The sequence below is a fragment of the Schistocerca americana genome, chromosome 9 (genome assembly GCF_021461395.2).
Source record: "Schistocerca americana isolate TAMUIC-IGC-003095 chromosome 9, iqSchAmer2.1, whole genome shotgun sequence".
NCBI lineage: Eukaryota > Metazoa > Arthropoda > Insecta > Orthoptera > Acrididae > Schistocerca > Schistocerca americana.
In genome coordinates, this window is record NC_060127.1 from 169,266,174 (window position 1) to 169,554,531 (window position 288,358).

The 288,358-nt window shown below is 43.1% G+C and overlaps 2 protein-coding genes across 2 annotated transcripts; one reads left to right on the top strand and one right to left on the bottom strand.

Annotated features, from left to right (window-relative positions):
* Window positions 1-50,134: 50,134 nt before the first annotated feature.
* Window positions 50,135-142,782, bottom strand: LOC124550781 (potassium voltage-gated channel protein eag-like). The gene is made up of 5 exons (XM_047125505.1): window positions 142,710-142,782; window positions 105,315-105,446; window positions 98,342-98,463; window positions 68,450-68,845; window positions 50,135-50,170 (listed from the first exon to the last, which is right to left on the bottom strand). Exons 1-5 carry the CDS (start codon window positions 142,780-142,782, stop codon window positions 50,135-50,137), a joined length of 759 nt encoding a protein of 252 aa, XP_046981461.1.
* A 691-nt stretch (window positions 142,783-143,473) lies between these two features.
* LOC124550782 lies at window positions 143,474-186,680 on the top strand. The gene is made up of 2 exons (XM_047125506.1): window positions 143,474-143,805; window positions 186,257-186,680. Exons 1-2 carry the CDS (start codon window positions 143,474-143,476, stop codon window positions 186,678-186,680), a joined length of 756 nt encoding a protein of 251 aa, XP_046981462.1.
* The last annotated feature ends 101,678 nt before the right edge of the window (window positions 186,681-288,358 follow it).

A 288,358-nucleotide genomic window follows, 5' to 3' on the forward strand; every position in this document is an offset into this window, starting at 1 on the left:
GTGTAGGATTCGTTATGAATAGGAAGGTAGGGCAGAGGGTGTGTTACTGTGAACAGTTCAGTGACCGGGTTGTTCTAATCAGAATCAACAGCAGACCAACACCGACAACGATAGTTCAGGTATACATGCCGACATCGCAAGCTGAAGATGAATAGATAGAGAAAGTGTATGAGGATATTGAAAGGGTAATGCAGTATGTAAAGGGGGACGAAAATCTAATAGTCATGGGCGACTGGAATGCAGTTGTAGGGGAAGGAGTAGAAGACAAGGTTACAGGAGAATATGGGCTTGGGACGAGGAATGAAAGAGGAGAAAGACTAATTGAGTTCTGTAACAAGTTTCAGCTAGTAATAGCGAATACCCTGTTCAAGAATCACAAGAGGAGGAGGTATACTTGGAAAAGGCCGGGAGATACGGGAAGATTTCAATTAGATTACATCATGGTCAGACAGAGATTCCGAAATCAGATACTGGATTGTAAGGCGTACCCAGGAGCAGATATAGACTCAGATCACAATATAGTAGTGATGAAGAGTAGGCTGGAGTTCAAGACATTAGTCAGGAAGAATCAATACGCAAAGAAGTGGGATACGGAAGTACTAAGGAATGACGAGATACGTTTGAAGTTCTCTAACGCTATAGATACAGCAATAAGGAAAAGCGCAGTAGGCAGTACAGTTGAAGAGGAATGGACATCTCTAAAAAGGGCCATCACAGAAGTTGGGAAGGAAAACATAGGTACAAAGAAGGTAGCACAAAGAAACCATGGGTAACAGAAGAAATACTTCAGTTGATTGATGAAAGGAGGAGGTACAAACACGTTCCGGGAAAATCAGGAATACAGAAATACAAATCGCTGAGGAATGAAATAAATAGTAAGTGCAGGGAAGCTAAGATGAAATGGCTGCAGGAAAAATGTGAAAACATCGAAAAAGATATGATTGTTGGAAGGACAGACTCAGCATACAGGAAAGTCAAAACAACCTTTGGTGACATTAAAAGCAACAGTGGTAACATTAAGAGTGCAATGGGAATTCCACTGTTAAATGCAGAGGAGAGAGCAGATAGGTGGAAAGAATTCATTGAAAGCCTCTATGAGGGTGAAGATTTGTCTGATGTGATAGAAGAAGAAACAGGAGTCGATTTAGAAGAGAGAGGGGGATCCAGTATTAGAATCGTAATTTAAAAGAGGTTTGGAGGACTTATGGTCAAATAAGGCAGAAGGAATGGATAACATTTCATCATAATTTCTAAAATCATTGGGGGAAGTGGCAACAAAACGACTATTCACGATATACCATCTGACTTTCGGAAAAGCATCATCCACACAATTCCGAAGACGGCAAGAGCTGACAAGTGCGAGAATTATCGCACAATCAGCTTAACAGCTCATGCATCGAAGCTGCTTACAAGAATAATATACAGAAGAATGGAAAAGAAAATTGAGAATGTGCTAGGTGATGATCAGTTTGGCTTTAGGAAAAGTAAAGGGACGAGAGAGGCAATTCTGACGTTACGGCTAATAATGGAAGCAAGGCTAAAGAAAAATCAAGACACTTTCATAGGATTTGTCGACCTGGAAAAAGCGTTCGACAATATAAAATGGAGCCAGCTGTTCGAGATTCTGAAAAAAGTAGGGGTAAGCTATAGGGAGAGATGGGTCATATACAATATGTACAACAACCAAGAGGGAATAATAAGAGTGGACGATCAAGAACGAAGTGCTCGTATTAAGAAGGGTGTAAGACAAGGCTGTAGCCTTTCGCCCCTACTCTTCAATCTGTACATCGAGGAAGCAATGATGGAAATCAAAGAAAGGTACAGGAGTGGAATTAAAATACAAGGTGAATGGATATCAATGATATGATTCGCTGATGACATTGCTATCCTGAGTGAAAGTGAAGAAGAATTAAATGATCTGCTGAAGAGTCTAATGAGTACACAGTATGGTTTGAGAGTAAATTGGAGAAAGACGAAGGTAATGAGAAGTAGTAGAAATGAGAAGAGCGACAAACTTAACATCAGGATTGATGGTCACGAAGTCAATGAAGTTAAGGAATTCTGCTACCTAGGCAGTAAAATAACCAATGACGGGCAGAGCAAGGAGGACATCAAAAGCAGACTCGCTACGGCAAAAAAGGCATTTCTGGCCAAGAGAAGTCTACTAATATCAAATACCGGCCTTAATTTGAGGAAGAAATTTCTGAGGATGTACGTCTGGAGTACAGCATTGTATGGTAGTGAAACATGGACTGTGGGAAAACCGGAACAGAAGAGAATCGAAGCATTTGAGATGTGGTGCTATAGACGAATGTTGAAAATTAGGTGGACTGATAAGGTAAGGAATGAGGAGGTTCTATGCAGAATCGGAGAGGAAAGGAATATGTGGAAAACACTGACAAGGAGAAGGGACAGGATGATAGGACATCTGCTAAGACATGAGGGAATGACTTCCATAGTACTAGAGGGCAAAAACTGTAGAGGAAGACAGAGATTGGAATACGTCAAGCAAATAATTGAGGACGTAGGTTGCAAGTGCTACTCTGAGATGAAGAGGTTAGCACAGGAAGGGAATTCGTGGCGGGCTGCATCAAACCAGTCAGTAGACTGATTGGGAAAAAATAATAATAATAATAATAATAATAATAATAATAATAATAATATCCCTAGGTCCACTGTTCCTGATATGATAGTGAAGTGGAAACATGAAGGGATGTGTACAGCACAAAATCATGAAGGCCACCTCGTCTGTTGACTGACTGAGGCCACTGACAGCTGAAGAGGGTCGTAATGTGTAATAGGCAGACATCTATCCAGACCATCACACAGGAATCCAAACTGCATCAGGATCCACTGAAAGCACTGTGAGAGTTAGGCAGGAGGTGAGAAAACTCGGATTTTATGCTCAAGCGGCTTCTCATAAGCCACACATCATTCCGGTAAATTGCCAAACGACGCCTCGCTTGGTTACGTTCACAGGTTTGAACTCTGCCTCGGGCATGTATGTGTGTGCTGTCCTTAGGTTAGTTAGGTTTAAGTAGTTCTAAGTCTAGGGGACTGATGACCTCAGATGTTAAATACCATAGTGCTCAGAGCCATTTTGAGCCTCGCTTGGTGTAAGGAGCATAAACATCGGACAATTGAACAGTGGAAAAACACTGATTTGAGTGACGAATCACATTACACAGTGAGGTGGTCTGATGGTAGGGTGTGAGTATGGCAAATGCCCAGTGAATGTCATCTGCCAGCATGTGAATGCCGACTTTGCGCCAGGCCTCACCGACCGACATCGACACCTCTCCTCAGTGCAGCACTCTGTGAAGAATGGGCTGCCATTCCCCAAAAAACCTTTCAGCACCTGATTGAACATATGCCTGTGAGACTGGAAGATGTCATCAATGTGTGTGGGCCAACACCGTATTGAATTCCAGTATTACCAATGGAGGGTGCCACGAACTTTTAACTCATATACAACCAGGTGTCTGGATACTTTTGATCACACAGTGTATGAACAGTTATGGCAATAACTTATTCTTACTTTTTCCATCTGCCTCGTTTTCATTTGACAGTTGGTTGCAGAAAAAATGGGTTGGAGCAGCCACACAAATAATGTGGGCAGGAGTTCAGATGCAACACAAAATGCCAACAGTTCTCTTGCTACTGATTTGTCATCACCTAAAACTGAGTGTAAGTGCCTCAGTAGTCCCAAGCCTTTCCCTACCAGCATACAGAACACACAACATTAAGACATAATGTTCCACAAATACTGCATTCTGGTGGATCCTCATGCCACAATAGATAACCATGTGTTATTACGCAGTGCCCATTAGGATGCCAGAAAGTGTCCCATAGTCGAATAGTTGGTTTGAACAATGGCAGCTTGTTGTTGGCCACTTCCATCCAAAATCTTTCCCATTCAGCCCTAACACTCTTCTCTGTTACGCATGACATGACACGACACTGTGGAGTGGCATTATGATGAACTGCTGGCTGGCTGTTTGCATTGTTATGTCAGCTTTCTCATTCCCATCAGTTCCAATGTGTTCAGCTACCTAGCAGAATTCCACCTCGTTTTTCTGCCTTTTGTAGTGTTCTGGAAAATTGGAACTACTCCATATGCAAGTAGCTACAATTTCTGATCTTGTTGAACTTCGTCAATAAAATTTTTCTGGGTTTGAGACTGCATTGTCAACTATAAAATTCCAACGTTTCGGTGACTGTTGCAAGGTGCCTTCCTCAGGGTGTATTGCTAACTGCAATACATGTTTAACAACTTGTATGTCTGGTACACCAAGCTGCTTTGCTCAGACAGAAAGGCTTTTTTATATGGATATCAATATCAGGATGTTCAAAGATGGATCTCATTTTTGTCACACCAGCACCAGTTCTCGCCAGATGGAATGAGGTGGCTCACCACCCTCTGCACAGAGGCTAGGAATGGTACTGGTTTTGTAAAGGCTTGTGAACAGTCTAATGCCTTAAACAGAAAGAACTAGCTCATCTGTACACGGTGCTGCAATAGTCACGTCACTTGTGGACAAAGGTTCTGTAGCATGTGAGCTCCACGATCTTACCACTAAGGCATTTTAAGATGGTCGGTGACTTCAGACGTCCACACTTAATATCAAGGAGTGTGTCAGTCATGTCCATCTCTGATAAAAGATGAGGCCCAAGAGCTGCACTGAGAACTTAAAATCCAAGATGGTGCATCTCATTCTGGTGTGGTAAAAGATTAACTGAACAATTAAAATAAATACACAGCTGTTTTTGGTAACCGGTCATATGATCCCAAGCCTCCAGTTACCTAAGAGTCTACTGTAGTTGATATGTAGTATTCATGAGACTTGAGGAAGAACAGAATACCACAAAATTGTCTATAAATAAGGAATATCTGACTGGGCTCCTTAAAGCTGAAAAGATACTATTGATTACTATAATAATCTATACAAGGTGATGCTCAGAACGCTAATCTGAAAAACATCATTCTGTTGAGGGAATTGGTTGGAGCATGTAACACCACGCCGATACTGGAAGTATCATTCAGTGGGAAAGGACTACAGCAATATGGGGAGATACCCATGAAATCCCTATTCATGTAGCTGATAGAAGCCAGTGTCTAAGGAATTAATACTGATTGTTGTAATATATACTGGTCTTACAAAATAATGTTACCTTACATACACTAATGTTTGTCTGGGAAGCAAAGTAAGTATTCCAAGTGAATCTTTCACTCTGTTGTGGAGTGTGCTGTGTCATGAAACTTCCTGTCAGATGGAAACTGTGTGCCAGGTTGGGACTTGAGTTTGGAGCCATTATTTATTACTTCTACTAAACCTAACCATTATTACATATGGTACAGAATATTTTGGTAGAAAGTAAGTTGTTGTTGTTGTTGTTGTGGTCTTCAGTCCTGAGATTGGTTTGAGGCAGCTCTCCATGCTACTCTATCCTGTGCAAGCTTCTTCATCTCCCAGTACCTACTGGAGCCTACATCCTTCTGAATCTGCTTAGTGTACTCATCTCTTGGTCTCCCTCTACGATTTTTATCCTCCACGCTACCCTCCAGTACTAAATTGGTGATCCCTTGATACCTCAGAACATGACCTACCAACTGATTCCTTCTTCTAGTCAAGTTGTGACACAAACTCCTTTTCTCCCCAATTCTATTCAATACCTCCTCATTAGTTATGTGAACTACCCATCTAATCTTCAGCATTCTTCTGTAGTACCACATTTCGAAAGCTTCTATTCTCTTCTTGCCTTAACTATTTATCATCCACGTTTCACTTCTATACATGGCTACACTCCATACAAATACTTTCGGAAATGACTTCCTGACACTTAAATCTATACTTGATGTTAACAAATTCCTCTTCTTCAGAAACGCTTTCCTTGCCATTGCCAATCTACATTTTATATCCTTTCTACTTCAACCATCATCAGTTATTTTGCTCCCCAAATAGCAAAACTCCTTTACTACTTTGAGTGTCCCATTTCCTAATCTAATTCTCTCAGCATCACCCGACTTAATTCGACTACATTCCATTATCCTCGTGTTGCTTTTGTTGATATTCATCTTATACCCTCCTTTTAAGACACTGTCCATTCCCTTCAACTGCTCTTCCAAGTCCTTTGCTGTTTCTGACAGAATTACAATGTCATTGGTGAACCTCAAAGTTTTTATTTCTTCTCCATGGATTTTAATACCTACTCCGAACTTTTCTTTTGTTTCCTTTACTGCTCGATCAATATACAGATTGAATAGCATTGGGGAGAGGCTACAACCCTGTCTCACTCCCTTCCCAACCACTGCTTCCCTTTCATGTCCCTCAACTCTTATAACTGCCATCTGGTTTCTGTACAAATTGTAAATAGCCTTTCACTCCCTGTATTTTACCCTTGCCACTTTCAGAATTTGAAAGAGAGTATTGCAGTCAACATTGTCAAAAGCTTTCTCGAAGACTACAAATGCTAGAAACGTAGGTTTGCCTTTTCTTAATCTTTTGTTCTAAGATAAGTCATAGGGTCAGTATTGCCTCACGTGTTCCAACATTTCTATGGAATCCAAACTGATCTTCCCCAAGGTTGGCTTCTACCAGTTTTTCCATTTGTCTGTACAGAATTCATGTTAGTATTTTGCAGCTGTGACTTATTACAGTGGTAGTTCGGTAATTTTCACATCTGTCAACACCTGCTTTCTTTGGGATTGGAATTATTATTTTCTTCTTGAAGTCTGAGGGAATTTTGCCCGTCTCATACATCTTTCTCACCACATGGTAGAGTTTTGTCACGACTGGCTCTCCCAAGGCTGTCAGTAGTTCTAATGGAATGTTGTCTACTCCCGGGGCCTTGTTTCAACTTAGGTCTTTCAGTGCTCGGTGAAACTCTTCACGCAGTATCATATCTCCCATTTCATCTTCATCTACATACTCTTCCATTTCCATGATATTGTCCTCAAGAACATCGCCCCTGTATAGACCCTCTATATACTCCTTCCACCTTTCTGCTTTCCCTTCTTTGCTTAGAACTGGGTTTCCATCTGAGCTCTTGGTATTCATGCAAGTGGTTCTCTTTTCTCCAAAGGTGTCTTTAATTTTCCTGTAGGCAGTATCTACCTTACCCCTCATGAGATAAGCCTCTACATTCTTACATTTGTCCTCTAGCCATCCCTGCTTAGCCATTTTGCACTTCCTGTTGATCTCATTTTTGAGACTTTTGTATTCCTTTTTCCCTGCTTCACTTACTGCATTTTTGTATTTTCTCCTTAGAAAGTAAGTAGTTTAAGAATAAAGATAACAACTCACCAAACTGAGGCATTAAGTTGTCAACAGAACACAAACAACAAAGAAAACATCACTAGCTTCACATACCCACACAGCCAGGCACTGGGCCAAACACTCCAATCCTACCAGTGCAGCTCTCACAGGACAAGCCCAGCAGTTTCTAAGGGAGCAGGCCACAGAACTGTTGTCCCAAATGCAGCTAGAAGTAGCACGTCAGCACAACAAATGGACTGCAAGCTTCTTTAAATAGCCGTCAATTTTAACAGGGGCATCAGCAATCTGGCCACACCTACCACAATGAGAGGGCTGTGCCAGATACCAGATGCAATCTACATCTACATCTACATTGATATTCCGCAAGCCACCCAACGGTATGTGGCGGAGGGCACTTTACGTGCCACTGTCATTACCTCCCTTTCCTGTTCCAGTCGGGTATGGTTCGCAGGAAGAACGACTGTCTGAATGCCTCCGTGCGCGCTCTAATCTCTCTAATTTTACATTCGTGATCTCCTTGGGAGGTACAAGTAGGGGGAAGCAATATATTCGATACCTCATCCAGAAACGCACCCTCTCGAAACATGGACAGCAAGCTACACCGCGATGCAGAGCGCCTCTCTTGCAGAGTCTGCCACTTGAGTTTATTAAACATCTCCGTAACGCTATCACAGTTACCAAATAACCCTGTGACGAAACGCGCCGCTCTTCTTTGGATCTTCTCTATCTCCTCCGTCAGACCGATCTGGTACGGATCCCACACTGATGAGCAATACTCAAGTATAGGTCGAACGAGTGTTTTGTAAGCCACCTCCTTTGTTGATGGACTACATTTTCTAAGCACTCTCCCAATCAATCTCAACCTGGTACCCGCCTTACCAACAATTAATTTTATATGATCATTCCACTTCAAATCGTTCTGCAGGCATACTCCCAGATATTTTACAGAAGTAACTGCTACCAGTATTTGTTCCGCTATCATACAATCATACAATAAAGGATCCTTCTTTCTATGTATTCGCAATAAATTACATTTGTCTATGTTAAGGGTCAGTTGCCACTCCCTGCACCAAGTGCCTATCCGCTGCAGATCTTCCTGCATTTCGCTACAATTTTCTAATGCTGCAACTTCTCTGTATACTACAGCATCATCCGCGAAAAGCCACATGGAACTTCCGACACTATCTACTAAGTCATTTATATATATTGTGAAAAGCAATGGTCCCATAACACTCCCCTGTGGCACGCCAGAGGTTACTTTAACGTCTGTAGACGTCTCTCCATTGATAACAACATGCTGTGTTCTGTTTGCTAAAAACTCTTCAATCCAGCCACACAGCTGGTTTGATATTCCGTAGGCTCTTACTTTGTTTATCAGGCGACAGTGCGGAACTGTATCGAACGCCTTCCGGAAGTCAAGAAAAATAGCATCTACCTGGGAGCCTGTATCTAATATGTTCTGGGTCTCATGAACAAATAAGGCGAGTTGGGTCTCACACGATCGCTGTTTCCGGAATCCATGTTGATTCCTACATAGTAGATTCTGGGTTTCCAGAAATGACATGATACGCGAGCAAAAAACATGTTCTAAAATTCTACAAGAGATCGACGTAAGAGATATAGGTCTATAGTTTTGCGCATCTGCTCGACGACCCTTCTTGAAGACTGGGACTACCTGTGCTCTTTTCCAATCATTTGGAACCCTCCGTTCCTCTAGAGACTTGCGGTACACGGCTGTTAGAAGGGGGGCAACTTCTTTCGCGTATGGGATAGCAAGCAACTGCCACGATTCTGAGCTTCCATTGCCATACCTTCTATTAGTGCCAAGTCTCCCTTCTTACGCATGGTGCCTCTTCACTGGCGGACCACCCACAGACTCACTCCAGCAGCAGTTAGAGTCCTGGCGTGGAGAGCAGACCAAGACCAGAATGGTATGTCCACTCACCCTTCTATGCATGCACAGACATCTAGATGCCAAGCACTGTTGCTCACAGTGTCTAGATATGACCCTGCAGGTTGGCACCACTTGCATGTACTCTTCTTCTTCTGCACCTCTGGTACTGGCTGCAAGTAGCCATGCCATACCTAACTGGGATGTATGGCTGAGGGATCTTCTGGTGTCAGTATTCTGCATGCAAACAGCCTTCTGGCCATCAGCTAGCTGTCAACATGCACAACACATCTTCCTCACCACACGCTGAGATGGCACACTAGAAGTGTAGTCACTCAAGTCCTAATGAAATATTTAACTTTTGATGTAGTTTCTCTGAGCTTCCCTCACCACAACCCCTTGTCACACCACAGCCCTGCACAAAAGTGGCCTCTCACAGGAGATTTATAGTGATGAGACTTCCACTGCCCAGTATGCTAAAAGTTTCACTAATGCCTTCACAGACAGGCACTATCTCCCAAACCTAGAGTGGAAATAGAATTTCCACACCACATCCTCACACACCAACTAAATTTTGAAGAAATTATAAGTAGTTTCATTACTACAAAGTGTAAGTGTAAATCAGTTACTCAATAAAATTACCAAAAACTTTCATTTTAAAGTAGATTGTCTAGGAAGTACTGTAGTAAATTAAATAGAGCTGAATTTTATTTGGCTACAACATTCCTTTTGCTGTCTTGCATTTGACTAACAAATGTGTCATCTATGAGACGCCGACGCAAGCCTCTCAGCGACCGCCGACGTGCGGCCACGGGCGCAGGCCCCGGAGAGAACGCCTCGAGGGGGAAGGGATTTAGGTTGGCTGCCTGCCCTCAGGAGCTCAGTTCGTCAGTGCACCTGATGATGGCGACATGTCTGATCACCAAAATATTGTGCCCGTTGGATACTATGTACCGGCAGTACACCTGTGGACTGTTCGAGTGTTTTCTATATCTATAACATGTTGTTAAAACTGAAATACTGGTCTTAACTTGGTCATGAATTTCAACATATTTTAAAATATAGTTGTTCATCATAACATTAATAAATTGTATTGAATGTCTTAATGATTTTAATTTTTTAAACTTCATCAATTCTTTAAATCATAAATTCTATAGTAAATTTTTGTGCAATTAAATAATAATGCTACATTACAGGCTTTTAATTCAAAATTGCTCTGAAATGCTAAATTTTGGTTTTTTGTAAAGTTTCCCCTGGTAGGCAACACACCAAACATTCAGCCTCTGGATCTACAGATTATAAATATGGTTGTGGCATGTTCATCAATTGGTGAACCATAACTTCCAGTCTTCACAGGTAATCACAGCTAAGCAACGATGAAAGAAAACACTGAGGAAAAAATTTTAAATTCACAAAAATGAGATCTGTGTCTCGTAAGGTATAACTATGGTGGGATCATAATTACAAACTGCACTGAAGTGTTTATGATTCCAAACATATTTCAAGAATACAGGAATGTTTTGCTATTGAGAAAAGGTGCATACATTTCCAATAGTGGAATAGCTATGCTCTTATGCCATCAGGTCAGCAAACCTGTCACAAGTGAATAAGGAATATATTTCTTTGTAATTTGTACTAATATCTTGCATCTGCATAAATAGCAACAGTTTCCTTAAAAATGTATAATTTAATACATGAATGGAGGCTTATACATTCTTGAATGTGTAATGAAGGGACTGCATTTTTACCCCATATCCACAGCTTGTATGAGGATTATCTTCCATGGTAGCACTTTGTGTGTCTACAGCTCTTCAGCCAGAAAAGGGCTGGTGTTACCTTCAGCATAATCTTTTCTTGGCATGCACTTACTTTTGATTCCCCAGCTGCTTTATTAACAAACACTACTGATTTCTACCTAATTCTTTGTGACACAGAGTGCACTGCCATCTGTATGCAGATATTCTTTATTCAGTCAAATCGGAGTCATATTTTATAGACCATTTCTGAACTATGGTCCAGTGAGTTAATACCTGGTCTGTCTTCATGCTGTATTCAGATATATATTAATCTGACATGATTTTTTTAAGGCCATGATTTGTTATAACAATCAAGATTCGCTATCCTCAGAGTAAATTCATATTTTCAGCATTCTTACAATATCTGCAATAACATAATTTTCTTTTAATCTAAAACAGTGTGACTATCCTGTAACACTTACGCTGCTTACAGAAAGGCAGCACATAATCCATCAAAAGCAGCAGGATAAGATTTTAATTCCCAAAATGATTTGTATGTATATATGCCAATGGACGAAAGTAAAATAATAAGGTGGATGGATCATTTCTCACGACACAGGTTATGTGACACATTTTTAGTACTTTAATCTCAATGTGACTACTTCATAATTCAGAATTTCTCACAGTACAGTACAGTATGTCAATATAAACCTCGTGTACCTCTAATAAAGATCAACTTTATACGAACACTTTCAATGGGGAAACATGTCACTGAACGTTCGTAAGACTGAAACTGTGTGACAACCAGACCTTGCCTTCAATGGATTATGCCCTTAGCCTATGACCTACTCAACACAAGTTGTTGCACCTATACTATTTTATGCACATCACAGATACCCCCATGCTTGCCTTTCTGGCAAAGTAGCCATGAATAAAATGATGTAGATGATACACTAGCCACAGCTTGTGGGGTGTTACAAGGAATAATTTTTCATTCTGCAGTGCAGTGTCCACTATAATGAATCTATCTGATAGCTTACTCCTCAAATATGGAGTGAAATATTCTACATGAAGATTTCTGTGGTTGAGGCTCAACCTTTCTTTGGTATATCATTTCTCTCAGGAGCTGTAGTCCCACAAACTACGTAGTCCTTCCAATGAGTTTGGAATGCAGAGGAGGGATACTGACAGCTTGAAGCCCTAAGTTGTGACTAGATAGCTTAGTCAGAAAATGAACTTCCCCTGACAGTCAAGTTCCTGGGCTTGACTAATAACACATCAAAAAATTTCAATCCACTACAGTATGAAATATTAATTATTTCCTTGTGATTTATTTACAATATTTACAGCCCTCAAAAGATGTTAATCCTGCTGTGCAACCAGGGTTATCAGATTATGCAAAACCTTTGTTCTTTCTTTCCTTCATTTATTTGATAAGCTGTTGTTGTTGTGGTCTTCAGTCCAAATATGATTTGATGCAGTTCTCTGTGATGATCCACCCTGTGCAAGTTTCCTCATTTCTACCACATCCTACAGATATTTAAACTTGATTACAGTATTCATCTCTTGGTCTTCCTCTACAATATCTATCCCCACATTTCCTTCCATTACTGAATTGACAATTTCTCAAGGCCTTAGGATGTATCCTAACAACAAAGACCCTCTTTTAGTCAAGTTGTGTCAAAAATTTCTTTTTTCCCCAGTCCAATTCAGTATGTCCTCGTTTGTTTTCAGTCACGCCATCTATTTTTTAGCATTCTTCTACAGTATGAATGCATGGTGTCTGTTCATGGAATCTCCATCTGTGATTTGTATTATGTAAACTGAAGGTGGATGGGGAAGAACAGAAAGGAAAGAGAAGTAACTGATTAGATCAGCTGCATTGAGACTTTATGCAGTATCAGTGATAATGAGGTAAAAATGTATGCTGGGTTTGGACTCAAATGCTGTTTCTCCTGCTTACTAACTGTTGCATCACATGAACACAGTGTTAATCATAAATGGATGGACTATCTTAGTATACCGCTTGGCCAACTCAAATTCCCATCTAGCATGATTCTCGATGGAGGTAAATCATAAATGTGCATCTGCACCAATAGTTGACGACATGTTGTTGGATCTCTTTACTTCCTCTCATTTTGCCATCTGCCTCCTTAAATTCATTTTTTTTTTTTTCATTTTTGACTAATTACCATTAAGATACATTAGTATAATTTGCAATAAAAGAGAAAGGTTGGCCCTCAGATTTATGAAATATAGTACGAGATCTAATTTATTTTGACCATTCCTTGTTAATATCTTTTGTTATAGAGTGAAATCAGTAATTGTTTCATGACTTGAATTCTACTGTTGACTTAGAAACAAATATAAATTGTGAACTAATTATAAACATTTGGAAGAATATCTACTAGTATTCTTAAAATACTTATTTCGCTCTATTCGAAAACATGTTTGCGAAGACAGCCCTTAATTAATTTCAAAACAGTTACCAGGTTTGTCAAAAGTATTGTTTGTGTAACCATATCTGTTAATTTCATTATTTAAACCAATAATTCGACCTGACCTTTGTGGTAGAAGGAACTGTTCAAAAGCAGGATTTTTTGATAGATTCAGTTAATTCAATGAGGTATGTTTTAATTGTAATTTCTGTACCTTAAACATCAAACAATGTATAGTTTCACTGCTTATTATTGCGAGAATCTATAAAGACCCGATTTTTGGTCCCAAGATAGTCAGCCCATAGCCGAGAAACCTGTATTTGTTACATCGACAACAATGCGTCAACTTAACTGTGAATAAGTGTAACACAAATAGGCCATCCCCCCCCCCCCCCCTCCATGAGAACAATGGACCTTGCCGTTCGTGGGGAGGCTTGCGTGCCTCAGCGATACAGATGGGCCGTACCGTAGGTGCAACCACAACGGAGGCATATCTGTTGAGAGCCCAAACAAATATGTGGTTCCTGAAGAGGGGCAGCAGCCTTTTCAATAGTTGCAGGGTCAACAGCCTGGATGATTGACTGATCTTGTCTAGTAACACTAACCAAAACAGCCTTGCTGTGCTGGTACTGCGAACGGCTGAAAGCAATGGGAAACTACAGCCGTAATTTTTCCCGAGGGCATGCAGCTTTACTGTATGGTAAAATGATGATGGCGTCCTCTTGGGGTAAAATATTCTGGAGGTAAAATAGTCCCCCCATTCGGATCTCCGGGCGGGGACTACACAGGAGGACGTCGTTATCAGGAGAAAGAAAACTGGTGTTCTACGGATTGGAGCGTGGAATGTCAGATCCCTTAATCGAGCAGATAGGTTAGAAAATTTAAAAAGGGAAATGGATAGGTTAAAGTTAGATATAGTGGGAATTAGTGAAGTTCAGTGGCGGGAGGAACAAGACTTTTGGTCAGGCGAATACAGGGTTATAAATACAAAATCAAATAGGGGTAATGCAGGAGTAGGTTTAATAATGAATAAAAAAATAGGAGTGGGGTAAGCTACTGCAAACAGCATAGTGAATGCATTACTGTGGCCAAGATAGACACGAATCCCACACCTACTACAGTGGCACAAGTTTATATGCCAACTAGCTCTGCAGATGACGAAGAAATTGAAGAAATGTATGATGAAACAAAAGAAATTATTCAGATAGTGAAGGGAGATGAAAATTCAATAGTCATGGGTGACTGGAATTCGGTAGTAGGAAAAGGAAGAGAAGGAAACATTGTAGGTGAACATGGATTGGGGCTAAGAAATGAAAGAGGAAGCCGCCTGGTAGATTTTGCGTAGAGCATAACTTAATCAAAGCTAACACTTGGTTTAAGAATCATGAAAGAAGGTTGTATGCATGGAAGAACCCTGGAGATACTAAAAGGTATCAGATAGATTATATAATGGTAAGACAGAGATTTAGGAACCAGGTTTTAAATTGTAAGACATTTCCAGGGGCAGATGTGGACTCTGACCACAATCTATTGGTTACGTAGATTAAAATTGAAGAAACTGCAAAAAGGTGGGAATTTAAGGAGATGGGACCTGGATAAACTGACTAAACCAGAGGTTGTACAGAGTTTCAGGGAGAGCATAAGGGAACGATTGACAGGAATGGGGGAAAGAAATACAGTAGCAGAAGAATGGGTAGCTTTGAGAGATGAAGTAGTGAAGGCAGCAGAGGATCAAGTAGGTAAAAAGAGGAGGACTAGTAGAAATCCATGGGTAACAGAAGAAATATTGAATTTAATTGATGAAAGGAGAAAATATAAAAATGCAGTAAATGAAGCAGGCAAAAAGGAATACAAACGTCTCAAAAATGAGATTGATAGGAAGTGCAAAATGGCTAAGCAGGGATGGCTAGAGGACAAATGTAAGGATGTAGAGGCTTATGTCACTAGGGGTAAGATAGATACTGCCTACAGGAAAATTACAGAGACCTTTGGAGAAAAGAGAACCATTTATATGAATATCAAGAGCTCAGATGGAAACCCAGTTCTAAGCAAAGAAGGGAAAGCAGGAAGGTGGAAGGAGTATATAGAGGGTGATGTACTTGAGGACAATATTATGGGAATGGAAGAAGATGTAGATGAAGATGAAATGGGATACGATACTGCATGAAGAGTTTGATAGAGCACTGAAAGACCTGAGTCGAAACAAGGTCCTGGGAGTCGACAACATTCCATCAGAACTACTGACGGCCTTGGGAGAGCCAGTCCTGACAAAACTCTACCATCTGGTGAGCAAGATGTATGAGACAGGCGAAATACCCTCAGACTTCAAGAAGAATATAATAATGACAATCCGAAAGAAAGCAGGTGCTGACAGATGTGAAAATTACCAAACTATCAGTTTAATAAGTCACAGATGCAAAATACTAACGTGAATTCTTTACAGACGAATGGAAAAACTGGTAGAAGCTGACCTCAAGGAAGATCAGTTTGGATTTTGTAGAAATATTGGAACACGTGAGGCAATACTGACCCTAAAACTTATCTTAGAAGCTAGATTAAGGAGAGCAAACCTACGTTTATAGCATTTGTAGACTTAGAGAAAGCTTTTGACAATGTTGACTGGAATACTCTCTTTCAAATTCTGAAGGTGGCAGGGGTAAAATACAGGGAGTGAAAGGCTATTTACAATTTGTACAGAAACCAGATGGCAGTTATAAGAGTCGAGGGACATGAAAGGGAAGCAGTGGTTGGGAAGGGAGTGAGACAGGGTTGTAGCCTCTTCCCAGTATTCAATCTGTATATTGAGCAAGCAGTGAGGCAACATAAAAAAAATTCGGAGGTATTAAAATTCGTACGTATTAAAATCCATGAAGAAGAAATAAAAACTTTGCGGTTCGCCGATGACATTGTAATTCTGTCAGAAACAGCAAAGGACTTGGAAGAGCAGTTGAACGGAATGGACAGTGTCTTGAAAGGAGGATATAAGATGAACATCAACAAAAGCAAAACAAGGATAATGGAATGTGGTCAAATTAAGTCAAGTGATGCTGAGAGAATTAGATTAGGAAATGAGACACTTACAGTAGAAAAGGAGTTTTGCTATTTGGGGAGCAAAATAACTGATGATGGTTGAAGTAGAGAGGATATAAAATGTAGATTGGCAATGGCAAGGAAAGTGTTTCTGAAGAAGAGAAATATGTTAACATCAAGTATAGTTTTAAGTGTCAGGAAGTCATTTCTGAAAGTATTTGTATGGAGTGTAGCCATGTATGGAAGTGAAACATGGACGATAAATAGTTTGGACAAGAAGAGAATAGATGCTTTCGAAATGTGGTACTACAGAAGAATGCTGAAGATTAGATGGTTAGATCACATAACGAATGAGGAGGTATTGAACAGGATTGGGGAGAGGAGAAGTATGTGGCACAACTTGACTAGAAGAAGGGATCGGTTGGTAGGACATGTTCTGAGGCATCAAGGTATCACCAATTTGGTATTGGAGGGCAGCGTGGAGGGTAAAAATCGTAGAGGGAGACCAAGAGATGAATACACTAAGCAGATTCAGAAGGATGTAGGTTGCAGCAGGTACTGGGAGATGAAGAAGCTTGCACAGGATAGAGTAGCATGGAGAGCTGCATCAAACCAGTCTCAGGACTGAAGACCACAACAACAACAACAGCAAATAGGCCATGTGTTGAAACAATGACAGTGTCTGTTCAATAGTGTCACACGTACCATACTATTCTGAAAGAACTGCTTGGTTAGGTTTTTACAGCTTGTAGATGTTAAACGGTTATCTATTGTAGCAGTATGCTGACGTTTGCCTGCAAATTACTAATGACGTTTATCAAAAGTTAAACTGTACTGAACTGGCCATATTAACTGTGTAACAGTGAGGGAGTGTGAGCAGTGAAAGTAAAGAACTGTGAAATGTAACTGTGCAACTGTCAGCTACATCATTTACGGTATTCAGTGTTGAACTACCACCGCCCATTTTACAGCTAGTATTATAACGCAGCATGTCGACACCAAGAACTATCAACAAAGAAATAAAGTAATCGAATGTCACAATGTCTGAAAAAACAGGCACCAGGGGTTAATATAACTGATACACCTTAGTGGGTTATGAGTCCACAACTACCACTGCAGATGTACATTTATGTTCAACCTCCAGTGGGAATCTAAATTTAAGAAAGCACGGAGGACATACATGGGGACAGGGTGTAGGTGATGGTGCTAGGTGAGAATGGGAGTTGGGTGAGCAGCATGCCCAGATAGTCCACCCATCTGCAATTAGCAATGAGTCTGGGTGGTTTAAATGGTTCTAAGTACTATGAGACTTAACATCTGAGGTCATCAGTCCCCTGGACTTATAACTACTTAAATCTAACTAATTTAAGGACATCACATACATCCATGCCTGAGGCAAGATTCAAACCTGCGACCGTAGCAGCAGTGCGGTTCTGGACTGGAGCGCCTAGAAAGTTTGGCCACCGTGGCCAGCCTGGATGGCGCTAAGCAGGAGATCCTGAGTTCAAGTGCCAGTCTGGTACACAGTTTCACTCATCACTGCTGATTCTGCATAATCTCTTGATGCAGCTGATATCATCAGTTCTTTCCCTTTCATTTCATTTCTCTCCCTCCACCTCAATTTACACAATTCTTCTACAGCACCACATTTCAAAAGCTTTTATTCTCTACTTGTCTGAACGGCTTATCATCCATATTTCGCTTCTGTACAAGGTTACACACCAGAAAAATACCTTCAGTAAAGACTTCCTAACACTTAAATTTATGTTACATATTAACAATTCTTTTTTTTTTTTTTTTTTCCAGAAATGCTTTCATGGCTACGGCCAGTCTGTCTCTCTACTTCAGCCACTATCAATTATTTTACTGTCCAAATAGCAAAACCCATCTCCTATTTTTAGTTTCTCATATGCTAATCTCATTCCCCCATCATCGTCTGACTTCTTTTGATTGCAGGGCATTATCCTTGTTTTACTTTTGCTGATGTTCATCTTACAATTGGTTTTCCATTCAGATCAACTATTATTCAAAATCTTTTGCCATCTCTGACAGGATTACAATGCCATCAACGTACCTTAAAGTTTTTATTTCTTCTCCATAAACATTAATTACCTCTCCAAATTTTTCTTTGGTTTGTTTTACTGCTTGTTCAATGTACAGACTGAATAATATGAGGGATAAGCTACAACCGTGCCTCATTTCCTTCTCAACTATGACTTCCCTTTCATGTCCTTTGACTCCTATAATTTCAGTCTGTACTTTATCCCTGCTAATATCAGAATTTCAAAGAGTGTATTCCAGCCAACATTGTCAAAAGTATTCTCTAAGTCTATAAATGCTACAAATGTAGATTTGGCCTTCCTTCAACTTATCTTCTCAGATGTGTCATAGGATCAGTGTTGCCTCGTGTGTTCCTGTGTTTCTCCTGACTCCTAACTGATGTTCCCTGAGGTCAGCTTCTGTAAATAATGTGTGTCAATATTTTGCCACCATGACTTATTAAACAAATTATTTGGTAGCTCTGAAACCATCACACCCGCTTTCTTTGGAACTGGAATTGTTACAGTCTTCATGGTATGCTACATTTCACAACAATGCGTAACCTTTCATTTACTATAGCCTCTATAAACAAACACATAACCAGCAAGAGGCTAGGGTGGGCAGGTGGCTCCAGCCAGAATAAAAAATGCTTTGCAAACAGAACTCATCCTGCCCCTCCAAACTGATAAATGAATGTAATCAGTATGAGTCTGAAGAAACGCAGAACTTGTAATCGATACGATAGTGACTAGCAGCACATGTACCCAGAGCCCTTTGTCATGAAATCTCAAAAAAACACTGCTGAAAGGGATTAGGGGTGGTTGACTTTAGGAATCTGCCATATTCTACCTGCCTTTATCTTCCACAAATTAAGTACAGAAGAAAACAACATTACATCCTCATTCATTTGCATAATAAGAGCTGAAATGTCCAAAAGATGTTGAAACAAAGTGAAAACAATCATTCATATCATCCTCCTGTATGTTTTTCATTGGCCTTTGAGAGTTTCAATAATCTGTATGCCCTTGGTGAGCATTTATCAGTGCCTGACACCTACATGGCAAGCTCCTATAAATCTACAGGTGTCACACAGTGATATCCATTCCCATTCTTCAATGAGAACCCTTGAGAGTTCTTGAAGAGACTGTGGTGGAATAGGATGAGCGTGGACTTTTCTGTCAAGCATAATCCACACCTGCTTAATGGTGTTCAGGTTGGGAATCACTGCAGCACATTCCATTACTTGAGTGTCCGAATATTGCAAGAAATTCTTGGTGATGCCCCATCACATAGGCCCTGGCATTAGAAGGAATTCAGAGCCACCACCATATGCAGCAGCCACCTCATGGTGCCACAGGATCTGTTTGATGTAGTGTCTAGTGGTAAGGCAATCACTGACAATGATAGTTCATACACATGTCAACACTGATGACTCCTCACACTGTCACAGTATGTTGACTGAATCTGTCAGTTTTCTGGACAATATTTGGCAGATACTGTTCTCCATTGCATCTCCAAACATGCAAATGGTCATCACCTTGCATCAGATGAAATCTAGACTCATCTGTGAATGACATATTTTGCCAGTGATGAAGTTGCCAGTTGACATAGGAACAGCAGAACTTATGGCAAACAGGGAGACATAATCATGTCAAACAGGGTACTCAGACAGGATGTCTAGGTCATGTGATTCTTTCACATAACTAGTTCCTTACAATCTGATCAGATACAGTGGCCCAAGTAGCACTCTAAGATCATTTTGTAGTGCTCTGGTGGTAACCGCAGGACACCACTATGCCAATATGGCCAGATATCGGTCTCTACATCGCGTTTTAATGCATTGGTGACCTTGTCCAGCTTGCCTTGTGTATTGATCTGTCTACCCATGGTGTAACACAACCTATGGTTGATGGATGAAGAGACCGTGGAATCTGCAGCAACATGACAAAAAGTCCATCTCCCTAGGATCAAACAGACTGCACTTGCAACTTGCACTGCATTAAGATGTTGCATTGCACGTGCACGGCTGAATACGACATCGACAGATGACAACTGCTGTCTTTATACCTGACTAGAGAACACTGGGACACTGGTTCTCACTCCCTTCTGAGGGTTCACCTAATACTGTAATGTATAATACAGCTGACAGATGGCAAATGACTGCAGTTGTCAAAATCTCAGGCTATGCAATCAGACCACAAGCACTGCCTATATCAAAATAGATTTAATGTGAGGGGTGTTGATAAGCATGCTACCATAATTCTTTTGAGCAGCTTATTTTGCCACTTAAATGCAACATAAAACTGAGTCCCCCCCACTACTGCCCACCATACTATTGTCTGTCCAATATTTTGTTTTAACATGTTTATACATATCATTGGCTTCTTCAGTTATTTTTATTTTATGATGATTAATTCTACCTCACAAGCACAAACCAATAAGCTTTAATGTAAAATACCATATTTTTACTGAAAAAGATACTATTGTGGATCCTTGATCCAATCCCAAGTTTTGCATATCAGTTTACATTAACATTTTTTGACTAAACTGTAGTGCTGTGTGCCTGTAATACCGGGTGATCAAAAAGTCAGTATAAATTTGAAAACTGAATAAACCACGGAATAATGTAGATAGAGAGGTGCAATTTGACACACATGCTTGGAATGACATGGGGTTTTATTAGAACCAAAAAAATACAAAAGTTCAAAAAATGTCTGACAGATGGCACTTCATCTGATCAGAATTGCAATAATTAGCATAACAAAGTAAGACAAAGCACAGATGATGTTCTTTACAGGAAATGCTCCACCATCATTCCTCAACAATAGCTGTAGTCGAGGAATAATTTTGTGAACACCACTGTAAATTAGCATAACAAAGTAAGACAAAGCACAGATGATGTTCTTTACAGGAAATGCTCCACCATCATTCCTCAACAATAGCTGTAGTCGAGGAATAATTTTGTGAACACCACTGTAAAGCATGTCCGGAGTTATGGTGAGACATTGGCATCGGATGTTGTCTTTCAGCATCCCTAGAAATGTCAGTCAATCACAATACACTTGCGACTTCAGGTAACGCCAAAGCCAATAATCACATGGACTGAGGTCTGGGGACCTGTTAGGCCAAGCATGACGAAAGTGAAGGTTGAGCACATGATCATCACCAAACGACGCGCACAAGAGATCTTTCACACGTCTAGCAATATGAGGTGGAGTGCCATCCTGCATAAACATCGTAGGTTCTAGCAGATGTTTATCAGCCAGGCTGGGGATGATGCGATTCTGTAACATATCAGCATACCTCTCACCCGTCACGGTAGCAGTTTTGCTGTCCAGTGCCATCTGTTGGACATTTTTGTGAACTTTTTTTTTTTTTTTTTTTTTTGTTGTTCTAATAAAACCCCATGTCATTCCAAGCACCAAGCATGTGTGTCACTTTTTACCTCTTCTACATTATTCCGTGGTTTATTAAGTTTTCAAATTTATACTGACTTTTTGATCACCCGATATGTTGATCACCTCCTAATTTAAGATTAATGAGGAAGATTTTAAAATCAAGTTGCAGTTGTGTCAAACAGGAAATACTTCATTCTTAGATTCTTAGATCTGTGGATTAAAGATCCTTTCAGAGGAGTTCAAAACAAAGTAGTAGTGAGGTAGGATCGGAGGGGGGAGGACGAGGAGGAGGAGGAGGAGGAGGAGGAGGAGGTTAGAGAGGTATGAGTTACGATGAGATGTAACAGACACATGTAGTGCAGACAAAGTATGATGAAAATAAGCCAGTACATTTCCTCAAGGACATACACCAGATTCATAGAAAGCAGCTGATGATATCCCAAATCTTCCTCAGCAAAGACGACAAAAATTTATAAGTTGTTTCATTGAACCTCCTTAAGTTTCTGAATGATTTGGGTCAAACGCAAATGAGGAAAACTAAAATTAAAGTAAATAGTAAGGTTGCCCAGACCCATTTCCCCTTACAACACCTACAGTTGGGTTGCAACATACTTCAAGAAAGACATCTCCTAGCAAAAATGGTGACTTAATAACATTTAAGACAGCTGTGCTCCAAGCTGTGGTGTGTGCTTGGTTGGGGGGAGGGGGGGGGGGATATGCTGAGATCAGAGAGCTGAGTTTTCCCACACATACATGCAACTTCTGTATGTAATACCAACAACATGAAAAAGGTAGAGCACTTATTCGCCATATAGTGAAGATGTTGAGTCACAGACAAGCACAATGAAAAATACTGCTAAACATTTCAGATTTTGGACAAAAACATCCTTCTTCTGACACAGAAAACACACACACACACACACACACACACACACACACATTCACACAAGTCCAAAAGCTTAAATGTTTAGTAGTCATTTTAATTGTGGCTGTCTACAACTCAATGTTTGCTCTCTGTGGTGAATAGCAATCTGTCCTTTCATATTATTGTCATTCTATCCTGGACTTTCCATTGTTTGAAATGTAAAATCAAAATATAAGGGAAATTGGTCTCTACCAACAAATCAGAACGAGACAGTAATTGTGCATTGATATAAGGAGCATGCGATCTTGCATCTCTCATTCTTAATGCAATGAAACTTATGTACAGAGCTTTATAATCTCCAATGGACAATTAGAAAGCATTATAATGCATTACTTCTTGTGCAGGCCAGGCACCTTAAACGGTGACACGTGTGTGGTGGAACTCTTTATTGTAGTCCTCTGTCTTGGGTGCCATAAATAATATCACAACCAGTTTTGACTTCTCAGTAAGCCATCATCAGATAATCTGTTTAAAATGAAAGAGGCGTGTTGTTTTAAAATACTTGTAAACTAAATTATAAATGAAACTGATTTCTATACACTACTAAATGCACTTCAATCTGTTACATAGTAATTCATCATCTCAAGAATCCAATCTCACAAAGTAAATGTTAATCTGTTCGGTGGATGAGTTACTACGTAATGGATTCCAGTGCTTATAGTTGTGTACGCATGTTAGTTTGTTAAGACATTTAGCTTCCTACTATTTCACTATCTCCCTTTGTCTTTATTTTTAAACAAAGTATTTGATGATGACTTGCTAAGTTCCTGAAAACCGCTTCGAGTGAACTGCAAGATGTAGTATTGCAAACTTTCGCCAGACTGTGCAGTCTAGAGCATAAAATGTTTTGTACAGTTTGTAGATTTATTTCAGTTGTGAAGGGTAGGAAAACAAAATTATATATGATAAAAGTAATCAATAATGACTAGCCCACTTACTCAGATTACGTCTTCCTTTGGTAACTGCTTGAAAGATACCTGTTGTTTTCTTCCTCATGCTTGTCTATCTGTGCTTTCTACTGAGTCTCTAATAATCTCTGTTTTAATTGGACATTAAAATCTAGTTTACCACCCTCCCTACATTGGGTAATTCAAAGCATTAATAACAATCATGTTGAAAACTGCTAAAGGAAACTTCAGAATTTGTGACTGTCCATTATTAGCTATTGCATAGCTTTTTAATATAATTTTGAACACATACACAGAAGTTATCTAGTAATATCATAAGAAACCCCATTCACAGACTAAATGATAAACCTTGCTTTAGCATGTTACTCTTAAATTACTTGTCCATAAAGTACCAATGACCATAGCTTCCACATATCAAAATACTCCACAACCATCCCTCAACAATAACTTCAATTTTTTGAAAGCAGATTTGGTATAGATCCTGAACATACCACTGCTTAATTTGAAAATTTCTCTCTGATCTAAAAGCCTAAGAAATGTCAAAAAGGCTGTACTTGGCAGAATTCATGAGAATGTGGTCATGCTAATAGACACAGAAAATTATTAGAAATCGCCAACTTTGTTTTGGAAAAATAGGAATGCAAAGAAGAAGATGGATGATGGATGAAGGACTAAGCAAGTACTTTTTCACTGAGGTGAATACAAAAAAGATGAGAAACCACAGATTATCATAAATGCCTTATATTCCCCAGAGGCCACATTGCATTTCATCATGTTTAGGAAACACAGCTGCATTTTTTTTTTTTTTTTTTTTTTTTTGTGACTCATTGTACAGCCAGTTGAGAACAAGAGGATACAATAATAATACAACACATGTAGCAAAAAAGATTGGTAACTCCCTGACTTTTTCGATCTTGTGTACATAAAGTAAATAGAAGTTACTGTTACCTGAAATTTGATTTTCACCCTCAACACACCTTTTGCTGTATATTTACTGCCATGAGGTGAATGGTGAAATAATGTTCAGCAGACCACATTGATGAAAAGCAGTTGATGATGTGTGAGTTTGTTTGTTTGTTTGTTTGTTACTTGCAAGTAAAAATATTTACATTTCATGACTTTCAGTTTGCCCCAAAGCAGGATTAACATTTCATACAGTGTAAAGGAGAGTGGCTCTTGACTGCTTGTGCATCCATTTATAAGAAATAACTCCAATTAACATTATAAATCATTATTTTCCTTATGAGCCAGAGCTATAAAAACAATGGAATGTTATAATCATAATCACCTTTACAACACTAAACACATTTCCACCAGAACTGTAGCAAATAAATTGTGAGGCCTCAGAGATATAAAAGGAATCAAAAATCTAGACAGGACACAGTAATCAGTAATTGATAGCTACTGTGCTGAATCTTTCGGCATGCCAAGTGACTAGGAACAGAAAGGGGACTGTGAACATGTTGAGCATCCTAAACAAACAAGCAGAAACAAGTAAATAGGATAATACCAGATTTGGTATTGACTATTTATGTGACAGGCAGTTGCACAGTCAGCTGTGCACACAATTTCTAAAAGTTTTATTTTGGTGAGCTTTTGTTGTGATACAATTCTAACGGATTCTCTTACCTTACTTGATTCCAAACACTTGACTACATATAATCATTTGTTTCTGATAGACGATTCTTTGTTCATTTTAATCTAAATTTCATGTAGTAAAAGTTAGTTCTGATGTAAGATAACACACGCTTTCATCTACAACGTAAAACTGCTTGAACTTATACATGTTTTTTCTTATCAGCCTTTCTACCTATATATATTTATCAATAGTTCCAATTTTTGCAAATGATTTTCCTATTTAGAAACTATTCCCAGCATTACAAACATGAGTTGGAAATCAAAATCAAGTAATAGATTTTGTTGTTTGCATTTAGTTACAAAGTAATCAACAAAACCCTATATGAAACCACTTATTTTTAACAATTTTTTAAAAAAGAGCATTCTGAAGCAATTGGAGCTCAAAATACCTTCACATGGGCAATTTGTCTTAACTAGAAGGCTATGTTTTAATTTATTCAAACATCAATACAAATGCATCTATATCTTAGGAAATAACTTGCCTTGACAAAATATGGATTCAGGTTTGTAATCCATTAATCAGGTGCTTATCAACGGCATTCTGCTTTTTGATTATGATACTTTTGTAGTAATTTTTGTTTTATTATGTTTCAAACCTTTAGCCTCATGTCAAACTGATTCAATCAATGTGCTGCAAACAAGATTTGCATGAAAACAAAAACACTATCTGTGGGGGTCTCAAAATTCTGTCCTAATCAACAAAATCATACTGGAAATTGGTCTTCAGTGTCATTCAAAATTGAACATGCAATAATTGGATTCATAAGATACTTTATGACGCAGATGGAGAGATTAGCTGACATTGTTACAATGACATCACAGGCCATTATAACAAAAAAACACACACCAGGTGAAAATGGGCAGTTCTGATACAGTTTTATAATGTGTTCTGGAAGCTGGGAGCAACTGGTTTAGGTGTCACTGTGCATTTTTGAGGCAGTGCAGCAGTGACACTGTTGACGACCATGCTGCAGTACAGTAATATGTTTTATTTTATGCTCAATGGTAATAACATAGATCACACAAAATTTTGGTTTGTGTTTTAAGCCTCAACATTATCCCAAATGTCTTATGAATGCCTAGACCTGCAAACCTGGACAAAACAAAATACGATCAGTGTAAATGTATCCGTGAAAGTTGTGGGCTTGAGAATCTACAGATGGAGGCCTTTTATGACTAATTATCAGATTTCAGTGTGATACATGGAGCACTCCATTTTTGAGGCTATGGAAGCACTGTGCATTTTTCATATACTACCATGTCAACATTGTACTGTGAGTCTATAACTCAATAAATAGTTCTATCACTAGAGTTCAGCTTTCAGAGGAAGCACTGTGCAAGTGCCAGAGCTTAGAGCTTACTATCATGAAACTTAACAGCATGTAGCTGGGTCAGGGCAGGGTGTTTCAATACTGTTCCATGGGGCATGGGTGCCTGCAACTACCTGTCTGTTCACCCAGGGGCCGGCACAGGTGGAATAAGGTACTCATCATGCAGCTCAATTGCATGTATTCTGCATGTGCATCAGGCACTCAGCCACATCTACAAGTGGATACTCAGTCAAGGCGATACAATTCCATAGGTTCTGACATAGCTGCCCAGTGACTACACATCAGCTGTTTGTTCACCTCTGTATACCACTGCCCACAGGTGGGTTCTCGAGCTGGAACAGTGTTGGCCAGAGTGGAGCAAATCAATGGACAGTCCAGTGGTGGATAATAACAACAGGCCTCAGCTTACTGGAAACCACAAGGAGGAAAGACTACTAAGGATTCAGTGAGACGACCACTGGCTGCCCAGAGCATAAGTGGAATGACGGGAGACAATGTACATTGTCAAACACTGGGTACAAGTATCTCAGAAACCAGAAGAGGTAGTGCATCAAGCTTCCCCAGCTTTGCACTATGGCTTCCTCAACATTTATTGAAATGTGTGGGCCTTGGGCTCAAGTCTGACTTTCTTGTTTGTGTTATAGGTGGGGCAGGTGGTCATGTATCAAAACATGGGTTCTCATCAACTTCAGCACCTTATGGAATCCACACCATGAAGAGTCATTGCTGTCATCTTGGAATAAGGACTACACTCACTACAAGGTAATACAAAGGGTATTCAATAAGTAAAATAACACTTTTTTCTGAATACAGGTTACTTTTATTCAGGATTCCAACACACCATATTATTTCCCACTTTTTTGTCTACAAAAACCCTAATTTTCAACGTAATCACCATTGAATGCAATGGCCTCATATCAAGTTACTGGGAGGACCTGTATGCCTGCGTGGTATTACTCTTCTGGTCAATGTCAGAGTTGCAATGGTCAATGTTTTGCTGCATCAATAACCTTCCCATCATCCATGCACTGCTTCCCATGGAGTGCATCCCATACTGAGCCACACAGAGGAAGTTGGAAAGTAAGGATCCAGGCTATTGGTCGGATGAGGAAAAAATGTCCAATGTGCATCGGGTTGTTTCATTGTGACCCACTGACACCTCAAATGAGGGTATCCACATGTTTCAACATTGCAGGAGTCGTAGCTGTGTGCAGCTGGCCAGGGCATTAGAGAGGTCAGAATGAACTTGTTACACTGATGACAGATGCCTCGCCTGGTGACTCACTGCACTTTTGTTAATTGCCAGTTCTCTGTAGACATTCTGCAAGCACCTATGAATACCTGCGATGATTTGCTTTTCCACCAGAAGGAACTCAATGACAGCTCTCTGCCCGGAACACACCTCTGTTACAAGGGACATTTTGACAGCTACAAATAGCACTGCCACCAATCAGAACTTCATGAAACTACAGAGACTGACGTGAGAATATTCCACGATGTCCACATATTTTCAACCAAAACTGGCCGAGAAAAAAAAAGTGTTGCATTACTTATTGAACACCCCCTGTGCGGTCACACAACAAGATGTACACTGCCATGGAGGTAAAGGGACACAGTAAGAGGAAAATGCCCAGTGTCTATGTTTAACATGAGTTGCATGACTATTAGTTGCTGCATCATTGTTAGTGTGATACATGTCCGCCTCTGTAGCGCAGCGGTAGTGTTACTGCCTACCATGTAAGGGGGCCCGGGTTCGAATTCTGGCAGTGGGACTGGGTGCTGTGTGTCCTTCACCATCATTTTCATCATCATTGACACACAAGTCACCGAAGTGGTAACGCAAATGCCGTGTGACTAGGGCCTCCCATTGGGTAGACCATTCGCCTGCTGCAAGTCTTTCGAGTTGGCGCCACTTCAGCTACTTGCATGTTGATGGGGATGAAATGATGATGATAAGGACAATACAACACCCAGTCCCTGAGCGGAGAAAATCTCCGACCCAGCTGGGAATCGAACTCGGGTTGTTAGGTATGACATTCTGTCGCACTGACCATCCAGCTACCAGGGGTGGACGTCAAAGGGGTGTCAAGAAAAAGACTTGCAATACGGTGGTCAAACCCTGAAGGAGATATCACGGCCAGTAAATGCAACATGATCATTTCATTTCATTTTTTGTGGTAAATGAGCTATCTTAACAGTTCTAGCTTGCTGATATGGCTAAGAGCTATTCTGAATTCTTCTGATGTGTGGACAGTGTCTCTAATTCAATTGATTGTGAATATATGGAATTGTGAGAAGCATGGAAGTTACATATGTAGGTATTCAAAGAATTAGTGTCTCTCCATTTTAGAGCTTCCATACCTAACACTTACCACCCACTTCCAAATCCTTTTTTTTTTTTTTTCATATATTGATTTATGAGAGTCAAATGATTGAGATTCTGTATTATTCTTGGTATCACTGTACTCAAGATGCCAATGCTTTTGCTGTTAGTACAACATTTCTGTACGTCTTTTCTGGTTTCAAATACTGTTCCACATTTCTTTAATTTCTGACACTCAGTAAAATGATACATACAGGGTGACTCAGGAGAAATGTCACATAATTTGTGAAGTGATTCTACATGTGAAAATCAGCTGAAGAAGTCCTATGAACATGTGTCCAATTTTATGTCATCGCAGAACTGGAGCAGGTTGAAGACTACATACTTCGATGAATAAATATGGAGGAGGATGTGAATATTACTTGTGTAGGCACTGTGGACAGAACAATGATGAGATAGATGACTGATCCATCCTACAAGAGGTGTGGGGGTTCTCCAACAGATGGCAGCATTGTGACATCGCACCAAGGTAACAGTCACTGGTGTACCCAGTGTGCAATTGTGGGTTGGATCAGTGAGCATTTATGAGGCCATGTATGTGTCATGTGTGAGTGTTGTTTACTTGAACAAGTCCACTGTATCCATGGAGACCAACATGCTGTATATGTTCATGTATATGCAAACATGTTATTGTGTACATGCACTGTAATGGCAGCTCCTTCGAGCCTGTGACAGATTGCCAGAGACATTTCCCTGATCAACGAACTTCCTGTGCCTGGGTATTACCTAGGGTTTTTCAAGCATCATGGGAATCTGGAACACTATCTAGTGTACATATAACATCAGAACGTGAGGCCATCATGTCAGTTGAAGAAAGGGAAGACATTGTTACAGTGGTACAATGGAGACTTACCACCATCCCATGGAGTATTAACCATCAGCTCAATATTCCATAAACATTAGTGTGGAATACATCACATAGTGTGGCATACACTACATTCTGAGGGTTTACACCCATTTCATGTCCAACCCTTGCAACATCTGCACCCAGGTGACTCAGTAAGCAGACAGCAATTTTGTGAATGGTTGGCTGTACACAGGGACATCATGCAATACACCTGCTGTTTTTATACATGGGCAATAGAGAACCCACATGTTACTAGTGAAACAAGACTCCAAATTAGGTTCTCAGTGAAAACCTGGTGTGGCATGACTGATGACCTGGTGATAGGACCTGTGTTTCCACCATATAGCATGACAGCCACAGCATACGCACATTTTCTGATAGGAGATCTATGTGCTCTTTTGTAAGACATTACATTTGAGTAACAATAGCAAATGAATGTGCAACATCACGGATCACTGATTCACTGTGCCAGACACATACCCCAGTATCTCAATAACACATTCCATCAACAATGGATTAGCCTTTTCGGACCCATTAACTGGCCTGCCAGATCACCCAACCCAACGCCATTAGATTTCTGCTTATGGGACTGGTTAAAGAAAAGAGGGGGGATGCTACAAAGTTGGATATACATGAAGAACTTTTCCCTTGCATCACCGATGCTACTGCCTGCATTAAAGCCAGCTGAGATCATATTCAATGTGTGACTCATCACATCCATCAATGTCTTGACAATTGCATTGAGATGTCTTTGAACACCACAATTCACACTTCTCTTCACTTTCACGGATGTGTGTAGTCTTCAACCTGTTCCAGTTTCATAATTATCAACAAAAATGTACATGTGCTCATAGGACTTCTTTTGTTTATTTGCACATGTAGAATCACCTCAAAAATTATCTGTTATTCTTCCTAAATCATCCTTCCAAGGTCCATGATGTTAACATCTCTGCAAGACTATAAAGCAGTATGTTGGGTGAACTTGATGCAAACATTTTCGCTATGGGCATTAATTCTGACAGGATACTTTGTAGGGTTAATGTTGCATGTTGTATTATGTGATAGCCATTTCCACTGTTTCCAATAACTCATGATAATCTGTGAGTTATATAGGTCCTGAAGTAGTTTGACAGCTCTGTTAAAAAAGTATTAGATGGGAGGGGATACAGAGTTCCATTGATTTAGGTTTATGCTTCCTTGAAGTAATACATGATACCAGATAAATTTCTTTAACTGAGGATAAATTTTTTCTCCCTCCTTAGCAATAAAATGACGTTTACAGTATGTGATCAAAAGTATCTGGACACTCCTGTATAATGTGGAATTGATCACTTGATGTTACAAGAGCAGTGCCCACCAGTATAAGAGGAGATGGGCAGTACTGTGTTCTCAGCAGAGAGGCAGTAACTGCAGGAGTGCTCAGTGACTTTGAACGTAAACTACTAGTTGGATGAAATACCTTGAAGAAAACAATTTATTGACACATAGTCAGCACAGATTCAGAAAATATCATTCTTGTGAAACATAACTAGCTCATTATACTCATGAAGTAATGAGTGCTATCAACAGGGAATGTGAAATTGATTCTATATTTTTAGATTTCCAGAATGCTTCTTCTAACCAAACCGTGTGCCTATGGAATATCACCTCAGTTGTGTGATTGGATTCATGATTTCCTATCAGAAAAGTCACAGTTTGTAGTAATAGATTGGAAAGTCCTCGAGTAAAACAGAATTAATATCTGGTGTTCCCCAAGGGAGTGTTATAGGCCCCCTGTTGTTCCCGATCTATATTAACGACATAGGAGACAATCTCAGTAGCTGTCTCAGATTGCTTGCTGATGCTGATGTCGTTTACCATCTTGTAAAGTCATCAGATGGCCGAAACAAATTGCAAAATGATTTAAATGATTTAGGTAAGATATCCACATGGTGCGAAAAGTGGCAATTGACCCTGAATAAAGAAAAGTGTGAAGTTATTCACATGAGTACTAAAAGCAATCTGCAAAATTTTTGGTTATCCGATAACACAACTCTGAAGGCTGTAAATTCAACTAAATACTTAGGGATTACAATTACAAATACCCTAAACTGGAATGATCACATAGATAATATTGTGGGTAGAGCCGACCAAAGACTGTGATTCATTGGCAGAACACTTAGAAGGTGCAAAGGTCTACTAAAGAGACTGCTTAACCATGCTTGTCTGCCCTATTCTGGAGTATTGCTGTGTGGTGTAGGATCCGCATCAGATGGGACTGACGGATGACATCAAAAAAGTACAAATAAGGGCAGCTCGTTATGTATTATCGTGAAGTAGAGGAGATGTGCCACAGACATGATACGTGAATTGGCAATTATTAATACAAAGGCATTTTTCACTGTGACGGGATCTTCTCATGAAATTTCAATCACCAGTTTTCCGCTCCAATTGCAAAAACATTCTGTTGACACCTGCCTAAATAGGGAGAAATGATCATAATGATAAAATAAGAGAAATCAGGACTCGCACAGAAGAATTTAGGTGCTCCTTTTTCCCGTGCACCGTTTGAGAGTGGAACGGTAGAGAGACAGCTTGAATGTGGTTCACTGAACTCTCTGCCAGGCACTTTATGGTGAATAGCAGAGTAATCATGTAGATGTAGATGTAGATGTTACCTGGAACCCATCAGGGACTTTTAAACCCTTCTAAAGTTGTCCATGTCAAGATTGCGGATGTGATTATGAAATGGAAATGCAAAGAAACAGCCACAGCTAAACCAACATAAGCAGGCCCCATATACTGATGGACAGTGACTGCTGAGCATTGTGGAGGGTGGCTGTATAAAACTGTACGAAACCATTGTGTAAATTACAAAGTGCTGCCAGTAGTCAAACTAGCACAATGATTGTGTGTAGTGAAATGAAAATAATGGGATAGGAGGACTGAGGAGCTCCACATTAGCCACACATTTGAATAGTCAATGTTAAGCAATGCTTGAGGTGATATATAGAGCAACATAGTGGATGACTGGAAACATGTGATTTTATAAGCTCTGAGGCTATCTAAGGGAAGGGTTTGGGACTGACAAATGCATGAAGAATGTTGCCTGCTATCATGTCGAATTCCAATGATGAATTAGAAAGGGGGATGGTGTTACAGCATGGGCATTTTTTTGTGGTTAGCCATTATTGCTCTTAAGGAAGTGCTAAGTGCAGAAGGATACTAACACATTTTACGGCTTTGTGTACACTAAAAGAACAGTTCAGAGATGATAATTGTTTGTATGAGCATGACAATGCTCCCTGTCATTAGGGAGCATCTGTGAGGCAATAGTTTGTGTACAATAAAATTCCCAAAATATACTGCCCTGCTCACTGCCTGAGCCTAAATTCAATGGATCACCTTTGGGGTGATATAGAATGTCGACTTCACTCCATACCAAAGAGTCCAATGCCTCTACCTTTTCTGGTTTCAGCTCTTGGGGAAGAATGGGCTGCCATTGTTCCACAGACATTCAGACATTGCACTGAAAACGTCCCCAGCCGAGTTCAAGCTGACATAAATGTGAATGGTGGATACGTCCCACAATAGTGTCCACTAATAGGTGTCTGGATACTTTTGACAAGATAGTGTATTTGTTGAAGCTGTAGAGTAAGTGAACCATCCTCTTGATATTTTGGATTAACAAGAATATTGTATTCCAGTTCATGTACTGAAGAGTTGTTTATGAAAATGTTACATTTCAATGAACACATTTTACATTACCTCCTATGAGTGGTGTATTCTCATTGTAGTGTGTGTTTATATGTAAACATCTATGAAAATGACAATTCCTCAAATAAATATTTGTTTTGGTAAGCATAAAAATGCTAGTTACTGAATGAAAAGATTCATAATCTCTTAAACAAGTCACTGCCGAATGTTCTGTTGCTAAATCTACAAAGCTTTCAAACATTTGCATTTATACATTGAGAACACTATCAATATCAGCAGTAGCCTCTCACAGTATTATTTCCCACATAAATAATTGAACATCAATATTTAGTCCACAAAGAATGCTTTCACAAGTAGCAATAATAGAAAAGAATGATAAATTCATGGCATGAAGTTAGGATGATTTCTTCTACCATTTTATAAGAGGTATCCTCCCTATCTTTATCAACATCTACTACACTGTTTTTAAATACATCTCTGTTGGCAAAATGATTAAAGTTTTGTTATAAATAAGGCACTAAGATCAGTCTCTTAAGAAGAAGCAAACTGTGATCATAATTCTCACATCACATTGCACTGTCAACTGTGTTGGTAGTCTTATTGACACCAATTATAGCAAAACAGTGGAAACAACACTGGAAGAACTTGTAAACTGAGAAAGGGTAAGAACAACAGAATGAAGAAATAGACAATTCAGAATAATATGTTAGAATATGAAATAATTGCTCACGAATCTCAAGACACACATCTGGTTTCATGGCTGGTAAGAAAAGGAAGAAATTGAAGAAATATTCCTTTTTTCATAGTGGCTTGAGTACAATAAATTTCTATGTAATTAATATTTTCTGAACAATGTGGAACCCTCTAAAAGTGACATTATTAATTCTACTACAGAACTAGTGTTCTACTGTAGCAATGCTGCAATTAAATAACTATAAATGATAATTTTCAATCACTCATCCAAGATTTTAGAAGCATTTAATTGAAATAGCTTTTAATTCTCTACCTGACGTATTTGTGTGATGGGCATATCTTTACCATCAACACTGCTGTGACTGTGGGATACAGATCTCATGTATATAATACACAATAACTGTAACTAACTCTCAGATCTTCATTTGCCATCTAGAATGCATTAAAATTCACCACATTTATCGATAAATGAAGTGGTATTTATTTGTTTAGTCATTACATCATCTCAGTTCACTTATAATACACTGTAAATGGATGCACAAGTTTACAGTCAAGAACCTCACACCTTAACACTTCAACAACATGCCGCATGCTTTCGTACGGTGCTGGCCTTGTTGATATTTTGTACTCACTGATACACAGGGAGCAAAAGTTTTTGTATTTTCTGTAAATAAAGCATACAATTATCTGTCATTACCCTACACAAAAAAGAAAGAAAAAATGAAAATAAGGTGGAAGAAAATGTATATACAAAAATTGTTAAAGTAAAAATAGTAATATAATATAAAATATGATAACACATTTAAATAAACTTTATTAATAGACTAAAAAGATAAAAAAATAACTGAGGAATTTGAAGTGACAAAAAAACTTTAAAATAATTTTAACACACACAAGAAAGTTCCTTGATGTTGTCATCTTCCACTGTATCAGTTTAAAACTTCTGGTCAACAGGTCAACAAGAAAGAAAAGAAGAAACATGTTCTGATTCAGAATGTTAATTAAACTACATATTTTTGTTTTCTCTGTACTGGAAACATTTATTAACAGAACTGTAAATTATCACTATGAAAACATGTTGAAAGAAACTAAAAATAGTGAAAATTCAGTTGCAACAAGTGACAAATACATAACTTGTGCTTTCAGTATAGACTGGAAATGAGAAACTCCCATATAAAGCTGCACTGTGTATTTCATTACTTATACCGTGAATCTAAAATCTGAAAGTCTTTATCAAGTGTATAGTAAAAGTATTTGAAGATTAAAAAATTACATTCCAGTAATATGAAACAATGATTCTACTTCATGTTTTGGAGTCCCATGATCAGGCAACTGTCTGTCTGAATAATATGTTTTTTTTTTTCCTTTAAATTGACTTAAAAGTGTTTCCTTTAAATTCATTATTGTCAATGGTATTTTAGTATAATAGAAAATTGGACACTTGAGTGAAAGAGTAGTGGTAAGAAAGTTATAGTATTTACCACAAAATAAATTCTAGCACACTACAATTAGCCATGTTCATGAAAATTAGCAATGAAGAAAGTAAAGAGGGAAAAAATACTCAACAAAAATCTCTTTGTCAGTTTAAATTTTTCATAGTGTAATATGTTGCCAATAGAAAAGGCTGAATTCACTACTAAGCATAAAATTTTAAAATATGCAACGAAGCTGGTGAACCTATTGCAACAGTCTATGTAACATCAGGCAGCTAATTCACCAAAAGACAGTGAGTTGAAGAAATCATGTAAGTGTATCTACTACTGCAAAAACAGAATAAGTGCTAGGAGCAACTTGGAGCACAGCTGAGAGAATTTCACTACTAGAAATATGAAGTAACATGTAACCAGCTGCAACAACCCTGCTTAAGTAAAATAATATTACTGTGACTAAAGATAAAAAAAAATATTCATATTGTTCACAGTTCATAATACCAACAAGAGTGACAAAGCGACAAAGGTTAAATGTTGAAAAGTCTGAACTCTAAGGCAAAACATTTCCTTTGAGGATTAAAGAGGAAAGGCTTTCTGCACTAGCTAAATTAATCTGAGCACTAAGGGAGCCATTAAGATAGGAGAAGGACACAAATTTAGCCAAAGGGTCAGTTTTGATGCTATGGAAGTTAGAAACAAGTAAAAGGTGAGTATAACTCAAAAATAAAAAGAAATACCTTACGATAAGTCAATCACGGCCTCTGCAAATGGGATGCTGTTTATTATTATTATTATTATTATTATTATTATCAAAATAGGTGAGTGGTTTGTTTCATGACTGTAGAGCTATTGTCATGGGGAAAGGCTGATGTGGAATGCTGCTCATTAGGTCACAGGGTGTGAAAAATCTGAATGTGCAACTGATATTACAGTAGAAACACAAACATTATTATGAATCCCTGTGTCAGTGACAATGTGCACTGACAATACATTATTTGTAACTTTCTCTTGACTGGAAATCTGAACTCTATAAACTCCTGACTAAGAGCATGGCCTGGATTCAGGTTATGAGTTGGTGTGGAGGAGTAGCAACTCATATTAATTTAATGGTTAATGGTGAAATAGTTTGAAGGTTTCATGACAAATGGTTGCAGGTACATTTGTTACTAGCCAGCCAACCATTATATGTTCTGCCTTTCTTTAAAATGATATAGAACTGATACTTCTGTCTGTACAATAGGTCAAGATTCTAGCTCAGTTTGTGGTGGTCTTTTTTTATGTTTGGGGAACAGTTTCTCCTCTGCTGATTACACTCATACTCCAGCTGCTAGTGTTTTGCACTTGCCCACTGTCAATTTGAGCAGTCAAACAATGATGCATGTGAAAACCTTGTCTGCTGGATTCTCTGCAGCTTATAAGCATTCAAAGACCGTTTACTATACATCATAAGCTGCATTTGCAAAAAATTTAATTGTGCAGTGTATTCAGGCATACAACCCATCACCATCAGTCATACATATTGCGTACATATATATCAAACAACAAGTGTTTCAAGAAGTAAATCTTTATGATGCTGAAATTTTTAGGATCTCTGTAGCACAGCTGTAGTCGTATGTACAATGATAGATGGCCACACTTCTTGATTGTACTGGCCGTATAGTATTTGACAGATGTAACATGTACACACGCCAAGCTGTGTATCACAGATATTGACATCAGTTTTAACATCATACAGATTTCATACTTCACACACACATTGTTTGATATAAACATATACAGTAAATGTCATTGATGATGGGCTATAAGTCTGAATACCAGTTTGGCAAATAAATTTTTTTGAAATGCATTTTATGGTGTACTGTGAGATGTCTTTTAACAAATGTTGAACATCTTGTTGCTTCCATAGTATTGAAAGAGATAGAGACATCACCTGTTAAAATTTTCACAGAAAAACAGATACTGTTTATCCAATTTTTCATTCTTTTTTATGCATTTATTGGTTACCCCTAATTGCAAGCAATTTTCAAGCCGCAAGGTGGCACACTCAGGAAAATAACTGGGAATTTGATGAATTACATGTCTGCAATGCTATTATGTGACCATTAGGCAGTATCTATCCACCTTGAAGACAGCTGCCAATAATCATACAGAAGCCTCCTACAATGTTTCACAAACCAGTATTAGACAAAGAATCTTGAGATTTTTTGAGCCCCTGTGTATCACTCCTGTATGGATCACAAAGAGACGATTTGGTTAATCACAGCTCACATAGAGGCATTTAAGGAGTTATTCTTCCTGCACTCCATGTGGAGCTGGTATGGGAAGAAACCTTGACACGTGGTACAGTGCTAAGTACCATCTATCATGTACTTCACAATGGTTTGCAGAGTATGTATGTAGATGTGATTTGATTTATTTGTAGGGTGGATGTGGCTATTACACACATTGATGCGCAGTAGGTGCTTCAAATAGTTTATACATTTAATGGCTAATTTCTTTATCAATTTACCAAATAAACAGAATTTGCAACTCAGTTTAGTGATCCTGTGTACCATTCTATGACTGCATTAGTATCACTGATCACAGAATATACTCAAAGACACAAATTCATCAACAACATAGATGTTTTTTATTGAAGCACTATAGAGTTTTTTAAATCCTGTTACAGGTAGTATTGTTTAGGAATGTGCACTGGAAAGATCAGTTTTAGCCACAATTTCCAAAACTGTAATATTTTCCCAGTTGTTGGACGGTTACAGCCTCCTCCATTACTATAAATGTTGAGCAGCATAAATATTGGTACCATAAAATTTTATAAATGATTAACCACAACCGAAGTGAGTCACATCTTACAAACACCTGCAAGGAATAACATGTATGGACCTAAAGTGGTACAGTTATGAAAAGTTTGTTGTACATACAGCAAGTGACGGGCATGGATGATTGGAAGCAAACAGAAACTGCTGTTCTATGAAATAGTTTTCATCCAAAAACAAGTCATTCTCCCTGTGACATAACATCACTCAAAGGTATGGTCCTACATATGGTACATTGACTTTTGGAAATATTGAACACAATAAATGTTGCATCAAAAGAAAAAATTCTCTTGAAAAAAAATTACTTTAAAATTCTGAGACAGACTTGGTGACCTGAATAGTGTATGTACTTTTATATGATTATGGTGGCAGTACTGATATTTCTGCTGAAGGTAAGAACTGTCCAGAAACTCTGTCCCATAATTTTAGGACATAAATTTTGGAAAATCTGAATATATGTAGACATGGAAAAAGGAAACATCTGAAATTACTCATTGATACTCTTTCACTAAGATCTGAGTTGACAAACTGTGCCAAGGCAAATGCTGATAAGGAAAGTTAAGTGAGGAGTAATAAAAGACAATACATAAATACAAAAATGTGGTGTTTAACTTGTTGGAGAGTGTACCCTTCCCTCCTTCCTTCCATCCATCCTTCCATCTCTCTCTCTCTCTCTCTCTCTCTCTCTCTCTCTCTCTCTCTCTCTTTCTCTCACTCACACTCACACTCACACACACACACACACACACACACACACACACACACACACACACACAGTCTTGATTTGTGTGTGCAAACATATGCAATGATGGTACTTTAGCATACACCACATGTTTAGCACTAGTTAGCATCAAATGCAATGGGCTGTGGCAGTTATGCTGACAATCACAAAAGTGTCTTTAAGTTTTCTGTTTGCAGCCAAAATGCATGTATGCAGAAAAGTTTGTAACTCAGACATAGTCTAATAATATTTGTAAAAGTTACAATTCACAGATCTAATCTACAGCAGCTTAAGTCCTTCATACTTACAGTATATAATACTGCTCTGATTACCTATATTCTGGCTTGCTCAAATACTAATTCATAATACCAATATTTTATGAAACATACCTAAAATAATATTATTACCTCTGCTGAGAATTTATAGGTTGATGTATACTAGCAGTTACTCAATTCAAGTTCCGCATTAGCTTTAACAGAAACAACTGAAGAAGTGCTGTCGTGTCACTTGAACTGTGTTGTAAGTGTGAACAGGGGGAAGGGGTACTCTAAAACTATGATTTGTATTAGAAAACATTTGAAATTCACCACAATGGAAATACAAGTATCATGAAAATACAAAAGAATAACTGAATGAATTGTCAAATGCTACCATTATTTTCCATACATTCTATGAATTTCTTGTTACATGAATCAGTCTGAAATACATTTACTCATGCTTATACAGTGTGTTTCAGAGTCCTTGTATCAAACATCTAGTGTTGATGGATCACATCATGGGAAACAACTTTTGTTTGGAAGAAAACATTTGCTGACAATTCCTAGCAACATGAGGTGTCCTTTTGTATTGGTTACATCCCTGAGAGGTGGTAGGACATAGGCACAGTGGGGTATGTGTTTGCCTTGTATACTGCCTACTGCTGAGTCATCTACTCCTTGTGAAAGGGGGTCGCCCCAGAAAAATTAAAGTTCCTGATACAATTCTAAAATGTCTTTCTCCACTTAAAGACACTAATTCTTAAGGTTTTCATGTTGAAAGTCACTTATTCAATTTACTGGAGTAGGTAGTATGCAGGACAGCTGGTTAACAGATTCTGCTAGTTCAACAAAACCTTATTGTCCCAACTGAATGAAGTTGCACTGTCATTAGCACACTGGACTTGAATTTTGGAGGACAATGGTTCAAATCTGCATCTGACCATTCTGATTTAGGTTTCCCATGATTTCCCTAAATCACTCTAGGCAAATTCAGGAAGGTTCCTTTGGTAGGGCACAGCCAATTTTCTTCCCCATCCTTTAATCATTCTAAGCTTGTACTCTGTCTCTAATGACCTCAATGTCGATAGGACATTAAATTCTAGCTTCCTTCCTTTGCCATTCCATGACTGGTGAATATTATAGGATAACTAGTGTTACCAAAGTGTCAGTGACTAGTGTCAGGAAACATTTTGCAATAGACGTTGTTCCCCATGATGTGATCCATCATCCCTAGACATTTGATGCAAAAACTGTGGAACATCTTATATATATGTATCTGGTAAGTCTGTGAAAATCCACATATTTTAAATTTGCTGTTTTTAAATGTCAAATATTGCACCCAATTAAAGAAAAAAAATCCTATGACACTCTTTGTAAACAGTTGTATCATAATAAAATCAAAAATTATCTTAACTATTTAAGCTGAGCTATGTTGCTGCATGCTAGAGCATTCTGCAAAATTTTGAAGTGGAGGAAATTTTCAGTAACCAATCTTGTTGTGTAACAGTCACTATATAGCTAATAAAATACCGCTTTCAGAGAATTGGCATTGATACTAAAATCAATTATGGCTGAAAATAGACTAAAAGAAGTCCTTATTTCAAAACTTGCAGAATCCTCATTTTGTTCTCAAAAAATGTACCTTTAATTTATACCTTAGCCTATGCAGCTAAGAGAAGCACCTGTAGCTAAGCAACTTCATTCCAAGTTGATACGCAAGCAGAAAAATATTTTTTCCAATGCCAAGTTGAAAACCATTAGAGGAACCTTATGCAGCATGTAGCTGTCGTCCAAAAAGCGCATTGTTTAGCTTGGCCTGTGGCTGCATTAGAAAATAAATGAACAATATCTACCTTGCAACAGGCAGTATGTTGTAGGAACTGCCTCTGGTATGTCTTCCTGTTGTGTCCTTCAACTGACTGTGGGATTCTTCTGCACCAGTGAACTTGGAGGCCTATGTCTTTGGATGAGCAACCATAGCTGCCCCCAACACTAACAGATCTGAGTATTGATTGCCATTGACTCACTGTCACATATTTGATGACAGGAAAATGACTATTCAAGTTCAACCATTAACAAAGTACACAAGAACTTATGAAGAAGTTTAGCATCACAGTGGATCAGAATTTTTGAGCAACAAATCAGATAGTAAATACTGAAATGTGCACACAAATATGTACCAACCTGAATTTCAAGTAAATGCCCAGTTTGACAGTTGTGTTATATTTTTGATCTAAAATATATACCTCACACAAAACTGATGCTAGGAACCTATAGACGTTGAATTCTATTTTATATTTATCTGCATTTGTCATGGAGGCCTGACAACACTCAGCCATCAAGTTTACTGGAGAACAGAGTGAGATTAAATTGTTGATCAGGAGGGAAAGGAATGATAATTTTCACAACTGCTGCAAAGGGAGGAACTGAAATTTTGGGTGTGAAACAGGAAACAAATTATGATGTCACATTCATCTTTGAAAATGCATCTTCATTTATCAACATGTACTTCAATATGTGTATATAGTTCAATGAACGTTTCTTTTTACTTGAACATAAAAGGGACAAAAAAGTGGAGAAACCCAGACAGAACTTCCCATATCACGTGAAAAAGCAGAAACTGATATTTCTGTAAATATAGTTTTAAGATCAAATTAACAAAAACAAAAACTTATATTATTGGTGCATTTGAAAATTTCTCTTCATTTAAATATTTTTTAAACCATTTTAATACTCCTCTCTAGTGCCAGAAACATAAGTGTGGTGCAGATATACATTTCCTGTGACTTTCTTTGTGCATGGAAACTATGACACAAAATCTCACATGTAGTGCTAAACATCTATGTTATGTTGTTCACTGGGAAATTTAATGGAGAAACATATATATATAACATGCTGCCTACAGAACCAATGATTTATCTTGTTTTCTTGTTTTCCCTCTCTTTATTTACCATTCAGCTTTATGCAATAAAAATAAAATGTAGATATTTAAAAAATTATTTTAATACATTTATGTTAGAATTATTTATTTTCTATTTACCAGATTATTCATATTTTCAGCTAGTTTTCCTCTAGTTATTATTTAAAAGCCTCAAATTCCTCTCTACTCTATAGTAACAGCTAATTAAATTTGTACTACACTTATTCCACTATGGTACTGGTGTTTAGGTATAAACTATACTTAGTAAAGCTTTCTGAGATTAATGCAGAAATATTTATGCCACAGCAAGTGTGACCTGTGCATTTAGATGTTCTCAGCTAAAGCTGAATCAAGTAAATGATCAATTTTTGGCACAACAACCATAACAAATCTATGTGCCAGCCACATTGAAATACTACCCTACCTCAGGTGGGATAATAATGGAGAACTCATATGCAGTAAAGTTGAATAATGGAACAAACATACAAAAACAAGTTCTTTAAAAATGTATTTACTTCCAATGATCAAGAACTGAGTTCCTTTATCACAAAATGATGAAGAAGTTAAAATAATAAATTTTAACTGGAATGGTTACCACACAATAACCTGTGACACAGTTACTCCAAGTTCATCTGAGAGCTTGATGAGATAAAGTGCACACATAATTATTTTAAAAATATTTAGTCCATTGTTAATTAAATTTTTTAAGTGTAAACTTTTAAAACTACCTTCTATGTTTAAAATACAACACCACACACTTTTAATAAGATCTTCCTCATAGCTACATGGTAGTAGGAGAGTGTTAAACTTCTGAGTCAAAAATCAAAGCAGAGACCTAACATGTGATGTTTGTGCTCCCTACAGAAAATGAACTGTAGTATATCAACTATTTAATTTCTCCCTAAAGATAAATAACAGGAGTACTTCGCAAATCATTATGTAACTTGGGGTACTGCTTATTATATTAGAAACTAATTTGATTGCCTAGTAATGATTAGATGATGGTGAAATTAGGTTTAAAAACTATTAAAGTAAATGAAGTGAAAATATAGTTCAGATTTTATTATGTAATTTGAAGAAGTCATATACAATGAATGCCAGTGAAAATGATGAAAATGTAGTTTTATAGGGGCTTCAGCCAGTTATGTTGGTATGTTTTTATTGGTAAAACTAACACAGTAGTCACATTTATCTATCCGGTGGAATATCATTATATCCATATTTTTCATAAAACACAATATTTAAGTACCAAAAATGAATCTATTTTAAAGTATTCCAATATCCTATTTGTTGTGTTGCTGTCTGTCTCAAGCTTTTTTATTTAATCAGCAGTGGAAAATACAGAACAGAATAACAACTATGTGAAACAGCATACATTGCTATTCGCGAGATAAAGGTGGGGTCGAGATGCAGATGGGCTTCCCTCCCCCCTCCCTCCTGCCACCTTTTTTTAAAATCTATTCATTCACAATGTTTGGTGGATCAACCAAGAATGAAAGAATGGGAACTTTCAGGGATGTGGAAAGGGACAAAATATAAATTTACAGAAATCAGGCAACTCACAGAATTTTAATCCGTGCATGTATGAATAATAAAACATCACTATACAGCTTAAATATAGAAACATCTGAGTAGCTTCTGCTACAGCCATAAATTTGTTATTAGATTTCTGCAGTCAGAATGTATTGCAGATGACTGTTAACATAGTCAATAATGAAGTAGAGCATGGCATTATCTTGAAGCAGTGTAATGTAGTTGCGCTACAATTATCTCTCTCTAAGCACTGCAGGCATCAGTCATTGGTTAAGTGTAGGGAGTTTTATAATATTGACAATATTAACACAAAGTTCTGACACTCTCTCACTATAAGAATGTAATAATGGTATCAACACTGGAAATTCCTGTGTGGAAAAATATGTAAAATAAGAGAGAGGCAACCCTGTACCTATAGTAGACTGTCGTGAAGCGCACATAAACACATAATAGAGAACAGTTAATATAAGTGTAATCCCATAGGTAAGGTCTCCCATTTTTTATAAGTACATTATACAATGGTTTACATCAGTTTACAGCTATTTTTCGACATGATCACCATTTCTGCCAATGCATTTTTGTAGACGCTGTGGCAGTTTTTGTATGCCCATGTCATAGCAACTCGCTGCCATGCTGTTCAGAAAGTTATAAACTGGCGTGATTGTTGCTTGGTCTCAGGTGTAAAGTGGTATGCCCAGGTTTCGTCACCTGTGACAACTGAGGCCAGAAAGTTGTCCTGATTGGCTGCAAGGTGGTGAAGAAATCTGCAGGAAGCATCAACTTGTTGCCGCATGTGGTCCTCAATCAGCATGCATGGCACTCATCTTGAGCACACCTTCTGGTAATTCAATGTTTCCATTAAAATTCTGTGAGCGGTGATTCGGGAAAACTTGGGAACCAATGTCCAGAGATCATCCAGGGTGATCCATCGATCTTCACGCATGCTATGCTCAACCATCAACACTATCTCCTCAGTAATTGATGGTGTCCCATTCCTCTGTTCATCGTGAATTTCAGTCCGACCAGCTACAAATTCTCTACACCACTTACAAACATTTCTGACATCCATGCACGACTCACCATACAGTTCTGTCAATTGGTGATGGATTTCAATCAGCGCAGCACCCTTATGGTTCAAAAACCGAATAACTGCGCGCGATTCGCACTTGGTGGTAACATCCAATGGGAGCTCCATTCTCAACAGCTGCCACGACAAGACTGAGTGCCTCAGTGTGGGGTGCGCGTGTTTACACACAGCGCGTGAAGCACTCTTCATAACAGTGTGACCAACAGCCACACAAACAGCAACACAAACAGAGTTCTGTGCTTATAAAAAAAAAGGACACCTTACTTTTGGTTGGTTGGTTGGTTCGGGGAAGGAGACCAGACAGCGAGGTCATCGGTCTCATCGGATTAGGGAAGGACAGGGAAGGAAGTCGGCCGTGCCCTTTGAAAGGAACCATCCCGCCATTTGCCTGGAGCGATTTAGGGAAATCACGGAAAACCTAAATCAGGATGGACGGACGCGGGATTGAACCGTCGTCCTCCCGAATGCCCTTACTTTTGGGATTACCTTTGTACTAACTCTCAAATATTGCTCTTTTCCTAGTGAGAATACACACATTCTCACACACAGCCACACAGACACCCAATCAGAGACACCCGTGATAGAGGTGAGACTGATTATTGAATATTGATTACTGAAACTAGGTGGATGGCCATGGGGGGAATAGGGAACAACACACAAAACAAGGACGGGGTGTCATGGAAGTGTGTGGCAGGTCTTCCAGTACATGACTTGGTTGCTGGATAAGTTAGAAGGAGTTTAGAGGGTAGATCATGTAAGGGATAGTGAGAGGGGAGGAGGAGGAGTAAAAGAGAGAGAGGACGGCGGTGATGAAGAGGGAGACGTGTAGAGAGAGAGAGAGAGAGAGAGAGAGAGAGAGAGAGAGAGAGAGAGAGAGAGACTGCTTCAGGAGGAGGGGAGGGGGGAGGAACCTGCACCCCATGTGTTGTTCCCTTTTGGTCAACTTTTGTGCAACACCTGTCCCACACATCCACCCACCATGTCCTACCACAGTACAGTCACATGTGTCTCCGACCCAATAAAATGAAGGGCCAAGTATGAAATCAACTACATTAATCTGGATGGTTATAGTGAAACTTTCCCTATTTAACACATTATAACACAGAAAATAATTACTGTATGAGTACCAAACATGGTAACATTATTGTCAAGGACATGGGGAAGAGAAATAATACAGAATCAATTCAACTGAAACACTTTTAATGTACTGCTGTGGTTCATCACACCATTACATATCAGGTACCACTTTGGCTACAAAAGGGGCTCAATACAGCACCCATCAGTGTCCAGAAGTCTGAAAGTACATAGGTATGCTGGCTATCTCTCTTCATATGCTGCATTTCAGGTCAGCACATGTGTGAATGCTCCCCTGGTAAACCCTGTCTTTCGTGTAGCCCTACAATCAGAAATCACAGGGAATGAGATCAGCTGATCATGCTGGCCAAGCATTTGGAAATGATTGGCTCACAATTCAATCATTTCCAAATGTATTTCAGAGAAACAGGTGAACATCATGAGCAATGTGTGGTGGGGCCCCATCATGCATGAAACCTGAGTTCAATGCATCTCTCTCCTGTAGGGCTGGCGAAGCATACACCAGTAATGCTCATCCATTACACTGCATTTCTTTGGTCCTTAAGTGCCAACCTGTTCAAAAAAGAATGGGCTAATGATGAACATAGCAGTGAAACATTCACCACACAGAGAAACTTCATGCACAGTGACTGGAGGTGAGGATCCCCACACTTGGCAATTCGGTTGTCAGAGAAAAATGAGCTTCGTCTGTCCAAAGGATGGTCCAGGGCCAGCCCTTGTCAGAAAGTGGAGAGCAAAGTCAACCTGTCATTGTTTGTCCTGTGGTGCAAGCTGCTGTACGATATGGATCCTGTACAGTACCATTTGAGAATAGTTTGAAGTAGCTTCTGTGCAGTGTACCACAAGATGTTCAGCTGTCCTGACACACCATGTGTGCTGCCTGACAATTGGAAATTGCATGCAGCATTGTCTGCCATAGCAACTTCATCATGCACTGCACAGCAAGTGGAGGAAGAGGACCCTTCTGTAATCCTTTCAGCCAGTGGTATTCTTGAAGTGCAGCTGTAGCATCACTGTTGTTTTGGTAATAGAACTTCACCAATAATACCCTACTCCTTTTGTCCAAGCTCATGTTGACATGTCAACGAGTGCAGTGCAACTGGTCAGATGTGAGAGACTATGAATTACAATGAATGATTAAGACATCTGGTGGCCATAGTTGGAACTGGACGGTGGCAGTGTGACACATGGAAATCATGCACCCCGTACTCTGTACATTAATGATACCACATTTGGTACTTGTATGTTAATTAGTTTTCTTGTTATAACATATTAAATAGGGCAAGTTTAATTACACGGTAACCACCCAGTGTATCAACTACGCTGTAGTTACTCTACAGCATTTCCTATGGGCATGACAAGTAACCAACTGTCCGTTTGCACAAATGGCCACTGTCAAACTTTTCAAACTGCAAACTTGCCCATTGAATTGCCAAAAATTCTGTGTGGCACAACACTAATTTGTTCAACAGCTGGTTTAATATAAGAGCCATTTCAGTATCATCTTCTAGCGCAAAGTTTCTCTGAATTATTACAAGCATTCAGAAAGAAACAAGTTGGAGTCTGGAATGCACAAAGCGGTGACAGGAGGGTAATACCGTGGCATGTGTAAAGAGGTGTGGTTCCAACCAGAGCTTGGAGGTTCACAGCCCATTGCTAGAGTGCATGTGTGCACGTCATGTGACTATACAGATCTAGCAGCAGCATGCATCAGTCATACAACACTGCCAGTCACATTGCAAACAGTGGCACGGAGGCATCAACAGAAGCGGAAGGAGTAGGAGGAATGGACATTCATTGACGAATGTCACAAGTGTACAGCGAACATTGCATGTCCCTTGCAAGGGTCAAGGCATGGCACAAGTGCTTCAGGGAAGGATGGGTGTTGTTAGCTGATGATGCACAGTCTGGGGCCCCAAACTGTATTACCAATGACATCATCTAGCTGGTGGATGCACTCATTACCCAGGACTGCCGAGTGACAGCGAAAGCCGCAGCCACCGTGGTTGGACTGAGCACTGGAAGTGTTCACATTGTGAAGGAATGACTGCATGTGCACAAAGTGTGTGCCCAGTTGGTGCCTCACAATCTCCAACAACACCACAAAGCATGTCAAATGACCCACTGCTGATCTGCAGTGATATGCTCAGGAAGAGAATGCATTCCTGGCATGAGTGGTGGCTGGAGATAAGCCATGGTGTCATCACTTTGAACCAGCATCAAAACGACAAAGTCTCCAGTGGAAGCATCCGAGATCACCACCACCAAAAAAGCCAAGGCCATCCATACAAGTGCAGGAAAGGGTATTCTTTGACCAAGATGGGCCCCTTCTGATTCACTTCTTGCAGCATGGGACAACAGTGAATGTCCAGTGTTACTCACAAACTTTGACCACTCTTTGCCAAGCGATTAAATCAAAACGACCAGGCAATCTCACCCGGGAGGTCATTCTGCTCCACGACAATGCAAAGCCTCATATGGCCAACACAGTCATGGCACTCCTGCAAAAAAATGGGAGGTTCTCAGCCACCCTCCATACAGTCCAGACCTCTGATTATGCCATTTCTGGTCCCCTTAAGAAGCCTCTGAGGGGCAAACCATTCACCTTAGACAATGACATCCAGCTGTATGTGCAGAACTGGTTAACATCACAGCCCCAGGAATTTTATGAGACAGTTATTCACCTCCTTGTGTCACGGTGGGACAAGTGTCCCACCAGCCAGGGTCAATACTTCTAACATTCAGGAACTGGTTTCTGTAATTATGCCTCTGGCTCGTTTCATTTTGAACACCCCTTATGCTAAGGTGGGAATTGTTTCTCCAGTGTATGCTGTGCTCTCACAATCCCCCTGGCCTAAATCTTCAATAATCTGTTTCCCACTGCCACAACTTACCTTTTCCCTTCTCTCTTCTCTCCACACTACACACTATTCCTTTCCAATCCATATCATGTAATGCCTTCTTCCATCACTCTTCCTCACTCCTCCTGAAGTAGGCTCTCTCTCTCTCTCCCTCTCTCTCTCCCCATTTTTCCAACTCTCTCCCACCCCTGTTTCCCTCTTCATCATTGCCTTCCTCCCTCCCTATACCCTCTCTCTACCCTTACATTCTCTATCCTCTGAACTACTTTTGTCCTGTACAGCTGCTGCATCATCTGCCAAAATCCCTGAATCATACACTACCCTGCTACCATGTCCTTGTCTTGTGTATCCTTCGATACTCTCTCTCTACCTCTATCTGTCCAGACAACAGTCAACATATTTATGGATGTTGCACATCAGTCCACTAGAGGTAAGTGATTACCTTATGCTTATTTTATGTAACAGCACTATCACATAGTAACTAATAAACTCAGAACAGGCAGTAACACAACAAAAGGACTGTTGCAGAAATTTCTGATGTAGTTCTCAGTTACAAGTAATATGGATTATTAGAGAAAGGATTAGGTTTCTCAGTCTAACAAAGAGATGATAAAGTAATCAATGATATTATGTTGCTGATATGTTGCTACATGTTGCACAAAGACGCAAGTCAAAAGTTATGTGTATTTAGCTTTTTAAAATAGTGATGTTTGTATGTTTCTTAAAGATGTGTATGCTGGAATACATTGTCTGCACAATTTTTGCTTTGCTTGAAATATCTTATTGTCAGCAAAAAATTACCACATATTAACATAGATTAACAAGATATGTACTCCATCATTTACAACTTTTAACAAATGTGTGGATACATTTAAATAGGACTATATCCCTACTGAAGAATGTCCAAAAAATTGTAACCACAGATAAAAATGTTGAACTATGGTACAGTATAGTGTTTCAACATTGGTGTTTAAATTTGTATGAAAAAGTATAATATATTTAATATGAAAGATATGATGAGAAAGCTTTGTGTAAGTGGCATATGGTATCCCTTTGATGTTATTCAAAACTAAATGTGAACAGTAACACCCTTACATCGTTTGAAGAATTTTAAAATAGATCCACCTGATTTTATACACCATTTTACTACTGTAGATGACATACACATACAAAAAAGAAAACATCAGGCAAATAACTGACTGTTCTTTTCTTTGTAGTGCTGTAACAAAAAGAGATGAGGGAATGTACCTGCCAAAAATATTCATTATTTAATGGAAAGATGAGGGATGTATGGTGTAAACTGTTGGAATATTCAGCCTATTCAATTTATTTGCCACCTGTGACTCTCACACGTTCCCACATGTATGAACATTTCCAACCAGTAAAGATGGTGAGTCTACTTAAGAAGTTATTACAGGCATAGCTGGCTCTTTTGCAGACTTTCCACACCCACTCTTTCAGTGTGGAATCTACTAAATCAAAAAAGAAGACCACATTGAAAATTAATGTATATTGAGTATAATAACACATTCCATCACTGCCAGAGGGAGAAAAATTTTTTGTGTGTTTAATGTCTTTTCTCCAACAGTTTCTGAGTTAGCAGATTCCATGCCTGAGGAGGGATTGTGGAAGGTATTCATGAGAGCCACCAATAGCTGCCGTAATTGCTTTAGCGTACTCAACATATTTACTGGTCTACAGTTTCTTTAAGTATGACAGTATGTGAAAGAAAATGAATTTCCAGGAAGGAAACATTCCACGCAGGAAAAATATATTTAAAAACAAAGATGATGTGACTTACCATACGAAAGCGCTGGCAGGTCGACCTGCCAGCGCTTTCGTATGTCCTTTTTTCCCCCTAAGTTGGGTCTTTCCGTTCCCAGGATTGGAATGACTCCTTACCCTCTCGCTTAAAACCCACATCCTTTCGTCTTTCCCTCTCCTTCCCTCGTTCCTGGCGAAGTAACCGTTGGTTGCGAAAGCTTGAATTTTGTGTGTATGTTTGTGTTTGTTTGTGTGTCTATCGACCTGCAAGCGCTTTCGTTTGGTAAGTCACATCATCTTTGTTTTTAGATATATTTTTCCCACGTGGAATGTTTCCCTCTACCCAAATGATGTGTAAAACTCTAAAATGGCTAACATCCCATGAACTGAGAAATATAAACACATGTTCCTACAATCAAAACAATATAAAATACCCTATGAACATATGCCCTACAGTATGTTGCAATACAATACATCATTACACTTAAACGACGTGCTTTTGCCACATCACAGGAGATTCTCTAAATGTCCCTCCATGAGCAGGAATGGTTCTTTTCTGTCATCAATCTTCTTATGGGTTTGATATTGCTCACCACAGTTTCCTCTCAGAATAGATCTCATGCTCATCATCATCATCTGTTATTCTGTACACATTCTATCTCAGTATTCCTCTGAAATTCTTGCTCTCTAATAGCATGGAAGTCATTCCCTGACATCTTACCTCATATCTTTTCATTGAACTATTTTTCTAGTTAATGTTTCCACATATTTCTTTCTTCCTGATTTTGAGAAGAAGATTCTTATTTCTTACCTTCTCAGTCCACATAATTTTCAGCATTGGCCTGTAAAATAGATGTCAAATACTATAATTCCTTTCTTTTATGATCTTCCCATCATGCATGATTCACTTACATCTAATGCCTTGTTTCAGGCATACACTATCATGAATTTCTTTACCAAATTGCATGAATGTTTGATACTATCCGACTTCTTTTGGTTAGTAATCCCACCCTACTCTGCTTCATATATCTACCTTGTTCCATCCTTCATGTGCTATTTCATCTGAAAGGTAGTAGAATTCCTTCTCTTTGCTGAGCGAGATCCTTAACATTTAATGCTAAGTTTATTACAAATCTCATTTTCAGTACTACCCTGTGCTTTTGTCTTTCTTTGGTTGACGCAATCAATATTCTGTGCACAGTAGACTGTTCATCCCATTCAACAGATCCAGTAATTGCAATGTCATCAGCAGTTTGTATCATTAATATCTTTTCACTCAGAATTTCGATGCAAAATCTGAATCTTCTTTTTTGGTGAAACCTAAAAACGTACTGACACAGTCAGACAAAGATATATGGGCTTATGGTACAACATGTATTTAATTGTAGTTGTCAGCCAGAGTGATCAATCTTTAGCAGACTATGGTCAGAAGATCACAAAAACCAGAGTTTTGATCCTCAATGATCCATTCAATAGCTTAGGTAGATGTCACACAGAAACCAGCATATTTACAGACATAAGTGTACTGGGGCCCAGTAGTGTGCAAACCAAATGTGGTAATGAACTGATAATTGCATATTAGCTGGTAGTACAGGAAATGTACAAGTACATACATTGGTTCATTCAGTCATCAATATAATGTACATGGGATGATTGGATCACAGTGAATAATACAGCAGCACACAATGGAGCCTAAATTGGTGCTGACAATAGGAACCTTAATATCATATTGTTTGATTGTGATCATATCAAGCACATTAGCATCCACACATTTGTAAATTTTCTGAATGTCACTCTGTTGGTGAGCAGAATGATGAACCAAGAATATGTGGTGTTATATTTTGCGAAAGAATTGTAGTTCACTACTAGATTCTGTAATAATAATTCACACTACATTTTTTTATAACGATACGAGAGAAGGAAAGTTGCTACTCACCATATAGTGGAGGTGCCGAGTCACGATAGGCACAATAAAAAGATTCACACAATTATACCTTTCGGCTATTGAAGGGTTCAATAGCCTAAAGCTACAATTGTGTGAATCAATTTATTGTGCCTATCACGACTCAGCACCTCTGCTATATGGTGAGTAGCAACTTTCCTTCTCTCGTATTGTTATATTCCATCCTGGATTGTCCATTGTTTGATACTACAATTTTTTTTTCACAGGAACATTTTGCATTGTTTTGATTCTTGGATTTATCCTTACCAATCATTTTGTACAAATGTTTAGAAACAACTTGTGTACAGTTACAATGAAGTCATACACTGTTAACTCCTATGCTATCCATAAACTTCTAATTATGGAACATCATGATATACATACATGTACGTGAGAAGTCAATGTTAGTTAATGCTCATAATACAGAGGGCTATTCAAATGGAAGCATAAAATTTTTAAATTTTTTTCCTAGGTAGTAACAAATTAAATATAATGCCAGTGTTACCGAAAAGCTAAACCGACACCCCCCCCCCCCCCCCCCACCTCCCAGCCCTCTCCAGACACACTTAATCAGCCTGTCTCACTTCCTCCCAGTGTAAATAAAACTCTTGAGAAGGAATGAAGTATAGATTACACTGAACCAGAATGTGAATGCAAAAGTGAGTTGGATCCTGTCTTATATGAAAATGTCTTTATAAATACCTTGATGACAATGAAATTGGAGTGGTACAGAAGACATTAACATATTATTTGGATGCTATAGGATTTTCAACTATATAAATTCTATCCTTATGAGAATTATTGGCCATCGTGCTGTACAGTATGCTTGAACAGCCAGAACAGCGAAAGTCTGCAGATCTGCGTCTTCGATGAAAACATAGAAATTTCATGAATTTCCATCTCCACAGTCATACTGTATGTTCAGAATGTATGGGAGTTGCAAAGTAGTCAAATTTGCAGCCACGGGGTAAGGTCTCATCAGAATTAATTAATGATGGGTTCACGTAATATCCTTAGTTTACCAATTAACCTCTGTGGTACTGGTAAGACGGAAGACATTTTAGAGTTGCTATAATGTGATAATTATTCTTCCTGTAGCTTCCTGTAAACAAATAGTGCAATTAAGATTCTTTACATTTTTCTTGCCTCTTCAGAAGTTCTGTGAGAAGAAGAGATAGTAATGTGATCTTCACACACCCTTCATTTTAGAAAACTGATAATAATGGAAGACGTGAATTGTGTGATCTCTAGATCATATATTCTCCACTTTCGGTAGTGGTTCCGCAGCTGTAATTTGAGGGTGGGAAATGTGTTTCAGTGGTCACTGTTTCACCATAAAATCAACTGTAAGTAGGATAATTATCAATGTGGTAAGAAACCATTGGGAATGGTAATTTGTGACTGATTTACAGGTCTTCATATGAACAATTCCTTGACATGGAAGCTAAAACTCCTATAGCGAAGCAGTATACTAAGAAAGATGAATGAACAGAGTCATGCAAAAGTATTCTCTAGACAAATGTTTCACTCTATCCAGTTCACTAAAGTAATTTACACCTATTGGTAATATATGTATGCAAAATACTGCAAAACTAATTTTTACTGCACCTATAGTGAATCACAGATATTTCTACATCTAACTAATGAGACCATGCTACTGGATTCACTGAACTACATAGTATCAATTCCAAGTATGTGTATGTGGTAGTGAATCATTTTTATTTTATAACAAACAGGACTTCTACACTTTTTACGAAATAATGTTTTGACATACTATAAATTTACTTTCATAAGTTAAGAATTTGATAAACAAAGCTGCAGGAAAAGGTAACATTAACCACTATGTGTGCTTTCCTGTTATTCCCCCTGTAATGGCTCTTTTACCCAGCCAATTCTGAATGTTCCATTTCTTGTAGAATGTTGATCACTTTGCAGTCTTTCCTGAACAACTGTTTGCCATGTCATCAATTGACGTTCACAGCTTTTCTCTGTTTTGACTGCAACAATATTCTTCCCTCATAGAGGGTGGCACTGACAGGTCTGATACCTAAGTCTCTATTCTTATATGTGTCTATCAGCAGTCTTTAGAATTTTGCCTCCAGAAGGTAAGTTGGTGTAACAAGAAATGTGATTAATCCAATCAAGTTGCACATTTCCAATGAACCACTGTCCAGCCTCAGCTATTCCATGGTAAATACGGTCATAATTGACAATGCCATAGAATCAACACATCTTCATCAGCGTTGTTTGCTAATACAGATTCCCCCTATCCTATGAGGCTTGTCCAGAAAGTAAGTACCATTTCATTCTATCGTCACTGCAGCACTTCATCTTCAAAACAGACAGTTTGCAATAAGGATGCTTGATGATGAGTTTCCACAAATTTCAAAAACTGTTTTGCAAGACATAATCACAAGTCACTCACATTTCTGAAAATTGTGTTCCCATTGGCTTCCATAGATGTTTATGTATGTCTGCAAAATAAAGTGACTTAGAACTGCTTTAAATTCTTAAACAGAATTGAGAGCAGTGACGAAACTTGGTTTTGTCAAGTCATTTCAGAATCAAAATAACATTGATGGAGAGAAGGCACTAATGATAATACACGTCCCCATTATCCTGGTGTCATTCAAAACCTTATTCCACAATTTGGTTGGGAACAGTCCATTCACCTGCTGTACAGCCTCAATCTCACACCTTGTGATTACCACTTGTTCTTCAACCTGAAAGGTGATTTTGGATTAAGACACTATGACAGTGATAACAGTGCCAAAAACGGTGTTCAGCAGTGGTTGTCTTCACTGGCAGCATCTTTCTATGAAGAGGGCATAGAAAAGTAGCTATCCCTCTATGACAAATGGTGGCAGCTGCAGTAAGTACAAAAATTGTTTAAGAAATGCTCTTTCTGGTAAAAAACGTGTTTTATGAGGTTTTTATTATTTTTAAATGGTACTTGCTTTCTGGACATGCCTCATATGCTGCAATGTAGGCTAGCCTCCAGTTTTCATATTATGTGATGAGTCCAGCACTTATTTCCCACTCATAGTTTCACTGTCCTTCAACCAAATTCTGTAGATGATCATAACAGCACTATACGAACAGCCAATCAGCTTCACTATTTCTGAGATACTCGTTCCCAAGCACAGGGCCATAACACCCTTCCCTCTTTCAAAGTTGGTTGCACCAGTGGATTTCCCAATGTATGGTCCTTATTGTTGATAGAATGATCCCCTGTTCATCTTTGCTCCAATTAAACACTTTTCTTGCCGTGACACCGGGCAGATTCAAGCTCTTGGTGGGCAGTAATCATAAAATTTTGGATCGTGAGTGTACTTTCTCTCAGTCATCAAAGGAATTATTACAAAATGCGTACACATTCAACACCATATTATGTGTATAGTATGTAATGCTGTTTGAGCCAATGTCTTACCAAGTAGCACTTGATACTTTCTTGTAAGCAAATAAATCGCAACAGCATGGTCTCTTACTTTCTAGAATCTAATAAAAATTGCATAACTCTGCACCCGTATATTAAAAATTCTTCTCCTTTGATTCTGCTCCTCTAAATGGTGGAAGTGGAAGATAAAAACCATTTGCGTGCTAGCAGCTCTAATTGAGAACTAGTGCTAAGTAAGTCTAATATGAAACTGAGCTAAAGAATGTTAGAAAGAGACTGAGTGATACTTCTATATGAAGGCCTATTTCTATTTGTCGTCTATATGAGCTTGTGCAAGATGTTCCGTACATCTGACAGAAGAAGAGTGAAGTATTAAAATGGCTGTTTCAATTGAACAGCTAGTATATAAGTTACTGCAATTAAAAAGATAAAAATTTCTAATGTAAAGGAACAGTGACATCATAATTTTATTTGTACAAAATCAAATAGAATATGAAATATAAAAAGCAAATATGGATGACAGTCAATGACAGCACAGTAGTCCAATTAAAGTGTCAGTTCATTCATGACAGGATTCTTTCTGTCCCCACAAGCCTGGAAAATGTTCCATTTTCAAACATACATTTTTTATTATAAATGTAGCTAGATCCAAAATTCTCCCGGCATGTACAGTGTTAAAATAACTTACGGCAATGCAGCTGGGTAACACTGTCGACAACTGCCGATATTTTGAAAGAGGCACACCCTGTCATTTTCAAGACGAAATTGCAACAAGTAATTTGCTGTGCGAGGGAATTTAGAACCTCAGTTTGCAGAGCAATTCTAGAAAACACAATCACTAGTGTCATCACACAACTAAATATGACCAATGTTAGAAGTTATCAATGGTGAAAATTAATAACTAGTGGGTGAAGTAGCATTAACTCTGTCCCTCTGTTTTTTAACAGTGAGATGATGGGACTACATTCAGAATTTAACAAAAACCTCCAATAGTCAAAAAAAGCAGAGGAAAGGAACTAATGCTACCTCACTATTGATTATTAATGTTCACTATCAATAACTTTTGACATTTGTTGTCTTTAGTTGTGCAATGGTACTAATGTTTACAGTACAGAAGCAGAGGTTTTAAATTCCCTTACACAGCACTTACTGTAGTTTTGTCTTGACACTGGAAAGATGTGCTCCTGTTGGTAGTTGTTGTCAACAATGTCACACAGGTGCATTACTGTAAGATATTTATACATAAATATAGTAGTTAAAGCTCTCATCTAGAACAATAATGGGTTTTAACATGAAAAATCATTTGCTGCAGCCCATCATACTTCACTGTACATGAAATGTACGCAGAATGAATTTAAAGAACTTTATTACATCACAAGACCAATAATATGTTTGCTTTTGATTACCTTCTGCTTCATTTTGGTTACTACAGATAGAATATCTCACATGCTAAAAACATGGTTTTCAGAATTTTCTCATTAATCGTCTGCAAGACTAAGAGCTCAAATTATTGTCAGAAAACGTGTGTGTGTGTGTGTGTGTGTGTGTGTGTGTGTGTGTGTGTGTGTGTGTTGTGACTGAAATTCATCTGTTGAGCATAGAAAATATTAAACTGTGTGCTGAGTGCAGCATTGTATTTGTGTTGTTTACCATAAAGACAGAGAAAGGAATTTCATGAAGACATATATAGCCCATTCATCTCAAATAACACTGAGAGGATTACTGAGATTCCTACGCGTCAACAGCCACTACAGCACCGTCATTCGTGGTCATCTATACAGGGGAGAGAATGAGTATGGTATTAGTAACAATGGGGAAGTATTACACCTTTTCAGGTTACGTAGCCATTGTGTTGACCCTTCTTCATGAGACATGCTTGGGATAGAATGCTACAAACGTGCATCAACCACTCTCATCTCAGTGGTACAGATTTCTAACCCTACCAGGATTTGCACTAGCTGTATCCGTCTTTTACAATGATAGATGTAGATGTAGGTGGTGGTTTGTAACATTAGCTGTATGTTATGACCTCAGTATTATACTGGAAAGTAATTTAGTGTTTCATCCAGATACTCAGTCACAAACTAGTGAGGAAATTTTAGCATAATTCTTTCCAGACTACAGTATGGGCCGCTATCTGGTCGACCACAACTTCAAGTATGCGTGTAGCCAGTTAGGCTATCGTGTTTCCTGCAGCCACCACTGCGGCACGAGTGTGCCACCATGAACGATTACACCGTTACCAATGAGATCCAAAGATCCCCTTTCTGGAGCTCAAGCAACAGATGTACTTAAGTTCAAACATTCATGCAGTGACCCGATTTTGTGTGTTGGCCGTTTAATAACATTGACAGACTTTCACAGTGGCCACAGCTCGACACCTTCTGAATAGATATAGTATTGAAGGTTACAGATTTATAAATCTTTTCTATCTGTGTATATTTCTACTTTCAGATCTACTGGTAGCAGCTGACGATGCAACTTCAGCAACAAACTTACTATTTGATATTAGATGTAAATACACTCCTGGAAATGGAAAAAAGAACACATTGACACCGGTGTGTCAGACCCACCATACTTGCTCGGGACACTGCGAGAGGGCTGTACAAGCAATGATCACACGCACGGCACAGCGGACACACCAGGAACCGCGGTGTTGGCCGTCGAATGGCGCTAGCTGCGCAGCATTTGTTCACCGCCGCCGTCAGTGTCTGCCAGTTTGCCGTGGCATACGGAGCTCCATCGCAGTCTTTAACATTGGTAGCATGCCGCGACAGCGTGGACGTGAACCGTATGTGCAGTTGACGGACTTTGAGCGAGGGCGTATAGTGGGCATGCGGGAGGCCGGGTGGACGTACCGCCGAATTGCTCAACACGTGGGGCGTGAGGTCTCCACAGTACATCGATGTTGTCGCCAGTGGTCGGCGGAAGGTGCACGTGCCCGTCGACCTGGGACCGGACCGCAGCGACGCACGGATGCACGCCAAGACCGTAGGATCCTACGCAGTGCCGTAGGGGACCGCACCGCCACTTCCCAGCAAATTAGGGACACTGTTGCTCCTGGGGTATCGGCGAGGACCATTCGCAACCGTCTCCATGAAGCTGGGCTACGGTCCCGCACACCGTTAGGCCGTCTTCCGCTCACGCCCCAACATCGTGCAGCCCGCCTCCAGTGGTGTCGCGACAGGCGTGAATGGAGGGACGAATGGAGACGTGTCGTCGTCAGCGATGAGAGTCGCTTCTGCCTTGGTGCCAATGATGGTCGTATGCGTGTTTGGCGCCGTGCAGGTGAGCGCCACAATCAGGACTGCATACGACCGAGGCACACAGGGCCAACACCCGGCATCATGGTGTGGGGAGCGATCTCCTACACTGGCCGTACACCACTGGTGATCGTCGAGGGGACACTGAATAGTGCACGGTACATCCAAACCGTCATCGAACCCATCGTTCTACCATTCCTAGACCGGCAAGGGAACTTGCTGTTCCAACAGGACAATGCACGTCCGCATGTATCCCGTGCCACCCAACGTGCTCTAGAAGGTGTAAGTCAACTACCCTGGCCAGCAAGATCTCCGGATCTGTCCCCCACTGAGCATGTTTGGGACTGGATGAAGCGTCGTCTCACGCGGTCTGCACGTCCAGCACGAACGCTGGTGCAACTGAGGCGCCAGGTGGAAATGGCATGGCAAGCCGTTCCACAGGACTACATCCAGCATCTCTACGATCGTCTCCATGGGAGAATAGCAGCCTGCATTGCTGCGAAAGGTGGATATACACTGTACTAGTGCCGACATTGTGCATGCTCTGTTGCCTGTGTCTATGTGCCTGTGGTTCTGTCAGTGTGATCATGTGATGTATCTGACCCCAGGAATGTGTCAATACAGTTTCCCCTTCCTGGGACAATGAATTCACGGTGTTCTTATTTCAATTTCCAGGAGTGTACAAGAACAATCGGAATTTCGCGACAATTGTGTGTTGGAGCGAAATGCGGTAGGCATACCTACACATGCCTGTGTTTGATGTGTAACTGCCGGAAGCTTCATAATTGTAGGCCCGTTAATTATTGCTCAGTGCTGTATTGAGTTGAACGTTGTGTAGCACAGTTTGCGAATTTCGAGATGACAGAGCTAGAGGAGTAACGCGTCTGTATTAAACCACGAGGGCAAGCAAATTGTTAATCGACGGTATTTCCGGGACGTGTTGCGACGCCTGCTAGAAAACGTGAGAAGAAAACGGTCTGAAATTTAGCGAGGCGATTTATAGCTCTTGCATCGCGATAATGCATCCGCACATTCATCCCTGTTAGCGCGTGACTATTATACTGGAAACGAAATCACTGTGCTGCCTTATCCGCCGTACCCTGCAGGCCTGCCCCCTGCGGATTTTTGTTGTTTCAAAGCTGAAAACCCCTTTGAAAGGACGAAATAAAGGAAAGGAGCGTATGGCATCGCTGGCCGGGAGGCCCCATCCGGGGAAGTTTGGCCGCCAAGTGTTATTTCAGTCGACACCACATTGGGCGACTTGCGTGCCGTTGATCGGGATGAAATAATGATGAGGACAACACAACACCCAGTCCCTGAGCGAAGAAAATCTCCAACCCGGCCGGGAATCGAACTCGGGCCCGCTTGCATGGGAGGCGAGCACGTTACCTCCCAGCTAAGCAGGTGGACGAAAGGACGGAGATTTGCAAAGATAGACGAGATAAAAGAAAATTCGCAGACGGCGCTTCGCGCGATCCAGCAAGAGGCGTGCGAAGACTGTTTCCGGAAGTGGAAACGGCGTTTTTGAGCGGTGTAACAATTGTGGAGGAGAGTATTGCGAAGGAGACCATGCACAATAAGTAAAAGGTATGCCTAGAAAAATTGTGTGGATAAAGTTCCGAAATTTTTTGAACAGACCTCGTATTTTAATGTGTGCGTATCGAATGTTCCTCTCTTTTATTTCTTACTTTCATAGTGACCGTTCTTTTTTCATTCTTTTAATTTTCAAGTTCTGTCCGTACAGCATGAAATATAATATATTTAAATGTCTGTTGGCATTCTATTATTACTATGAGTATGCCTATATACTGGGTGATCAGAAAGTCAGTATAAATTTGAAAACTTAATAAACCACGGAATAATGTAGATGGAGAGGTGAAAATTGACACATTTGCTTGGAATGACATGGCGTTTTATTAGAACAAAAAAAAAAAGTATTGCTAGACGCGTGAAAGATCTCTTGCGCGCGTCGTTTGGTGATGATCGTGTGCTCGGCCGCCACTTTCGTCATGCTTGGCCTCCCAGGTCCCCAGACATCAGTCCGTGCGATTATTGGCTTTGGGGTTACGTGAAGTCGCAAGTGTATCGTGATCGACCGACATCTCTAGGGATGCTGAAAGACAACATGCGACGCCTATGCCTCACCATAACTCCGGACATGCTTTATAGTGCTGTTCACAACATTATTCCTCGACTAGAGCTATTGTTGAGGAATGATGGTGGACATATTGAGCATTTCCTGTAAAGAACATCATCTTTGCTTTGTCTTACTTTGTTATGCTAATTATTGCTATTCTGATCAGATGAAGCGCTATCTGTCGGACATTTTTGGAACGTTTGTATTTTTTTGGTTCTAATAAAACCCCATGTTATTCCAAGCATGTGTGTCAATTTGTACCTCTCTATCTACATTATTCCGTGATTTATTCAGTTTTCAAATTTATACTGACTTTTTGATCACCCAGTACATCAAGAGTAGGCATAGAAGTTTCATTTTAAGTTGTAATTTGATACTTGTTTTACTTGTTCAACATGAAAGAAAGAAATGCACAATGTCTACACGAATGTAACTTTTTACGCACAAAATAGCTAAGCCGTGAATAGATGATCTTTTAGACACTTCATTCATACAACGAACAGCAGATCTTCGCAAAATATTTCAGTTTTCTCTCAAACTGCTCATTAAGTTTTTCTTGATTACTCTGATTCCCTTAAAGCAATTAAATACTTTTCTGCTAAACTAGACCTCACGCCGGTCAATTTTGTACCCCATTTGTCCATGTACCTTTCTTCGTCTGGTTAGGCAAATTCGAACAAAAATTTTCCTGCAAACCACTTAATAAGTCCTTTTAATTACCCAGATTGTTTTCACAATTTTTTTTCTAAACTGGACCTATTGCTGGTCAATTTGATGCCTCCTTAGTTTGTCTAGGACAATTCGGACAAAAATTTTCCCTCGAATCACTAATTAAGTTTTTCTTAATTGCTCTGATTACTTTGAAGCAAATAAATCTTTATTTGCAAAACTAAACCTCATGCTGGACAGTTTGATACTCCATTTGCCCGTTTCCCAATCTTCGTTTGGCTATGAAACTTCGGACAAAAAGCCTCTGTATAGTTTCTTGGGACTCTACAGTTCGCTCCGCTACAGCATTTGGCCAAACTATAATCTAAGAGTGGAAATGGAAAACATTATAAGTGCCATATTTCCCCAAAATGCGTTTGCTGTTGCTGTCGTGTTCTCGGTATTCCTTTGATGTCCGTAGACTTCATCCAGGTGCCAAACCATAGATGAAGTCTTTCAAACATTCTTTACTAGATGGCGCATGGTCTTTGTGCCAAGCTACGCGTCCCTCTGGAATTCCAAGATTTTAAAGATATAAGAACTGGTTTTTGTTAACTACAGTTCTATTGGTTAGAAAACCAATGCTAAATTTCTATGCCGTTATTATCACAAATAAAATATAATGCCTCAGTGTTAATATCACTTGGAACAAAAACTTTCTTCTGTTATTTACTCGAAAACTGACTGTTTGAGAGCGTGGTTTTGTAAAAAAGTACATGTTGATTCTTGCAAAGAAGAAAACAACCTCTGTTTGTAGTTCTTTTTATTAACACAAATAGCGCGGTTGCCCGTTTCGACCCGAGGGCTTCATCTTCAAATGCCTGTTGACGTTTATGTTTCAAGTGATGATTATAACATCAATTGTTGAAAAAAAAAAAAGACAGCCAGAAACTAATGTAAGTAACAACAAATGCTGTGTATACGCGAACAGCCGTCTGAAGATTAATCTGTCGGTTCGAAACCGGTAATGCCGCTGTTTGTGTTAATAAACAGTATTATTAACGTGGTTATGAGATTTTTTCTTCTCCTCCAAAATCAACTTTTAAAAATTTTGTGATTGGTACTTTGTACCAGTTTCCTGATGTGACACTTCGGACTTTGTTAATAAGTTTATTGACTGGCGACTCAGAGTGCTGTGTGCACAACGACCATTGGATAAATAAAATTAGAAGGAAGGTCACCGTTGGCCGTAACTTTGATGATTCATTAACAGAAAAATCGATTTTCAATCACATAACGATCATCTTCAGCGTTTTAGCGTGCAAATTACAGCTTTTAGGCACTGGTGTCTAGTTATTAGCAGTAACAGAAGCTATGAAACGATCACAGTAAGTAAGGTATTTATTTTCTAATATTTTTTACGGTGATGGTGTGAGCAGAGTAATTCTGTGGTACCAGAATATCTTCTCAATTTTTTGGGCATGAATTTGTAAAACAGAGTTACACTGTTTTTCTATTCTCCTGAAAATTGTTACATTTGGCACTTAGAAAGTTATCTATTTCCACTCTTCAGTAGTTGGAGGATCAGCTTATCGCTGATATCAGTAGAAGGCACTATTAAGAGGTATTAGAAGGTCGGTTGATGTCAAGATGCCGGTTGTCGTTTATGTTACATTTGATGATTTTTATATTAGTTATTGGAAAAAATACAGCCAGAAACTGATAGAAATAAAAAAAAATAAACGTGAATAGCCGTCTGAAGATTAACCTCTCGGTTCGAAACCGGTAATGCCGCTGTTTCCGTTAATAAACAGCCTTATTAACAGTGGTTGGTTGCCGTTTTCTTCCCCGCAAGGATCAACTTGTAAAAACTTTGTGATTAGCACTTAGAACCAGTTTCCTGGTATGACACTTCAAACTTTCTTAATAAGGCGTTTATTTTCTAATTTATCTCATTATTGCTGTGAGGAGAATAATTTTTTTGTTATCAGAATACCTTCTCAGTTTTTTGGGCACAAATTTGTTTCGTAAAAACAGAGATACATTGGTTTTTCATTCTCCTGAAAAATGTTAGAGTTGTCACTTGGAAAGTTGGAGGATCACCAAACCAGATAATCGCTGATGTCAATACTAGGCAGTATTAAGAAGTGTTTGAAGTTTTTTTAGTTAACCTGATCACTTTCTAGCAATTAAATACTTTTTGCTCAACCGGATCTTGTTACGGCGTAAAGTTAGCGCTGGCACGCCAGTCGGGAACGATGCGGAAGAGAAGGCTGTGAGAAGAGGTCAGCCAATAGCACGCTGACCGACCTCCCTCCAGGACGACAATGCGACAGCAGCCGTTCCCAGGTGAAAACGACATAAGCGCCGCGACCGACTGGTGGCGGTACTTCGCTATCCGACTCATCGTAGCCTCTTCATTACCAATCTCTACGTAGATCTGTTAAGAGATCAGCAGTCTTCAGTGGAAAGAAGTCTGCTGCCACATCTTTGGAACGGCGTCCAATTTCACCATGGCAGCCAGTGGTTCCAAATAGTTCACTAACAGGCCTTGAGAGGGCAACCCATGTACTGTCAAAACGAAGTTCATTTATCCTATATGTTTAAATATTTTTAACACTTCTTAATTGACAATAACTGTTAAACAAGCTAAGTTTAGTGTGTGTGTGTGTGTATTTTCCTTTCTTGAGATTGTTCTTTTAACTAAGAAATTTTACATTGTTATTCGACCTACAACCGATTGGTTAGTAATGACATCATTCCGGAGCAATTTAACACCAGAAGGAGGTTCTTACTCATTGGTAATTCATCCTTTTATAGCTTTATAACTTTATATATTTTCTTTAATGTATGTAGCCCTCTAATTAAAGCTTTATATACGACTTGTAGGTCTGAAGATGACCGCAGTAGTGGTGGAAACCGGTCACTGTAATAAATAAATTGTGATCAAGACTGTTTTTGATTGTAAATATTTGTAACACATTGATCACTGTTCACTCCCACAATGTATTCAAAAGTAAGTAAATCAGTAACAGCTTGCACTGTACGTGCTTGAGCATTGTCCTGCAAAATGATGGGCACGTCCTGCAGAAAGTGTCATCACTTCTGTCTCTAAGCTGGTCGTAGGTTGCGTTCCAAAAATGGACAGCACAGAGACAGAAGTGATGAGACTTTCTGCATGACCTGACCATCATTTTGCAAGACAATGCTCAAGCATGTACAGTGCAAGCTGTTACTGATTTGTTTGACTGATGGGGCTGCTAAGTGCTATACCACCTACTGCACTCCCCTGACTTAAGCCCTCGTGAGTTCAGCTCGATTTCTAAACTGAAAGGAACACTTCGCGGCATTCGCTTCAGAACTGCTACAAATACGTCGGGCAATAGACCGCGCCCCTCGAACTGTCAACACAACTGGCACTGCTAAGAGTATCCTACGACTTCCACATCGCTGACAACGGGTTATACACAATGTTGGTCACTACTTTGAAGGTCAGTAAAACTGTGAGACACGTATGTATTTTGTACTAGCTGTAAATAAATAGTTGCCACTATTAAAGTTCCACCCCTCGTACATTCCGCTCCACTCAAACATTTGACCAAAATCGTAGGTCAGGGGTCTCCAAAGTACGGCCCGCTGGCCGAAACCGGCCAGCGTTAGCTGGCCGGACATCCCCGGTATCCGGCCCGCCAAATATTTGAGTTGGTACCTATACTCCCAACAATTGAGTTTCGAAGCCTATCGTGAACAATACACCGTGACATTGGCTCTGCTACTCGCTATAAGACTACATAACTAAACCTATTGTTGCGCCGCTTGAAATAACAATGCGTTGACATACTCTACCTCTACTACGTCTTGCAGTAATAGCGTTGCTAACAATGATTTTGGGATTTCGTTAACTTTGCAGGACGCTTTCGTGAAGAGTGTGCAGTGACATATTTTTTTGTCGGTGAAATTCGCCAGAATAAAATACGCCAGAATTTCGATCAGGTACGTCCACCAATCAAAATTATGTAATTACATAAAAATCGTAGTTCGTTTCAGTGCTAGCTATTCCCACAACCTTAGATTTTTGCGATTTCATCTTTCCTTTAGCCTTACATTACGGTGATCATGGAGTGCTATGGTGGTTTAATGCCACTAGGTAGTTCTTGGCCCTTATGACTTCGCGGAGGAGTCAATGTGGCCCGCGGACTAAAAGGTTTGGTGACCGCTGTCCTAGGTAATAGATCTGATGGAGTTGCTGTTTCCTGCAGACGTATGAGTCTCTACTGTATCTTCGACCAGGACAGAAGCTGAAGAAATGAATCAAAATTCGTGCCATTGCTGGGAACTGAAACCAGGTCTCCTGCTCAATAGGCAGATGTTTTGTAGCATTGTGGCTATCGCAGCTGCGTGAACTAGCCTCGCCCAACGCCATCCGTAGAGGCGTGGTCTGAAGTTTGCGTTGGGAGGGCACTGGAGTAGGGCAGTCCACGCAACTGTGTTAGCCGGAGTGCTACTGTGTGCTGGTGGTACACACATTTGCCTAATAAGCGGGAGACTCAGTTTCAAGTGCCAGCCACGGCAGAAATTTTAATTCATTACTTCAGCTTCCGTTCTTATAATAAATTGGATGACCCTCATACCAGCTTATCGTCGATGTCAATAGGAGGCAGTATGTACGAGGTGCATTCAAGTTCTAAGGCCTCCGATTTTTTTTCAAATTAACTACTCACCCGAAATCGACGAAATTGGCGTTACTTCTCGACGTAATCGCCCTGCAGACGTACACATTTTTCACAACGCTGACGCCATGATTCCATCGCAGCGGCGAAGGCTTCTTTAGGAGTCTGTTTTGGCCACTGGAAAATCGCTGAGGCAATAACAGCACGGCTGGTGAATGTGTGGCCACAGAAAGTGTCTTTCATTGTTGGAAAAAGCCAAAAGTCACTAGGAGCCAGGTCAGGTGAGTAGGGAGCATGAGGAATCACTTCAAAGTTGTTATCACGAAGAAACTGTTGCGTAACGTTAGCTGGATGTGCGGGTGCGTTGTCTCGGTGAAACAGCACACGCGCAGCCCTTCCCGGACGTTTTTGTTGCAATGCAGGAAGGAATTTGTTCTTCAAAACATTTTCGTAGGATGCACCTGTTACCGTAGTGCCCTTTGGAACGCAGTGGGTAAGGATTACGCCCTCGCTGTCCCAGAACATGGACACCATCATTTTTTCAGCACTGGCGGTTACCCTAAAATTTTTTGGTGGCGGTGAATCTGTGTGCTTCCATTGAGCTGGCTGGCGCTTTCTTTCTGGATTGAAAAATGGCATCCACGTCTCATCCATTGTCACAACCGACGAAAAGAAAGTCCCATTCGTGCTGTCATTGCGCGTCAACATTGCTCGGCAACATGCCACACGGGCAGCCGTGTGGTCGTCCGTCAGCATTCGTGGCACCCACTTGGATGACACTTTTCGCATTTTCAGGTCGTCATGCAGGATTGTGTGCACAGAACCCAGAGAAATGCCAACTCTGGAGGCGATCTGTTCAACAGTCATTCGGCGATCCCCCAAAACAATTCTCTCCACTTTCTCGATCGTGTTGTCAGACCGGCTCGTGCGAGCCCAAGGTTGTTTCGGTTTGTCGTCACACGATGTTCTGCCTTCATTAAACTGTCGCACCCACGAACGCACTTTCTACACATCCATAACCCCATCACCACGTGTCTCCTTCCACTGTCGACGAATTTCAATTGGTTTCACACCACGCAAATTCAGAAAACGAATGATTGCACGCTGTTCAAGCAAGGAAAACGTCGCCATTTTAAGTATTTAAAACAGTGCTCATTCTCACCGCTGGCGGTAAAATTCCATCTGCCATACGGTGCTGCCATCTCTGGGACGTATTGAAAATGAACGCGGCCTCATTTTAAAACAATGCGCACGTTTCTATCTCTTTCCAGTCCGGAGAAAAAAAAATCGGAGGCCTTAGAATTTGAATGCACCTCGTATTAGAAGATCTAGCGTTTCTGAAGGGATTGGACTGCTGTGCTGTCCTTGTAAGCGTCAAACGAAAGACGAGTGGTGAGAGAGAGAGAAAATAAAAGACAGAGTAAGGAAGGTCGGTAGACGGAGACGAGAGGGTGCAGCGTCAGGGTCGGGGGCGGCACTGGGTGAGGCCCCCGGCCCGGCCGCTGCGGTACTCACGTTGTCGCCGAAGACACTAGTGGCGTCGAGCGAGCCCGCGGAGGCGGCAGCTGCGGCGGCGGCGGCGGCGGCCGCGGAGGCGGAAGCGGGGGCGGGCGCCGCAGTGGCGTCCCCGGCGCAGTCTGCGCCGCTCGGCAGCGGGCCGTCCGTGCCGGTACTTACGTCCTCGTCGTGGTCGAACGCGTTGAACACGTCGTACGGCAGGCACGACAGCAGGTCGATGATGAACCACGACTTGAGGTAGTTCATGCGGATCACCTTCGGGTCGGACACCACCTCGCCGCCGGGGCCGACGAACGTCGTGTGGAAGTTGAGCACGATGTCGATGAAGAAGATGACGTCGACGATGGAGTCGACGACGAGCAGCGACACGTCCTCGGACGTCTTGTTCTTGAAGGCGACGTTGTAGGGCACCATGATGGCGGTGTAGAAGGTGAGGCACAGGATGATCCAGTCCCAGATGGCCTTGAAGGCGCAGTAGTGCAGCAGGATGTGCGGCGGCGTCTTGGGCGCCTCCTGGCGGTACTGCGGCATCACGTCCGCGTTCAGGCTCATCATCTGAAACATCGGCGATCGGCGACGCTGCGCATTCCGACTGCTGGTAGTCTTCAGAATATCGGGAAACCGATATACCAATATTTGAAAAAATTATACTATCGGGCCTCGATAAATCGTGAAAAGTATCGATAGGTTGACGGAAAAATATCGCTGCGCCCCTCCCCCTCCCCCCCCCCCCCCTGCAGCGCAGCTGATCTCAAAAGTTTCCCTGTACAGGGTGGTCCATTGATAGTGACCGGGCCAAATACCTCACGACTTAAGCGTCAAACGAAAAAACTACAAAGAACGAAACTCGTCTAGCTTGAAGGGGGAAACCAGATTGCGCTATGGTTGGCTCGCTAGATGGCGCTGCCATAGGTCAAACGAATATCAACTGCGTTTTTCTTTTTTGTTTTTTTTTAAAAAATAGGAACCCCCTTTTTATTACATATTCGTGCAGTACGTAAAGTAATATGAATGTTTTAGGTGGACCACTTTTTTCACTGTGTGATAGATGGCGCAGTAATAGGCACAAACGTATAAGTACGTGGTATCACGTAACATTCTGCCAGTGCGGACGGTATTTGCTTCGTGATACATTACCCGTGTTAAAATGGACCGTTCATCAATTGCGGAAAAGGTCGATATCGTGTTGATGTATGGCTATTGTGATCAAAATGCCCAACGGGCGTGTGCTATGTATGCTGCTCGGTATCCTGGACGACATCATCCAAGTGTCCGGACCGTTCGCCGGATAGTTACGTTATTTAAGTAAACAGGAAGTGTTCAGCCACATGTCAAACGTCAACCACGACCTGCAACAAATGTTGATGCCCAAGTAGGTGTTTTAGCTGCTGTCGCGGCTAATCCGCACATCAGTAGCAGACAAATTGCGCGAGAATCGGGAATCTCAAAAACGTCGTTCTTGGGAATGCTACATCAACATCGATTGCACCCGTACCATATTTGTATGCACCAGGAGTTGCATAGCGACGACTTTGAACGTCGTGTACAGTTCTGCCACTGGCCACAAGAGAAATTACGGGAAGATAACATTTTTTGCACGCGTTCTATTTAGCGACGAAGCGTCATTCACCAACAGCGGTAACGTAAACCGGCATAATATGCACTATTGGGCAACGGAAAATCCACGATGGCTGCGACAAGTGGAACATCAGCGACCTTGGCGGGTTAATGTACGGTGCAGCATTATGGGAGGAAGGATAATTGGCCCCCATTTTACCGATGGCAATCTAAATGGTGCAATGTATGCTGATTTCCTACGTAATGTTCTACCGATGTTACTACAAGATGTTTCACTGCATGACAGAATGGCAAAGTAATTCCAACATGGTTGATGTCCGGCACATAGCTCGCGTGTGGTTGAAGCGGTGTTGAATAGCATATTTCATAACAGGTGGATTGGTCGTCGAAGCACCATACCACGGCCCGCACGTTCACCCGATCTGACGTCCCCGGATTTCTTTCTGTGGAGAAAGTTGAAGGATATTTGCTATCGTGATCCACCGACAACGCCTGACAACATGCGCCAGCGCATTGTCAATGGATGTGCGAACATTACGGAAGGCGAATTACTCGCTGTTGAGAGGAATGTCGTTACACGTATTGCCAAATGCACTGAGGTTGACGGAGATCATTTTGAGCATTTATTGCATTAATGTGGTATTTATATGTTCAAATGTTCAAATGTGTGTGAAATCTTATGGGACTTAACTGCTAAGGTCATCAGTCCCTAAGCTTACACACTACTTAACCTAAATTATCCTAAGGACAAACACACACACCCATGCCCGAGGGAGGACTCGAACCTCCGCCGGGACCAGCCGCACAGTCCATGACTGCAGCGCCCTAGGCCGCTCGGCTAATCCCACGCGGCGGTATTTATAGGTAATCACGCTGTAACAGCATGCGTTCTCAGAAATGATATGTTCACAAACGTACATGTATCACATTGGAACAACTGAAATAAAATGTTCAAACGTACCTACGTTCTGTATTTTAATTTAAAAAACCTACCTGTTACCAACTGTTCGTCTAAAATCGTGAGCCATATGTTTGTGACTATTACAGCGCCATCTATCACAAAGCGAAAAAAGTGGTCCAACTATAACATTTATATTTCTTTACGTACTACACGAATATGTAATAAAAATGGGTTGCTGTTCCTTATCTGTATAAACGATTTGGGAGACAATCTGAGCAGCCGTCTTCGGTTGTTTGCAGATGACACTGTCGTTTATCGACTAGTAAAGTTATCAGAAGGTAAAAAAATTGCAAAACGATTTAGAAAAGATATCTGTGTGATGGGAAAATTGGCAAAACGATAAGTGTGAGGTCATCCATATGAATGCTAAAAGGAATCCGTTAAACTTCGGTTACGCGATAAATCAGTCACATCTAAAGGCCGTAAATTCATCTACATACCTAAGAATTGCAATTACGAACAACTAAAATTGGAAGGAACACACAGAAAATGTTGTGGGAAAGGTAACCAAAAACTACGTTTTATTGGCAGGACACTGAGACAATGTAACAGATCTACCAAGGAGGCTGCCTACACTACGCTTGTCCGTCCTACTTTAGAATACTGCTGTGCGGTATGGGATCCTTGCCAGACAGGAGTGACGGAGTACATCGAAAAAGTTCAAAGAAGGGTAGCATGTTTTGTATTATCGCGAAATAGGGGAGAGAGTATCACTGAAACGATACAGGATTTGGGATGGACATCACTAAAACAAAGGCGTTTTCCGTCCCGGAGGAATCGCCTCACGAAATTCCAATCACCAACTTTCTTTTCCGAATGAGACAATATTTTCCTGTCGCCGACCGTCATAGGGAGAAACGATCATCACGATAAAATAAGGGAAATCAGAGCTGATTTGGAAACATATAGGTGTTAGTCCTTTCCGCGCGCTGTACGAGATTGGAATGATAGAGAATTGTGAAGGTGGTTCGATGAACCCTCTGCCAGGCACCTAAATGTGATTTGTGGAGTATCCACGTAGATGCAGATGTAGAAGCAGTACAGTCAGCGGCAGGCTGGAAGAGGCAAGGCGGGCAGGTGTAAAATCCCGAGGTCTGGCCACGGTATCTCCTCTTCCCCAACGACCGAGGTGCACCGTCACAATACTTTTGTTTCGTTTTTCTTAATTAAAAATCAACAATACAATGGAGCCATACAAGAAAAATCATGAAATCATGTGTACTAAAAAGAGCCATCTTACTCGCTGGAATTACATTATGTGATCAAAACTATCCGGACACCCCCAACAACATACGTTTTTCATGTTAGGTGCATTGTGCTGCCACCTACTGCCAGGTACTCCATATCAGCGACCTCAGTAGTCATTAGGCATCGTGAGAGAGCAGAATGGGGCGCTCCGCGGAATTCACGGACTTCGGACATGGTGAGGTGATTGGGTGTAACTTGTGTCATACGTCTGTAAGCGAGATTTTCACACTCTTAAACGTCCCTAGGTCCACTGTTTCTGATGTTACAGTGAAGTGGAAACGCGAAGGGACACGAACATCACAAAAGCGTACAGGCCGAACTCGTCTGTTGACTGACAGAGACCGTCGTTAGTTGAAGAGGGTCGTGATGTGTAACAGGCAGACATCTATCCAGACCATCACACCGGAATCCGAACTGCATCGGGACCCACTGAAAGTACTATGACAGTTACGCGGGAGGTGAGAGAACTTGGATTTCACGGTCGAGCGGCTGCTCATAGGCCACACATCACACCGGTAAATGTCAGGCGACGCCTCACTTGGTGTAAGGAGAGCAAACATTCGACGATTTAACAGTGGAAAATCGTTGTGTGGAGTAACGATTCACGGTACACAATGTGGCGATCCGATGGCAGGGTGTGGGTATGGCGAACGCCCGGTGAACGTCATCTGCCAGCGTGTGTAGTGTCAACAGTAAAATTCGAAGGCGGTGGTGTTATGGTGTGTTCGTGTTTTCCGTGGAGGCGGCTTGCACCCCTTGTTATTTTGCATGGCACTATCACAGCACTGGCCTACATTGATGTTTTAAGCACCTTCTTGTTTCCCACTGTTGAAGAGCAATTCGGGGATGGCAGTTGCATCTTTCAACACGTTCGAGAACCTGTTCATAATGCACGGTCTGTGGCGGCGTGGTTACACGACAATAACATCCCCGTAATGGACTGGCCTGCAGAGACTCCTGACCTGAGCCCTATAGAACACCTTTGGGGTGTTTTGGGACGCTAACTTCGTGCCAGGCCTCACCGGCCAACGACCATACCTCTCCTCAGTGCAGCACTCTGTGAAGAATGGGCTGCCATTCCCCAAGAAACCTTCCAGTACTTGCTTGAACGTACGCTTGCGAGAGTGGAAGCTGTCATCAATGCTAAGCGTGGGCCAACGCCATATTAAATTCCGGCATTGCCGCTGGTGGGCGTCACGAACTTGCAAGTCATTTTCAGCCAGGTGTCCGGATACTTTTCATCACATAGCGTATGATAAACCAGCTTACGAGGAAAGGTCAGCTCCGTGCTGATTTTCTGCAAATGTGCTTGTGTTTCAAGCATGGGTAAACCAAGTGGCACGAATCCGACGTTCCCGTTAGGCGTCTGTTCGGTAGTAGTTGCTTCTTTGTCTACATCTACATCTACATCAATACTCCGCAAGCCACCTGACGGTGTGTGGTGGAGGGTACCTTGAGTACCTCTATCGGTTCTCCCTTCTATTCCAGTCTCGTATTGTTCGTGGAAAGAAGGATTGTCGGTATGCCTCTGTGTGGCCTCTAATCTCTCTGATTTTATCCTCATGGTCTCTTCGCGAGATATACGTAGGAGGGAGCAATATACTGCTTGACTGTTCGGTGAAGGTATGTTCTCGAAACTTTAACAAAAGCCCGTACCGAGCTACTGAGCGTCTCTCCTGCAGAGTCTTCCACTGGAGGTTATCTATCATCTCCGTAACGCTTTCGCGATTACTAAATGATCCTGTAACGAAGCGCGCTGCTCTCCGTTGGATCTTCTCTATATCTTCTATCAACCCTATCTGGTACGGATCCCACACTGCTGAGCAGTATTCAAGCAGTGGGCGAACAAGCGCACTGTAACCTACTTCCTTTGTTTTCGGATTGCATTTCCTTAGGATTCTTCCAATGAATCTCAGTCTGGCATCTGCTTTACCGACGATCAACATTATATGATCATTCCATTTTAAATCACTCCTAATGCGTACTCCCACTGAGGCGTCGTCTGACATTTACCGGTGTGATGTGTGGCCCATGAGCAGCCGCTCGACCGTGAAATCAAAGTTTATGATGCTACTTGCGCGTAATGACACTGTAGAAATGACACTGTGACAATGGCGTGCACGGGCCGAAGTAAAGATGCCTTTCTGTAAGCAGAAGGGAGGAACACGAAGGTAGGAAATGGAAATGAGCGTTTGGCGTCATTGGCCGGGAGGCCCCTCGCGGGGCAGGTCCGGCCGCCATATCGCAGGTCTTATGACATTCGGCGCCACATTGGGCGACCTGCACGCCGGATGGGGATGAAATGATGATGAACACAGCACAACACCCAGTCCCTGAGCGGAGAAAATCTCCGACCCAGCCGGGAATCGAACCCGGGCCCAGAGGACGGCAATCCGTCACGCTGACCACTCAGCTACTGGGGCGGACACGAAGGTAGGAGAACTCAGGTGTTTGTCCCGCTTAATTCTTAAACCGTATTTCTTTTTTGTTTAATTTTCGGCCAATTTCTGCGTCCCGTCTGTGGCCACAGACAAGAAATACATACATACTCCGCGAGCCAATTACTTGGTAGCTGACGTCTGTCTGTGCTGCAGGGTTGCCAAATCGGCTACCGCTCGGTTAAAGTCGACACACAAACACTGCGGATCATTCACAAACGCTGAAATGCTGTTCATGTAACGTAGAGCGATGTTGGAAGCTGCTCTGTCCACACCTAATTTTAATTGACCGGTGACTGAACTGCGGCAGATAACGCTCTTTGTAGCCCTGAATTTACGCTCGCGTCCTCAATGTATCCAAGAAAACGGCGGTCAGGAACCCGCTGCAGAAGTATTAATCGCGCTCGCTTTGCTGACGGCGATAAAAGCTGACCTGCTCGAGCAAACTCAAGACACAAAAATTCAGTTTCAGTGCTAAAAGCGATCTCTAACTTCTTGCTTCTGCTGCGGGAGCTGACGCGATACCGACCGATGAGCAGTCCTGGTTGGAATTCATTTACAAGTTAACAGGCGACACAGGTAGATTTCAAATGAAAAAAGAGTGATAGGAAGAAAAATATGAGGAAATAAAAAAAGTTAATGAGATGATAAAACCTATGCGAAAAAAGATTAAAAACATAATATATACATTGAAACTAATTAATTGAAAATAATAAGTCATTTCGATAAAGATGTAAAAACAGAAAAAAAGATTGTCCCTGGTGAATTCGAACCGACTACGTTCCGTATCCCACACTGCGACATTACCACTGTGGAACATTTTCAAATGTTAATGTTATATTTATTTATCCACAGAACTAGTTGCAACGATCATATAGTGTCTTCAAAATGTTCAGTTTCACGCCATGTCGTACTGTAAGCCGGTCTCTGTGGTGATAACTGAATATATGAAACTAAATCACGTCTCGTGCGAAAGAATCCAGTAGTCTTTGACACGTGGTGTGCACGAAATATGCGTTATTTCATTCTCATCGTTTTGCCTGTGTGTGTGTGTGTGTTTTGTTTTCAGTGCGTTTATCATGTGTGATGAAATGTGAAATAAAGAGGCTGTACCCAGGATTCAGAATCCAAACACGATAAGAAGAAAAGCCAGACAAGGAATTGGAAGTGAAATGCCCGATTGTTGTGGCAGTTTAGCAACACAGAAAAGTTCGGGTGTGGCGTAGAGCGCTCTGATTGGAGGAAATCAGCTACAGCCTGTGAAGTGTCAACAATCAAGTAATTTTAATCAGACTTTCGTCGTCTCCTTTCCTTTTCCACTCTCAGATAGAGCAAGGGAGCGACGACTGCCTATATGCCTGTGTATGAGCCCTGTTTTCTTCATCTTACTTTCGTGGTCCTTATGGGAAATTTCTGTTGGTAGCAATAGAATCGTTCTGCAGTCAGCTTCGAATGCTGGTTCTCTCAATTTTCTCAACTGCGTTCCTCGGAAAGAACGCCACCTTCCCACCAGGGATTCCCATTTCAGTTCCCAAAACATTCCGTAACAGCTCATGTTGTTCGAATGTACCGGAAACAAATCTAGCAGCCCGCCTCTGAATTGCTCCAATGTCTTCCTGCTACGGATCCCAAACACTCTAGCAGTATTCAAGAATAGGTCGCACCAGCGTCCTCCATCAACACCGAATCAAAGGAAGGCCTCGGCGCTTGTTGGTGACGTCACGTCAGCTAGGCACGGCGAACGCCAGGTCTGTTGCAAAAATGGTTCAAATGGCTCTGAGCACTATGGGACTTAACTGCTGTGGTCATCAGTCCCCTAGAACTTAGAACTACTTAAACCTAACTAACCTAAGGGCATCACACACATCCATGCCCGAGGCAGGATTCGAAATTTCGACCGTAGCGGTCACGCGGTTCCAGACTGTAGCGCCTAGAACCGCAAGGCCAGGTCTGTTGCAGGCAGAAACGCTTGGGCGTGCTTATCACTATAAATCTCTTATTTTTGGACAAAACGTTTGGTACTGTTTTGGATTCTGCAGTTTTATTTAGATGAAAGATTTTCTTACTATCGTAAAGCTACAAATGAAGATCATAGTTCTGTATTACTGAATCCTGTCGAAACAAACGTAGATCAATATGAGAAGATGCTTTGCCCCATTGCAAGCCTCGGAAATTTTACATGCTAGTAACTATATTTACTTTATCCATTTCGTTATCGAAACTTACGCCAACCCCCTTACAATTAACTCGTTTCTTTTATTTATCTTTTGTATTTTCGTTTGACATCGTCACCGGAAATGTGAACTAATTTACATGTGTAAATGTCCAACTGTTGCCAGTCATTAGATTACAGTCGTTTTCAACGAAAGGAATTCTAAACAGGAAACAAAATAGCTTCATACATCGAAAATACTGCTGAGCTTAAACTTTTTTAAACATGCACATTAGAAAAGATAAATTTTCCCCTCTTGCAACTGAAAGGAGAAACTTTATAAGATAAAAAATTTTATTTGATAAAACAAATATCTCTCTTTTGCCTCTTCTTCTGTCCCCCACCCCCTCCCCCAACGTGTACAATCGCAAGATATTTCATTAACATTCAGTGCTCCTCACCCCATAGTCAACCAAGAAACCTAAAGAAGAGCACCAATATGTTCACAGTTTCTTGTAAAAGCAACCCAGTACAAACGTAAGTTCCTCAGATTTACAAATAAGGTAAACAAGCACGAATTCTGTTGCTGCTGGACCATGAAGTTGTTTTTGTATGTCAATCTTTAAACAGGTGGAAATTTAAGTTCAGGAGTACACTATTTGTTAAGAAGTGTAATGAATTGCACAATTAATTGATTGCAGAAATCTCTCAGAACAATGTGTGTTGGTCAGCTACCGCCAATAGTTTCACATTTTCCTGTGTCAGAGAGGGAGAAACCGCCATTATGAGTATGCCTTCAACAGACCTGGCGTTGGCCGTGCCTAGCTGACGTGACGTCACGAACAAGCGCCGAGGCCTTCCTTTGAGTCGGTGTTGCCTCCATGCAGTGTCCTTTACAGATGAACCACACTCCCCGAAAATTCTCCCAATAACCGGAAGTGGACTATTCGACATGTCTACCGCAATCCCCACATGCTCGTTTCCACACAGCTTTGCAATTTTAGGCTCACATATTCAAACGACGTGGCTGTGGCGAGCAGGACACAACTAATGCTGTACCTCACTGGTTTGTTTTTGCTACTCATCCCCATTAAGTTTCATGTTTTTGCAATCAGAGCCAGCTGTTACTCACATATCTGGGAACCTATTCCGTATACCTTCGTCAACCGTCTTCAGTGGAGTGCCGTGCCGAATGCTTTTTCGGAATCTAGAAATGTGGAACCTGTCTATTGCCCTTCATCCATAATTCGAAATACGAGAGGCGTTCAGAAAGTAAGCTCCGATCGGTCGCGAAATGGAAACGACTATGAAAATCCGATAAAGCCTTGCACAGATGTGTTGGGTAGTGTCTCTAGTATAACCCCAGTTAGCATCTGGTCGCTCTTCTCATTGCTGAGCTCGCAGTGAGTGCGTAAAGATGTCTAGAAAATAGTGTCTGCCGCCAAGTACGAGGACCTGGTGAGAAATTTCCCCTGAAGCTATGCAGCTAACATTACATAACTGTCGTGCTGTTTCGTCTTCACGACAATTTTCAGCCGCATTCTGCAGGGGCAATGAAGATGCTCCTGCATCGTTTTCAAATGGAAATGTTAGATTACCCACAATACAGTCCGCAATTGTCTCCCCCTGAGTTTCATCTCTGGTCACATGAACCGCTGTCTTTGAAGACAACATTTTGACACAGACAACGAGGTGTAGGCCAGCGTGGAGAATTGGCGGAAAGCACTGGCGGCTGCCTCCTATGATGAGGCTATTGAAAAGTTGGTACAACGCTATGACAAAAGTCTAAGTCAGAACGGCGACTACGTAGAGAAGTAGCTGAAAGGTGTAGCTAATTGTTACAAGTAAAACATTTCTGATGTTCACTGTGGTTTCAATTTGGCAATCAATCGGAGCTTACTTTCTGAACAGGCCTCTTATATCATGTGAGAAAAGGGCAATCTGAGTTTCACACGAGTGACGCCATCTAAAACAGTGCTGATTCGAAGACATAAGCTTTTCGTTCTCTAGGAAATTTATTACATGGGAACTCAGAATACGTTGTATAATCCTGCAGCAAACCAATTTTAATCTTGTGGGTTCGTTCTTTTACCCTTCTTATACATGGGAGTCATTTGCGCTTTTTTCCATACCCTTGGTACTTTCCGATGGACGAGAGGTTCGTAATGAATGCTTACTAAATGACGACGATGTTGTTTGGTTCGTGGGGTCATCAGCGCCCGTAGAATGATGACTATGACTAGATGATGAGGACAACACAAGCACCCAGTCCCTGGGCAGAGAAAATCCCCAAACCCGGCTGGGCATCGAATCCGGGACCCCGTGATCCAGAGGCAGCAACGCTATCCACGAGTTGCGGATAATGCAAGCTAAAGCAATGAGTCAAAACCGTAGAGCACTCTTTGTAAAGCCGAGTTGGGGTCCAAATCAAATGGCTCTGAGCAATATGGGACTTAACATCTGAGGTCATGTCCCCTAGAACTTATGACTCATTAAACCTAATTAACCTAAGGACATCACACACATCCATGCCCCAGGCAGGATTCGAACCTGCGACCGTAGCGGTCACGCGGTTCCAGACAGAAGTGCCTAGAACCGCTCGGCCACACCGGCCGGCAGTTCGGGTTCAATCCGGTCCTGGCGACTTATTTAGTTTTCAACTGTTTCAGTTGTCTCCCTACGTCGTCAGCTTATTGCTACAGTATGTCGTCCATCTCTTCCAAACCCCTGTGAGCAGTTCGGCGAATGGATGTGGACGCTACTTGCGCGTGACATGTTGAGAATTTGGTTTGGACGGGAAGAGGTAACCGGATGGAAGTGGCGATTAAGACAACCGTTCTAGAGAAGCGGGGGCATCCGGGTTCGAGTCTCGGCACGGCACGAATTTTCGGACTTCACCACTGGCTTATTTCAGCGCCTGTAGCCGACTGAAGCCTTGCTTTCTTGTAAGATAAAAGTTGGGAGGCTCCGAAAGTGAATATTTCTCCAACTGGTTTCGCCACTGCGTGCCGCGCATGCACAGTGGCCGGCAGCTCAGTTTTGATACTTAATAGTTTCACAACATAATGTCTGACAAGGGGAAGGCCTCAGACACGGCCAAGAGATTCGGATCAGATTTGGCAGGTCGCTTGTGTACAACTTAAAACGAAGGAATCTAAGATATTTTGAGTCAACACCCCCGCGTTTTTGAGAAAATCGCCCCTACAGGTTACGACGAGCAATCGACTCAAAATTGGAGGGATCGATAGATAATTGTAAATGGAGCATTTTTCATCACCAGTAGTGGGTCCGCAAACGCATACTTTCCCAGAAATCGAGGTAAGAAACTTTTACAACTGCCGTTCTGTAACCACATGGTTAACGCTTCTCATCGACAGCATCGATATCGCCGGCACGGTAGCTCAGCGTGTTCGTTCAGAGAGTGCCGGCGCGGTAGCTCAGCGTGTTCGGTCAGAGGGTTAGCTGCCCTCTGTAATAAGAAAAACTGAGTTTATCGATCAACGACGAATTTAAACGGATGTCTTACGACGTCCGCCCCGAGCAGATGCAACGAACGAAAGCGAACAAAATGAGATTTTTTTTTTTTTTTAATAAAAGATAGCCCAACGGCCAAGGTAAGTGGCTGGGAATCGGAGAAACCGCGCTCGAATCTCGAAGAAACGTAGCGGATGTTCTTTTCGTTTGTATTTTTCTATATCTCAATTGATAGGGATAGGAGGGTTAATAAGGTAAGTAAATCAATAAGGAATGATGATAATAATAAGGTAGGGAAATAAATTTCTCAAACCTCTTGGGATAGTCAACAAGTAAACTGTTGCTCCAGGTCACTTTACATTGGCTCTTGCAGTCACTGTTACGTGTCCTCACTTTTCTTCGATCAACTAGACGGGTGGTACTTGTCATATAAACATTCGAAACAAATATACTCACTGCTCCAAGAACATGTAATGAATACAATCTTTCGACAGCTACACTGCTTCCGAAGTGTCGGCGAAAAGCGTTTACCATGTGAACAGAAGAGGCAGTTGTAGATGTTTCTTTCCTCGATTTCTGGAAAAGTTTGGGTTCCCGGACCCCATACCTGATGATGAAAAATGCTCTATTTACAATTATCTATCGATCCCTCCAATTTTGAGTCGATTGCTCGTCATAACCTTTACGGGCGATTTTCTCAAAATTGCGAGGGGTGTTGACCCAAAATATCTAAGAGCCCTTCGTTTTAGGTTGTACACAAGCGAGGTGCCAAATTTGAGCCGAATCGGTTGGCCGTGTCTGAGGCCTTCCCCTTGTAAGCGTAAACTAGGCTTAAATGAGCACAGCACACAGCCTGTCTGTGGCGAAGTGCAGGTGAACTCCAGAGTCACACGCAGAGTAGAAACGCAGGTGTGGCAGCAACACACGGATCAGCGGCACAAGAGATCACAACCGTTAGCTCCCCCCATTCTTTCCGATAAACGCACATCAGATCGCGCTCGCGAGTTCCCGAAAACTCTCGGTATAAAAAGTATCCTGGGGCGTGGCTGCTGCCCCTGCAGCGGGCCTCTCAAACTTTTATTGCACTTCGCCCCTCTTCCCCTTCATCTCCTTCCCCTTTTCTTTTGCGCTCCCCCCAGGCTGCCTGACCTACTCCCCCACTCGCCTTTGTTTTCCTACGGGCCCCACGCTTCCCTTTGTCCAGCTGCCGCCAGGCGTCTTTAAAGTCGGCCCTCGATTCTGCTCCGAGAACTCCGCGTCGTGACCCACTCGACAAGTACGTTTATTTACTTATTGTATTATAAATGGTTTCGGCGATGGCTCATACGACCAAGTACACAATTCAGAAAAACGTTAGACCCAAATACATAACAATCATTTACACACAGAATCCCCTCTGGCCCTCAGCACCATCCCCGACAACTCTCGTTTGTTTTGGACTTTGACTTTTTTAAGTTTTCATACATATTTTTTGTTACCCTACATAATTAAAATTCTATATTATAAAACATGTAAAACATAAAAACTCAATGAAATATTTTCATAGTACTTCAAAAAAAAGTTATGTCATCGCGTTTGTCGACTTTAAAAAAGCATATGACAGTATAGACCGAGAATCACTTTTTGTATTTGGACTAGATCAAAAGACAACAAACATCATAAAAGAAACACTCACGGAGACCAAATCCAAAGTAAAATTTATGGGAGAATTGAGCACAGAATTTGAAATAGACACAGGAGTACGACAAGGGGATGTACTGTCCCCAATGCTCTTCAATTGTGCTCTTGAAAAAGTTGTTAGAGAATTGAGAAAAGCAGGTGCACCAGCACACAGACTGGGACCAAGACGTAAGGGCATATAATTAAACTGTTTAGCATTTGCTGATGACATGGCACTGGTCGCACAAGACATTACCGATGCACAGAAACAGCTAGAATTATTACAAGAGCAGGCAGCAAAAATAGGATTAAAAATTACATTTGAAAAAACAAAATTTATGACTGACATCAAAGATGTACCTTCTGATCTCAAAATTGGTAATAACTACATCTCTCGAGTAAAAGAATTTAAATATTTAGGTGAATGGATTGCAGAAAATTGTAATGAAAAGAAATCTGTCAGATCAGGAGTCCAGAAAATGGAGACGGCGTTTCAATTAACAAAAAACATTTAAAACAAAAAGAGTCTCTCGTGGAACTGCAAAATACGACACTACACAACAGTAATTAAACCCGAAGCGCTCTACGCATCTGAGACACTAAACCTTCAACACAGAACACTAAAAGAGGAATCATAAGTGAAAGAACGTAAAATAATGAGGAAAATCCTAGGACCAAGAACTAAAGATGGTGTGCATTTTCCAAAGACCAATGCAGAAATATATCAAAAATATCCCCAAAATAACAGACACAATGCGCATGAGAAGAATGCAATTCATGGGGCATTTAGAAAGAATGGACTCAAACAGGTTAACGCACAAAATCCATACTTTTTAAAGAACAAAACTACAAGACCGAACTGGTACAAACAGACAGAAAAAGACCTGAAAGAATTAGGGTCTCCAAATCTACACGATAGAAATGAAATCAGAAAAATCACAATCACACGGGGTTTTGAGGAAGAAGAGAGAAAAACTAACCGACATACGTGGTCTACGCAACGAAAGCTAGTTCATTCGCTGTTTATGAAGGAATACTGGGCGAAAAGGAAGGCCAACAAATGTTGATTACGCGTGGTCCTAAGTGATCCATCCGCGAAGAAGAAGAAGAAAACATACGATCACTAAGGCAACAACTTATAAAGAAACACATCATTGGTACACTACTTCCTAATAATCTGTATCAAATGGTTCTGAGCACTATGGGACTTAACTTCTGAGGTCATCACTCCCCTAGAACTTAGAACTACTTAAACCTGACTAACCTAAGGACATCACACACATCCATGCCCGAGGCAGGATTCGAACCTGCGACCGTAGCGGTCGCGCGGTTCCAGACTGTAGCGCCTAGAACCGCCCAGCCACCCAGGCCGGCAATCTGTATCACTAAAGGACTAAAACGAGTGCGCGACAGCAAACACCAGGCTGCGAGTTGCTTATCTAGCGGTTGCCAGGGGCAAAAAAATTTCGTTTTCATTATTTCACACAGGATGATTCAACATACAAGGTTATTGCAACCCGCAATACCTTAAAAAACCACACGTGACATTTTCATATTCTACTGGTCACACAGAAAAAAATGAACAGGAACTTTTTGTAGGAAATTTAACGTAGCTAAATTTTGTACTAGGATATGTTTTCGCTCGAGGACACAGTTTTCGAGTTATTCAACAAAAACGCGTTTGAATGTCAGTTTCGTATGTTTTTCCTGAATCACTCGAAAACTATGGCCTCTAGCGACAACGAATCACAGTACAAAAATGAACTTGATTAAATTTCCTACAAAAATTACCCATTTATTTTTCTGTAAGACTAATACAGGGGATAGGCAGAATAATGTGAACACCTGTACTTATTAAGAAGGGGTTGGAGCCCCACTCGCCCATAATACAGGTGTGATTCTTCTTGGAATACTGGCATACAATAATTGTGTAGTCTCCAGTGGAATATTATGGTACTCTTCGATCAGAACCTCTCCTAACTGCTGTAGTGACGAGGGAGGCGGAAATCTGCTCCGGAGTCTGCGCTCCAATACTGCCCACAAGGTTTCGATGATGATCAAGTCCGGGTCAGGGAAGTGCTGGTCAGGGAAGAAGCTGCAGTTCAGTTGCATGCTCCTCACACCACGATTGTACTGCCCTGACTGCCTGAATGGCTGAATTATCGCCCTGAAATATGGCATCACTGTTGGGGACCAACACTTGAATCACGGGGTGCAGCTGATCACCTATAATGTTCACATAATCATTGGCTACAACGCGGCTTTGGAGAGTAATGATGGGACCAGCAGAATACCGTGACATGGCTGCCCGCTCCATCACGTTTCCATCTCCATGCTTAACCGTTGGAATCAAGCAGTCGGGATTGTAGCCTTCTTTTGGCGTTCTCCAGACGTAAACCCGGCCTGAAGTTGGAAATAAAAAAAAACTTTGACTCCTGGTACCATATGACGTGTGTCCACTGATCAGCCGTCCAGGATTTATGCTCCTGACACCATGTTTTACGCTTCTTTGCGTTGGTTGTCGTCACTAATGGTTTCGGTATAGCATCTTGTCTATGAATGTTCACTTTATGGAGTTCTCGGCGGACAGTGTCGATAGATACGGAGTCTCGAAGATGACTGTTGAGCTCTGCAGTCACTTTAGCCGCCATAGTTTTGTGTTGTTTTGACACAATTCGTGTTAGCGTACGACGATCTCTGTCTTTTAGTTTTGATTTGCGCCCGCTATTACGTTTACACAATGATGTCTTTCCATTGTGCAGGCTGTTGAAACAGTTGCTCTTGACACATTCAATAAGTTGGCAGTATTGGTTTACTGACGCTCCAGCTAATCGGGCCCCCAATCTGCCCTCTTTGGAACTCTGTTAGGTTTTTCATTGCACGTCGACCTCTTCCTCTGAATGCAAATACGAAGTGTGCGCTACTCATTAAAGGCTGCACCGATGCCTAGTCCGTACTGAACACACACATTCCAGCGCGACACGTGCCTTACCTGCGTTGTTGACCGTCAGACAAATGGTTCAAATGGCTCTGAGTACTATGGGACTTAACATCTGAGGTCATGAGTCCCCTAGAACTTAGAACTACCTAAACCTAACTAACTTAATGACATCGAACCTGCGGTTCCAGACTGAAGCGCCTATAACTGCATGGCCACACCGGCCGGCTGACCGTCAGACACGACCATCCCATTACTACCACTGTTCACGTTATTTTGCACGTAGTGGGAGAATACGAAACGTCTTATTTGAAGGCACTGTGGGCTACATAAAACCTCAAGCCAGTGTCAGCTGCATTAGCTGTATAACTTTTTACCAAACTTAAAAATTTAAAATGCTGTCATAACCTACTCATTAAGAGGTATAATCATACGTGAAATATTTAACGCAGTCAGTATTCATATTCAAAACTGAGCAAATGTCAAGGCAGTATAACTCACAGCGCACAGTTTACCTAGACTTTATTCGTCTAGTATTTTATAGTGGGATCACTCAACGACTTGTAACAAATTTTACGTGTAATTTCAAACCTTTTTGAAACTTTCTGTCGCTGACATCACCCACTGAGTAACGTTTGTAGTTTACAGTACAGGATGTGAGCGGCACGAGTGCAGATATTTTTATTGGTCACAGTACAGGGTAATGAACAACATTACATCAATATTTACTTCATCTGCAGGCTAATAATTATAGCTATTAGGAGCAGTATCTTTTTAGGCTGGTTAGCACTTAGAATTACATGTGACAAGAGCAAGCCATTAATGCTTCTTTTCCCCTGGGCAGCAGGTCTTATGTTGAAGTGTTTACACATGGACGCAAAATGGTTAGTTTACACTGGCAGGCATAGTCTACTTAATGGTGCAGTTACGACTGTGCAGAAAACATCAGGCAGTAAATTATGTGTCGTGTTTGCGGTAAAACTGTTACACAAAGAGAAAAACAACCTAACACATCGAAGTGGATACAGACGAACGTGCCAATGATGACAGTATCTGCACTTAACACCCTGTTTCTTCCATAAGCTTCAATATAAGGCATCGACATCTACATGATTTCTCTGCAAGTCATCAGTAAGTGGCTGGCAGAGGGTTCATCGAACGTTTTAATTTATAACTTCTGTGTTACTGAACACATTTTGCAGACACTATCCACACATGTACCTGCAAAATTATACTATAGTACGACACATGGTTCGGGAGATATGATGCTATAAACATTAAGGGCTATGAGAAGCTAGTTTTTGCTTAAAATGGAGCGTAAATTACCCAGATTATATCCATACAGTACCAATGCGGATTCCTTCCCGGGATAGATAAATACTCACCTTATGACAAATCCTGGAAAAAACAAACGAATACGGGTTTGGCACGCATCACCTCTTTATAGATTTCAAAGCAGCTTATGGTAGCATAAATAGAGAGTAGTTATATCAAGCTCTAGATGAACTGCGAATCTCGAGAAAGTTGGTAAGGCTGGTGAGAATGACAATGAGCGAAAAATAAGGTAGTGGAAGAATAGGAGGAATGATGTCCAATACATTGAGTACTAAAAACGGACTGCGACAAGGGGATGCATTGGCATGGCTTCTCTTTAATGCCGCCCTGGAGAAGGTGATGAGAAACGCAAACCTTCTGAATAGGGGAACGATCTTCTATAAATCAGTGCAGATACTGGCCTACGTAGATGACATAGATGTAATAGCAAGAACACAAAAAGCAATGGAAGAGACATTTACAGCTCTTGAACAGGCCAGTTCCTACTTATTAATGAACAAAAAACAAAATAAATGGCAACTGGAAAAGTATATAGGGAAAATATGCCAAATGCAATAACAATGGGAAATAGGCAAGAGAGAGTTGAACATTTCAAGTACCTGGGCTCGATAGTTACGCATCTAAATGATACCTCCGATGAAATTAAGCGGAGATTAATACTAGCCAGTAGAGCCTATTTTGCCATAACAAGACTTCTATCCTCAAGGCTCCTGACTCGTACCACGAAATTAACTATGTATAAATCACTTATACGTCCAGTGCTTACATATGCCTCTGAAGCCTGGACATTAACAACTAAAGATATTGAAACACTCGATGCATTTGAAAGAAAGGTGCTTATCGGCCCAATCTGTGAAAGAGGAAGATAGAGGAGGATATACAACCGTGAGTTGTGTATCAAATACAAAGACCAACCCATCAGGAGGATAGTGAAATCTTACAGAGGTGGGCGGGACATGTGGCTGGCATGAATGATACAGAAGTACCAAAAAGAATATTACAAGGAAAGCCAGCAGGGCAGAGAGGACGTGGTCGACCAAGAGCCGGATGGGAAGATGGAGTAATCGAAGATCTTAGGAGGATGGGCTATAGAAACTGGAGAGTATTGGCAAAGGACTGAGAGAAATGGAAGGAAATTGTAGAAGAGGCCAAGGCTCATCATGAGCTGTAGAGCCAAGAAAGAGGAATATCCATGCAGTGTTTCATAATGAGAGCATTTAGCGACTTTCAACAAACTTTAAATACACAGACGGAAAAAAATCGCAGGATCAAGAAGGAGTTGTGCGAAAAAAAACGAAATTTGATAGGTGTGTTTCTACGTCTGAAAGATAATGTCTGTTCAAATTTCACGCCAGTCGCATAAAAGTAGTTCACCACTATGACAATGCGAATCAGGTTTGCCTTAATTAACCGGCATGAGCATTAGTTACCTTTGAGAATGAATGTGGTGAGTTAGTGTTAGTCAAGAATGCTTTTAAGGCGACAAAGACGCCATTATCAACACCTCGCTGGGTTTGAATGAGATCGTGTAAAGGGGCTACGAGGAGCTGGATGTTCCTTCTGCGATATCGCAGACACATGATCGGAAGTTAGCCACTGTACGTGTTTGCTGGCAACAGTGGCCACGGGAATGTGCGGTCGGGAAAAGACCGGGCTCGGGCGGTCTCGTGGCATTACCGAGAGGGAAGAACATCGTCTTCGGCAAGTGGCTCGCGCATTTTACTGCATCTGCAGCAGTAATTTAAGGATCAACTGGCACTACAGTGACACAACGGCCAGTTACAAATCGGTTATTTTAAGAACATCTCCGAGCCAGACGCTCTGTAGTGTGCATTTTATTGACCCTATACCACCGCCATTTGCGATGTCGTTTGCTCCTTTCTGTATGACGGACAGAAGATGGTTAGCATCAGGCGCGTCTGTACGGAGGTGTCCGCGGACTGCTGCGTCGGCTATGGGCCGCTTAGTGTGACGTCACTAACACTGCTGGGCGGTCTTGTTATCCCGGGGGTGTCGGCCGAATGCTTTTTGGGAATCTAGAAATGTGGAACCTGTCTATTGCCCTTCATCCATAATTCGAAATATATCATGCGAGAAAAGGGCAATCTGAGTTTCACACGAGTGACGCCATCTAAAACAGTGCTGATTCGTAGACATAAGCTTTTCGTTCTCTAGGAAATTTATTACATGGGAACTCAGAATACGTTGTATAATCCTGCAGCAAACCAATGTTAATCTTGTGGGTTCGTTCTTTTACCCTTCTTATACATGGGAGTCATTTGCGCTTTTTTCCATACCCTTGGTACTTTCCGATGGACGAGAGGTTCGTAATGCTTACTAAATGATGACGATGTTGTTTGGTTCGTGGGGTCATCAGCGCCCGTAGAATGATGACTATGACTAGATGATGAGGACAACACAAGCACCCAGTCCCCGGGCAGAGAAAATCCGCAAACCCGGCTGGGCATCGAATCCGGGACCCCGTGATCCAGAGGCAGCATCTCCGAGCCAGACGCTCTGTAGTGTGCATTTTATTGACCCTATACCACCGCCATTTGCGATGTCGTTTGTGTCAAGCGAGAGCTCATCGGAGGGCAAGGTGAACATCTGTTGTGTTTTCTGATGAAAGCGAGTTCTGATTCTGTGCAGTGATGACCGTGAGTTGTTTAGAATGTCAGTTGAATGTCTGCTATCAATCTGTCTGTGTGCTAGGACGGACCTATGTCTGCAGTTATAGTCTGGGGTGCGATTTCGTATGACAGCAGAACCACTTTCGTGATTATCCCACGCATCGTGACTCCAAATCTGCACATCAGTCTGCTGATTCGAGCTGTTGGGCTGCCATTCACGAACAGCATTCCAAGGGGTGTTTTCCAGCAGGATAACGCTCGCCCACATACCGCTGTTGTAACCCAACATACGAGGGCAGTTCAATAAGTAATGCAACACATTTTTTTTCTCGGCCAATTTTGGTTGAAAAAACCGGAAATTTCTTGTGGAATATTTTCAAACATTCCCGCTTCGTCTCGTATAGTTTCATTGACTTCCGACAGGTGGCAGCGCTGTACGGAGCTGTTAAAATGGCGTCTGTAACGGATATGCGTTGCAAACAACGGGCAGTGATCGAGTTTCTTTTGGCGGAAAACCAGGGCGTCTCAGATATTCATAGGCGCTTGCAGAATGTCTACGGTGATCTGGCAGTGGACAAAAGCACGGTGAGTCGTTGGGCAAAGCGTGTGTCGTCGTCGCCGCAAGGTCAAGCAAGACTGATCTGCCGCGTGCGGGCCGGCCGTGCACAGCTGTGACTCCTGCAATGGCGGAGCGTGCGAACACATTCGTTCGAGATGATCGACGGATCACCATCAAACAACTCAGTGTTCAACTTGACATCTCTGTTGGTAGTGCTGTCACAATTGTTCACCAGTTGGGATATTCAAAGGTTTGTTCCCGCTGGGTCCCTCGTTGTCTAACCGAACACCATAAAGAGCAAAGGAGAACCATCTGTGCGCAATTGCTTGCTCGTCATGTGGCTGAGGGTGACAATTTGTTGTCAAAGATTGTTACAGGCGATGAAACATGGGTTCATCACTTCGAACCTGAAACAAAACGGCAATCAATGGAGTGGCGCCACACCCACTCCCCTACCAAGAAAAAGTTTAAAGCCATACCCTCAGCCGGTAAAGTCATGGTTACAGTCTTCTGGGACGCTGAAGGGGTTATTCTGTTCGATGTCCTTCCCCATGGTCAAACGATCAACTCTGAAGTGTATTGTGCTACTCTTCAGAAATTGAAAAAACGACTTCAGCGTGTTCGTAGGCACAAAAATCTGAACGAACTTCTCCTTCTTCATGACAACGCAAGACCTCACACAAGTCTTCGCACCCGAGAGGAGCTCACAAAACTTCAGTGGACTGTTCTTCCTCATGCACCCTACAGCCCCGATCTCGCACCGTCGGATTTCCATATGTTTGGCCCAATGAAGGACGCAATCCGTGGGAGGCACTACGTGGATGATGATGAAGTTATTGATGCAGTGCGACGTAGGCTCCGACATCGACCAGTGGAATGGTACCGTGCAGGCATACAGGCCCTCATTTCAAGGTGGCGTAAGGCCGTAGCATTGAATGGAGATTACGTTGAAAAATAGTGTTGTCTAGCTAAAAGTTTGGGGAATAACCTGGTGTATTTCAATGCTGAATAAAACAACCCCTGTTTCAGAAAAAAAATGTGTTGCATTACTTATTGAACTGCCCTCGTACTCTATAGAGTGTCGACATGTTGCCTTGGTCTGCTAGATCACCACATCTGTCTCCAATCGACCACATATGGTACTTCATCGGACGACAACTCCATCGTCATCCACAAACAGCACCAAACGTTCCCTGTATTGATCGACAAGTGCAACAAGTAATGTACTCCATCCCACAAACTCACATCCAGCGCCTGTACAACACACTCACTTTTGCCTGCTTTTATTCAACATTCTGACCGTTACACTGGTTATTAACGCAATTTCACATTTCAATGGCTTATATCGCGCTTCCATTAACCTGTGATCTTGCAATGTTAATCATTTAAATATGTTACCTATACCAACATATTTCAGAAGTTTCATTGCTCTACATTAATAATTTTTTAGTGTTGTGATTTTTTTTCTCTCAGTGTATAATTTCAGTCTTTTTCTAAACTTTCTCATTAGTCCACAGGCGAATAATCCACTTCTTGCAAAAGTTATAAAATCGACATAACAAAGATTTTGTGTCTTCGACCATTAAGGCTTTACATGCTTGAAGTCAAACATTTAACAAATTATCGTATTTATAAAGTAATTCGGCGTCTAAAGCTGTTTTTTTATATGGGAGCTCGATTCTTTAAATGAGAGATGCACTGATAATGACCACTGATCTGATGGCTACCTACACCTTACCTTTCGTTCTTGTAATTTATTTTTCTAATTATCTTTCATTATCTCCCGGAAAAAAGACGCCGATTCCTCGTGAAAACTAGTGAATGGCGTATTCCAGCAGGATACTACTTAGAAAAACAATGATGTAAACATTTTTTGCGCCCCCTTACGTAGTCACCAGTGACGTTTTTGCTGCCCGTAGTGCTAGTATGTCGGTACATCACTGCTTGAAATAATCGGAGTGAGGGTACCGGTATTGGAGAACACGTGCAATGATAATGAAAAGCAAAGCACTGTCAACAATCGATGCGAAGCACGTGCAGCAGTTCACACTAGCGACATTAACAATCGATCACGAACTCAACTCTACAATGAATTAACCGCTACTCTACCGAAACTGCTGCAGTATTTTAACTTGCCTTGCATGTTTTCGAATTACATGCATTTTAGTATGGGTGTGTTATCCACAGATATAACAACGTCGTCTGCCTGAGAAGAAATTACATTGTAAAAATCAACATTGATTGGATTTTGCCGATGTTAATAGCTTCGTGACGGTCTCTGGAAGTTTCTGCTTCTCTCAGATACATAGGATATGTTATGTTAACCGGGGACCTAGAAACGACGGAGAGGTTCCGTCCGCGCCGCAGCCGCAGTGGTCCACAATCCCACGACGACTACCGCAGTCCACTTCACCCCTCCGCCGAACCCAGGGTTATTGTACGGTTCGACCCCCGGTGGACCCCCCCCCCCTCCCCCAGGGAACGTCTCACACCAGACGAGTGTAACCCCTATGTTTGCGAGGCAGATGGAAAACCGCCTGAAAATCATCCACAGACTGGCCGGCTCACCGGACCTAAACACAAATCCGCCGGGCGGATCCGTGCCGGGGACCAGGCGCTCCTTCCCGCCCGGAAAGCCTATACAGGATATACTCGATTAATTGCGCGTTGCCCTTCTGAAGATTCGAATGAAGCACTGTCGAATCTGTCTGCTTAGATCAGGCGTATCACGACATACGAGTTTCTTTAATTTATACTGTCGTAAAAGATTTAGTGTCGTAGCGTTATTAATTTGAAATTCTTTATAGTTTAAACGATTTTTTAAATGAACGTGTAGCTGACAATACAATAACTTTTGGGGAATGCATACAGGATGGTAGAACTCATACATACTATCCTGGATACAGTGAACCAATAAGTATAGATGCATAAAACAAATTTTATATCTGCACCTGGGTGGTTGAATACATCTACATTTATGTACATACTCCGCAAGCCACAGTATGGCGCATGGCGGAGAATACTTTGTACCATTTCCTTGCCTGTTCTACTCGCAAATGGAGTAAGGGAAATACTACTGTCTGCATGACTCCGTACGACCCCCATTTTTCCTTATCTTCGTGGTCCTTTCGCGAAATGTCTGTTAGCGGCAGTAGAGTTGTTATGCAGTCAGCTTCAAATTCCTTTTCTTTAAATTTTATCAATAGTGTTACTCGAAAAAAAGTCAACTTCCCTCCAGGAATTGCCGTTTGAGTGCTTGGTTGGGTTACCCACATATCTGGGTGGTTTTCCGGGTGCTCGTGCCTTCGCTAACAGTCTACAGTGCGGCACCTTGTCAAAGACTTTCCGCCAACCTACGAATACGGAATCTACTTGTTGCTCTTCATCCATAGTTCGCAGGATATCGTGCAAGGAAAGTGCAAGCCCTAAGACGCAGTTCGTCATTTTATGGGGCCGTAATGACTATTCGTCAAAGTGACAATAGTTGATTCGGATTCGATCCCGCGAGTAACACCGTCGCTCGTTAACTCGGACAAGTTTTTCGTTCAGTCAGCAGGACTTTCCGTATATCGATTAGTTGTAATTAATCGCCGTGCCCTGCCGGCAGATTACGGTTCGCCACTCATAGATTATGCCTGCAGGAGAGCGTCCTCTGTCCTGCTTATCTACACTAATAGTTATGCATTTTTCCATGTTTTCACTGTCACAAAGTTGACTCTCCCATTTTATTTCTCATTAAATACATTTGATGATGACTTGGTAATAAATGGAAACCGGTAATGATAGTATTTGTATGACCTGAGAATCAAATCAACACACAAGGTGGCGCACGAAATGTGTCGCCATTTTGTTTTCCAATAAAAACTCTACTGTCGAGATGAACTCAAAGGGACATTTACTACCATGGAAAACACTCTGTGGAGAATTGGTCCAATTCAGCACATGCTCAATATGGCCGCCGTTTTCATTCCTAACTTCCCTAACACGAACACTGATGTTAGCGGTAACACGCCGGCACATGTCTTCCGTAATTTGACTGCAAACTTGATGAATGTGACTCCACTCCGTCATGTGGGCGTTTCGGGAAAGTTATTTCCTTTAGGTAGTCTTTGCAGTATGTGGCCTCCCCTCAGCTTTCATAAACCATAGCGTCTTGAAGGGCAACACTGTAGCAAGAAGCTTTGGTACGAAGTTATTGAGGAGTTTGCCATAACGCGCATTGTTCACAGATTCTTCAAAGGAAAAACGTCTAATAAGGACGCGACTGGAAACTGCGAACCACAGTGCAATCCTCGAAGTAAAATGTTGGCGCTCATGTACCAACTGCAGATTTTCGGTAGCCCTAGAGCATACATTGTTTTTTGTTACCCACGCGATCCAAATGAAAATGTGGCTCGCCTGAAAACCAAACGTTGTTGAGAGTTTGCTCGCCATTCTTGGCCCAATGGGCAAACAGTAGTCTCTGCGCTTGTATTCTGTAGTGAGATTCTGAACAAACGTCATCATCTACAGGTACATCCGGAGGTCACTTTCAAGAATCTGTTGAACTGAGCATCTAGATATGCCCAGTTGCACTGCTACCTTTCCGCACGATTCGCCGGGTTCAATGTTCTCCCGCGAACAAACAGGCTTCGGCCGAGGTCCCTTAGCTTCCAGTATTGACCCATCCTGTACAAATTGATCGTATGAATGGGTCTCTTTCAAATCAAAGGGTCCAACTGGTGTTAAACAGTTGTCGGAACAGCCTGTGAGTCGCAACAGAAGTAACAGAACTGCTGTTAGGCGTCCATTGTTGGCCCTGTTGTAAACACTAATCTCCTAGCGACGGTATCGTGAATCACGTGCCATTTCGTAGCTCATTTGTTTCTCCAAGGTCTGCTACTACTACTGCTGTTGAGATGCTCAATGGGTTATCTACTGCGACTCATAAATTACGTACGAAACAAATGGTGACACATTTCGTGCTCCATCCTGTAATTAAACAGGATGTTTCAGCACAGTGTCTACAGACTTTCAGGAGAGATAGAGATACATAGACGATGGAAAATCACTTAGCAACGAATAGTAGGTAGTGACAACACAAAACAAAAGAAAGGAAGGACACGAACAGGATGGCCGGCCGTAGTGGCCGAGCGGTTCCAGGTGCTACAGTCTGGAACCGCGCGACCGCTACGGTCGCAGGTTCGAATCCTGCCTCGGGCATGGATGTGTGTGATGTCCTTAGGTTAATTAAGTTTAAGTAGATGTAAGTTCTAGGGGACTGATGACCTCAGAAGTTAAGTCGCATAGTGCTCAGAGCCATTTTTGAAACACGAACAGGATGGGAAGATGTTTATCATACTTATTCCAAGAGGGACCGATGACCGTAGCAGTCTGGTCCCTTTAATCCCACAAACCAGCCAACTTATTCCAAGAGAAACCAAGGTACAGGAACAAAATCAGACAAAGATCGTTATCAAAGAAAGTGTTCGAAATACGAACCCGGACCATGATACACGCCTCATATCTGAGGCGCATGGAAGATCTGATTTTGTCGAAGATATCGGGCGTTTCTCGGACAACCCCAGCAGCTGTCGCGATGCTTGCAACTTTTCTACTTCTGTTGACGAGGGTTTCGTACAAAAGTTAAAGCCGTCCCAGCATTTTAGGTGAACTAAGTGCAATAAACATGTTTTCTCATTCTGTTCCTGTCCTTCCTTTCTGGTGTTTTGTGTTGTCGCTACCGCGCCAGGAAAGCGCTTTCGACCACGTGTTGCTACGCTGATATTTATATCGTCTGCTTGTGCTCTCTTTCTGCTGAAAGTTTGTGACGGATGTGCTGAAACATCCTGTATAATAAATGAAAGCATAGTTTGTCTCTGTGTACCACAAAACTCTGCAACTCGCAATCGCAGCTCCATGGGGTAATGTGCTATGGCAGCCCTCACTCCCCCAGCGATGAAGAAGATTTCTGTTAGGAAGTGCAGAGGTAGGGTTCGAAAAGTATGGGTGTTACAAGAGAACATCGTACAAATGGAGTTCTCACGGTAAGTCGGTAAAGCAGCTGGGAATCGACAGCCGCAGTAACCGAGACTGAAAAGAATGCCCCCTCTAGGAATTTTCCAGTACATTATATGATCTACCAGAAATTTCGGAAATGTTCTAGAATTATCAACAGTGTCCCAAAATGTTCGAGAATGTTGTAGAACATTGCAGAATGTTCTCGGATGTTCCATAATCTTTAGATGGGGATACGTTTCAGCTCAGAGGAGTGTATGGGCGAGGGGTGACGCTTACGTCAATATTCTTTTAGAAATCGATTAGATTGGATGAAGCAAAAGCGAAAGTGGTAGAAAGTGAAATAGTGTTTTGGGCAATATTAGCATTTAACAGGATATCGAAAAGTAAAAGAGGAGACCTTGCCAGTGGTGAACTGAAAAGAAATAAACAGAAAGACACCGATGCAACGATACAAATGAGGAGCAAAAAGCACTTTTAGCTTCACCAAGGAAAGAGAATCAAGATATTGGTTGGGGTATTGTTGAATACTTAAGTGGATTAAGTGCACTTAAGAATATTTTTGAGAATTCGAGAGTATTTTTAATGCCCATTTTTATGATGTTCTTGTACGTTCTAGTCCGCCTCGATAGCTGAGTGGTCGGCGCGGCGGTCTGTCATGCCAAGGGGCCCGGGTTCGATTCTCGACTGGGTCGGAGATTTTCTCCGCTCAGGGACTGGATGTAGTGTTGGCCTCATTATCATTTCATCATCATTAGTGGAAGGCAACGGGAAAGCACCACTGGAATCACTTCCCTAGGCGCTCATGTGGTGGACCCCTCTGACAGGGCTTTCCCTATGACAAGACCTGCCGTAAGGCAGAACACAAAATTTAAGTATGTTTTAGGGTGATATGGAGCTTCTCAGAAAACGACCGGAAAGGCAGACTAAGCGAAATGGGTATTTTTCAGTTAGTATATCACACAAAAGAAAGTATTATAATAGTAAAGCTTCCATATTTCTTTATACATTACAAAATGGTTCAAATGGCTTTGAGCACTATGGGACTAAACTTCTGAGGTCATCAGTCCCCTAGAACTTAGAACTTCTTAAACCTAACTAACCTAACGAAATCACACACGTCCATGCCAGAGGCAGGATTCGAACCTGCGACCGTAGCGGTCGCGCGGTTCCAGACTGTAGCGCCTAGAACCGCTCGGACTCCCCGGCCGGCTACACATTACGCAATAATAGGTTATTTACTGCAGTTATTTTTGGATGTGAAACAGTCAGTTGGTACCAATCATTTCCATATTTAAATATTCTAACAACGGCATCCTAATACACTCGAAGACAAAAAAAAAAAAGAAAACAACGAAATGATTACATTTTCAGAAAAATTAAGTGATTTATTCAAGAGAGAGAGCTTCACAAACTGAGCAAGTCAATAACGCGTTGGCCCACCCCTGGCCCTTGTGCAACGAGTTGTTCGGCTTGGCATTTGTTGATGCAGTTATTGGATGTCCTCTTGAAGGATATAGTGCCAAATTCTGTCCAACTGGCGCGTTACATCGTCAAAATTCCGAACTACTTGGGGGACCCTTCCCATAATGCTCCAAAGGCCGCGCGGGATTAGCCGAGCGGTCTAGGGCGCTGCAGGTCATGAACTGTGCGGCTGGTCCCGGCAGAGGTTCGAGTCCTCCCTCGGGCATGGGTGTGTGTGTTTGTCCTTAGGATACTTTAGGTTAAGTAGTGTGTAAGCTTAGGGACTGATGACCTTAGCAGTTAAGTCCCACAAGATTTCACACACATTTGAACATTCGAATGCTCCGAAGATTCTCAGTTAGGGGGAGATCCTACGACCAAGTTAAGGTTTGGTAAGGATGGTGACAAGCAGTAGAAACTCTCGCCGCATGCGGGCGCGCATTATCTTGGCGAAATGTAAGTCCAGGAAGGCGTTCTATGAAGGGTAACAAAACGGGACGTAGAATATCGCCGACGTACGGTTGTGCTGTAAGGGTGCCGTGGATGACAACCAAAGGGAGCCTGCTTTCAAAAGAAATGGTACCCCAGATCACTAGTCCTGGTTGCCAAGCCTTATCAAAAAAATGGTTCAAATGGCTCTGAGCACTATGGGACTTAACTGCTGTGGTCATCAGTCCCCTAGAACTTAGAACTACTTAAACCTAACTAACCGAAGGACATCACACACATCCATGCCCGAGGCAGGATTCGAACCTGCGACCGTAGCAGCAGCGCGGCTCCGGACTGGAGCGCCTAGAACCGCTCGCCCACTGCGGCCGGCGCCAAGTCTTATCGCGGGCGGGTTTGAGACTGGTCTCTCACCACTATTTGGAGGTGTCCAGATACGTCTCTAGGCCTGAATACCGTTGATCGGAGTGGAATCGTCTTCCGTGATGAGTCCCACTTCAGACTGAAGCCTGTCGATCAGCCTCGCGGCCCGACAACCGGGAGTGATGGTCTTGGGTGCCATTTCTTTTCATGGCAGGACGCTTTTGGTTGTCATCAGCTGCACTCTTCAAGCACAGCTGTACGCTGACGACATTCTACGCCCCGTTTTGTTGCCCTTCATGACAGGCCCTCCTGGTCTTACATTTCATCAAGATAATACCTGCCTGCACACAGCGAGAGTTGCTTGTCTTCGTGTTTGCCATATCCTACCTTGGCCAACAACCTAGCGGATTCTCTTCTCTGTTGAGAACGGTTGGCAGATCCCTCGGGCCACCTCGAGATTTTGACGATCTATCCCGCAAATTGGACAGAATTTGGCTCGATATCCTTCAGGAGACCATCCAACAACTGTATTAATCAATGTCAAGCCGAGTAACTGCTTGTATAAGAGCCATAGGTGAACCAGCGCATTATTGACTTGCTCAATTTATGAGGCTCTTTCTCATGAATAAATCATTCTGAAATTGTAACCATTTGTTTGTCTATACATGTACATCACACCTACCGATTGCCGTCGCGTTCAGATCATTCCTTTGCGATGTGTGCCTTTTTTTGTCTTAGAGTGTATTCTGATATAATATTTCCGTATCTTACTGCATTCTTTCCTTCTTGCTGTGTCTGCGATACTCACGTGCGCCAGGTGGGACTGCTTGGCGGTGTCCTTGAGGTTGGGCAGGTGCGACGAAAACTGCGACACCAGGACGGAGCGGCTGCGCGTCACCGACCGCGCCAGCTTTGCGAACTTGCTGAGGCCTGAAGAAGACACCACACTCTGTCACCGAAACGTCAAACGTCTGCGACTGAAAGCAGCAGCCAGTCACAATTACGATTGCAGCACCAGCAGGTCTAGGTGTAACGTGCTGGTTAATTCTGAAGCAATAGTAAATAGTGGGTGGTAATATAGTAAAACATTCCATACAGCACATTTCAAATTTTTAACTGGTTACAGAGCCACAGCTGTTAGAATAAGACCAAACCAAACTCCGTCAGAACATGCCTTGAAGGCCCGAGCGACTGCCGCGTCATTCTCAGCCCACAGGCATCACTGGATGTGGATACAGGGCAGCATGTGATCAGCACACCGCTCTCACAGCCGTTATCAGTTTTCCAGACCGCAGCCGCTACTTTTCCATCAAGCAACTCCTCAGTTTGCCTCACAAGGGCCGAGTGCACCCCGCTTTCCAACAGCGCTGTGGGACCGGACGGTCACCCATCCAAGTGTTAAAATAGCCCGACAGCGCTTAACTTCGGTGGTCTGACGGGAACCGGTGTTATCACTGCGGCAAAGCCGTTGGCCTAGAATGAAACCAAACAAATCACTTTTTCCTTCGCGTAACACCATCTGTGACCAAGTTCAAAAGATAATTTTCATGAATTGCACCTCCTACTTGAATTCTCTTGACAACGCCGTGTAGCTCTTATGAAGTACTTCTAGCGTTCAGTTATTGCCGTGAGCGATCACTTAATGTCTCGTATTTGCTTTCTCATTGTTTCAGTCATTCCCACAGGTACAAATATAGTGGTAAGGTCTGAGGACTTCGATGAGCAAGAAACGTGGTGATTCTTCCGATCCATCTTCTGGGGAACAAGAAGTTTAGATGACTGGCAGCCGACATTTCGGCTCTGAGGCGTATCCCGACACATGTGGCATGGCGCTCGACCTAGCTCAAACTGCAGATTTAGCATCTTCATGCCTGCAGATTTAGCATCTTGACGTAGACAAAAATGAATCCTCTCAACCAATTATTGTAATTTTTTGTGCTCTCATTATCAACTAAATCTTTAAATTGTTTTGCTCGTAACTGCAATGTTATTTCATAGAATATTTTCAATACCCATCGATTAAGCGACTGTAATAGCTATTGAAAATTCTCACATCTTTCTTCTGTCATTCTATGTACGAGGGGCGAAAAGTCCGTGCAAAAATAAAAACTACTTTCGTGTTTGGGGTAAACCTTTCTTATTTTTCGACATAGTCTCCTTTTAGACTTATACACTTTGTCAACGCTGTTCTAATTTGTTGACCCCTTCCGAATACTAGGAATTGTCCAAGTCTGCAGAATAGCTATTAGTTGCTGGAATCACCTCCTCGTTTGAATAAAATCTTTGTCCCGTCAATCATTTCTTCATATTGAGGAACAATTAGTAGTCCGAGTGAGCCATGTCTGGAGAATACGGGAGATGTGAAAAAAGTTGGAATCCTATTTCCATTAATTTTGCGACCACAACTGCTGAGGTGTATGCTGGTGCACTGTCGTGATGGAAAAGGACTTTTTTGCGCTCCAATCGCCGAGTTTTTCTTGCAGCTCGGTTTTCAAACGGTCCCATAACGATGAATAACAGGCACCTGTAATAGTTTTGCCCTTTTCCACATAGTCGATAAGGATTATCCCTTGCGAATCCCAAAAGACAGTCGCCATAACCTTTCCGGCCGAAGGACTGGTCTTCGCCTTTTTTGGTGCAGATTCTCCCTTGGTAACCCATTGTTTAGATTTTTGTTTGGTCTCAGGAGTATAGTAATGTATCCATGTTTCATCCACAGTGACGAAACGACGCTTAAAGTCCTGCGGATTCTTTCTGAACAGCTGCAAACCATCCTTGCAACACTTCACACGATTCCGTTTCTGGTCAAGCGTGAGCAATCGCAGAACCCATCTTGCAGATAGCTTGCTCGTGTCCAAATATTTATGTCCAAATGTACCGGGTGATCAAAAAGTCAGTATAAATTTGAAAACTAAATAAATCACGGAATAATGCAGAGAGAGAGGTACAAATTGACGCTAATGCCTGGAATTACATGGGGTTTTATAAGAACCAAAAAATACAAACGTTCAAAAAATGTCCGGCAGATGCGCTTCATCTGATCAGAATAGCAATAATTAGCATAACAAAGTAAGACAAAGCAAAGATGATGTTCTTTACAGGAAATGCTCAATATGTCCACCATCATTCCTCAACAATAGCTGTAGTCGAGGAATAATGTTGTGAACAGCACTGTAAAGCATGTCCGGAGTTATGGTGAGGCATTGGCGTCGGATGTTGTCTTTCAGCATCCCTAATAAAACCCCATGTCATTCCAAGCATGTGTGTCAATTTTTACCTCTCTATCTACATTATTCCATGGTTTATGGGGGACTGACTACCTCCGCTATTTAGTCCCCCTTAAACATCCCAACAACCATCACCACCATGGTTTATTAAGTTTTCAAATTATACTGACTTTTTGATCACCCGGTATATTATGTACCTGTTCATTCGAGATTCCCACAACACTAGCAATCTCACGCACCTTAACTCTTCTGTCATCCATCACCATATCATGGATTTCATCAATGATTTCTGGAGTCGTAACCTCCGCAGGGCGTCCAGAACGTTCAGCATCACTTGTGCCCATATCGCCACTCCGAAAATTTTGAAACCGCTTATAAACTGTTCTAATCGAAGGTGCAGAGTCATCGTACTGTTTATAAAGCTTCTCTTTAGTCTCCTGAGGCGTTTTGCCTTTCATAAAGTAAAGTTTAATCGCCACACGAAATTATTCTTCGTCCATTTTTTGACAATCCCTCGAGTTCCTTGATTTACACGAATGCCAAACACAAAGAAATAGACCAATATGGCTGCAGCTTGGTGACAGTTCTTTCCATAGATGTTACTAACTAAACAGGACTTCGATACGCGCCGGTGGTGCCATCTCTCGGACCTTGCACAGACTTTTCAAACGCCCCTCGTATTTTAAAGGCTTGTGTTGCCAGATCGCTAGACTTCCTCTCTTTGTGCCAGCACCCACTGGAACTGTGAGTGTTCTTCATATGACAAAGAAATAACGATGGGTAAACAACTCCAACACCACGATTCATAGATGAAGCGTCGCGCTGTACCGAGTACTTACGAGAAGAACCGAGAGAAGCCGAGACATGTAGAACCTCGGCCTGCACGCAGCTTACTAGCCGTTTGATATTCCGTTGCCGGCCCTTTAGAGAAATGTCTCACCTGAAGACCAGAGAGTGCAGGGGACCGTCGTAATGGAAGATGTTATCTCCTCCTGTAGCCAAAGGAACCTCTTGCAATAGCGCTGGAAGCTAGTTTTCAAGGTGTCGAGATAGGAGAGCCCTGTAAGATGATACACTAACACTAGAGGTCCAATCAACTAATTGTCTATATAAAGCGTACACATTTGCAGAGAAGCGATCTTTAAAATGTGTGTCCACAGAGGCATGTGGGTTTTCGTCGGACCACCAATATGGATTAACGAGTATTATTCGTATTCTTATGAGTGGAAGTGGCTTCATCAGTAAACAGTACTAACAGGTTTATATATCGATATGCAATTACGGAGCAACAAAATTCCAGTCGTCTACTTTCATCTCCTTATCAAAGTTGTTGAACGTGCTGTAAATCGTAAGGCTTGATGGCACAGATATATAATGACCACCATATTCTTGTATGTGGAATATCAATACGTTCAGAAATTCTATGTCTGCTTGTCGAAGGTCTGCATTCTACCAATTATACTTCATTCACACTCCATTCTGTTTCACGTTCATATGAGATTTGTCTGCCAGGCACTCCATCAATCTCAAGCAGTTCAGTAAACACCAGTAAACACTCTTGAATATGGTACTCTGCAGTTAGGAAATCATCTACATGTATTCTCTAGAAGTAGCTACAAAGCTTCCGCTCCAAAACCCGAACACAAATACGACATCTGCATACACGGCGTTTGTATGATGGCACCACGAGTGGCATCCTTCAGCGATACAGTAGAATTGGCAAACAAGATACAATCACAGCTGAGAAATTCAATTCTGTAAACTCAGTAACAGCTTCACAACTCTAACATCAAAACAAAAATGACGATCTATTAAGAGACCCATAGCAATACGAGCACCAAGTGAAATCTTGTATGTGTAACCAGCTGTTACTCTGTAACCAGTAAAAGTTGGACACATGTTCATGCAATATTTATTCGAAATCAGTGTACACCCTGCCCCCCCCCCCCCCTGCTAAAATATGTACTTTTCCTCCTGAAACATCCGGTATACTCATTCTGCTACTGACTAGTAGCACAAAGAAATTGTTACTGTATGTGAAGTGGGTGTTTGGAGGTCAATGGCTGAATCTGGGAAGGTGAAGTGCAGGTGAATGTTTTGTGCCCATTTTGTTGGCTGTGGCAACGATGTTCATTTCCAAATAGTTCTCGCGAGACTAATTTTGTTACTATTTTCAGTTGTAGTACAATATATAAATTACTTGATCATCCAGTGAGCGCCAGTGTGGTTATAGGTTACTATTTATACAATTTCTGTGGGCTTTGGACCCCGTTTGAGGCAAAGTAATCTACACTACTGTATAAAGAGAAATTATATGTTTAGCATTGTTATCAAAAATCTCGCTTGAGTCTTGATCGATTTACTTCAGATTTTTACACGATACTCAATTAAAAGTTCAGACGGACACAGGATACATATTTCTTTGACTGTATATGTCATATAACTTTGTATATACTATATAAAGGGTAACGTTGTTAGCAGAAATCTCGAAAAGTTACGTATCAAATTACTTCATATTCTTACACCTTTGACCTTTGGACATATGATTTTAAAATAAATGGTATATAAGTATTTATATACACACATCAAAAAAAATTTTGGATCACCTCGGTTCCGAGAGTTCCGGAACCCGTACAGAAAATTGGAATAGAGATCAACATAAACATCATTTCCGCCCTTGTTATTGCTCATTAAAACCACACATTGCATGTTGTACCGCCATTCAGCGAGACCTTCAGAGGTGGTGGTCCACATTTCTCTACACACCGGTTAACTCTAATACCCAGTAGCACGTCTTCTTGCATTGATGCATGGTTGTATTTTCGTGGCATACTATCCACAAGTTCATCAAGGCACTGTTGGTCCAGCTTGTCCCACTCCTCAACGGCGATTTGGAGTAGGTCCCTCAGAGTGGTTGGTGGGTCGTGTTGTACATAAACATTTCTTTTCAATCAACCCCAGGCATGTTCGATAGGGTTCATGTCTGGAAAACATGCTGGCCACTCTAGTCAAGCGATATCGTCATCCTAAAGGAAGTCATTCACAAGATGCGCAAGATGTGGGCGTGAATTGTCGTCCATGAAGACGAATGCCTGGCCAATATGCTGCCGATATTGTTGGACTATCGGTCGGAGGATGGCATTCACGTATCGTGCAGCCGTTAAGGCGCCTTCCATGACTACCAGCAGCGTACGTCGGCCCCACATAATGCCACCCCAAAACAACAGGGAACCTCCACCTTGTTACACTCGCCGGACAGTGTGTCTAAGGCATTCAGCCTAACTGGGTTGTCTCCAAACACGTCTCCGACGATTGTCTGGTTGAAGGCATATGCGACACTCATCGGTGAAGAGAACGTGATGCCAGAACTGAGCGGTCCATTCGGCATGTTGTTGGACCCATCTGTATCGTGCTGCATCATGTCGTGGTTGCAAAGATAAAATTCGCCATGGACGTCTGGATTGAAGTTGCACATCATGCAGCCTATTGCGCACAGTTTGAGTCGTAACACGACGTCCTGTGGCTGCACGAAAAGCATTATTCATCATGGTGGCGTTGCTGTCAGCGTTCCTGCGAGCCATAATCCGTAGGTAGCGGTCATCCACTGCAGTGGTAGCCCCTGGGCGGCCTGAGCGAGGCATGTCATCGACAGTTATTTCTCTCTGTATCTCCTCCATGTCCGAACAATATCGCTTTCGTTCACTCCCAGGCGCTTGGACACTTCCCTTGTTGAGGGTCCTTCCTGGCACAAAGTAACAATGCGGACGCGGTCGAACCGCGGTATTGCCCATCTAGGCATGGTTGAACTACATATAACACGAGCCATGTACCTCCTTCCTAGAGGAATGACTGGAAATGATCGGCGGTCCGACCCCCACCGTCTAATAGGCGCTGCTCATGCAAGGCTGTTTACATCTTTGGGCGGGTTTAGTGACATCTCTGAACAGTCAAAGGGACTGTGTCTGTGATACAATATCCGCAGTCAACGTCTATATTCAGGAGTTCTGGGAACTGGGGTGATGCAAAACTTTTTTTGATTTGTGTATATAAAATCTGTGGTGCAGTATAAGGCTCCAACATAAGTCGATGTTTAACGACGTTACCAAAAATCTCAAAAAAGATCTTGACCAATTTATTTCAGATTTTTACACGGTACTGTAATGAAAATAAAGACGACTGGGAACTGGTCGTTTTCAGCATATTCTGTGATTTTAATGCATCCTTCAGCACAACGCTCTACTTTGTACAGAAAGTGAACAAATGAATGATGTCAACCGAATTCCAGTAGTAATGGGCAGGAGGCACAAACTGAAAATCAGTACAGATCTGAAGACCGAGGACTTAAGAGTCGTGTTGATCAACGAAAACAAATGTACATACGAGAGCTGAGAAAGAGAAATTGAGAAAAGAGAACTGGAAACCGAAATCCAAGAACCGTACACCGAGGGTCGAGGTCGGGTCTCGAAAACAGCGGAAATTCTTTGGAGAAGAGAAGTTGTCTGTTCTGGGATTCCCCACTACAGTGCAGAGAGGCTGGGCGTGCAGAGCACTCACCTCCTTTGCTGTCGTCGGCCTCGATGGGCTGCTTGAGGGCGGTGATGTCGCGGAAGGTGAGCAGGAACAGCACCACCAGGTCCCGCTCGTTCTTGATGGGCGCGATCTGCAGCAGCAGCCATAGCGGCGTCTCTGCCGGCACAAACAGAGGGCCACCACACGCGCACGTTAGTCAGAGTCTTCCAGCACTCGTAAAAACACACAATATATAAACAAAAATACTCCAGCGTGCCTCTCCGACAACTGCACCGGCTGTAGGAAAGGAAACAGAGAGCTGTTAATCAGTGCGTGGGATCTGCATCACTCAATAGTTTAACTCTAGGACGCCTAAGGGGGGGGGGGGTTCATTGAACCCACAATTTTTTTTATGTCCCCTGCTTTTGCCCAAGTAACTTTCATACTACATATTCCCTTTGAGTTATTGTTTGTTGGCTATTTTATGAAACGTTAGTGTCAATATATTTTATAGAAAATTCCTGCTTTGAAAGAAAAAATAAATAAACTTATTATGGGTCCAACAACCCCCCCCCCCCCCCGCCCCTTAGGCTTCCATGCTATAGAAAATTTACCTGAGTAGGATTTCGTATTTCTCATCTCCTCAACAATGCAAGTTAGTTTCTTGTTGGTTGGTGCCGCGCGGGAGTAGCCGAGCGGTCTGAGACGCTGCAGTCAAGGACTGAGCGGCTGATCCCGGCGGAGGTTTGAGTCCTCCCTCGGGCATGGGTGTGTGTGTTTGTCCTTAGGATAATTTAGGTTAAGTAGTGTGTAAGCTTAGGGACTGATGCCCTTAGCAGTTAAGTCCCATAAGATTTCACACACATTTTTGTTGGTTGGTATTCTTGATATTCACAACAATCGGTTTACTTTTAGAGGAAGTGAATGTTGATGTCAGTCAGTTGTTATTTATCTTTCAAACTTGCAGTGAGTTAGTGCAGTTCCCAACACGTAGGCCTCCAGCAACTTTGGTGTCCTACACAGCAAAAACGAAACCGAGGTAAGAACTTACTGATGTTGTCAACAATGCACCAACATAAAGGCACTGTTGGAGGAGAGAAGAATAAAACCGAGATAAATGCATATTATAATTCCACCTTTAGTGGAATTGATACCATTGATCAAATGGTGCGTATGTACGCCTACAAGAGGGGAACAAAGAGATGGCCTCTATCTGTATTTTACTCTCTCATCGACATTTGTGCTGTCAATGCAACCACCATATTCATCGAGCAACATCCAAGATGGAATGAAAAGAAACACAACAAACGGGAACTTTATCTTCTGCAAGCTGGGATGGAACTAGTGAAATTGCAGGTAGAAGAAAAAGTGCCAATGCAAGAGGGTTATCTAACCAAATTGTTCAATCAATGGAGACTATTCTACAAAAGAAAATCAAAGAAGTAACAACAGAAGCTCGTCAGCCTCCTGCAGGGAAAGGTCGGTGCCATGTTTGTGGAAGAAAAGCTAAAACAAAGAACCAGAAGTACAACAATCTAAGTAAACCAAAACAGTATTGTGGACAGTGTCATAAACATGTGTGTAACACACATTCAGAAAAAATTGTGAAGAGTGTCTCTTGCCTTGAAGTTGAGGACTCAAAGTAGTCTCTTGTATATGAACACATCTGTATTTTGTATTGTAATATGTCAGTTTTTTATTCACTCAATCCAATATTTATAACAATTAACAACAATTAACATGAAGCAGACAAAAAGGAATACAAACGTCTCAAAAATGAGATCGACAGGAAGTGCAAAATGGCTAAGCAGGGATGGCTAGAGGACAAATGTAAGGATGTAGAGGCTTATCTCACTAGGGGTAAGATAGATACTGCCTACAGGAAAATTAAAGAGACCTTTGGAGAGAAGAGAACCACTTGTATGAATATCAAGAGGTCAGATGGCAAACCAGTTCTAAGCAAAGAAGGGAAGGCAGAAAGGTGGAACGAGTATATAGAGGGTTTATACAAGGGCGATGTACTTGAGGACAATATTATGGAAATGGAAGAGGATGTAGATGAAGAAGAAATGGGAGATAAGATACTGCGTGAAGAGTTTGACAGAGCACTGAAAGACCTGAGTCGAAACAAGGCCCCGGGAGTAGACAGCATTCCATTAGAACTACTGATGGCCTTGGGAGAGCCAGTCATGACAAAACCCTAGCATCTGGTGAGCAAGATGTATGAGACAGGCGAAATACCCACAGACTTCAAGAAGAATATAATAATTCCAATCCCAAAGAAAGCAGTTGTTGACAGATGTGAAAGTTACCGAACTATCAGTTTAATAAGTCACAGCTGCAAAGTACTAACGCGAATTCTTTACAGACGAATGGAAAAACTGGTAGAAGCGGACCTCGGGGAAGATCAGTTTGGACTCCGTAGAAATGTTGGAACACGTGAGGCAATACTAACCTTACGACTTATCTTAGAAGAAAGATTAAGAAAAGGCAAACCTACGTTTCTAGCATTTGTAGACTTAGAGAAAGCTTTTGACAACGTTAACTGGAATACTCTCTTTCAAATTCTGAAGGTGGCAGGGGTAAAATACAGGGAGCGAAAGGCTATTTACAATTTGTACAGAAACCAGATGGCAGTTATAAGAGTCGAGGGGCATGAAAGGGAAGCAGTGGTTGGGAAAGGAGTGAGACAGGGTTGTAGCCTCTCCCCAATGTTATTCAATCTGTATATTGAGCAAGCAGTAAAGGAAACAAAAGAAAAATTCGGAGTAGGTATTAAAATTCATGGAGAAGAAGTAAAAACTTTGAGGTTCGCCGATGACATTGTAATTCTGTCAGAGGCAGCAAAGGACTTGGAAGAGCAGTTGAATGGAATGGACAGTGTCTTTAAAGGAGGGTATAAGATGAACATCAACAAAAGCAAAACGAGAATAATGGAATGTAGCCGAATTAAGTCGGATGATGCTGAGGGAATTAGATTAGGAAACGAGACGCTTAAAGTAGTAAATGAGTTTTGCTATTTGGGGAGCAAAATAACTGATGATGGTCGAAGTAGAGAGGATATAAAATGTAGACTGGCAATGGCAAGGAAATCGTTTCCGAAGAAGAGAAATTTGTTAACATCGAGTATAGATTTAAGTGTCAGGAAGTCGTTTCTGAAAGTATTTGTATGGAGTGTAGCCATGTATGGAAGTGACAAATGGACGATAAATAGTTTGGGCAGGAAGAGAATAGAAGCTTTCGAAATGTGGTGCTACAGAAGAATGCTGAAGATTAGATGGGTAGATCATATAACTAATGAGGAGGTATTGAATAGGATTGGGGAGAAGAGAAGTTTGTGGCACAACTTGTCTAGAAGAAGGGATCGGTTGGTACGACACGTTTTGAGGCATCAAGGGATCACAAATTTAGCATTGGAGGGCAGCGTGGAGGGTAAAATTCGTAGAGGGAGACCAAGAGATCAATACACTAAGCAGATTCAGAAGGATGTAGGTTGCAGTAGGTACTGGGAGATGAAGAAGCTTGCACAGGATAGAGTAGCATGGAGAGCTGCATCAATCCAGTCTCAGGACTGAAGACCACAACAACAACAACAACATTTATAAACCTATGCCTTAGTTAAAATACATAAACCAGTTTGAAAGTTGTAATTTTTCGTCAGTAAACTTATTTCATACCTGTGGGCTTGCCAAACCCCCCCTTAGGCATCCAAGTTAGGAAAAAAGGCTTGGGCGTCCTAGGGTTAAAACAGTCAACGATCATCCGTTATGAATTACAGGCTGCCTATCCAACGACTTCCAGGGGCAGTATATCATACAACTATTGAGCGAATCTGAAAATTTAAAATGCTGTCATAATCCACTTATCTTAACTCTTACAAGGGAAGCTCCCCATCTCATTCCTCTCAGAGTTAGTGGTAAGATGGCTCAGTGGACAGCCCGTCAAAAACTGAACACAGAACAGTACGAAAACGGGAAGAAAGTGTACTGAACTGCGAAAAGAAAGCAAAATAGAAACAGTGAACGGTCCAAGAACAAGACGTGCAATAAAGAGCAGCCTGCAGTGGCAATGGCGTCGTAGGTAAGTGGCCATGGTGTTGGACTGCCAAGCGGGCGTGCTGTGTTCAAAACTCCCCCGTGCCATTTAGGCGAGCTGCGAACATGTATAGCATGACTGAGTAGCTGTTGTTCCATAGTGGAAGGATCCCAGCCTCTGTGACTAGGCAGTTCACAGGGTTAGTTCTAAAGGCTCCTGTAGCAAGTCGGACCCCATAGTGCTGTATCGGGTCCAGCAACAACAATGCAGAGGGCGATGCAGAACCATATGACAGATTCCTATAATCAAGACAGGACAGGATCAGGCTTTTGTAAAGCTGGTGTTACTCCTGCAGCGAAGAATATTAAGGTGTAACCAGCACCTTTGCTTAAGATGGGGAAGCCACGCTAGTTGGGCATTGAAGATCAATCCCAAAAAGACACGCATCTCCACCACATGGAGTAACTGGTCGTTGAAGTAAACTTCTGGTTGTGAGTGAATAGTACAATGGCGACGCAAGTGCATGATGTGAGTCTTGGCGACGGAAAACAGAAAGCTGTGAGTGAGAGCCCATGACTGCTCCTTTCGTAATGGCGCCCTGTAGTCGGCGTTCAGCTACACTCACATTAGAGGGGCAGTGGTAAAAGTAAAAATCGTCAGCATACAAGGAGGGTGATACTGAAGACCCCACAGCAGCTGCTAGGCCGTTGATTGCCTGCGGGACCCCATTCTCTTGATTTTGGGGGGAGGGGAGGGCGGCGGGGGGAGGGGGGGGGGGGTACTGTGGGAAGCACTAACTCGAAAATGAAAAGTATGGTGTGACAGGATGTTCTGGACAAAAAATAGGAAGTTGGCCCCAGGGATCCCACTCATGTGAGGTAGCACCGATGTGGTGTTACCATGTAATGTAGTAAGCCTTATGTACGTCGAAGAAGACAGCAATAACGTGTTGACATCAGTCAAAAGCTATCTGGATGGCAGACTTCGTGCAAATCAAATTATCTACAGTGGAACGGCCTGTGTTCTGCTTCTTCCAGAGGGCACTGCGACTCAAGGAACCGACACAGCCGCAGGCTCGCCACGCGTTCGAATAACTTACAGAGAATATTGGTGAGACTAATTGGGCGATAGCTGTCCATATCTAGGGGATACTGGTACGATGCTGCTCTCCTACTATTGAGATAGGAGCTCACCCACGCTCCAGATACAGTTGAAGATGGTAAGGAGATAATGCTGGTAATCCACTGTTGTGTTTGAGAGCGCGGCAGGATGATTGGGGAGTGATCACTACCACACAGGTCACTGTGAATCGTTCGGTGGATCGATGGAAGAAGACAAGGCTGTAAATAGAAAGATCAATGGCTGAGTAAGTTGTATTTCCACACTAAAGTGTGTGGTGGCACCAGTATACAAGAGAAAGAGGTCGAGACCTGCCGGTGAGTTTTCATTGTCTTCACTGCGGCCAGGGATCGCAGTTTCACTCCAAAAAGGGTTACGGGCACTGAAGTCGCCAAAGGTTGGGAAAAGTGGGAGGAGCTGAGAAATCAATGCAGACAATACACACTGAGGTACACCACCATTGGAAGGGAGATAAATATTACAGATATTAAAAATCCCGAAGAGCCCTTACCCAAACAGCTACAACTTACAAAGTTGTATCGAGAGCCACAAATTCGCTATATACAGAGTTCAGAACGTATGTGCAAATTCCAGCTGACACACTATCATAATCAGCGATAGTCCTAAAATATCCTCAGTAGCCATTAAGGGTAGAGGTCTGTATTGCTGGAAACCAAGGGCAATGCAGAAAGCAGGGAGTACCTTAAGACATGACGTAACTCAGCCAGGTGGTGGAGAAAACAAATACAACTCCACTTAGAAAGTTAAGGGACCAAAGAGGTTATGTTCCAAGGTCATCTGCTACCACTGGGTTACTGGCTATCAAGATACATAGGTTCAGAGATAAATTGTGTAATGCGATATCTGGAGCCTCAGGGTCCACTGGGATCATTGCCACTGCCACAGTAGCACAATGTGGGGGATCCAGTAGCGTAGAGGCCACCAGAATTTCCTTCGTCTTGGAAGACTTCTTTTTGACTTTCTTTTCTTTAGCAGGTTTGGATAGCTGGGAGCAGTTCCCTGAATTAGTTTCAGGGACTGAAGAAGATCATGAAGCCCTATGACCAGTGGCCTATGGCTTCCTCAGCCACTGGCTGGTATCGAGTTGCAGACCAACAGAAACTTAAGTGGGAAGTTTCCCGAGGATCTCCTCCCTGGAGTGAGAAGCCAGACAAAGGTGATGTGTCTGTGGCTGGGAAATATGGATTGGCATCCCCAGTGGGTGGGGAGCCATTGCTCCCAAAGTGGGTGTGAGGAAAGCAGCAGGAGGAGAACCCCCAACCATTACGGGGCGGGGGGGGGGGGGGGGCAGGCATGGTCAAGCAGTCCTGAGGACTTGCCATAGGATGCATAATAATGGAATAATGGACAGTACCATTAGCAGAGATGGCAAAATCGTCATAGCTGCACCAACGACGTTGTCACGCATGCAGAGCTCATACTTTTTCTTGGTCTCTTGGTATATCAGTCTCATATTCTTGTATGTTCTTCTCTCTCTGAATGACCGTATAGTCTGGTGAGCAGTGAGAATGATGATCTCCACAGTTGATGCAAACGGAGGAAGGAGCACAAGGAACATTCACATGCAATGGCCATCCGCAACCCCTAAGGACTGGGCTCATGTCGCAGTGTGAAGACACGTGCCTGAATTTCATACATTTGAAGCACCGTGTAGGGGTAGGGAGAGGTGTATATATGGTTCCACATCACATAGGTATACCATTACCTTCATCTTTCCAGGCAACAAATGACGCTGAAAGGCCAAAATGAAGGCCCTAATAACAACCATATTGTTCTCTGGCCACGTATGAACGTGATGGACAAAATGTACACCCTGTTGCTCCACAGTCATGCATAGTTCATCATCACACTGGAAGAGAAGGTCATGATGGAAAATGGTGCCTTGAACCATGTTTAGACTATTATGGGGAGTAATGGTCACCTGAATATTACCCAGCTTCTCACAAGCAAGCAACAACCTGTGACTGTGTGGTGTCACCGCCAGACACCACACTTGCTAGGTGGTAGTTTTAAATCGGCCGCGGTCCATTAGTACATGTCGGACCCGCGTGTCGCCACTGTGTGATCGCAGACCGAGCGCCACCACAAGGCAGGTCTCGAGATACGGAATAGCACTCGCCCCAGTTGTACGGACGACGTAGCTATCGATGCACACTGACGAAGCCTCGCTCATTTGCAGAGCAGATAGTTAGAATAGCCTTCAGCTAAGTCAATGGCTACGACCTAGCAAGGCGCCATTAGTAACATTGCATGTATCTAAAGAGTCTCACTTGTATCGCCACAATCTCCAGATGTACCAAAAGGATGGATTAAAGTTAAGTATTCCAGAAGCTACGTACTTTTCTTTATAGCATTCATTACGTATCCTGTTTCAGACCTCACGCCATCCTGCTTTAGCTTAGCGCGTGCCTTTCGGCTTCCTCTCATTGTGTCTAGGCTGTCTTGTCTAGACACAACAGACTGGACAGTGGATGCGGTTTTTATCAAAACTGACCACTCTTCATTCTGGAGATGGCTGCAACTCCCCTAAATTTGTCCTGTATAGTCTCTGCGAGGAATAAGGGCTTTGTGGCGAAAGAAAGAATCCCCATCTGTCCTTGTATGAACTAGGTATTGTGGGGAGTATTTCTCTGCCTGTCGCTTATCCTGACATTGCTGCCATTGTGTAGCCAGGGAAGGAAACATTTTGGGGTCGTATATACTTTGATCGAGTTCTTTCCTTCTGAAGAGACTGCTGGGGCCGCGTAACTACCAGCAGGAGAATGGTCCATCTGCTTGATAGTGGAAGTACCCAATCCAAATGGGGGATCTCCCCAGTGTCAGCAACAGCTGCCTGGCCAGTAATCTGCACATCGGAGCCATCACAGTCATGATGAGAAATGCTCCTTGGCATACATGGGGAGGTATTAGTTTAGGCACTAACAGTGCAATTCCCGCATGGCCAGGCATGTACTACCGTCCAAGTACTTGAGGACCCCCCTATGGGATGGCTAATGTGCTGAGTTTTGGGCGTACTGCCTTATTAGAAAGGAAGGGTGCTAGGGTGGAAAGGCACAAAGGTGGAATAGACACCACATTGGGCATGATCCACACTTCTGAAAAAAATGGAAAAGTGGTGGCAGGTCAAAGCCAACAATGGGGACCAAGTTTTTATTAATGGAAAGGTGTAGAGAGCGTCGAAAGTGAAATGGAAAACCAAGGTGCTAATCCATGTACCAGGTCCAAGCGGGGTCTACCCAAGAAAGACTATGCGATGGAAATGCTGAGGGGCCTTGAGGCATAGAAATGGAAATGGGCACTATGGTAGCAAGGCATGTTCTCACAAAATAGTTGCGAGCCCCCAACATTTAACCTGGATGAGACAATTGAAGAAAATCTGTTTCTGTTAACTTTGTCCAGTCATTGTGTACATCGTAATTTGGATGTCATCAGTTATTGCAGAGACCACAACATTTACGATGTCACCGTGCCTTTAACCAGCAACCACAAAATGCAGCCAATAGATCTCTGCTTTTTCGAGCGTCTAAGGCACGTTTTCCCCAAAGATTCCAGCAGTGGTTCATTAACCATACTGAACAACTAATTACGCAATTTATTGCCAGACTGTTTGTAACCTGATTATAAAAGGGCAGCCATAACGACGGAGGCAAAAAATGCTATGGGATGTTTGTAAAATTAGTCAAAGACGGTGATATTTTTTGCCACTAGATAGTTCAGTAGCTTGTTAGAAACGTTGACTCAAATTTTTAGAGTTTAATTCATGCTACAAATGGCGTAAAATCCATCCTATTTCAAGGATTGCGCATTGCCACGTCCCCTTTTGTACACAACTTTGTACTTGTCTGCGATATTATATCCTGCCATCAGAGATGCCATCTCTAGAGTACAAAATGCTGTGAACTAATTTATGATTTATTAAAGAATGCAGACGTTGTGGAACACACAATCCGAATGAAAGCCTTAGTAACTTCATTTAGAACAGTTGCCTAATGATAACATTTTACTCGTCTATTATTGTCCAGTTTTCTCACATGATGCTTGTCTGGTGTTCAGTGATGCTTAACACTGAAAGAATCGGGACCCTTACGAGACTAGCATTTGAAGCAAGTTGGTTCAGTGAAAACCTATTGAAGAGGATTAATGATGTGCGTACTGCTAGTTTTGAGACGTCAGTGAAGGATATTGCCACAGATCACGCCAGGAGAATCAGACTAAAAGAAAAGAACTGCATGAAGACCAAAAAGAGCAAATGTACGATTATGGATGACGTTAAGGTACTTGTTTCTGTCATAAATGCCAACAAACTTTGTTTTCATTTCATGCAACTTTCTTTTTCAGTGCCTGAGGAACATTTTCTGCGGAACCACTGCAGATAAAAGTTTGCTACCGACGTTCTACATGCTACAACATAACTTCCCGTTTTAAAAGTGCATTACTGTGTTACTTACTTCAATTTTTGCTAAATAAAAATTGCTATGTCTCATACACACAAATTTAAAAAACTGTTGTGAGAGTTCTAAGACTGACATTAAAAAACTGGCACGCGGATTTCTTTATCTAATTACTGAAAATAACCTACCACGTTTTGCAAGAGGTAAGTGAAGTAACCTTCGAGAAAATGTTCCTCATGTATGTGTTCCAAAGTACCCAACAATATCCTGCTCAAATTATTTGACAAAAAATTGAAAAAATTCCAGATTTTAGCCATCCGTATAATGACAACATGTGAAAAATTTGGTCAAATTGTCTCTCAAACAGTGAAAGTTACATTAGCTTATATGTACCCTTGTATCTTCTCTTATGTCCACCCTGAATTGTAACTATTAAATTATATGTTGATGAAAAAAGGCAATTACAGAAATGTATAAAATGTATCTTGAAGGAAGGCATTATCCTACAATTTTTATATTTGAAATAAACATTTTACTTCATGCTTATGCACAAAACTTTATTTAAAAAATAGAAAAGAGCCTAAAGGAACACATTGATGCTTTTGCACAAAAGCAACAAATAAAGCGTTAAGTTCAAAAATGAAAACAGCCTACACAGGACAATGACTTTCCTCAAGCAATTTACAGCGTCTGTCGCCGCGTTTACACAAAAGACTACAGTATGTTTTCTTGAAATCAAATAAAGCGGGAGAAATGGGTCACACATGGCTTTTTATCATTTGAATAATAATACTCAAATTTACACCGCTAGAAATGCATTCTTACTCCACCATCGGGAAAGGTTGCGCATTTGCGTGACTCTTTTTTTAGTTAATGGCGCATTAAAGTTTAAATTTTAATTATCTCTTTCAGACTCTATTACGTACTAGCCAAATGTTCGAGAAAGTGCCACTTAAAACAAACATTATTGTAATTCGTGAAGTTTCTATCAGTACATCGCTAATTAAACCGTAAGTGCACTATCTTACCGCACTTTATACATATCTTGTAGTAATGTAAATGTTGCGTAAGTTATTTTATCACCAATCCTATTAAAGAAATTTATTCATAATTAGTACTGATTTCTAAAAGCTTTTTATTGATTTGCATATGTTTGAATGGTATTTCACAACAGTCAAAGAAAGAAATAAACAAACAATGTTTCCATCTCTGACTTACAGTCGCGGAAACAGCTGCTCGCGATCAAAACATGTCGACGCTTTTCGCTGCTGAGGGTCACCAAACGCAGGAGCTTCATTCGTCAAAGGCGGTTCCGCGGAATAATCGTCCTGATCCTCATACATAGAAAAGGTGAGCCGTGGATTCTGTATCGTGCAATTTGTCTTGAGCTTACGGTCACCATCTCTCTTTGAAATCGGAGTATTACCACAGTCACACATATACTGTCGCGACACTCACTGTTTGTGAAAATTGTGTTATCGTCTGACAGTAACGACACTAGCGCCGCTAACAGCAAGAAAGGTAGTCGTAATAATTATGTTTGTTGTCTAGATAATTAACGAAATAGCTGTAATATTTTTAGATGCCAAGCGCTTCTACAATATCTTAAGACATGAATGATAGAGAAATAAATGTAGAAGCAACCGAATGTCATTGGTTCAGTGACATCAACTACAACTTTGAAGAAATAGTTTCGAATACGTATGTAGTTCATCTTATTCCGCTGTGAGGCATAGATGTAGGCTTATATTTAACTCATGAGAAGCATATATTTTTGTTGTTGTCTGTTCCTATATGATGACACTTTCCGTAACACGTAACAATTTTGCACCGAGTCTAATGATTCGCACATTCTTACACTTCTCTCGACTTTCTAATACGATACATGATTCTTTTCTTTTGGAAATGTAATTACTTTCACTTCAAACGTGAATGTGTTGAAGGTTGTTGCCGTTTGTAGCTCAGATGTAGGAACAATTGTGGAATTAGTTAATTTTCTGTGGGGGAAAAAGTTTATTGCTTTTGATGTTTTATAATCACGTCATTGTGGTTTTTCCTTCAGCTACAGTTATGGTGCTTTATCGGTAGGTTAAATGATGTAGGTATTGCTTTCCATACAAGTCTTCCTCGTTCCTCATTCACAGATTTGGCTGTTATGTGTAGTGACGAAAACTTCTCTTTATTTAGTAGATATATGCCGTCTTTCTGGGTGCACCACGTTTTCTGCTGCTTATTAGCCGTTTTTGATCTTAAACGAAAAAGACATTCCTCAGTAGATATTCGTACGTTACATGTGAATAGTAAATATGCTGCCCTGTAGTGTAAAGTTTCTCAGGAAACTAAACAAAGACAACTCTGATATTATTCGGACTCTCCATTGTCATATTCAGAACTGTAACTCTCTGTTCGCATAGAGCTCTGCTGTCGCAGTGTACAACAATAAATGAGTGGGAGTGTCTTGACTATACGTGTTGGCTAGACTATGGTATTGCCATCTATGATTGACGATACGGAGATATCTTCACCCGCAATGACGAAATAGTTCTGAAATTTCACGATTGTGGGTGCACTTGGTACTAGTCGATTCCATTACTTGTTGCTTTCTTCGAACTGTTAATATACTGATACGTCTGTCTTGTTTGAAAGGGTTCCATGGGGATTCGATTTGCGAACACTTTTTTTTTGGGGGGGGGGGGGGGGTGGGTTGAGCATGAGGTCTTTTCTTTATTATAAAAATGTATTCGTAAGCAATTATACTGTGTATAGCTAGGGGGTTTATTGATAATTATGGCTTAACTCATAGTATTTCTGGGTACGCTTATACTTGCCTGTGTACATCAGCATGCTGCTCAGAAAAATCAGGTTTCACGACGCTGACGAACAGGAACCAGCTGAAAGGAACTTATTTCGGGTTAACTACAATGAAAGCAGTCTCAGTGTGTGATTGTCTCTCACGATATTTCAGTTCAATTACTCATACGTTAATATTACAAACTTTATTCGACTGTGGTAACGGTGATTTTATTTTGTCATCAGTTGTCATTTAGCCTCAAGAAATAAGTGTTAGAACGGACGAAAGAAACTTTGCGACTCCTATCTTTGGCCGTGGTAGCACCTGTGTGGGAAAAAATTACAAGTTAGTACAAATAAAGTTTTTACGAAACGCTAGTGTTTTGCAGCGAGCGAGTATTCTAAATCTAACAGAAGTAGATCGAGACTCTGACAAGGTTAATTTGGTTTTTAATTCGCTTCTGTACCGTTATTTGGAAGGGAGATTGAACTGTAGCGTGACTCAAGATTAACGTGGAAGGTAAATTTGGCAGCGAGTTGACGATGAATATCGATTGTGATGTCATAGCAAGAATTGTGTTTTTTGTTATGGCTCGTGTCTTAACGAAATTTGCCTTTACATCTCTACTTTAGTTTCATATTACCGGCGACGCTATGTGGAACGTGAGACCTGGGAAAAGAATATGCGCCATGCTAAAGATCTCTGACGGGAAATTTGCGAACAGCAAAAAAATTACACGTGTTGAAACAGCTAAAAATAACCGATTTCGGAAATAACCGATTTTAGGTTTTTTATTGCTATTATTTCCGGTAATGTATGTAGGCATCGAACAGAGATTGAAAAACTGTTAGACTCCCTCAGAATTTTGCTTTCCATGATTCAAGATGCATAGAATCAAAAATAAAACGAAATACGTGAATAAGAGTAAGGCGACCATTCACTGCTCTTCTCGAAAAGTAACGAGGTGTTGAATACTGCAAAAAATCACTAGTACTCTCCTACTAATTCAAACTTTTTGAAACTGAATGGCAAACCACGTCCACTAGGACCTTGCCTAGTACAGCGGTGCGGGTGTCCCGCATCATCCCCGCATCTTTGAAACTGTTGAAAGGTCGTGTTGTAATTGAGGATCACACCACTATTTGCGCATTACGATTCGTCAGTGCTAAAGGTGACAAGCAGTTAAGGCATACAAGACAGACACAGGCATCAGATCACTACTTCGTATTTTCATTATAAACTATGAAGTGTTAAGTTTTTAATATGTAACAGTTGTTTTTTGTCATAATTTTCATTCCCTTTTATTATATCATAGAAGAAATAACATCTGTGTAAAATTTGTAGCGTTCTTTTTCTTTAATTAATTTGAATGCCAAGCCACGTTTGGGCAAGTCTTGCGCATTGCATGTACAAGCGAATTGTCTAATAGACCGCGCTAAACACCAACAGGTACATTATTGTCTCGACAATGCTGTGCCGATTCTTTGTTGCTCGTTTCTAAATGTAGGCGTTTTACTGAAATAGCACTGATCGAGTTTCAGAAGTAGTGCCGGTAGTCCAATATTTCAGAGCATTTATGAATGAAAATTACTTTTTTTAAAAAAAGGGTTTATTTAAAAGCCATCAGTTTTAGCACATACTATGGCAAATTGGTATACCGTTTTTTACTCGTGTTTGGTAAAGAATTAAAAACTTCACGTAACTGTCACCAACAAATACCGATTAATCATAACTAAAATACTCATGCCGTATTTTTCCATTCCTAATACGCAGGAGAAGTCGTCAAGGAGAAACACGTGTAATCTTACACCAGTCTGTTAGATCACATTGTCAAAGAAATTGATAAGGTTGTATTTCCTGCCATACAAAGCCAAAGTTAGATGCACTACACGACTAAGCAGGTTTTTTTCCTTCTATACCTCGTTCGTCATAAGAATAAACCTGATGTAAACAAACACAAGCGCGATGATTGGTCAGCAGTCGTAGCCCTCGTACAGTGATGTTCCGCTCTCGGAAGTAGGTCCAGATTGTGTATCAGATATCTTATTACTATGTCATTGTAAATGAAATTGTAAGACATTCTAATTATTAACAGTCATCAACGTTTCTCACCATTATACTTTAGTTACGTGATTTTTATTTCTAAAATCGTGTACTGACACAGGTTCAGTACCGTTGTGCTCTGATAGTTTCGCTGGTAATACGTAATGTGAAAACAGATGACACTTCTTCCTGCTTCGTAGTAAAACACGAGTGCGAAGCACCGTTAATGTCGAGAAACTAGTTGTTCTTAATGCTTTTCTCAAGCTTACAGAGAAATATCAGCTCTGGCGTTTTTAGCGAAACACTGTGTAATAAATAGCAAATGATAGCCCAGTTATATGTGCGGCGTAATCGGTAACGTCGCAGAGTGCTAAGCGTGTATGCTATAGGGCGACAGTTCTGATCTCGTTGTGGTCCATTAATTTTCTTTTTCGGTTTGAAAACCAAGATCATTTAAGTAAGAAATTCATCAAATATATGTTAATTAAGGCATACTAAACCATTATTCTTCAAGAATTTCTAATTACATATGGCACCAAAATTGTGTTTTTCATTGGAAATATAAATTATTAAGTGTCGATATTTTATCATTATCATCATCATCTTGGACAGTTTTCAGCCACTGGCTGGGTCTGTCGGGAACACAAGCCTCTCCATCGTGTTCTGTCTTTCCACCATTCCCCCTCTTCCACCTTCGTCCAGTTCTCTTCTCGTCACACATTCCTTCACTCCCTTCACCCATCTATCTCTTGGTCTTCCCCTGGGCCTCTTCCCCTCCAGTTGCAGATCCAACATCCTCTTTGGAATTCTTCCCTCATCCATTCTCTTCATGTGTCCATACCACTGCAGTCTTGATTTTTCTATCCTGTCCTGTACTGGTTCCTCCTTTAGTCTTTCCCTCACATACACATTTCGCAATCTGTCTCGTCTTGTTACACTCAACCTGCTCCTCTGGAACTTCATTTCACTAGCTTGTATTCTACTTTTGTCGCTTTTGTGCATTACCCATGTCTCACTTCCGTATGCCAATATGGGGACAAAGTAGGTTCGGTATATAATTCCCTTGGATTTCTGCGGCACCTCCTTGCTCCAAATAAGCCCCCTAATGCATTTGAAGAACTGCCCTGCTTTTCTGCACCTTTCATTTATTTCCATTGCGTTTCCCCCCTTACTTTCAATCATGCTTCCCAGGTACTTGAAGTTCTCTACCACTTTTAGTTTTTCCCCTCCACAAGTTATATCCACATTTGGCCTATTCTTCTTCCTTGTTGTGACAGTTATTTCACTTTTCTTTGTAGAGAATTGCATTCCATATTGTGCTGCCGTTGCCTCCCATACATCTAACTGCTCTTGCACCTCCTTCTCGCAATTTCCCCATAACATCAGGTCATCGGCAAAAAGCACTGCTTTCATTTTATGATCTCCAATTGCATCTGATACTTGCTGTAGGATTTCATCCATAACAATAATAAACAATAAAGGCGAAAGTGCACTTCCCTGTCGCAGCCCATTTTCCAGCTTGAACCATGCAGTACGTTCCCTCCCCACTTTCACACAACTCTCACTTCCCTCATACATTTTTCTGACTTTTCGTGTTATCTCTTCATCTATCCCTTTTGCGTTCAGCACATCCCAGAGGTTGTCCCTATAGATACTGTCATACGCCTTCTCAATATCTAAAAAGGCCATGATTAAGTCCTTCCCGTACTCATAGTGCCTTTCCTGCAGTTGCCTTACCGCAAATATGAGGTCCGTTGTTGATCTTCCCGGTCTGAAACCATACTGCTCCTCTTGCAGTCTACTTTCAATACTGCTTCTTATTCTCTTCTCCAGGATCTTTTCATAGATTTTTCCACAGTGGCATAGCAGGGTGATTCCTCTGTAGTTCTCACATCTCCTTTTATCCCCTTTCTTGAAGATCGGGACTATAATTCCTTTCTTCCAATCCTCAGGAATTCTGTTCTCCTTCCACACCACCCTCAGCACTCTGTATAGCCACTGGGTTCCTACTTCTCCTGCTGCTCGTATCATATCCACTGTTACTTCGTCCCAACCTGGTGCCTTGCCCCCTTTCATCCTCTTTATGGCTTCTTCCACTTCATTCCAAGTTAGATCATCAATTTCCCCACTATTATAATTGTCTGCTGCCTTAGGCTCTCCATCGCTGTTAGTTACCCGCTTGACGGCATTCAACAGATCTTCAAAGTACTCCTTCCAAATCTTTTTGAGCTCATGCATTTCCTCCACAACTCTTCTATTATTATCCATGATCCTCAGGCACTCGCTTCTGTCGTTTCTCTTATTTCTTACCATGGTGTAAAGTACTTTTTTGTTCCCTTCACTGTCCTCTTCTAACATTCTTGTCCATTTTTCCATCCACTTCTTCTTCTTCTCCGCCCTTACTATGGTCTGTGCCGCTTTCTTGCTTTCCTTATATTTTACCCTCGCTTCCTCTGTTCGGGTCTGGAACCATTCTCTGAAGGCTTTGTTCTTTCGAAGTACTGCCTCTTTACATATGTTGTTCCACCATATTTTATCAAAGATTGTTAAAAATTGCTGAAGTTAAGAAAACATTACACAATCAAAATATTTATGGAGAAATATAAAATATCAAATACTCTTTATTTGAATACGCCCACTGATTCGTAGGACAGATGTGGTCTCACACGAGCGAAAGTGATAAGCGCCGTAGAGACATGGAAATCAGTAATCTTCGCGTCATCGAGCACATAGCACAAACGCTGCATTTTTACAGTTGTCACCGTACCGTTGCTATCTGAACCCAATGGAACTGATCTAGAGCCATGTTGAGGGATTTGTCGCGAGATATAACAAAACAGTGAAGTTGTCATACTGTACTGGAACTAATGCACGAGGCTGTGTGACACGTCACTGCCAAACGGTGGAAAAATGCGGAACAGTACGTCATAAAAAAGGAGGACCAAATGTGGACTTTTTGGCGACTTGGGATTCTGCTGCTGATGGCCTCGTTATCAACGCAGCAGCACTGAAATGTATTCCTGGGATTCCGATATGGAAGGAGTTCAGAGATTACAAGACGATTGAGTGCAATACCTTCAGTGGCTTGAATTTTTAATACATGGTAAATCAGCAGTGCGCTTATAGCCACGCATAGCTGATGCAGAAAACTTATCCATATCGTAGTCAGAAATTTTCATCTCTGTTGTTTCTAATTGTAGTACTATGTTAGCTAAGATCGAGGGCCTGTTCTGTTTTCCGTCAGGCCACCTAAGACGCGTGTCGCCTGAGTTTTGTCACATATTATATCCATCTGTTTAAAAATTAAACGACATTCCAAGCTATTTTGTTCTCTGCTCGTCTCTTTTTACGTCATTACTGCAACTGTTCACATCACTGCAGATCAGCCGATTACTCGGCCTGGCGAGCGCTGTCCAGGTTAAATGAGCCGGTAAAGCTGTTGCCCTTATCACCGCCGAGTCGGTGTGCACGTAATGCACACGATAAAACGCATCCTCATTATCGTAGTCGACTGTAATCTAGACAGACAGTTTGGCTTCCTCTCCACGTGAACGAAATCCAATTAGTTTCCACACGTGAACGAAATCCAATTAGGTTCCATCAAACGCGGAAAAATACACAGTGTAGCGTTTAAATGAGGTTTATTGTTAAGACAGCCGGCCGAAGTGGCCGTGCGGTTAAAGGCGCTGCAGTCTGGAACCGCAAGACCGCTACGGCCGCAGGTTCGAATCCTGCCTCGGGCATGGATGTTTGTGATGTCCTTAGGTTAGTTAGGTTTAACTAGTTCTAAGTTCTAGGGGACTAATGACCTCAGCAGTTGAGTCCCATAGTGCTCAGAGCCATTTTTTTTTGTTAAGACAAACGGAGTATAGTATCGTGCAAGGGGCCATGAGAAAGTTTCCGTTCGAAGGCCACACAGTCCAGAATTGGTATGCCAGTCAAGAAAAATCATCGTCAGCAATGAGACAATCACCCTACCGATGCATCAGGTTGAAGTCACCCATTTGGTGAACCAGCGTGTCCTGCCACGTGAAGAAGTCCATAGCTGCCTGCCGCACTTCTTCGTCAGGCATGAATCTTCGACCCTTTCAGGCGTTTCTTTTTAACCCTAGGATGCATGGTGCCGAAAACACACATAAATGCATATGCAGGGCCTCCAAGACCCTGCCCTAATTTAAAATTTTCCTGTTTTCATATTATCATTCTTTGGAGTTAAATTTATTTCTGTAAAATTTATTGTCATATTGAAAGATTCCTGAGATACCGTATCAGGATCTGTTGGGCCTGATTAACATTTTATTAATTTTTTTAAAAAAACTCTAACAGTGAATTTTTATTTGTTACATCCACTTACATACAACATATACAAATGATTTTATTAATTCATTTATAAGTTGCAGTTTGCATTTTATAACATTTATTACATCCAATTTCTTCAATTAAAACATACTCATTATTCACAATATTATGTATATAGGCAATATTTTGACAAAAAGTTATTATTCATTGTTCACATAAAATTGCATTTTCCTTAGTTTTCAACATGTGACAAAGAAGAAGCACAAAAAACGCCACTATGTTCATTACAAATGTTGGTTTTACACTTAATGCATGTCATAGCACTTTTCCTGTGTTTATTATATGGACAATAATTGCATCTTCTTCTTTTTCCTGAAACAGGTAGTTGGTTCGGCAATATGACATTTTTCTGATCACCACATCTTTGCATGGCATCAACGATTTTCTTTGGAAGATTAGGGATCTGAATACGAAGTTCCATTAGTGGTCTTACCATTTCTTCTGCTAAATCTCTTAGGAACAAACGCCTTTTATAACTTATTCCACTATGGTATGTCAGATGTTCATTGCTGCGATGTCCATAATATTCATCCATAATGCAAACGGCCATCTTCTTGTTTGTCTCTTGCAAGTGTAATGAAGAATTTTCTGGTCCATTTGATCTACTTCACCCTTCGTAGCGTTATAGAACGTTATTATATCTGGTTTCTTTTTTGCATGAGTTTCATCAATGTTTCTGTAGTGATGCATTGTGCAAATGATAACTACAGACTTTTACTTTTTGGGAACATAACTCACCGTTGTAATGTCACCTCTAAATGCAAACAAAGAGGAATGAATCGCTGTTGAGGCAGATGGTTTCATCTAATTAGGAATTTCTGGTTTATTTTGTATGATTGTTCCCACCACTGTAATTTGCTTCTGAAGCATCTCTTCTGCCAGCTGCACATTAGTAAAGAAGTTGTCAACAGTAATATTTTTTGATGATCCTTCAATGCTTTTAGCAAGATCTTTCACCACATTCAATACAAGATTTTTCTAAATAGGTTCATTAGACTTCCTTCCCATGTAAACAATTCTGTCTAAAGCATATGCCGACTAATGACCTCAGCAGTTGAGTCCCATAGTGCTCAGAGCCATTTTTGAAAGCATATGCCGATGTAGCGTCACACAACCAATATATTTTTATGCCATACTTGGCTGGTTTAGAGGGCATATACTGGGTGAAGCTGCATCTTCCACGTACTGGGACTAGCTGTTCGTCAACTGTGAGCCAATCATTGGGAATCATTCTATTTCTACACTTGTCAAGAAATAGTTCCCATACATAGCAAACAGCTGCAAGTTTGTCATCTGCAGATCGAGCTTCACGGGTACGCCTGTCATCAAATCTAATCATTCTCCTTGTATCCTCGAATCTATTTGCTGACATTGTGGCCTTATATGTAGAATTTGCCCTTTCATCCAAGAATAATTCTCTAATAGTGACGTCCCAACTCTTCTCAACACAAGAAAGCAGTAAAAGACCAAGAAAACCCTTCATTTCAGAAAAGAAGACGTTTTTCCACGTTTTACCACGTAAAGCAGCGACTCTTATGCCTTCAATATTTGTGCAGTTGATGATTTCCTCTAGTATTTCCTTGGAGATGAAATAGTCCCAGGAGTCCTTCCTCGGGCAAGGGTATGTGTGTTGTCCTTATCGTAAGTTAGTTTAAGTTAGGTTTACAGGTTTTCAAACCACAGGCTGGATCAGGTGCCTTCTTTACGATATTGTGGACAGGCGTACGAAAAGTTGCAGGAGGATCTAATTTCCAAATCGTTCCATTCCGACTAATGTATGTGTCGTCTTCTATACCTTTTTGTGGTGGTTCTTCATTTTCAGGCTCTCATGAAGTAATATTATCGGAAGGACTGTCATCTGCCTCAGTATTCACATCTGCAGGTTCATTGGCTTATTCTTCACTACTTGCATCTTCAAAAATATTTCCTTCCTCGGAAGAATCATCTTCTTCAAACCGCTGAGCCACAACACTTTCAAAATTAGGAGCATTTGCACAACTACAGTAACAATGAGGCTGACAAGAGCAGCACACGATAACAATACTATGCAATAATAAAACATTTGATAGCAAAAAGATCAATAATACACCGACATCGCCAATATGTGAAAGTAATGTGTATTATTTTTTACTTATACTATTACTACTACAGCTACTGCTGCTGTTGGCACTCCTGTTGCTGGAAGTACCACTACAGTTACTGTTGAATTAATAATTGCTCCCAGACAAATGTGGAAGACAATACAGGCTAAAGAACATTTATAAATGTGTGAGGGCTTTTGAAGCCCTGCTTATGCATTCACAGTGTATGGGTAAACGTATTGAATTATACAAAAAACTTAAAAAGGTATCTCGTTCTGACTTGATAGGAGGAATGTCACAGTGTTAGTGAAAGCGTACTAGAAAGCAGTTTGAAATCAAACAAACAATTACAGTTTTTTTTTTAAATGAAGACATACAAGGGCCTCGGAGACCCTGTATATGCATCCTAGGGTTAAGGAACCGAAGGTGCGATAATAGCGTGAGGAGAGATCAGGACTAAAAGGCAGATGCTCGAATGTCTCCACTTGAATTGGTGTAGCCGCGCGGAGTGGCCGCGCGGTTTGAGGCGCCATGTCACGGACAGCGCGGCCCCTACCGCCAGAGGTTCGAGTCCTTCCTCGTGCATGGATGTGTGTCTTGTTCTTAGCATAAGTTAGTTTAAGTAGTGTGTAAGTCTAGGGACCGATAACCTCAGCAGTTTTCCTGGTCCCAAGCCTATATTCTGCTATAAATTTTCTTCTACTCCTTCCCCTACAACTGCATTCCATGCCCCCATGACTATATAAGCAGGTCAAAGAGTTTAAAAGGGCGTGACAGTAGTTGTAACACGATAAGTAAAAGGAAATAGACATCAAGGCAGTATTTTGCAGAAGGTCTAAAGACACAACAAGGTGAGAGGGGAAATAATCTGCGGTCGCTTGGTGGGTACCCGCCACAGGGGGAGGCTTTCGCCCCCACAACCGCCCCAACACTGGAAGTGGAAGAGCAGTATAGGTTAGAGTAAAATCTGCTCTCCCTCAGGAAATGCAGCACTTTGATGTTCGTCACGTCATCCGCGGGCTTCTGAGGTAGTGAGGTTGGCAAGCTGAGAGTGTGCCCAGATCGGCCAGCAGGGCACACGCAGCCAGAGAGTGCGCAGTTGTCAGCAGATCACCGCAGTTGCTGTGAGCAGCAGCCTCCTGAGGAAAAAGGAACTCGTGGTTGAGTCTCGTGTGGCCGACACGTAGTCCGAGAGACGTGAAAAATGCCGCACCTTAGTGGGCCTGCCGCGCTGGGTAGCCGCGGGGTCTCAGGCGCCTAGCCAAGGTTCGCGGGGCTTGCCCCGTCGGAGGTTCGAGTCCTTCCTGGGGCAAGGGTATGTGTGTTGTCCTTAGCGTAAGTTAGTTTAAGTTAGATAGCTGATGATGCTGTGGTGTACGGGAAGGTTTCGTCGTTGAGTGACTGTAGGAGCATACAAGATGACTTGGACAGGATTTGTGATTGGTGTAAAAAATGGCAGCTAACTCTAAATGTAGATAAATGTAAATTAATGCAGATGAATAGGAAAAAGAATCCTGTAATATCTGAATACTCCATTAATAGTGTATCGCTTGACACAGTCATTTGGGCGTAACATTGCAGAGCGATATGAAGTGGGACAAGCATGTAATGGCAGTTGTGGGGAAGGCGGATTGTCGTCTTCAGTTCATTGGTAGAATTTTGGGAAGATGTGGTTCATCCGGAAAGGAGACCGCTTATAAAACACTAATACGACCTATTCTTGAGTACTGCTCGAGCGTTTGGGATCCCTATCAGGTCGGATTGAGGGAGGACATAGAAGCAATTCAGAGGCGGGCTACTAGATTTGTTACTGGTAGGTTTGATCATCACGCTAGTGTTACGGAAATGCTTCAGGAACTCGGGTGGGAGTCTCTGGAGGAAAGGAGGCGTTCTTTTCGTGAATCGCTACTGAGGAAATTTAGAGAACCAGCATTTGAGGCTGATTAAAGTACAATTTTACTGCCGCCAACTTACATTTCGCGGAAAGACCGCAAAGATAAGATAAGAGAGATTAGGGCTCGAACAGAGGCATATAGCCAGTCATTTTTCCCTCATTCTTTTTGGGAGTGGAACAGGGAGAGAAGATGCTAGTTGTGGTACGAGGTACCCTCCACCACTCACCGTGTGGTGGATTGCGGAGTATGTATGTAGATGTAGATGAAATAGTGTGTAAGCCCAGAGATCGATGACCTCAGCAGTTTGGTCCTATAGGAACTTACCACCTTAGTAGACCATTTAATCGCTCTCAACTTGTTTTAGGTCGTTGTATCCTGCCATTTCAATTCCCAGAGCCTCAAAATATTGTATCGAATTTGTATATGCGCGGTATCCCGACTTCAAATTGATTTCCCGTAGATGCATCTTTAGCTAGACGGGCGGCGAGTTCATTTCCTGGAATGTCTATATGGTTCGGTCTCCAGATAAAGGTCACTGTCTTTCCAGAGCTGCAAAAGTCAGCCAGTAAGTCCTGGATGTTGGCGACAAAACGATTTTTGGGGTAGCACGGGATTACGCCTTTTAAGCAACTCATGGAATTGCTACAGTTCAGAAAGTTTGTCGTGGTCTGGGATATGACGTACCGCAAAGCCTGAGAGATGACAACCAAGTCTGCAGTGCGTAGGCTGGTGGCACTCTGCACACAGTGCTTCTCGTGTCCCCTCGCTTGCGCAAAAGCGTAACCGACCCTGTCGTTTACTTTCAATCCATCTCTGTAGGTGAATGCCGAATCACAATAATTGCGGAGGACTGAAAGAAAGATTTGTCGGAGAAGAGTAGCATCAGCATCCTTCTTGGGTCCACAAAAGAGATCCATCCGTCTCACAGGACAGGGTACAGCCCATGCGGTGTGTCGACAGGGAGCTTTAGGAACACACACTAACACCGGCTGTTGGAAGTCCTTCGGTAGAATATCGAGTCGGATCCCGGCTGGTCTTCCCAGTTTTGGGCGATGCGCAAACAAAAAATGGTACAAACGGCTCTGAGCACTATGGGACTTAACACCTGAGGTCATCAGTCCCCTAGAACTTAGAACTACTTAAACCTAACTAACCTAAGGACATCACACACATCCATGCCCGAGGCAGGATTCGAACCTACGACCGTAGCGGTCGCGCGGTTCCAGACTGTAGCGCCTAGAATCGGTGAGCCACCCCGGCCGGCGATGCGCAAACAGTCTGAACTGCCGGTTGTGGAACAGAGTTGAGTGGCATGGGTGGACAGGAATCTGACAGATCGTGACTGCATAACTCACAATAAGTCAAGTAATTAGGTTAGAAATTGTATTAGACAATCCTGTGACACACGACGCGCAAACTCATCACACTATCATCAAGTATTTGGGTAGGAGAGGTCTTAGTGATTTCCAGCAGACTTTACTCACAATTTCAAACTATTGCGACACTTTTGACGTCCCCCCAAAAAATAAAGAAACGAGAAAAGTTTATCGACTACTACATTTTCGTTGTTCTTGCACTAAACTAAGCATCAGGTATGACTTTTTAACTCATTGCTTGTCTACTACTAACACTCTTCGTGACACATTTTGCAGACAGTGTCCACGTACACCAATGAATATACCTGCAGAATTATATGATTATACAACATGTAGTTCAGGAGATGACGTCGTAACACTGACATGCATGAAAGATTATGTTTTCTTAAAATGGAGCATTAATTACCCAGAAGTTGTTTATTCGTGAGATTTTGTAAGTAGGCTGTTTATGTTTTCCTATTGGCAACGTTATGTAGCGCTCTGTATGAAAAGCACTGGCTGTGCTGTGTGCAGTCTGTCGCTAGTCTGCATTGTTGTCCGCAATTGTATCGTTGGGCAGTTGGCTGTTAACGGGCGTAGCGTTGCGCAGTTGGAGGTGAGCCGCCAGCTGTGGTGGATGTGGGGAGAGAAATGGCGGCTCACCTCCAACTGCACAACGCTACGCGCTGTTGGTTGGTTGGTTTGGGGAAGACCAGACAGCTTGGTCATCGGTCTCATCGGATTAGGGAAGGATGGGGAAGGAAGTCGGCCGTGCCCTTTCAGAGGAACCATCCCGGCATTTGCCTGGAGTGATTAAGGGAAATCACGGAAAACCTAAATCAGGATGGCCGGACGCGGGATTGAACCGTCGTCCTTCCGAATGCGAGTCCAGTGTCTAACCACTGCGCCACCTCGCTCGGTCTACGCGCTGTTAACAGTCAACTGCCCAACGCTACAATTGCGGACAACAATGCAGACTAGCCACAGACTGCACACAGCACAGCCAGTGATTTTCATACAGAGCGCTACGTAACGTTGCCAATAAGAAAACATAAACAGCCTACTTACAATTTCTATTCTTTAGCGAAGTGTGGGTTGAGGAGCAGGTGTTACTGGATTGTTTATGAAGTGGAGCAGGCGACGAGGATCAGTTTGCGAAACCTTCATTCTATCTTCCGGCCATTACATCCTGCTGCACCAAAGACTGAAGGCATGTCCGGTACCTCCATAATTAAGTGATCCATCTGCGAAAGCCAGTCGTGAACTGTAAACGGTGGTAATATCCACGTCACAGACGATTGTATTTCTTCCGGGTTCGATACCACAGTCGGTGATTTGTTTGAAATGCAAGCAATGTACAGAAACATGCCTCTCGGGCATTGTTCATTCAAGACATCATACTGCTTGAAATATTCGTTTCTGACTGTTGGTATCTTATTTCAAAATACTCAGTTTGGAAGCTGTTACCGTCTGTAGAATTCTGACCTTACGCCGTTATCGATGGCCACTCCTGCTGATTAGATCTTCAGATGATTGCAACAATTTACCAGAGCGAAGAGAGATTTGGAACTTCTCGTTTCACACTCGTACCTCTACTATCTGCGCCGTTTGACCACTTTCACAGCCAGATTCTAAGCTTCAGTCTCCCACAACACCTCTCATCTCATTTGGCATATCTGTTACCAGTGACATATACACTCCTGGAAATTGAAATAAGAACACCGTGAATTCATTGTCCCAGGAAGGGGAAACTTTATTGACACATTCCTGGGGTCAGATACATCACATGATCACACTGACAGAACCACAGGCACATAGACACAGGCAACAGAGCATGCACAATGTCGGCACTAGTACAGTGTATATCCACCTTTCGCAGCAATGCAGGCTGCTATTCTCCCATGGAGACGATCGTAGAGATGCTGGATGTAGTCCTGTGGAACGGCTTGCCATGCCATTTCCACGTGGCGCCTCAGTTGGACCAGCGTTCGTGCTGGACGTGCAGACCGCGTGAGACGACGCTTCATCCAGTCCCAAACATGCTCAATGGGGGACAGATCCGGAGATCTAGCTGGCCAGAGTAGTTGACTTACACCTTCTAGAGCACGTTGGGTGGCATGGGATACATGCGGACGTGCATTGTCCTGTTGGAACAGCAAGTTCCCCTGCCGGTGTAGAAATGGTAGAACGATGGGTTCGATGACGGTTTGGATGTACCGTGCACTATTCAGTGTCCCCTCGACGATCACCAGTGGTGTACGGCCAGTGTAGGAGATCGCTCCCCACACCATGATGCCGGGTGTTGGCCCTGTGTGCCTCGGTCGTATGCAGTCCTGATTGTGGCGCTCACCTGCACGGCGCCAAACACGCATACGACCATCATTGGCACCAAGGCAGAAGCGACTCTCATCGCTGAAGACGACACGTCTCCATTCGTCCCTCCATTCACGCCTGTCGCGACACCACTGGAGGCGGGCTGCACGATGTTGGGGCGTGAGCGGAAGACGGCCTAACGGTGTGCGGGACCGTAGCCCAGCTTCATGGAGACGGTTGCGAATGGTCCTCGCCGATACCCCAGGAGCAACAGTGTCCCTAATTTGCTGGGAAGTGGCGTTGCGGTCCCCTACGGCACTGCGTAGGATCCTACGGTCTTGGCGTGCATCCGTGCGTCGCTGCGGTCCTGTCCCAGGTCGACGGGCACGTGCACCTTCCGCCGACCACTGGCGACAACATCGATGTACTGTGGAGACCTCACGCCCCACGTGTTGAGCAATTCGGCGGTACGTCCACCCGGCCTCCTGCATGCCCACTATACGTCCTCGCTCAAAGTCCGTCAACTGCACATACGGTTCACGTCCACGCTGTCGCGGCATGCTACCAGTGTTAAAGACTGCGATGGAGCTCCGTATGCCACGGCAAACTGGCTGACACTGACGGCGGCGGTGCACAAATGCTGCGCAGCTAGCGCCATTCGACGGCCAACACCGCGGTTCCTGGTGTGTCCGCTGTGCCGTGCGTGTGATCATTGCTTGTACAGCCCTCTCGCAGTGTCCGGAGCAAGTATGGTGGGTCTGACACACCGGTGTCAATGTGTTCTTTTTTCCATTTCCAGGAGTGTATATTTATTTACTTAGAAGCTACCCCATCTGACAAGAAAGTGTTGCATCCAGAAAGGGGAGGAGGAAAAGAAATGATACTTGACCCGTTCAGAGGATATGTGTTATTATTTCAGTGATTACACCATCCTGCCTAATTTATATAACACTTGACAGCGTGAGCCCACTTATCAGTAGGACGTTGCATCTCCTCTGGCCAGGATGCTTGCACTGATTCCGTTGGGGTCGGTGTTATAAAGCCGCTGCACCACCTTCTGGGACAAGCTGGCCCACAACCGTTGTAGCTGCTCCTTGACATCCTACAGCGAAGTTGACAACCGAACTAGTGACATACACATCCTTTCAGGGACAGGTCTGGAAATCTTGCTGGGCATGGGAGTACATAAACGTCAAGCTGACAGTTCATAGGGACATGTGCCGCATGTGGACGAGCATTGTCCTGTTGAAAAATGCCACACAATACAGTCGCATGGGAAGTAGCACATGCGGACGCTCGATGTGCGTGAAGTACCGCTGTGCAGTGGTCACTACCTGAAATCATACCACATGTTTCCTCACACCATGGCGTCAGGGGTACTATCGCTATACTTTTGCACGACATTGAAAGAATGGGATATCTAACGAAGTCGCCACCATACTGTAGTAATCTGGGATAGTGCAGAACCACGATTCATCGCCGAGCACAGTGCGACGCCATTCATCAGGAGTACATGCGTTATGGTGAAGGCAACACTCCAAATGGAGCCGTTTGTGGTGTGATGTTAACGGCGGCCATGTGGCCGAGCGGTTCTAGGCGCTTCAGTCTGGAACCGCGCGACCGCTACGCTCGCAAGTTCGAATCCTGCCTCGGGCATGGATGTGTGTGATGTCCTTAGGTTAGTTAGGTTTAAGTAGTTTTAAGTTCTAGGGGACTGATGACCTCAGCTGTTAAGTCCCATAGTGCTCAGAGCCATTTGAACCATTTGATGTTAACGGTAGCCTACGCGTTGCACAGCAATTCCCTAGTCCAGCTGTCTTAGAACAGTGATGTGGGATGGTGCAGAAGACTGCAGCAAGGCCGTTATTTGATTTCAGTGCAAATGTGAATGTGGTACGATGTACACGGAGCACGATACAGCGGTTCCCGCTTGTGGTGTTCAGAATTTGATGATTAGTGTGCCTGGGCTCACGTTCCCATGCACTCGATCATCACTGTCACATCTGAATGCCCCAAATGGAGGCCCACAATCAGTTTCCTACCCTACTACGTCAAGTGCTGATAACACTGTCTCAAACGTGTACGCGGAGACTCCGTGTCTTTCACAGCGGTCACTTAACATTCTACGCTTGTCACGCCCGTTATATACTCTAATAGGGCTAGTAATGCCACTAAACACGGTTCGTTGGTTGATCTGGAAGAAGGGACCAAACAGCGAGGTCATCAGTCCCATGGGATAGAGAAGGGTGGGGAAGGAAATTGGCCGTGTCCTTTCAAAGGAACCATCCCGGCATTTGCCTGAAACAACTTAGGGAAATCACAAGAAGCCAAAATCAGAACGACAGGACGCGGGATTAAACGGTCGTCCTCCCGAATGCGAGTCTAGTGTGCTAACCACTGCGCCACCTCGCTCGGTCCACTAAACACGAAGAACACTAGTGGTTGTCCTACCTGGCGCAGAGAATTGCAATCATCTAAATCATTTAAATATCTGCTTGAAGGTACGTACGTGTTCGAATTTACATTGAAATCTGATCTTGTCTTCTGCATTCCACTGCTTTTGGTCTGGCAGTGTGTAAAAGGAAATATTTCCACGGCCAATAAAGGACAAAACTAGTGAACAGAGAGATGTGAACGGAGTTTTTGAATGATCCTGTGCACCTAAATAGGTGATGAAGAAAGAGCAGCTATTCCTCCTTGAGACATCTGACGCTTTTTCGACTTAACAGGTACAATTACACTGTCGCTACTGGAGATGTTGTGGTTCATAAGCTCGTATGTGACTTTTTTGTACTCAGTGGTTGGACGAGGTTTTACCTGTATCTGTCCAGTACAGATCGATAAATATCAATATTCTAGTGCGAAATAAGCAAAAATTAAGAAAAAAATAGTATTGACAGTCTTGCTGTGCATAGCTGTGTGTTGTAGCATGCAGCGCTTGGGATAATTTTGATTACTTTATAACTCTCCCTGTATATAGCTATAACTTTTTCCCTCCTGGCAAGCGAATCAAGGGATGGCGGCTATAGCTGAAACAACCGGTTTTCGGTTACTCCGGTTTTTTCACCCGAATATTAAAACCGCTCAAAATAACTAGTTTTCAATTTTTTATTACTATTGCTTCTAGTAATAAACGTAGACTTTGAACAAAGACTGGAAAGTTTTAATGAAGGCGAAGGAGTATGTGATCACGATCGATACGGCGATGAGGCTGTGACAGAAATCTGCCTCATTGTCCCGACAACGAGGGCGAAAGGTCACAAGTCGATGACTTCACTGCATCGTCACTTCTGGACGATGTCAGCTTTTCACACCGAAGTAACCACAAAAGTAAGTGTCAGTTATCATTCTCAGTTTATAGAACGTCAATAACATTTAGGTATATCAACGATAGTTGGACTATGTGATCAGAAGTATCCGGACACCCCCAAAAATATACGTTTTTCATATTAGGTGCATTTGCTCCCACCTACTGGCAGGTACTCGATATCAGCGACCTCAGTAACCATTAGACATCGTGAGAGAGCAGAACGGAGCGCTCCGCGGAACTCACGGACATGGAACGTTGTCAGGTGATTGGATGTCACTTTTGTCAAACGTCTGTATGCGAGGCTTCCACACTCATGAACATCCATAGGTTCACTGTTTCCGATATGATAGTGAAGTGGAAACGTGAATAGACACGTACAGCACAAAAGCGTACAGGCCGACCTCGTCTGTTGACTGACAGAGACCGCCGAAAGTTGAAGAGGTTCGTAATGTGTAATAAGCAGACATCTATTCAGACCATCACACAGGAATTCTAAAATGCATCAGGAGCCACTGCAAGTTCTATGACAGTTAGGCGGGAGATGAGAAAACTAGGATTCCATGGTCGAGCGGCTGCTCATAAGCCACACATCATGCCGGTAAATGCCAAACGACGCCTCGCTTGATGTAAGGACCGCAAACATTGGACGATTGAACAATGGAAAAACGTTGTGCGGAATGACGAATCACGGTACACAATGTGGCGATCCGATGGTAGGGTGTGGGTATGGCGAATGCCCGGTGAACGTCATCTGTCAGGGTGTGTAGTGCCAACAATAAAATTCGGTGTGGTGGTGTTATAGTGTGGTGTGTTTTTCATGGAGGGGGTTGCACCCCTTGTTTAATTTATGTTTTAAGCACCTTCTTGCGTCCCACTGTTACAGAGCAATTCGGGGATGGCGATTGCATCTTTCAACACGATCGAGCACGTGTTCATAATGCACGTCCTGTGGCAGAATGATTACACGACAATAACATCGCTGTAATGGACTGGCCTGCACAGAGTCCTGACCTGAATCCTATAGAACACCTTTGGAATGTTTAGGAACTTGGTGTCAGGCTTCATCGACCGACATCGATACCTCTCCTCAGTCCAGCACTCCGTGGAAATGGGCTGCCCTTCCCCAAGTAACCTTCCAGCACCTGATTGAACGTATGCCTGCGAAAGTGGATGTTACCATCAAGTTAAGGATGGGCCAACACCATATTGAATTCCAGCATTACCGATGGAGAATGCCACGAACTTGTCATTGTCAGCCAGGTGTCCGGATACTTTTGATCACATAGTGTACCTTCTTCTCCAAGAAACATTATGAAGGTTTTTCCTTGTATGACGCCACAAGTTTGTTGTGCCTCCTTGCTTTTAAAGCAAATGGTGCATTGCACTTCATTCCTACAACACTTCGCAAAATACATCCACAAACAAAGGCCAGTACCGTTCAAACAAATTTCGGGCTTGCAGCCGGTCGTCGTTCAGTACTTCGCACGATATTTCAACTGGGCACCTGCCAGTCATCTTCAGATGAGCCGTCGCAGACTGGCGAAAACGTCCGCAGTTCCGCAATATATAGCGTACTGTAACTATTCTGCGCATGCGTCGAAAACTTTATACTTGAAACACACTGCCCGCCGGCAGCGCCCTCGCTGGTAGAATAGCGGAAGTTAGTTGCCCTCTGCGTTGCTGTTTGCCACGGCCGTCGACGCACTCTGTCGCCTTCGATTTGACCAAATCGTGGAGATGATGGGATTCCATGCACTGTCCAGCTGGTAGCCGCTGTCACGGTTTAACAGATTTTCCGCCAGTCGTATTTCTACGGATTCTTTAATAATGGAGTCCCAGAAAGACGTTGCTGTGGACAAAATCATTGTTTTCTTATACTCCATTGAATGTCCAGTAGAAATACAATGTTCAGCAATAGCGGACTTGCTTGGCTGCAAAAAGCGGATGTAACGTTGATGTTCAGTGCAGCTTTCTTTCACGGTATCTTGTAAATTCCGGCCTTTCGTAGTAACAGATTGTCCTTAACTGATCCCACAAGGTCCGCAATCTTCGATGGTGGACGGAAAACCACTTTTACCTGAAATTTTCGGAGGATTCTTGCTATTTTAAACGAAGTGTTGCCAACGAAAGGAAAGAGCGTGCCTGAACAAAGCAGTGATATCAACAGGAAACATGTTACCAATCACTGTCAATGAATCTGCAAGAGGAACTTTTGTAAAAAGTGAGACCACATCAAAACTTACTAAAAGGTCTACATTGCTAAGACGAAGAGCCCCTAGCCTATTGAAGAAGCAGGAAGTGAATAAAGAGGAGAACATGCCGGAACAATCTGTAGCTTTTCTTCCTTTCGTTGGCAACACTTCCTTTAAAATAGCAAGAATCCTTCGAAAATTTCAGGTAAAAGTGGTTTTCCGCCCACCATCGAAGATTGCAGACCTTGTGGGATCAGTTAAGGACAATCTGTCACTACGAAAGGCCGGAATTTACAAGATACCGTGCCAATGTGGTACAGCTTACATAGGTCAAATCACACGCACCGTGAAAGAGAGCAGCACTGAACATCAACGTTACACCCGCCTTTTGCAGCCAAGCAAGTCTGCTATTGCTGAACATTGTATTTCTACTGGACATTCAATGGAGTATGAGAAAACAATGATTTTGTCCACAGCAACGTCTTTCTGGGACTCCATTATTAAAGAATCCGTAGAAATACGACTGGCGGAAAATCTGTTAAACCGTGACAGCGGCTACCAGCTGCACATTGCATGGAATCCCATCATCTCCACGATTTGGTCAAATCGAAGGCGACAGAGTGCGTCGACGGCCGTGGCAAACAGCAACGCAGAGGGCGACTAAGTTCCGCTATTCCACCAGCGAGGGCGCTGCCGGCGGGCAGTGTGTTTCAAGTATAAAGTTTTCGACGCATGGGCAGAATAGTTACAGTACGCTATATATTGCGGAACGGAGGACGTTTTCGCGTTCTTTAAACCCGGTAAACCGCCGTCCGCCGTCTCCTACTACCGTCCCATCAGCCTTACCTCGGTCTCCAGCAAGGTCCTGGAATCCATCCTCACCCGACGCATCCACCAGCATCTCCGCCAGAACCGCCTCCTTCCCGTTACCCAGTGTGGCTTTCGGCCGTCCTTCTCTTCCGACGACCTACTCCTTCACCTCACTCATCTCCTTTCCGAACAGCTTAATTCCCGTCGCTCCGCAATCTTCCTCTCCCTGGACCTCGAACGTGCTTATGACCGCGTATGGCATTCTGGTCTCCTCTTCAAGCTCCAAACCTTCACCCTTCCCATTAACTACGTCCATCTGATCGGCTCCTTTCTCTCCCACCGTCCTTCCTACGTCATCATCCATAACACGGATTCCTACACCTTTTTTCCCTCCGCCGGTGTGCCCCAAGGCTCCGTCCTCTCCCCCATTTTGTACCTTTTGTATACGGTGGACATGCAGCCACCGCCACCCCCCGTGCACCTTCTCCAATTTGCCGATGACACCGCCTTCCTTGCCCTTGCCCCCACCCTGCAGCGCTCCCAATACCTTCTCCAATCCCATCTTGACCGGTTCACCGCTTGGTGCAACCAGTGGTTGCTCAAGGTCAATCCCTCCAAAACCTAGGCGATCATTGTAGGCAAAACCACCCCTTCCTTCTACCTCCTCGATTTCTATCTCACCGTCTATGGCCGTCCAATCGCCCTCACCCCCACCCTCAAGTACCTTGGCGTCACCCTCGACCGTCGCCTCTCCTGGACCCCCAATCTCTGGACAATCCAAGCCAAGGCTCGCTCCCGACTCCGTCTCCTCGAGCTCCTTTCCGACGGTACGTGGGGTCTGGACCCCTCCACCATCCTCCACACCTATAAATCCCTCATCCTCCCTATCCTTTGTTACGCTCATCCGGCCTGGATCTCCGCCCCACCTGCCTTTTATAAATCCCTCCAAATCCTTGAACGCCATGCTCTCCGCCTCGCCTATTGCATCCGTCTCCCCTCCCCCATGCGGATCCTGTACGATCTCATTCCGTTCCCCCACCTTCTCCTTTTCCTTGAAAGGATGCGGATCCTGTACACCTCCAGCAAACTCGATCCTCCTCACCCGCTTGTCTCAACCATCCTCTCCCACCCCCGCCCGCTGCCATGCCTGTATTCCTACGTCCCACCCAGTCTCCATCTCTCCAACCTCCTTACCCTCTGCCAAGGTGGCTTCCGGCAGCTCCCCCTCCCTGATGATGTCCTCCTCCCCTCCATCTACCCCACCCCTACTTCCTGTGTCCTTTCCTTTAGGCACCCTCCCTCCATTCTCTCTCCTTTTCCCCCGTCCCCTTCCTCCACCCCTCTTCCCCCGGGCTTTCCCTCCCCCTTCCTCCCTAGCCCCTATTTCCCCTGCCCATGGCATCTGCTCTCCCCTCTCTGTGTGCCGTCGTTTTGTGCTTAAGTGGTTTAGTGTTATTCGTTTTGTGCACCTACGTTCATGTGTGACAATTTTCGTCTATGTATGTGTTCAAGTGTCTGAACAAATTTTATCTCGGACTCTACGCCCGTGAACGGCTCCATGTATTTTAAAAAGTGTTTGTCTCCGTTTATATGTCCACCATATTTTTCTCTACTTGTCTCCATTTGTATCTTTTGTTTTCTCTGTGGCCAAAGAGCGGCGTAGTATGCTGCTGCAGGCCTGCATGTAAACAGGTTTAAAAATAACAATAAAGAAAAAAGGAAAAAAAAAGTTTTCGCCAGTCTGCGACAGCTCAACTGAAGATGACTGGCAGGTGCCCAGTTGAAATATCGTGCGAAGTATTGAACGACGACCGGCTGCAAGCCCGAAATTTGTTTGAACAGTCAATTCGCCGGGAAAATTTTAAAATTCACATTGGACAGTTCCATTCTTTAATATCACTGAAACCTGAAGATGACTGCGAGACACTAAAGTATTGGTCAGGTGCGGGGCAAGTCTGCACACTGCAATTACACGTGTACCATCTAATACGTTACGCCACACGGCTTCAAGTACTCTGTTGTCTCTGCAATTCTGTGTCGATTCTTATACCACAAGTTAGTTGCTAATTTCTAACTATTGGCATTGTTATTAAAATAGTACTAGTAGTTTTCTCAGTTTCTACAATAATCCAATATTTCAAAACAATGGAAATTTTACAAATAAATATTTATAGTACTTTATAAAAAGAGTTTTATTTAAAAACAAAAAGTTTTGACACTACTTTTATGGCAAAATTGACATGACAATTTTTATCCTGTCATTAGTAAAAAAACCATTGCAACCAATACCAAACAAATGTCGAAAAATAGCGATTATTCAGATCTTAAATACTGGTACCGGTTTTAGCCGAGCGGTTTTTCACATCCCTACGCCAACCTGGCGAACTTAGTGCCACAAAGAGAATATTGCAGATGGTCAGCCCAATGTGCTTTGTGTTCTGGTTACAGCTCTCAGTTCCCATCCGAGCACTGCACTGTGTCTACGGTTAACATACTAAAATTAATAGGCGAAATGTCACTCCTAGGTGTTGTCTGCTATTTGATCCGTAGTATACATCGTGATTATAGTCGCTTCCATCCTACAAGAACCCAGTTCCACTGCTATATCTTTGATTACGATGTCTGGAAGTTAAAGAGTACAATTTGAAGAATCTCTCTGAAGTAATTTCCATTGCTGCCACAAACTCTTTTTTAGTTATTAAAAACATCTATGTGGATTCTGTAACTATCTAGAGGTAAAAAAAGTTACTTAGGAGGACAAGTTCTTAGCCAAGATCAGTATAAAAACTTTATTGTAGATAACCGGTTTCGGTAAAACGAAGTTATCATCTTCAGATCTTCATAGGGGTAAATACAAATCTTTATGATGCTCTGAAGATGGTAACTTAGTTTTATCTACAATAAAGTTTTTATAGCCATCTCGGCTAAGAAGTTCTTCGAGCTCAACATAAGAAAACGAATGAATAAAAAAGAAATTAGTTGAATTACAGTGGAGCATGCAAGCTTGAAAATTCACAGAAACCGCCGCTAAGCTGTCACTGAGTAGAAAACTTCCTGCTAGATTGAAATTGTACACTATATACTGTCAGTCGAAAATGTCTCTCGCAAGCATTGACTAAACCATTTATTGGCAACACTCTTTCATCTTGGAGCGCTAGTCCTTCAAGTAATGCCGGAAAACTTCTGTGAAGTTGGGAGTTAGGAGTGAGAAGGCGGAAGTAAATCTGTAAGTTTGTGTCTTGCCTGGATAGCTCAGTTTCTAAGACCATTGCACATGAAAGGTTGAATCCTGGTGTGAAGCCTGGTCTGGCGTACAATCATCTGCTGGGGAGTTTCATAACGGTGCATAAGCCATTGCAGAGTGAAGAGCCCAGTCCAGAAATAATGCCCCAGCATAGTTAATCAAAATAACACTAAAGGAAGATAAATCCAGGGCCTCATGCATAAGGACACAGAATGTAATGTAATAGAGGGAACAGGCTGGCCCACAGAATAGCCACCTGGCAATCCAGAGAATTGACATAGCAGAAAAGACAGTCAAACCAGCCAGGATAAACTGCAGACTCCACCAAACTAAATGGGCTGTCATAGGAGCTAGGCCATGAAGCATTGGTTGGATGGGCTGAAATCACCAGTTTTCACTGATTGTGCGGACTGCGATGTGTCTCCAAAGGTGGGCTGTCAGAGCTGAACAGCATCCACCAACTCGCCGGTGAAACTGCACTTCCTCTCATATTAGAACCGAGGCAGGTATTGGAAGTGATTGGTTGGCTGGATGTTTCTACGAGTCCAGGATGACATCGTGGGTGGCAGTCAGCTATGGAGTCTGACGAGCCAGGTGGGCTGGCCTGTCTGGACAAGACTATCAAGCATAGGCCACTTGGTGTCATGGTATGACCCCGTAAGTTGGATGTCAGAGACAAGTAGGAGCTTGTACAACACCCATCAAGTGACACTGTCGACTATGTCATGCCCTCTCATGACTGACTGGTTTTACATCTTCACATAAGCAATAACCCCAAGGGCTCAAGAAATTACAGGGCAACAAGGTGCATCAACCCAATTCCACTGCTATATCTTTGACGACGATGTCTGGAAATTAACAAGTACAATTTTAAGAATCTATGGGTTGTATGCAGCTGTAGAGACTGGCAACTCCAGTGTACCCTGCATGCCATTTGGATCAGACTGTGAAGCAGACCCTGACCAAGTTCAAACCAATACTGAGGGTTATAATTGTGGGGCCACACTTTGTCCCAAGAAGGATATAAGAGTGCAGAAGGAGCCAGTATGACAGTGAGTAAGTGGTGCTGTTAATCAAAGAGAATTAGAAGTGGCGCGACCTCCAGCAAATGGCATTATGGTTGTATGTGAGCAAGAACCTGAACGAGCTGGAGAACTGACAGGCCAGTGAGGTGGGTCATCCCAATAGCCAATAACGAAACTGACAATACTGTTATTGTTTCCACTTACAAAGAAAGTAATTTTGTAAGTACAGCACTAGGAAATCCATTTTTCAGTTTTCTAGACATAACGTGTTGTGTTCACCAGCAGAAATCAGTAAGCCAATGTCGCTGACCAGTGTCCCATACAGGCCATGCCACAAGGCAAGGGCCGATTGTGCTGAAACCAGCACTGTGCATAAGTCTAATTGTGGGAATGACAGTATGTCCTTATGAGTGGGATGTTGGGGTAGAGCAGCAGCCTGTATGGTGCAGGTCGCACCATGTGCCTGTATTTCATTGAACCAGCTGTGCTGATCCAGTGTGTGGTGCCCAGCTGTGAGGCAGCTGGACATGGCTATGTGCTGTATGGGCTACACCACAAGCCAAGGGTTGCACGGGCTGAAACCAGTACTGTAGATGACTAATTATGGCAAAGTTGGCATTAGGCCATGAGTGGCATCTAGGAGCCAAGCATTAGACTATACAGTGTAGGTGGCGCCATTTGCCCATAGCATAAAGTTCTGTGCTTCCACCCAGACAAATAACACAGGCAGCTTCGAGATATGATAGACCAGCAAGGGTTGTCAATCCAGCTGGAATGACCCAGTGGGTGTTCTCAGTGGTAGAAGTGCCCAGTGAGCCAGCTGGTTTGGCCTGTGCACCTTATTGACCAGGTCGCAAGGCAGCGACTGGATCGATGAAAGAACTGCACGACTGCTACAGTCGTAGGTTCGAATACTGCCTAGGGCATGGATGTGTATGATGTCCTTAGGTTAGTTAGGTTTAAGTAGTTCTAAGTTCTAGGGCACTGATGACCTGAGATGTTAAGTCCCAAAGTGCTCAGAGCCATTTGAGCCAGCCTCGAGATATGATAGACCAGCAAGGGTTGTCAATCCAGCTGGAATGACCCGGTGGGTGCGCTCAGTGGTAGAAGTGCCCAGTGAGCCAGCTAGTTCGGCCTGTGCACCGTATTGACCAGGATCGATGAAAGCAGTTCCGGTCACGACTCTAATTCTGGGAACGACGTGTGTCCGCAGGTGTGGGATGTCGGAGCGGCAGGGGCGGCCGGAGCCTAGCAACAGCCTGTACGGCATCCTGCAGGTGGCGCCGTCGGCCACGGAGGACGAGATTCGGCGCGCCTACCGGCGGCTGGCCCTGCGCTACCACCCCGACAAGAACCCGGGCGACCAGGCGGCGTCCGCGGAGCGCTTCAAGGCGGTGCAGCGCGCCTACCGCGTGCTGGGCGACCCGCGCCGCCGCCAGCTCTACGACCTGTACGGCTCGGCGTCGCTGGCCGAGGGCTTCCCCGACGGCCAGCTGTGGGTGCTGACGTCGGGCTGGGCGCGCTGCCTGCTCGTCGCCATCTTCCTGGCCACGTGCTGCTGCTGCGGCTGCTTCTGCTGCTGCTATTGCTGCTGCTACTTCTGCTGCGGCCTGATGCGACCACCGCCCGTGCCGCAGTACAGCGACTTGGACGCCGTCGTGACGTCTCAGCCGGTAGCCGCGTCCTCGGGCCGAGAACTCACAGAGTACAGCAGCCTTCTCGGCGCTCGGAGGTTCACCTACAACGCGTATCAACCGCAGGGCGCTACATAGAGCGTGAACCTCTACCTGAGTGGAGGACAAACTCTGGCCTGTTCAGTTCCACACACAGTATCCTCATCACCATTGCGTCTTAAACAGTAATATGCTCCCACCTATATCCCACGTGACCTTATATTCTTTTTAGCGAATACTTAAAATGACGATGCTGTTATTTTTTCATTCCTAAAAAGGTTATATTATAATTCCAGAAACAGAATATCTGTTTTTCATCTTTCCACGCATACACAGCAGGAACTTGAACTCAACTGATATTATTTCAGAGGCTACTCTGAGATTTTTTTCTGAATATTTTGATATAATGGATCTATGTAACCTAGATGATCTTTAGACAATAATAAAGTTATTGATATTTTTCAAGTTGTTTCTATAGCTACCTCTGTTCCCTTGAAAACACCTTCATATCAATGAAAGAGCCCGTTATATGTAATTGTATTGTGTATTAAATCGGAGACCTAGAAACGACGGAGAGGCTTTGTCCCACCGTAGCCCTCACAGGTTCACAACCCCACAACAGGCCACAGCAGTCCACCCACCCCACTGCCGCCCCACACCGAACCCAGGTATATTATGCGGTTGAGCCCCCAGTGGACCCCAGGGAACAACTCATACCAGACGAGTGTAACCCCAGATGTTTACGTGGTAGAGTAATGGTGGTGTACAATGTTTGCGCAGCAGTCGCCGACATAGTGTAACTGGGGTGGAATAAGGGGAGCCAGGCCGCATTCGGCGAGGTAGATGGGAAACCGCCTTAAAAACCATCCACAGGCTAGCCGGCACGCCTTCCCGCTCGGGATATATTTAATTACAAATATGTACAAAAGAAAAAGTCCTGTGAAGTCTTTGCTGGCGCTGAGGAAACTGCTCAGCGTAATGTTGGGCTGCGCCAGTGGATTTAGCTGAACGATGGTCGCCAGTGCATTGGTGTTCGGTCTCATCGTCACCGAACCAAAGGGTTGGGGCCAAGGGATTCGGCCATGTGAAGCCGTACTTGGCTTGGAAACTTGTCGATATTGCTCCCAATTTGTCACTGTTATAAATTAGACAGGAAATACTATTCGAAGCAAAAACGTTTAACAGATATGTGCTCTGAAATGCATACCGTAAGAGTTTTGAGCACTTGTTCAGCTGCAAGACAGTAAAACACACCTCTTCACCGGAAAAAGGGCTCATGGCCCTTTAGAGCGCATAATTATACACTACACAATTTTTTCTTGGTTTTATCCATATTTCCTCCTCCCAAAAGATGGAAAGCAAAGAGCTTGCAGTAGAAGGGATTTGTTACACAGTATCGAAGATGAAGAGGGCTCATAGCTTTTACGGTATGCATTTTAGAGCCCGTATCTAGTAGACTTAAATAATGATCGTTCCTGTCCTATCCTTGACTACCGACCGTTCCTCCTAGGACACCCTTTCTATGTGGATTTGTGAATAGTGAAATATCGTTAATTTGCGTCCAGTGGCAACGCAGGAAATCTGATCAACGCTACACAATATAATTGCTAATTCCATGGGTTACAGATGTTGATCAAGCGCAGGAAATTTGATTAACGCAACACAATATAACTGCTATTTCCATGTGTTACGGAAACAGCCACATTTTTCAGAGACCAAGAATAGACTTCTCAGTGACTCTTTACCAGATAATACCCCTGCCCTTATTCCCAAACTCAGATTACGTAGCGTAAATTGCTAGTTGCCTGACTCAACACAACAGATGTTTTTTTTCAATATCCAACATTTTCAGAGTATTCTGCTTCACATCTTGACGTTATTTCAGTACCTTTGTTCATTTTATAAACAAAAGGCAACGAAAACATTCATTTTGTGTGTACCTGGACATGACTAGCAAACCCTAATATCATTCCAGATGAGATTTTCACTCTTCAGCGGAGTGTGTGCTGATATGAAACTTCCTGGCAGATCAAAACTGTATGCCGGACTGAGACTCGAGCTTGGGCAAAGGTCCCGAGTTCGAATCCAGGAGCCTGGTTCTGCAAGATTCGCAGAAGAGCTTCCATGAAGTCTGGGAGGTAGGAGACGAGGTACTGGGAGAATTGAAGCTGTGATGAAGGTCGTGAGTCGTGCATGGGTAATTCCGTTGGTGGAGCACTTGCTTGCGAAAGGCAAAGTTCACGAGTTCGAGTCTCGGTCCGGCACACAGTTTTAATCTGCCGAGAAGTGTCCTAATATCATTTCTTATTAAAGCATAAAAAGCATTTCAAACGTATTTTTCAGGAATCGTCTGAAAACTAAATTATTCTCCTGCCAAACTGATATTTTGATTTCCACGCAAGCGGTGAACTATATGACGCGCAGTGCAGCAAAAGGAGCGAATACCCTGGAGAAAATGCAATTCTGGTACTTGTAAAAATATATACGGAAAGACCTGCAAATGCAATATACCATGGGAATTTCACATTCCACTTGGCAAGAGAGGAACTCGGCTTTAATCCGCAGCCACTTTGGTTTCAAGTCTCAGCATGGCAGTGACGCGGGCGTGCACAGTTTATACCCTGCCTGATCAAAGTGGACATTCATTTGGGGTGTGTCCGCACGAGTCACTACTTCCGCTGATTTCATGTGATGTTTCTTACAGCCACCCTCGACAATACATTACGGTCCCTGTTCTTCAGTACATGAGATCTTGATCTTGTTTAGCTGTAGCTGTTCCCTGGCATTGCACTAATAGTCGAGTAGAACAGAGATTGGTTGAAATGATCCCGATGGGTTTGTTACACTGGTGACATCCAGTGAATAGTCCATGTTCGAAGTCACTGAGCTCTCTTGTCACTGCTCCTCTGCTGACAACAATTCCCGCCAAATTTTTTACTGGCGTGGCCGCCTCTCGTACATATAGTGGTAAGTTCGGCGTACGAGGGGCGTTCATTAAGTAATGGAGCGCATTTTCTCTTGGCCAGTTTCGGTTCAAAAAATGCGTAATTTGTTGTGCGCCCGCTTCAGCCCCTACAGTTTAATGTTCAATAAGTAATGGAACGCATTTTCTCTTCGCCAGTTTCAATTGAAAAAATGCGGAATTTGTTGTGCGACATAATGGATGATTCCCGCTTCAGTCCCTATAGTTTCATGAAGCGCTACACGTAGTCTGCAACGGAGGTGCGTTAAAAGCAGACAGCGGTCATTGAGTACCTTTTGGCGGAGCCGGCCGGGGTGGCCGAACAGTTCTAGGTGCTACAGTTTGGAACCGCGCGACCGCTACGGTCGCAGGTTCGAATCCTGCCTCGGGCATGGATGTGTGTGATGTCCTTAGGTTAGTTAGGTTTAAGTAGTTCTAAGTTCTAGGGGACTAATGACCTCAGAAGTTAAGTCCCATAGTGGTCAGAGCCATTTTTGAACCTTTTGGCGGAAAACCAGATCATCGCAGATATTCATGGGCGCTTGCAGAATGCCTGGCGGTGAACAAACGCATGGTGAGACGAATTCCTCCCTCAAAGTGCAATGATCACCTCTAAAGTGTGTTGTGCTACCTTCAGGAAACTGAAGAAACTGTTTCAGTGGGTCCGTCGCCACAAAAATGCAGACGAACTTCTCCTCCTCCATGGTAACGCAAGGTTTCACACGAGTCTGCGCACCTGAGAGGAGATCACAAAACTTCATTGGACTCCGTGATTTCCCTCAATTATTCCAGGTGAATTCCAGGATGGTTCCTTTGAAAGAGCACAGAAGACGTCCTTCCCCATCCTTCCCTAATCCGATGACCTCCCTATTTGGTGCCCTCTTCCAAATCAATCAACCAACCAACCAAACCGTGCAGCCAGGGTCTCGCAACTTCCAACTTCCATCTGCTCGGTCTAATGAAGGATGCACTCTACGGAATGCAATACGTGGATAATGGGGAGGTTATTGATGCTGCAAGGTGTAGGCTCCGGTATCTGCCAGTGGAGTGGTACCATATGGGCACACTGGCCCTCGCAGTAAAGCGGCGCTCTGAACGGAGATTATGTCGAAAAATAGGATTGTGTAGCCAAAAGAGTGGGGAATAAGATGGTGTATTGGAACCATGAATAAAACCAACTTGTTGTCAGAAAAAAAATGACTTGCGTTTCTTACTGAACACCGTTTGTAGATAGGGATATACGGATATACTTAATCAGACAGTGCATTTATCTGTGATGTAAGCGAACAAGGCATGATGATTAAAAATGGAAGAAAGCGAAGCCATATGACTCCAACCTGTTAACGTTATTTTCGTATAACGCTGTTTGTTTACATTTTGCAGTGCGACATGGACTATAGCATTACAAGTTTTTGTTCTGTTTGTGCACCTCCATTTTTTAACGTTAGCCAATGAATTCGACAAATTTACATTTCGTAGATGAGTAACACAAAAATTTTGTTACGTGTACCATCAGAGCTCGGATTTGGTGTAATGCCAAATAAAGAAATATGTACATAAATATGTAACCAAAATTAGTGAAATATGTAAATAAATATGTAATGAAGGAGTTACATGTAAAATTCAAAATTCCATTTTTTTGCTAGAAAATGTAAGTTCACAGGTCGGCTAGACAAATATCTATGTCAATTTTAGTCAGTTCGCGTCTGCTGCTGAGTAGTGGAGTACAAGTGTCTCCTAATTAAGCATTTAAGTCACACTGCAATGGAATGCATAATTAATTATAATGTACTTTTCCAAATATTCTGTTACCATTCACAGTCTCTTGTCTGAAAATATGTTTTTTACAAATACAAAGAGGTCGTTCAGCTTCTCAAGACGTCAACGTTGCATATTTATACAGAGGTATTGTGGTAGGAATAACATTCTCAGGAGCTTCTACGATTTCACCATTAAATAAGCGAGACAAAATAACAAGATCTGTGTAGCCAGGGTTCATACTCAGCACAGACTGCAGTTTACTGGAAACTACATCACCAAATTCGCCTGGTACAACAATGACCTTCCCAACTGCATCTGACGTTATTCTCACAGCCTCTTGGAGAGACATACTTGAAGTCTCCAGTTTCTTGATGCTGTCGGGAAGTCAGGTAAAGCGATTTGCGACCTATGGAACTGAACTGAGCACTTCAGAAAAGTTGAATAGAGACAAGGATTTAGTCACAGACGCTGCAGAATCAGAACAAGACTTCTCCATCACTGGCTTCACTGTCTTAAAGTGCTTATTGTAGAAAATCACACCTTCAATCCATGTTGCCAACTTGTAATCACTGGCTCCGGAGGCAGAGGTACATCATGTAGCTGCCCCTTGTAGCGTTGTACACGAAAGGGCATTTCACGAAAACCTTCTTCGTTGCCGGCCGCTGTGGCCGAGCGGTTCTAGGCGCTTCAGTCCGGAACCGCGCTGCTGTTACGGTCGCAGGTTCGAATCCTGCCTCGGGCATGGATGTGTCTGATGCCGTTAGGTTAGTTAGGTTTAAGTAGTTCTAAGTCTAGGGGACAGATGACCTCAGATGTTAAGTCCCATAGTGCTTAGAGCCATTTGAACCATTTTGAACCTTCTTCGTTACTGATATCAGTGTATTTACTTCTGGGAATTGCTGTCTAACTGTCTCTGCGACACGTTGCAGTGCGTGAGCTATACATGTAACGTGCACTAAGTTTGGATAAAATACATTAAGTGATTTCCTCACTTTCAAGATGTACTTGGATGCATCTCTGTAAATCAGTAGATCCCTCTCTTCTTTTACGCCATCTGGCCGTAATACTGTAAGTTCATCGTTAATGAATCTAGCAAATGTTGAAGTGTTTGTTGATTCCGAATATTTACAATAAATTAATTAGGGATTAGATGCTGCCACAGAGACCAACTTGCCCAAAATTAGATTAGCAATGAAACGGCCTTCATGTCATTAGCAGAAATCCATATAAAAGATTTGCCAATGTCAGCCCTGATTTTTTCTGGTATACCAACATACGAATAATCCAAGTAAATCTTCTTGAGAGTGGACTCATCGGAAATGTTACGGCTGCAGTATTTCTGTAAGAAATGTTTAAATTTAGGTACCTGAAGTTTGTTACAGGGTACGTTCCCTGCAACCAATTCAAAGCACACTTCTTCGTAAAATTCACTATTAGGCTGTCCCTGCAGTTCTGTAAGTAGAATCTTTTTCTTCGAAGAAATCATTTGTTTATTTCTAATATGTCGATTGCTGGTTGGTTGTTGGTTGATTTGGGGAGCGACCAAACACCGAGGTCATCGGTCCCATCAGATTAGGGAAGGAAGTTGACCGTGCCCTTTCAAAGGAACCATTCCGCCATTTGCCTGAAGCGATTTAGGGAAATACTGGAAAACCTAAATCAGGATGGCCGAACGCAGGTTTGAACCGTAGTCCTCCCGAATACTAGTCCAATGTGCTAACCATTGCCACACCTCGCTCGGTATGTAGACTGTTTCCTAAATGATGTTCAGTTTGAGTTTTCATGGTACATCCTACTCGAATTAATAATTGGCAAACAATGTTGTACAATCGCAGTTAAGTCACGAGATGTTCAATTGACTCTTTTATTAGAACATGTTACGCGTTTCGGGATTACATCCATCCTCAGACATCTGTTACAAAAAAGTACAAAACGTTAGTGAACAGCACATTCAACACGTTTCAACGCTAAAGAAAATGAGATCGGGTCATATGAGTTACATACCACAAACTTCAACTCCTTCCTAACCAACCAGGCGCACAGCCTTGACAACTCAAAGAAAGTGTCCAATAACGTATGACTATAACTGCGAAACAAGCAGTCTCGAAGCAGAGCTTATACTGATGCTAAACAAGTCAACTATAGTCTGGGAGACGAGTCTTTGGCATTGACAGCTCGGTAGCGTCTTTCCGTTGCCTAGCGACCGCAGGCAGGCAGCCAATGACGGCCTGACTTTGAGCGGGTAGCAAGGGCCACGTTGCCGCTCTGAAACCCGGTCGCGCGCGCTTTTGAAACTTACCAGTGTCTCGCGTGCAGGCGGTGCGATCGTTCGTCGTTTGTCTGAAGTTGAATTCGCAGTTTATTTCGTTTTTGCTGTTTTTAGTGTTTCTTTGTTTATGTTTCGTTGTAAACAATGTCTAGTGCGGCGGGTAGTACCAGCCCGACACAAGAAGTGAAACGGAGGAAGAAAAGTGTGCTACACACCCAGGCCCGTGAATTCGTGTGCTCTGTGAGGGATTACTTTGAGAAAGAAAAGGATAAAGGTGGGCCCTTAATTCCTGTTGTTCAGGTTGTGAAGAGAACTGCAGCAGCATTGAAAATAAGTAAGAACACTGTTGTAAAGATAGGGAAAGAACAGTATAGTGTAGATTCTGACGAGAGTGACACAACAAAGCTGCACACACCAGGAAAGAAGCGACCGAGAAATAAGCAGGTGACAGCTTTGGACGATTTTCAGAAAGACGCTTTTCGTCGTCATATATACAGCTATTATAAGAGAAGGGAACATCCCACTCTATCTAAATTACTGGTGTCACTTCAGAAAGACGATCTTTTTAAAGGGAGCAAATTTTCATTGCGTACAGTGTTGAAAGACATAGGCTTCAGCTATTCAATGTTTAACGGGCGCAAAATATTAATGAAAAGGACAGATGAAGTTGCATGGGGGTGCAGATTTCTGCGCAGGATCATGGGTGTGGAATTCGAAAGTATAGTGTGGTTAGATGAAACTTGGGTCAATGCCAGCCATTCTTTACGTAGAGGCTGGAATGATGGAACGCCCGAGGGGACAATGGCAGTGCCTGTTGGCAAAGGAGGGCGTATTATTGTCTTACATGCAGGAACATCGAAAGGTTTTGTGCCAAACTGCTTGAAAATGTTTCGGTCAAAAAAGACGGGAGATTATCATGAAGAAATGAACAGTGTAGTATTTCAAGAATGGTTCGAGACATCGCTTATGACGAATCTGACAAGTCCATCAGTGATTGTTATGGACAATGCGCCTTATCATTCCGTTGTTCACGATAAGGCACCAACCTTGGCAACAAAAAAAGACGATATCATTCAGTGGTTGAAACGGCGGAAAGTAGATTTCAGAGAAGATTTAAGGAAGGCGGAACTGCTCGAAATTGTGGCACAAAAGAAACCCCAATTTCCAACATATGTAATTGACGAGATTGCTAAAAGGCACGGGCATGAAATCGTTCGGCTTCCTCCATACCACTGTCACTTCAATGCAATTGAAGGAGTGTGGGCGCAGATAAAAAATTACATTGCTGCAAACAATAAAAAATTCACGATCTCTGAAGTGGAAACTCTCCTTCCAGCAGCTATCAATAAAGTGACAAGCGAGACGTGGGCTAAAATTGTAAACAGCACTGCAAGTGCCATCAGAGAGGCGGCCAAAACCGAAGGGGTTGTGGGAGAATGCATCGAAATTTAATTATACATCTGGGAGAGAGCAGTGATAGTTCGAGTAGTGCTGAGGAAGACAATGTCAAATCAGATTCTGACAGTGATGTGAGTGGTGTTTTTCCATTACAGTAACTACAACGTATTCAGGAATGTAAGGAGGGAGTTTGCTATCCATCTACAACCAGATCATCATATTGTGAGTACTTTCTTCAGATTATAACTCATAATACACTGACCAATTATTCTGTAGCTTGTAGTAGAACAAATTAATAATGCTAATACTTAACAATGGAAACCAAAACTGCTAATGTTCAACAACTTGCGAAAATAGTTTTCATTTCAGTTGTGAAGGTTAACAAATAACTTTATTATGTTTCAGCATCTTAGATACTTGTACTAAATAGCTCTTATCAGTTTTCGAGTTAATATATTTCAAGCAACAACTTTAAATAAATTCACGCGTACCAATACGACTTGTATTTTGTCTCGTTTTTATTTCTGCTGCTAGAGAATGCGTGTAGCAGACAGGGCGCCGCGTGCTGTGAGCCACGTTCGGCAACAGCGCCGTCTGCCCGCCGGAACCAATCACTCGTCTCACGGACTATAGGAGCGAAGCGCCCTCGGTAGGGGGCGCTGCATGGTCATGTGCTCCATGCGTTAACATGTAATTTAATGAGTTGAAACCGGAATGGTACTTCCGTACACGTTAACACTAAACGATTTTTAAATTTTTTTTACATTGCCATACTATGTCTATAGCCAGTAGTGGCACTAAGCGCAACTCAAACCATATGTCGATATAAAATAAATAATTGGGGGGGGGGGATACTTCATGAATAAACCTTTCAACCTTTCAACCTCCCAAATCTCTAAAATAATACCACCAAATTTAATATAACCAACAGTATCCGCCATAAACTATAACCCTGTAATAAGCTCTCGTACGCAAACGTCTTAGGCGCCATCTGTCAAAGCCAACGGCAACCACGTCAGCGGCAGCCACCCGCCTATCGTATTACAGCCAAGTGAGGTTCATGGGCCATTGTTTGAAGGCTTCTATTTGAGCAATCATGGCCCTTGAATCTCACTTGGCTGTAATTCAATAGGCGGACGGCTGCCGCTGATGTGGCTGCCGTTGGCTTTGACAGATGGCGCCTAAGATGTTTGCGTACGAGAGCTAGGGTGACCAAACGTCCCGGAAAACCGGAATTGTCCCGGTTTTCATCCCCGTGTTCCGGTGTCCCGAAAGTTTGTTTCGGGACGCTCAAAAGTCCCGGAATTCAGTTTTTAAATACATTTCGTGAAACTTTCTCAAATTTTTGGGATTTCGCTATATTAAAGGAAATACAACACAAGAAATTAATAGAGTTTAGCTTATTTGTCTAAAACCTCCATTGTCCCACACTAGTAATCACAGTATCAGTATTGATACACCCAGGCAATAATTTACTTTGAGCGGTACTTTGGCCAACAAGTAGTAAGTTGTATTATTGTAACAGAGCTATGAAACCGTCCGATTGTCGCGCCACTTACCCACTCATTGTCGAAAAAAATGGCTCAAATGGCTCTGAGCACTATGGGACTTAACATCTGAGGTCATCAGTCCCCTAGAACTTAGAACTAGTTAAACCTAACTAACCTAAGGACATCACACACATCCATGCCCGAGGCAGGATTCGTACTTGGGACCGTAGCGGTCGCGCGGTTCCAAACTGAAGCGCCTAGAACCGCTCGGCCACACTGGCCGGCACTCATTGTCAGAACAGTGTAGTAGTTGATGTTTTGTCAGACAAACTGCAATAGTTTTTTCTCATATTAGTGGTATTATTGCTGCAGTACTGTGAAACGCAATTCCGAAACGTGCCTGCAAGTTCAGTGACTGTTATCCCAAGGAATGGAATTTCATTAAGAAAGGTCGTTTTGATTACGAAGCAGAGTGTTCTGTATGTAACTTTTATTAGTATAAGTCATGGTGGACGTTCCGACATAGTTGATCACATCAGGTCAAAGAAACACATTAACAGATACAGTGCACCGAGCTGCAGTAAAACTCTACAAAATTATTTTGTGAAACATCAGTCAAGTGAAGAGACGAAAGTTCGAGCAGCCGAGCTTACACTAGCCTACCACACGGTAAAACATCACCAAACTTATAGATCTAGTGATTGTACTAATAAGCTTAACAGCATTATGTTTGATTATTCTTCCATTGCAAAAAAGTTTAGTTCAGCAAGAACTGAAGTGTCAGCCTTAGTGAAAGGAGTTATTGCTCCCCAGAGTGTAAAGGAAAGCCTTGAATACATCAAAAAGTCTTCTTTCTACGGGATATCCACTGATGCCAGCAATCATAAGGCCACTAAAATATTTCCGTTTGTTGTTCTGTTTTTCGATATTAATCAGGGAATTCAGACCAAATTTTTGAAGGTGAGTTTCCTACCTAATGAAAAATCTGACGAAATTTCAAGATTTTGTATGAATACTATCGAAATGTTTGATCTTGAGAAAAATAAACGTGTGGCATTTTGTGGAGACAACACCAACACAAACTTTGGTGGTTTAAAAAGACAAGGCAAATGCAACGTATTTACCAAATTAAAGGCAACATTGCATGAAAACATTGAAGGCATAGGGCGCCCTGCACGTGCTTTACACAATGGCGTGCAGACATCTGCCGACAGTTTAAGCTGTGATGTTGAATCCATCGTCATGAAGGTATACTCACACTATTACATATACAATCATTTGTAATAACCCTGTATACTGTTAGAACAGAGAGGCTTAAGAAGTTCTGTGATTATGTGGGAACTGAATATATGAATGTAATGTGTCACTCGAAAACTCGCTGGTTATCACTGTTTCCGGCAGATGAAAGAGTAATCCGCCTGTTTGAACCGTTAAAATATTTTTTCCTAAATGAAGACAAAGCTCCCAAAATATTGGTTCAGTTTTTCAGTAACCTTTTAAGTGAAGCCTACTTATGGTTAATTCACAGTCAGTTTAGCACTTTGCAGCATGGGATAAAGTAAATTGAGGGAAGCACGAAAAGTGTTCAAATGGTTCGAATAGCTCTGAGCACTATGCGACCTTACTTCTGACGTCATCAGTCGCCTAGAACTTAGAAGTAATTAAACCTAACTAACCTAAGGACATCACACACATCCATGCCCGAGGCAGGATTCGAACCTGCGACCGTAGCTGTCGCTCGGCTCCAGACTGTAGCGCCTAGAACTGCACGGCCACTCCGGCCGGCCACGAAAAGTGTAATAGAGGTAAATGATGTTTTGAAAAATACTCTGGAAACTGTTACTAAGAAGAGAGAACAGCAGTTCATTTCTTTTAATGTTAAATCTGTCCTTAAAAGAGCAGAAGTATCAGAAGCAATGGAAAGGAGTTTTAGAGAAGAAGTTAACAAGTTTTATGACACTCGTGTAGAATATCTCAGCAAGTGGAGCGCCTCATATTTACCCTCATCGCCGGTGTTTGATTGGATGTTACTGAAGAGAGCGCCAAAATTGGAAAGTGTTTAAGAGACAGTTTCTTACTTGAAGAGTAAAGAGATTGAAATCGATGATTCGATTCTCTTTGATCAGTTCGGCATACTGACAAATTTTGTTGAAGAAAGTCTTCACAAGTGGAATGATGAAAAAAAAACACCATTGGAATGTCATGAGAAGTGGGTGAGTTTTTTTAAAAGCTGTGACTGTCTTGAGCATTACTCTGAGTTGGTAATAACTGCAAGGTATTTATTTGCAATCCCAGCTCATAATGCCAATGTGGAAAGAATATTTTCGTTCATGAACATCCAGTGGACTGATGAAAGAAACAGAATGGAGGTGGACTCTCTTGAAGCAATCCTGCAGATCCTGTACACCTACAAAATGCGTTGTGCCGAGTTTTATCACTGTGTCTCAAAGAACAAAGACATGATCAAGAAGGCTGGAGGCAGTGAAAAATACACTTTTCTCCAAGGACAGTCAGTTCCATCTACAAGTGCTCAGTAATATTAAAGCTCATGTTAATATTAATCGATTAAAAGTTGAATGGCTGTAAAATTTTGTAAAATCATAATACATTTCTTTATTACTGTATACGTTTATTAAATGTCATTAATTATACAGATAATCTAAATTTTATATCAATCTTTTGTATCCTCTTATTAGTTATAATAATCGGGTTGGCAAAATGTATCAACAAAACATTAATATTTAAAATTAAGAAAACTGGGTACATGTGGAATGAGGTGTCCATTGGAATGCTGGTGAATGTGTCCCGGTTTTCACCGAAAATAATTTGGTCACCCTAACGAGAGCTGATTACAGGGTTATGGTTTATGACGGATACTGTTGCTTATATTTAATTTGGCGGTATTATTTTAGAGATTTGGGAGGTTTAAAAGATTATTCATGAAGGAACTCCCCCTCTCCCCCCCTATTATTTATTTTATATCGACATGGTTTGAGTTCCGCGTAGTGCCACTACTGGCTATGGGTATAGTATGGAAATGTAAAAATTTTGGAGTTTTTAAATTTTTTTTAAAGAAATTCTTTAGTGTTAACGTGTACGAAAGTACCATTCCGATGGCTAGTCATAATTACACCGTGTTGGATGTTACATGCTGAGTATATTATTATCAAATTACACGTGAACGCAGGAACACATGACCATGCAGCGCCCCCTACCGAGGGCGCTTCGCTGCTAGTTGATTTGTTTCGCGTCAGTATACGCTCTGCTTCAAGACTGCTTGTCTGCCTCGAGATGACTGGGTGGTTGTGTTGTCCGCATCGTTTCATACATTCATGTACGTGGCGAGATTGGATTGAGCAAAGGTTGGGAATTTGTACGGGCGCTCATAACCACGTAGTTGAGCACCCCACAATCCCAAACATCATCATCATCATCATCATCATTATCATCATCATCATCATCAAGACTGCTTGTGTCGCACTTATGGTCATATGTTATTGGACACTTTCTTTGAGTTGTCCTGGTTGGTTAGGAAGGAGTTGAAGTTTTTGGTATGTAACTCATATGACCCGATCTCATTTTCTGAAACGTTGAGACGTGTTGAATGTGCTGTTCACTTATGTTTTGTACTTTTTCTAACCGATGTCTGTAAAGATGGACGTAATCCCGAAACGCGTAACATGTTCTGATAAAAGAGTCAATTGAACATCTCATGACTTTATTGCGATTGTACAGCATTGGTTGCCAATTATTAATATAAAAATTATCGCAAGCCTCAGACGGGATTTTATGTCCTGATATTTCACGTCCTACTCGTTTATTATGTTTGGTGGGGGACTGTCTTACCACCAGTGGTTAAAGCGCAGTCAATAGAAATCAATGTTCTCAGCTTTGATGGCAACGAAGACGCAGCCGGTATTGTGATTAACTTAAAAGCAGCTGATCGGTTCACACTGCGAAGCGTTCGAGAACAATACATGAAAGCGTTTAAAACGTGTCATTGTTGTAAACATCGTATTTGTGCAGTTTAGCTTTGACTCTAACGGGATTGACGACAGAATGAGAAACACAACAATGAAACTTATTTTTTCCTTTGTTGTTATACACCGAAAATGTTTGAGACTTACGAAAAATATATAATAATTCCACAAGAATACAAAAATATGTAAAATTATGTGGTATAGTGGGGAATTGTTCAAATGGCTCTAAGCACTATGGGACTTAACATCTGGGGTCATCAGTCCCCTACACTTAGAACTACTTAAACCTAACTAACCTAAGGACAGCACACACATCCATGCCTGAGGCAGGATTCGAACCTGCGACCGTAGCAGCAGCGCGGTTCCGGACTGTAGCGCCTAGAACCGCTCGCCCACGTGCCGGCTGGGAAATAGTTATTATGAAGCAAAATATGTAAAAACACGTAATTTAAAACTTTGAAATAAGAGTATTATAAGTTAAGTTCACCGAAATGTTAGGTGATCTTATAACTGCATATACAGGAACAGCAAGTATAATTACTTAAAATCCGTGCTCCAGTTATACAAGAGGCTCATTCTGTCTTGAAAAATATTGAGACACAGAGAAATAAAGAGTTAATGCCGTAAGGCTAATCTGTGTTGCTGTCTTAACATGGCCGGCCGGGGTGGCCAGGCGGTTCTAGGCGCTACAGACTGGAACGGCGCGACCGCTAAGGTCGCGGTTCGAATCCTGCCTTGGGTATGGATGTTTGTGATGTCCTTAGGTTAGTTAGGTTTAAGTAGTTCTAAGTTCTAGGGGACTGATGACCTCAGAAGTTAAGTCCCATAGTGCTCAGAGCCATTGAACCACTTTGTCTCAACATGTAAAGTATATATACAAAGTCGGTAGTGCGGTGGTGTGCTACCAGTAATTCGCTTTTTGAATCTATAAAAATTTTGAGCTGTGTTCAACTTTTGACAATGTGTGTGATATTCTGATTCGTTTTCCTCAAATTACATAGATCTCCAGGCCATTAGTCTTACCTTAATGTAGTCACAATAAAAATCTATACTATTAGTTATGTCATGGCGAATGAGTAAGTAAGTTTAATAATTTAGTTATCGAAAAATGAGCGAAGATTACATTTAAAATACGGAAATTTTAAGTAACAGACCGGCGATTGTTCGTGAGAGGCAAAGATATCACCAGGAACGTCCCAGGGTTGGTGTGAAATGACTGCTCTTGTTCTATACATACATAAAAAATCCTACCGATGGAGCGAGGAGCGCCCTGCTGCTATTGCTTGCTAATGACCAGTGGCCTGTCCTAGGTATACATTTTAGGTGTTCATAAAGTTTTAAATTCAAAGATGAGAGTGCCAAATTAATAGCATCTGCTGTATTATAGTTACGCTTATCAACATCTTTATACAACTGCAGCGACTGTCAATAGCCGGCCGCGGTGGTCTCGCGGTTCTAGGCGCGCAGTCCGGAACCGTGCGACTGCTACGGTCGCAGGTTCGAATCCTGCCTCGGGCATGGATGTGTGTGATGTCCTTAGGTTAGTTAGGTTTAAGTAGTTCTAGGTTCTAGGGGACTGATGACCACAGCAGTTGAGTCCCATAGTGCTCAGAGCCCTTTGAACCATTTTGAACCGCTGTCAATAATAATGGTAATAACAATAATAACAGTAACAGTAAAAATAATAATAGTGATAGTAAGAATAAGCATTACTTGTCTGAAAAAAGGAAAAATTGCCGTCGTGGAAATTCGTTGTTTTGTATATAATTAAGTAAACTTTATGGCAAGAACGAAATACAATGTATAATCTTTCATTGCTCTCCGTTTCGTATTTTTGTGCAGGTGGGAGTTTTCGTGCTTTTTAATTTTTTTGGACAACTGTACAAGACCCCCTACTTCATGTATTATTTAACAAATAACTTCCAGGCTGAAAATCAGGCATTCTTACGTTGCACCCACACAACTACTTTCACTTGTTAACTGTCCTCTTGTAGTCAGGCTTACTTGATTTCGTCGCTTTCTCGGACAACGGATCTGGTCTGCGAGCCCCTAATTCCCTTGCGACTAACATTTGCTGGTAATTTTCTTTTCTGTTAGCACTTAACACAGGGTTCGTGTTGACAGTGCACGGGATGGCGGTTCCTGCACAGTAAGCAACCAACCCCAAACACAAACTGCCATTTGCGGAAATTATTAAATACGAGTAGTAGCATCTACCAAAAAGGTCACCTGACTATACTCCATTCACGGAAACAAGAGACGTGCTGTAAACACGGCAAGGCGCGTGACCACAGCGCTGCTGTCGAGGGGTGTACAAGGCAGGGGCGTCAGAAATTAAAAATTAAAGTCGTGTTTTTTTTTTTTTAATTTGGCACCTGAACATGATAAAGTGACCCGAGAACTACTTTCCGACACCTTTTTTTACATGGCATTAAAATTTATTGTTGTTGTTGTGGTCTTCAGTCCTGAGACTGGTTTGATGCAGCTCTCCATGCTACTCCATCCTGTGCAAGCTCCTTCATCTCCCAGTACCTACTGCAACCTACATCCTTCTGAATCTGCTTAGTGCATTCATCTCTTGGTCTCCCTCTACGATTTTTACCCTCCACGCTGCCCTCCAATGCTAAATTTGTGATCCCTTGATGCCTCACACCACGTCCTAACAACCGATCCCTTCTTCTTGCAAGTTGTGCCACAAACTCCTTTTCTCCCCAATTCTATTCAATACCTCCTCATTAGTTATGTGATCTACCCATCTACAGCATTCTTCTGTAACATCACATTTCGAAAGCTCCTATTCTCTTCTTGTCTAAACTATTTATCGTCCATGTTTCACTTCCATAAATGGCTACACTCCATACAAATACTTTCAGAAACGACTTGCTGACACTTAAATCAATACTCGATGTTAACAAATTTCTCTTCTTCAGAAACGCTTTCCTTGACATCGCCAGTTTACATTTTATATCCTTTCTACTTCTACCATCATCAGTTATTTTGCTCCACAAATAGCAAAACTCCTTCACTACTTTAAGTGCCTCATTTCCTAATCTAATTCCCTCAGCATCACCCGACTTAATTCGACTACATTCCGTTATCCCCGTTTTGCTTTTGTTGGTGTTCATCTTATACCCTCCTTTCAAGACACTGTCCATTCCGTTCAACTGCTCTTCCAAGTCCTTTGCTGTCTCTGACAGCATTACCATGTCATTGGCGAATGTCACTGAAAAAGAGAAATATTTAAGCTTTCAGGAAAAGTTGTTTTTTGCGTTACTCTATATTCATCACGCCATATCTCCTAAACTGTGTGTCGCACAGCAAAATAATTTTATAATTGCCTTCAGTACTATAGGTAACGGCCTTGCCGCAGTGGATACACCTGTTCCCGTGAGGTCACCGAAGTTAAGCACGGTCGGGCGTGGCCTGCACTTGGATGGGTGACCATCCAGCCGCCATGCGCTGTTGCCATTTTTCGGTGTGCACTCAGCCTCGTGATGCCAATTGAGGAGCTACTCGACCGAATAGTAGCGGCTCCGGTCAAAGAAAACCATCATAACGACCGGGAGAGCGGTGTGCTGACCACATGCCACTCCTATCCGCATCCTCATCTGAGGATGATACGGCGGTCGGATGGTCCCGATGGGCCACTTGTGGCCTGAAGACGGAGTGCTTCAGTACTATATGTTGATGTCTGCAAATTTTCTGCCCAATAGAGTCAGTAAATAAATTAAAATCTCACGTCTGATGCAGAACTTTTACCAAATCATCATCCGAAATATAGTAAGCGACAAACTTTTCCCCTTTAAATATTTTGTGGGGGTGTAAGCGAGAAAAGTTTCAGAACGGTTTGAATTTAATTTTGTAGTTTGTTCGAATGCGATGGGTGCAACAGTTTGTCCTTTGTGAGCGATGCATTGTGCGGTTCGCAGGCGCGGCGCTCAGTCAGTGTGGCCGTCTCAGTTGCAGGTGTGACCTCGTTAGTGGGTGTTGTACAGCGGCGATTTCAGGATATCTTAAGTTCATCTGTAAAGACGCTTGAAAGACTAGTTGTTGATTATTAGAGTAAGCATATGTGTTTGTAGTCCCGCTGAGCATTCACTGTTTATGTGCGCATCCAATAGCATCGCATGGTTTCTTATTTTATATATTCACTTATTTCATTAGCTTCACATACGGCTGTCCTCATTATGTCATCCACGGATTCAGCGAGCGAGGCCGACGTGTCAGTTCTGAGTCCACCAAAGAAGCGAGCAAAGAAGGAATCACTAAGTTCTTCTGAGAAGCTCATGGCGCTTAATGTGTATAAAACGGAACTGTTACATCCAGAGAAGTCGATGAGTGACATTGTTTCGAAAACAGCTGCAGCTACAGGTGTTGGACGCTCTTGAGCGTATCGTGTGATGAGCGAGTACAAGGCCATACACTCTTTGAAGTCTCCCAAGAAAGGAAAATTACGACAGAAACTTTCTGAAAGTGTTGATGACTTCGATAGAAATGCGATACGAAGTACACGAATTTTATTTTTTCGTAACGAATTGCCAACAATTGACAAAGTGGTTACAGTCGTGAACGAAGATGCAGATCTGGGCAATTTTCGGAGAACTATATTTTATAAGTTATTGAGAGAAATGAATTTCAAATATGTCCGGCGTGGGCGCGATAGCATGCTAATAGACAGGGATGACATCATTTTATGGAGGCGGCGTTATCTTCGAACCATTAAAACGGTTGAGAGATGAAGGCAGACCCATTTACTATTTGGACGAGACGTGGGTGAACGCAGGACATACCCGAAGTTAAGTCTGTGTAGATGACACTATAAATTCCTCAAAACAAGCGTTTCTGTCCGGATTATCCGCCGGAAGCAAGGGCCCATCAGGTAAATGGAAACGTTTGATTATCGCACACATTGGCAGCGAAGTAGGGTTCGTTGAAGGATGTTTGTGGACTTTCGAATCCAAGAAAAGTGGAGATTATCATGAGGAGATGTGCGCCGAAACCTTCGAGAAGTGGTTTCAAGATGTTGTTCCTCGGCTTCAGGAAAATGCAGTTATTGTTCTTGGTAACGCGCCGTACCATTCTCGGAGAAAAGAAAAAGTTCCAAATGCGAATTCCAGTAAGCTCGAAATATCAGAGCGGCTAAAATCTAAGAACATCGATTTCGAAGACTGTAAGTTGAAGAAAGAACTTTAGATATAGTTAAAAATCACAGAACAGCGCACAACGAATACGCAATAGATGAAATGGCGAAGAATGCAGGGAAAACTGTTCTCAGAATTCCTCCGTACCACTGTGAATTAAACGCCATCGAGTTAGTGTGGGCCAGAATCAAAGGCTACGTTGCAGCGAAAAACAAAACATACAAAATGTCGGAAGTTAAAGTACTGCTAGAAGAATCAGTAAGAACAGTGACGGCAGAGGATTGGAACAAGTGCGTCTTCCATGTCGTAGAAAAAGTGGAAACTCAAATGTGGAAATTAGACTGCATTATAGAGGAGAGAGAGGAGCGGTTTGTTATAAACCTCAATGAAAACAGTTCAAGTTCGACAGAGTGAATCTTGTTTCGTCCTTCATCATTATTATTACTGATATTGTTATTAAAATTAACAATTAATTATGTTAGAATGGAGTGGTTTGTTAGCAACCTGAATGAAAATAAATCTGCTTCGACAGAATGAACTCAGTGGCTCAAATGGCTCTGAGCATTATGGGACTTAACATCTATGGTCATCAGTCCCCTAGAACTTAGAACTACTTAAACTTAACTAACCTAAGGACATCACACAACACCCAGTTATCACGAGGCAGAGAAAATCCCCTGACCCCGCCGGGAATCGAACCCGGAAACCCGGGCGCGGGAAGAGAGAACGCTATTGCACGACCACGAGCTGCGGACAATGAACTCAGTTTAACATTATTGTTAAATTTATTTCGTACATTGTTGCCCAGGTTTCTCACGGTCCGCTGTGACAGCTCGGCAGCCAGCTGCAAAGGGTGCACCAAGGATCTCCCACACCCCTACGTATCACGTGAACACCGAATGCTTTCCCTGGCAACGAGCGTAGTCGCTCACGTGACACTGTTTGTGTTTCGTCCCAGCTCTCGGTGAATAGACTTAGAATATTTAAGTGAATATCAGAGAAAGCAGTGGGGCACCTTTTCGTGAATGTTCAGGCATACATGCAATGTCGGCCTACAATACAGATAAACCTGACCCAGGTGTCAGAAACATGAATAAATACTACAGTCCCACAATTAATGTTGATGTGCTTCATGGTTCTCAGCGCCTCAAATGGATTATTGTATGATAAAATCTGAAATTTAATGTACTATAACTCATTCAGAATCCCACAAAATAGGTTTTTCTATCAGTATAACTACAACATATACTGATGTCCGATCTAATTTACTATATAGTGAGCGAACTGGCATATCTGTGGAGTATGCAACCGCCTAACGCGATTTATGCCAAGCGTAGGTGGGTAAAAGTCTGCTGTAGTGTGCTGCCACCACTGGCCAATACAGATACTAAGCCCATACCTACTACGGTAGCACAAGTTTATATGCCAATTAGCTCTGCAGATGATGAAGAAATTGATGAAATGTATGATGAGATAAAAGAAATTATTCAGGTAGTGAAGGGAGACGAAAATTTAAGTCATGAGGGACTGGAATTCGAGAGCAGGAAAAGGGAGAGAAGGAAACGTAGTGGGTGAATATGGATTGTGGCTAAGAAATGAAAGAGGAAGCCGCCTGGTAGAATTTTGCACAGAGCACAAATTAATCATAGCTAACACTTGGTTCAAGAATCATAAAAGAAGGTTGTATACATGGAAGAATCCTGGAGATACTGACAGGTTCAGATAGACTATATAATGGTAAGACAGAGATTTAGGAACCAGGTTTTAAATTGTAAGACATTTCCAGGGGCAGATGTGGACTCTGACCACAATCTATTGGTTATGAAATGTGGATTAAAACTGAAGAAACTGAAAAAAGGTGGGAATTTAAGGAGATGGGACCTGGATAAACTGACTAAACCAGAGGTTGTACAGAGTTTCAGGGAGAGCGTAAGGGAACAATTGACAGGAATGGGGGAAAGAAATACAGTAGAAGAAGAATGGGTAGCTCTGAGGGATGAAGTAGTGAAGGCAGCAGACGATCAAGTAGGTAAAAAGACGAGGGCTAGGAGAAATCCTTCGGTAACAGACGAAATACTGAATTTAATTGATGAACGGAGAAAATATAAAAATGCAGTAAATGAAGCAGGCAAAAAGGCGTACAAACGTCACAAAAATGATTCGACAGGAACTGCAAAATGGCTAAGCAGGGATGGCTAGAGGACAAATGTAAGGATGTAGAGGCTTATCTTACTAGGGGTAAGATAGATACTGCCTACAGGAAAATTAAAGAGACCTTTGGAGAAAAGAGAACCACTTGTATAAATATCAAGAGCTCAGATGGAAATCCAGTTCTAAGCAAAGAAGGGAAAGCAGAAAGGTGGAAGGAGTATATAGACGGTCTATGCAAGGGCGATGTACTTGAGGACAATATTATGGAAATGGAAGAGGATGTAGGTGAAGATGAAATGGGAGATATGATACTGCGTGAAGAGTTTGAGCACTGAAAGATCTAACCCGAAACAAAGCCCCGGGAGTAGACAACATTCCATTAGAACTACTGACGGCCTAGGGAGAGCCAGTCCTGACAAAACTCTACCATCTGGTGAGCAAGATGTATGAGACAGGCGAAATACCCTCAGACTTCAAGAAGAATATAATAATTTCAATCCCAAAGAAAGAAGGTGTTGACAGATACGAAAATTATCGAACTTTCAGTTTAATAAGTAACAGCTCCAAAATACTAACGCGAATTCTTTACAGACGAATGGAAAAACTGGTAGAAGCCGACCCTGGGGAAGATCAGTTTGGATTCCGTAGAAATGTTGGAACACGTGAGGCAATACTGAACTTACGACTTATCTTAGAAGAAAGATTAAGGAAAGGCAAACCTACGTTTGTAGCATTTGTAGACTTAGAGAAAGCTTTTGACAATGATGACTGGAATACTCTCTTACAAATTCTGAAGGTGGCAGGGGTAAAATACAGGGAGCGAAAGGCTATTTACAATTTGTACAGAAACCAGATGGAATTTACAAGAGTCGAGGGACATGAAAGGGAAGCAGTGGTTTGGAAGGGAGTGAGACAGGGTTGTAGCCTCTCCCCGATGTTATTCAATCTGTATATTCAGCAAGCAGTAAAGGAAACAAAAGAAAAATTCGGAGTAGGTATTAAAATCCATGGAGAAGATATAAAAACTTTGAGGTTCGCCGATGACATTGTAATTCTGTCAGAGACAACAAAGGACTTCGAAGAGCAGTTGAACGGAATGGACAGTGTCTTGAAAGCAGTGTATAAGATGAACATCAACAAAAGCAAAACGAGGATAATGGAATGTAGTCGAATTAAGTCGGGTGATGCTGAGGGAATTAGATTAGGAAATGAGACACTTAAAGTAGTAAAGGAGTTTTGCTATTTGGGTAGCAAAATAACTGATGATGGTCGAAGTAGCGAGGATATAAAATGTAGACTGGCAATGGCAAGGAAAGCGTTTCTGAAGAAGAGAAATTTGTTAACATCGAGTATAGATTTAAGTGTCAGGAAGTCGTCTCTGAAAGTATTTGTATGGAGTGTAGGCATGTATGGAAGTGAAAGATAGACGATAAATAGTTTGGACAAGAAGAGAATAGAAGCTTTCGAAATGTGGTGCTACCGAAGAATGCTGAAGATTAGATGTGTATATCACGTAACTAATGAGGAGGTACTGAATAGAATTTGGGAGAAGAGCAACTTGACAAGAAGAAGGGACCGGTTGGTATGGCATGTTTTGAGGCGTCAAGGAATCACCAATTTAGTACTGGAGGGCAGCGTGGAGGGTAAAAATCGTAGAGGGAGACGAAGAGATGAATGCACTAAGCAGATTCAGAAGGATGTAGGTTGCAGTAGGTAGTGGGAGATGAAGAAGCTTGTACAGGATAGGGTAGCATTGAGAGCTGCATCAAACAGTCTCTGGACTGAAGACAACAACAACAACAACAACAACAACAACTACAACATATACTGACGTCCTATCTAATTTTACTACATAGTGAGTGAACTGGCATATCTATGGAGAATGCTATCGCCTAGCGCGATTTATGCTAAGCGATCGTGGGTAAAAGTCTGCTGCAGTGTACTACCACCTGCTGGCATTGACGTAGACTTGTAGTTGAGTGGAAAGGGTTAGCAGTGCACGCCGTGAACCGCGCACATCGTTTATCAAATCCCTATGTATTTGGCCCGTATGGCAATTACGGTACGTCACGCCAGTTGCGCATGAGCAGAAACTCCTTAAAATGTGCACAAGTAAAGGTGTGCTCGCAACCCCGATGCCAAGTTTCACTGATTCAAGAGAGCAATGTAGCACAGCACGGTAGATTTAACGCGTTTTATTTCATTATGCCCCCCCCCCCCCAATCTGCCGCCGTGTCACCTGTATAGTTCTGTTTTAAGTGAGTGTTACGTGTTATGCGTCCCCTGTCAGTGTTGCGATCAGCCGCCATACTGTTGCTAGTTGTCTTTTTTATCTCGTGCGAACAGAAGACAGAATGTCGCCTTGTTTTTTAATTGTGCCTGTCTACTTCTTCATCCGCATCGTCACCGCAGTGTTTTTATATTTTAAATTCCACACCTTACCGCCATTTTACAGTTTCTTTTACAATGTCACCGTTTTATCACCTGTTTTTTTGTTTATTTCAATTCTCATTACGTTTTTTAACTTTTCTATTGGGTGTAGAGCAGCATATTACGCTGATGCCAGTCCCCCTCTGGGGGGGAATTGAAATCCAATAAAGACATCTACATCTACATACATACTCCGCAATCCACCATACGGTGCGTAGCGGAGGGTACCTCGTACCACAACCAGCTTCTTCTCTCCCTGTTCCACTCCCAAACATAACGAGGGAAAAATGACTGCCTACATGCCTCTGTAACAGCCCAAATCTCTCTTATATTTGTGGCCTTTTCGCGAAATGTAAGTTGGCGGCAGTGTAATTGTACTGCAGTCAGCCTCAAATGCTGGTTCTCTAAATTTCCTCAGTAGCGATTCACGAAAAGAGCGCCTCCTTTCCTCTAGAGACTCACACCCGAGTTCCTGAAGCAATTCCGTAACACAAGCGTGATGATCAAACGTACTAGTAACAAATCTAGCAGCCCACCTCTGAATTGCTTCTATGCCCTCCCTCAATCCGACCTGATAGGGATCCCAAACGCTCGAACAGTAATCAAGAATAGGTCGTATTAGTGTTTTATAAGCGGTCTCCTGTACAGATGAACCACATCTTCTCAAAATTCTACCAATGAACCGAAGACGACTATCCGCCTTCGCCACAATTGCCATTACGTGCTTGTCCCACTTCATATCGCTCTGCAATGTTACGCCCAAATATTTAATCGACGTGACTGTGTCAAGCCCTACACTATTAATGGAGTATTCAAACATTACGGGATTCTTTTTCCTATTCATCTGCATTAATTTACATTTATCTATATTTTGAGTTAGCTGCCATTCTTTACACCAATCACAAATCCTGTCCAATTATTACATTATGTTTAACATTATTACATTATGTTTAACAGCATTCAAAGTAAAATAATCAATAAATCCGAAAGGTGTCAAATGTTTGGGTGTTCACATGATCTTCACACAACAGCCGCCACTACTAACGACGCTATAGTACGGGATAGTGTCATTGTTGAGAGACCATAGGACGATACAAGATGACTTGGACAGAATTTCTTTTCTGTGTGATGAATGACAACTAGCTCTAGATGTGGAAAATGTGAGTCAAGGCAGATGAGCGGAAAAAATAGACAACTTATGTTCGAATACAGCATAAGCGGTGTGACGCCTGACAGTCTCTTCGATTGAATATTTAGGTTTATCTTGCAAAGCGACATGAAGTGGAACGAGCATATAATGTCGGAAGTAGGGAAGGCGAACGGTTGACTTTGGTTTATTGGTAGAATTCTAGGAAAATATAGCAGCACCTATAAAGGTTTCAGGATGCAAACACTAGTGCGGGCCATTCTTGAGTACTGCTGCAGTGTTTGGAATCCCTACGGGGTCGGACTAAAGAAAGACATTGAAGCGATTCAGAGGCGTCCTGCTAAATTTGTAACCGGCAGGCTCGATCAACACACGAACTGTACTGAAACGCTCAGTGACCTTAGATGATAATCCCTGGAGGTAAGATGTTCTTTCCGTTAAAAATTATTGGAAAAAAATTACTGAACTGGCATAAGCGACGGACAGCAGAACGATTCTACTGCCGCCAACGTACAGTTCGCTTAAGAAAGACAAGTAAAAGAAATTAGGGCTGATACAGAGGCATATACAGGGTGAAAAGTATTTAAACCGACAAAGTCTGGGAGGTTGTAGGGGACATCAAAACAAATATTTTTTCCTAATGTTATTTCTTCCTAATGCTATTTTTTTCCTATGAGGATTATTTAAACCGGTGGACGCCGTATTACGCACTTCAGTTGTTAGAGGTCGTATTACGCTCTTCAGGTGTAGGCAACTGCTATCCACCAGTGCAGTAGTGCATTGTCTCTGTTTACTAATGGAGCGATACACCTGGAGTGAGTACACTGATATGGTTAGTGCGTACTACATAGCGCACCACAACGGACGAGCTGCACAGCGGGTTTATCAACAACAATATCCTAATCGCCGTATCCCGCATCATAAGACCTTTGCTGCTGTGTACCAACGTCTGCGTGAGACCGGGTCATTTAGCAGATTACCTGGACAGGGACGCCGCCGCACGGTAAGAACGCTGCAATTTGAGGAAGCTGTTTTGCAGCATGTGGAGCGGGATCCTTCAATCAGCACTCGTGGGGACAAATAAGACGAATATAAGAACAGTCTTTCGAGAGCAGTTGTTACGTCCATTTCACTTACAGCGTGTCCACAACCTGGCACCAGTTGATTATCCACCCAGAGCACAGTTTTCGCAGTGGTTGCTGAAACAGTGTGAAATGCATCCTACATTTTCATCCTCTGTGTTGTTTACCGATGAAGTAACGTTCGAGCGTGATGGAGCCTTCAACACACACAATCCGCATGTTTGGAGTGAGGATAACTCACATGCCGTAGTTACTAGCGCTCATCAAGTGCGGTTCTTCGTTAATGTGTGGGTCGGTGTTGTTGGGGACTCTTTAATTGGGCTGTATCTGCTACCTAGGCCATTAAATGGCAGGCACTATTACAATCTTCTCGCCAGAGCATTGCCAGAATTGCTAGAAGACGTCCCGCTCCCTACAAGACAACGCATGTTGTTCCAACACAATGGGGCGCCGGCACATTTCAGTCGTCGTGTGCGTCGATTCCTGGACCGACGGTTCCCAGAAACGTGGATTGGCAGAGGTGGTCCTGTACCATGGCCTACTCGATCCCCAGTCTCCTCTGGACTTTTTGTGTGGGGAGAGATGCGCAACCTTGTTTACGCAACTCCTGTTGCATCAGAAGAGCATCTGGTTGCCCGGATAGTAGCAGCAGCAGGAACAATTCAGGATACTCCTGGGGTTTTTTGCCCGTGTCGGACAGAACATGATCCGACGGTGTAACCTTTGTTCACGTGTCAATGGAAAATCTACTGTAATTGAAATTGGGTTGTGTTGTGTTGTCTCTTTGTCATAAAAAAATGGAAAAGTGTTTGTTGGTTTAATTAATTTGCCGCCAGACTAATGTTCCTCTACCGGTTTAAATACTCCTCATAGGAAAAAATGACATTAGGGAAAAGTATTTGTTTTGATGTCCCCTACAACCTCCCAGAGTTTGTCGGTTTAAATACTTTTCACCCTGTAGTCGGTCGTTTCTCTCTCTCTCTCTTTACTTACTAGTGGAACACCAAAGAGAATGAGTAATAGCGGTAGAAGGTACCCTCCACCACGCATCATATGGTGGTTCGCCGATTATTTACTGTTGGTCCACGATTAAGTTGAAGATTGGCGCGGTGGTTGTCGGGAACGCCCGTGGCCCCGCTTTGTAGGGGGAGAGGGGGCTTAGCGGCGGTTGTTTGCAGCGATGCTGCCACCGCTACGTGCGTTTTGTGCGTAACACGAAATCGGAGGCGGCACTCGCGGAAATGTTGTCCGCTTGCGTGACACTTCCTTCGGATCGGTAATCAGCTAACTGATTGACATATTCATGCTATAGAGTTTTATCCACAAATTATGTATTATTATATGAATCGAAAATAATGAATGTTCAACTTAACGATACTATGAATCGAAAATCAACTGATCTTTGGAATCTGTTTGGACACTGCATTTATTAAATACAGTACAGCAGTAATGTTTACAAAGCGTAATTGTCGTTGTTGTTGTTGTGGTCTTCAGTCCTGAGACTGGTTTGATGCAGCTCTCCATGCTACCCTATCCTGTGCAAGCTTCTTCATCTCCCAGTACCTACGCAACCTACATCCTTCTGAATCTGCTTAGTGTATTCATCTCTTGGTCTCCCTCTACGACTTTTACCCTGCTCGCTGCCCTCCGATGCTAAATTTGTGATCCCTTGATGCCTCAGAACATGTCCTGCCAACCGGTCCCTTCTTCTTGCAAGTTGTGCCACAAACTCCTCTTCTCCCCAATTCTATTCAATACTTCATCATTAGTTATGTGATCTACCCATCTAATCTTCAGCATTCTTCTGTAACACCACATTTCGAAAGCGTGTATACGCTTCTTGTCGAAACAATTTATCATCCATGTTTCACTTCCATAAATGGCTACACTCCATACAAATACTTTCAGAAACGACTTCCTGCCACTTAAATCTATACTCGATGTTATCAAATTTCTCTTCTTCAGAAACGCTTTCCTTGCCATTGCCAGTCTACATTTTATATCCTCTCTACTTCGACCATCATCAGTTATTTTGCTCCCCAAATAGCAAAACACCTTCACTACTTTAAGTGCCTCATTTCCTAATCTAATTCCCTCAGCATCACCCGACTTAATTCGACTACATTCCATTATCCTCGTTTTGCTTTTGTAGATGTTCATCTTATATCCTCCTATCAAGACACTGTCAATTCCGTTCAACTGCTCTCCCAAGTCCTTTGTTGTCTCTGACAGAATTACAATGTCATCGGCGAACCTCAAAGTTTTCATATCTTCTCCATGGATTTTAATAACTACTACGAATTTTTCTTTTGTTTCCCTTACTGCTTGCTCAATATACCGATTGAATAACATCGGGGAGAGGCTACAACCCTGTCTCACTCCCTTCCCAACCACTGCTTCCCTTTCATGCCCCTCGACTCTTATAACTGCCATCTGGTTTCTGTACAAATTGTAAACAGCCTTTCGCTCCCTGTATTTTACCCCTGCCACGTTTAGAATTGTCAAAATGATTTTTATTTAAGAGCACTGTCATTTGTGTTTGATTCGACACCATTATCATCATCGCTTGAGGGCGTGTAACTTCATCAATAGCCGTTTCCGTAATCCTGAAATCATATTCATGAATCAGTCTACCCAACTTCCTGCTGTGGTATGGCGCTTTACCCAGACAATCACAGAATCGGGTGCAATGTTAGAAACCACATCAGCAAGGCCCACCGCCACTTTCCATCCACGTCCGTTAGTCTCGTCAACTTCAAGAATGTCTAAAGTTAGAGAAAACAGTTTCTTGCACGAAACTTCCTGACTAATTAGAACTGTATGCCGGACAGGGTTCCCGGGTTTGAGTCTCGTTCCGGCGTACTGTTTTAATTTGTTAGGAAGTTTCAAATCAGCGCACACTGCAATGTACGGTGAAAATCCGTTCTAATTTCTAGGATCTTGCTGCAATTACTTCCCGAATTTGGTATTTCGTGGAAGTTTTCCTCAAGCTTACGGAATCTGTGTGTGTTCAGTACCAGCGCGAAAATATCAGTATGGAAAAGGAGAATGGCAAAAGACAGATAGGGGCGAAACGAATGTACCATTGGAACCTCTAAACACACATAATTGGCACCACTCATCGAAGTGCGAAATGAGTTTACCAACCAAATTGTTTCACCACAAGGGAAAGTGGAATGCCAATAGGGATGTCGCCTGTATGATTACATTTATGGTAAAAGTAGTAAGTACTGTTTGCAAAAATCGAAGAATAATTAAAGGCCAGTCTCTTGATAACGCACCGTGCCACATTTTTGTTCCCCTGTGATCGAACATTTGATCATATAATAGACAAGAGATATACGAAATTTGCATACGACACCCTCAAACTTCTTAATCTGGATAAAGGCGTCTAATTTCAGTTAATTGAATAGTTTTTTTGATAATATCAATACGTACGCCTCTAAGACTGTTTTAAATTTATTTTTTATTTTTTTGTTTCGTCACGAATTTTTTTCATTAATAATAATGCAACAATAATGGCAACTGCTATGATTTTTAAGAATAACTGCACTTCTGCAAGAAAAACTTAACAGCAAGTTCCTGAAATAAAGTTGTCCCAGCGGCTTGATGAAACAAACTTGAGTAAGTTTTTGTTCTAGTGTCGACACTCAGCAAATGCTTAGCACTAGCGAAATCGTGAAATTATCGTGGCCAGATAGTACGCAGATGCAGATGTAGACGAAAGGACTGAGACTGACGTACAAGAACTTTATTGTCTGACTAACATTGCTCAACGCATTTAACGAATTGTCTGGCAGCACATTTTATGCTACCAAATTTATATATAGCACTTGTTTGTTAAACATGACCATTGTATTGTATTGTATTGAACTGGGGACCTAGAAGCGACGGAGAGGCTTCGTCCCCGCCGTAGCCCTCAATGGTACACATCCCCAACAACAGGCTATAGCAGTCCACTCACCCCACCGCCGCTCCACACCGAACTCAGGGTTATTGTGCGGTTCGGCTCCCAGTGGACCCCCCCCCCCCCCTCCGTCCCGGGAACGTCCCTCACCGGTCGAGTGTAACCCCAATGTTTGCGCGGTAGAGTAATTACGCGTACGCATACGTGCAGACAATGTTTGCACACCAACCGCCGACATAATGTACCTGAGGCGAATTCGCCGAGGCAGATGGAAAACGGCCTTAAAAATCATCCACCGACTGGCCGGCACACCGGACCTCGACACTAGTCCGCCGGGCGGATTACATCTACATCTACATGGATACTCTGCAAATAACATTTAAGTGCCTGGCAGAGGGTTCATCGAACCACCTTCACAATTTTCTACTATTCCAATCTCGTATAGTTTGCGCAAAGAACGAACACCTATATCTTTCCGTACGAGCTCTGATTTCCCTTATTTTATAGTGGTGATCGTTTCTCCCTATGTAGGTTGGTATCAACAAAATATTTTCGCATTCGGAGGAGAAAGTTGGTGATTGGAATTTCGTGAGAAGATTCCGTCGCAACGAAAAACGCCTTTCTTTTAATTACGTCCACTGCAAATCATGTATCATTTCTGTGACACTCTCTCCAATATTTCGCGATAATACAAACCGTGCTGCCCTTCCGTGAACGTTTTCGATGTACTCCATCAGTCCTATCTGGTGAGAATCCCACACCGCGTAGCAGTATTCTAAAAGAGGTCGGACAAGGGTAGTGTAGGCAGTCTCCTTAGTAGATCTGTTGCATTTTTTAAGTGTCCTGCCAATTAGTGCCGGGGATCGGCACACCTTCCCGCTCGGAAAGCAGTGCGTTACACCTCACAGCTAACTGGGCGGGCAACATGACCATATGGGTTTCCTACGGTATTACATGTTTTTCACACTGTTTGTCGATACTCATCAGCACATAAGGCTCCTCTTACTTGTAAGATGGACTGATGACCACAGATGTTAAGTCCCACAGTGCTCAGAGCCATTGAACTTGTAAGATACCTATAATCAGCCCTTTGTGGTACTTAATTATGAAAAGTGATTTTTCACGTTTGACGTAAGGTGTACTCTAGATTATCTGCAGATATTGGGGTCTTGAAAACCGCGGATAATCGAATTCGGCGGATAACCCGCAATTAAAGTAGACGGTAGTGTATTAAGAGTCATTCAAGATCTAAAATTAAACATAATGCCACAATTAAAATCACTCAACTAACGTATATAATAAATTATGATTTATGCATCGTACTACGTACGAGCGCTTACGAACAATAGAGTGGAAGCCAATTTCTCATTATGCTGCAATTCTTTGAAAGAAAATAGTCTCGAATTGATTTCTGTCTCAGTGAGGTAGCCTGTCTTTTCACATCGCACTACGAATTTTGCGCAACACAAACTTGCTGTTCCAAGTAGTCCAATAACCCTACGGCCCACTGAAGCGCTGATCCATAACTGATTACTGTTTCTGGAATTAGAGGAATTTTATCATCTTCGGCCCTGCCGCAGTGGTAACACTGGTTCACGTCAGATTACAGAAGTTAAAAGCTGTCGGGCTGGGCTAACACTTGGATGGGTGCCCATCCAGTCTGCCGTCCGCTGTTGGCAAGCGGGGTGCACTCAGCCCTTGTCAGGCAAACTGTGGAGCTACACTACTGGCCATTAAAATTGCTACACCATGAAGATGACGTGCTACAGATGCGAAATTTAACCGACAGGAAGAAGATGCTGTGATATGCAAATGATTAGCTTTTCAGGGCATTCACACAAGGTTGGCGCCGGAGGCGACACATACAGCGTGCTGACTTGAGGAAAGTTTCCAACCGATTTCTCATACACAAACAGCAGTTGACCGGCGTTGCCTGGTTAAACGTTGTTGTGATGCCTCGTGTAAGGAGGAGAAATGTATACCATCACGTTTCCGACTTTGATAAAGGTCGGATTGTAGCCTATCCCGATTGCGATTTATCATATCGCGACATTGCTGCTCGCGCTCGTCGAGATCCAATGACTGTAACCAGAATATGGAATCGGTGGGTTCAGGAGGGTAATACGGAACGGCGTGCTGGATCCCAACGGCCTCGTATCACTAGCAGTCGAGATGACAGGCATCTTATTCGCATGGCTGTAACGGAACGTGCAGCCACGCCTCGATCCCTGAGTCAACAGATGGGGACGTTTGCAAGACAACAACCATCTGCACGAACAGTTCGTCAACGTTTGCAGCAGCACGTACTATCAGCTCGGAGACCATGCCTGTGGTTACCCTTTGACGCTGCATCACAGACTTTTGAGCGCCTGCGATGGTGTACTCAACGACGAACCTGGGTGCACGAATGGCAAAACGTCATTTTTTTCGGATGAATCCAGGTTCTGTTTACAGCATCATGATGGTCGCATCCGTGATTGGCGACATCGCGGTGAACGCACATTGGAAGCGTGTATTCGTCATCGGCATACTGGTGTATCACCAGGCGTGATGGTATAGGGTGCCATTGGTTATACGTCTCGGTCACCTCTTATTCGCATTGACGGCACTTTGAACAGTGGACGTTACAGATCAGATGTGTTACGACCCGTGGCTCTACCCTTCATTCGATCCCTGCGAAACCTTACATTTCAGCAGGATAATGCACGGCCGCATGTTTTAGGTCCTGTACGGGCCTTTCTGGATACAGAAAATGTTCGACTGCTGCCTTGGCCAGCATATTCTCTACATCTCTCACCAATTGAAAACGTCTGGTCAATGGTGGCCGAGCAACTGGCTCGTCACAATACGCCAGTCACTACTCTTGATGAACTGTGGAATCGTGTTGCAGCTGCATGGGCAGCTGTACCTGTACACGCCATCCAAGCTCTGTTTGACTCAATGCCCCGGCGTATCAAGGCCGTTATTACGGCCAGAGGTGGTTGTTCTGGGTACTGATCAGGATCTATGCACCCAAATTGCGTGAAAATGTAATCCGATGTTAGTTCTAGTATAATATTTTTGTCCAATGAATACCTGTTTATCATCTGCATTTCTTCTTGGTGTAGCAATTTTAATGGCCAGTAGTGTACTTGACTGAGAAGTAGCGGCTCCGGTCTCGTAAACCGACATACGGCCGGTATAGCGACCTGCTGGCCACATGCTCTCCATATCCGCATCCAGAGCGGCTTTGAGCTGAGGACGACACGGCGGCCGGTCGGTTTCGTTGGGCCTTGCAAGCCCTGTTCGGACGGAGTTTAGTTGAGTTTATCTGTTATCTTGAGTTGTAATTACATTGCAGTCAGCTCAAGACAGATAATCTATAATAACAGATGTTAACAGCTGCTGCGGAAGATGGCCATACAGACAAACGTAGTTGACTTTAGTTTATCATCATCGTCACTGTGAGTCACCTCCTCGGATATCCCTTGCACTCACTGAATGCACTGTCATTCAAACTCTCATGACCTGGATCTGTGCGATCCACGTAAAACCATTCAGGAATATTTTCTTTGTCAACAGTTTCACATCCTGGAGTACTTTTCAAAAGAACCGCTAACGTTGCTAATGAGTAGTTTCCTTTCTCATCGGAGTAACTGATTTCATCAGTTTTAGGAATAATGCATTGCCATGACTTGGCTATGGTTGACTGTTTTACCTTACGCCACACCTTCGACATTTCATAAATTGCGTCTAGCAGCGTCTATTGTTTAATTGTTTCGCAATATTTGAATATTGCTGCACTCATCAATAAGCTTTTGTAGCAGATTTTGTCTATAAATATTCTTCATGACAGCAATGACACTATGATCTATTGGTTTAATTAAAGCTGTCACAGCCGGCCCTATGTGGCCGAGCGGTTCTAGGCGCTTCAGTCCGGAACTGCGCTGCTGCTACGGTTGCAGGCTCGAATCCTGCCTCGGGCATGGATGTGTGTGATGTCCTTAGGTTAGTTAGGTTTAAGTAGTTCTAAGTCTAGGGGACTGATGGCCTCAGATGTTGTCCCATACTGCTCAGAGTCATTTGAACCATTTTGAAAGCTGTCACATTAGGGGGTAAATATCTTACAAATATCATCCCGTCACCCGATTTCAGAGCAAGTTCATTCGGATGTGATGGTGCATTGCGCACCAGCAATACAGCCCTTGCAGGTAGTCCCTTCAACGCTAAATGTCCTCGCACCTGTGGCACAAAGCAATTACGGAACCGTGTTTGAAATATTGTGCGCTCCATCCACGTCGCTTTCTAATGAAAATAATGAACAGGTAAATTGTGCAATTCTTTTCCATTGAAACAGCTTTAGCTATTATATCAAGCTTAACTTTATGTGATCCCATACCATTAGCACAACACAACACAGTTATCCTTTCCTTACTTGACTCATAAGCTGACACACTACGCTCTGTCTCGAAAGCTAAAGACTTTGTTGGTAGACACTTCCAAAACAGCCCGATTTCACCCGCGTTCTATATTTACTTCAGCTCTAAATTCTCTCGTGCGATCATCTCCTGGAAATCATTAAAAAATTTAGAAGCAGCCTTATTATCTGCACTAAACATTCCACCTTGGACCGCAATCTCCCGGAGACCATGACGCTGTTTAAATCTTGTTAGCCAGCCGGACTATGCGTTGAAATCTCCTTCAATCCCCAAGGTTTTGAAGAAAAACTGGGTCTGTTTGGCGCATATTGGGCCATAGATTTGTGTGCCCTCTGCTGTTTTCTGGTGAAACCATTCCATCATGACTTTATCCAGTTCTGCGTGTGTACTTTTTCATAACCTTCCGCTTTGATTAACCTTTAGATGGATCAGAACTGTTAGCAAACTGAATTATTTTGTCTTTATTTTCCCGAATATGTAAATCAGTGCCAGATTATGCGTATCAACACTGCCTTCTTCGAGTTTGTGTTATACTTTCAGTTTCTGCTGTGCCGTCTGCACAACCGTTTTTGCTTTTCAGACTGTTTGGCACTTGCAGAAACCAAATGACTACAATATCCACCGCAACAATGCAGTGCAGCGCTTGAGGTGTTGGAGCATCAGATTGTTTACTACACTCTTGTTGTAACATGACATTATGGTCCACAGGTGATCACTCCAAGGATAAAAGAAAAATTTTCTGCAGAAAAAAAGAAAAAATGGGAGAAATGGGCCGCGGATAATCGACCGTTTACTGTTTTTAGATTTACTTCCGTAGCAGCAACAATTAATAGACAATGTTATAACTAAAAAATAAATCTCTGAGAACCAGGGAAATAAATGTAATAGTAAAGTTTCGACCTTATCGCAAATTGTAAACTATGTGACTATTTCGGTTTGATGTAGGTGATGGTACACAAATCACTCACGCCTGCACACAGCTCAAGCATGTATGTACATAAAAGCATCAGTTCGTGCTCGAAATATGTCACACACTGACGACGAATGATTCTACTAGGAAGTCCAATTTTCCACACTGTGCTGATCGTATTGACGGAAAATTGAAAGTGATAGTTCCTTCAGTTGCAAATGGGTCAATTTATTTTAATTACAAACATACAGAATTGTTCTACTTGCTACAGCAGATGTAAATTATAGATTTATTGTGCTCAATTTCAGCACAAATGGCGGAATATCAGATGAAGGTGTTTTTCAGAATAAAAAAAAAATTAGGAGATTTCTACAAGTCATCGAATGTTTGAAAGAGAATATAGTAGCGAACAGTTCACGAAAAGTGCAAAATGTATTGACAGGATACGATGGGTTTAGTTTGAGGACTGATATGATGAAGCTATTTGTTATTTTTCCTATAGTCATTTGTTCTTGGTGGTTTAACTTTTTTGTAACCCATCTTTCTGTGTTGCAGGATAAATTTCTTTAGATGTAACAGGAAGATCATATTCAGCGTTCCATTTTGCTTTATCATGATACGGATTTGATTTGATGTTCCACAGGAAAGGCGAACTGTTATCAGCGCGAATACAGTCTTCCAGAAATTCGCGAAACTGAGTTACTTTTGACGTGTTTTTCAGGCAGGTTGGACTTGTGGCATTTTACTTTTGCTGGCCGGGGTGGCCGAGCGGTTCTAGGCGCTACAGTCTGGAACCGCGCGACCGCTACGGTCGCAGGTTCGAATCCTGCCTCTGGCATGGATGTGTGTGATGTCTTTAGGTTAGTTAGGTTTAAGTAGTTTTAAGTTCTAGGGGACTGATGACCTCAGCAGTTAAGTCCCATAGTGCTCAGAGCCATTTGAACCATTTTACTTTTAATCTTCAACTTGGGCACATTTTATAAGAATGACTATTTTACATGCCATGCTGGATCACTCCCTTATAAGCCAGGGTATGGAAGAGCTGACAATACTTCTACCGTTCCATACACTGTTCTCACTATAACATCTGCTGTATGATTGCAAATTATGGGCATGCGATGCAGCTTTTACTAATGCAACCGGCAATTTTGCTTTTTAATTACCGTCATCTTGCTCGATCATTATTAAGTTATTAACTGCACACTGTCATTGTCTTTTGGCCCTCGACACGAATGCATTTCCTTGCATGACTACAGTTTATGATGATGTGTTTTAACGCATGTTCACCGCTAAAGATGGTTGTGGAAAACAACCCAAACTAGTCATCGTGCTGTAATTGTATATTGAAAGTTGTGGTCCATTGACAAAAAGTTCTTTATATTAAATTGCTTTTGTTTAATGAAATATCTGTATGTTACGAGACTATCGCAGAAGAAAGGTCATGTAATGTACCGTTTCATACCTTGCAGGGTTTTAAGAAACTAAAGGAAGAAAAATGAGGTGTCACGTGTGAGTTGTTGCCGAGCTTTATGACACTACATACGGTCGTGTTGTTGAAGCTATGTTATAAATCAATATAAACGATACTATTCGCACTCATCTGACACCGTATTCAGAAGTGTAGCTTACAGCCGCTTGGAGCGCTGTTGTTGCAATGTGTAACAACACTGGATAATTGCCAAAAACACTTGTAAACGGCACACATCGAAAGCGTGACGGTCACGGCTCCAGATATCGATTATATTTACAGCGTTGACAACTTCAAAGCCGACAGTTGAACGACATTGATTTTGTTGACAATGTTGGCAGCAAAAACGCAAAACAAGAGTGTCATCCAATAATGAAATAAGATGCATCTCTCTCACATTACTCATCATCGATATCTTCACACCGGACAATACTGTGTGTTGTGTGTGTAGCTGGGAGCAATGCTTTTTTCCTGTGGCTAGGATACATTGTAGCAGTATCTGTCAAGAAAATTGTAGGAGTCTCGCAGGAAAGTTTCTTGCCAAGCGAGCGCAAATTGTGGAAACACAGTTACTGAAAAACATACAGTTCTTAGCTGTCTCCTGATGGGCCTTCTCTTTTGACAAAGGATCTCAGAGATTTCTACAAACGTTCGCTATGATGCATGTGAACAGCGAGATCTTTGGAAGAAACGAATTCCACTGGATGATTCACAAAATCGCAATCGGAACCTTCGTTCTGCAAGCTATTGCACTACTTCCAGCCCTCGGTAATTCCTTCGGTTCCTGGCAAGATAAAGTGCCTGATAAAGACCACTAAAGTGCACTGATCACTCAAATAAACGTTAACTATGAAACACTTCCGAGACACGCTTTCCAGGCCTCCAAACACCCATATCTTTTCAAGGTCGTTCTTCAACAGTCGCCCTTTCCGGTACTTACAAGTTGTGATTCACCTTCTTCTACAACCTTGTTTTCATCACACACAGGAGGCGTTTCCTTTGTTACAATGGTATACCGTACCTCACAACAAGACCATAGTAATCTCAAATAGTGTTAATGGATAATCCAGTTTCAGAAAATGTGTTTTGCAGTGTATAATGTTTTATCCAGCAAGACATCAAAATTGTTCCAAAAGTCTGATGATAAATGGGTCCACAGACTTTGTGAAATTTTAAAATGAAATCATACCTCTTTTGGCTGTTACATGATTATTTATTGCGATTGCAATTTTGACACATGGTCATTTTCAAGCATTGTGGGATGTTGTAAGCCTCTCAAAAATAAAAAAAAAAATGTGACACGCTGTGTAATAGCAGTTGCATGTGGTGCTGTGAATTTTTCTGCTGTTCCAGATACCACATATGTTATAGAAGTGTTGAAATACTGATGTAAACCCTGAAGTCAGGTTATATTTACAATTTTGCTGCTTTTGTGATCAAGTTATCACATCTGTTACATCAGATTTAAACTTCAGTGTTTATATAATTGTTTCACCAACTCTGTAACTCTGTCACTGTAAATGGAATAGCTGGAAAATTCACAACACCTCATGTACAGGGGGATAGGAAAAAAAATGAACACCTGTACGTACTTGGGAATTGTTTATTAATAAGGGTTTGGGCCCCCATTTCTCCGTAATACTACTGCAATTCTTCTTGGAATACTGGCATATAATGATTGTATAGTCTCGAGTGAAATGTTATGCCATTTTTCGGTCAGAACCTCATCTAACTCCTGTAGTGACGAGGGAGGTGGAATCCTGCTCCGGAGTCCGCGAACGCAATGCTCAAGTTCGTTGACTGTCCTGGCCAGGGAAGACGCTGCAGTTCGGTTACATGCACCTCATACCAAGATTGTACTCTCCTGGCTGTGTGGATGGGTGCATTATCATTCTGAAATATGGCATCACTGTTGGGAAACAACATTTGAATCATGGGGTGCACATAATCATCTAAAATGTTTAAACAATCGTTGGCTGTAACACGGCCTTTAAGAGTAATGATGGGACCAGCAGAATACCATGATATGGCTGGCCACACCATCACACTTCCACCTCTATGCCTAACCGTTGGAATCAAGTAATCAGGACTGTAGGCTTCTTTTGGCGTTCTCCGGACGTAAACCCGGTTGCATGTTGAAACAACGAAAACGTTGACTCATGTTTCCGCTATCAGCCGTCCAGGATTTATGCTCCTGACACCATGTTATACGCTTCTATGCGTTGGTTGTCGTCACTAATGGTTTTGGTGTAGCAGCTCGTTCATGAATATTCGCTTTATGGAGTTCTCGGCGGACAATATCGATAGATACGGGGTCTAGAAGATGGCTACTGAGCTCTGCAGTCACTTGAGGCGCCGTAGTTTTGTGTTAGCGTACGACGATCTCTGTCATTTAGTTTTGATTTGAGCGTTCTATTACGTTTACACGGTGATGTCTTTCCATGTTTTGTGTAGGCTGACTGTTGCAGCAATAGCTCTTGAAACATTCAGTAAGTTGGCTGTCATGCTCCAGCTAATCGGGCCCCCACAATTTGCCCTCTTTGGGACTCTTAGGTCTTTCATTACACGTCGACCTCGGCATTTGAATGCAAATACATTTATGACAACCACAGTGTGATTTATTTGTTATCACTCACACACACAATATTCATGTGACCAGGCCTCTTACACTTAATCGTCACATAAGGTAGGTCAAAAACTTCCAATCTTTAACAATGTTCACAATTACACTTTGTTTGGTACCGACCAGAAAAATTAACCGACTTGCCGCACTTTTGCTCCATGAGAATCTGACCGAGAACTACTGAGAACTGCACCAGCTCGGACCTTAAATAGACGAGTGCTTGAATATTTGACTATTTCTGTTAATATATTACAGTTTATAATTTCCCAGGGTTAAAATGATCCTTTCTAATTGGTTTTGAAGTTAATTATTGGGTTTTATTACTTAAATAACATGAGTGAGCTGTATCAATTTAAATACGCGGAACTAACTTATGCATCCGATGTGGGAATTCCCGATTTATAACCATGGCCGCCCTCTTGAACAATAATTTTTACTTATTCAAATTTACTTAATTCTTAATTAATGCACTTACAAAGTTGAGACTGGAGTCATTTACGAAGAAAAATAAAGGTAGCAAAAGTATCAAAACAGATCTCGGAATTATTTAGTAGTTTGGTCACAACTGGCACTGAAAGCCATACAGGCTATCTGTTTAACTAAAAGACTTTAGGTTAATTTAAACATTTTGCTGGAATCAGTAAAACTTAGGCTTTCTTTTGGATGCAGTCTTATAGCTGAATTCGATCTATTAGCTCACACGAATTTTACTTAATATGTATTGCACAATATACGTCATTGTTCATAACTTTTAATAGGATGCATTTCCAATAAAACTAATTAGCTCATTACTTTCAGAATAGACATTATAATGTAATGAAATAATAGATTTTACTAGGGGAGTTTTATTTAAACTATTTCTGAATTCTGTACTAAGAGGCTGAAGGCTACAGAATCTGTAGTCGGAATCTGAGTAGTGAAAATGAAAAAAAATATATAGAAGTTCATTGCTTAACTAAGTTACTGAAGGAGTGTAAAACCAAAACAGGCTAGCAGTGGGCAACCCTGCTTCGTTACAACACGGCTCCACGCAGTTCCTACTATCCCATCAGAAACAGTCCCAAAACTCTCCAATTTTTTTTTTTTTTTTTTTTTTTTTTTTTTTTTTTTTTTTTTTTTTTTTTTTTGCAGTCGCTTCTGCTGCGCGGTCAAGTGACTGGTATGTATAAACAACATCAATATCGTAAACGCAGGCGATATCTGATAGTCGCGCGTTCGATATACATCGCCATGTGTTCTTGGAAATTGCCCAAAAATCAGCACGAGTGACTAGACCGTGACTGGAGCGTGCGCAGCCTATTTGTGTCCGTGGTCTAAGGTCGCAACTCAATACTGTCTCCATAGATATTCCTACTCCGTGCGAAAGACCAGAGCTCAAAGATAGTGTTGTACGGCATCCAGCTGGAAGAATCATCGCAGGTAGCGTTCATAGAGTAAATATCTCTGGAGTGAGCATTGCGTTATGCGTACGTTGTCAACATTAAACCAGGATAGTCACGTGTTTTCGGGACTTCGCTGTGCGTCTGTGCTTTCCGCGGAGTTTGAAGTTTACATTATCAAGAGTTTTTGTTGTGTTTTCACCGTTTGTTGATAGTGTAATAGCGATGGTGAATTACTGTTGTTGCTACGGATGCAAAGAAAAATATGTGAAAGGAGGGATAGTAACTTTTCACGGGTACTATGTTTAAAAATTTCGAGACGCGTTGTAATTAAGGCTTGATTCTGTAGACCTAATTTTCTTCGATTTTATGACTATATAACAGATATTACGGCTCGTACAAAAGCTTACAAACAATCGCTTTCTCTCGTAAATTTGCTAGTGGAACAGGAAAGGGAATGGTAGTTGTTTCAGCAAATACTATCCTCCATGCATTTATCAGTGACTTGTCGATTATATATATATATAGATTTGAAAGACGGGAGACAGATAAATTCAATAGAGTGGGAGTCTGTAATTGTCTTCGTATAATATGTGTGTCCAAACCATTTTGTCTACTATAAAGTTCCAGTAGGAGACCATGTTAAGTGTGTCTAGGACATGGAGAATGATTATGTGTGATTTCTATTTTAGTTTCCCGAAGGATGAACAACGAGAAAAGATTTGGCTCCAGAAAATAAGGAGGAGTAATTTTGTCCCCATAAAATATTCCAAAGTATGTTCAAAACACTTTGAAGAGGAATGTTTAGACAGAGAAAAATTTGGACGTGTGTGGCTGAAGGTAGATGCTATACCAACTATTTTTAATTTTCCACAGCACATTCTACCAATTTCTGCATTCAGCTTAAATACATTTTCTGCACAAATCAAACAAAAAAACACAGCAGTGTAGCTAATCGAAGTAGACATTCATCTTCTTTGGTGTATTTTGCCTTCCATTTATTTTCTTCACCATTTGATTAAGAAGCGCAAAATATTAGTAAACATGCCCCCAAACTCTTTCATTTGTGTCACTTTCCACTTCCCTTAATGGTGTTATATGGGTTGACTGTTACATGACCAACTGTATTTGCTTTACAGTACATTTATTCTCCGATCGTCTTTTTCCCCCTTCTTACTCAGTCTACTATTTATTTTATAAACTGGGAGAAAGTACGTAAAATGCATTAAATAAACACTTAAAAGCGTCACCAGTAAGAAAAAATTTGTTTTAGGTCGCAAAAACGAGAAAATAAATACGCAGAAATAGCAGAAAAAAAGGACGAATTAGCAGGGATATAATCGCTAATGTGTGGCAAATTCGGTGTTTTTCGGACACTTGCAAAAGTACTAGCGTACTGTCAAGTCGTTTTGCAAGACTATCACTGCAAAAATGTACGACAGGCTCTGTAATACTATAAAGTGCCGTATCATACCGAAAACTACCAAAAATCGAGTGCATCTGAACTGTGACACCTATCGCAAAGAAGCAGAATGCAATATCACTTGCCCTTAAAAGTTACGTAGCCGGTTTATTCCCGGTATCAAATGGATACTGTTAAAATGTCTGCGCAACATATGTAAATAATCCACGACGCGTACGAAAAGAATCCGTCTGTACTAGGGATGTAGTGACATTCGAAATATACAGGGCGCTATACGGACAAACACACGACGTCCCGAGAACAGGTGACCAGGCCGGCAATGTATGTTGACAACACAAAATTTGTTCTGCGCGTGTGAATGCTCTCTCCAGAGATATTTACTCTATGGTAGCGTTCAACTGTCGCGCTGCGACAACAAACAAACAAACCCGCGTTCTGACGGAGATGAGGCGAGCGAGATGCGTATCGCTGGCGTGAAGCACCGCAGGAGGGCAGTCCGCGGACCCTACCGTATGCCTCGTCAGCGGACAGCTCGTCAGCGCACGAGCCAACGCATCGGGACCTCCTTGTACGACTCGCTGGGCGTAGCGAGGGGTGCTTCGTCAGAGGAGATCCAGAGGGCGTACCGGCACCAGATGAGCATCCTCCACCCCCGCAGGCACCATCACGACCCGCAGGCCGTGGAGAGGTACCACCAGGCGAGGCGCGCCTACAGCGTCCTAGGACATCCCGACCGCAGGAGGATCTACGACCGCTACGGCAACCTGGGAGTCCAGATAGCAGAGACCGCCGGGGAAAGGTGGGTGCCAACTTAGGGTAGCATTCATCTCACGCTAGGTGAGGAGAGCCCTACGTCATAGTGACGTAGGCACGCGTCATCATGAGTTTCACGAGTTGTCCTATCGTCTGTTGTGTGCATTCTGTATATATCGACTGTTGTGTGCGTCTTGAATCTGCATTGTTATTTGTTTATGTGCTTTCATTGTCCTACTGTCCGGTGTTGCTAGCGTGTACGTCGTTCTGAGCATGGACTCTAACGGAGATGAGAGAACTTTCGAGCAGATCCATGAAGATAGTCTGAAAGATTTCACTATCTTTCTTAGTTGATATACAACACGAAGGCAAAATTAAATGGAACTAGATGGCTTAATGTTTCTAGCAACCTTCGGAATTATCTTCAGAACCACCTCAAATTCTCAGTTTCTGCCCACATGAATTATGTACAATTCATTGGATTTTAAAAAATACGGAACACTTTAATTTCTTCCTATTTCGCGTTTTTATCCACATGATTTATTCAATATTAATCGGATTGAAAACATGACTAGACACTTTTTAACTTTCGTTATGGTTATGATTCCTTCATTCAGATATTCGTTACGTTCACGAAACACACAATAACATCCCACATTCTTTGGATTGCAGCTTAATAATTAGTTACTTCACTTTTCTGTCCAGACGATTTATCTGCTGTGGTCTTCAGTCCTGAGACTGGTTTGATGCAGCTCTCCATGCTACTCTATTCTGTGCAAGCTTCTTCATCTCCCTGTACCTACTGCAACCTACATCCTTCTGAATCTGCTTAGTGTATTCATCTCTTGGTCTCCCTCTACGATTTTTACGCTTCACGCTCCCCTCCAATACTAAATTGGTGATCCCTTGATGCCTCAACACATGTCCTACCAACCGATCCCTTCTTCTAGTCAAGTTGTGCCACAAACTTCTCCACATGATTTATCGAATTTAAAAAGAATGACAAACTTTTTTTTTTATTTCGTTATGGTTCCTTCGCTCAGACGTTAATTATGTTCATGAAATACACAATAACATCGCAAATTGTAGGGATTACATTTAACAATTCATTCAGCTGGGATGAGCATATCACACAACTCCCGCCACTACGTTTGTACACATGTATTTACATTTAGTTTTGACGCTATCGGTACAACTGCAAAGATCGATACACGTACTCATTTAGTCGATTTAGGTTATTACGTCACGATGGCGTAGCGTTACGTCATTATGACGTAGTGTTCTCCTCATCTGGCGTGAGATGAATGCTACCCGCCAACTTAAGCTAAACTTCTCATGCGGCTGTCCGCGAGCTGCCGCTCTAGGCATTCGCCACCTTGTCGTCTTCGCTGATATCGTCCAAAATTATGGTGCATGCAGGGCTTGACCAGAAATAAGATGGACAGAAGCGGGAGCTTATGATGCGCAAGTGTTTAGAAAAAAAAGAAAACTGGCCAAGTGGGGGTACGACTCGCGTGGAAAGTGAATGACTTATGTAGATAGTTCATTCGGTAATTTCCAAGAATGATTGCCCATCGAAGTCGCGGGGTCCAAATGAAACATATCGAAAGTGCGATTATAAATCGATGATGCGAGTTTCGTGGCGCGTGCTATGATCAATTATTTGTGATCGACATTTGTTTTCTGTTTCCCGCCGTTCATTTACTTGCTCTGTTCTCCTCAATTATTTGTGACTTGCTTGGGAAACGCAGACGATTTCTGTGGATAGTGAGTGTGATGTCTGGTGTTACTAAAGTTTCTTCGGCGGATTCTCTCACATGGAAAAATCTCATTCCCTGCATATCCACCGTAGAAAATTGACTTTTTGCTGCAAAATGTTGAGTTCTACCGGATGACGAAAGGAGGGACTGTGTTAATTGTGGTGCTGCGAAGTGTGTAAAACGTCGTAAGAGTTTCGATGCTGACATACCGTTACAATTTCATTGCGGACAGTGCGGGAAACGAACGAGTATCAGGAAGAATACGTGATTCGACTCTTCCAAGTTATCCATTCATACCAGCGTAATTCTTCTACCGTACTGGATTCAAGACTACACGTTGCAAGCAACACTCTCAGAAACTGAGTTACCTGCAAATACCGCGTGTGACTATTTCGGGTTTTGCCGAGAGGTCTTATGTGGTAGTGACAAACGACAGTGTACCAATTGGTGGAGAAAGTAAAGTTGTGGAAGTTGACGAATATTCATATAGCTAGACGTAAGAACCATAGAGGACGACCTTCAAAAAGTGAGATCGTTCTCATTTGGGTATTCGGTGGAAAAGAAAGAGACGTATTTAGTTGTCAGAGTATTGCCCACAGACAAGGTCGCTTTAGTGGGTCTGATAAAGCACTTCATACTCCCTGGTACTAAATTCATTAAAGGCGGGTTTCAGTCGTACAAGACTCTTAAAGCTGAAGGATTCGATCACGAATTCGTGAACCACTCTGTGGAGTTTGTGTCTTCGGATGACCACAGTGTCCACACACACAATACTGAGCGGCTATGGCAATCTGCGAGGTCTTCCATTAAGAGAGAAGGGCGTCCAGGACAACTTGCGTTTGCAGGGAAAGTTAACGCATGTGACACTCTGCCGATATTCTTGCGCGATATTGACAGAGTTTAGCCAGGCTATGGGAAAAAGGGAATTTTCCCTGTAGCGTACACATCACATGGATTTTCACATGACAACAACACGGACGACGAATAAGGTAAGTCGTGTCCTCTGTAATTACAAGTATTATTTAACGCTCTTCTTATGCCGTTGCTGTAGTGACTACCGTAAACATACTCATAAAACCCACCACGAGACTCGCATGACCGATTTATAATCGCACGTTCGATATATGTCGTTTGGACACCACGACTTCGATAGGCAATCATTCTTGGAAATTACCGTTCATTGATCCCGGGAATCGAGAATCTCGACAAATTTTGCCGGTTATAGATATCGATACTTGTAAGATATAGATTCCAGGAATTCCAATAATCTCTGCAGCAGTCCCTGGAACTAGTCCGGAAATACAAAAAGGAGCAAGAAGGGGGACTTCAACTTACACATGTAGAGAGAGAAGATCTAATAAACCATTTTCTATTTACTTACTAAAACATGACTACAACTTACATTTTCCTATTATGCTTTCGACGCATGATGATTGCAATGTAAGTCCTAATGACAAAAAGATATTTTTTGTGTGACATAATTACAATTTACATTTTCCAAATTTTTTGCTTTCCTTGCACTGTGAAATCTTATTTCTCATCAAATTTCGTGATTCTATGTCAGCTGGAAATACCCTATACGTTTTGGCGACTGAGTTCGCGTGTTTCAAAATACGTGACATAAACGGCCGTATCTTTTGATTTCTCTGACTTAGAAGCTCACATGTTTTACACCGCCAAGGGGTTGTATGTCTTAGCAACTAAGAAAAATTTCAACTTTATACTCCTGCCCGCCTGAGAAAAATGGGTCTTAATAAATGGATAGACAGATAGATGGATAAAAGAAAGAAAATTTTTTTCCGTGTGATGTAATTACAAATTTACAATTTTTTCCGTTACTCGTACTGTGAAATTTTGCTTCTTCCCAAATTTCATGGTTCTAGGTCAACAAGAAGTACCCCATAGATACTGATGAGTAAGTTTGCGAGTATCAAAAGATGTGACATAAATAACCGTATCTTTTGTTTGTATTTACTCACTAGCTTATATGTCTTACAACGTAAAGGTATCGTGTACATAAATTTCAACTGGATATGTCTTCCTGTTGCTGAGAAGAACAGTTTTTAACAATCGGAAAGACAGACAACAAAGCGATCCTACAAGGGAGTCTTTTTACGGATGGATGTACGGAAGCCTAAAAGAAGCATTTTTGGCGCAAGTCGGACGAGGCAATAAGCCATTGAAGATAGATTAGTTTCTAGGCTGCATTTGGCACAGAGGAAAGAGAGTATACCGTTAGAGGGTTGTGGGATCGAGCCCCCATGTGGAAACTATTTAATTTTGTTTTTACCTGACACTACAAAGAAACTGAAGTAATGCTCAATGTATTTTAATTATTGATATTTTCGTGCCAACGGCCTTGCCGCAGTGGTGACACCGGTCCCTGTCAGAGCACCGAAGTTAAGCGGTGTCGGGCTGGGCTAGCACTTGCATGGGTGACCATTCGGTCTGCCAAACGCTGTTGGCAAGTGGGGTGCAGTGAGCCCTTTTGTGGCAAACTGAGGAGCTACTTGATTGAGTGACTGGATGCGGACACGGAGGGGCATGTGCTGACGCCTTTGTACTGAGGATGACATGGTGGCCGGTCGGTACCGTTGGACCTTCATGACGTGTTCGGGCGGAGTTTAGTCGGTTTTATTCATATTTTCATAATTGGAATGAAACAGAAAAGCAGAGGAAAACTTGGGATTGCAAATAAATTTCCAGGAATGGTTTTTAAGGCGTACATGAGAACTTCGTCTATAAAATTAGATACTTTTATTATTTTACAGTTGATGATTGACGTGCTGGGGCTGATATTCATCATAAAAACAAGGGGAGCTGTAATATTCTCGGCATCTTGCACTCGTTATAACCGCCGCATTTTTACTATTACACGGTTGTTTTACAGTTGCTATAGAAGAACAAAAGCGTCACCACGTTCTAGCAACATCCTCCAAAAATCCAAGTCAGCCGAAAATCACTCTTTGAAGAGCTAACAAGTGGAAGAGCTCAATAGCTCTACCGTTGACCCAACGGCCGATGACGTCTTTGACCTGTGAGGCTCACTAATGTTCACGTGCAGTTGCCGGAAAGCTGCTCGAAGGTCAATATAAAACTAACGAAATACGGAGTTCTGTACGCATTAATTAGCATCCCTTCTTGGAAGTTTATTTGCAATCCCAAATTTTGCTTTCCACGCTTTTTATGAAAATATTAATAAATACAATAAATTGAGCATTATTTCGATTTATTTGCAGTGTTTGTAACGTAAAAATTGTAATTAAAAAAACAAGTTACCGCACAGGGATTCGACACCAAAACCCCACCGTTCTGCACATTCCCCACCTCGCCAACGGCTGTCTAAAATCTGTGTTAACATAAATGGCTCATGACCCGCCCAACTATTCTACTTTATTCTAAACACTTGCCATCTGGAGCTGCCATTTGTGTTACTTTCATTTCTGGTCAAGCCCCATATTTTCTGTAAATGAGGTGGAAATCGGTCATGACGAGCAGGTGCGCTCCCCTTGTAAAATATAGATCAGGGTCAGCGGCAGCCACGGTGGTTTTTACTGCTCATGTTTTGGCAACGCGTCAGTTCCGCGCAGCCAATGGGATGATACTTTCACATAACTAGTGAGAAGCGAGAAAAGAGGCAATGAAATTTTAGCGCCGAAATAGAAACCACTCTTCGCTGCTGTCACAGTCATTTGACCTTTTTTTCCAGAATATGTCACGAACTACGAGGTTGTGATTAGGTTGGAATGTGACAGCTCGGTTGCGAGATGGCGAAGCGAACGAATGTGAAAGCTAAGAAACCCGGTTGCGGCGAGAAGCTGAGGTATAGTTTAGTCCGAGGTTTAGGTTAGCTTGGAATTTGATAGTGTGGTTGTGAGCCAGAGTCCGACAAATTTGTCCAGTAGGGAGCAAGGCTGAAAACATGTCAGTTTTTATATAACTGATGCAATGAATCGGAAAACGCGCTGTGCCATAAGAACTAAATTGAAATGAAGCACACAAAAATCGTCCGTCAAAATATTGATAATTATCTTCGTACTATTTTTAATGTAGATCACTTAACTATCTAAACGGTAAGCCTATTTCAATTTAGTGCATGCACAGTAGATCTTTTTATGTTATTAACATGAATATGGATGCCTCCTGATTCATTCAGCTGCCTTATATTACATCCTCGAATGTTTAAATTCACGATATGCAATGAGTTATGAAATAAAGCTAGAAAAATATGTTTTGAACCTCCCGTAAAGTTAGGCTGAGACTAAACATTAAAAATTTGAAAGAAGGGAAAAAGTTACTATGACAGAGAAAATCCTGCTGGATGTCAATAAAAATGCTACATTACTCATGGAAGCTGTCAATGGGCTTCACAAAGAAATGTGTAGTAAAATCCTCAGATATTGTAATAAATATTTCATTTTCAGTGTGCCTCGAACCTTATCTATTGCATTTATCAGCACTAAACACAGAAGCAGTAAATATTCACAGTTAATGAAATATTTGAAAAATGAAAACATGTATCATCGACCCACTCAAGACAACTGGTTGTCTTCATTGCGCCAGGCAGTTTCTATAAATCTGCTGTCGTGTAGTAGCATCTAAATACTGTTGTTGTTGTTGTGGTCTTCAGTCCTGAGACTGGTTTGATGCAGCTGTCCATGCTACTCTATCCTGTGCAAACTTCTTCATCTCCCAGTACTTACTGCAACCTACATCCTTCTGAATCTGCTTAGTGTATTCATCTCTTGGTCTCCCTCTACGATTTTTACCCTCCACGCTGCCCTCCAATACTAAATTGGTGATCCCTCGATGTCTCAGAACATGTCCTACTAACCGATCCCTTCTTCTAGTCAAGTTGTGCTACAAACTCCTCTTCTCCCCAATTCTATTCAATACCTCCTCATTAGTTATGTGATCTACCCATCTAATCTTCAGTATTCTTCTGTAGCACCACATTTCGAAAGCGTCTATTCTCTTCTTGTCCAAACTATTTATCGTCCATGTTTCACTTCCATACATGGCTACACTCCATATAAATACTTTCAGAAACGACTTCCTGACACTTAAATCTATACTTGTTATTAACAAATTTCTCTTCTTCAGAAACGCTTTCCTTGCCATTGCCAATCTACATTTTACATCTTCTCTACTTCGACCACCATCAGTTATTTTGCTCCCCAAATAGCAAAACTCCTTTACTACTTTAAGTGCCCGTCGACTCTTATAACTGCCATCTGGTTTCTGTACAAATTGTAAATAGCCTTTCGCTCCCTGTATTTTACCCCTGCCACCTTCAGAATTTGTAAGAGAGTATTCCAGTCAACATTGTCAAGAGCTTTCTCTAAGTCTACAAATGCTAGAAACGTAGGTTTGCCTTTCCTTACTCTTTCTTCTAAGATAAGTGGTAAGGTCAGTATTGCCTCACGTGTTCCAGTATTTCTGCGGAATCCCAACTAATCTTCCCCGAGGTCGGCTTCTACCAGTTTTTCCATTCGTCTGTAAAGAATTCGTGTTAGTATTTTGCAGCTGTGACTTATTAAAGTGATAGTTCAGTAATTTTAACATCTGTCAACACCTGCTTTCTTTGGGATTGGAATTATTATATTCTTCTTGAAGTCTGAGGGTATTTCGCCTGTCTCATATATCTTGCTCACCCGATGGTAGAGTTTTGTCAGGACTGGCTCTCCGAAGGCCGTCACTAGTTCTAATGGAATGTTGTCTACTCCCGGGGCCTTGTTTGACTAAATACTACACACATCTAAATAAGTGACAATACATATAATATTTTTTATTTTAGGCGTTTTTTTGGGATCTGAAACTGAATAACACCTAATCGAAACCGAGGTGAGTAAAAGCAGAAATGTCGCCTTTGAAGGTAGAATAACATATTTGACTGATTACGAAAATACTTACATGTAATTAGAAAAGATATAATAGAAACCATCACTTAAATTTTGTTAATCGTGGCCTGTTTAGGCTTAAGATTGGACAAAATTCGAGTTCGCTCATCCGAGGCAAATCGCACTGCATTGCTTAGCAGTACCTAGTTTCCTTCTATAATATGTAACTTTTCATTGTTAATACGACAAAATGGCGTGAACTGTTCGTACTTTCCAGTGGGGGCTAATACCATATCAGTGCGACGTTTCAATCCCTAATACAAGTCAATTATACGAACGTAGTGCTAATGCTATTTTTTCTCATTGTTGCTCTGTGTCTCTGTGGAACATGGCGAATCTTTGGCAACATGGGGCACAGTTAATGATTGGCAGCACGCGCCTGTTGTCAATATCGACAGGGAAATAGAGTCGACTTATAAAATTTCACATTGTTCACATTAAAGTTTTTTTGCATTAGTTTAAAGATTTATATTTTTTAGTGTCGACTGGCATAACTGAAGTTGAACTAGATGTGTTTTGAAAGCTAATTTTGTTGTAGGGTGGTTATGGAAGGTCCACGTCAGGGCCAGTAAACGACTAGATAAATGTGTAGACCTTCCAAAAGCGTCCTCAAATTGGCTGGTAGAATAAATTTTTTAGCAGTCCGAGACTACACCGATGTAATCCTCCTCTCTCCAGTTTGTCATATTACTGTACAGTAATGCCAACTGGAATGCAGAATTTTCAGTTGTGTGACTGACTGCTGTATGTCGATCCAAGATACTTACGAGTAGAAGTTACTCGTTAACGCAATTGAATTTTCATCTAATTTTAGATTTTAAATTGGTTGTAGTTAAGGTATAGTGTCAAATATCAGTTCGTGCATGACTAATATTCACATTTTCGATATCTCATTGACTACCAGTATGATGAAATGACGTAGTTCAGTTACAAAGATTTCACGCTCAAGATTCGTTTCGTACTTTCATTCGAATTGATTAGGAGGTTGTTTCGAAGCTGCTCACCACCTTTGATAAAGATACAGCCCAGAAAGATACAAATATGAGCCAGTTCATAAACTATTTCTTCTAGTGCAAAAGCGTGTTCACAGATGCATACGAACTATAGTGATCACTGACGAATAGTCTGCGAAACCGCATTCGCCTGTGTTCTGTTTGATTCGCTCCGGGCCGGCCGCAGTGGCCGTGCGGTTAAAGGCGCTGCAATCTGGAACCGCAAGACCGCTACGGTCGCAGGTTCGAATCCTGCCTCGGGCATGGATGTTTGTGATGTCCTTAGGTTAGTTAGGTTTAACTATTTCTAAGTTCTAGGGGACTAATGACCTCAGCAGTTGAGTCCCATAGTGCTCAGAGCCATTTGAGCCATTTTTGATTCGCTCCGGTGAAATGAGGGCTGCATTGATATACACATCTCCTGTGAATATTCTAACATCATATGCTAACTGAAGATGGCACTGCTCTATGCTCCATGAAGCAATTCAGCAAGGACGACTTTCACCGAGGTCACAAAAGTCATGGAATAGCGATATGCTAACATAGAGGTGGCGATAGTATGGCGTACACGAGGTATAAAAGGAAGTGCATTGACGCAGCCATCATTTGTACTCAGGTGGCTCATTTGCAAAGGTTTCCTACATGGTTATGGCTGCACGACGGAAATTTCTGCGTTTTACACGCCGAATGGCAGTTGGACCTAGACACATGGGACATTCCGTTTCGGAAATCGTTAGGGAAGTCAGTATTTTGAGACCCACAGTGTCAAGGGGTGAAACGACATACTTCAATTGTTAAGAGTTCACGATCAAGATTCGTTTCGTGCTGTCATTCAAATTGAAGAGGAGGTTGTATCGAAGCCGCTCATTACCTTTGAAAAAGATTTTTTTGGTCATCAGTCTACTGACTGGTTTGATGCGGCCCGCCACGAATTCCTTTCCTGTGCTAACCTCTTCATCTCAGAGTAGCACTTGCAACCTACGTCCTCAAATATTTGCTTGACGTATTCCAATCTCTGTCTTCCTCTACAGTTTTTGCCCTCTACAGCTCCCTCTAGTAGCATGGAAGTCATTCCCTCATGTCTTAGCAGATGTCCTATCATCCTGTCCCTTCTCCTTATCAGTGTTTTCCACATATTCCTTTCCTCTCCGATTCTGCGTAGAACCTCCTCATTCCTTACCTTATCAGTCCACCTAATTTTCAACATTCGTCTATAGCACCACATCTCAAATGCTTCGATTCTCTTGTGTTCCGGTTTTCCCACAGTTCATGTTTCACTACCATACAATGCTGTACTCCAGACGTACACCCTCAGAAATTTCTTCCTCAAATTAAGGCCGGTATTTGATATTAGTAGACTTCTCTTGGCCAGAAATGCCTTTTTTGCCATAGCGAGTCTGCTTTTGATGTCCTCCTTGCTCCGTCCGTCATTGATTATTTTACTACCTAGGTAGCAGAATTCCTTAACTTCGTGACCATCAATCCTGATGTTAAGTTTCTCGCTGTTCTTATTTCTACTACTTCTCATTACCTTCGTATTTCTCCGATTTACTCTCAAACCATACTGTGTACTCATTAGACTGTTCATTCCGTTCAGCAGATCATTTAATTCTTCTTCACTTTCACTCAGGATAGCAATGTCATCAGCGAATCGTATCATTGATATCCTTTCACCTTGTATTTTAATTCCACTCCTGAACCTTTCTTTTATTTCCATCATTGCTTCCTCGATGTACAGATTGAAGAGTAAGGGCGAAAGGCTACAGCCTTGTCTTACACCCTTCTTAATATGAGCACTTCGTTCTTGATCATCCAGTCTTATTATTCCCTCTTGGTTGTTGTACATATTGTATATGACCCGTCTCTCCCTATAGCTTACCCCTACTTTTTTCAGAATCTCGAACAGCTTGCACCATTTTATATTGTCGAACGCTTTTTCCAGGTCGACAAATCCTATGAAAGTGTCTTGATTTTTCTTTAGCCTTGCTTCCATTATTAGCCGTAACGTCAGAATTGCCTCTCTCGTCCCTTTACTTTTCCTAAAGCCAAATTGATCGCCACCTAGCGCATTCTCAATTTTCTTTTCCATTCTTCTGTATATTATTCTTGTAAGCAGCTTCGATGCATGAGCTGTTAAGCTGATTGTGCGATAATTCTCGCACTTGTCAGCTCTTGACAAAGATATTCAGACAAATTTCAGGCATTACCTCTCACCACGGGCAACGCAGTGGCCGACGACCTTCACTTAACAACCGAGAGCAACGGTATATGCGTAGAGGTGTCAGTACTAACAGACAAGCAAAACTGCGTGAAACAACCGCAGAAATCAATCTTGGGAGCACTACGAACGTATCCGTTAGGAAAGTGTGGCGAAATTTTGCTTTACTCGGCAGCAGCAGCAGACGACCAACGCGAATGCCTTTGGTAACAGCACGACATCGCCTGCAGCCCCTCTTCTCGGCTCGTGACCGCGTCGGTTGGATCCTAGACGACTGAAAAACCGTGGCCTTGTCGGATGAGTCCAGATTTCAGCTGGTAAGAGATGATGGTATGGCTCTACTGTGGCGCAGACCCGTCGAAGTCATGGACCCAAGCTTTCAACAAGGCATTGTGCAAGCTGATGGTGGTTCCATAATGGTATGGGCTGTGTTTACATGAATGGGCACCTCTGGTGCAACAGAACCCACCATTGACTGAAAATGGTTCTTTTACACTGTCTGGAGAGCATTTATAGGTATTCATGGACTTCATGTTCCCAAAAGGAAGCCCGACACAATACTAGGAGGTTTCCCATGACTTTTGTCGCCTCAGTGTAGAGCAACATTGGGCTGCTGCATGCCACACTTGGCAAACTGTGGGGAGGTGCATCCCCAATAGAGATGGGCACACTCGTTCATCCTTGCGAACTAGTTCACTGGTGATCGCTCTTTTTTGGGAACCGTTCATTTTTACTCGTTCACCTTCATTGTGCTCGATATATGATTCTTATGAAAAACTGAAAATTACTACCATAGGTTACGGAAGATGGAAGGCGCTTGCCGCCGCCCTGTAGTACAGAGTTTTTATTCATAGCAGAATTCTCACGCACTTGTAATTTTCCTGAGTCTACAAGACATCTCGTTTAGCCATGTGTAGCGTTATGTGGCTGATCGCAGTAAAATAATATAAGGTGGCGCACGAGAAACCGGCCCCGAGAACAGACTGCTCGCCAATTACGCACGATTTGTTCACCGCTACGAGCAGAATAGATAAACATGTAATAATTAGACAGTGAAGAAATGACAAATAAGCTAATGCAAACAACTTCGAAACAACAGGTAACGATTGGTAAGCGACAACGAGCAGTCTAGTACTCGGGGCCGATTTTTCGTGCGCTACGCTGTGCCACTGAAATAGTATTGCAGGAGTTATCATATTTGCTTTACAAAATGTGACACCATCCACTCGATTACGAAGCGCGGGCTTCATTCGGTTGTAAGTCGGTCTGCCTTCCATAAAAATGGACACGCTCTTTTACCTTGTGTCAAAAAGAGACGGAAAATGGCCACTCGTGTGTGCCGTGCCGACGTCCTTTGCACGTGTAACAACAAAAAATCTTCCCTTTTTACAAGTATTTCTTCTGCTGTTTATACAAATAGTGTCGTGAGCTGATACGCCGTTTTGTTACCTGAAAAGATGTATGTATTACTTATCACGTAATTTTTATGTAATTTACGTAATTATAAAATACATTTTAATTACCGGTTGTTAGACGCTGAATAGGACGTGAAAAGAACCAGAAGTTAAGAGTTCAAAAACGGTCTGAAACAGATGTAGAATGGCGCACGCGAATGGACGATACGAACAACAACTCGATACTGAGCTATGAGCAGTCGGCAGCAGAACTACGAGTGGCCACGCGGAGAACGACGAGTCCGTCCGACGGAGACCGAGACAGGCGGGAACGAGAGCAGCCGATGTGCGTTGCAGGAACGAGACCGATCGTCTCCCGTCCCCGCGAACTATAAGTACACTACTGGCCATTAAAATTACTACACCACGAAGATGACGTGCTACAGACGCGAAATTCAACCGACGGGAAGGAGATGCTGTGATACGAAAATGATTAGCTTTTCAGAGCATTGGCGCCGGTGGCGACACCTACAACGTGCTGACTTGAGGAAAACCGAGCGAGGTGGCGCAGTGGTTAGCCACTGGACTCGCATTCGGGAGGACGACGGTTCAATCCCGCGTCCGGCCATCCTGATTTAGGTTTTCCGTGATTTCCCTAAATCACTCCAGGCAAATGCCGGGATGGTTCCTTTGAAAGGGCACGGCCGACTTCCTTCCCTAATCCGATGAGACCGATGACCACGCTGTCTGGTCTCCTTCCCCAAAAAACCAACCAACCAACCTGACTTGAGGAAAGTTTCCAACCGATTTCTCATACACAAACAGCAGTGGACCGGCGTTGCCTGGTGAAACGTTGTTGTGATGCCTCGTGTAAGGAGGAGGAATGCGCACCATCACGTTTGCGACTCTGATAAAGGACGGATTGTAGCTTATAGCGATTGCGGTTTATCGTATCGCGGCTTTGCTGGTCGCGTTGGTCGAGTTCCAATGACTTTTAGCAGAATATAGAATCGGTGGGTTCAGGAGGGTAATACGGAACGCCGTGCTGGATCCTAACGGTCTCGTATCACTAGCAGTCGAGATGAGAGGCATCTTATCCGCATGGCTGTAACTGATCGTGCAGCGACGTCTCGATCCCTGAGTCAACAGATGTTTGCAAGACAACAACCATCTGCACGAACAGTTCGACGACGTTTGCAGCAGCATGGACTATCAGTTCGGAGACCATGGCTGCGGTTACCTTTGACGCTGCATCACAGACAGGAGCGCCTGCGATGGTGTACTCAACGACGAACCTGGGTGCACGAATGGCAAAACGTCATATTTTCGGGTGAATCCAGGTTCTGTTTGCAACATCATGATGGTCGCATCCGTGTTTGGTAACATCGCGGTGAACGCACATTGCAAGCGTGTATTCGTCATCGCCATACTGGCGTATCACTCGGCGTGATGGTATGGGGTGCCATTGGTTACACGTCTCGGTCACCTCTTGTTCGTATTGACGGAACTTTGAACAGTGGACGTTACATTTGCGATGTGTTGCGACCCGTGGGTCTACCCTTCATTCGATCCCTGCGAAACCCTAGATTTCAGCAGGATAATGCACGACCGCATGTTTCAGGCCCTGTAAGGGCCTTTCTGGATACAGAAAATGTTCGACTGCTGCCTTGGCCAGCACATTCTCCACATCTCTCACCATTTGAAAATGTCTGCTCAATGGTGGCCGAGCAACTGGCTCGTCACAATACGCCAGTCACTACTCTTGATGAACTGTGGTATCGTGTTGCAGCTGCATGGGCAGCTGTACCTATACACGCCATCCAAGCTCTGTTTGAGTCAATGCCCAGGCGTGTCAATGCCGTTATTACAGCCAGAGATGGTTGTTATGGGTACTGATTTCTCAGGATCTGTGCACTGAAATTGCGTGTAAATGTCATTACATCTCAGTTCTAGTATAATATATTTGTCCGATGAATACCCGTTTATTATCTCCATTTCTTCTTGGTGTAGCAATTTTAATGGCCAGTAGTGTAGAAAGCCGCGACCGAACTATGAAAGACCGTTCCATAGAATGCGTTCCCCGCTCGCTCCGTTCATCTTGGTGAACCGTTCCTTTGTACCCGTTAGTCCGGGAACGACCCATCTCTAATCCCCAAGCTGTCGACGACTGCTGTTGTTGTTCGCTGCGTCACCAGCTGCGTGCCGGCCGAAGTGGCCGAGCGGTTCTAGGCGCTTCAGTCTGGAACCGCGTGACTGCTACGGTCGCAGGTTCCAATCCTGCCTCGGGCATGGACGTATGTGATGTCCTTAGGTTAGTTCTCGGGGACTGATGACCTCAGAAGTTAAGTCCCATAGTGCTCAGAGCCATTTGAACGAACCAGCTGCGCAGCACAGTCTCTGTCGGCGCAGGTTCGTGCTGCCGGCGTACATCCTGAGCAAGCGGTGGGGCCGCCTGCTCATCACCTTCTTCTTCCTGCTGACCTGCTGCTGCTTCGGCTGCTGCTGCTGCTGCGGCTGTTGTTGCGGCTGCTGCGGCGCCAACATCACGGCCTGGGAGGACGAGCTGGAGGACGAGCACGGCGCCGACTTCTCCGACGACGAGCGCGGGGGCCGCCCTGACGAATCTAGCGCCGACGATGAGGACGGCGCGAACCGCGACCGCCCCCGCCGCGAGAAGAAAGTCAGTTACGGGAAGGCCACTGTCGTGGACTGAGCTCCGCGGCGAACCGTGTGACTGCCGTCTGAGCGACGGCTGGCCCTTGTATCCATTTAGTCGTGTAGTTTATGTAATAAAAATAGTTTACAGAAGCTAGTGTGAAATCAGAATGATGAGTTGGAAAGAATGGGTCATTACTAGAAAAATCAGTAGCTGAGAACACACACACAAAAGAATCGGTTAGTGCAGCATGTGTGCATACTGGACAAATTCGTCACACAAGATCACGTCTTGCCAATATTGTCCGTCTACTTAGCTAGGTGGTAGCGTGCTTGCCTTCCATGGGAGCACGCCCGGGTTCGATTCCTGGCCGGATTGGAAGTTTTCTCCGCTCGTGGACCAGGTGTTGTGTTGTCCTCATCATCATTTCATCCTCATGACCGGCGCGCTGGTCGCCCATCTATATCTACATACACCGCAATCCACCGTACGGTGCGTGGCGGAGGGTACCTCGTACCACAACTAGCATCTTCTCTCCCTGTTCCACTCCCAAACGGAACGAGGGAAAAATGACTGCCTACATGCCTCTGTACGAGCCCTGATCACTCTTATCTTATCTTTGTGGTCATTCCGCGAAATATAAGTTGGCGACAGTAAATGCTGGTTCTCTAAATTTCCTCAGTAGCGATTCACGAAAAGAACGCCTCCTTTCCTCTAGAGACTCACACCCAAGTTCCTGAAGCATTTCCGTAACACTAGCGCGATGGTCAAACCTACCAGTAACAAATCTAGCAGCCCGCCTCTGAATTGCTTCTATGTCTTTCCTCAATTCGACCTGATAGGGATCCCAAACGCTCGAGTAGTACTCGAGAATCGGTCATAGTACTGTTTTATAAGCGGTCTCCTTTACAGATGAACCACATCTTTCCAAAATTCTAACAGTGAACCGAAGACGACTATCCGCCTTCCCCACAACTGCCATTAGATGCTTGTCCCACTTCATATCGCTCTGCAATGTTACGCCCAAATATTTAATTGACGTGACTGTGTCAAGCCCTACACTATTAATGGAGTATTCAAACATTACGGGATTCTTTTTCCTATTCATCTGCATTAATTTACATTTATCAATATTTAGAGTTAGCTGCCATTCTTTACACCAATCACAAATCCTGTCCAAGTCATCTTGTATCCTCCTAAGTCACTCAACGACGACACCTCCCCGTACACCACAGCGTCATCAGCAAACAGCCGCACATTGCTGTCCACCCTATCCAAAAGATCATTTGTGTAGATAGAAAACAACAGCGGACCTACCACACTTCCCTGGGGCACTCCAGATGATACCCTCACCTCCGATGAACACTCACCATCGAGGACAACGTACTGGGTTCTATTACTTAAGAAGTCTTCGAGCCACTCACATGCTTGGGAACCAATCCCATATGCTCGTACCTTAGTTAGGAGTCTGCAGTGGGACACCAAGTCAAACGCTTTCCGGAAGTCAAGGAATATGGCATCCGTCTGATACCCTTCATCCATGGTTCGCAAGATATCATGTGAAAAAAGGGCGAGTTGAGTTTCGCAGGAGCGATGCTTTCTAAAGCCGTGTTGATGCATTGACAGAAACTTCTCTGTCTCAGGGAAATTCTTTATATTCGAACTGAGAATATGTTTGAGAATCCTGCAACAAACCGATGTTAAGGATATTGGTCTGTAATATTGAGGATCCGTCCCTCTACCCTTCTTATATACAGGCGTCGCCTGTGCTTTTTTCCAGTCGCTTGGGACTTCACGTTGGGCAAGAGATTCGCGATAAATGCAAGCTGAGTAAGAAGCCAATGCAGTGTCGAATGAAATAAGACTTGCACTTGGCGGCAGAACTTACCCGAATGGGGCCTCACGGCCAGCGACGCCATACGCTCATTTCATTTCATGTCATGCTAATACTGACAAAGCCTATAGCCCTCTTACTGGCACCACTTATCGAGGAAGAGTGTTCCCAAATTCTGTCAGATACGCCATATCCAGCTGATGCAACTGGTGCGTGCTTGGATCCCTTAGAGATACCTAATTACAAGGGTGTTTCATCCTTTTATTGCAAAACGAGCATTATTTATTTGTTTATTGACGCATCCCTCATCCTCTCTTGCGCCAACTTCCTCTTCTCTGACCATCTTTGGCATCCTACATCCTCAGTGATTTGCCTGATGTCGTGGTGGTAAGTTCCTATGGGACGATACTGCCGAGGTCATTGGTCTCTAGATTTACACACTACTTAATCTAACTTAAGCTAAGGATAACACACACATCCATACCCGAGGGAGGACTCGAAATTCCGACGGGGGGATCCGAGCGAACCGTAGCAAGGCACCCAAAGACCGCGCGGCTACTAGATGTGTTTCAGTCTTTGTCTTTCCCAACAGTATTTGCCCTCCGCAGCTCCCACTAATATCATGGACGTTATTCCCTGATGTCTAAACATGCCAACTATCGTCGTGTTCCATCTTTTTATCACTGTTCTCGATATGACCCTTTCGTAGGTTTCGGAAAATCGCCTCATTCCTTATTTTATCAGTCGACCTAATATTCACTATTCTTCTGCAGCTCCACACTCAAACGCTACAATTCTCTTTTGTTCCGGCTTTCCCACTGTCCATGTTGCTGTGCTCCTCAGAAATTTCTTCCTCAAATTAAAGCTTATTTATGATACCAGTAGGCTCCTCTTAGGTAGAAATGCCCTCGTTATCTGCACCAGTCTGCTTTTTATGTTCTCCTTTGTTCGTTCATGAAGGATTGTTTTGCTTCCAAGGTAGCAGAACTCGGTAACTACCTCTATTTCGTAACGACCAATTTTTAGTTTTAGTTTCTCACTTCTTTAATTTCTGCTACTTCTCATTAATTCTGTCTTTTTCCGGTTTACTTTCAGATCATATTTTGGACTCAATCGGCTGTTTATTCTGTTCAAAAGATCTTTTAATTCTTCATCACTATCACTGAGGATAAGAACGTCATTGGCGAATCTTATTATTGACAACCTTCCACCCAGTAGTTTAATCCCACTCTTGAGTCTTACTTTTATTACCGTCATCGATTCTTCGATGTAGATATTGAACAGTAGTAGTGGACAAATCCATATCTTACACACTTTTTAATCCAAACACTTCGTTCTTCACCTTCCATCCTTATTGTTTCCTCTTGGTTATTGTACATATTGTATACCTGTGTATACAGCTGGGGGACATCACGTAGTGTATCTTTATTTCTCAACCATAAACGTATATCATGTACAAATTTTATTTTGTATTCTGTTTTACTAAGACTTTTATAATACTTTTCATGGGGATCCTTAAGAGTGGGACACCCGATTATCCTCCTTTCCCTAGAACTCACTCCTATTTTTCGCCCAATCTCGGACATCTAACACCAGTTCTCATTGTCGAACTCTTTTTATTGGTCGGCAAATACCATGCATGTGACTTAATTATTCTTCCATTATCAGTCACAGGGACAGGACTGGTTCTCTAGTGCATTTATCTTTCGGAAAGCCAAATTTATCGTCGTCTAACAGATCTTCAGCTAGAGCAAAGCCAAATTTATCGTCGTCTAACAGATCTTCAGCTATCTTCTCCATTTCTGTGTTCATTATTCTCGTCAGCAGCTTGGATGCCTGACTCGTTAAGCTAATTGTAGCTAGGTCTCTCACTTATTAGCCCTTGCGGTCTTCGGGATTGTGTGAATGACGTTCTTCCGAAAGTCTGATGGTACGTTCCGCTCTCATCTGTTCTACACACCAGCTTGAACTGTCACTTGGTTGCTGATTCCAATAACTATTTCAAAAATTCCGAATTGTTGTCATCTATCCCTTACGCCTTATTTGATCACCAGTCTTCAAAAGCTCTGTCCCACTCTAACTCCAGTATTGGATCGCCTTTGTGTTTCGTGTCGACTCTCAATTGTTCCTCAGTCACGGCCCAGTCGCAACAGATATCGTCTATGGGATTAGGACTGAGTGTTATAGACCAGTCGACATGTGATATGGAGCCTCACTGTTCTTAAAATCACTACTACCAGTGTAGAATTATGAACATGAGTATTGTCATATTGGTGGATGGGAGGGGCGTCTACAGATTTCCCACCATGAAGATTTATAGACGAAAGAGCAATACTTGATCAGCAAGAATTTTGAAATAAACAACTCGGGCTTCATATTCACGATATTCTGCAGCATTCCTGCAGTTGATAAACGACATTATTTGTACATACAGACAAAGACAAGGCTGCTTGCTTTTTGTATATTTATTTTTGCGGACCAGTATCCAGCTACATGCTCATCGTCAGTGGCTCTATGAAAGATACTTAACAATGTAATACATGATGCAATATGCGACGGACTACATGTTATGGGAGCTACAATGTGTTTATAATTTAACGTAAATATTAGACAGTCTAACGAAAAATTATAAAGACACCGCATCTCCCATAACAGATAGTCAATAGCATAGTGTATCACGCATTGTATTATTACGTATCTTCTGTAGGACCGCTGACAACGAGCACGTTGTTTGCAACCAGTGCGGAAGAAATAAATACGTAGAAAAACAAGCAGCTTTTTCTTTGCCTGCATATACGAATACGAGGAAGGTTTGATAAGTCTGGTAAAAAGAGAAAAAATTAGAATATTGTTTGTTTCATAAACAACTCACCTTACTTCTCCGCATAGTCTCCTTTGAGGGATACACACTTTGTGCAGCGATCATGCAGCTTTGTCATCCTATCGGAAAAATAGGCTTTTTCAGACTCAAAATACTCGTTAACTGCAACTATCGCTTCTTTCTGGCAAGCCAATCCAAAGTTTCAAGTTAGGGAAAAGGTAGGAATCATTTAGGGCTAAGTCTGGCGAATAGCATGAATGAGAAATAAGTTCAAAGCCTAATTCTTGTACTTTCGCGATTTTTATCGCTGATGTGTGGGTGAAGGAGCACTTTTTTGCGTGATAACCTTGCTTTTCTTTCAGCCACTCCAAGTTTTAAGCGCTGGAACAATGAAGCATAACAGGACCTAGTTATGGTTCTAACATTTACAAGTAATCTCTGAGGATTATTCCTTGGGAATCCCAAGATACAGTAGCCATTTCCTGACCAGCTGACAGAATGGTCTTTGCCTTCTTCGGTACACTTCAACCAGCCTTTGTCCATTTTTTGACTGCCGTTTTGACTCTGGCGGTTTCACCAAAAGTCACAAATCGGCGAGAAAGGTCTTGCGGATTGCGATTAAACTTCGCCGTACATTGTGTTGAAATACTGTTCCGGACGCGCTTTTGATCGACTGTGAGCAACTGCGGCACCCACCTCGCACACAGCTTCTTCACAGCCAATCCTCCGTGTAGGATATCACAGACTCGCTCTGTTGAGAACCTACAGTCTCAGCAATCGCACAGAATTTTATTCAGCGGTCTTGCATTACCGTATCAGTTTTATTTTGTCAGTGGTTTCCTTTCTGGTGACTTGAGTTCGACAGCCGGAGCGCCCTTGTCTTAGGTGTTTGTCCGGCTACGTTTAAATTCATTAATCCAATAGTAAATGATATTCAAGGATGGTGCAGGCAGAGTCTGCGTGAACTTCATCCAGTTTTTTTTTTTTTTTTTGAGTTGTGCGGCAGTCCAACCCTCCAAATGAAAACAGCACGAAACTTGTCTCCATTTTCAGTCGCGAGCCTCACACCCACTAGTTCAGACGACTGTCAGCAATGAAGTGTGCACTGTACATTGTCGAAATTCTCAATAAGATCTTTGGAATAATCAAGCTTACCAACCATGAAGGCACACAAAAAATTTTCCATTCTTCCATGGAAATCTACGAGACTTATCAAACCACCCTCGCAATGTCGTTTAGCAGCCTTTTTGGGCCACTGGTGCACTCGATGCACATTGGCTGAAGAGCCAGTAGGGCCGTCGGCACATTTGTCATCTTTAATAGCTAGAAAAGTGGCCAAATTCCGATTGTCATAACCGCATTATACGCATGCAGTCAGCTACTGCCTGCTTCTGTGTTGCTTGGCGTATTGAAGACATGCAACCTTCTGTGTCGCTGTGATTAGTAGCTTTTTACGAGGCACCCTATTCCAAATGTCCATTGCAGTTAGATTGTTTCGCTGAGTTCGCTCAGAAGCCGGTTGAGATTGACCTGCGATCAGCCCTTCGCATTTCGGTTCCTAGAGCCCAGGCCATCTGGTACTCCGAAAGTTTGTAAGCCGAGTTGGACCGCCTCAGAGTCAAATTTCGCCAGAATGGTTATATTGAATGAGACCAGAAGAGCGCTGCCCTATCGACCAACCGTGAAACGACTGAGTGATGCAAACAACGTGACCGCACCTATGTCTACTGCCTTTATGCCTTATGTAGGTGAGGATTGGTTGTATTATGCGGAAACATGATGTGAAATGTGTTTTCGATCAGGGCTCTTTTGGTGTCTGTAAACGTTGATCTCAGTGTGCGTAAGTTGGAGGTCTTCCGTATCCCTTGCAGTTATGGCATGTTATGGATTGGTCGGACCACCAAGACAGTGGAGGATTGGTGTATGGAGTATACACTATATAGAGGTCGTTCTTTTAATTCAGTACTGGACTGAGTGTGGATGAACGTAAAGAACTAACTTGGAAACTCATTATTCGCTCTGGTTGAGAACTGCGTGGTGCAGTTATTTACAGCTGCTCAAGTTCATCAGGAGCTGCGAGTACTTTATGAGCCTACTGTAATGAGTGAAGAAAATGTTAGACAACGGTGTGAAAACTTCAAATGTGTCAGTACAAATGTGAATATTGAGAAGTCTGTAATAAACATTTATTTTCTAACTTGTTACGTGATTACAAATCCAATCAGTAATTTTGACATAAATGACGCATTAGGCTGAGTAAATACACTATTCGCAATTAAAATTGCTACACCTCGAAGATGATGTGCTAAAGATGCGAAATTTAACCGACAGGAAGAAGATGCTGTGATATGCAAATGATTAGCTTTTCAGAGCAGTCACACACGGTTGGCGGCGGTGGCGACACCTACAACGTGCTGGCATGAGGAAAGTTTCCAACCGATTTCTCGTACACAAACAGCAGTTGACCGGCGTTGCCTGGTGAAACCTTGTTGTGATGCCGCGTGTAAGGAGGAGGAATGCGTACCATCACGTTTCAGACTTTGATAAAGGTCGGATTGTAGCCTATCGCGATTGCGGATTATCGTCACGCGACATTGCTGCTCGCGTTGGTCGAGATCCAATGACTGTTAGCAGAATATGGAATCGGTCGGTAATGCTGGACGCCGTGCTGGATGCCAACGCCCTCATATCACTAGCAGTCGAGATGACCGGCATCTAATCCGCATGGCTGTAACGGATCGTGCAGCCACGTCTCGATCCCTGAGTCAACAGATGGGGAGTTAGCAAGACAACAACCATCTGCACGAACAGTTCGGTTCGACGACGTTTTCAGCAGCATGGACTATAAGCTCCGAGACCACGGCTGCGGTTACCCTTGACGCTGCATCACAGACAGGAGCGTCTGCGATGGTGTACTCAACGACGAACGTGGGTGCACGAATGGCGAAACGTCATTTTTTCGGATGAATCCAGGTTCTGTTTACAGCATCATGATGGTCGCATCCGTGTTTGGCGACATCGCGGTGAACGCACATTGTAAGCATGTATTCGTCATCGCCATACTGGCGTATCACCCGGCGTGATGGTATGGGGTGCCATTGGTTACACGTCTCGGTCACCTCTTGTTCGCACTGACGGCACTTTGAACAGTGGACGCTACATTTCAGATGTGTTACGACCCGTGACTCTACCCTTAATTCAATGCCTGCGAAACCCTACATTTTAGAAGGATAATGTACGATCGCATGTTGCAGGTCCTGTACGGGCCTTTCTGGATACAGAAAATGTTCAACTGCTGCCGTGGCCAGCACATTCTCCACATCTCTCACCAATTGAAAACGTCTGCTCAATGGTGGCCGAGCAACTGGCTCGTCACAATACGCCAGTCACTACTCTTGATGAACTATGGTACCGTGTTGAAGCTGCGTGGGCAGCCGTACCTGTTCACGCCATCCAAGCTCTGTTTGAGTCAATGCCCAGGCGTACAAGGCCGTTATTACGGGCGGAGGTGGTTGTTCTGGGTACTGATTTCTCATGATGTATGCACCCAAATTGCGTGAAAATGTAATCACATGTCAGTTCTACTATAATATATTTGTCCGATGAATACCCGTTCATCATCTGCATTTCTTCTTGGTGTACCAATTTTAATGGCCAGTAGTGTATAACCTATAAGTATACAGGCCACAGATAATAATAATAGTCGTAACAACATAATTGATGTGTGTGTTCCTGTCCTTGGGACCCCTCTTCCCGAAGACAGAGACAGCGAACTAAGATAATTGGTTTTAATCAGCGACTTAAACAGATAAGACGCATTCGACTATTCGTCCGCTGTTAACAGCAATTCAGTGAAGGGAAATTATAATCCATCATTATGCGCAAGATTCCGAACAGGACGTGAAATATTGATACTTACGTAAAATTATTACTACCCATTGTCATAGCTGTGAGAAAAGATACACAGGGTGTTCCAGAGTCTTTGCATGAAACGTCTAGGAGTGATAGATCACGTCATGGGGAAACCTATTATCGACGATAAAATGTTCGCTAGCGCTTTACAGCGACAGAAGACGTCTTTCCATTGAAATTGCCGTCCCTAGGATGACGAGATTCCTCCGAACTAGCGTTTCTGCTAACCGGGGTAGCTGCATACTCTCTGCTTCAGTAAATTCATAGAATGGCTTCAACAAGAAAACTACAATAATGAGTGTCTCTAAGTAGAGAAACATACATCGAGGGGAAAAAAGTCGCAACACCTAGAAGGAGTTGCGTGGGATAAACGAAAGTTGGTAGGCAATAAGAAATTCAGCCTTCAGTTGCAAGGTAAATTTTTTTTAGTTTACCTGGGTTTCGGTGCCTATAACGGTACCTTCTTCAGAAACTTTATAGATTCTGAAGACGATAGCATTATTGGCATCGAAACGTAAGTAAACTAAAAAAAAAATTATCTTGCAACTGACGGCTGAATTTCTTATTGTCTGAACAATTCACGGTAGCTGAAGCGCTGCATTATGTTAAAGATTTTCAAAGTTGGTAGGCGTGTTTATACATCTGAAAGATGACGTTTATCCAAATTTCGCGCCAGTCGCATAAGAGAGGCACTAGCAGTGCCTCCACTATTAGTTTGCAAATCAGGTTTTATTTAAATACATGCTACAACGGTCATGAGCGTTTCTTGCCTTTGGGATTGGATGTCTTTTGTTAATGTTAGTCAAGAATGCATTTATGATGACAAAAACGTCATTATCAATACTTCACTGAGTTTGAACGAAGTCGTCTTATAAGGCTACGAGAAGCTGGATGTTCCTTGTGAAATATGGAACAAGACTTGGCAGGAATGTAGCCACTGCTCGCAGCGCTGGTCACATGGCGACCAGGCTGTGGACGGGCCACGTGGCACTACCAAGACGGAACATCATCATGTTCGGCATTTGCCTCTCACGCGTCTTACAGCATCTGCAGCAGCTATTCGAGCAGCAGTTTGCACCACAGTGACACTACGAACTGTTGCAAATCAGTTACTTCGAGGACAGCTCCGAGCCAGATGCTCTGTAGCGTGTGTTCCTTTGTCCCACACCACGGCCATTTGCATCAGTGACTGTCAAGGTAGAGCTCGTTGGAGAGGAGGGTGAAGGTCTGTTGCGATTTCTGGTGAAAGCTCTGTCTGTCTCGGTGCCATTGATAGACGTTTGTTGGCTAGGAGGACGCCTGTTGAGGACCTCCAATCAGCGTGTCTGCGTGCTAGACACACAGGACCTACATATGGAGTTACGGTCTGGAGTGTGATATCGTAGGACAGCAGACACACACTCCTGGTTATCCCACACACCCTGACTGCAAATACACTACTGGCCATTAAAATTGCTACACCAAGAAGAAATGGAGATGATAAAGGGGTATTCATCGGACAAATAGATTATACTAGAACTGACATGTGATTATACTTTCATGCAATTTGGGTGCATAGATCCTGAAATATCAGTACCCAGAACAACCACCTCTGGCCGTAATAATTGCCTTGATACGCCTGGGCATTGAGTCAAACAGAGCTCGGATGGCGTGTACAGGCACAGCTACCCACGCAGCTTCAACACGATACCACAGTCCATCAAGAATAGTGACTGGCGTATTGTGACGAGCCAGTTGCTCGACCACCATTGACCAGACGTTTTCAGTTGGTGAGAGATGCGGAGAATGTGCTGGCCACGAAGGAGTCGAACATTTTCTGTATCCAGAAAGGGCCGTACCCTGCAATATGCGGCCGTGCATTATCCTGCTGAAATGTAGGGTTTCGCAGGTATCGAATGAGGGGTAGAGCCACGGGTCGTAACACATCTGAAATGTAACGTCCACTGTTCAAAGTGCCGTCAACGCGAACAAGAGGTGACCGAGACGTGTAACCAATGGTACCCCATTCCATCACGCCGGGTGATACTCCAGTATGGCGATGACGAATACACGCTGCCAATGTGTGTTCACCGCAATGTCACCAAACACGGATGCGACCATCATGACGCTGTAAACAGAACCAGGATTCATCCGAAAAAAATGACGTTTTGCCTTTCGTGCACCCCGGTTCGCCGTTGAGTACACCATCGCAGACGCTCCTGTCTGTGATGCAGCATGAAGGGTAGCCGCAGCCGTGATCTCCGAGCTGATAGTCCATGCTGCTGCAAACGTCGTCGAACTGTTCGTACAGATGGTTGTTGTCTTGCAAACGTCCCCATCTGTTGACTCAGGGATCAAGACGTGGCTGCACGATCCGTTACAGCCATGCCGATAAGATGCCTGTCATCTCGACTGCTAGTGATACTAGGCCGTTGGGATCCAGCACGGCGTTTCGTATTACCCTCCTGAACCTACCGATTCCATTTTCTGCTGTCATTGTATCTCGACCAATGCGAGCAGAAATGTCGCGATACGATAAACCGCAATCGCGATAGGCTACAATCCTACCTTTATCAAAGTCGGAAAGGGGAAGGTACGCATTTCTCCTCCTTACACGAGGCATCACAACAACGTTTCACCAGGCAACGCCGGTCAACTGCTGTTTGTGTATGAGTAATCTGTTGGAAACTTTCCTCATGTCAGCACGTTGTAGGTGTCGCCACCGGAGCCAACCTTGTGTGAATGCTCTGAAAAGTTAATCATTTGCATATCACAGCATCTTCTTCCTGTCGGTTAAATTTCGCGTCTGTAGCACGTCATCTTCGTGGTGTAGCAATTTTAATGGCCAGCTGTGTATGTATGTCAGTCTGGTGATTCGATCTGTTGTGGTGCCATTCATAAAGAGCATTCCAGGGTGTGTTTTCCAAGAGGATAACGCTCGCCCACACACCGCTGTTGTAACCCAACATGCTGTACAGGGTGTCGTCTTGTTGCCTTGGCCACCATGTCTGTCTCCAATCGAGCACATCTGGGACAGCATCAGACGACAACTCCAGTGGCATCCAGCAGCAGCACTGACCATCCCTGTACTGACCAACTGAGAGAAGCAGGCATGAATCTCCGTCACACAAAATGACATCCGTCATCTGTACAACACAATGGATGCACGTATACCAGCTCGCATTTAACATTCTGGTTCTTGCACTAGTTATTAATGCGCCAGCGTTAATACAGTAATATATTTATCTGTGATCTCGTAATGTTAATGACTTAAATATGTTACCTAGGCAAATGTATTTCTGAAATTTCATTACTCTGCATCCTTAGTTTTTGGTGCTGCAATTTTTTACTGTTGTGTATTTTACAAGCAAATCATGAACTTTAATTTCGAGGGCCTAACTCCTATCATATGGAGCAGACGATTGGCTTATAGACAACACATACGGAATAGAAATGCCACAGAGGGCCTACACTGTGTCAGTATTCCAAAGATGATGAAATAAAGAGAGTACCCTACACCCTAACAAACCATGCCAAAATACGGATTTATCACAAAATTTTTAATTTTCCATCTCTTTTAATTTGGAGCCAAAATTTGAATTTCCTGCAATTTCTTCACCTGGGACGGAGCGTGGGATGGTTTGGGATTTCACAGAGGGCGGTGAGGGAGGGAACATCAATTATCTGTTGAAAACTGCTGACATCATTGGTGGAAGAGGGGATTTAATTGATTTATTAATTAACTAATGTGATATAAATTTGATATAAATTGTCCCAGTACAGCCATTACCCTACTACTTACAGACTGCTTATAATTAAAGTTTCTGTACTTAAGCGGGCCCATATGAAAAATAAGTGACAGTACGACAAAAAACTTAGCGGAAACAGTTGTAAGTACCTGCGGAAGAGAAATAACAAAATAAACCATTGAAAGAAATGAATTGAAATTTCCACATGAGAGGCTCACATTGCAACAAACGTAAGCGCAAAGTCTACTCGAAGGCCTATGTCACGTGGTAAATGATAGTGAGTAATGTTAGTGCCATTTCACATTTATTTGCAGCACTTTTCGAACTGTGGAGAATGGGATGTTCCACTGTCGTGACACAACTCATGCACTGCATGAAGACCGTATTCTCAGTCGTGGCAACAGTAACTTCTTCGTCAAATTGTGGCACAATTTGCCATCGGCCTCTCCCAGAGCAATTACTAAGTCGTCAGCTAATTCTAAGATCCAAATTATGGTCTTCAATCCCGGCTGGAAAGAGGACCTCTCCTAACCTTTGAAAGCTTCGATACTCTCAAAGAGAACAGCACTGCTGTTGTTTTTATAACACAAATTTACGAGTAAAAAGCATCGGTCACCTTGTGCAGACCCATGTCGACTGTCTGCATCTGTAGCGCACACTAATGCTTGTGTTTCAGTCCTTCGTCATCGTACCAGTACCTGCTCCTGAGGGCAAGCCATGTCAATAAAACGAATATCAACGAAAATCCTGCAGCGCACAGTCTGAATATCATTCATATACAGCTGGGTATCCATGTGGTAAATAGTTTTTCGTCTGCACTGGTTCAAGTAGCGAGAGTTTAATCATAACCAAATTTCGCATTCTCTTGTCAGCGGGCCCTGAGCTCCTCTTGGGGTCTGAAGGAACGATTTGGCTCTTGCATTTACATTTTATTTGCAGAATTCGCCTTTCAAGCCGGCCGGAGTGGCCGAGCGGCTCTAGGCGCTACAGCCTGGAAGCGCGCGGCCGCTACGGTCACAGGTTCGAATCCTGCCTCGGGCATGGATGTGTGTGATGTCCTTAGGTTAGTTAGGTTTCAGTAGTTCTAAGTTCTAGGGGACTGATGATATCAGAAGTTGAGTCCCATAGTGCTCAGAGCCATTAGAACCATCGCCTTTCAACCGTCCCCACAGGCTTAATCAAAGGAGGTAAGGTGTGGGGACCTAGGTGTCCAAGAAATATGAGCGTATCTGCGGTTCCATCTCCCAGGAAACGTTACGTTTACATGTTTTTTTTTTTTTTTTCGTCATCAGTCTACTGACTGGTTTGATGCGGCCCGCCACGAATTCCTTTCCTGTGCTAACCTCTTCATCTCAGAGTAGCACTTGCAACCTACGTCCTCAATTATTTGCTTGACGTATTCCAATCTCTGTCTTCCTCTACAGTTTTTGCACTCTACAGCTCCCTCTAGTACCATGGAAGTCATTCCCTCATGTCTTAGCAGATGTCCTATCATCCTGTCCCTTCTCCTTATCAGTGTTTTCCACATATTCCCTTCCTCTCCGAGTCTGCGTAGAACTTCCTCATTCCTTACCTCATCAGTCCACCTAATTTTCAACATTCGTCTATAGCACCACATCTCAAATGCTTCGAATTTCTGTTCTGGTTTTCCCACAGTCCATGTTTCACTACCATACAATGCTGTACTCCAGGCGTACATCCTCAGAAATTTCTTCCTCAAATTAAGGCCGGTATTTGATATTAGTAGACTTCTCTTGGCCAGAAAAGCCTTTTTTGCCATAGCGAATCTGCTTTTGATGTCCTTGCTCCGTCCGTCATTGGTTATTTTACTGCCTAGGTAGCAGAATTCCTTAACTTCACTGACTTCGTGACCATCAATCCTGATGTTAAGTTTCTCGCTGTTCTCATTTCTACTACTTCTCATTACTTTCGTCTTTCTCCGATTTACTCTCAAACCGTACTGTGTACACATTAGACTGTTCATTCCGTTCAGCAGATCATTTAATTCTTCTTCACTTTCACTCAGGATAGCAATGTCATCAGCGAATCGTATCATTGATATCCTTTCACCTTGTATTTTAATTCCACTCCTGAACCTTTCTTTTATCTCCATCATTGCTTCCTCGATGTACAGATTGAAGAGTAGGGGCGAAAGGCTACAGCCTTGTCTTACACCCTTCTTAATACGAGCACTTCGTTCTTGATCGTCCACTCTTATTATTCCCTCTTGGTTGTTGTACATACTGTATATGACCCGTCTCTCCCTATAGCTTACCCCTACTTTTTTCAGAATTTCGAACAGCTTGCACCATTTTATATTGTCGAACGCTTTTTCCAGGTCGACAAATCCTATGAAAGTGTCTTGATTTTTCTTTAGCCTTGCTTCCATTATTAGCCGTAACGTCAGAATTGCCTCTCTCGTCCCTTTACTTTTCCTAAAGCGAAACTGATCGTCACCTAGCGCATTCTCAATTTTCTTTTCCATTCTTATGTATATTATTCTTGTAAGCAACTTCGATGCATGAGCTGTTAAGCTGATTGTTTACATGGTGCGACCGCGTAATCCAAAAATGTTCAGATGTGTGTAAATTCCTAAGGGACCAAAGTGCTGAGGTCATCATTCCCTAGATTTACACACTACTTAAACTAACTTACGCTAAGAGCAACACACACACCCAACGCCGAGGGAGGACTCGAATCTCTGGCGGAAGGGCCCGCACAATCCGTGACATGGCGCCCTAAACAGTGCGGCCACTCCGCGCGGCCCGCGTAATTCCAGGTAATCAAAGTCTGCTCTTCTAATCAAGGTGAAAGGTTATTTTCAAAGAAAGTGTAAATAAGTGGATGCACTGGGAGAACAGGCTGAGTCAACTGCCTGATTGTCGTGCCGCATTTGCATAGGAGTTAGAGTTGGAATTTGTGAAAATCAACTTTGAACTTCACCATTTGCCTTTGCTTTACGTCTTCTGTGAGTAGGTTTTGGGTTACAGTCTAATAGCTGCATCTCCATAACAAATAAAGCTTGCTCGCATGTCATATGGAGTGACTTACTCGATTCCATCTTTACAGCTTAGCAGTCATCTGAGGGCATTACAGTGTTAAAAAGTCCGCCCCCAGTAGCTGGGTGGTAGCCGGCACGGTAGCTCAACGTGTTCGGTCTGAGGGTTAGCTGTCCTCTGTAATAAAAAAAACTGAGTGAATTGATCAATAACGAACTTCAACGGGTGTCTGGGGACGTCCGCCACGAACAATTGCAGCGAACTATAACGAACAAAATGAGGTAAAAAAAAGTGGTCAGCGTGACAGAATGTCAATCCTAAGCGCCCGGGTTCGATTCCCGACAGGGTCGGAGATTTTCTCCGCTCAGGGACTGGGTGTTGTGTTGTCCTAATCATCATCATTTTATACCCATCGACGCGCAAGTCGCCGAAGTGGTGTCAAATCGAAAGGCTTGCGCCCGGCGAACGGTCTACCCGACGGGAGGCCCTAGTCACACGCTCTTTTTTTTGTTTTTTGTTTTTTTTTTAAGTGTGAGAAAGGAGCTTGGGGTGGGGGAGTTGGGGGTGGGGAGTGAGTGGTAACATTTAATTCATTTACTGCTAAATTTGAGTTTACATCCAGTGCATATTTGTGTAAGTTACAAGTATAGTACGTCTTAGGAAAAAATTAATAATATTTGTTGTATTTACTCTCAGGGCCTATGCCTCGTATGTTGATTTGATCCCTGTTCCATTTCTTCTACAGTAGTTGTTCAGATGCTAAGTAGTGCACGTGTTTTGCAATTACAGTATTGATATTCTGGACTGATAAGGTAAGGAATGAGGAGGTTCTACGCAGAATCGGAGAGGAAAGGAATATGTGGAAAACACTGATAAGGAGAAGGGACAGGATGATAGGACATCTGCTAAGACATGAGGGAATGACTTCCATGGTACTAGAGGGAGCTGTAGAGGGCAAAAACTGTAGAGGAAGACAGAGATTGGAATACGTCAAGCAAATAATTGAGGACGTAGGTTGCAAGTGCTACTCTGAGATGAAGAGGTTAGCACAGGAAAGGAATTCGTGGCGGGCCGCATCAAACCAGTCAGTAGACTGATGACAAAAAAAAAAAAATCTTCTTGCAAATTGTGACTGTTGGGTGGCAATGTACAGTTTAGTGTGTTCGAACATTCCAAGGAAAGTTAGAAGAAATTGTTTCTTAACTAGGTGCAGTTACCAGTGCCCCCATCACCGATTCACTGAGGAATGCTGCATCCATTTACAAAACAGCTGGATTTTAAGAAAAACTTCTTTCTCATGCATCTCAATGTTTATAGAGGTTATGCCTCGTGAGCTATGCGTCGTATAATTAGACAACTCTTCAAGTATATGCAGTGGTATACGTGGATACTGCCTGCATAATGCGTTTGCGAATAAAATTAGTAGTAAAGAAGTAATAAAACGTCACGGCTGATGCTGAAATTATACTGCAAGGACAGTGAAAATATAGTAAACGGAAAGGATTCTTGATTTTGATTTTGTGAGGGGTGTAAGCGAGAAAAGGTTTCCTAAAATTTTGAAACTGAGTTTAAATTTGTTGGAAGTCGCTATAATGGGTAATTTGCTCTCCGAAGATTAGATGGCTCAAGGCGTATACAGAGTTTCTAACTTTGACACGTGACTTCTTGTGTGAAACCTTTAACATAGGATTACACTGAGGTACACTGGGATACCTCCCAATATCATGTCGGACCTTCCTTTTGCCCGGATTAGTGCAGCAAGTCGACGTGGCATGAACTTAGGAAGTCGCTGGAAGTCCGCTTCTGATATACTCAGCCTCTGTTGTTGTTGTTGTGGTCTTCAGTCCTGAGACTGGTTTGATGCAGCTCTCCATGCTACTCTATCCTGTGCAAGCTTCTTCATCTCCCAGTACTTACTGCAGCCTACATCCTTTTGAATCTGCTTGGTGTATTCATCTCTTGGTCTTCCTCTGCGGTTTTTACCCTCCACGCTGCCCTCCAATGCTAAATTTGTGATTCCTTGATGCCTCAAAACGTGTCCTACCAACCGATCCCTTCTTCTACTCAAGTTGTGCCACAAACTTCTCTTCTCCCCAATCCTATTCAATACCTCCTCATTAGTTACGTGATCTACCCATCTAATCTTCAGCATTCTTCTGTACCACCACATTTCGAAAGCTTCTATTCTCTTCTTGTCCAAACTAGTTATCGTCCATGTTTCACTTCCATACATGGCCACACTCCATACAAATACCTTCAGAAACGACTTCCTGACACTTAAATCTATACTCGATGTTAACAAATTTCTCTTCTTCAGAAGCGCTTTCCTTGCCATTGCCAGTCTCTCTACTTAGACCATCATCAGTTATTTTGCTCCCCAAACAGCAAAACTCCTTTACTACTTTAAGTGTCCCATTTCCTAATCTAATTCCCTCAGCATCACCCGACTTAATTCGACTACATTCCATTATCCTCGTTTTGCTTTTGTTGATGTGCATCTTATATCCTCCTTTCAAGACACTGTCCATTCCATTCAACTGCTCTTCCAAGTCCTTTGCTGTCTCTGACAGAATTACAATGTCATCGGCGAACCTCAAAGTTTTTATTTCTTCTCCATGGATTTTAATACCTACTCCGAATTTTTCTTTTGTTTCCTTTACTGCTTGCTCAATATACAGATTGAACAACATCGGGGAGAGGCTACAACCCTGTCTCACTCCTTTCCCAACCACTGCTTCCCTTTCATGTCCCTCGACTCTTATAACTGCCATCTGGTTTCTGTACAAATTGTAAATACCCTTTCACTCCCTGTATTTTACCCCTGCCACCTTTAGAATTTGAAAGAGAGTATTCCAGTCAACATTGTCAAAAGCTTTCTCTAAGTCTACAAATGCTAGAAACGTAGGTTTGCCTTTCCTTAATCTTTCTTCTAAGATAAGTCGTAAGGTCAGTATTGCCTCACGTGTTCCAGTGTTTCTACGGAATCCAAACTGATGTTCCCCGAGGTTGGCTTCTACTAGTTTTTCCATTCGTCTGTAAAGAATTCGTGTTAGTATTTTGCAGCTGTGACTTATTAAACTGACAGTTCGGTAATTTTCACATCTGTCAACACCTGCTTTCTTTGGGATTGGAATTATTATATTCTTCTTGAAGTCTGAGGGTATTTCGCCTGTTTCATACATCTTGCTCACCAGATGGCAGAGTTTTGTCAGGACTGGCTCTCCCAAGGCCGTCAGTAGTTCCATTGGACAACAGTCTACTCCGGGGGCCTTGTTTCGACTCAGGTCTTTCAGTGCTCTGTCAAACTCTTCACGCAGTATCGTATCTCCCATTTCCTCTTCATCTACATCCTCTTCCATTTCCATAATATTGTCCTCAAGCACATCGCCCTTGTATAGACCGTCTATATACTCCTTCCACCTTTCTGCTTTCCCTTCTTTGCTTAGAACTGGGTTTCCTTCTGAGCTCTTGATATTCATACAAGTCGTTCTCTTATCTCCAAAGGTCTCTTTAATTTTCCTGTAGGCAGTATATATCTTACCCCTAGTGAAATAAGCCTCTACATCCTTACATTTGTCCTCTAGCCATCCCTGCTTAGCCATTTTGCACTTCCTGTCGATCTCATTTTTGAGACGTTTGTATTCCTTTTTGCCCGCTTCATTTACTGCATTTTTATATTTTCTCCTTTCATCAATTAAATTCAATATTTCTTCTGTTACCCAAGGATTTCTACCAGCCCTCGTCTTTTTACCTACTTGATCCTCTGCTGCCTTCACTACTTCATCCCTCAAAACTACCCATTCTTCTTCTACCGTATTTATTTCCCCCATTCCTGTCAATTGCTCTCTTATGCTCTCCCTGAAACTCTGTACAACCTCTGGTTCTTTCAGTTTATCCAGGTCCCATCTCCTTAAATTCCCACCTTTTTTCAGTTTCTTCAGTTTTAATCCACAGGTCATAACCAATAGATTGTGGTCAGAGTCCACATCTGCCCCTGGAAATGTCTTACAATATAAAACCTGGTTCCTAAATCTCTGTCTTACCATTATATAATCTATCTGATACCTCTTAGTATCTCCAGGGTTCTTCCATGTATACAACCTTCTTTCATGATTCTTAAACTAAGTGTTAGCTATGATTATGTTGTGCTCTACACAAAATCTACCAGGCGGCTTCCTCTTTGATTTCTTAGCCCCAATCCATATTCACCTACTACGTTTCCTTCTCTCCCTTTTCCTACACTCGAATTCCAGTCACCCATGACTATTAAATTTTCGTCTCCCTTCACTATCTGAATAATTTCTTTTATTTCATCATACATTTCTTCAATTTCTTCGTCATCTGCAGAGGTAGTTGGCATATAAACTTGTACTACTGTAGTAGGTGTGGGGTTCGTATCTATCTGGGCCACAATAATGCGTTCACTATGCTGTTTGTAGTAGCTTACCCGCATTCCTATTTTCCTATTCATTGTTAAACCTACCCCTGCATTACCCCTATTTGATTTTGTGTTTATAACCCTGTAGTCACCTGACCAGAAGTCTTGTTCCTCCTGCCACCGAACTTCACTAATTCCCACTATATCAACTTCAACCTATCCATTTCCCTTTTTTAATTTTCTAACCTACCTGCCCGATTAAGGGATCTGACATTCCACGCTCCGATCCGTAGAACGCCAGTTTTCTTTCTCCTGATAACGACATCCTCCTGAGTAGTCCCCGCCCGGAGATCCGAATGGGGGACTATTTTACCTGCGAAATATTTTACCCAAGAGGACGCCATCATCATTTAATCATACAGTAAAGCTGCATGCCCTCGGGAAAAATTACGGCTGTAGTTTCCCCTTGCTTTCAGCCGTTCGCAGTACCAGCACAGCAAGGCCGTTTTGGTTATTGTTACAAGGCCAGATCAGTCAATCATCCAGACTGTTGCCCTTGCAACTACTGAAAAGGCTGCTGCCCCTCTTCAGGAACCACACGTTTGTCTGACCTCTCAACAGATACCTCTCCGTTGTGGTTGCGCCTACGGTACGGCTATCTGTCATGCAAGCCTCCCCACCAACGGCAAGGTTCATGGTTCATGGGGGGGGGGGGGGGGGGGGGGTGACTCAGCCTCTGTAGCAGTTCATAATTGCGAAAGTCTTACCGGTGCAGGACGTTTTGTACGAGCTGACATCTCGATTATGTGCCATAAATGTTCGACGGAACACATATCGGTCGATATGGGTGGCTCAAACATTCGCTCGAACTGTCCAGAATATTCTACGAACCAACCGCGAATAAGTGTGGTCTGGAGACAGGGCGCATTGTCATTCAAAAATAATTCCATCGTCGTTTGGCAGCTTTTAAGTCCACGAATGGCTGCAAATCGTCTACGATCGGTTTAGTTGGACCAGAGGACGGGTCCATTCCAGGTAAACTTAGCCCACAGATCAACGGAGCAACCAGTAACTTGCACAGTGCCTTGTTGACACTTGTGCCCATGGCTTCGTGGTTACTGCGCCATACTCAGACCCTACCGCCAGCGTTTACCAACCGAAGCCGGCACTCATCTGACCAGGGTGCCTGTTCTGTATCTTTCCGCCATTGTGCCGATTGGTACGCGAGCGCACCGTCTAACATTCTGCGTGGTGTCTGTTTGTTCTAAGTCGTGTCTCCCTACCACTTTCGCGCAACGACGCTCTGAGCGTGTTTTTTAGGGAACTGACTAGTTTGAACCTGGGACCTGTTGCTGGTATGGAGACGCCAGACCACACATGACATGTAGAGTTCAAAAGAGTTCAGTGAGAGTAGCGATGATATAATCAAATACTTAATGATTTCAGTGTCAGCTCCACTGCACTTCCTGTAAAAGAATCTTAGTACTAACTAAATTTAGTGGAAGGAGTTCAAGGCTTTCCTATTTTTAGTTAGCTGGTAAAATAACGTCGGAAAAGCAGTTAAGTTTACCATTGGAAATTTTATTCTACTCACAAAATATTGTTTATAAATTGCACTATTGATAAAAGGAAATATTTTAATACAGGATGATAAAAACCAACTGCATTCAACAAAAATGTGAACGAATATTCCCTGAATAGGTTTCCAAGTTCTACAATGGATCGAAGGATGACCTATGCCATATCACATCTATAATCTAGATTTAAGTTAAGTTTCTTAAAAGAGAAAACTATCAAAATGGTCTACAGTGGCCCTCAATTATCTTTAATTACTTATCTAACTTGTCGTAAATTACAGTGGCTGATGTGGCTTCTCAATAACTATACAACAGAAAAATCATCGCGTTTCAGATTTTTACTTCAAGTAGCAAATGTGAACACCATGAGATTTGACGATCGACACTAGTATTATGTAAAAAGGGATGTAACAGATGAGACTTCTGCAGTTCTGAGTGAAGCCTTATGCGCTCAAAAATGCGGCATCGCATGCGTTCATTACCTTGTCGGTGTTTACGCAGCGTCAGGGGGCGGCGGGCGGCGCAGCCCCACGCACCTCGCCATCTCGGAAGCAACTCCTTCTGACTTCTCCTTACTACAATTTACCGAAGTTGGTTTAAAAAAAAAGTATCTGGCTGTGTTTTCAACTGACCAATCAGGGTCTCAATGTTAACCTTAAGCTCCGTCTATAAAACTTCTGTCTATCCAATGAGAAACGTTATGCTTTTCGTGGTGGGGCAATGTTTTTGATGTTTGCTACGTCACAGAGACGTGAAAAAGTCTCACGCTAAAACTTGCAGCTGGTGTGGCCCTTTTAGTGTTATCATAAGATCTATACTGTTCTTCTGGAGGGCTCTATCTTTTAACATGGGCTAGGGGGTGGTCCTGGCGGTGAGCCGGAAATGTGGGTGTCCGTCCCTTATCGTAGGGCCTTCTACCTTAACACGGTTCTGCTCTCGTCTTCTGTTCTTGTTTCTCCCCTCGGAACTGCATCTGTTTCACGGTGGGGAGGAATGACATGCATTTAGGCGTTCCTGTGTTAGTCTGTGGTATTCCATTTGCTCACTCGTTGATCGTATTACTTTGGTTAATTTAATGTTAGGATTTATTCGGAGCTATGTGACATACTGCCGGATTTGCTGATCATGTCAGGGTTTTCATGGGAGGTGTTGGATTTGCCTGACACCTTACAACCGAACGGTCTTGTTTTCGAAGTAGAGGCCCTGATCCTTAACAGTATCAGGCGCAGTATATCCATTTCCACGATTTTCAGCTGAAATGCATAGAAATTTTTACAGTTTCCTTTCCGCATGTTTCCATGCATGCATAATAACGATAGCGTGTTTGACTGTATTCTGGAGATTGTCGTAAATGCCACATGTCATCTTATTCTCATTCACACTGACATCGTGTTTTGAACTTTACGTTTCGGAAAATGAGTTAGGAAGAGTGTGTAGTACCACATTGTACTAATACATCTAGAAAAACACCCGAAAAATTGATTCTGAGAGTTTCGAAGAATAAGAAGGTGAACAGAATGTGGTTATAACTCGTTCCTAGAGATCCAAACGATTAAGTAGGCTACTTTCCTATATGATACGTCAACGATTTGGGTCTTAAAAACAAAATTAAAAAAAAAAACGCATTTTCTAGAGCTCCTGCAGTTCGTCGAAGTTCATAACATGCGTCTCATGAATGAAAATGTTTCTATATGGTGCTACAGTCTAAAAATATTGCGGCGGAGATCTTTCATCTCTTGTCTACTGTTGAGGATTCGATCGCAGGTAGAGACTTGTGACAAGCAAGTGTATGAAGATGACTGTTGCTAGTTACACTCCCAGTGATTTAAGTTGTGCTCTTTGATTCCTGTCTGACCGCATGCACGGAAATCGCTACATATTCAGAAAAAATGGTGAATTATTTCTCACAATGAAAAGTATCCAGGTCACCGTCGGTTGATTAACTCACGCCAATTTCATCTCCAGCAGTTTCATATTTCGTTTTTTAAACATACAGAAATCACGAAATCATTACTGAGGAAGTCCGCTCTTACATGTAAGTAATAACGAAGATTGCAGAAAAATACTTAACTTACAAGAATATCAATGTCTCAGAATGTGGTACATATACGAAGACGAAAAAAAAATTACGCACTTATCTGTGCGCGTACCCATGTCTTTCCGTGCCGCACCCTCGCGCGCTAGTCACTTGCCCACGGCACACAACAGGACTATAATCCCCAATTCTCGAACTATTGCGTAGAGGTGCGTAGGCTGACTTCGTTGTCAAATGGTGCTCCGTAAGTCATAAATACGTGATATTTTGGTTCAAAAAAATGGTTCAAATGGCTCTGAGCACTATGGGACTCAACTGCTGAGGTCATTAGTCCCCTAGAACTTAGAACTACTTAAACCTAACTAACCTAAGGACATCACACACATCCATGCCCGAGGCAGGATTCGAACCTGCGACCGTAGCAGTCGCACGGTTCCGGACTGCGCGCCTAGAACCACTAGACCACCGCGGCCGGCTACTAACCTACTGCACCGATCGGTGTGAACGATGTAGAACAGCGCCCCGGGCCACGGTTGTTCAGTCGACTAGGGTCCAACCGATATGTTCACGAGCCCTGGAGTGACCCCGCAGGCGGCAGGCGATGTCGTGCTATTAGCAGAGACACCCATGTCGGTCGCCTGCTGCCACAGCCCATTAAGGCCAAATATCGCCGCATTTTCCTAAGGGATACGTTTATCGCACGTCCCGCAATGATTGCTGCAATTATTTCAGGCAGTGTCCGTGGTGAGACGTAATGCCTAAAATCTGATATCCTCGCACACTCTTTACACTGCGGATTGTGGGATGTTGGAGTCTCTAACGATTTCCTAAATGGAATGTCCCATGCGTCTAGCTTCAACTATCATTCCGCGTTCAAAATCTCTTAATTGCCGTTGTGCGGCCATAGTCACATCGGAAACCTTTACGCCTGAATCAGTTGAGTACAAATGACAGCTCAACGAAATCACTGCCCTTTCGTACCTTGTGTACGCGATACTACCGTCATTTCTACGTGGTCTTCAAAAAGTCGCTCCGCAGTGCCGTATGATTGTTAGTCGCGAGTGACGTATGACTGTTCGCCTGCCTGGGTTACTTCCCTTCAAGTGGACTCTCCCAACATTCCACTGTTCCGTTTATCTCAGCCCGACTCAGTGGTATCGTTGGTGTGTGTGGCGGTAAATACACAGTTTCAGTTCGTTAAACATTTAATTCAGTTTTCCCGGAGACAACACTCCCACATCGCGATACTGTGCGAGATTTGATTAACAAATTTCGAACTACAGTTTCAGTGACAGATGCACCGAGAAGTGGTCGTCCTAGCGTTTTGTCTGAGGATAAACTACTCGATGTTTCCGATAAAATGTCCATGAGTCCGAACAAGTCAGTAAGAAAACTCGCCCAGGAAATCGATGTTAGTGTCGGAACGGCCCACACAGCTGTAAGGAAAAAATTAGAACTTTTCCCATACAAAGTTACAGTCTTGCAATAACTGAAAGATATTGATCATGGCAAGAGAGTGCGTTATTGTCAATGGTACTAAAATTTCGTTCAACAAAATGGGATATTCTTAATGAAACGCTTTTCACTGATGAGGCGTGGTTTCATTTATCCGGGTACATGAACTCGCAAAATTCTCGTATGCGGAGTACTGCAGATCCATTGTGTATTCATGAGTTACCATTTCATTCTGTGAAAATAGGAGTTTGGATTGCAATTTCTAGACGTCAGATTGTGGGTCCCATATTTTTCAACGAAACAATAGACGCACAACGATACTGCAGCGATATTCTGTGCCCATTCATAGGAAAACTTGTGTTAAGTGAAATACTGAAGGGTTATTTTCAACAAGATGGTACAACCGTGCATACAGCTCGCGTTTCAATGTCACTGCTTGCTGATGTTTTTGGTGATCGCATAATTTCTCAGGGACTTTGGCCTCCACGATCGCCTGACCTAACACTACCTTTTTCTTCTCGGGTGCAGCGAAAGCAACTGTCTATAAAAACCGTCCAAAATCCATCGGTGAATTGAAAACTGCAATATCCGCTTTCACTGCTTGTGTACAGAAGAAGTGTTTCAGCTTGCGTTTACAAACATGATTAGACGAATTGAATTGTGTATTCAACAACAGGGGGAGAGACTTTCAACTTTTAATGTAAAAATTTGTAAGTAAAAATGAATATTCAATAAATTAATAACTTGTATTTCACTGAGTTTCATTACGGTATATTCACTGCGGCATACGGTACGCACGGCTAACAATCATACGGCACTGCGAAGAGACTTTTTGAACACCCCGTACATGTGTGTATCGCTATCTTATGACTATCTGGTTGGTTGATTTGGGGGCGGGCACTACCCAGCGAGGTCATCCGTCCCACCGGATTAGGGAAGGATGAGGGAAGGAAGCCGGCCGTGCCCTTTCAAAGGAAGCATCCCAGCAATTGTCTGAAGCGATTAACGGAAGTAACGGGAAACCAAAATCAGGATGGCCGGATGCGGATTTGAACCGTCGTCCTCGCGAATGCGCGTCCAGTGTGCTAACCACTGCGCCACCTCGGTCGGTGACTTTCTTGACCGCAGTATATATCTCCTATGAATCAGATTACGACAGAATTTACTATTTTTAAATTGGCTCAGTAGTTGTATGAAGTAATTGAACTTAAATTTTTGTTGTCCCTGGAAGCCGTTAGATAGTTTGCAAATGTGATGGGTGACGAGGCGACCCTTGTGCCGCTTAGAAATGCGCAGTGCGGTCAATGTCGACGGTGTGAACGTTTTCTTCTCGTCGTTCTAGGACCAAGGTCGGCAAATGGCGGACCACGGTCCACGTCCGGAACTCAGAACGTCCAACCCTGGACAGCCAAGAAGGTTTTGATAGTACAAATTACTCAAGCAAATTACTTAAAACGGTTTTTCCCTGTGGGTAACAATACACCTGAACGCCACCCTTATTATTTTCTGTAGTATTTTACAAGTAACTGCGTGACTGATTTGAGTTGTTTGTGGTTGTTAGTTGCTATGCTGTGTGGCGCAAAAGAGTGAAGTGGAGAGCAGGGGCGGAACGGAGGAAGGTGGCCGGTCCGCGCTGCGTGTTATGCTCATCCACGTGAATGTTCTGCACGCTGCAAAGGAATACCAGAATTTTATTTAATGGGGCAGTAAATTTTATTAATCGACCTCTGACTCTGGCAATTTATGAAGCCTCTCTTAATCGGAGCGCGCATATTCATTTTAAAGCAATTTTCGTGCTCGGAACTCGAACGAAAGGTGAAGGCCACTTTACGAAACTTTGATGTGTAAATGGAAATGAGCGTTTGCCGTCATTGGCCGGGAGACCCCTTACGAGGCAGGTCCGACCACCTTGGTGCAGCTCTTATTACATTCGACGCCATATTGGGCGACCTACGCGCCTGATGGGGTTGAAGTGATGATGAAGACAGCACAACACCCAGTGTCTGAACGGAGAAAATCCCCAACCCAGCCGGGAATCGAACCCGGGCCCGTACGAGGTGCATTCAAGTTCTAAGGCCTCCGATTTTTTTTCTCCGGACTGGAAGGAGATAGAAACATGTGTATTGTCTTAAAATGAGGCCGCGTTCATTGTCAATACGTCCCAGAGATGGCAGCACCATACGGCAGATGGAATTTTACCGCCAGTGGCGAGAATGAGAACTGTTTTAAATACTTAAAATGGCGACGTTTTCCATATTTGAGCAGTGTGCAATCATTCGTTTTCTGGATTTGCGTGGAGTGAAACCAATTGAAATTCATCGACAGTTGAAGGAGACGTGGTGATGGAGTTATGGATGTGTCGAAAGTGCGTTCGTTGGTGCGACAGTTTAATGAAGGCAGAACATTGTGTGACAACAAACCGAGACAACCTCGGGCTCGCACAAGCCAGTCTGACGACATGATCGAGAAAGTGTAGAGAATTGTTTTGGGGGATCGCCGAATGACTGTTGAACAGCTCGCCTCCAGAGTTGGCATTTCTGTGGGTTCTGTGCACACAATCCTGCATGACGACCTGAAAATGCGAAAAGTGTCATCCAGGTGGGTGCCACGAATGCTGACGGACGACCACATGGCTGCCCGTGTGGCATGTTGCAAAGCAATGTTGACGCACAACGACAGCGTGAATGGGACTTTCTTTTCGTCAGTTGTGACAATGGATGAGACGTGGATGCCATTTTTCAATCCAGAAACAAAGCGCCAGTCAACTCAATGGAAGCACACAGATTCACCGCCACCAAAAAAATTTCGGTTAACCGCCAGTGCTGAAAAAATGATGGTGTCCATGTTCTGGGACAGCGAGGGCGTAATCCTTACCCATTGCGTTCCAAAGGGCACTACGGTAACAGGTGCATCCTACGAAAATGTTTTGAAGAACAAATTCCTTCCTGCACTGCAACAAAAACGTCCGGGAAGGGCTGCGCGTGTGCTGTTTCACCAAGACAACGCACACGCACATCGAGCTAACGTTACACAACAGTTTCTTCGTGATAACAACTTTGAAGTGATTCCTCATGCTCCCTACTCACCTGACCTGGCTCCTAGTGACTTTTGGCTTTTTCCAACAATGAAAGACACTCTCCGAGGCCGCACATTCACCAGCCTTGCTGCTATTGCCCCAGCGATTTTCCAGTGGTCAAAACAGACTCCTAAAGAAGCCTTCGCCGCTGCCATGGAATCATTGCGTCAGCGTTGTGAAAAATGTGTACGTCTGCAGGGCGATTACGTCGAGAAGTAACGCCAGTTTCATCGATTTCGGGTGAGTAGTTAATTAGAAAAAAAATCGGAGGCCTTAGAACTTGAATGCACCTCGTAACACGACAATCCGTCACGCTGACCACTTGGCTATTGGGGCGGACGAAACCTTGATGTGAAATGACGATTGTATCCTTCAAGCGGATGTGTCCACGGAGGCGGCAACCCGTGACATGGAGGCCGCTCCTTCGTGGTGCGCCGACGCACACTCTGGCGCAGAAGGAACTCCTCTGCGGTGCGACGGGACCCTCTTTGTGCCGGTAGGCGGTATTTTCATAAAGAAGGAATCTGCATAACATAAAATACTCAAATTTTATCGTCACTTTGTCAATATATGTTGTGATCTCATACTTTCGTTACCGAGCGGGGTGGCGCAGTGGTTAGCACACTGCACTCGTATTCGGGAGGACGACGCTCCAATCCCCAGTCCGCCCATCCTGATTTACACTACTGGCCATTAAAACTGCTGCACCAAGAAGGAATTCGGATGATAAAAGGGTATTCATTGGACAAATATATTATACTAGAACTCACATGAGATTACATTTTCACGCAATTTAGGTGCATAAACCCTGCGAAATCAGTACCCAGAACAACCACCTCTGGCCGTAATAGCGGCCTCGATACGCCTGGGCATTGAGTCAAACAGAGCTTGGATGGCGTGTACAGGTACAGCTGCCCATGCAGCTTCAACATGATAGCGCAGTTCATCAAGAGTAATGACTGGCGTATTGTGACGAGCCAGTAGGTCGGCCACCATTGACCAGACGTTTCCAGTTGGTGAGAGATCTGGAGAATGTGCTGGCCAGGGCAGCAGTCGAACATTTTCTGTATCCAGAAGGGCCCGTACAGGACCTGCAACATGCGGTCGTGCATTATCCTGCTCAAATGAAGGGTTTCGCAGGGATCGAATGTGCTGGTTAGGCACTGGACTTGCATTCGGGAGGACGACGGTTCAATCCCGCGTCCGGCCATCCTGATTTAGGTTTTCCGTGATTTCCCTAAATCGCTCCAGGCAAATGCCGGGATGGTTCCTTTCAAAGGGCACGGCCGACTTCCTTCCCTGTCCTTCCCTAATCCGATGTGACCGATGACCTCGCTGTCTGGTCTCCTTCCCCAAAACAATCAACCAACCAAGAAGAATGGAAATTTTGACTGCTGACAAAAGAAGCAGTGTGCTCAGACTTCTGCAGAAGACGCCTCGTCACTGCACAGCACTTGAAGAACCACGTCATATTTTTGATGAAGAACAAATGGCTGCTTTCATGCGAGTTTTGTACAGTGAAAGTTCAGCATTTAGGGAAGAATTGCTAGCAATATTGCCGTTTAAAGATAACACTCGCAGAGAAGATATATTTAAGACTTTTAATGCCATCATGAGAAAATGAAACATTAGTTATGATAAAATGATCTCTCTTTCAACTGACGGGGCCCCAGCGAAGATCGCTGAAGAAAAAGGAGTAATAAAGAGAATAAAGGATTAGAATGCTATGCTGCTACCGTATCTGTGCATAATTCACCAGGCAGCCCTTTGTGAAAACTTAAGTTGTCGTTGGAAAAGGAAAGGTGCAGTGACTGAATGTTTCTGGCAAATAGAAAAATAACTAGAGCCTTCTTCTTAGGCAACTTGCAAGGAAGCATGTGGAGTTCCCGGCAAACGAACGCGGTATGGTAACTGTGGCTTTCCTTAAACACATTCTGCAGTATTTAAATGCGCTCAATACAACGCTACAAGAAAATGTGAAAACAATATGCGTTCTCTTCTTTCCGTCGCAAGCAACTTATTTCTGAAAATGGCATTGTAAGTCAAGAATTTGTACTTTTCGACAATTGTTGAATACCAAAATAACTCTGAAACAAACATTGCAATATTTTCAAATTTGATGTCAGATCTTAAGAAGGAATTTGCAGTAGGATTCCAAGACTCCACAGAGATGGAGAAGTTCTCGCAGTTGTTAAAATCGCCTTTCGAAGTTTCTCCAGCGGCACAATGGACTGATGTGGCATCGAAGTTTTTCCGCCATTCAAATGGAAATAACAGACTTGCAGGATGGCATTTCCTGGAAAACGCGTAAAACACAAACCGCTGAAGAATTTTAGAGCAATTATGACCCAGATAAATTTGGCAATTGCAGAAAAAAAGTGGACTTTTCCTCTCAACTATTTTTGGCTCCACATATTTTGTGAAACTTTATTTTCAAATACTGGACAGGTGCAAGAAGGACTGGCACAGTGAGGGCTTCGTACAAAGTTACATTTTGTTTGTAGACAGCTTACGCTCCCTGCGAATCGAAGGTATTGACCATTTTTCCCTGTTACCGACATTGATACTGGCAAGATGTCGGTCCTGGGGATTGGAAGACTTTGAAATTTCCTCCCTAACTGGCCATGAAGGCCCAACGGTTCCGTCCGGCCGCCGTGTCATCCTCAGCCCAGAGGCGTCACCGGAGGCTGATATGCAAGGGGCATGTGGTCAGCACACCGCTCTCCCTGCCGTATGTCAGTTTACGAGACCGGAGCCGCTACTTCTCAGTCAAGTAGCTCCTCAGTTTGCCTCACAAGGGCTGAGTGCACCCCGCTTACCGACAGCGCTCGGCGGACCGGATGGTCACCCATCCAACTGCTAGCCCATCTCGACAACGCTTAACTTCGGTGATCTGGTGGGAACCGGTGTTACCACTGCGGCAAGGCCGTTAGCAGAAGACTTTGGAGAATGTTTTAATTTCAGGTATGAAGTCGGATAACAAATGATTAAATAAATACTTTTTTTGTGACGTAATTAAAAATTAACAATTTCAGACTCTTCTCTTTACTGACACTGTGAAACCTCGCTTCTTACCAAATTTCATGATTGTAGGTCAACGGGAAGTACCCTATAGGTTTTCAAAAGCCAGTATTAAAATGTATGACATAAATGATCGTCTCTTTTGATTGAACTGACTTAGTGGATTAAAATGTTTACACCGTCAGTGCACCATAGCCCTCAATATGTGACATAAATCTGAACTTGATACGTTTCATCGTCCCTGAGAAGAAAGGTTCCTAGCAGTCGAACAGAGAGACAAACGAACAACGAACACAAAGAGATGACGGCCACGTGCCATGATGACACGCTTCGTATAAGCTGTTGTCCACGTGAACCTGACTTTAAACAACGGCCTCGGTTGTGTGAGCATAGAAATCACACAACCAACTGGCTGCAAATACCTGTTTGGTACACTGACCTAGGTTTCGACACGTCTAAGGATCTCTTCGTCAGAATGAAATTTTAAGAGACCCTATAAAATAATACATACAAAAGTAAGTTTAAAAAAATTGTTAACCAAGATGACAACTGTCATGGCATACAAAGGTCATTTATTTAAAATTACTTTGCGAGGAAACAATGGTCAAAGTTTCCAGCAGATATGCTGAAGTCAAAAAGCCTTTGGCATGCAAGCCTTTCTAGGAACAACGCACTGTTCCTAGCAACGTATACCTGCCAAAGGCCTGAAAGTGTTTAATTTTTGACATGAGCATATCCGCTCGAAACTTTGACCACTGCTTTCTCGCAGTGTAATTTTACGTAAGTAACCTCTGTATGCCATGATAACTGTCATCTTGGTTAATACACTACTGGCCATTAAAATTGCTACACCACGAAGATGACGTGCTACAGACGTGAAATTTAACCGACAGGAAGATGATGCTGTGATATGCAAATGATTAGCTTTTCAGAGCATTCACACAAGGTTGGCGCCGGTGGCGACACCTACAACGTGCTGACATGAGGAAAGTTTCCAACCGATTTCTCATACACAAACAGCAGTTGACCGGCGTTGCCTGGTGAAACGTTGTTGAGATGCCTCGTGTAAGGAGGTGAAATGCGTACCATCACGTTTCCGACTTTGATAAATGTCGGATTGTAGCCTATCGCGATTGCGGTTTATCGTATCGCGAAATTGCTGCTCGCGTTGGTCGAGATCCAATGACTGTTAGCAGAATATGGAATCGGTGGGTTCAGGAGGGTAATACGGAACTCCGCGCTGGATCCCAACGGTCTCGTATCACTAGCAGTCGAGATGACAGGCATCTTATCCGCATGGCTGTAACGGATCGTGCAGCCACGTCTTGATCCATGAGTCAACAGATGGGGACTTTTGCAAGACAACAACCATCTGCACGAACAGTTCGGCGACGTTTGCAGCAGCATGGACTGTCAGCTCGGAGACCATAGCTGCGGTTACCCTTGACGCTGCATCACAGACAGGAGAGCCTGCGATGGTGTACTCAACGACGAACCTGGGTGCACGAATGGCAAAACGTCATTTTTCGGATGAATCCAGGTTCTGTTTACAGCATCATGATGCTCGCATCCGTGTTTGGCGACATGGCGGTGAACGCACATTGGAACCGTGTATTCGTCATCGTCACACTGGCGTATCAGCCGGCGTGATGGTGTGGGTTCCCATTGGTTACACGTCTCGGTCACCTCTTGTTCGCACTGACGGCACTTTGAACAGTGGACGTTACATTTCCGATGTCTTACAACCCGTGGCTCCACCCTTTATTCGATCCCTGCGAAACCCCATATTTCAGCAGGATAATGCACGACCGAATATTGCAGGTCCTGTACGGGCCTTTCTGGATACAGAAAATGTTAGACTGCTGCCCTGGCCAACACATTCTTCAGATCTCTCACCAACTGAAAACGTCTGGTCGATGTTGGCCGAGCAACTGGCTCGTCACAATACGCCAGTCACTACTCTTGATGAGCTGTGGTATCGTGTTGAAGCTGCATGGGCAGCTGTAACTGTACACACCATCCAAGCTCTGTTTGACTGAATGCCCAGGTGCAGCAAGGCCATTATTGCGGCCAGAGGTGGTTGTTCTGGGTACTGATTTCTCAGGATCTATGCACCCAAATTGCGTGAAAATGTAATCATATGTCAGTTCTAGTAAAATATATTTGTCCAATGAATACCCGTTTATAATCTGCATTACTTCTTGGTGTAGCAGTTGTAATGGCCACTAGTGTAACTTTGTCAAAGTTAATTTTCTATGTATTATTTTACGGGGCTTCTTAAAATTTCATTCTGATGAAGACATCCTTAGAGGTGTCCAAACCTCGGTCAGTGTACCAAACACTTATTTGCAACCTGGCTGTGTGATTCCTATGCTGAAACTTATATTCGGTTGCTGAGAAACAGCCATGTTTAAAACGGTGTCTCAGTTGTATTTTTTCCATTGATTTCTGAATGCATTCATGTCTGTTTATTTTATTTTATTTTGCGATCAAAAATGAAAATAAAAATTAATAAGGAATACATAATACTTTTTTTTGATCTCGCAAAAAATTTGTAAAGGTTCCGGACCCCACCTAAAATTATTTGGTGACCCTTGTTTTAGGAAGTGCATTGTCTTGCTTTTGTTAGTTGCCATGTGATATACACTGAAGCGCCGAAGAAACTGGTATAGGCATGAGTATTTAAATACAGAGATACGTAAACAGGTAGAATACGGCGCTGCGGTCGGCAACGCCTATGTAAGACGAGTGTCTGGCGCAGTTGTTAGGCCGGTTACTGCTGCTACAGTGGCAGGTTACTAAGATTTAAGCGAATCTGAACGTGGTGTTATAGCCGGTGTGCCAGCGATAGGAGACATCATCACCGAGATAGCGATAAAGTGGGGATTTTCTCGTCCGACCACTTCACGAGGGTACCGTGAATATCAGGAATGCGGTAAAACATCAAATCTCCGACATCGCTGCGGCCGGAAAAAGGTTTCTGCAAGAACGAGACCAACGACGACTGAAGAGAATCATTCGACTTGACACAAGTGCAATCCCTCCCCAAACTGCTGCAGATCACGGTGCTAGGCCATCAACAAGTGTCAGCGTGCGAACCATTCAACGAAACATCATCGATATGGGCTATCGGGGCCGAAGGCCCACTCGTGTACCCTTGATGACTGCATGGCACAAGGCTTTACCCTTCGCCTGGGCCCGTCAACTCCGTCAGTAGACTGTTGATGACTGAAAACATGCTGCCTGGTCGGACGAGTCTCGTTTCAGATTGTATGGAGCGGATGGATGTTTACGGCCATTGAGACAACCTCACGAATCCATGGATCCTGCGTGTCAGCAGGGGACTTTGTAATGGTGTAGGGCGTGTGCAGTTGGAGTGATATGGTTCCCCTGATACGTCTAGATACACTACTGGCCATTAAAATTGCTACACCACGAAGATGACGTGCTAGGGACGCGAAATTCAACCGACAGGAAGAAGATGCTGTCATATGCAAATGATTAGATTTTCAGAGCATTCACACAAGGTTGGCGCCGGTGACGACACCTACAACGTACTGACATGAGGAAAGTTTCCAACAGATTTCTCATACACAAACAGCAGTTGACCTGCGTTGCCTGGTGAAACGTTGTTGTGATGCCTCGTGTAAGGAGGTGAAATGCGTACCATCAAGTTTCCAACTTGATAAAGGTCGGATTGTAGCCTATCGCGATTGCGGTTTATCGTATCGCGAAATTGCTGCTCGCGTTGGTCGAGATCCAATGAGTGTTAGCAGAATATGGAATCGGTGGGTTCAGGAGAGTAATACGGAACGCCGTGCTGGATCCCAACGGCCTCGTATCACTAGCAGTCGAGATGACAGGCATCTTATCCGCATGGCTGTAACGGATCGTGCAGCCACGTCTCGATCCCTGAGTCAACATATGAGGACGTTTGCAAGACAACAACCATCTGCACGAACAGATCGACGACGTTTGCAGCAGCATGGACTATCAGCTGTTACGCTGTATCACAGACAGGAGCGCCTGCGATGGTGTACTCAACGACGAACCTGGGTGCACGAATGGCAAAACGTCATTTTTTCGGATGAATCCAGGTTCTGTTTACAGCATCATAATGGTCGCATCCGTGTTTGAGGACACTGCGCTGGACGCACATTGGAAGCGTATATTCGTCGTCGGCATACTGGCGTATCACCCGGTGTGATGGTATGGGGTGCCATTGGTTACACGTCTCGGTCACCTCTTGTTCGCACTGACGGCACTCTGAACAGTGGACGTTACGTTTCAGATGTGTGACGTCCCGTAGATCTACCTTTCATTCGATCCCTGTGAAACCCTACATTTCAGCAGGATAATGCACGACCGAATGTTGCAGGTCCTCTGCGAGCCTTTCTGGATACAGAAAATGTTCGACTGTTGCCCTGGCTAGCACATTCTCCAGATCTCTCACCAACTGAAAGCGTCTGCTCAATGGTGGCCGAGCAACTGGCTCGTCACAATAAGCCAGTGACTACTGTTGATGAACTGTGGTATCGTGTTGAAGCTGCATAGGCAGCTGTACCTGTACATGCCATCTGTGCTCTGTTTGACTCAATGCGTAGGCGTATCAAGGCCATTGTAACGGCCAGAGGTGGTTGTTCTGGGTACTGATTTCTCAGGATCTATGCACCCAAACTGCGTGAAAATATAATCACATGACAGTTCTAGTATAATATGTTTGTGCAATGAATACCGGTTTATCATCTGTATTTCTTCTTGGTCTAGCAATTTTAATGGCCTGTGGTGTACGACTCTGTCAGGTGAAGCGTACGTAAGCTCTTGCCTGATCACCTGCTTCCATTCATGTGCATTGTGCATTGCGACGGACTTGCGCAATTCCAGCAGAACAATGCGACACCCCACACGTCCAGAATTGCTACAGAGTAGCTGCAGAAACACTCTTCTGAGTTCAGACACCAAACTCTACAGACGTGAACATTGTTGAGCACATCTGGGATGCCTTGTACTTGTAACGTGCTGTTCAGAATAGATCTCCACCCCCTCGTACTCTTACGGATTTATGGGCAGCCCTGCAGGATTGATGATGTAGTTTCCCTCCAGCACTACTTAAGAAATTGGTCGAGTCCATGCCACGTCTTGTTGCGGCACTTCTGCGTGTTCGCGGGGTCCCTACACATTATTAGGCATGTGTATCAGTTTCTTTGGCTCTTTAGTGCATGTTAGCTACGTTTAGTGTTAGGACATTGTACTAGATCATTCTTGAGGACGTGAGTGAGAAAGTTAGTGCTGGCCTCACGGATGGCCCTCGTTACGGTTGGAGAGGGTACAGGAGGTGCGTGCGTGTGGCCGCCAATTGTGCGCGTGCGCGTGGTGACCCAGTTCCCGGTCCCCGGGCTGCGTGGTGAGCTCGTTATGCGGCGTCCCGTCTTCCACTTGCTACTCGCCGCCGCCTGCCTCGTTTGTTAGCGCCGGCCAAAGGACGGAGGACGGGCGCCCTTCCACCGTCCAGTAGGGACTGGGAGGCGCCTCGCCACCCGGGCCACGACGCTGCCTGGAGCATCGAACCCAGGAGCGGTCTGGTGCGCGGGCTGGCAGTCGCAGGTTGACGTGTACAGGGTGTTACAAAAAGGTACTGCCAAACTTTCAGGAAACATTCCTCTCACACAAAGAAAGAAAATATGTTATGTGGACATGTATCCGGAAACGCTTACTTTCCATGTTAGAGCTCATTTTATTACTTCTCTTCAAATCACATTAATCGTCTAATGGAAACACACAGCAACAGAACGTACCAGCGTGACTTCAAACACTTTGTTACAGGAAACGTTCAAAATGTCCTCCGTTAGCGAGGATACATGCATCCACCCTCCGACGCATGGAATCCCTGATGCGCTGATGCAGCCCTGGAGATTAGCGTATTGTATCACAGCCGTCCACAATACGAGCACGAAGAGTCTCTACATTTGGTACCGGGGTTGCGTAGACAAGAGCTTTCAAATGCTCCCGTAAATGAAAGTCAAGAGGGTTGAGGTCAGGAGAGCGTGGAGGCCATGGAATTGGTCCGCCTCTACCAATCCATCGGTCACCGAATCTGTTGTTGAGAAGCGTACGAACGCTTCGACTGAAATGTGCAGGAGCTCCATCGTGCATGAACCACATGTTGTGTCGTACTTGTAAAGGCACATGTTCTAGCAGCACAGGTAGAGTATCACGTATGAAATCATGATAACGTGCTCCATTGAGCGTAGGTGGAAGAACATGGGGCCCAACCAAGAGATCACTAACATTGTCTGCCCAAACGTTCACAGAAAATCTGTGTTGATGACGTGATTGCACAATTACGTGCGGATTCTCGTCAGTCCACACATGTTGATTGTGAAAATTTACAATTTGATCACGCTGGAATGAAGCCTCATCCGCAAAGAGAACATTTGCACTGAAATGGGGATTGACACATTGTTGGATGAAGCATTCGCAGAAATGTACCCGTGGAGGCCAATCAGGTGCTGATAGTGCTGCACACACTGTACATGATTCGTGATGAACACTAACCTTTTGATGCTACGTACCGATGTGCTTGATGCTAGTACTGTAGAGTAATGAGTCGCATGTCAACACAAGCACCGAAGTCAACATTACCTTTCTTCAATTGGGCCAACTGGCGGTGAATCGAGGAAGTACTGTACATACTGACGAAACTAAAATGAGCTCTAACATGGAAATTAAGCGTTTCCGGACAAATGTCCACATAACAATTTTTCTTTCTTTGTGTGTGAGGGATGTTTCCTAAAAGTTTGGTCGTACCTTTTTGTAACACCCAGTATACGAGGGGCTTTTAATAAGAAATGCAGCACATTTTTTTCTTGGCCAATTTCGCTCGAAAAAAAATGCCAAGTTTGTTGTGAGACATTGAGGAATATGCCCGCTACAGCGTCTATAAGTAGCCTTCAAAATGGCGTCGGTAACGGAGATGAATTCCAAGCAGAGAGCTGTCATTTAGTGATGATGATGATGATGATTTACGGTGGAGGGCGCTAAACAGCTCGGTCAATAGCGCCCTTGTCATTTAGTTTCTTTTGGCGGAAAACCAGTGCATGGCAGATATTCGTAGGCGATTGCAGACTGACATACATACACAGCTGGCCATTAAAATTGCTACACCACGAAGATGACGTGCTAAAGACGCGAAATTTAACCAACAGGAAGAAGATGCTGTGATATGTAAATGATTAGCTTTTCAGAGCATTCACACAAGGTTGGCGCCGGTGCCGACATCTACAACCTGCTGACATGAGAAAAGTTTCCAACCGCTTTCTCATACACAAACAGCAGTTGACCGGCGTTGCCTGGTGAAACGTTGTCGTGATGCCTCGTGTAAGGAGGAGAAATGTATACCATCACGTTTCCGACTTTGATAAAGGTCGGATTGTAGCCTATCGTGATTGCGGTTTGTCGTATCGCGACATTGCTGCTCGCGTTCGTCGAGATCCAATGACTTTTAGCAGAATATGGAATCGGTGGGTTCAGGAGGGTAATACGGAACGCCGTGCTGGATCTCAACAGCCTCGTATCATAAGTTGTCGAGTTGACAGGCATCTTATCCGCATGGCTGTAACGGATCGTGCAGCCACCTCTCGATCCCTGAGTCAACAGATGGGGACGTTTGCAAGACAACAACCATCTGCACGAACAGTTCGACGACGTTTGCAGCAGCATGGACTATCAACTCAGAGACCATGGCTGCGGTTACCCTTGGCGCTGCGTCACAGACAGGAGCGCTTGCGATGGTGTACTCAACAACGAACCTGGGTGCACGAATGGCAAAACGTCATTTTTTCGGATGAATCCAGGTTCTCTTTACAGCATCATTATGGTCGCATCCGTGTTTGGCGACATCGCGGTGAACGCACAGTGGAAGCGTATATTTGTCATCGCCGTACTGGCGTATCAACCGGCGTGATCGTATGGGGGGGGCATTGTTTACACGTCTGGGTCATCTCTTGTACGCATTGACGGCACTTTGAACAGTGGACGTTGCACTTCAGATGTGTTACGACCAGTGCCTCTACAATTCATTCGATCCCTGCGAAACCCTACATTTGAGCAGGATAATGCACGACCGCATGTTGCAGGTCCTGTACGGGCCTTTCTGGATACAGAAAATGTTCGACTGCTGCCTTGGCCAGCACATTCTTCACATCTCCCAAGAATTGAAAACGTCTGGTCAATGGTGGCCGAGCAACTGGCTCGTCACAATACGCCAGTCACTACTCTTGATGAACTGTGGTATCGTGTTGAAGCTGCATGGGCAGCTGTACCTGTACACGCCATCCAAGCTCTGTTTGACTCAATGCCCAGGCGTATCTAGGCCGTTATTACGGCCAGAGGTGGTTGTTCTGGGTACTGATTTCTCAGGATCTATGCACCAAATTGCGTGAAAATGTAATCACATGTCAGTTCTAGTATAATATTTTTGTCCAATGAATACCCGTTTATCACCTGCATTTCTTCTTAGTGTAGCAATTTTAATGGTCAGTAGTGTAGAATACCAACGAACTATTGAAGATGTGCTGACCCATTGTATAGATGGGGAAAATAGTTTCTCCCAAGTGTGATTGTGGAGCTGCTAGGTAACTCATAAAACATGGATTGCCCTATTGACATGCTTCCATGGCGATCCCTCTGATTTCCAGACTGCTTATGAAAAGGTGGTAGAAAGTTCCAGTGACAGGGACAATAAGTTGTAGCTGTGTTCTGCTATATTCTGTGGTTTTACATATTTCACATATTTTATATGTATTCTTTTTTCCTGCTTTATGTGACCTATATGTTTGTAGCATATGTAATGTTCATAGTGTAAGATGTTTGTATATAACTTATTTACGTTATATATTTTGCCACACACTAAATAAATAAAGCACATGGTCTACCTACAACTGAAAAAAATAGTGTTTAGCGTTCCAGCTTCGTAAGAGGAACGTGTAGGAGGCGACAGTTCGACTTTCGCTCAAATTTAAGTTTTTAGTAGAAATGTAATTTCTGTGATATTTATAAAATTTGCAGCTACACTATCCGCACTCGCTACACTAGCAACGTCTCAGCGCTACGCAGGTTAACTGCCAAATGGGCCCTGCTTCTTGTGTTTGCAGCTCAAAGTGCCGATGTGCTAAATGGTTCCGGGTACTTTACCAAAAAAATGGCTCTGAGCACTATGGGGCTTGACTTCTGAGGTCATCAGTCCCGTAGAACTAAGAACTACTTAAACCTAACTAACCTAAGGACATCACACACATCCATGCCCGGGGCAGGATTTGAACCTGCGACCGTAGCTGTCGCGCGGTTCCAGACTGTAGCGCCTAGAACCGCTCGGCTGCTCTGGCCTACGTAGTTTACCAGATTGCATGTATAAGGGATTTCGCCAATCACGACTGGCATACATTTTCAGGAAAACTTCATGCGTCTCTTCGTTCACTTATCGATAGTTATAAATATGTCTGATCTTATAATTAAATTAAAAATAGGAAGTAGTTAAATAACATGAAATTCGCCAAAATGTCATGCTGATGAACGTGTTTTTTACTTCCATTACCTCTCAAATGTCATATAATTTAAATAATATTACGAGTGATGAAAAATACACTCCTGGAAATGGAAAAAAGAACACATTGACACCGGTGTGTCAGACCCACCATACTTGCTCCGGACACTGCGAGAGGGCTGTACAAGCAATGATCACACGCACGGCACAGCGGACACACCAGGAACCGCGGTGTTGGCCGTCGAATGGCGCTAGCTGCGCAGCATTTGTGCACCGCCGCCGTCAGTGTCAGCCAGTTTGCCGTGCCATACGGAGCTCCATCGCAGTCTTTAACACTGGTAGCATGCCGCGACAGCGTGGACGTGAACCGTATGTGCAGTTGACGGACTTTGAGCGAGGGCGTATAGTGGGCATGCGGGAGGCCGGGTGGACGTACCGCCGAACTGCTCAACACGTGGGGCGTGAGGTCTCCACAGTACATCGATGTTTTCGCCAGTGGTCGGCGGAAGGTGCACGTGCCCGTCGACCTGGGACCGGACCGCAGCGACGCACGGATGCACGCCAAGACCGTAGGATCCTACGCAGTGCCGTAGGGGACCGCACCGCCACTTCCCAGCAAATTAGGGACACTGTTGCTCCTGGGGTATCGGCGAGGACTATTCGCAACCGTCTCCATGAAGCTGGACTACGGTCCCGCACACCGTTAGGCCGTCTTCCGCTCAAGCCCCAACATCGTGCAGCCCGCCTCCAGTGGTGTCGCGACAGGCGTGAATGGAGGGACGAATGGAGACGTGTCGTCTTCAGCGATGAGAGTCGCTTCTGCCTTGGTGCCAATGATGGTCGTATGCGTGTTTGGCGCCGTGCAGGTGAGCGCCACAATCAGGACTGCATACGACCGAGGCACACAGGGCCAACACCCGGCATCATGGTGTGGGGAGCGATCTCCTACACTGGCCGTACACCACTGGTGATCGTCGAGGGGACACTGAATAGTGCACGGTACATCCAAACCGTCATCGAACCCATCGTTCTACCATTCCTAGACCGGCAAGGGAACTTGCTGTTCCAACAGGACAATGCACGTCCGCATGTATCCCGTGCCACCCAACGTGCTCTAGAAGGTGTAAGTCAACTACCCTGGCCAGCAAGATCTCCTGATCTGTCCCCCATTGAGCATGTTTGGGACTGGATGAAGCGTCGTCTCACGCGGTCTGCACGTCCAGCACGAACGCTGGTCCAACTGAGGCGCCAGGTGGAAATGGCATGGCAAGCCGTTCCACAGGACTCCATCCAGCATCTCTACGATCGTCTCCATGGGAGAATAGCAGCCTGCATTGCTGCGAAAGGTGGATATACACTGTACTAGTGCCGACATTGTGCATGCTCTGTTGCCTGTGTCTATGTGCCTGTGGTTCTGTCAGTGTGATCATGTGATGTATCTGACCCCAGGAATGTGTCAATAAAGTTTCCCCTTCCTGGGACAATGAATTCACGGTGTTCTTATTTCAATTTCCAGGAGTGTATATACACACATCAAAACAAGTTTTGCATCACCCCAGCTCCCAGAACTCCTAAAGATAGACGTTAAGTGTGCATATTGTATTACATACAGCCAGCCAGTGTGGCCGAGCGATTCTAGGCGCTTCAGTCTGGAACCGCGCGACCTCTACGGTCGCAGGCTCGAATCCTGCCTCGGGCATGGTCGTTGTGATGTCCTTAGGTTAGTTAGGTTTAACTAGTTCTAACTTCTAGAGGACTGATGACCTCAGATGTTAAGTCCCATAGTGCTTAGAGCCATTTGATTTGTATCAGACACAGTCCCTTTGACTGTTCAGAGATGTCACTAAACCCGCCAAAAGATGTAAACGACCACGCATAAGCAGCGCCTATTAGACGGAGGGGGTCCGTCAGCCGATCAGTTCCAGTCATTCCATCAGGAAGGAGGTACACAGCTCGTATTGTCTGTAGTTCAGGCATACCTAGACGGTCAGCACCGCGATTTGATCTCTTCCGCATTGTTAATTTGTGCCAGGAAGGGCTCTCAACAACGGAAGTGTCCAGGCGCCTCGCAGTGAACCAAAGAAATTTGTTCAGACATGGAAGAGATCCAGAGAGAGACAGGAACTGTCGATGATACGCCACACTCCGGCCGCCCAAGGGCTACTACCGCAGTGAATGACCGCTACCTACGGATTATGGCTCGGAGGAACCCTGACGGCAACGCCACCATGATGAATAACGCTTTTCGTGCAGCCACAGGACGTCGTGTTACGACTCAAACTGTGCGCAACAGGCTGCGTGATGCGCTACTTCACTTCTGAGGTACATGGCGAGGTTTATCTTTGCAACCATAACACCATGCAGCTCGGTACTGATAGGTTCAACAACATGCCGAATGGACCGCTTAGGTTTGGCATCACGTCCTCTACGCCGAGGAGTGTCACATATGCCTTCAACCAGACAATCGTTGGAGACTTGTTTGGAGGCAACCCGGTCAGGCTGAACGCCTTAAACATACGGTGCAGCGAGTGCAGCAAGGTGAAGGTTCCCTGCTGTTTTGAGATGGCATTATGTGGGGCCGACGTACGCTGCTGGTAGTCATGGAAGGCGCCGTTAACGGCTGTACGATACTTGAATGCCATCCTCCGACTAATAGTGCAACCGTATCAGCAGCATACTGGCGAGGCATTCGTCTTCTTGGACGACAATTCTCGCCCCCATCGTGCACATCTTGTGAATGACTTCCTTTAGGATAACGACAACGCTCGACTGGAGTAGCCTGCATGTCCACCAGACATGAACCCTACCGGAAATACCTGGGATAGATTGAAAAGGGCTGTTTACGGACGACTTGAGCCACCAACCACTGTGAGGGATCTACGCCGAGTCGCCGTTGAGGAGTGGGACAGTCTGTACCAACAGTGTCTTGATGAACTTGTGGATAGTATCCACGACGAATACAGGCATGCAACAATCCAAGTGGACGTGCTACTGAGTATTAGAGGTACCGTAGTGTACAGAAATCTGGACCACCACCTCTGATGGTCTCGCTGTATGGTGGTACAACATGCAATGTGTGGTTTTCATGAGCAATAAAAAGGGCGGAAATGATGTTTATGTTGATCTCTACTCCATTTTTTAGTACAGCTTCCGGAACTCTCGGAACCGAGATGATGCAAAACTTTTTTTGATGCGTGTACATTAAAATTCAAGTTTCATCGGGAGTGGAACGGTCGCCTCAGACACGTTAGCTCGAACGCTAACCACTTTTTTCTTTTTTTTTCATCTCATTTTGTTCTTTATTGGTCGTTGTTTTTATTCGGGGCGAACGTCCCTCAGCGCTTGTTGAAGTTCATCGTTGATCCATTCACTCAGTTTTTTTAAGTACAGAGGGCAGCTAAGCCTCTGACAGAACACGCTGGGCTACGGTGCCTGCCGGCCGGAGTGGCCAAGCGGTTCTAGGCGCTACAGTCTGGAACCGCGAGACCGCTACAGTCGCAGGTTCGAATCCAGCCTCGGGCGTGGATGTGTGTGATGTCCTTAGGTTAGTTAGGTTTAAGTAGTTCTAAGATCTAGGGGACTGATGTCCTCAGAAGTTGAGTCCCATAGTTCTCAGAGCCATTTTGAAGCTACGGTGCCGGCGACGCTTGACCACCATGAACTCTGCCGTCTGCCACTTTACGCAAGCCATACAGTAGACGAGTAAAATTCCTCTTACCATTTTCTCGAAATTTGCAGAGTAGTACACCTTAGCACTTGTACATTATGTTGTTTTAATGGGCTATTGAAGGTGTACAAAGTTTGAAGTAAATTTGTGATTTGAACGTCGCGGCCTCCCCTCTTCGGTGTGGATATTTCAGTCCAGAGTTCTGTTTCTCTACGCCGAAAGAAATACAAGGGTGCGACAATTGTCTCTGGTGCAAACTCTGGGAGTGCGTGAGCAAATGGCGTTCGGTCGAGTTTGGTTCGCATTCGCTTGTGGTCCCCCGTTTGGTGGCTGTTGTAGCGAGCCGTCAAAGATGGGTGGAATACTACCTCACCCACCCCCCACACTCACCCCCGCCGCCGCCCGACACCCCTGGGACTGAATTTGTGAGAACTTTTTCCAAACGTTTGCGTAGCGTTTATCTGAGACGGGACGTGGGTACTAGCCCGCCATTCATCTATTTGGATGTGGAATGGCTCTGAGCACTATGCGACTCAACTGCTGAGATCATCAGTCGCCTAGAACTTAGAACCAATTAAACCTAACTAACCTAAGGACATCACACACATCCATGCCCGGGGCAGGATTCGAATCTGCGACCGTAGCGATTTGGATGTGGATAAACGCCTAGAAGCCACATCCAAACCAGCCGCCACGCCCAGCCCTCATCGTTAATACGCAGGGTGGATTCGATTCGCTGCCAGCGCGTCTCTCCGTGTCCTGCAAGCGGGCGCTTTTAACACTCTTGGCTATGCGGGCGGGTCGAAGGAAAGTAAATGCAATTGGTAGAAAATTGTCGAAGCACTGAAAGATCTAACAGGGGACGAGAGAAATACGATAAATTCATTAGATGCTTGCGTTAGGTGGGAGCAAAGTGGAAAAGCGCGAACTTGGTAGTTCTTCCTCAAAAAATTGTTCAAATGGCTCTGAGCACTATGGGACTTAACTGCTGAGGTCATCAATCCTCTAGAACTTAGAACTACTTAAACCTAACTAACCTAAGGACATCACACACATCCATGCCTGAGACAGGATTCGAACCTGCGACCGTAGCGGGTGGCTACGGCTAGTTCATCCTATTCAAAAGGAAAAACACAATAAATTTCATTGAAAGTAGCCAAGTGCGAATATGTAGCTATTAAGACAATTAAAATAAAAACATATGAAAGTCCTTATTATTCTCGTTGCTTAATTTCATGGTATCTGTAATTACGGTACATGGCTGATGTGTCACGGTTATATTAAAGATTTCTGTTCATAAATAAAAATGATATACCCGCGATCACGGTATCTGTCCTCTCAGACAACATAGAGGCGATTTTGTCAAATAGAATCTGTGCCAGGTTCTATATGCGAGAGTGTGCTGATAAGTAATTATTAATAGCTACATATCTACCGTTGCTAATAATCAGATTGTAAATGCTGGCGTTTCTTCAGGTTATGTGGGTTGTCGGAAATTAGTGCTCTGCTTTTGAATTTAGTCCTGAACTGTAATGAGAATCCATCGAAGAGCATCAATCTACAAATGTGCCAAGTTTTCAACTGATGCTAAGTTAAACTGGAGCTGTTAAGTGCGCTATTTCCACAGATTTCTGCCTACGTACAAATTCAGAAATTTATATTCTTCCTTTCCTACGCGATTTTGCTTACTTCGTCGGAAAGAGTCCTCTTGCCATGCAAAATAATCGACTCTGAATATCAAAATTGTGCATCGTGCTGTAAGCCGATTATTAGCGGCAAAAAACATACACGCACCGTTTATATGCTATGTTCGTTATGTCATGTTCTCTTCCGTCTCATCTGTTCACAGATACAAGCGAATGGTAGTTAACACTGGTGTACCGTCTGTGAATGCAAATTCCGTTGCGTTCGCTTTGATTCGTTCTGGCGTAATGTGTACTTAAGAAGAACTGGGTGGTACACGCAAATCTCTTCTACGAATTTTGGCGCCCATCTTTTCTTTTGTACATATTTATCCTCTTCTTCCACCTCTTCCAGAGTGAGGTTTGGTCTCCAAATTGTCATCCAGTTGACAGTTCTAACAACCCTCCCACAACAAAGGTCAAAAATTAATTATGATTGTAGTGTTGCTCACGCTACTAAATATTGCGTTTTCGGGCAACAACAAAGTTATATTATGTGGCAGGTGTCATTGGAGCACAGTTAATAAAGTCATTTCATGAAATAATGGATAAACTAGGCACTCATCTTTTCGTGTTTCCCACGCTGGTCTCGTTGTGAAATCATGGCTCAATCGTCGAAAATCTAGGTAGTGATGATTCCAAGCTCGGATGCATAGAGGCCTAGGTGTTATTCTGCGATATTCAAAAGTTTTATAGATGTGTTTCATAAACCATTCTTGAAGATTAAACTTTTGCAAGTTAGCACAATGGTGACGTAAAAAAGTTATCAGCACTCCGAATTTAAATTACGCTTCTTTTTTATTACTTTTGTTGCAACATCACTTCACAATATAAAACATACTTGAAAATATATTCCTCACTGTTAAAGTTCACATTTTATAAACTGACTACAATTTGCGTCTTTTCACATGACGACTAAGACTTGACACTCTAATAACAGCTTGCGCGCCCAAAAACCAGAGTTACAAGTACGTCAAAGATCATAGTGACAAAAGAAAGAATACACATAAGAATAATATCATTGCAATATATACATATCGATGTATCGAAGTACTTCTACATTAATATTACAGAAATATGTTAACTAGTTTACAGAAACACAGTAGAATATTGCTGGTATCGAGAGGTCGAGATGAGGTGCCGTAATAGTTACGTAATTCAAGTACCATTACACAGTCAACCATTTTGCGTTTGGCTTCTCTCACGGCGTGTTGCGGTACTGTGGCAGTGGAATTTTAATGCATACGTGCAGCCAGAAACAGTCATTTAAGTAACATCAGTTTTTCTGGGTGATAACTGAAACTTTGCGACTACATATTATCCAACGCGGCGGGAATGTAACGCCAACCAGAGTTGTAGAACTGAAATTTGTCTGTGGAGAGGCACGTGGCGCTGCCAGCGATCCGTACATTCGTGTCCTTGCGCACGAGGAACTCAGGTCACGAAAAGTATGCTGTTGCGGTCTTTGGGAGAAGTGGGTGGGCGGGTGAAGGGCGCGACAGGTCACGGAGAGGTAGAGGTAGGTCACCCTAAACGGCCCAGAGTGACAGCGTTCGCCCTTAAAATAGCCGCCCGCCTCTACGGCAAAACAGAACGCAATGCGGCCTGGCCGGCGCTGCGGATATTGTGCGCCAGATGGCAGCTCGCGCGGCCTCTGTTTGTCGCTTGTTTACCGCGGCAGGGCTGCCAAAACACGCGTGCCGGAGGAACTAGGTCGCTCGGACTCTTCGAGGTTGGGGGCGGCACGAATATCGCCACGTGTGAGATGGTAATCTAACTTGCGTCTGGTACGATTTGAATGTAATGAGGCAGACATATCGCACCACGACAGGAAAAGTGACGCAAGTAAAAAAAAAAAGGAAATGTTTAGTATTTATCACCGGAAAACCGTACCGTAACATTTCTACCTCGCAATTTCTCCACTTCTGGACGGTTGCGTCAGTTCGGTTCTAAGCCACTTCATGATTTGCCACGGCATTCGCTTCAGCGTTGTTACTGGCATATGGCGACAGGGTGGCGCACGATATGTGTTACCATTTTGTTTTTGAATATAAACTTTATTGTCAATACAATATGAAAGGAACATATACTACAATGAAGAGCTGTCCAGGGAGATTTGTTCTAACTCAGCACATGCTCAATATCCCCACTATTTAGATTCCTAACTTCCTTCGAACGAACACTGAAGTTAGTGATTACCCTACAGCACATGTCTTCCGTAATTTCACTGCAAGCTTGAAGAATAAGTCTTCTGAGCTCCATTAAATCACGTGGACGTTTCGGGAAAATTTTTTCCTTTAGGTACCCCCAAAGAAAAAAGTCACATGGATTGAGATCTGGACTACTGGGGGGGGGGGGGGGGGGGGGCGAATTTGTCCGCCATTGAAGCGACCTGGAAACCTGAGTGAAATGATCCGCATGTCGAAATGCTCGTGTAAAAACTCCAACACAGTGTTTGCAGTATGTGGCCCAGCTCCATCTTGCATGAACCACAGCGTGTTGAAGGGCAAGGCAGTAGCAAGAAGCTGTGGAATGAAGCTATTGCGAAGCATGCTCAAATATCGCTCGCTGTTCACAGTTTCTTCAAAGAAATAGGGTCCAATAAGTCCGTGACTGGAAATCCTCGGAGCATAATGTTGTCGTTCATGAAGCACTTGTGGGTTTCCAGTGGCCCAAGCGTACATTTTGTTTGTTAACCACACCGTCAAAATGAAAATGCACCTCGTCTGAAAACCAAACGTTGTTGAGAGTTTCTTCTCTATCCTCCGCTCACTGAACAAACAGTAATCTCTGCTGCTCGTGTTCTTCAGTGAGCGTCTGTGCACAGGTCATCTTGTATTGGTACATATGGAGGTCACTTTTGCTGCTTACTAGTCTCCTAGCGGCAGTATCGTGAATTACACGTCATTTCGTAACTCATTTGTTTTTCCAAGCTCTGCTGGTACTGCTTAGAGATCCCAGCGGGATATCTAATGTGCGTCGTAAGTTGTGAAAGAAACAATTGGTAACACATTTCGTGCGCCACCCTGTAAGTTGAATGTAATTGTTAATCAATCTCTGTGTTTTATCTGTATATTACATTACAATGTCCTTCATATGTGTATGAATGTCTAAGAGAAGAGACACTGTTTTGAAATTATAGCTGCTGCAAATATTGCGAAATTTCGTGCATTGCACCATACAAGGAAAAAAGGTCATTTCTACTACAAAGAAAGTTCATGCTGAACATCTTTTTTAGGGGAAAAGAATTGCTACATTATATAAGCCCATTTATGACTCTGCATTTTCTTAAATAAGGTTCCTTATTAAGTTGTATTAATTTTCATAAACTAAAATTTAGCATTTAGTATTTTCTAATACAACATTTCAACTTATTTTCTTTTTTCTTTTAACTTACATACTAATTTTACCTGATGGAGGTTGTGATTGTGATGTCACAGTGAGCAAAAAAAATATGTATATTATTTGAGGTGGAAAAGTGCAAAGTTATTACATAAAGGATCATAGCGAAAACAAAATAGCTACTAGAAAATAAAAAAAAGTGACACAACCCAAAGAACTAATTAATAGCTTTCTGATAACACTCCACATTCGACAGAAACAGAACTATATGTCCACATTATTGTAGTATATACTGAAATGGAATTTACTGACAAAATTACTTACTTGAAATGTAAAAGGAGCTTATACAGTTTCAACAGAATTCTTTAAGTCGATTTATCTCAAGTACCGTGTTTTTTGTGTTGTGTCACTGTTCTTGCTGGGGTGTGATATGTTACAAAGTCTAACAAGAAATATATGAACCAAAACATAGATACAATTGCCTACTGTGAAACTGTATGCTGCCTGGTGGCATCATGGACACGCGATGTGGTGTGGTGAGGAAAGTAAATTACATGATCAAAAGTATCTGGACACCTATTATTGGACATTAATATGAAGGGTGTCTGCTGTTCGACTTTATGATGGCTTGAACTCTGCCACAGACACTTTCAATGAGTCACTTCCAATGAGGCATCTGAATGTCTGTGGTAGGGTCACCAACATCTTATTGTGGTTTTAATGTGTATGAAAAACATCTGACCATGGTTTTAAGGGAGATTGGCTGTAGACTACATGATCTAAAGTATCTGGACACCTATTATTGGACATTAATATGGAGTGTGTCTACTGTTCACCTTTATGATGGCTTGAACTCTGCCGCAGACACTTTCAATGAGGCACTTACAGTGAGGCATCCGAATGTCTGTGGTAGGGTCACCAACATTTTATTACGGTTTTAATGGGTATGACTACATCTGACCGTGGTTTTGATGGAGGTTTACGGTAGGTTTTCGTCACAATAAATTTCAACTGCATGACTACATTACATTTACTTCGATTAGGTAACAATGGAGATATAAATATAAAAAATTGATTATTTTGTTTACTTTTACTCTTTTATGTCATATGGCATCATATTTTGGAGGAATTACAAAACCTAGGATGGAAAAAGCACACAATAAGCTTGATTAACGCCGGAGGCTGCAGGCTTTAACCAAGAATATTTTTCTTACCACTTCTTCAAATAAACATATGAGTAGTTAATCCTCATGCGTCAAGGAGCTTTTACATCTTCATTTTCACTGTGAAAGCACAGGATGAAAATTGATTCACTTTACAAGCATATGAAGATACACATGAAAGCTGACAGTAGACAAGGTACGATTATGGAAAGGAAACGACACAAATCGGAACATTTCATGTTGACTGTTGTCTATTTTCGATCGCTGCCAACTTAAGCGATCTGTTGGTACTGTTTCTTTCGAAATGTTGTGTGTAGTGTCATCCTAAGACACCACTGATGTGCTGGTCATCAAAAGCCCACCAGCACGAACGTCAGTATCTCAGTATCTGCGAACCCCGAGGGGTTGTGGCAGTATATGCAAGTCATGCGCCACACCTCCCCTCTCTGGGAAGACTACACGACACCAGCGTCCTCTCCAGCGCTGGAGTAAAGGACGCTGACGACAGCGCATGGGGGCGAGTTCGTCAGCGCAGATCGTCTCCTCAGTTTGACAGCTCAACTCCACTGGACAGCGACTGCCACCAGCATAGTTAGTTAGGTCTGTGAGAACTAGTACAGCTAGAAAGTTAGTTTACTGTCGAATTGACAAAAGACTTTATTCAGAGATTGGAAATACTTGTTATGTTCTACATGGCTGCTTCTCAAAACATAAATAAATATGTTTGATTATTTAGTTACGTCACTGTCTATTGATACGAGGATTGTCCAGAAAGTAAGTTCCAATCGATCGCGGAATGGAAGCCACAGTGAACACCAGAAACGTTTTATTTGCAACAGTTAGGTTTACCTTCCACCTACTTCTCTACATAGTCACTGCTCCAACTTCGAGTGTTGTCGTAGTGTTGTATCAACTTTCCAATATCCTCGTCATAGAAAGGAGCCGCCTGTGCTTTCGGCTAGTTATCTGCACTGGTCTGCAGCTCGTTGCTTGTGGAAAAATTTTGTCTTCATAGCCAGCGGTTCCTGGTGGAAGAGATGAGACTCAGGGGGAGCCAATTACGGATTGCATTGTGGGTGATCAAACACTTCTAATCGGAAACGCTGCAGGAGCGTCTTCGTTGCCCCTGCAGTGTGCGGCCGAGAATTGGCTTGAAGAAGGAATTTCTCGACAGTTGTGTTATGTGGCCTGCATGGCACAGGTGAAATCTCTAACCAGGTCCTCATACTTGGCAGGAAACGCTATTCCCTACGCATCTTTACGTGCTCATTTTTCACTCAAAACTGAAAAGAGCGACGCGACACGTTCGGCTGGCATACTAGAGACACTGCCCAACACGTCTGTGCAAAGCTTTACCGGATTTTAGCAGTGGTTTCCATTTCGCAACCGATCGGAACTTGCTTTCTGGACAACCCTCGTATCATGAAGTGTACCCAGCTACCCTGCTCTGTATCCTGATTCACACTCCATGAATTACTGTTGTGTCCACCTGACATACAGCATTGTGTTGTGTGAGTCAATTGAGAAATAGTGTAATGGATGTGTTTAAACATGAATGTCTCCAGCATCCACTTCTGCAACTTGTTGTTACTTTCTTGTATTATTTGTAGCATAGCTGTGGAACGAGTCGAGTTTATCAGAAATGTTCAAATGTGTGTGAAATCTTATGGGACTTTACTGGTAAGGTCATCAGTCCCTAAGCTTACGCACTACTTAACCTAAATTATCCTAAGGACAAACACACACACCCATGTCCGAGGGAGGACTCGAACCTCCGCTGGGACCAGCCGCACAGTCCATGACTGCAGCGCCTCAGACCGCTCGGCTAATCCCGTGCAGCTCGAGTTTATCCACTGCTTGTCAGTGCTGAACATGAAACTACTAATCATATTCTTCCTCTTATGGTCCATCCATAGTCCTACGCTATGTCATTCTCTATGTGCTCCTTACATTGTTTTGAGCCAAATTATCTCCTTCATGCAGAAACACGAACAGAAAAAAAAGATTATATGTCGAAAATACTATCGACTTTTACACCCAAACTTTACACGATCTGTCAGTGTGGAAATTTGAAGTATCTATGGTATTTGAAAATTGATATTTCAAACAGTGATAATTAACGAAATACATGGGAGAAATGGGCGATCAATAAGGGAGCCAGGATGCTTAAAAAATGTGATATAATACGGGAGAACCCGTGAAAGACAAGAAAGTTAACCACCCTAGTCCGTGGAGGTATGGCAGCCAGTTTTGTCTCAAGATCCGAAACCAGAGAAGTTTATGAAGCTAAACACTGGGGTATGGAGCGAAATCGACTTCCTAATTCATCTCAAATGTGCTCCATTTAGGTTCAGGTCGAGACTCTGTGGATTTAGAAAGGCTACTGTCCTCAAGCCAATACCTCACAGATGCTGCTTTATGACAGAGTGGATTGTCATGCTGGAACAAACAATTATCGTCGTCATACTGCACTTCTACTGTACACAGCACACAATACTGTAAAATATGTTCAAATCCTTCTTCATTTAGAGTTTATATAAGCACAGTAAGGGACTGCACCCCAACCACGAAAAACACCATTATACCATAGCACCACCTTCTACATACTTCAATGTAGGCACTACACAGGATGACACGTAACGTTCTCCATGCATTCGCCAAACACAAACCATTCCATCTGACTGCCACAGTATACAGCATGATTCACCACTCCAAATCACTCAGTTCCAGTCTTCACCCGTCACTCTTTATACAACCTTAAGCATCACTTAGGACTGACAACGGAAATGTGTGATCTACGAGGAGGTGCTGCTATGATGATACGGTGGTTTATGGGGCAGTAGTGCTGATAATTTACCATCACGCAATACATGCTAAGTAGTTCTTAATAAATAGTTCCAATACTATGGGATGGTTAAAAAATGTGTTATGTTTCTTATGTTCCATGTTCCTCGTGTGAGGGCCTGGCGAAGGCAAAAGGTCCAATCTTTATGTCCATATGAAAAAAAGACCATAGCTCGGCCCCACTGGCAAAAAATCGGCAGCCGTCTTGCCATAGAAGACATCCTGAAGCGGCTCGCTATACCTGCGCTAACAATGAAGATAAGCGGATAAAATGTACCAAGAAATGAAAAATTATAAAAGTTGTTCAGTTCATGTTCATCCTTAGTAACACTTAGTTGGAAACTACTGAGCGACTGGAGCAACGCTTTAGACTTTAGACGTGGCAGTCTTATCAGCGTGTGTAAAAAAAAAAAAAAAAAAAAAAAAAAAAAAAAAAAAAAAAAAAAAAAAAAAAAAAAACTATGTAGGCCTGCTAAATATCTTAAAAATGTGACAAGTTATTTTGAAGATTTCAATTTGTGCTTAAGCACGCTAAGAAATTTTATGTGGTATTATGTGTCGAATTTTGTCAAAATGTTTATGGATGTTTTTCCCGAAATACAGGTTGATTTTCTATTACTTTTGAACTAAGTGATGTTTCATTAATAGTGGAGGACATATTGAAGTGGCAGTTACGATTCAAAAGAACAGAGGTTATCTTTGTGTGTAGCTCTCAAGGCGACTGCTTGGTAGCGCTGAGCTGAAGTCAACAAGGCTGTTAGTACAGTTGGCTGGTCAGATGCATTACAATAGGCGAATTATTAATGATGAACATTGCGCTGCATGCGGTAGGAGTGTAATAATAACCTAACTTGAAGTTAAAAACATATCATATGATTAACTGCACAAGGTGTGATTATGTTTTGTGGATGTTCTGTGCTCAGCTTACAACTGCTAGCTGAAGGTTCCGAGATTGTAGAAAGCATCAAGCGCGCACCAAATGAAACTCTGTGGATTACTACAACAACGAACAAGATCATAATGAGGCTATCAAAACCACGCAGGATGTGCCGCCGCTTCTTTTGCAAACTTGGTCGGAGGTGATGCTCCAAAAACGAAAAGTAATACTGTGCATTGACGGTCTGCCGTGGAAGAACGTAATGCGTTAGGATAACACCGTCACAGTAGTGCACGAGAATCACCATAACTTTCAGCATACTGGGGCTCTGACGCACTTTCGACTTTCGCGGCGACCCATAATGCTTTGCGAACGAAGCGGTGACACTTTCTGCGCAACCCACCCATCATTTTTCACGACAATGCGCGGTCGCATACAGAGCAAGGTTTGGCTGCTCTGTTCGGCCGATGGGACTGGGAAGTACTGCACCATGAACCATACTTCCCGGACTTAAGTCCTTGTCACTTTGATTTGATTCCGAAGATGAAGGAACCACTTCGTGGCATTCGCTTTAGAACTGTTCCATAGATTCGACAGGCAGCAGACCGCTCCATTCGCACCATCAACAGAACAGGCTCTGCTAACGGTATACTACGCATTCCACATCGCTGGCAACAGGTTCTACACAACGCTGGTGACTACTTTGAAGGATAGTAAAGGTGCAAACCTGTAACTCTTTTGTATCGGTTGTGAACAAATAGTTGCCACTATTTCAGTTCCAAACTTCGTATTACACGTATTTTCACAAATAAGCTACCTGTAATAAATAATACAGAAGTGGTCCTGAAAAATCATGCAACCCAAGTGTAAAGGTATTAACAAAAAGAAACGAATTATTGTTTGAACTAAATATCCACATAATTTTGTAATCATTTAGTAAAAATTTTGACATTTCAGATTAAATGAAACGGAAACCCACTGATGATGGTACAGTGTTGCTGAAACATGTTTGGGCACTTGGAAAGAACGGTGTTTTGCATAACTGGCGGACGTTACATCCTACAATTTCAACTGTAAACACGGCAAACACAAGGAGCTGCAAATCCAAATGACGAATAAAGAAACTGAGATTTTTACACTCCAGGTTCAAAAAAGGAAGCGCAAATATCTGCAGGTAAAAGTCAATAGAAATTCGTGATTTCCTAGGAACATGAATGCGCCAAGCATCTTTAGCAAAATTCTGTTCATATATAAATCACTGAACAGATCGAAGGCTTCTATCCGTTCATTCGTCGACCAATCTGGGGTGGCAAGAGAATACAGCAAAGGGAAGCTGAAGTTTTATATTTCACGTTTGAGAAATCATTCACGCAGGAGGATCGTGGGATGAAATTTGACGAGATCCTGATAGTTGCGAGAACCTTCGGGCACTGGGACAGTGATTATATGGAGTCAGTTGAAACTAGATTCAGGGATAGCGTTTTGGTAGTATGTTAAGGACAGTCAAATGAAAATAAGAGTGTGGTGTCACCGCCAGACATCACACTTGCTAGGTGGTAGCCTTTAAATCGGCCGCGGTCCGTTAGTATACGTCGGACCCGCGTGTCGCCACTATCAGTGATTGCAGACCGAGCGCCGCCACACGGCAGGTCTAGAGAGACTTCCTAGCACTCGCTCCTAGTTGTACAGCCGAATTTGCTAGCGATGGTTCACTGACAAAATACGCTCTCATTTTCCGAGACGATAGTTAGCATAGCCTTCAGCTACGTCACTTGCTACGACCTAGCAAGGCGCCATTATCAGTTACTATTGATACTGTATTCATGTACAGTCAACAGCGATGTTCACCATTTATGGATTAAAGTTAAGTATTCCACAGCTACGTCCTTTTTTGCTAGTCTAATTTCCTTGACCTGTTCCAGACCTCACGGCAGCCTGCGTGAGCTAAAACGCGTGCTTTTCGGCTTCCTCTCATACAGGGTTGGCTCTCTTGCCAATCCACGACAAAGAGCAATGAAGAAAAGGTACGTGAATTGTTTATTATTTCAAAAATAATCACCACAACTGTGAGACAAGACTCTCAATGCTTTCATGGAAATATTTTTGCGATTGCCTACAGAAACCATGACTGTATCCAGGTGTGCTCCTCTTCTATTTCGAAGAAAATCAGTGGGTTCTGAGACATGCGGGGCCGCCCACATATTTCCAGGTTTGTTTCGTCTACGCTGCAGGCGTTTCGCTGAGATGCCATTATGTATCCTCCGGTCCGTATCTTCACTCACGTGATTTCCATATTTTTTGAACCCTGAAGAAAGACATTCGTCGCCGTCAATTTCCTTCAGACGAGGAGATGAACGCCTGGGTACAACAATTATGCTTCTGCAGTAAACCGAAAATATTTTTTCATGAAGCCATGAAGCCAACGGACACCCCACAGTGCACGTTCTGTAAATGGTTTTCCCTGTCGATGGAAGGAGCGAGCGAAATGTCCACAGGAAACGTAGCAGTTTGCTAGCTCACCAATTAACATTAGTGTAGTGCTGTACTGTCCTGTGTCAGAGGTGGATGTTACAATACAACTCGATTAATGAAGAACAAAGAAATAATAATCTCAAGGTTTGCCGATGAGATTGCACATCTAGCAAAGACACGAGAAAACTGAGAAGGTAAGCTACAGGAAATGAATAATACCTCAAGAACAGTTTGTAAGCTCAACGGAAACATAACACATATGCAATGTAGGGTACTTCCACAGGGAATTAGATTAGAAAATGAGACACTGAAAGTAATAGTTGGGTTTTGCTATTTGAGCAGCAATATAATTGATCACGGCCATAGTAGGGAGGATATAAAATGCTGACTGGCAACAGTTTTAATGGAAACATCGAATATTAGTTTCATTGTCAGGAAATCTATTCTGAAGGTAACTGTTTGTATGAAGTGTATGACCTTGTACCGAAGTGAAATGTGGACAATAAACGTTTCAGCCAAAAAGAGAATAAACGCTTTTGAAATAGGGTGCTGCAAAAGAATGTTAAAAATTAGATGGATTGAAGGAATAACTAACTAGAGGGTACTGAATAAAAGTGGAAAGGGAAGAGGAAATAGCTTTCTGTCAAAACTTAACTAAAAGAACAGACATGTTGATAGAAAAACACCCTCAGTGTGTGTTTGGGGGGGGCAGGGGATGGTATAAAATTGGAAATCCAGGCCAAGGCTTCACTTTAGTAAGCACACTAAAGTGGGAGGAGGTAACAACAGTCACGCAGAGATGACAAGCCTTGCGTAGGATATAAGCTGCATTCAACTTGTTTTCATACTGAATTCTACAACAACATCTTTCTACAGCTGGACACGCACCTGTATTTTTGGTTGTCTGAAGGCAGACGACAACAACACCAGGCCGTGCGTCGCTGGCCTGGTTTAGAAGAGCGATACTGTGGATATAAAAGAGCCTATCGGGAAACTGTGGAGCGAACGATCGCTGGCATTGTCGCGTGGCCGACGTATCTGTCAGACAGAGAGCTGTCACACAAAGGAGTCCCGCGCGCTTTGTACCGCGAATCTGCAGCCACTCCGAGAGCGTTCGCTGCGAGCTGGATCGTCTCCATTTCATGCGACAGCTAGTGAAAGTTCTGCTGCCAAATGCAGCAAGTGCTCTCGTTGAAATCTCTGTTTAGCTCGAAAAAAACATCTAATTTCACACAATATTACGAAAGTTGTGTAGACTGCTCCTCTGCAGTTCTTGTGGCTACTGAAGATGTGCTGAAAGGAAGAGACTGAGGGCAGTAATCAACTTGTAAGTAGGCTGTTTAGGTTTTTATGTTGGTAACGCCATGTAGCGCTCTGTATGAAAATTACTCACTGTGCTGTGTGCAGTCTGTGGCTGGTTTGCATTGTTGGAATCTGCTATTGTAGTGTTGGGCAGATGGCTGTTAACAGCGCGTAGCGTTGGGCAGTTAGTGAGCCGCCAGCAGTGGTGGATGTGGGGAGAGAAATGGCAGAGTTTTGAGAGCGGATGATCTGGACGTGTGTCCATCAGAGAAAGCAAATTTGTAGGACTGGATGTCATGAACTGCTATATATTATGACTTTTGAACACTATTAAGGTAAATACATTGTTTGTTCTCTATCAAAATCTTTCATTTGCTAACTATGCCTATCAGTAGTTAGTGCCTTCAGTAGTTTGAATCTTTTATTTAGCTGGCAGTAGTGGCGCTCGCTGTATTGCAGTAGTTCGAGTAACCAAGATTTTTGTGAGGTAAGTGATTCGTGAAAGGTATAGTTAAATGTTAGTAAGGGCCATTCTTTTGTAGGGATCATTGAAAGTCAGATTGCGTTGTGCTAAAAATACTGTGTGTCAGTTTAGTGTTGATCAGAATAGGTAAAGAGCGAAATGTTTGAGTACGTTCAGTTCTGCTAAGCTGTTTGAAAATTAAATAATGTAAGAGGTTTATCAGCACAGTAGTTCATTAATTTTTTTAAAGGGGACGTTTCAAACTCTTAGACTATAACGTACCAGACTGCAAAACAACAGGCAGGGATCTCCAAAAATAGTTTATATGCACTCGCAATAACTTTGGACTGGTAACTTGTCATGGTCGCCAATACACTACGTTTTAGAAAGCTAGTTAAGAAGTTGTGTTGCTATTCTCAGACAAAGTGTCTCTATTCAGTTATGTTGTTCTCTTGCCCATAGACCGTAAGCTTGATTTGCTGCATTTCTCTGTGTGGTTTAGCCGCCAGCAGTCCTGGTCTTTTCAATATAGCTGCCGAATAGTACATCATCTACGATATTCCTTGTACCTAGTTGCACAGATTATGTACGAGGCGTGTTTTTTTTTAAGTAAGTAACGTTTTGAAATTAAAAAAAGACGTGCTAAGATATCTCAATAATTTTATTTTTACATGGAAGCCTGTACCTTAATCTACGCACTGACGCTATTACAGTCTGATTCTTCCTCGTTTACGTTCTGTACTGAGTGTTTAAGATGCCTCCGATAATCGTGAGTCCCGCCGACTGTGAAGTATGGGCTGTTGTAAGATTTCTTAGTGCTAAAGACCTAAAAGCGATCGATATTCATTGTGAGATCTGTGCAGTTTACGGAGAAAACATTATGAGTCATGGAATGGTAAGAAAGTGGGCGAGAGCATTTAAAGATAGCCGCACAAATGTGCATGATGAACAACGGAGTGGGCGTCCTTCGGTCGTTAATATAAGTTTTGTGCAGGAAGTGGACAATAAGATGAGGGTAAACAGACGATTTACGATTTACTCCTTGCGGGATGACTTTCCTAATGTTTCTCGTAGTGTTTCGTATGGCATTGTGACCGAGCACTTGAATTTCCGAAAATTGTACGCACGTTGGGTACCGAAAATGTTAACGGATGTTCACAAAACCAAACGTTTAGACAGTGCATTGACTTTCCTTGAGTGGTAACACAACGACGGTGATGATTTCTTAAGCGAAATTGTTACGGGCGATGAAACATGGGTGGCCTACGTCACACCAGAATCAAAGCAACAGTCTGTGTGGAATGGCGGCATTCAGATTCACCCAGAAAAGAGAAGTTTAAGCAAACAATTTCTGCCCAGAAATTCATGTGCACAGTTTTTTGGGATATGAAAGGAGTATTGCTTTTGGAATTTCTTCCTCGTAATGAGACAATCAATGCAGCAGCTTACTGTAAGACACTGCACAATCTGCGCCGTTCAATTCATAACAAAAGACATGGCAAGTTGAGCAAGGGCATCGTTTTGCTGCAAGACAATGCCCGTCCGGATGTGGCGAATCAGACCTAAGGTCTCATCACATCTTTTCGATGGGAAACTGTAGATCATCCTCCGTACAGACCCAATCTTGAGCCCAGTGACTACCATCTGTTCCTGCACTTGAAGAAACACCTGGGCGGTCAGCGTCTTCATGACGAAGTCATAACAGTGGTGATGCTGTGGTTAACAAGTCAGGCGGCAGACTTCTATGAGGAGGGTATTCAAAACTGGTACAACGTTGCCTCAATATTGACGGGAATTGTCTAGAAAAGTAGATTAAGGTTTTCATGTAAAAATAAAATTATTGAGATAACTTAGTACGTGTTTTTTAATTTCAAAACGGTACTTATTTTAAAAACACGCGTCGTACATTGTCCACTGCAATATTGAATGCAGCCCTCTGGCGTTGCCTGCACATGATGCTGTAAGGAAAGTGTATAAATGGGAAATCATTCTAGCGATGATATGGGACGCAAGAGGGGAAGTCCACTAACATAAGTTACTTTGACAAAGGGGAAATTGTTACGGCTCGACGTCTGGGAAAGAGATCATCTCGGTAATTGTGACTGTAGTCGGGTGTTATTAAGCTCACCAGAAAGTGGTTGAGAAACGGAAATCCACGAGTAGGCGACAGGGTGTTGGACATCCGTCACAGAACGTAGAAGGCGGAGGCTTGCCCGCTATAAGTAAAATAAAGTCATTTGGCATGAATGGCTGGCAGACCCCAAAGGGCACTTTCAGGAACCAAATTGGAAAGGTTTTTACTGTCCCTGGCGGCTGCAAGCATCTCCTCTTGGTGGAGTACGAGAGCTGTATGGGTAAGCGTACCAGCTAGGTGTAGACAACCGTGATGTGTGTGGAGTGGTGCGTAATGTTCGCGTTGGGTGGTGCGATGAGGCAACGCACATGGTGAAATCCGGTGCTGGTGCGCAACCTACTCCTCTCGAAAAGCGCCAAGGGAACAGCTGAGCCTAACATGCACATCTGATGGACAGATCAGTATCAGTAGTGTCTCATGTCCTCACTTCAAGATGCACTGCAGAGAGATTGAGGCGTAGCGCCGTATACCGATCCTGCCTTGGAGGCGGTTAGGTGGGAGACTTGTCTCAGAGCTGGATAGTGACAGATGGTGACGCCAGACTGGACGCGCACGTAGTTTATGTATCAGCCGATAGAGGGCAATATTGGATAGGGGGACTATGATTTTAGTTTCGATTGTGCCCACTAGAGTGCACTAAAGTAACAGAATATTTTTCATAAACTGTTCTAGTATTTTAATAAAGTGTCATTATATATTTTTGTGTATGTAAAATGTTACAAATGTGTTTTAGCAGTATGAATGACGCGTGAACGTGGTTTAAGGTTAATATGAAGATAATTGTTTAACGAGTGATGTAGTAGGATTTAGTGTGGGAACATTTCGAAGAAGTATGGATATGGACAAAGGGGATTTTTGTAGAATAGATTTGTAAAGTAAGTTTATGGTAAAGGGAAAGTTAATTCAGGTATAAATAGCAATAGTAAATAACTTAATGCATAAGCTAAACTTCAGCATATTAGATAATTACGTCGGTACAAAGTGCAGTCGTTAGGTTTGCTATTTTGCGATTGGTTATTGATGAAAAGCGCGGACTGACGCGGGAGAGTGTAGTTTCGCTATTGGCTGATGAGTAAACTGACCAATGGTAAAGCAATATTCTTCGCGCGCCTTTCTCTGCTGGTAGAGAAGACTTAGAGTGTTCTGGAGAAGAGTCGGAGCCTAGCCATGAAACAGTTCGGACGTGTGTAGTAGTAGTAGTTCCGATGAAAATGAGAAGTTGCCGCATCTAGCAGTGTTTCATACATCAAAAGTGTTGTAAAGTAATGGCATAATAATTCCGATGGCTGTCTAGAAATTGTGGTGTCACCGCCAGACACCACACTTGCTAGGTGGTAGCCTTTAAATCGGCCGCGGTCCGGTAGTATACGTCGGACCCGCGTGTCGCCACTATCAGTGATTGCAGACCGAGCGCCGCCACACGGCAGGTCTAGAGAGACGTCCTAGCACTCGCCCCAGTTGTACAGCCGACTTTGCTAGCGATGGTTCACTGACAAATTACGCTCTCATTTGCCGAGACGATAGTTAGCATAGCCTTCAGCTACGTCATTTGCTACGACCTAGCAAGGCGCCATTATCAATTGCTATTTATCTTGTGATGCATGTACCGTCAGACTGATGTTCACCAATTACGGATTAAAGTTAAGTATTCCAGCAGCTATGTACCTTTTTTGCTAGTCTCAATTCCTTGTCATTTTCCAGACCTCACGCCATCCTGCGTGAGCTTAAACGCGTGCCCTTCGGCCTCCCGTCACTGTGGATTGGCTGTCTTGCCAGTCCACAAAAGAAATTTCGGAATTTTTAAGTGAATTTTGTGACGTATCGAGCAGTTGTTTTTGTTGTTGTGGTCTTCAGTCCTGAGACTGGTTTGATGCAACTCTCCATGCTACTCTATCCTGTGCAAGCTTCTTCATCTCCCAGTACGTACCGCAGCCTACATCCTCCTGAATCAGCTTATTGTATTCATCTCTCTACGATTTTTACCCTCCATGCTGCCCTCCAATACTAAATTGGTGATCCCTTGATGCCTCAGAACATGTCCTACCAACCGATCCCTTCTTCTAGTCAAGTTGTGCCACAAGCTCCTCTTCTCCCCAATCCTATTCAATACCTCCTCATTAGTTATGTGATCTACCCATCTAATCTTCGGCATTCTTCCGTAGCACCACATTTCGAAAGCTTCTATTCTCTTCTAGTCCAAACTAGTTATCGTTCATGTTTCACTTCCACACATGGCTACGCTCCATACAAATACTTTCAGAAACCACTTCCTGACACTTAAATCTATACTCGATGTTAACAAATTTCTCTTCTTCAGAAACGCTTTCCTTGCCATTGCCAGTCTACATTTGATATCCTGTCTACTTCGACCATCATTAGTTATTTTGCTCCCCAAATAGCAAAACTCCTTTACTCCTTTAAGTGTCTCATTTCCTAATCTAATTCCCTCAGCATCATCCGACTTAATTCGAATACATTCCATGATCCTCGTTTTGCTTTTACTGATGTTCATCTTATACCCTCCTTTCATGACACTGTCCATTCCGTTCAACTGCTGTTCCAAGTCCTTCCCTGTCTCTGACAGAATTACAATGTCATCGGCCAACCTCGAAGTTTTTATTTCTTCTCCATGGATTTTAATACCTACTCCGAATTTTTCTTTTGTTTCCTTCACTGCTTGCTCAATATACAGATTGAATAACATCGGGTATAGGCTACAACCCTGTCCCACTCCCTTTCCAAGCACTGCTTCTTTTTCATGCCCCTCGACTCTTATAGCAGGTCGGTGGCTAAAAACTGTGACTGCCTTAGGTACCGACAGACTTAATATTTGGCAAGCATTATCAATCAAGAACAATCAGTATTTTGTAGCTATTACGTTTTCGGGAAATGCAACACCATAAACTTGCTAACGTGAGTGAAAGGGATTGTGAGTGACTGTGTTAAAACTAGTACGGGCTTGGCAGTGATACTTGTTCATCTAAGTCTCAGAATATATTAATTGAGAACAAAATTTCCAACCTTTCATTTCGTGTGAAAACTGTCTCCCAAAACGTAGATTAGTGACTTCAATTGCAGCCTGGTTCACGTCGAAGTACAGTAGATTTCGCTCGGCTTCCCTACTGATGATCTGATGAGACAATGTTCACAGGTAGGTGCAGGTTCTTCGTAGAGGGACGGAAAGAACCGCGCCGCCGCAAGATCTGGAATTTAATCGAGGATAGTGTCCCGAAGACTGGTGATCAGGAACTATAAACCATCAGAAACTTAACACCATCAGCTCTCCTTCACTTTCCGGCTAAATAATGGCAATCAACATTTTATCCACCACCAAGTTTCGAACCAGGGTACCTCCAGGTCGAGTGCCATTGGACAGGCACGTGTCCGCGGCCTGTGCCCGCAGGATAAGCAGCTCTCGGTGGTAGATCTGATGACAGAGTAGAATGCAGATGGAAGCACATGTAGTTTGGAGCAGAGCAGTCGATCCCTCCGTTTTCCCATATTGACGCAACGAATCACGACTGTAGCGGACACAGGAGCACAAGGACAGCACCGTGGATTGGACGTGTGACGTGGTAGGACGAATCATGTTTCTTGTTTCACCAGGTCGATGGTCGTAGTGAATATTCCGTCCTCCACGTGATGGCTGTTCGAAAACATGCACAGTGCCACAGATGAAGGTCGGTGGCGGCGGTGTTATGCCATAGGGGACACACCACAGAGATTGCATGGAACCTGTGGTACTAACCTAAGGCTTCATGTCAGCTATGGACTACACGGACATTATTGAGACTCCCAAAAATTTGTTCAGGATTTATTTCTTCCTCGACGGCGATGGAATCTTCCAGCAGGGTAGCTGCGCATTTCACAAGGGCAGAATCGTCGTACACCGACTTAAGGAGCGTGACAGTGGACTCACACTGATTGTCCTGGACACCAAATTCGCCTGATAATACAGTTAAACACATTTACGTGCTATCAGGCACCAGCTCCATCAACACACCATTGTCCCGCGATTTACGCGAATTGCATAAACTTTGCATACCTCCGTAAACCTACCAATGACTTGTCGAAAACGGTGGACCGACACACCATGCAGGTGGTCAGAATATTTTGGCTCATCAGTGTCTGTTCATATCTTGACCTGCCTTTGTCATTTTCCATGTATAACGTCCTTTAGGCTACAGTCCTTGGCGGCAAGTCACATAGTAAAGTGTGCCGCACCAGTCTGTTTTCTTTTTCATTACGTTGCTTATTGGTATTCTGTCCTGTGGAGTTGTTGCGCAATATCTCTACTTCTTACTGTAACAATCCACTTGAAGTACAACACCCAACAGAATCATACCATTTCAGTGGCTTCTAACTGTGGTGTCACCGCCAGACACCATACTTGCTAGGCGGTAGCCTTTAAATCGGCCGCGGTCCGCTAGTATACGTCGACCCGCGTGTCGCCACTATCAGTGATTGCAGACCGAGCGCCGCCACACGGCAGGTCTAGAGAGACTTCCTAGCACTCGCTCCTAGTTGTACAGCCGAATTTGCTAGCGATGGTTCACTGACAAAATACGCTCTCATTTGCCGAGACAATAGTTAGCATAGCCTTCAGCTACGTCATTTGCTACGACCTAGCAAGGCGCCATTACCAGTTACTATTGATGCTGTAAAACATGTACCGTCAAGAGCGATGTTCACCATTTATGGATTAAAGTTAAGTATTCCACAGCTACGTCCTTTTTGGCTCGTCTAATTTCCTTGACCTGTTCCAGACCTCACGCCAGCCTGCGTGAGCTAAAACGCGTGCCTTTCGGCTTCCTCTCATAGTGGGTTGGCTCTTGCCAATCCACAACAAAAACACCATTCTTTCTTGTGTGTAATTCTCATTATGTTCAATAAAGAATTGTTAAACAACTGTGACTTTGCACTTCATGCATATATCTTGCCTAAGCCTTTGTTAATTCGTCTTTATCGTCCGAGGTGCGAAAACAATGCTCAGCTCTTTTTATTCAACAAATTACGCTTGCTACTTAGAACCTACCGGCTTGGCGTCTTGGAATGGAGCGCGCCTTGTAGAATCTGCGAGCTTGGCGCTGTGAGAAATAACCGCGCTATACATCGCAGAGCACTTAAATGTGTAGAAGGCGAAATGTTTACAGATGTTGTGGCAAACACAAGTCACATTTAACAATAACAAAAAACTATATAAAATGGTCAAAAATGCTTATGATAGTGTCTAGTGTGCATTTCTACATGTTATTCTTAAATAAGCCACTAAACCGAAGTATCGATCAAAAAAACATCCTGAATTCCTAGCTGCACTATCCTCTAGGTAAAAAACTCTCCCATACTTGCCAGTAGAAAGAGTGTTCAAAATATCTTTGCTAGACCGCGCTTGTAACAGCAAAAGGTCTCTCCACTGTATTTCCCTCCCACGCAGTGCTGCAAAGGAATATTCCACAGGCCAGTAGGGAAAAATAAAAGGCCTAGATAATTAGGAGTGCAACAGCCTCCCATTTTAATAAGCGGATATCGATATTTGATCTCTTCCGCTCTTCTAGTGCGGTGAAAATCTCCTTCGAGTCAAGCCCGTAAGACCTTGCCTGGCGCGGCTAGGAAGAAGCGAGGGACGAGGGATTACCGCTGTCAGGGCTGGGAGGGAAATTGCGCGGCAGATGTTGGTCCCACTGGGCGGCGGAAATTGAACCGGGGGGAGGGTTGTGGAAGGACACGGACACCGGCTATTGGCTGCAGCTGGGAGTCCCCGCATCGGCGGTCGGCCAGCGGTGGTGTTTGTCGGGGGCAGAACTGGGAGCGGCTGCTTCAGGTTCCTGGAGGAGGGCGCCACTGCGCACCGGAGTCAGTGTCTTATAAGGAAGCCCTTGGGTGCGAGGTCGCAAAAGGCCAATGACGTTCACGGCATTCGACGCCCAACATACTGTCTACCGCGAAACCACAATACTGGCTCTGAGCACTATGGGACTCAACATCTTAGGTCATAAGTCCCCGAGAACTTAGAACTACTTAAACCTAACTAACCTAAGGACATCACACAGACCCATGTCCGAGGCAGGATTCGAACCTGCGACCGTAGCAGTCCCGCGGTTCCGGACTGCAGCGCCAGAACCGCACGGCCACCGCGGCCGGCTAAACCTCAATACTGCTACAGCGTTACTGGAATGGCAGCTGTAAACAAATCAAATATTGCATTATACAGGGTGAAAAGTATTCAAACCGACAAACTCTGGGAGGTTGTAGGGGACATCAAAACAAATATTTTTCCGTAATGTCATTTGTTCCTATGAGGATTATTTAAACCGGTGGAGGCCGTATTACGCTCTTCAGTTATTAGAGGCCGTATTAAGATCCTCAGTTGTTAGAGGCCGTATTACGCTCTTCAGTTGTAGGCAACTGGTGTCCACCAGTGTAGTAGTGCATTGTCTCTGTTTACTAATGGAGCGATACACCTGCAGTGAGTACACTGGTATGGTTGGTGCGTACTACGTAGCGCACCACAACGGACGAGCTGCACAGCGGGTTTATCAACAACAATATCCTAATCGCCGTATCCCGCATCATACGACCTTTGCTGCTGTGTACCAACGTCTGCGTGAGACCGGGTCATTTAGCAGATTACCTGGACAGGGACGCCGTCGCACGGTAAGAACTCTGTAATTTGAGGAAGCTGTCTTGCAGCATGTGGAGCGGGATCCTTCAATCAGCACTCGTGCAATTGCACTTAACATGGGGACGAATCACACGAATGTAAGAACAGTCCGTCGAGAGCAGTTGTTACGTCCATTTCACTTACAGCGTGTCCACAAGCTAGAACCAGTTGATTATCCACCCAGAGCACAGTTTTCGCAGTGGTACCTGAAACAGTGTGAAATGTATCCTACATTTTCATCTGCTGTGTTGTTTACCGATGAAGCAATGTTCGGACGTGATAGAGTCTTCAACACGATCAATTCCCACGTCTGGAGTGAGGATAACCCACATGCCACACTTACTAGCGCTCATCAAGTGCGGTTCTTCGTTAATGTGTGGGTCGGTGTTGTTGGGGACTGTTTAATTGGGCTGTATCTGCTACCTAGGCTATTAAATGGCAGGCACTATTGCAATTTTCTCGCCAGAGCATTGACAGACAATGTATGTGGTTCCAACATGACGGGGCGCCGGCACATTTCAATCGTCGTGTGCGTCGATTCCTGGACCGACGGTTCCCAGAAACGTGGATTGGCAGAGGTGGTCCTGTACCATTGTCTGCTCGATACCCAGATATGTCCCCTCTGAACTTTTTTGTGTGGGGAGAGATGCGCAACCTTGTTACGCAACTCCTGTTGCATCAGAAGAGGATCTAGTTGCCCGGATAGTAGCAGCAGCGGGAACAATTCAGGATACTCCTGGGGTTTTTGCCCGTGTCAGACAGAACATGATCCGACGGTTTAACCTTTGTTTACGTGTCAATGAAGGCGTTTTTGAAAATCTGCTGTAATTGAAATTGGGTTGTATTAATGTATTGTCTCTTGGTCATAAATAAATGGAAAAGTGTTTCTTGGTTTAATTAATTTACCGCCAGAGAAATCTTCCTCTACCGGTTTAAATAGTCCTCATAGGAAAGTTTTCGAAATGTGGTGCTACAGAAGAATGCTGAAGATTAGATGGGTGGATCGCATAACTAATGAGGAGGTATTGAATAGGATTGGGGAGAAGAGAAGTTTATGGCACAATTTGACTAGAAGAAGGGATCGGTTGGTAGGACATGTTGTGAGGCATCAAGGGATCACCAATTAAGTATTGGAGGGCAGCGTGCAGGCTAAAAATCATAGAGGGAGACCAAGAGATGAATACACTAAACAGATTCAGAAGGATGTAGGTTGCAGTAGGTACTTGGACGTGAACAAGCTTGCACAGGATAGAGTAGCATGGAGAGCTGCATCAAACCAGTCTCAGGACTGAAGACCACGACAACAACAGGAAAAAATGACATTAGGGAAAAATATTTGTTTTGATGTCCCCTACAACCTCCCCGAGTTTGTTGGTTTCAATACTTTTCACCCTGTATCTACAACAACAGCTGCTGAAGTAATTTCGTCAGAAAGGAAACCAAAGAATTTCGCAGAGTGAGAAAGAAGCAGTACATGACAAACGAGGGTTGGAACTTACATAGTGGCAACTATGTATTCACAACCGATACAAAAAGGGTTACATGTTTGAACGTGTTGCTGTCATTCAAAGTAGTCGCCAGCGTTGCGTAGAACCTGTTGCCAGCGATGTGTAAGGCGAAGTATATGGAAGGCGTAGTATACCTGTCCTGTTGATGGTGCAAATGGAGCGGTCTACTGCCTGTCGAATTTCTGAAACAGTTCTGAAGCGAATGCCACGAGGCCAAAACTGAAACTCCAATCCAACGAATGGCGTCATTATGGATCGCCGCGAAAGTCGAAAGTGCGTCAGAGCCCCAGTATGGTGAAAGTTATGGTGATTCTCGTGTACGACTGTGATGGTGTTATCCTAACGCATTACGTTCTTCCACGGCAGACCGTCAGTGCACAGTATTACTGTTCGTTTTGGGAGCATCACCTGCGACCAGCTTTGCGAAAGAAGCGGCGACACTTTCTGCGCAACCCACCCATCAGTTTGCACGGCAATGTGCTGGTGCATACAGCGCAAGCTGTGGCTGCTCTGTTCGGTCGATGGGACTGGGAAGTACTGTACCATCCACCATACTCCCCGGTCTTAAGTCCTTGTGACTTTGATTTGATTCCGAAGGTGAAGGAACCACTTCGTGCCATTCGCTTCAGAACTGTGCCATAGGTTCGACAGGCAGTAGACTGCTCCATTCGCCCCATCAACAGAACAGGCTATGGTAACGATGTACAACGCCTTCCACATCGCTGGCAACGGGTTCTACACAACGCTGGTGACTACTTTGAAGGACAGTAACAGGTGCAAACATGTAACTCTTTGCTATCGGTTGGGAATAAATAGTTGCCACTACTTACGTTCCAACCCTCGTATTAGCGTTTCTGCAAGATGAGTTAGTGGAAATTGTGTCGTATGCACTCGGCTACGTGGACAATGTACATTGTAAGAGGTATGCGCTGCCTGCGATATGCAAGGTATAAGAGAATCGCTGACCAGAGAGCAGTGTTGACTGAGTACGAACTCTGTAGCTGTAGCAGTAAGTTGTTGCTAGTCGCTAGTCTGCGCTGGTCTGCTGTCTGCTCTGGTCTGGTGTATAGTGTTGGCTGGGCCGGTCGCGGTGCAGCGATGCCGGAGCCTGAGTATTATTGTATAAGGTAAAAAGCAGCCTCGCGCATATCTAGTAATGTATGTGAATTCCCATGTAAATCTTTTAAAAATGTCCTAATAATATTCTTTGTGATACAAAGAATTTAAAGAATTTACTAATTTCTCTAATCCATGATTATCTCGATTGTTGCAAAAGAAAAATCAGTTGCTTCCTTTCATAAATCACAAATGTATTGGCCAGCATTGCACAAATCTGTGCCGCAAAAATTTTAGGCAAGAGCAGATATATTCGCCGTGTTTATTGAGGTAAGAATTTTTGCTTTTTTTATTCAGAATGATCTTACAGGGCCATGACGCAGCACTGCTGTCGTCCAAAAATATACCAGGTTACTGAATTTTTTTCTTTATTATTACGAGGTTTAGGAATTTTTCTGTTTCGAGCTTACATTAAATGAGAAAAGAATTTAGTGGGTACATTAAATGTGAATACATTTCTGTACGGAGATTTTAAATGGGAACCAATTTTGTTCTGAGGTCACACAAAAATCAGAATCATTAACCAAATAATATTTATCAAAATTTTGTGGAGAGGTTACAACATGACGAGTACAATGATGACGATACCTGCTTAACAACTGAAAGTGATAATGAAACACGTGTCGGGCCATGCAATTCATCATCCTTGTCGGACAGGGAACCGCAAATCCCGTCTCCAGTGAAACGTAGAAAATGAACAAACGTTGTTCAAACATCGGGTGATAAACATAATTAAGTACATGGAAGATCATACGCACAATAGTAAAAAAAAGTGAACACATTGCTTTAACGCAGCAGTATAAAATTGTTTACGAATTTCGAGCATATGTGGGTCTGTAACTTCTGTTAATCAGTACAACGAGAAACAAAGTCCCAAGTTGCAAATTTTATAATTTTTTTATTCATTCGATCACTAGATTCGGGCCGACCCCCATTTTCAAATCACCGTAACATAGTCAAAAATGGTATTTCCGAAGAAACCATATCAAGAACGCGCATGCAGATAACTTCGAGCAGTTTGGTCTCTTAGGAATTCACACACATTTCAATCTTTGGAGGCGCTCTGCTGCCTAAGATTCTTTCTCGTGTGCGTGATCTTGCAAAGGCAGTAATGAATATTTACGTCACAGTAAGCAAGAGTAGAAAAATGCTAGTAGGAGAACTACAACTATGGGACGAGCACTGCTTTTGGCCGATAGCTGGTCAAAAATCTTACTTTTGCGTGATTACCGGCCTGCGTATAAAAGTGATACTCCTTTAGACCAAACTTTCCGTCCTGAAAAATGTATGACATTACAGTTCATACCACCATTGTAAGCAGTGGGAAAATTCATCCCCTGGATGTTTGTTTTTCCCGTGCCTATAAAACGCGTTGTCGCACTATCTGCAGCTACGCCTTCAAGGATAGGTAGTTTCACGATAAGCTCCACGACAGACTGTTTCGCATTCGGTGGCACGCCATCACCCTGTAACACCAATACGAATCTATCTGCATTCTTTAAGAGCTGATACCTAGCTGAACGCTCTGCACGGTTTATAACTCCCAAGCAGTTCGCCGTCCATATTGATGACGTAGACATTTGTGATCACTGTGGAGCACCATTTTTCATTCGGTGTTCATGGTTGCAAGTTGAACATTTCTTGAATGTCGACGGCGTCCATTTCGTGAAGAGTCACAGATACAGCCAATAGAAGGTTGCTCTCTGCACCTCTTGGACACTTATTTTCTGTCGCCCTCCTGATGCACACGGCGATTCATTAGGACTAATATTTTTCCTGTTACAGTTGTTAACACAAGACTTTCAAATGAGCATTACTAAAAATTGAGCTTGCGACCTCACACTCAAGGGGTTCCTTGTTAGTATTAGGACACTGCCGCAGTTCCTATTAGGAAGACCAATGCACAGATTCAACCTTAGAGACGGCAAATTTCCTAAAATATCTCTGTCTCGTTAGTTCGAGTTTGTGTGATATCAGTATGGCAACGTTGAGTAGCGTCGCAAAAACAAGCTCTCTCAAAACTATAATATTTTCTGAAGGTTGTATTCGAACTTATTTTATCCATACAGTTCACACATATTGTAAAAATGGATGTATGTATGTGTATGTGTGTACTGTAAATCTCCTCCTAACCCACTGGACCGATTTCAGTCAAACTTGGCACAGATACCTCTTACCGTAAAGCAACGATCGCTTCGCGGGGGCGAGTGTGCCACCTACCTTTGATAGTTCGCTACTACAACAAATAGCTGGCCGCAAGCGAATGCGAACCGAACTCGACCGAACGCCGTTTGTTCACGCTGTCTTAGCGTTAACATCAGACAGAATTGTCGCTCGCTCGTATTTTTTTCGGTGTAGAGAGAAACAGAACTCGGGACTGCAATATCCACACAAACAAGGGAAGACCACGACGTTGGATCCCAGATATACTTCAAACTTTCTACACCTTTAACAGACCATTAAAACAACATAACACGCAAGTAGTACAGTGCATTACTCTGGCAATCGCAAGATAGGTTTTACGCGTCTATTGCACTAAAAAGCCAAGGAAACTGGTACACCTGCCTAATATCGTGTAGGTGCCACGTGGAGGTAGAAGTGCCACAACACCACGTGGCATGGACTCGACTAATATTGGAAGTAGTGCTGGAGAGAATTGACACCATGAATCCTGCACGGCTGTCCATAAAGTCGTAAGAGTACGAGGGGTGAAGATATCTTCTAAACAGCACGTTGCAAGGCATCCCAGATATGCTCAGTAATGTTCACGTCTGGAGTTTGGTGGCCAGCGGAAGTGTTTAAACTCAGAAGAATGTTCCTGGAGCCACTCTGTAGCAATTTTACACGTGTGGGGTGCCGCATTGTCCTGCTGAAATTTCCAAGTCGTCGGAATGCAAAATGGACATGAATGGATGCAGGTAATCAGACAGGATGCTGACGTACGTGTCATAGCTCATAGTCGTATCTAGGGGTTCCATATCACTCCAACAGCACACGCCTCTTCCATTACAGAGGCTCCACCAACTTGAACAGTCCCCTGTTGACATACAAGGTCCATTGATTCATGAGGTTGTCTCCGTACCCGCACACGTCCATCCGCTCGATACAAACTGAAACGAGACTCGTCCGAGCAGGCAACATGTTTCCAGTCATCAACAGTCCAATGTCGGTGGTGACGGTCCCAGGCGAGGCGTAAAGCTTTGTGTCGCGGTGTCATCAATGGTAGACGCGTGGGTCTTCGGCTCCAAAAGACCGTATCGATGATGTTCCGTTGATTGGTTCGCACGCTGACACTTGTTGATGGCCCAGCACTGAGATCTGCAGCAGTTTGTGGAGGGATTGCACTTGTGTCAAGTCGAACGATTCTCTTCATTCCTCGTTGGTCCCGTTCTTGCATGATCTTTTCACAGCCGCAGCGATGTCGGAGACTTGATGTTTTACCGCATTCCTGATATTCACGGTACAATGGTGAGGTGGTCGGACGAGAAAATCCCCACTTTATCGCTATCTCGGTGATGATGTCTCCTATCGCTGGCGCACCTGCTATAACACTACGTTCAAACTCACTTAAATCGCGATAACGTGCCACTGTAGCAGCAGTAACCGGCCGAACAACTGCGTGAGACCCTTGTCTTGTACAGACGCTGCCGATGGCAGCGCCGTGTTCTGCCTGTTTACATATCTCTGTATTTGAATACGCATGCATATGCCAGTTTCTTTGGCGCTTCTGGGTATATACATGTTTACGTAAGTTGTACGCAGGCTTATTATCGGAATATCAATTAACGGATCCGTTTGCAAGAATAAAATGAAACAGCTTGTTACAAGTCGCTAAGTGCTCTCTTTCTAAAAGACTGGATGATTAAAATCTGGGTATTGGTGCGTCGTGTCCTAAACTTAATTTTCACCACCATCCCCACATCGTCAATAGGGAGGTGGTTCTTACGTCCACACCGGACCTTTCTGAACAGTAAATTTTATATGTGTCAAGTTTGGCTGAAAATCTGGAACGTAAGTACAGGGCTATTACAAATGATTGAAGCGATTTCATAAATTCACTGTAGCTCCATTCATTGACATATGGTCACGACACACTGCAGATACGTAGAAAAACTCATAAAGTTTTGTTCGGCTGAAGCCGCACTTCAGGTTTCTGCCGGCAGAGTGCTCGATAGCGCAGTGAGACAAAATGGCGACAGGAGCCGAGAAAGCACATGTCGTGCTTGAAATGCACTCACATCAGTCAGTCATAACAGTGCAATGACACTTCAGGACGAAGTTCAACAAAGATCCACCAACTGCTAACTCCATTCGGCGATGGTATGCGCAGTTTAAAGCTTCTGGATGCCTCTGTAAGGGGAAATCAACGGGTCGGCCTGCAGTGAGCGAAGAAACGGTTGAACGCGTGCGGGCAAGTTTCACGCGTAGCCCGCGGAAGTCGACGAATAAAGCAAGCAGGGAGCTAAACGTACCACAGCCGACGGTTTGGAAAATCTTACGGAAAAGGCTAAAGCAGAAGCCTTACCGTTTACAATTGCTACAAGCCCTGACATCCAATGACAAAGTCAAACGCTTTGAATTTTCGGCGCGGTTGCAACAGCTCATGGAAGAGGATGCGTTCAGTGCGAAACTTGTTTTCAGTGATGAAGCAACATTTTTTCTTAATGGTGAAGTGAACAGACACAATGTGCGAATCTGGGCGGTAGAGAATCCTCACGCATTCGTGCAGCAAATACGCAATTCACCAAAAGTTAACGTGTTTTGTGCAATCTCACGGTTTAAGATTTACGGTCCCTTTTTCTTCTGCGAAAAAAACGTTACAGGACACGTGTATCTGCACATGCTCGAAAATTGGCTCATGCAACAACTGGAGACAGACAGCGCTGACTTCATCTTTCAACAGGATGGTGCTCCATCGCACTTCCATCATGATGTTCGGCATTTCTTAAACAGGAGATTGGAAAACCGATGGATCGGTCGTGGTGGAGATCATGATCAGCAATTCATGTCATGGCCTCCACGCTCTCCCGACTTAACCCCATGCGATTTCTTTCTGTGGGGTTATGTGAAAGAATCAGTGTTTAAACCTCCCCTACCAAGAAACGTTCCAGAACTGCGAGCTCGCATCAACGATGCTTTCGAACTCATTGATAGGGACATGCTGCGCCGAGTGTGGGAGGAACTTGATTATTGGCTTGATGTCGGCCGAATCACTAAAGGGGCACATGTCGAACATTTGTAAATGCCTAAAAAAACTTTTTGAGTTTTTGTATGTGTGTGCAAAGCATTGTGAAAATATCTCAAATAATAAAGTTATTGTAGAGCTGTGAAATCGCTTCAATCATTTGTAATAACCCTGTATATACATTTCTACATATGTGTGGATTCTTGGTAGCCCAGTTTTGTCTTTTGTTCCACATCCTCATGAAGAGTATGGTGCGTACATTCCCATCGTCCAAGATGACAACAGTTGTGTTCACAAGACTGTAAGCACACGTTCATGGTTTGACACGGCAAGGTACTGCTACTTGACTGGCCCCCTAAATCACCCGGCCTTAACCCAACAGAGAATTTTTGGAATTATTTTTCATAGCGGCTGAAACGTGGCAGTCAGTATCTCCGAAATTTGATAGCTATGGTTACCAATAAGTGGCCCAACCAGGATATGGCATACCTGTAGTCTCTCACCATAACCGAATTGAGGTCACTACCAGGGCTCACAGGTTTCAAGGTTTTCCTAAAATAGAAAATATATTACGATTACGAGTCTATGTATTGCAATAGCATTGTCTTTGTAATTCTTTAATACAATGTTTATATTGCCGTTATTAACATCAAAGTGTTACAGTCTCCATTTTAAGTAGTCTTTTCATTTTGGTTCATGTAGGTTATCGATGTGTCAGAGTGACAGCAGGTTACGTTATTGTTAAACAATCTTTGGTCTTGTCGTGACACAGTCTTTGCGTCTGCGCACTCTGACACCTCCTTAGTTGAAGTGTTGTTAGTGATGAACATATTTAATAGTGTTGTGTTGATCTTAACCGACAGGAAGAAGATGCTGTGATATGCAAATGATTAGCTTTTCAGAGCATTCACACAAGGTTGGTGCCGGTGGCGACACCTACAGCGTTCTGACATGAGGAAAGTTTCCCACCGATTTCTCATACAGAAACAGCATCTGACCGGCGTTGCCTGGTGAAACGTTTTTGTGATGCCTCGTGTAAGGAGGACAAATGCGTACCATCACGTTTTCGACTTTTATGAAGATCGGATTGTAGCCTATTGCGATTGCGGTTTATCGTATCGCGAAATTGCTGCTCGCGTTGGTCGAGATCTAATGCCTGATAGCAGAATATTGAATCGGTGGGTTCAGGAGGATAATACGGAACGCCGTGCTGGATCCCAACGCCCTCGTATCACTAGCAGTCGAGATGACAGCCATCTTATCCGCATGGCTGTAACGGATCGTGCAGCCACGTCTCGATCCTTGAGTCAACAGATGGGGACGTTTGCAAGACAATAACCATCTGCACGAACAGTTGGACGACGTTTGTAGCAGCATGAACTATCAGCTCGCAGAACATGGCTGCGGTTACCCTTGACGCTGCCTCACAGACAGGAGCGCCTGCGATTGTGTACTCAACGACGAACCTGGGTGCACGAATGGCAAAACGTCATTTTTTCGGATGAATGCAGGTTCTGTTTACACCATCGTGATGGTCGCATCCGTGTTTGGCGACATCGCGGAGAACGGACATTGAAAGCGTGTATTCTTCATCGCCATACTGGCGTATCACCCGGCGTGATCGTATGGTTACACTTCTCGGTCACCTCTTGTTCGCATTGACGTCACTTTGAACAGTGGACGTTACATTTCAGATGTGTTACGACCCGTGGCTCTAACCTTCATTCGATCCCTGCGAAACCCTACATTTCAGCAGGATAAGGGACGACCGCATGTTGCAGGTCCTGTACGGGCCTTTCTGGATACAGAAAATGATTGACTGCTGCCCTGGCCAGCACATTCTCCAGATCTCCCAGCAACTGAAAACGTCTGGTCAATAGTGGCCGCGCAACTGAGTCGTCACAATACGCCAGTCACTACTTTTGATGAGCTGTGGTATCGTGTTGAAGCTGCATGGGCAGCTGTACCTGTACAAGCCATCCGAGCTCTGTTTGACTCAATGCCCAGGCGTATCAAGGCCGTTATTACGGTGAGAGGTGGTTGTTATGTGTACTGATTTCTCAGGATCTATGCACCCAAATTGCGTGAAAATGTAATCACATGTCAGTTCTAGTATAATATATTTGTCCAATGAATACCCGTTTATCATCTGCATTTCTTCTTGGTGTAGGAATTTTAATGGCCAGTAGTGTACTTGACTTAGAAGTAGCGGCCTTTGCAGAGTTCTTACCGTGCGACGGCGTCCCTGTCCAGGTAATCTGCTAAATGACCCGCCTTTCAAGCCGGCCGGAGTGGCCGAGAGGTTCTAGGCGCTACAGCCTGGAACCGCGCGACCGCTACGGTCGCAGGTTCGAATCCTGCCTCGGGCATGGCTGTTTGTGATGTCCTTAGGTTAGTTAGGTTTAAGTAGTTCTGAGTTCTAGGGGACTGATGACCTCAGATGTTAACTCCCATAGTGTGCTCAGAGCCATTTGAACCAAGTAGTGTAAGTAACAGCAGCACCCGATTCGGTAGGTAAATGGTAGCAGGTGGAGGGGGAAAACCGTAGCCATACTTGCCCGTAACATGGCTTTAGTTTTGCCGTCCTCTTCCCCACCGCACCAGCGTACGAACACCGTGTTGCTACCACTCCCCATCAAAGGCTAAACTGCTAGAAGTCCCCATCAAAGGCTAAACTGCTAGACGGCTTTTAATAGTAGAGCGCACACACACACACACACACACACACACACACACACACACACACACACGGAGAGAGAGAGAGAGAGAGAGAGAGAGAGAGAGAGTAGAGCGACGTTTATGACAGACGCCGCCTGTGTTAGGGAGGGTAAAGGCGGTAGGCCGCTGCCGTTTGGCGCGCGTAGCCGCTGGCAGCTCTGTACAGAGGACCAGTGACGTCACAGTGGGGCTTCCCCCTCTTCACCGCCGGCACTGGGCAACCGCAGCGCTGCAGCGGCACAGCGTGACGTCACTGGCGGCTTCTCCCGTCCGTCAGTGGGAGCCTTGCCGCAACAGCCCGGCAGTGCGGGAGAATGTTAAGCGAGCAAACGAGCGAGACACAGCAGGTCGTACGTAGGTAATGGCACACGTAGGCAGGCTAAGCGAACCACTCGACTAGGAGCCGCCGCAGGTACGGGGATGTTCCGCTACGTCTGTATGCTTGTTAGATATGAACAAGACGGCGTAGTCTATTTTGTAAAATAAACAGGGTACATCGCTTAATATATGACTTCTGTACCCCGCTGTTTCGGTTACTCCCATTACCAGTTCAAAATTTAGAAACTGTACCAGGGTGTTCGAAACTAAGGTTACAAGACCGATATTCCTGCAGTTTCGTCTGTATGTAGAAATTAGTTATGTGTAGTAATTCTGATATGTACCGTTGGCCACCCGCCGCCTACACCGCTATTTGGGGTTAAACGCAAACGACAACTCGTTTGGAAAATTTCTCTCGCAAAAAAATCCGCTGAGTTATTCAATTTCTGTGGACGAAATCCCGTAACTGCGGTTGAAATTCACCGGCAGCTGCTACAGTTTTAGGGAGAGTCTGTAATGTTTCGTTAGAATGTCGCGGAACGCTGCCGGCAGGGAATACGTCACCGCGTGGATCATTATGGTCGACCTAACACGTCATCAATAGTGTTCAACACAGCTCGTGTGGGCGAGGTGATTCAGAACAACAGGAGGATTACGTTACGACATACTAACATATAGGTAAGAAAAGGTGAAACACTTTGCAAGAACGTAGCAGAACACCCGGGAGGGTAGAGTCGAACTCATCCCATGAAGCGAAAAGTGCCGAAACTTATATGTAGACTATGTGGAGAAATACCCCAATGTATGTACTATCAGTTGGCTGCCGTGGTTGTATGAAATAAAATGTACATGAATCGCTGCACGCTTCGTATTCTTAGTTTCTGATCACGTCTGGAAAACAAGATCCAGCGTCAGTTTCAATAAAACCTATGTCTAAATTCCAAGTTTTGGGCTGATTACATCAGTAGCCGAAACTACGTTATAGATAAACACGTACAGCGGTGGTTCAGTGACGCTGTTACAATGTTTCAGGAATGATGCAAAAGAGCAAATGTTGACATAAAAGTTGTAAGTAGGCTGGTTAGGTTTTTATGTTGGTAACGCCACGTAGCGCTCTGTATGAAAATCACTGACTGTGCTGTGTGCAGTCTGTCGCTGGTTTCCATTGTTGGAATATTTGCTATTGTAGTGTTGGGCAGTTGGATGTGAACAGCGCATAGCGTTGTGCAGTTGGAGGTGAGCCGCAAACAGTGGTGGATGTGGGGAGAGAGATGGCAGAATTTTGAGAGCGAACGATCTGGACGTGTGTCCATCAGAAAGAGTAAATTTGTAAGACCGGATGTCATGAACTGATATACACTCCTGGAAATGGAAAAAAGAACACATTGACACCGGTGTGTCAGACCCACCATACTTGCTCCGGACACTGCGAGAGGGCTGTACAAGCAATGATCACACGCACAGCACAGCGGACACACCAGGAACCGCGGTGTTGGCCGTCGAATGGCGCTAGCTGCGCAGCATTTGTGCACCGCCGCCGTCATTGTCAGCCAGTTTGCCGTGGCATACGGAGCTCCATCGCAGTCTTTAACACTGGTAGCATGCCGCGACAGCGTGGACGTGAACCGTATGTGCAGTTCACGGACTTTGAGCGAGGGCGTATAGTGGGCATGCGGGAGGTGGACGTACCGCCGAATTGCTCAACACGTGGGGCGTGAGGTCTCCACAGTACATCGATGTTGTCGCCAGTGGTCGGCGGAAGGTGCACGTGCCCGTCGACCTGGGACCGGACCGCAGCGACGCACGGATGCACGACAAGACCGTAGGATCCTACGCAGTGCCGTAGGGGACCGCACCGCCACTTCCCACCAAATTTGGGACACTGTTGCTCCTGGGGTATCGGCGAGGACCATTCGCAACCGTCTCCATGAAGCTGGGCTACGGTCCCGCACACCGTTAGGCCGTCTTCCGCTCACGCCCCAACATCGTGCAGCCCGCCTCCGGTGGTGTCGCGACAGGCGTGAATGGAGGGACGAATGGAGACGTGTCGTCTTCAGCGATGAGAGTCGCTTCTGCCTTGGTGCCAATGATGGTCGTATGCGTGTTTGGCGCCGTGCAGGTGAGCGCCACAATCAGGACTGCATACGACCGAGGCACACAGGGCCAACACCCGGCATCATGGTGTGGGGAGCGATCTCCTACACTGGCCGTACACCACTGGTGATCGTCGAGGGGACACTGAATAGTGCACGGTACATCCAAACCGTCATCGAACCCATCGTTCTGCCATTCCTAGACCGGCAAGGGAACTTGCTGTTCCAACGGGACAATGCACGTCCGCATGTATCCCGTGCCACCCAACGTGCTCTAGAAGGTGTAAGTCAACTACCCTGGCCAGCAAAATCTCCGGATCTGACCCCCATTGAGCATGTTTGGGACTGGATGAAGCGTCGTCTCACGCGGTCTGCACGTCCAGCACGAACGCTGGTCCAACTGAGGCGCCAGGTGGAAATGGCATGGCAAGCCGTTCCACAGGACTACATCCAGCATCTCTACGATCGTCTCCATGGGAGAATAGCAGCCTGCATTGCTGCGAAAGGTGGATATACACTGTACTAGTGCCGACATTGTGCATGCTCTGTTGCCTGTGTCTATGTGCCTGTGGTTCTGTCAGTGTGATCATGTGATGTATCTGACCCCAGGAATGTGTCAATAAAGTTTCCCCTTCCTGGGACAATGAATTCACGGTGTTCTTATTTCAATTTCCAGGAGTGTATATATATATATATATATATATTACGACTTTTGAACACTATTAAGGTAAATAGATTGTTTGTTCTCTATCAAAATCTTTCATTTGCTAACTATGCCTATCAGTAGTTAGTGCCTTCAGTAGTTAGAATCTTTTCTTCAGCTGGCATATTGGCGCACGCTGTATTGCAGTAGTTTGAGTAACGAAGATTCTTGTGAGGTAAGTGATTCATGAAAGGTATAGGTTATTGTTAGTCAGGGCCATTCTTCTGTAGGGATTATTGAAAATCAGAATGCGTTGCGCTAAAAATATTGTGTGTCAATTTAGTGATGATCAGAATATGGAAAGAGCGAAATGTCTGAGTACGTTCACTTTTGCTCAGCTGTTTGAAAGTCAAATAACATAGAGATTTTCCAGCACTATCATTTATAAAAATTTTGTAAGGGAATGTTTCATATAATATAAAACATTCCGATAGAAAATTTTTATAAACTATAGTGCTGGGAAACAAATATAATATGAAACATTCCCTTAGAAAAATTTTATAAATGAAAGTGCTGGAAAACATATGTAATATGAAACATTCCCTTAGAAAAGTTTTATAAATGATAGTGCTGGAAAACCTCTATGTTATTTGATTTTCAAACAGCTGAGCAAAAGTGAACGTACTCAGACATTTCGCTCTTTCCATATTCTGATCATCACTAAATTGACACACAATATTTTTAGCGCAACGCATTCTGACTTTCAATAATCTCTACAGAAGAATGGCCCTGACTAACAATAACCTATACCTTTCATGAATCACTTACCTCACAAAAATCTTCGTTACTCAAACTACTGCAATACAGCGTGCGCCAATATGCCAGCTGAAGAAAAGATTCTAACTACTGAAGGCACTAACTACTGATAGGCATAGTTAGCAAATGAAAGATTTTGATAGAGAACAAACAATGTATTTACCTTTATAATATCCAAAAGTAATCATATTATGATATCCAGTATTACAAATTTACTCTTTCTGATGGACACGCGTCCAGATAGTCCGCTCTCAGAATTGTGCCATCTCTCTCTCCACATCCACCAATGCTGGCGGCTCACCTCCAACTGCGCAACGCTACGCGCTGTTCACATCCAGCTGCCCAACACTACAATAGCGAATGTTCCAACAATGCCAACCAGCCACAGACTGCACACAGCACAGTCAGTGATTTTCATACACAGCGCTACGTGGTGTTACCAACATAAAAACCTAAACATTCTACTTATAAAGTTTTTTTGATTATGTCACCGCTTCAGAATTGATGAGCCAAACCACTGTGATCACTGCACACCGCGACGTTAGATGCCTCGTGGTGGTGTTGCGGGCACGTGAAGCAGTTAGGAAAGAATGTAAGCGGAACAGGATGGGCAGTCATTATAGCAAAGATACGGCCATCAAATGGAGAAATCTATTCATATAATCGGTTTTGACAAAGCGCACATTGATTCGGCGCTGCGACTGGAAGCGAGAATTTCTGAAACGGCGAAGCTGGTGGCTTGAGCACCCGTGGAAACTGGTTGAAGGATGGTGAAATAACGAGTAGGCCGTATGGTACTGGAGGGCCGCATCTCATCACAAAATGCACAGGTCGGAAGATCCCCCACTGTATTATCCAGGACAGGCAGCGACGTGTCGCGGTGGTGGTGCAGGAATAAGTGTTTTGGAGCACACCGTTCAAAGGCCATTGTTGAACTTGGAGTTCCACGTCGGGCGATCCTTATGTGCTCGTGTACTGACCCAACTATATAGTCAATTATGATTGCGGTGGGAACGGTATCACTGAGTTTTCACTGTGGGTCAATGCAAACGTGTCGCCTGTCGGATGAATCGGATTTCCTGTTACGCCAGGTCGATGGCTGGCTCATTATACAGGGTGAAAAGTATTTAAACCGACAAATCCTGAGAGGTTGTAGGGGACATCAAAACAAATGTTTTTCCCTAATGTCATTTTTTCCTATGAGGATTATTTAAACCAGTGGAGGCCGTATTACGCTCTTCAGTTGTTAGAGGCCGTATTACGATCTTCAGTTGTTAGAGGGCGTATTACGCTCTTCGGTTGTAGGCAACTGCTGTCCACCAGTGTAGTAGTGCATTGTCTTTGTTTACTAATGGAGCGATACACCTCGAGTGAGTACACTGATATGGTTGGTGCGTACTACGTAGCGCAACACAACGGACGAGCTGCACAGCGGGTTTATCAACAATAATATCCTAATCGCCGTATCCCGCATCATACGACCTTTGCTGCTGTGTACCAACGTCTGCGTGAGACCGGGTCATTTAGCAGATTACCTGGACAGGGACGCCGTCGCACGGTAAGAACTCTGTAATTTGAGGAAGCTGTCTTGCAGCATGTGGAGCGGGATCCTTCAATCAGCACTCGTGCAATTGCACTTAACATGGGGACGAATCACACGAATGTAAGAACAGTCCGTCGAGAGCAGTTGTTACGTCCATTTCACTTACAGCGTAGCCACAACCTGGAACCAGTTGATTATCCACCCAGAGCACAGTTTTCGCAGTGGTACCTGGAACAGTGTGAAATGTATCCTACATTTCCATCCTCTGTGTTGTTTACCGATGAAGCAACGTTCGGGCGTGATGGAGTCTTCGACATGCACAATTCGCATGTTTGGAATGGTGATAACCCACATGTTATAGTTACTAGCACTCATCAAGTGCGGTTCTTCGTTAATGTGTGGGTCGGTGTTGTTGGGGACTGTTTAATTGGGCCGTATCTGGTACCTAGGCCATTAAATGGCAGGCACTATTACAATTTTCTCGCCAGAGTATTGCCAGAATTGCTGGAAGACGTTCCGCTCCCTACAGGACAACGCATGTGGTTCCAACATGACGGGGCGCCGGCACATTTCAGTCGTCGTGTGCGGCGATTCCTGGACCAACAGTTTCCAGAAATTTTTACGCAACTCCTGTTGCATCAGAAGGGTATCTGGTTGCCTGGATAGTAGCAGCAGCAGGAACAATTCGGGATACTCCTGGGGTTTTTGCCCATGTCAGACAGAACATGATACGACGGTGTAACATTTGTTGACGTGCCAATGGAGGAATTTTTGAAAATCTACTGTAACTGAAATTGGGTTGTGTTAATGTGTTGTCTCTTGGTCATAAAAAAATGGAAAAGTGTTTGTTGGTTTAATTAATTTGCCGCCAGAGAAATCTTCCTCTACCGGTTTAAATACTCCTCATAGGAAAAAATGACATTAGGGAAAAATATTTGTTTTGATGTCCCCTACAACCTTCCAGACTGTCGGTTTCAATACGTTTCACCCTGTACACCGTCATCCAGGCGAGTGGCTGCACGAAACATTCACCGTGACACAGATGCAGGCCGGAGAGGCCAGAATTATGCTATGGGGTGCACTGAGTTGGGCTTCCATAGGATCTGTGGTGGTAATCGAATGCGTCGTGATAGCAGTGAACTGCATCGTTGGAAGTCTCACCTTACGGCGGTGCCATCTTCCAGTAGGACAACTGTCTGTGTTGCAAGGTCAGAATCATGCTAGACTGGTTTGAGGGGTATTATAGCGAATTCACACTGATGTCTAGGCCAGCAAATGTGACTGATCCGTACCTATTGGGGTGTATTCGGACGCCAGCTGCTTGCCTGTAAACCACCATCCCGTAATTTGGCAGAACTGCTTTGCTTGAGTGTTGACACTTGGTGCCATACACCGTGTGATCAAAAAGTCAGTATAAATTTGAAAACGTAATAAACCACGGAATAATGTAGATAGGTAGGTAAGACTTGACAGACATGCTTGGAATGACATGGGGTTTATTAGAACAAAAAAAAAACCAAGTTCACAAAATGTCCGACAGATGGTGCTGGACAGCAAACGTCAGTGACTGCGCATGACAACCGTGTACAAAAGGAGCTGTAAGGAGAGAGAGAATCAGATGCGCCAGCAGTCGCAGCATGTTGACGTTACCCCGAAAAGGCGCTTTTAGTGAAGTTGTATTATCACAATGGGGAATGTGCTACTTCAGCGTTACGATCCTATCGCCATAGGAAGGGGATTCGAACGCGTAAAGGTCCGTTGACAAATGCAGCTGTGGCGAGAATGGTTTCGAAGTTCGAAGCCACGGGTTGTTTGGACGATAGACCCCGTAGTGGCCGACCGATCACATGGCGTAATGCTGCTGAGACAGTTCAGGAAGAAGTGGAGGCTGTAGCGGGTTCGTCTATGCACGGGGAAGTCAGCGCTCGTGCAGTCGCTCGTCGCACCGACATTCCATACACTACTGTTTGGTTGGCACTGGGGCGTACCCTCCGATGCTATCCGTACAAAATCCATCGGCATCATGAACTGTTACCTGGCGATTTAGTGAAGCGCAGGGCATTTGCGGTGTGGGCGTTTCAAAAGATGTCGGAAGATGACGATTGGTTGAGTAACGTGTAGTGTACCGACGAAGCTCATTTCACGCTCCGAGGGTCTGTCAACGCCCACAACTGCAGAACTGTCGTGGAAACTCCATTGCACGACGAGAAGTCACGGTATGGGTTGAATTTAACACATCAACCGTGACAGGTGAGAGGTAGGCCGATATGTTACAGGATCGCATCATCCCCAGCCTGGCTGATAAACACCTGCTGGAACGTACGACGTTTATGCAGGATGGCGCTCCATCCAATATTGCTAGACGCGTGAAAGATCTCTTGCGCGCGTTGTTTGGTGATGATCGTGTGCTCAGCCGCCACTTTCGTCATGCTTGGCCTCCCAGGTCTCCAGACCTCAGTCCGTGCGATTATTGGCTTTGGGGTTACCTAAAGTCGCAAGTGTATCGTGACCGACCGACATCTCTAGGGATGCTGAAAGACAACATCCGACGCCAATGCCTCACCATAACTCCGGACATGCTTTACAGTGCTGTTCACGACATTATTCCTCGACTACAGCTATTGTTGAGGAATGATGACGGACATATTGAGCATTTCCTGTAAAGATCATCATCTTTGCTTTGTCTTACTTTGTTATGCTAATCATTGCTATTCTGATCAGATGAAGCGTCAACTGTCGGACATTTTTTGAACTTTTGTATTTTTTTTTGTTCTAATAAAACCCCATGTCATTCCAAGCATGTGTGTCAGTTTGTACCTCTCTATCTTGATTATTCCGTGATTTATTCAGTTTTCAAATTTATACTTACTTTTTGATCACCCGGTATTTCTGGAACCCTATTAAGGGCTTGTAGAAACCATTACGAGCGGAATCTCTCTTGAATCGTATTTGCAATGTGGAAGAACACGCTATTAAACAGGTGGTCATAATGTTTTGGCTCATCGGTGTAATATAAAGTATACAGGAGAAACCAACGTTCCGGCCACTGTCGCCGTGGCTGAGACGTTTATTTCTCCAGTACAGTTCTTTACGAGGGTAAGTCAATTTTTATTCGCAATTTAGTTATATTTTTGTTTATTCTGGTAGTACTGCCGTTTTACGTTGATGACGCTTGCCACGTTTATTTGTTGTAATAACTTTGCAATTTTCAAGCTGCTACGTTAGTTTCGTTATCGCTGCCGTGCTGTTAATCATGGCTGCTCCGCTGTCTATTTGCACCAAAGAAGAGCAACGTTCAGTGATCCGTTTTTCGTGATCGGAATACATATCAAGGGCCGAAATTCATCGGAGACTTTCGGTACACTGCGGGAACAGTGTTTTGCCACAACGGAGTGTCTACGAATGGATTGAAAAATTCCGAAACGCACAAGTGCTACGCACGATGAAGGAGCCATACGACTGCTTACCGCCACAAATGAAGACACCATTGAGCGTTCACGTGAAATGATTCTCTTACACAGACAATTAAATATTGTCGAAGTGGCACATCGTCTGCAAATTAGTCACGGTTCTGCCCACGAAATCATCCACAACAGACTTGGTGTTCATAAAGTTTGTGCAAGATTGGTCTCAAAACAACTCACACAGTTGCATAATCAAAAGCGCTTGGACATTTGCAAAAAAAAAAAAAAAAAAAAAAAAGTTTGGATCGCTATGGTAACGCAGGGGACAACGTCTTGGACAGGATCATTAGTGATGACGAAAGATGGATCCATCATTACGAGCAGGAGAGTAAACGACAGAGTATGGAATGGAAACATGCAAATTCGCCGCGCAACAAAAAGTTCAAGGCACAACCATCCGCAGGCAAACTCATTTCTTTTGGGACGCACAAG

Excerpts from the sequence above, each read along its gene's own strand:
- LOC124550781 (XM_047125505.1), bottom strand. The coding sequence starts at position 142,782 with ATGTCCAGCTGCCTCACAGCTGGGCACCACACACTGGATCAGCACAGC. Across the intron at positions 105,447-142,709 it reads CAATGAAATACAGGCACATG|AGACGCCGCTATGGCTGCTG; the intron begins GTGCGACCTGCA and ends TTGTGCCGGCAG. Across the intron at positions 50,171-68,449 it reads CGTTCGACCACGACGAGGAC|CACTACAAAGAAAAGAACAG; the intron begins GTAAGTACCGGC and ends TTTTTGTTACAG.
- LOC124550782 (XM_047125506.1), top strand. The coding sequence starts at position 143,474 with ATGTCGGAGCGGCAGGGGCGGCCGGAGCCTAGCAACAGCCTGTACGGC. Across the intron at positions 143,806-186,256 it reads GTCGCCATCTTCCTGGCCAC|CGTTCAACTGTCGCGCTGCG; the intron begins GTGCTGCTGCTG and ends ACTCTATGGTAG.